Below are 276,158 nucleotides of genomic sequence, written 5' to 3' on the forward strand. Positions count from 1 at the left end.
TGGTAAAGACAATACACAAACAGTTAAAATCAACAGCAGATGGTACAGGTTCTGTCTGAGTTCAGTCATGTTAAAGGTGGATTACAAAATAAACATCAGTGTTGACGTTGTTGGTTCTTAAGCCATAAGCCATTTCAGTGTGCTTTACAGGATTTTTAAAAATTTATTTAATTTTTTTCTTGACCTTTATGCAGGCTACAGTCAGCTAAAAAATCTCAAGTTGATCAGGTACGTTCACTCTTTCACAAAAAAAAAAAGACAAATGGTATTTCAAATGGGAAGTTCATGCCTACTAATGTTCCGCATAGCTGCATGAGCTGCATTGTTTCCCCAAACAACACAGCAACACTGCAACCTCTATTGTTACTGTGAGACGGAAGAGCACTTTGATAATTGCTCCAGCAGATGGGCAGTAAATCTTCTCTCCAAATTCACCATTCTCCTCATTGTATGGCGATGTTTTGCAGGCAGCATTGTGCACAACAGCACAGTAAGGGGACTGGGTTTGGCATACATGCTGGGCAAATATAATCTGATACAGTAACCAATGTGCTGAGTTCACTGTCCACCGTCAGTGATGGAATATCTGGTGTAATTCTGCCATCTTGTGGTTGAACTGTACAGATGGTGCCAGTTTCAACAAATGCAGTTTTTATCTATATCTGAATTTAAGATTCTATTGTGCTAACAGTTCCATCAATACAAAGACTCGCCATAATGAAAAAAAAGAAAAATAACATATGTAACACATGTTATAACACATTATAGCTGATGATTAAATCTATGGCTCCCTTTTTTGGCTTGTGACCATTTAAAAAAAGTAAGGTTTACTCATGACCTGTTTGTAAAAAATAAAATAAAATAAAACTATTTGTTTTAACTTGAAATAAAGTGTTGACTGAATTTAAAATGACAAACTGAGGCAACTGTGTTATGATTCAAAACAAATAACCTTTCCTGTTTGAATAAAGGTGATATTAACTCAGTTGTACTTGAGAAAATATGATTAATAAGCTGAGGATATTAAGATGAACCAACAACTGTTCCATTACGAGCAAATATGATTTCCGCTTACATTTTGTTTTACATTCATTCAACTCATTTTTTCAAGTTAAAAGACTTTAAATTTGAAGAGGTCATGTTTATAAATACTGAAAGCTTCTGAAAATAAATAGTATAAATTGTTAATTAACTTGAATGAATAAAACATGTATATTCACATTAAGTTAGTTTTTTAAAAATTCCACAAATTCATGTAGGATGTTTTATGTGTTTTGGTTGAGAACCACTGGTCTTGTCTAATTATTCTTTTATGTTACAATCGTCTCTGTATTTGTTATAAACCTAAGCTGTTTCTGACTGTGATGCTAGTGCAAACTTTGCCAATTCCCTAAAACCTTTTCTTACTTTATGTATTTTTTACTGTGTAGTAGGAACACCACAATACTTGGCTGTGCGAATATATTTCTGTTAAGGTGACCCCGTCATGATATTTCCAAAAATCCACACTGTGGAACAAGCTGAGGAGATGTGGAAAGGCCAACTTCATTAAATATTCATACAGCGGCCTGTAGGGGATGCCTTCCTCCAGAATTCAAAATATAATATTCATGTTGTCTTCTTCCCTCCTTCTCCTATAACCTCAATCTTCTTTTGTTGTGGAAAGTGGGTCAAACGATGTTTGGCAAGGGTAACCCCAGAAGTCATGCCTGCCCTGATACAAATAACCCTCAAAACAAATACCGCACAGCATTACCTCCTAGATACAGGACAGTTTTCCATTCTTTAAATTTACAAAAACACGTCATACATTCATATGCAATGAAAAGCCTTCCCTGCTCACAGGCACACCTCACACATTCTTGTTGTCATTGCTCAGAAATGTCAGTTAGGTGTCTTACACAAGCAGTAGTATCTATTCTCTGTTCTGTTCTCTCGTTATTGTGTGAGTAAGTGCATACCAGGCAGCATTAGCTGTCATTATGCTTGCATTTCTGTGAATAGAGCATCTGTATCCTTCTAAATATGTCAGTAGATGAGCCAATTACTTCCTTACTGATGCAACCCTGGTTACGTTATGAGAACTGGATGTTTCAATTTTATGCACTGGACAGAAAGTTTCCACAATCCAAGTTGAGAAATTTAAGTTTGTAAGCATTTCTCATGACCAAAAAGGACCTGAGGTCAAGTTTTCATTTGTTCACTGTAAAGTTCTGGAAAGCATTAGGGGTACTGTACCTTGACATTCAAAAGAATAAAAAAAAGTACCAAAAATGATCTCGCTTTAACTAATATGTCTCTTATTCACTAAATGAAAGAGCCCTTTTTCATGTTTCTGCATGCAAGTGTTCTTATAACTCCTTTGTCTGAGTGAGTCACCTCTATACCTTCCTAAACCAGGGCTAGGTCGGGTAGTGCTGTGAGTTTCCTGAGGTGTTTCTCTGCCTGTCAGTCGGGTTTTTCAAGTTAGACAAAACTTGGGTGAAGAGCAGAAAATTAGGTTGAACCAGGTGGAAGTAAATGGATTTAAATGTGGAGAGCTTGTACAGGACAGGCTGAGTGTCTGTTTGAATGTTTGACGAAGTATAGATTGGGGTTACAGCTAACAAAAACTGAGAGATTCAGTAAGAATAGGAAGGTACTATTTTATCTATACAACCATACAGTTGTCACAATAACACTCTCTAGGAAGGTCGTGTCTATAGTGCATTATAAGCACATTCATAAGATGTTATAATACATTTATAAATCTTTATAAAACTCCTGATCTATAATGTTTATATTCATGCATAATGACTCTTTACAAATGTTTAAAATTATACATGACAATTTATAACAAGGTTTAGACAGTATTTTTAAGGCTTTATAAAACTCTTTATAAATGTTTATAATTATGCTTGACACCTCAAAACAAGGTTTATAAAGATTTTAAAGGCATTATAAAAACTTTTTAGAAATGTTTACAACAACTCACTGACTAACAACTACCATAATGTTATATATCAGTTATATCACATAACACACAGAGAATGGCTCTAACATATCATAACAGATTATAAATTCCATGTTTTGAAATGGAATATTGTTATAAACATCAGTAATACATCATGGCACGACCTTGTGACCTTCAAGTAAAATAACAGTACTTTATGAAGTTATTAGCGATTGTATGTTGTTGTGTTATAATCTGCTGTGTAACCCAGGATTCTTTTTCAAACACTGTGAAAAAACCAAAACAGATTTGTTCCCAAAGTGATGGATTAGACTGAAGACATACATTTAAATTTATTGGTAACATCTGTGATACAAGAATACTTATTTGTAGAATTTAAAAGCAATTTATATTTTTTTTAACCTAACTGTGCAGAAATGATAAATGACGATGTCTGGACTGTGTTTTCATCATAAAAATCTGTATTTGATTAATGTGCACTGTCATTCACAACAGGTGTTACTTGTGACATTTGAGGCCGTCGTGTCTGTGAGCTCCGCAGGAACTCTCTCTTCCTCCATTCTGACCTGGCAAGAGAAGATTAATGGCCTGAGTTTCTGACATGTTCACATATACCCACATGATCACATGCACATATGGTCATGGTTTTTACATTATTTGGTACATGATAACATCTACAATCATATAAATGTATGCAATGATTAGATACAGACTAACAAAAGTGACATTTGAATATGAGTTCTGTATGTTTGTTTACATACGGAGCCAATTATGAATAATGTCAGAGTCAAACAGCTTGTAATTTGGGTCATGAAGATTATGGAGGAGCTCATTTCAAGTCGAGCTCCACATGAATCTATGCAAATCATAATCCCTTTTTTCATCAGCCACATAAGAAAAATGATAAGAAATGTGACTTTATGCAGTCTGTTACTGGTATGTATACATTATATAGTTTATTTATTAACAGATTCCTTGCACATGATATGCAATTAGTAAATACATGTGATTTTGATTCTGATTGCAAACATTTCATGACACATTTAACAAATAAAAGGACAGCCCTGCTTTTATAGCTTTAGTCTTGATTTATATGTATGACTGTGCATTTTAAAAAGCAGCTGCTCAAATCCAGGCAACAGCAGAATTACTTCTGTAAGTGTTTTCTTTGAATCACTTCTCAGACATTGCAGTCCTTCAAACTACCCCCGTTTATGAGCCTGACTGAGCATGTTGCAGAGAATTATAAACACCCGTAGGCACATTATTAAAATACGTATGAGCTTTGTATGCAGGCTCTGTCCAAAGCTACTGGTAGTAGCCTCTAAAATACTGTCTGTTTAATTGTTCAGTGCTGTTTATTATATGTCTGGTGTGAAAACGCTGTGGTTTGTAATATTTTGACATGTGCCTTACAGCAGCAGTAATATGGATTTTTCATTTTTTTTGTTCTCAGTCAACTGACAAGGATTCTGGAGAAACACGCTGATATGTACACTTTGAAGCATATGTCTTACCCCTAAGGCTATGTATAGTAACTGGAGCAGTCTTAATTCTATTTCACTTATTTATAGCCTATTTATAGTTTATAACAGTGAAAGGGAGAGACCTGTGCATCGTCACAGAAGCAGTTCAGTTCAGGGGGGAAAATCATTCATGTCCCACAGATATATTAATCATGTATGAAATTATATATATATATATATATGTATATATATGTATATATATATATATGTGTATGTATATACACACATTTTTGTTTTTTGTTTTTTTTTGTACTCTATAACACTGACATCGGCTTGGCCCCAAATGTCCATTATTGTCCAGCACTAATTTTTGCATGCCTATATCATAGGGCCCAGATAATGAGCCTATGAACCATGACCTGATCTCACGTTATCATCATTAGAGGGAAATTATAATTTCTATGCTTCTTTTATGAACTTCTTAAAGTGTTCGTTTAAAGAAACTTATCTTTTACTTTAATCCTCAGTTCAATAATTCCTCTCACAAGAAGCAGTATGTGCCATTATCTTGGCAACTTGCACCTTATTTCTTATCTCCTCCCATTCTGCACTCGCACACATTCCTGTCATAAAAGCCACGGGCGGACAGGACAAAACCATCTCCATGGAGAACGTGCTGAGAAATCTTGATTTTATTAAGCAGGATTTTCTCACCTAGCTTCTACCAGAATAGAGTCGTATATTAGATTTCATTATATGTAAACGTTTCATAGTTTATCGTCCTGGAATTTTACTTTAGTGAGTATGTGGGACACAACTGGGAAAGGTGTGCACCCCATTCCCAGATAATGGACTCGTCCGAACACTGCCATGTTGGATGGAACTGGCTCCGGGCTCTCTGGCGGCCGGACTTCCCAGGAAAGTTTTTACCGTTTTCCGTCTTCGCTCAGTCGTTGCAGTTTTGACCTTATTTTAAAGAGGAGCGGGACATTGCATTCCTAAACGGCTTACAGTTTGTGACACCCGAGTCTTGTGGACAAACCCCGGGATAAACCGACCCGGTGTGACTGAGTGAGGGGGTCGGAGGAAAGGCCACGGATGACCGAGGGATTGTTTATGTATCTTTTTGGATCTCATAACGAGTTACAGTCGGTGCATACTTTATAAATTGACTACCAATAATGAGTGGACACCCGCCGCAGCGGCGGCAAACAAACGTCGGGTCGATACTACTGACACCGCAGGAAAATGAATGCCTTTTCAACCACCTTGGCAGGAAATGCATCGTAAGTTTTTTCCATCAAATTGTTGTATGATATGTTAGCAAGCTAAGAAAAAAAGCTAATTGAGCTAACTTGCACCGTGTTTCCTGCCCTGAGACGGCAGTCAAGACTAGCTTTGAGGTGTAACTGTGTGTTTGTGGCCTACATTTGAGTGTTAACGTGTTTCTTTTCTTTGGGAAACATTTGGGACTTCTAACTGAAGAGGTTAGTTTGTTTTGACAGTAGGGGCGACAGGGGAGGAGGGCTGAGAGCGACCCTACCGTGTCCCGTTTGGGCAAGTTTGACTCCAGCCGTAAAGGCCTTCAACTTTAAGCTTGACACACCTGAAATCTCCCAGGAAAGCCCTAAATTCCGCTGTCACCTAAACCTAGCATTGTCAGAGCTGAGTTGGTTAACAGTCAGGGGTTTCGGAGCTGCTAAAGCCATCAGCGGAAAGCAGGGCAAAGCAATGATTTTGCACTGGCATTACATAACATAGCCGAACCTGGGTTGTTTTCGGGAAGTGTGTCCACCGAGAAGACTTGGCTGAGGACTGACTAGCTAAAATACTTGCCAGTCCCAAAATCTGACGGGGAGAAATCAGTGGGAGTAGCCTCCTGCTGTACCAGTGTGACTGCAGTCAGGATCAGTAGTGCAATGTCACGACTCAATATTGTGAGATAGTCTGATATTACGTAACACGTTTAGCATTCAGCTGACTCATATTTATGTGTCCTCCTTGTGCACTGTGTCTGTAGCTCTTAGCCCCATACCCAACAGACTGTAGACACATTAAGACATTTGCAGCTGCATCAACACCGTTACACAACATAGCCTATTATCATATTTCTCCTATACGTTTCCCTTTTACCCCTCTTCATGATCTTGCAGGACAGATTTTCACCCCTGTTAGCCATTCCCACTGGCTACTGGAGCATGAGTCGATTAATAGATCAAGTCAATCAAAGAAAATTTGCCTTGTTGCCAACTATTTTGATAATTTATAGGGGCATATGATAAATATCAGGGCTGATTAAATTATCACGCCTACATCAGTCTATATTGGAAAATATCAGCTATAATAAGATCTATATTTGACAGATTATGTCAAAGTATATATTTTGAATTCTTAGGCAAAATGCTCTATAAAAGTCAAAGTATATTTGTGAAGTTGTCTGATATACTTTACTAGAAAAACTAAATGAGCATTTGAAGAGTCAGAGCTGTGCTTTATTTTTGTTGTAATAGTGATTTGATTCAGTCAGAGTTATAGAATAGTAAATCATCCACCTTAGCTTACTACATATCAACCTTTTTTACCCCCAGGTGTGCATAAACCACAGGTTATATGACCTTCTCTTTTTTAAAAAAGCGAAATTCGTAATTATCTTATCAGTATTGGCCATAACAAGCAGGTAATAACTGGTTATTGCCTGAAAATCCTAATTACCTAACCATAATAACTGATAAATCATATTCAGAATTTCTGTCATTTTTCAAGCAAAAATGTCAAACATTTGCTATTTTTCTTTGGAATTTATGACAGTAAATAAAGAGTCCTTAGACTGTTGTTGGGGGGGAAGAAGCAACTTGAAGACATTGCTTTGGGCTCTAGGAAATTGTGATGAGCTTTTTTTTCACATTTTATAGATAAAACAATTAATCAATTCATTGTGAAAATAACTGGCAGATTAATCAATAATAAAATAATCATTAGTTGCAGCCCAAATTTATTTATTATCATTTATTTGTTTAAATTCTGAGTAATCCACATTGAGGGAGAACCCCATCAAAAAAGTTTAGTGGTAGTAATAAAGGAAGAATACATGGCTAAAAAGATGGAACATTAACAATGTGAAAAAGTGCATGAATAAATAAACCAGAAGACAATAATTTTAAGTTTGTTTTTTAAGCAAAAATCAAAGTATATGGTGGACAGTAACAGAAAGTGGATTTTCCTGACTGTGTTCATTTATTTAAGGAAATCAGTGTAAGAGAATGTATAAGAAATATTCTCTTCAACATAAGAAAGTGTATTACATCTCTCACATTTTTCTTGTCTGCTTAATAACAAAAGTTTCTCCATCCTTTATATGAATATAAATCAACCATTTAAACAATTTCCGCAGCAATATTAAAAGAGCATCAGACCAAAGAACATTTTCCTTCCAGAGTGGCTTTTATTCTTATTGTGGCTCACCACAGTCAAATAATATTGCTAGCATTTAAGCTAGTGGTTAGATTATGGGTATCTTATCAAATTGAACAGGGTGTTGGACTGAAAAGAAGACAGAATATATACTTGATTTAGCTAATAATCCACAGGCAGATGCATACTGTGATGGCCATTGTCATAAGTGGTTGCCTTCGCAGTGTTTTTAAGATTATCTTGTGGCCAGCAAACAACGATTGTGATCCTGAAAGCTGTGGTCCATAAATGTGGCATCACCACCACCTTGAAGGCATTAATACACTTCCCCTGACCATGATTGCTAAGTAGAAACAAGGTCTGAAAGTAATCAGAAAATGCTGAAAAATCACTGTTTTCTTGGGCTGCAAATAACTATTATCTTCATAGTTGATTAATTGGTTAATTTGTTTGCTCTCTAAAATGTCAGAAAATTGTGAAAAATGTTGATCAGTACCTTACAAAAGCCAGCTGATGTTCTTAAATGTCTTGCTCTGCTAATAATCAGGGTTGAAAATTTTTCAAAATATGAACATCACCCAGCCACTGACAAAAAAATGTTGACATTCACCTGCCACTCAGTAGCAGATCATGATTTTGTGTCTTAAATCTACCAGCCACTTTCATATTTTACCAGCTTTTGGCTTGTGGCTAGTGCTAATTTCCAACCCTGCTCACAAGCCATATTAATAACAAGAAGAAGCTGGAATCAGAATTTAAACTTAGGTGACATTGCTTTCAATGATGGTTGTTGACAAATCCGCCTGGTTCCTTAACAAGGTGTGTGTGTCACAGCTGAGCAGATCCTTTAAATTTCCTCTTAGCAACACGGTTTTCCTACCTGATTTTGACAATCATATTGTTACACTAAACTGACCTTACTTGCTTAGTAGAAACTTTGTCACCCCATTTCCTGTCCCATGGCACTTGACATGTCAGGCCCATACGTGGTCACATGGTGATAGGATGTCCTGCCTCCTCCTTAACAAGAACACACAGGTTTCTGAGGTGTGTCCTCCTCAACCTACAGTATGTGACCTGTTAAAAAAATCAAGTGACGACATTCCTCTGGCATTCTCGCAATTGTGTCACTCAGCATGTGACAGGAACAAGGAATTGGGAACATTCCTTGCAGTCCTATGTTCTTGTGTGTCTATACACGTCTTTGCATTCAGAGAGAGTTTTAGAGAGACAGACTGCATGTGTGTGTGAGAGACTGGAAGAGACAGACATTGTGTGTCTCCCTGACCAATCTAATTAGAATGCCCACCAGTGATTTAGTGGCTGACTGGGTGATTGAGTGTTATGTAATGTACTTATTATGCAGAAAATGTAAGAATCACAGAGTCACCTTTACTTTGTCTCTTTCTTCTCTTAAAGATGCACAGCCTGTACTCAGCTCCTGATTTAGACTTGATTTATTCGAGCTGTAAAAGCCTTGTTTGTATAGTAGCTAATTCTCTGAAAGTAGCAGAGCTCTCCTTGCCTGTTTGTCTCAGCTTGTAGACTTGGCACTGTGGAGGAAAGTTTTATGTCCAACAGAGACTCAAAGGGCAACTTCTATTGCACAGCAGTGCCTCTGGAGTTGCCTTTAGTATTGTTGCTCTAACATGGAAATAAAATTCTTTTTTTCTTTGAATCTTGCCTGGACAGAGCCAAAAAAGATTCTACAACCCTATCAGGAGGCAAATTTCAGATTGGCAAATTAATTACCAACTATTTTGATAATCAGTTAATTGTTTGAGTAATTTCTGAAGAAAAAATAAGAAAGAATACTCTGATTTAATCTCCTGAAATCTGCATATTTTCTGCTATTTGCTGCTATTTTTGGCCTGTCACAGCTATAACCGTCTATATCAGTATCTGCATAGCCTATGTGTTGTCTGATATGCACATATATGAAAACTTCTTTTAACAGAATGTAACATAGATTGATTTTATTTTTTAGCTTTATAGGCAGTGTTTTATGTATATTTGATCTCTTGTCTTAATTAAAGTTTAATATATTCATTTATTTTGTTCTACTATCAATTATTTATTTAATTATTTTTAAAAAATGGTGAAAGTTAACTGTTTTAGTACCTTGATCATTCTGGACTAACTATTAACTGTTTAGGGATCATTGCAACAGTGTGTGTTTATGTATAATATACTGTATATTTTGTATATTATATTCTGTATAAAGAATATTAGACAATATAACGACATTGGAATTTTTTACTCTTTAATATTAATATTTTGATTATGTAGTCCTAATAAATCCATAACTTCATATTTTAGGAATTGCATGCAAGTATTTCAGCCTTTCTTCTCTGAATACTGCAGCCACACATGTGCATAAAGACAGAGACACATACAGGTACATACACAGTGGTCTTACTGATTGGTTTTACTCATTGGTATTCCTTCTGCTGTTTTCACCATCAGCAACACTGTCTGACTGGGCAAAAGGTGGAAGGGGTCCAATTCACACTGTGTCTGTGTGTGTGAGTGATTGTGAGTGTGTGAACGCGCACAGACTGCCTGATCAGCAGTCCTATCCTACAGGAAGTCCCGTGGTCGGCCTCCTCTGGTGATTTGTGCTGGAGAAGTGGAACATGACTCCTCTTTTCCTCCCCTTTACCCCCTTGTCTAATTTTCTCTCCTTCCCCTCTCTTTTTTTTCAGTCTCACCTTCTCCCTTTTCATGTCCTCTGCTCCTGTCCCCCATTTTCTGTCATTCATATTTCCTGTTTCCCTTCAACCCATCTTCAAGCTTGTTTGCATCTCTTCCGTCAGTTCTTTTCTCTTACTGTACATCATTTCTCTTCTGTCTTACATTTACACACTGCTTCCTCACTCTTATTTTCCACACTGCATTTCTGCTTCAACCACTTGTCCTGTCTTCTCTTTCTTCCCAATCCTTTCCATCTCCTTGTCACTTTTCACTCTTCCGCTCTGGCAGATCTTGTGAAGAGGTATAATGGTGTCTAATTTCTGCCAAAGTGGAACAGATTGTCCAAATGGCTGATGGATGACGTCCAAGTTAGAACTATAGTTTGCTTCTGCAGAAAGCAAGAACGACACAAGTGAACAGTTTCTGCAAACAGAACCTCAATGTCCACACTCTTTTTAATCTAATCAGAATAAAAATTCTTAAAGGCAGATTCTAAAACATTTCACATGAAAGTTAGACAACAGCCCTCCTCATTTTATAAATGTTTTGTTCACAATTAGGCCTGATTATTGTCTTGCTTTCCAAAATGTCAAGTGTGAACATACATGAAATTTCTATCTGTGTTTCTCACATCTAACTTTAAATGTTTTCTAGAGTTGTCCCAATACCATTTTTGGGGCTTCAGTGAGAATTATCTGTGAATATTTTAAATCATTTACTTAAATAATTTGCTTTCATTGTAATTATGAGTGGCTAAAAATGCCTGAACCAAACAAGAAAGAAAAAGAAACTCAAATACTGATTTGGGTATTGATTATCATGACAACAGTAGAAGCTTTGAAGCATTTAGGTCATCCCTTAGTGTTTTCATTATTTAATAAATGATTACAACTTTATGGCTTGGGACTTACCAGCCACTCCTTAGGCAAAGAGGTTAATGATTCACTTTCAGGAACTGAAGTAGTCTTTTTACATTCAAACATGGAGGGGTTTTTTTCTTCAACATTTGGTAAATTTATTTCTGTGTTCCTTTGTTCATCTCAAAAACATGGCTCATGTGATATTTCCCTGTTTCTGTATCAAAGCAACCTGTCTGTGTCTCTACCTGACTTTTTTATTGCGATCACGTCTGATTCTCGTGCCTTCAAATCTTGTGAAGGTGGAAGTACTTTAGTTTATAGCCTACCTCATGCCATTACTTTCAGGGGAATTGAAATTATGCCATCTGCACATCACTGAATTGCACTATTCATACACATGGAAACATGAAATCACAGAATCTTAGTCCTCAAATTTCTTAATTTTGAACTAGAGTTGACTTTGTGCTGTTCATGTAAACTAGAGTTCCTTAAGTGTTTCATTAAGTCACGGAGGTCTTAAAATTGATAAAATCTGAAAGAACAGACTGTGGTACTTTCTACCCTCCTTATTCTGTGAGTGAAAAAGAAAGATGGTGTGGTCTGTGTGCTTGACAAGTGAAACACTTCATCCTTGTGGCAGAAAGATAGAAAATGCTTTAAAGCAAGAAGTGCATAAAACAGAGAATTTATTCGTGTGTGTATGTAAGAGTGAGCAAGTGTTTTTGTCGGGTTCTGATGACGCCATAGACAGAGCTCCACTTCCTGCAGCCCGTGGCCCCGTCAGGAACGATCAGTGCTCCATGGGCAGATGAGACCCCAGGGCCTCAGACCACTGGACGCCATTACAGTGGCTGTTACAGAGAAGCAAAATTCATGTTATTCTTTTGATCTTTTTTATTTATGATCCCAGTCCAAACAGTCAAGAGCTGTAATTCTGCCAAGAGGCTGAATGTTTGTATAAATATGAGTAAAAATATCTTGCACATGCAGTGCTAAAGGACAAATTGTCTCTCTGACAACGTCGTTTTAAAGTCTGGTAATGCTGAAGTTGGATACAGAGTAGTGAGATAAATAAAACAGTCAAAGCACTTCTTAGATTACCAGATCAGGTCAAACAAATCAACCAAATATTAAGAATTTATAAATTAGTTGTAACACTGGACTTTACGGTTGAAATCAATATCATAATATTGATGCCCACAGCTGAAGATGTGGGAGAGCAGCTCACTGACAAGCTGATTTGTTCTGCAGCATCGTTCATACTGCGAGATTATACTCTGATTCACAAACCATCGCTGTGACGTAACAGTTCCTCTACATTCTGTCATCTCACGTTAGCTGTGTTGTGTGCAGTTTAATGTTAGTTATATAGTGTGGTGTGGCTGCATTAGTCACTGTGACCAACCATTCGGCTGTTCTCTTAAAGCCCAGAGGGCATTTAGCAAAACCCAACTTCCCACAAGAAGAGCTGTGTTGCAGTGAGTCCTTCCTTTGCATCCAGTCTGCAGCAGTGGCTGCACATCTTAAAAATATAGACACTTTAATTCCACTTAGTCCTAAAAGACCACAGAAAAAGTAATATTGCAGCTTTGAAACTAACCTTAAATAAGAATGTGTCTGAAATAGCTGTCCACAGACACCAACAAGATAAATGTGTTGTCTTTGTCTTTACTCCTTTACTGTTTCATGATCCACAATAAGGCTGAGCAATATGGCTTATAAGTGACATATTTATATTTTTAGACTATTCCACAATTAACAATATCAACCATGATATACACATTTTCTAAAAGTGGTCTAGTCTCATATGATTATCAATATAATATTGATATATCCGCCTTAATCCTTAATGCTAAATGTGCTTCATTTAACACCCTGTTGTGTACGCAAGTGAACTGTATTGCAGTGCCTTTTTATTGTAGTGGTTTTTCATTCAATCCGCTGACTGTTTTCATAATTAATCATTTAGTCTATAAAATGTGAAAAAAGGGGAAAATCCTCATCAGGTTCCCACAACCCAAAGTGGTGTCTTCAAATTGTTTCTTTTGTCCAACCAAACAGTCCAAAACCCAAACCCAATTTACTATAATAAAAGAAAAAGAAAAGCAGCATATTCTTATATTTAAGAAGTTTGAGCCTGCAAATGTTTTATCTTTTTCTTTGAAAAATTACTGAAACAAAGTGATAATCAAAATAGTTGGCAACTGATTATATTTCAATAGATTAATCGAGGAATTGTTGTAGCTCTTGTTTGGGAAGTCAGTTCTTAGGAATCAGACACAAACAAAGTGCCCTTTCAACTGCAGGAAGTTTTCCAGGAACATTTCGTAGCTTCTTACGATTTTTACTTGTGTTTTGACCGCAAGAAAGCAGAAGTTTCAGTTTTTGTTCCTGGATCATCATTCAGGAAGTACCTACTCTTGAAGTCCAGGAACAGTCAGGGTGAAGATTATTGTGCTGCAGTTGGCTTACTGGTCAGACACAAGCCTTGAGACTGCTACAAGTTGTGTGCGGTTTTCATTCCCACAGCAAACACTGGTTGTTGCTAGTATCAATATTAGGACTAGGGACTGTACTGTTATTGATGTTTAAACTGGAACTGTGCTGTTGCTGACATCTCGACCAGTGTAAAAACAAGCAAGGTGAAACAAAAACCAGAAAAATAACCAGAAAACCTACAATATTTCATTTCTGCTTCTGCATATCTGCTTTATTTAAACATCACATTCATTCAACACTAAATTACAAAGAACATCAGAGGGGCTCTGCGTGTTGTCTTGAAGTGTGCAATAATTCCAGCAACTATTGAGATGAAAAAGCCCCCAAAATCCCTAGGCATTTCCCTTGTTGGTGCTTCTGCTTTCATCTGCGTGATAATGACTGTGAACGTGGACCCCCTCAGTGTGAGAAAATCCCTGCAGCCACCTGTAAAACCTGCAGGAGTCTGATCTGGTCTTATGATCATGGATGTGTCTGCATGTGTGTGCGCTACAGGTGTGCTTCTCAGTGTGAAGTGTATATGCATATCATTACACAGCTTAGTCTCAGACACATTTAACAGGTTAAACTGTTTTTAAAATGAGTTTAAAGAAATATCTAATGACACAGAACCCCCCCACCCCTCTTTTACCCTGCTGCTTCACCAACAAGAATACAGTTACACAAAGATATTACTGAAAATGTTAAGTTTGAAGCAGAGTCTCAATCTTCACGCATTTTAAAAATAAAGAGTGATACTGCAGTAGTAACCTGGGTAAAAAGTGCCAGTTTATGTAACTTTAATGACTTGGGTTGTGGTTCAGTAATGGTACATAGCATGGATGCTGCATGAGAGAGATGCCTCCTCTGCTTATTTTTTTTATCATGTGTACTCATTAAGCATTGGGTGTGTGTGGGCTCCGTCTTAATATAGCGCAGATCCTTCAGGGATCTTGGATTTCATGAGATGCTCAAATGCCTGCAGTGTTCTTAATACGTAACAACAGTTAACCCAGCTTGCATCCATACTTTGGTCGGCTACGTATCCTTTGTGCTCACTTTCCTGCCACCAGTGTCAAACAAGATAATCTGTCTCTGAAAATAAGATTTGGTACAATTGTCTTCCGACAGTGATACAAGATAGAGACAAAATTAGTTTTGTCCTGTCTCACTTACTGCCACTGCTTTCATTCAACTTAGTGTCTCTTCTCATATTTGTCAGCAATTGATGGATTCTTTTCTGACAGCTGCAGGGCAGAGTGACTTGACCACCATGGAGTTGCTGCCATCTTGTCACTCAGTCTGGGTTTATGTCATTAAACACACACATAATGAAAAAGACAGACTGACTGAACTCAGGCAGCTTGGTTTGAGAACATGTGTGAACAGCTGTATTTAGATCATTTCACCGCTTTTCTCTGAGATTCAGGTCAGGTCAGGGCAACTCAAGGATGTAACCATTTCTTGTTCTGAAACTATTTTTTATTGCTCTGTGTCAACATCTTATCATTTTGATCTACCCTCATTGTATATCTCACAGTGCCAACTGCTGGAGAGCACATTGCATGTTCCTACAACGATCATTTATTGTCACAGGAATGTTGTTAGATTCCTGATGAGTCCTGTTTCTGCAAGATTTTCTGCAAGTTGTCTGCAGTTGAGAAAAAGAATTTGCCAACTGTTTTGACAATCAATTAATTGTTTCAGGCACTTTCAAGCAAGAATGTCAAACATTTCCAGCTTCTTAAATGTAAGGATTTGCTGCTTTTCATTGTCATTTATGATAATAAATGAAGAGTCTTTAGGCTTTGGACTGTTGGTTGGAGAAAACCCCTGTGAAAAACCCTGTGAAATACATTGACATGGCTACGAAAAAAACACACCACTGATGTATTATCCCTGAAGGACTCTCTCTTTCTGTTTCTCTCTCTGTCCAGACGTTGTCTTCAGCAGTGGTCCAGGTGTTCACATCAGACAGGAACTCCAGCTGGAGCAAGAGATGCTGCGGGGTGGCTTGTCTGGTCAAAGACAACCCCCAACGATCCTACTTTATCAGAGTCTTTGACATCAGGGTGAGTCAATCCAAAGCAGAAAGCATCATTGCGGTTCAGGAGTGTAGCAGCCACCAGATGATGGTGCTCACCACAATTAATATCCAGTGGTGGTGTACCACCGTTTGATAGTGGTGACAACCTTATATTTTTATGGTGAAATCTGCGATGTGTGTTCATTTATAGCATTAACCTGTCTGTTGTACTAACTGATACATAGATCATATCCTTCATCATTCAGTCTGCTGTTTGTGTTTTGCCTCAGGACGGTAAGATGATGTTTGAACAGGAGCTGTACAACAACTTCACCATCTACCTCCCCAGACCGTACTTCATCACATTTGTTGGAGATGTGAGTTTCCCTCTCTACGACTTTTCATATTTCTCATGTTATTTATGATTGCTTATTACCTTTGAGTCATTGAATAAGGAAACTCTTGTCCTCAAAGAAACCAAATACTGAAGGTGAAACAGGTACCCTGTAGCTTTACAGATATTTCCTCAAAGACTTAAATATCCCAGTGGTGCAAAAAATGTTCTGTCAGTTAAGTAAATTTGAACTTGTTTCGCAAGCTGTCGCTCTTGTTCAACCAGAGAGCTCCTCTATGCTATATTGCAAACACTAGAAACCTGCACTGATAGCAGGTACATATTTTGATTTCAGGAATCTATAAATGGAAAACAAAAGCAATTTTTTAACAAAAGTTAGTCTGGCAAAATGTTTGAGATTGGTGTTATTTTGTTTCATAACCTGTCCTCTTAAAATTAATTGCCTGAAAATGCCCTGAGACAAAAAAAATTGAACCTGGTTTAAGACAATTTTCAGATTCCTGTTCTTGAACTTTATGTTAATTAGCACATTTAATGAGATACAACATTATTTGCATATTTAAATAATTTCAGAGTTAATGTAGGTTAAGTCTTGCCTTAAACAGATTTGAATTCAGAACCAATTCATGATGCCCAATACTACTTAACAAAACAGGCATACTTAAGTTTTAGTTTGCTACAGAGTTTATATTCTTCTTCAGAAATTGAATCCAGAAATTCTGTTGGAAGCAAATGTGAGCCAACCATCCATGTTTGTATTTTCATCATGTAAAACGACATTGTTTGAAAAGGTCCTAGCTGTGCGTCACATCCAAAGCACTTGATGTGACAAGACGTCTTTATTTGTGGAGCAAACATCTTAGCTGGTGGGTACAGTGGCTCAGACTCCAGCAGACCATGAGGTATGTGGGAGTGCTGATGGTGGTGATAAGGCGGGGACTGTTCCCTGCGTACACATCATGGAAACAGATTTGGAAATTTAATCTTGGAAATTAGGGAGTTAGTTAGGTAGTTAGGTAGCACTTTGGAGATGTACTTGTATCGGATTTTTACACATTTCTTTTTGTGTTTGCAGACATGTCAAGTGGGTCTGAACTTTGCCAGCGAGGAGGAGGCCAAGCGTTTCCGGGGTCACGTGACAGAGCTGATGGGGAGAAGACAGAGGAAAACTGGTACCAACTTACTGATGCCGCCAACTGACCTACGACCCCACCTACTGACCTAACTCGCTGAAAAAATGACACGTTTAGCAAAGTTTGATCTTGTGTTCAAAATAATTTAGCTTTTTTTTTTTTTTTTAGCTAATTTCAAATCAAACCATTTTACTACATGACTCAGAAAATAATGAATACAGCAAGAAGCAGTCATTCTGTCTTTACTTTGGTTTGTGTGTATTTAAAAGGCTTGAATTGATCTGACTTGGCTTGACCTTTGTGTACACAAGATCAAATTATGTCCAAACTTGTCATTTTCTACAGTGCTTAGCCACACAGAACTGGGCAAAAAGGTCTTAATTTCAATACATGAACCAAAAAAATTCTGAGGCACTAGGCTGATGCATTCATGTACTGAAAATGGTCAAGATTTTTTTTTTGCCTGGGTCTGTTTATACTATCTGATCTTCTTCCAATCTACTACAGTCTCGCCCTTGAATAACACACGCCATCATTTTCAAACTTACAGTCTGCAAACCTGTCAAGATATAACAGAAAGATTTAACATGTCTGCTTTGCAAGGACAGGTTTTTATAATAATCCAATCTGTCTGTTTACTATTTAAGGTTAGCTTTACAAAACTCTTCCAATTTTGGTGCTGCAAGAAACCCTTTCTGGTAGCTGTTGCCTGTTTGTGACGTGGTCAGAGAAACTGAGGACTCTTTCAAATTTTCATTAGATAAACTTCAAGCAAAAACTTCATAGATGCATCACAGTAATAAGTGGCAGCAGTGGTTTGAACAAATATGCTGTCTGGCCCAAGGGGGGCACTGCAGTTTCAGGTTAAAATGAGCAAAAGAAATGACCAGCTTTGAGAAGAGACACTTTATCCCTCATGGACACAATATGTTCAGCGTTGTCAAGAATTGAAAATGGTGATTTATATGAGGGGACCTTCATTGCCATTTAAACCTTTAAAATGTTTTTTTTTTATTATTATTATTAATTAAAGTAATACTTAAATACATGATTCAAGTAGTTTATTGCGATTTTCGTCCAGCACCAACACTTAGACTTTTGGTCAGTGAAACTGGAAAACAGTTTTACAAAATGCTGTTGTCCATTATAACCTCCATCTTATCTCTCTTATCTAAGGAAATGAGCCGTGAATGTTTGGGTTCATCCGAACAAAATATTAAAAACACATTGTTTATGCAAAGCCGTACAGACACATTCTTAAACTTATTGTCGACACTTGGTACTTAGCTTTTTTTCATCACTTGCTTGATTAAGACCATCCGTCTTCCTGCTTCTCTCTTCTATGGGTCATTTCCTGACCCTTCAGATGGATCCTCCTTTCATCTTTCCCCCTTCAGCCCTCTGCAGTGGGTGCTAATCTTATCCTTACGGCTTCTTCTGTTTGACCTTCAGCCGGTCGGAAAACTCAAGCCATCAGTACTTGGATGTGTGTGCGTGTGTCAGTAAATGTCATTAAAGTATTAGTGTTTATTTTCTTTGTACTTGTAGTACTTCATGAGATGGAGAAACTTTATGCATATAATTAGCTGTTGTTTGTGTGTGTGTGTACAAGAGTGTCTGATTTACGTCCCCCAAACACGCTAACAAAATACTTGCTTGGCAATTATTCCCAAATAACTTTTCCATTCTGTGCAGCCTCATGCACAATCCCGCCGAGCCCTACTCTTACAAACCAATAACCTCTCTTGTCTTTGTACATCTTTGCACTGACATATTCGCTTCTCACTAACGCAGCCCAACTACTCAGCCCAGGATTGTAATGGTTTCATTTGTCTGTGTGTTCACAGAGAAGAGACGCGACCCTCCAAATGGTATGTTTCCCACTATTTTTCTGTTGATAACTTGAGCAGTAAACAGAAAGAGAAGTGTAAATCCGGAGTCAGACCTGTGTCTGATGGTATCTGTTTGGTATGTCAGATGGGTGGAGTTTCAGGATCATTCAGATTTTTTGTTTTTCTTGGCAACAGCGCAAGACTGTATTTACTTCCACCAACACTCTGTAGCATACGTTTAACATTTTATTTTCTACATAGGAATTATATGGCATCCATGAAGAGTAAATTGAAGACCAAAAAGATTATTTATATAAATAAAGATTAGTGAGATTGTACTCAGTTAATTCAGCAGCTGTCAACAAACCATGTATTCATATTGTCTGGTAAGACATTAGCTTTGTCACATTTCTTTACAACATAATAGCTATAAGCAGGCTTTGAGTGTGCTGTATGTTAATATTTTGAGTGTGCTGTTGATGTACACTTTTGTCCCACAGTATAATGCACAAAGGAAATGGAGGAGCTACTCATAGCTGGAAAAACTAAGAGTGCTGCAGGAATGAGTCCTAAGACATGGAACTGAGGTTTTTTTTTTAACAGATACCTGAAATTAAGTGTGGTTAATGAAAAGCAGTGTCAGTAAATACACCACTTTTTAAGCTTTTACACATCTCAAAAGAGATGGTTCCTAGTAAGTGGCTAAATGGAATCAGAGGTTGTTGGGGGCATTAAACATGATCATCCCAAAAACTAGTCACTTAGTGGTGGTGACGCTGAAGTCATGCAACTGTGGTATAGTTCTTTTACAGCCTAACATTTTCATTCAACGTTAGTGATTTCATTTATGCTTCGAAAATCATAAAAAATGTATTCATTTGTGAAGATTATCTAGCTGAACAAAATATTAAAGTATCATAAACCACATCTTATTTTCCACACTAATCCAAAGTACAGTGGAAAGATCCTGTTGTTTTTTTGTCGAAGGAACCAGAGCAATGCTAAACTCCGGGCTCGCCCACAATAATACGTCAGATCTGCTGCACTTAGTTGTGGATGGTGGAGAAACAGCTCCAAGAACGGCTCAAAAAACATGCAACTGTTAATTCTTTGGAAAACACATTTTATTTTGTCGTTGGGAAGTTAAATCTGTAATCACATTCTTATTATACAGATTGGTCGATATGAATTAGTTCAAGTCTTGAAATATTTCTCCCTATGCCTAAGTAGTACATAGTGTACTGTACAATGCAAGTACCATGTCATTTAATTTGTTCTGTTCTGCTTTCTATCCTCTATCATACTTTACTCTTTACTGCAGCATGTTTCAATAAGATGAAACTTAAAACAAGATAGAAAAAGACAATAGATTCTTTACAGTTGTAAACACAAACAAGCTGTTGTTGTGTATAGTTTTGGCCTATGGCCAGTCAGAATGAACGTGATTATGCTGGAATTCAGAGGAAAAGAAAGCATAACCAGATTGCAATTGGAATTTGCATTTGTGAGTTCATTAAGGGCAGAAAAAGACAAAAATAATGAAACCATTCATTCACAGACCACAAAGTTTAAAACCACAATACCATCACAATTCAGTGACACACAATTGAAAATAATACCACAGTGCCTTGTAGTGGAATCTTCATCTTTGAGCTATGTGATCTTAATGGTTTGACCCTCACTTACAATGGTCTGACATATAAAAAGATTTGTGGACATTTGTTTTTGGACATGTGTCATAAGACACACAGCCCAGTTTAACACAGGAGGGAGCCGGTTTTGGACTGACAGACAGCATGATTTGACCCAGCTGGCTTATTAATATAACTGTGTGTGTGCGCATGTAGCCGTGTAGAGATCAACACCACACAAATGACACATTTACGCCTTAAGCTGATGCTTGTATTCAAAGCAGCTTAACAACGGTGTAGGGCAGACATCAGAAATGGTCACACTTGACATATGTATGCCACCATCTAACTCGGAGCGATATGGTGGGGCGAATGGTTGACTTAATTTGAAGGGATGTATTACATACACCTGTACCAAAACATGCTGTCATGCATAAATGTTAATGCCAATTTCTACATTGGATGATTTCAGTTTCTGAATAAGTGCATCTTGTGTTTGAATTGGTTTATTTCCAAAGGTTCCTCCCTTAGGAGCATCTTCTTTCTGTCTCCATCTGTCTCACTTCCGATTCCCACATCATAGCTCTGTTACTGTCCATCATCTCCAGCCTGGTTCTTGTTTTCTTCTGCTCTGCCCCTTTTCCCCTTTCCAGCCTCTCCCCTTCTCATCATTTATCCTCATCTGCCCTCTGCTCTTCATTTAATGTCTTTATTTTCCTTTTTTCTCTCTATCTTTCTCTGTCTGACTCTGTTGCGCTGCCTTTCTCTCTTTTTCTGTCACCCTGCAGACTCATCATGCTTTAGAAACCACTGAGATTAATGTGGGATTATGCAAGGATGGGTCTTAATGGTTACGTAAAATCCAGCACTAAATCCCGAATGATTTGCCGGGATTAGGTGCATTTGTGTGTTTTGCTGGGAGAGGGAGGAGATGGTATAGTGGAGGTGGGCGGAGAAAGATCACAGCGAGCCAATCCAAGCATGATAATCTGAATAGTGCACCCTGCTGAGATATAAGAAAATGATTGCGAAATAGATATAAAACATGCAGAGCTCAGACACACAGATCCAGCAGGGAAATGTGAACAATTTGCGTAGAAGAAAACTTGTTGTGATGGAAGGAATGCTAGAAGAAGAGTTGAGTTGAATGTTGGCTGGCTAAGTGTTGGCTGTTGGCTCTTTTCCCTTCTGATGGCATCGCTGGACGTCTGCCTTCACAGCTCAGACAGTATGCATGTAAACTGCTCCAGATGTCTGTTGAGGATACTCATTCAGTAAATGCAGACTGTTGCACCAAGTCAGTCTCAAGTTGGCTTGTTTTCTGAGTTGGTGTTTTGGCAACCTTTTGGATCATCTTAGCTTTCAGGTTCCAGTGAAGAAGAAAACTTTTACCAAAGAAGACTGGAACCAGGTCTGAAAGAAGTTGTCCTTTTGGGGAAGCAGTCTTTCCTTCTTGGAGGTGATCCAAATTTTTTCCTGACTGAGAAGAAACACCACAAACACCACACAATTTGACATGATCTTCCTTGGTGTGTCCACCTGAGCTTTAGAAACCTCTGGAAACCCAGGTCTGAAAGAAGTTGTCTTTTTTGCAAAGCAGTCTTTTGTTCTTGGAGATGATCCTAGATTTTTTTCCTGACTGAGAAAGAACGCTTCCAATTTCTCATAATCTTTCTTGGTGTCTGCATCTGAACTTTGGAAACCTTTGGAATCATCTTGGTGTTCAGGTTTCAGTGAAGAAGAAACTTTTTACCTGAGAAGACCAGAATCAATTAGAAAAAAGTTCTCCTTTTTGAGAAGCTGTCCTCCTGGATGGGGATGACCTGAAATTTCTTTCCTCACTGAGAAAGAATACCGTCAACCCATCCAAGATCTTCCTTGGTCTCCATCTGAGCTTGTCCCCACTGAACTGCTCATGCCCAGTCAGTTCCTACAATGATGTTCTGCACCACCTTCCTGTCCGCTCCCTCTGAGGACCTTAATTGTGAGGGCGGTGGAGGAGGAGCAGCAGGGGGAGGTGGAAGTTTGAGCCCAGGGAGCTGCCTGTCCTCTTTGCACTGCCTGGTTCTCCCACAGGACGATCTGTACCCAGCTATGTCTGATCCATCCGCCCGCCTCTCTATTTGCCCCAAAGAGCAAGCCCACAAGTTGGTTGGCAAAATGCTTCTCGATGTCAGTGTGACCACCTGTGGAGCAAGAGATGGCGGGTGCATCTGGGACAGGGTGACACGGCGACGTAGTCGGTCGGCCTCGCCTTCTCCCAGCAAAACTCCCAAGAGTCCCTGTAGTGAGAGTGTTAAAGGTATGTGCTACAGTTGAGGCACTGGGAGGAGTTGTGGTCATGAGACTTGGTGGAGTTACTGTGTCTGCTCGCTATGACAGTTCAGTTCTGCTCAGTGTTTGCAGTTCAAATTACCATGTGGGTATGTCTGAGTTGCCCCTGTCCAGTCCAGTTCAATTCAAAGTATTGTTTTATTGCACTTAAAATGTAATGTAATGTCATTTTATGTTGTTAGTTTGGTAACTCATTGTTATTTCTGCCTGTCATGGCCAGGCCTCCTTGAGATTAACATCTCAGTAAGGCTTTCCTGGTTAAATAAAGAAAAAAATAAATAAAGGAACATCCATTTACATAGCAGACAGTTTAAATGAATGATTGATTGAGATATGCACCGTCTGCAAAAGTGAACACACTTAAGTAAATTGAATAAGAGCTCAGAATGACTGAACTGACGGAACATGTTTTACAACAGATTGAACTTTTATTTCCCAAAGACACTGACATTTACATTCACTAAATAATCAGTTTTTTCTCTTATTTGAAAAAGACTATTTTCCTACTAAGCTTTTTTTATGGTTAATAAAGTCTTATATTATATATTTATATATTACATCCGAGGCTTATCCGAAAACCTGTTGAGATGCAAGTCTTTCGTTTCTCCAGAAATGTCTCTGTCTCTACCCCAGCCTTGCAAACTGTTGGCTAGTTGGTTTGTTTACAACACACAGAGCTGACTGTAAACAGGCAAGAGGACGTGTCCAAAGAATGCTCCTAAAACCTGAATAAGACTGGCGTGACCATCATGACTTAATTGTTAAATGCTACATTTAGAAATATCCACACTGAATGAAGCTCTTTACATGACCTGTATCAAATTCAGAATATTGTCATCTTTTGAATAATGGTGGAAAATTACAGTGCATGTAAATATAGTCATTGTTATTTCTGCATATCATGGCCAGGCCTCGTTGAGATTAACATCTCAATAAGGGCTTCCTGGTTATATAAAGGTTAAGTAAACAGAAGAATATCCAGCTGGCATGATTGATTAAACTGACAAAACAAGTTTTACAATGGATGTAATCCCCTACAGTATATCTCCGAGACATTGTAAGTTTTGGTAATAACATTTTGTTTTCATATCAGTTTTCTTAATCAGTTCAGTCATTTAGTTCCCACGTATTGTAAGTTGTTTTCACACCACAACCCCAAATTAAATTGCCTGACCTCTCTGTGCCAAACAGACTCTGTAATAGCCATTAAATAATAGATTACATAATTGAAGGAGCACTGATGGCCCTGAAACGTCCTGTGCTTCAATTTCAGTTTGGACTCTAGGCCATTTTTTAAAATGAAATTAAACAGTTTAAATGTGATTGTTGTCGCAATTATCCCAGACTTGTCATTTATAGCCTGTTTTATGTAAAGGCTGTGTGCGTATTCAACATTTTTCAAGTTCTCATACTCATTTATGTGTTGCAGAAAACCCCACAACTAAGTTTTGTCTTCATATTCTGTTATATTAACCATACCTTCATTGTCTCTGTCATTTTTAAGGCCCTACGTTGCCTATGGCTACAGTCGACATCAAAAACCCAGAGATCAGCAGTGTTCAGCGTTACCATAACAACTCTCAGGTGAACAACATTGTGCACTCCTCCTTCCCCAAGAGGGAGAAGAAGAACAAGGGGAAGAAGAAGAGGTTGACCAAAGCGGACATTGGCACACCGAGCAACTTCCAGTGAGTCACCGTGTGGTGTTCGTAGGGTGGCGTTCAGTTCAGGTGGTGGATACACAGCGTTGTCCCCCAATAGAAATCTTTGAACTACTGCTTCTCTCTGCACCTAAACACTTCTAACCAAATTTAGCACACGACGTCTTTGAATGATTGTCAAAATTTTGTATTTGTGTAAATTTGATTTGTCATACCTTGTTGTGTAATGAGCCATGACTATGAAACTTCACCCCAGTTTCACCCCGTTAACACCTGGTATTAAAATGCGATCTGTATCTGGACCTGTTATCCAGAAGGAAAAATGTAATCGGATCTGCCTGACCACATCTCAGAATAGTCTGGCTCAAATTGTGTTTGGATCTTTTGATAGGTGTAAACATAATCTGTACAACATGCTGGGATCCGTACATAACATAAAACTGTTTTTGACTAATAAGAAAAATCCAGTAGGTTATTCTTAAAATGTCCATTGTGTGTAGCACGTTGATGCTGTGTTCCACATTAATATCTGCAGCTGATCTGCTGTTATCAAGACATAATTTATCTAGTCACAGAGTATCATATGTTGTTACTGCAACACACCAGGACAAACTGACACAATATATTTTATACAAAAAGAAAAGAATAACTCAATGTTTAAGATTTTCAGAATTTACTAGAAGGACAAATATTTAAGAATAGTCTCAGACAGTGTTTCACAAAGTACATAAAGTTTCCCCTGACTTTTGATCTTCGGCGTCTGACACAACAGTTGTCTACTCTATTTTCTCTGTTTTTATATGTATTTCTGTCCAGCAGCTAGTATTTGACGTTTGGGTGTGCATACTTTTGTAAAATTCCTGCCACCTCAGTTTACTTACATGCAGGCAAGATCTGATCATTTATCCAGATACAGATCCCATTTTAATACGAGGTGAAAATTGAGCATGAGAGTAATCCTGCAAACTCTGAAGGCATTGTGCCTATAGGTGGCACCACATGATAAAGTTAAATGTCCATCACTCAGTTGTCTTGATTCTAACTTGAACATCCTTTAACAAGCTCTTACACTGCCAGTCAGTATGATTGTCTATCCTTATGTGATTTCATGAGGACTGAAATACAAATGTAGTCTAAATATCTGAGCCTACAGTTCAACAGCCAGCCTGTGGGTCTTTGAGTTCATTGTAGACGTTTCCTATACAACAGTCCTATAACCTTCTTGTCCATATAAGTGCTGGTCAATCTGGGCGATAATCCAAGCTGTTCTCTTTTTCGGAATCCAATCCTATAGGTTACCAATAGGCCATCTGGGCTAAACCACTGTTACTGTAGATTTTGCACTAGTTTAATCAGCATGTTCTCTTTTTCCCCTCTGTTTTTTTTTTTTTAATTTTTTTTTTGATCTTGCATCCTCCATCTCTTACTTCTCTTACAGGCATATTGGACATGTAGGATGGGATCCAAACACAGGCTTTGATGTAAGTCCCACAAAAGAATGTGTTTTTGTATGCATCTCTGCACATGTTGACCTCTAGATATTCTCAAAACTTGTCCCCCGGTTTATCTATTTGTCAGTCATACATCCCTCTTCCAGACAGATTTTTCAAATTTAATATCGGCTCCATAAAATATTAAGCCGAGCCGCACAGCCAAGTCATCAGTAGGGAGGTTACACAAGGAGATTTCGGCAGGGAGGAGAATCAACCTGCATCTGCATAATCCATGGACTCGTTCCCAAAAAAAAAAGCGTCATCAGTAATTATGCTGGATGGTGGATGATGAGTATGAGATCATGCAGGTCAGAGGACTTTATTCTGTAAAAATGAAAAAAAAATGAAATTCAGATGAATTGGTTTCATAAGTTTAATGCTTTCAAGGACTTGGATTGATTTGAATGGGTGACGTCAGGTGAACAAAGCTCGCTCACCTCTCAAATCCTCTGGTTTAAAGCTGGAGCACGAATGAGTGGATTCATAAATGAGCAAAGGAATATACTGCATATATTATAGTCTTACCAGCTAATTTTGACACTATTCTTTCTTAGATAATGTAGATAAAATACTTCAAAGTCCTCACCTTAAAAGAAATAATCCACCTCAGAAACACTTTATAGAGGCTGTAGTTCTTTTCATATGACATATCAGCTGTGGTCAGCTTGAATTAATGTTGGTTACAATGGGCATAGACAGTGATCAGTTGTTGTGGCCAGAAAAAGTGTTTAAAAATTCATCTTCCAAGAGCAGTAACTGCACTAGAATTAGAAGTTAAAGGGATAGTTCAGCCCAAATTACATATTTTTCCCCTTTTCTGTAGTGCTATTTGATTTTGGGGGGAACTCTCCTTTAAACCTAGAAATGTACATAATAACACAATTAAATCAACAGTATTCTGCACTATTTGTTCCTTTTTGTTTATTGTTTCTGCTGGCAACAGAACACTATGAAAACCAAGCAGCTGAAGCTGTAACAAACATTGACAAGAGCTTTGTTCAGTCTTGGATCGCACCACTAGATGGCAGCATAGTGACTTTCCTTGTGGTCTAATTCTGAGCTATTTTAGAGGGGTATCTTCATAAAGCAAAGTGTAACCTCACAGATGATAAAGAGGTTACTTCTCTCTTTTCTTGAACACACCAGATGATATTTTTCGATTTCTAACAGCCAGTGTCAAACTGTGTAATCCTGCTTTTTCAAATGTCCCTTTTTAATCCTAACTCAATGCTTAACATGTCAGTCACATAATGTGTTACTGAGCTGCAAAGCTCATAAATACAGATTAAAACCAGTGAAATCATGTGACAGATCTGAACATACATGAGCAGATATGATAGCAGCAGCAAAATCAGCCTCTGTTACAGCCAGTATGTTTTAGTTACGGTGGCAAGGAGGCTGATTCTGTTTTAAATTAAAGAGAACAAAATGTTACAGAATCAGTTGATGATTTGAGTTTTTAACTGAAGTGAACAGCAATTGGAGAAAAAAAAAGTTTTCAGTTAGGAATAAGGAATATGTCTGTTCTGTGATAGCCTTAAATAGACATATGTCTCATCTTCCTCTCTTGTCTCTCTTCAGTTGAATAACTTGGACCCAGAGCTGAAGAACCTGTTCGATATGTGCGGCATCTCTGAGGCTCAGCTGAAGGACAAGGAGACCTCGAAGGTCATCTACGACTTCATTGAGAAGAAAGGAGGCGTAGAAGCTGTCAAAAATGAGCTACGGAGACAAGGTAAGGCAGATCGACTGTCGGGAATACATATTGTCTCAAAAGTGATTTGTGGAATCTACCAGACTCTTTTCTTTAATAGTAATTTTTTTACACTGGCTTCAGTGGAGAGTTTTGGCATCATAGTGTAGAAAATCTCTGATGAGTGCGTTTTCCCAGTGTGCTGATGATGTGAAAAACATTTTAAAGGGTAACTGTTAGTTTAAGACAACTTTAACTGGTGTGGTGGTTTTATCCCCAGGTCCGCCCAGGTGGAGTGGTAGGTTTCTATGCATGACCTGCTGTGACAGCTCATAACTGTGCATGTCAAACAGGACTGTAATTTGACCTGAGAACTCAGTTAATGTGTCGGGTTTTTGCAGATATTTGAGTGTTTTTGCTGTGTTGTTTGCACTGAAGTTGGATGTTCTATGATTAGCTGCCTCTGCAGTATTATGTTCACAGCTGGAGTCAAGGTTCTTATATGAGGTTTGCTTCATCACATTAGACATCCAGCCTCTATTTCATTAAATTAAAATTGTGATTATGCGTATTCTTTATGAATTAACTCTCGCTTTTGTCAACCATATTGTACTATGCACATATTCTGTCACAGATGTGAATAACAAAATTAACATTAGTTACATGTGAGAAGGCTGCCAGCAGTGGCTTGTTTATATAACTGCATGATGCATTGATGCTAGCAAGAATTGGGAAACTGACATGCATTTTTGATTACATTATTATATAATTACATTAATTCGTTTTTTTCAATTTAGATATTTATTTTTTGCTGTTTAAAATGAAAACAAACTTTTTGGTAAAGTAAGTTTCTCCCTATGAGCTTTCCTTTAACTACGAAAAATCTGTCTGCACAATTTTCCCTGGAAAATTATGTCTCTGTTATAGAATGAATATGAATGAAAATAATGTTGATCATCACTGCGTTCTGCATGCACAGCACGCTGCAGTTCGCACCCTACCAAAAGAAAACTTTGAGCTGTAAGGGAGACGGAGGAGGAGGAGGGTAATGTCTCAGCATCCAGACCTCTGACACAGAGATAGAGTTGACTGGCAGAGTCTTTTCAAAGTCTCAGACAAGGAATATTCAGGTATATAGTAGTGAAATCAATATTGTGGTGAAATTCAAACTAGTCAGGGCGCACATGGTGGTGTGCTTTGTATGCACGACACAGAGACAACAGTTAAGAACCAAAGAGCCTACACACTAAGCTGTGCTCACAACAAAGGTAATTTGCACCAACAGTTCCACGCTGTCATGAAACACAAATGCTAACAGAGAGAGAAACTTGGTAACGATCCTGTTGATGCTAGAATCAGTCTTCAAAAACAAGACACACTTTCAGTGTTTTGGGCTTAATCCACCCACCCCTACTAAATGAATACAAATTAGGAATGGGTTTCCAAATTTAAGTTTAGGGAATCAGTTTAGTCAAATCTTCACCATGGGGGAAAAAAGATGTAGACCAATATTTTGATGAGAAAATGAACACGGTTACATGCGAGAAGGCTGCCAGCAGTGGCTGCTGCATGATGCATCGAGAGAGGCATTTTTGACAGACATGCTGTGAAATCTTTTGTGACCATCCAGATCTTCCAGCTGTCCCTCCATGAAAATGAAATAAATCTGGATGTTGTTTGAGGCTGCAGTGTGAACTTTGAATGATGCATAATGATGATTTCAGCTTTGCTAGTTTTTAACATCAAGTTTTTGTTTTTTTTCTCTCTAGCTCCTCCACCTCCTCCATCCAGAGGTGGCCCTCCTCCCCCACCCCCACACCACAGCTCAGCCCCTCCTCCCCCTCCTCCTGCCCGGGGGCGTGGTGCCCCGCCACCGCCTCCCCCCTCCAGAGCGCCCATCTCTGCGCCCCCTCCTCCCCCTCCATCCCGACCGGGCATGTCCGCTCCACCGCCTCCCCCGCCCAGCCGAGGCACCCTTCCGCCTCCCCCTCCACCAGCCCATGCCTCAATTCCAGTGGTGCCTCCTCCTCCGCCTCCTCCACCCTCATCCTCAACTCCATCCGGTGCCGGTGGACCACCTCCTCCACCTCCTCCTCCCCCACCGCCTGGCCCTCCACCCCCTGCTCCTCCTCTGCCCACGGAGGCTAACGGAGGGGACAGCGGACCACCCGGGAAGTCGGCGCTGCTGAGTCAGATCAGAGAAGGCACCCAGCTGAAGAAGGTGGAGCAGAAGGACAGGCCGGTGTCCAGCACCGGCAGAGACGCACTTCTGGACCAAATCCGGAAAGGGATCGAGCTTAAATCGGTCAGTGTTCATTAGTCACATACCACACACCTCTCAAGCAGCTCTATAAGAACATATGTACTTTTAACTGTGGCTGCCCAATTTGTCTTCTTTACAGAGGGATGACAACACCAATTCAGCCCCTTCCACCCCCGCCCCCTCGGCAGGCATCGTCGGGGCCCTGATGGAGGTGATGCAGAAAAGGAGCAAGGCTATTCACTCCTCAGGTACAAACAAACATAGATTTGCGAAACCTGCACATGTGCACTTGATTTAGTGCAGTAATGCTTGACTCATTAATGTTGGACATCCCAGAGACGCTTCGAAACATTTATAATGACAGAAATCAGTGCACCCCACCGCTGTAGACATTCACAGGTGAATCCTAAACTAATGAATCATGCTGTTGTATTCTACTTGGCTATTTGAAAAAGTAGAATATTCATTTATTGATCATTTTACAACACAGTTATATATCAAGATATTAGTTGTAGACCCTTTATGCTACTCACAAAGCAAATATTTGATAAACAGATGAATAAATAAGTCATAAAAGAAAAATTATGTTGGGATGCCTAACAGACTATGGATGTGGTTACAGCGTGAGGAAAGGTATGCACAACGAACAAACAGCAAGCAGAGATCTCATGAGAGTTTCACAGATCTCACAAAACTAGGGTTCCCTTCTAGACACTACCCTGCTCAGTTATTTGCATTAACTTGCATTACTTTTAGGCAGGGCTGCTTTTGGTTTGAACAATAAAACTAAAATACGATTTTCAAGGCAGCCACATTGACATGAAATAGTAGGCTAAACACAGGTGTTACCAATGATACTATTTAAAGTCCTGTGCCTGAGTCTTTCCAGTGAGTCAACATGTACAATAGCAGCACCATGAGTCTGTTTGACCTGAATGGAACTGAAACTATCATCGGTGACATGTGTTTACACTACAATGTCAAGTCAGAATGACTTATGTGAAAAAGGTTTATTCAGCTCCATGCAGCATGATATCAAGACCAAATTTCAATCAACTTAATCCACTTGTTTTCTAAGCTGCACCATAAACAGTCAAATTATTGTCAAAACTGAAGTGTTGATACAAGTGACAGATCCAGTGACTAAGCTAGAGGCAGCTGTCACACAATTTTGTCGAAGGGGTTTAAGTTACACTGCATGCATGCTTTGAGAGGTTCACAGTCTTTAACCTTGGAAAAATGAAGTAGTTTCTTGACACCAGTCACACAGGCTTTACGTCATTTACTGCATGTCGGATGACACACTGTTGCCAAAATCTAAACTAGACTTAAACTTTCACGTCCTCATCAGTCTCAAAAAAGGCTGTTTTCTTTTTTTTTTTTTTCCATTTTAAGCTTCTGAGTGCCGGGAAACTTTTCTTCCCAGCGAGAAAGAATTTCTTAAAATAGATTCAAAGTACAAAGGGAGGGTTTACTAATATAGGACATTTTCTTGTGACCACAAAAGCATATGATTTTTTTTCTGGGAAAGGAAGTTCTTTGGAAAATTCGGTTGTTTTTTACTGTGTATTTATTATTCCACTGAGACCTAACATGAACATCTTCTCCTCTTCCACAGATGAGGATGATGATGATGATGATGATGAGGACTTTGAGGATGAAGACGAATGGGAGGACTAGCGATATTTTGTTTCTTCTTTTTTTTTCTCCCCTCCCCCAAACCCTAGGATGATTCTGACACTAAAAATTGTTCTTGTCTTTCTAAAAAGAAATCTTTAATTTCAAAAATTATAAATGTAAATGTTCTATCAAGTTGCTGTATATTTTTGTTGCCTTTATGCTTTTTTATTAATCTGTGCAATACCTCATTTAATCTGTAAATGTTTGTCACTCATCTTAGGTTGTCGTTTCTTTATCTCCGTCACGTCTGTCTCCGTTGGCTCCATCTCTGTCTCTCGGTAGCAATATGTCACATGTCTCATTTTAACTATGTTCTGCTTTTTTCCCCGTCTCGATGCGTCTCTTCCTCCCACGTTCCCCAACTCTTTGATGTCTATCACCTCCATCTGTCACTCTGCCATCCTTCATATCTGCTGCCTCCCGTCATCCCATCACACATGTTCCCTCCCTGTCACTCTCCCGTGTTCCCACTCCTCAGATTGACATGTGCAATTTTACATCAACTTGTCTCTTGAACCTTAGAGCTGAATGTTTTTTCTTTTTTGGTCAGTGATTGAAGGGGGAGGGCTAACGAAACAAGTTTTCCACAAATCCTTCATCAAATCGTGTCGTCATTGTTCGTCTGGAGGAAAGAAAAAAAAAACTATTTTCATACCCTATTGCTCTCTAGTTTATTTTTACTTATTCAAATGATCCTAGTTTAGCACTCATATTTTCTTAAAAAGAAGAAAAAAAGGAAAATGCTCTTTTTTGGAATATTTAGCTTCATTTTGCTGTTGACTGTAAATTTGCTCCAGAGTTTGAGTCTTGTTATATTTTTGCACAGATTGAAAGAGGAGACTCGCTGCATGAATACAGGACATTTTCAGGTCTGTATCATTATTGATCATACGTATGCTTTAAGAAATGAGGCAAAATACACTTGGACATTAAGCATTTTTAACCGTTAACCCACAACACTACATACAGCATTGGAGGTAGCCGCACGGCGTCGTGGCTGGCTATCTGTTGTGAATTTTAGTTCTTTTTTTTTTTTCTTTTTGTCACTGTCAAATTACAGATTCAGTTGAAAATTGTTTTTCCTTTTATCTTTTTCTTTTTTTTTACAGTAGCAAGCAGAGTATTAATAAATACCTGTTTGTTGGAATCAGGTCATTCATCATGTAAAGCTTGAGGAGTAAAGACATTTTTAGTTTTACACACCTGATACTTAAAATGGGTCCATATACTAAGTTACTGTACAGAAACAGCGGGGCTAAAGTGGCGTTCCTCCTGTTTTAGACACTAAGTGCTGACACAGACTAGAGAGAAACACTAGATCCATGGCTTTATTCAAACAAGTATCAATATTTTCTTGGCTAACTAGTAAATCATGAGGTGTAACATAGGAATTGCGTTTTAAAAAGAACAGTGGTCAGTTATTCCCTACAAAGACCAAATGGTCAGATGTTGACATGTATTTTTTCCAATATTTACCGGAAAAAAAGGCTGCTGTCTCTGTACCTGTCACAGATGACAACACTTTAAATGCCAATATGTAACACCAATCACAAAAAGGATTTATTATTTTTAATAAAAGACAACTGCAATGAAATGATTTGTCCCGGTGTGGTAAACCCGTCCAGTCTGGCTCAAAACAAAGTAATACTGGATTTGTGTCTAACTTGCTAAACATCAGCTGCTGCAGTGACAAGTGACAATTATAGAAAAGTGCTAAATGCTAACACTAATTATAACCAGTTGCACCAATGAAAAAAAAAATCACCTCTGTTATAAAGACATGTATATGAAACATTAGCCAGCAATATTATGTTAACTGGTCATACCAGACAAAAAAAGGGTGTAGCAGAAAAACCCTTGAGTGAATTAAATGGAGCCATAGTGTGTTTTCTTGCTAATGAATTCAACTTTTTATGTCTTTCAAAAGTTATAGTCTTGCTTGAAATCTTTGCACTGAAGGACACCAGAGCTGCTAATGCTGTGTTCCTTTAAGCTAGCATTAAAGATAAAGGCCCATTGGGGTTTTACTATGGCAGCCATGTTAGTGCTACAGTAGTTGTTGAATTTTTTTTCATAAATTAGGGATTGTTAACAGTACGTTTGGGTTTGGCTAAGTAAAAGTTTTGTCCTTCAAATAAAGAACATCTTGTTACAACACTACCTTACTTAGCAAGCTAATTAGCTACATCGCTCTCAGTGGATAGACCTAAGAATTTAGCTATTACAGTAGCAAGCCAGAACGAGGGATGCTAATTATGCACATGCTAACAAGTAGCATGCTAATAGTGCTAACATATTGTGGGTTATAGGAGAGCTAATACAGAAACGTCTTTACCACAGTGTAACAAATAACCATTAAAAGATGCAGTGACATGTCAAGATGTTACAAAACTCTTGCTTTAGTCAGTTTGTTTCGCTGTTTTTTTTGCCAGTTAAGAGGAATGTTGGTGTCCTCTTTAAATTCTGTCTTTGAGAGACAAATTGCCACTTGTTTGATGTAAGAACTGACCTCTCTTGTCGAATATCAAGATGCTTTTTTGGGGAAAAAAAAAAAACCTAGCCATGTTTTCGCTGATGTTAGCTTCTGTAGGTAACTCGGTTACTAAGATGTTATGGACGCCAAGCCTTATCAGTTAGGCTTGACAAATAATGAACTCTTACATTGTACACTCCAATAAAAGGTTGATATTTACATACTTTGGTATTTGGGCTTCTTTTTTTCAGACTGATGGGGTTTTTTGCTGAAGACTTTTTAAGATTAACTTTGATTTAAATTTAGATATTTTATGCGCAGACTTTGTTGCACTTGTGTGTTAAAGAGCACAATCATATCTGTCAAGTGTGTAATTTAAGTGTGTGCATCTGTTTGTCCGTATGTGAGGAGTGATGAATACAGGCCTCATCATCACCTGCAATAGAAAGATAGACAGGGACAGATCTGGTGACAGCTGAGCAGAGGATTATCGCCACCTTTACTGCAACCGTCTCACCCCCTGAGCCAGGTAAAAATGAAAACTGGGTGAGTGAGTAAATTCCGTTTTCCAGTAAAAGAGGAAATAGAAGTTTCTTTGTTTGTGTAAGTGTAAACCCCCCTCATATGTGCGTATTAATAGCAACTGTGAAAGTGGGTGTTTGTGTGTGAGAAAGGCAGAAATAGTTACAAACATCCCAGTTTGTTTCATGAGTCCATCTGCTAACAGTTTCTCTTACTGGTACGTGGGACAGACTAAACAGGAGCCCAGTAAAATCAGATGTGAACTCCTGCATTTCTAAACAATATGAGCACATGAGCTGAAAAATACTCAACCTGTAAGAAAAGAAGCAAATGCCTCTAGTGATGATCTTCCAGAAAACTTGAGAAACTCAAAACAACCCTTTTAATGATATTTTTTAAATAATAATTGACCATGTGATAAAGTGTGACCAGCACAATAATGATCCAACAATTCTATGCCTCTGTCATTTATTTTTAGTCGATGTGCAGATCAGCTGACACCTCACTGACCCTGTATGAGTTCTTTCTGCTGCAGATCGAGCTTATGACAGGGATTATAGCAGGTATGGCACTTTCCACTAGTGTGACAGGACTACTTGGATACAGTGCATCCATAGAGATCCCTACAAACACATGCACAAAAACAAAAGCATTTATAGAAGCGACAGAGCACTATTTGTCTTTAGACTCTGTTAATTCGAACACTCACTGTTTTAATTTTGGCTGATGTATAATTTATACAATATTATGTCATCCATGATGCAAAGTGTCTTCTTTAGGACAAGGAGTTTAGTTGATTGTTGTGTGTTATTCCCAGGTCATCAAGTGCAGATGTTTAGGGCTGGAAGCCTGGTCCGAGCCACCTGCGATTGGTTGAAGCTAGATTTGCATCATAAATTATCACAGTAGAATATTTTTGATTTGTAAATCAGCAGCGCTGCATACATACACTGGAAAGGAATGCAAAGGTTAAAGGGCCTGACTGTTGTGACAGAGAAGCTTAAAGGATATTCTGTAGCTCTGTGTTAAACGAATTCACGCAAACTCATGTACTCAACAATTCTGCTGTGGCTCAGAGACTGGCTGTTATTATATTTCCCCGTGGTGCATGAAAACCTCTGTCCATCCTGAAAATAATCTTGAATTCTGTATGCAGTGACCACCCTGAGTGCAGAGACCCCATTTACAAGCAGGAAGTGACTGCATTTTATGGATGAATTTTATGGAGGGATCCCCCTATTGGCAGTTTGACAGTTATGACAAAGTGCTGTGCTTGAGTAGAGGAAGTTTTATTCTTAGGACACTTAGCCAAAGGAATGCATTGTGCATACCAAGCTGCTGTACTTGGGAAGGCCATTGAGAAGAAGGAGAAATGGACCCTGCATGGGAGGTTGACTAAATTCTGTCCAAGTTTAGTGTAATTTAGTGGGTTTTTTTTTTCATTTTTCATGCAATAAATCATCTTACATGTACTTTACAGTACTTCCCATGCATACAATAGTTTGTATACTAATTAAGTTGTTTTACCAAGCTTCCAGGCAGCCTTTATGGGAAGGCAGCATCTAAGATTTCAGAAAAACAACAACAATGCAGTTTAAAGGTCCAGTGTGTAAGATTTACAGAGATTCTTACACGCTTGGAAGGGGAGGGTGAAACAAGGTCCAAAGTATGGATGTCATAGACGCAATAATTTAAATTTTGGCGCTTATTAAAAGGGTTTCAGTTCAGCTGCCAAACCTCCTCTCACAAGCCTGCAAATACAAAATGATCTATGCTTTCAGTTGCACTACCATGCTGTATAATTTGATAACTGTCAAATTTCCATACCAATCTGGGTAAAATTTCAACTTTCATCAAATATGCATTTTTAATAACCATAGAATGCCTTTAAAGCAGGGGATCACTCTAAAAAAAACTTCCGCTATACTTTGGGAGATGATTTTCCATAATGTAATTTGTAGTTTTCTTGTTGTTGCCACCCCTGAGGCCCTGACTGCGTAGCCCTGAACAGCTGCTCTGTGGATTTAGGAGTCAGGGAACTCTTCCAAGACACATAAACAAATGCAGGAGCAGGATTAGGAAGGCCGACACTAATAGCTCTCAGTCTCTTATCTGTCGTCCCACATCTCACATGCTCTTGGTCTCTCCTTCCCAACGTGATTCATCATCTCCCTCACGCAGTCTCTCTCTCCCTTTCTATCATGTCAACATGTCTCTTTTGACCGAGCATCCACTTCTCTTAATTGGCTAAATCCTTTGGTTCTTGGGTCTTGTCCATCAAATAAAATCCAGCACAGATCCAGAATAGTTTTGAATGTTACTCACTGTACACATCAACCTTTAACTTGAGATTTTACCCTGGGTTTTGGTGATGGTGAACTTTTTATTTTATATTTATAGAAAGAGAAAATGTAACACGACCTTGAAACATTGAATTCATCAATAAAACCAGTAGTCTGGGATGGCAAATATCAGTTGGTCAACGGCCAATGTTTTAGCACTTCCAGTATGGCCAGGAGATAAAATCTTATTCCTAGCCTACTGATTCTGAATTCAGAGATCTGTTTTTAGATCAGCTGTTGTTAGAAAACTTAAGGTAGACATTGCCTTAAAATATAAAACATTTCCAGATTAAAATGTCCAAAAAAATTAGTTATGTACTTACATTATTCTAAATGTTTCCAACATTCTTCAAACGCAGATAAAAATCTGTTACTTTTTCAAGGTAACAGTGCATTTTCTGCTAGGCACTGCTAGCTACTTGCTATAACACAGGATAAATCAGATGGAGAGGAAGGAAGTGACTAAATGTTTAATGCATTAGCATTATGCCATACTTATGGAACATAGTGGCAGCTCTTTGGCCAAAGTTACATACGTCAATATAAATATAGATTAATATCTGTTACTTCATGTCACTTAAAGCAAGCTTATAGGTGACATGGGATAAAGTCAGCAACCTGTTAGCTAATGACAAGTCAGCTACTGGTCATACCAGACTGAGATGTCAATTAATAGTCGCTAACCCTCGCTAGTCAGCGCCAGAAATACCAGTCATTAGGGACATCCCTATACCAGACCAGGCATGGCTGTACCTTCAAAGTGCAGTGAGTGTACTGAACTGAGCAAAGGTGTGTTTCACCCCTGAGTTCAACTTTGCATTTTTAAAAGGAAGTTTGCAGAACTTCTGCTTTCAAAAGCTTCATAATGTAGTCTGGCTTTAATGGCACTTCGTCAAGCAGCTTTCAAGTGGCCCACAGCTTTTTATTTGTTTGATCTTGTGATTTCTCTTTGAAGTCGATGTCTCTTCTGTGATGTCAGTGGTACTGGTAGTGAGTGTCTATTCTTCCCCTTCACTTGTCATGCATTGTGAATTGTTCCAACAAAGTGCGCAAAAGCCCTGCTGTAATACGTGCTGCTGACTGGAGTGGGTGAGCTGTGAGCATGTCGGAGTGGGAATATGCATCAGCGGTGCTTGACCGGTAAGCTGACTCACTGATAAAAACAGTGGCTTTGTGTGCTTCTCCTATACTGCTGCATAACAGCGTGACCCTTTTGTTTCAAATGGAGCTCATCCAGTAACCAAACAATAAGGAAACAGTCTACATACTAACACAAAGAGCATTGTAAACACCAAATGGCTATATTTAGAAATCAATTCATAATTGCACCAACAACAGATCATATTTACAATTTTACAATAAAACAGTGAGTTAGAAAACAATTCAGTCAACTCAATTCAAGATTAAAATACAAACACCATTTTCAATTATGCATAAATACTTAAAAAACTTAAACATCAGTAAAATGTAAAGCTACTATTGCAGTGCAAATTTCCAGTATGTTTTCTTATTCATGAGTAAGAATTCAGTTTTTGGGTTTCCAACATGTTGTCACCTTGTGCTTCATTGTTGGTCACTCCATCGTCATCATGATGCAGACTCTCCAATTTCCATGGCAACGAATAGACCTTTTTGATTTCTGCTTGCATTATCGTAGATGATGTGGGAGTTCCACCTGGACAATGACAGCGCCATGTCAGTTTTAAGTGCAGGACATAATAAAATATATTAAGGCATTCATGCTTTTTAAGAAATCTGATGCTGGTGGCAGAGATAGGAATGAGAGGAATGCACATGAGTCAGTGGACGTGACCGGGAGACATCAAAAAGTAAGCAATTATGACTTCTGAGGCACTGACACAAGAATGTGGGTTTCAAACCACACTTCCCGTGAAATGACTTCCTTTTCTGTCTGTTGTCAGTGTAGGCTTATACTAGCCAGACTACAACTTAATTTGCATGTGAAATTTTTAACATTAGTCAAGAAATGGTCAAGCAAGTTAAAGAAATTGTTCTGGATTTTATGAGATAGGCTTTCAGACACCAATCTCAGGTCTTTTTTATATAATTTTGCTATATGATGCTACAGCCATCAATAAGTTATCTTAGCATAGCTTAGATTAGTTTAATGATGTAGGTACCAGATCTTTCATGTTAATTAGCGGGAGGCTCGCTTCAACCATAGATCGTCTATTAAATAGGATTTCAACCTATTTAATAGACCATCTATGGCTCCATCTCACTATTTAGACTTAAGTACTCATTTTTGCATGTGCAAATGTTACATATTGCTCCTTTAAATTACACAGCCTTCCTTCCAATTTTTATTGCAGTGAAAAATCCCCCTGCAGCCTAAAAAGCATTTTTCCCATAAGCCACCAAGACATTCATTTTACATTTGTAAACTTTCCTCAAGCCAAGAAAAGTGATTTAAAAATCTGTGACGTTATCACAAAGTAAAGTCTATGGGCAAAGTGGTAACTCGCTTGAGGAGCCAGCAGGAGAAACGCTATTGTGGATACTTTTTTTTAAAATAATTTACATAAGCCGCTAATTATAACTGTTTGATAACTTAATATGCTTGCAAACTTTGCCTCAAATCTGTGCGTGATGTAGATGACGTGTGAAGTGTTAGTGGGCTGTTTTGTTGTATGCATGTTGATTGTGCGTGCTGTGGTAACGTGTCATATCTGTCTTTATCAAAGCCCCACTGAACAGTTTCTATAAATATCTGCACTAAGTGGCAGGAATTTCACAGCTAGGAGACCCTGCCATCTGAGGGCAGAGCTGATTTTCCACTCTAACAATGTAACAAGCTGTGCAAACACTTCAGCCAAGGTAATATTTGTCTCTCGTAATAATAGCAGAAAAACAAAGTTCTGATGCATTTATTATATTATATTAATTATATGAGATAAACCTGAATGGTCTTTTATTTGTTTGTCTCACTGTGTTTGCTTTCCATCCTTAGTGTTCTTCTGTATCAGCTCATCTTCCTCCTCAGGGTGAGGATACTTGCCAGGCTTGGCTGACATTAATATTGGCCATATTTTGGCTTTTTCTGTATCTTTCTCTCTCTCTCTCTGGCTGTAAAAGCATTGTGATCATGCCACAGTGCTGGCTGGTGGTAAGCAGCCTTTTGCCTGCCCACCCCAGTGTAGAGACAGAACATACCCTGTTAGCCACGGAGATGATTCAGACACCACTGACTGTGTGTCATCCTCGTCTAAATTAAACTTCCTACTTGTTCGGTTTGCCTGTAGAGGGATTCTGCAGATTTGAATTAAGTACTTTGCTCAAGTGCTTGTGGAGGAGGAATGTTTCTTGCCAATTTTCTCTCAACACATTTCTAAATAATTCAGTCTGGTGCAATTTTTAGGGGACAATACCACTGATAAAGCCGATAACAAAATTAAAAACGGGAAAAAGGCAGCAAATTTTGATCATCATATAAAAGACATTTGGTAACAGTTTATTTGAAGGGGTGTGCATAAGATTGTCATTACACTGTCATAAGCATGTCATGATACCTGTGATGAACATGAAGTCTTTGTGAATTTTTATGACTGTTGTCTTTAAGTGTCATTCAGTTACTTATGTAATTTTAATGCAACATTGACATTGTTTGAGATGTCTTTGTTATGACAACTTGACACCATCAAATTTAAAGAAACAGTTAAGCTTCATGTTTTAACGTGACATTATACTGTCATAGGAGCCGAACCCAGCAAGAAAACCGTCTTAGTACTGTATTCCCTGTCATCAAACAGTCTCTGAGGATGTCACAGTCCACCCGGGATCTCCAGGTGGACCAGCCTCAGGTAAACTCTGACAGCTGGCAGGGGGAGGAGTGCAGATTGATACTGCACATGTGCATTTGACAACAGCGATGAGAAGAGATGTGCGAGATGTGTCACTCCTAGCTACTTCCATCATCAGTTCCATAAAAATGCCATTCTTATTTCAGAATCATATTGATTTAAAACTTTTTTTCTTTTTTTAAAAATCACACTGCATCCCAGGAGACTTTGAAAGTTTTTAAAGTCTTTATCAATAACATTCTGAATTAAACACATTTTTCAGAGCTGATGATAGAAGTAGCTATAAGTGATACTTCTCTCCTCCTTCTCATCTTTGTTAAGAGTTGCACATGTGCAGTGCCAGTCACTTGGCACTTTTGCCTGGTCACCTGGGAATACAGTACCAGGGTGGACTTGGCTCCTGGTATCCCTGGACTGAGTCAGCTAATTAGGCGGCAAGCTCCACGAATAACCGAGCTATTATTCATCACACTATTACAAAAGCATTTGGTAGTGTAATAAAGCTTCATGACATCCTTAAGTCCAAAATGTACCACTTAGTCATAAACATTCATACAGGCTCCTTCTTGTTCATGACAGGTGTCATGACATGGTTGTGACAGTGTAATGACAGTCTCATGCACACCTGTCCAAAACATTTAACTGTTCCTGTTGTTGTGCAAATCCTTCCACTCACCCGCTTCAGGCTGCGGATGCTGCTGCTGCGGATGGACTCCATCAGCTGATCATGGGCTGATCTCATTGGCGTGGACGGCCTGCTGCCCTCCTCCATCCTCCTCTCCATCGACACAGGCCTCAGTGCGTTCTTGAGCTCCTTCAGGATGCTACTCGTCTCATCTTTGTCCGTCCCCTTCGATTTCGCCTTCTTGCCCTTCTTACCTTTCGTCTTCGTTACCTTCTTGCTTGCCGCCTCGTGCGCCTTGATGACCTCCGCAATCATCCTGGTGGGCTTCTTCTCCCGCTGAGGGGGAGGTGGTGGTGGAGGAGGTGGTGGTGGAGGAGGTGGTGGAGGGGGAGGAGGAGGCGGTGGAGCAGGTGGAGTCTGTTTTTTTGCCAGGTCGCTCCGGGGGAGTTTGGGTGAGGACCAAGGGGAGCCTCTGGGTGAGCTGTAAGGTGATGAACGAGGAGTTCCTCTCTAGAGACAGGAAGAGGAAAATGAATAGTAACAACTAGAAGAGGCTAGTGTGTTTACCTGCAATATGCCATATGCCAATACCTGCTGTATTATTAGCCTTAATCATAAGTACCAGTGCCAGTCATTCCCATAAATATTAATACTGACTGTCCATTACAGAGAAGCATAAGCACGCAGTATGTCTGCCCTGCATCTACGGACATAATGTAAGGATTTAAATGCACTCAAAACTGGTCTATAAAAAAAAAAGTCTGAGCCAGTCAGATCCTAATGAGCTCTCAGAGCTGAGGTGTCATGAAAGCATCTGAATTTATTATTTCAGTTGAAGTTGAAGTTATAATCTTTATAGATAGCTGAAGCATGCAGACAGTAAATAACTGAAGTGTCTAAATGTAAACACTGGCTGACAGCAGCTGAACTTTCAGCTAAAGAGTAAGAGTGCTAGGCCTGTCTGTTGAAAACTATAACAAATTTTGATGATGGTTAAAAGATGGTACCATGGCACCTACAAAAGTGATGTATAGGCACATCTGAAGTTATCCAATGTTAGCAAAACACAAGCTAACTAACTAGCTAATCTACCTCAATCATTAGTTATTACACCTGATTGCTAAAAACAAAACATTAGAAAATTGGCTACATAAATTACATCAAGTGTAGCTAGCTAGTTAGCTAGAATTTTGCTAATATCAGCTAACCTAAATGTAGTACAAGTAGTTTAATTTTTCTGCATAGATGAGCCTAGTACATCACACATCTAAGAAGAGGAAACAGGAAAGCAGAAAGTTGACCAACGTTCTGCTGGGTACCACGTTTGCTCAACTGTTGAGCAAAAGGGGCAGCACTTAGGAAGACAGACATGTCTCATAATGGAGCAAAATTACCAGTGCAGTGGTTCTGGGGTTAACAGCTCCTTCCATCGCCCCCTGTTGCTGCAGTAGTTTCTGCTCCTGCAGCCGTTTCTGTCTCTGGCGGTCCTGGTTCCTGGTGAGGATCCCTGTCATGCTCATCCTGGGACCAGGCAGGTTGAACTGGTAGCCCAGCTTGATCAAGGTGTAGTTTTCCCTCAGGATCTTCACCATCTCCATCTCTACCTGTGAGGGGGGAGTTTGAGGAAGAGTGACATTGTTACACCTTGCGCATGAAGATTTGCTTGATTGATACAAAGTGGGAAATTGAGCCAGGAGAACTAACCTGTCCTCCACACATGTGTCTCTGGTTGTGGAAGCGAAGCTCAGTCAGGGTGTTGTTTCCTGGAAGAGCCTGAACCAGCGCCATCACACCCTTCCCAGTCACATAGTTTGACTCTATATTCAGACTGATGATGGACGAGTTCTCCTTCAGCATCTTAGCAATGGCCAGAGCCACAGGGTCATCGGCTCGGGTGTTCGCAAGGCTGAAAACTCGCACGTGTGTGTTGGACCTCAGTGCCTCAGCAAATCGGATAAGGGTTTCCTAAGAAGTAAATTAGGATGTTTTTATTTTCCAAAACATTGAGAACTTGTCACCACCACATAATACTCAGAGCATCCCTGACAACATTAACACTTAGGTCAGGCCAGTGTTGACACAAGAGCTTGCACCCAAGATGCCAGGTAGTCCTCTTCTTGCAAGCTAACATAACACCAAAAAGAGCAAAATAGCCTAAGCTACTACTTGCCATTGTATAAACGACGGGATCATTTAAACTTGCGTAAAGATGCCCTCAGAAAACAGAGAACATTGTTTGTTCATTTTACAGTCATACAAAGGGTACCAACTATGCGCTCCATTACATAACCATGGCATGAGATTCCTGGTTCTAAAAATAAGCGGGCATACAATCAAAAGTGCTAAACTGTAAAGAGCAGGATGCTAGCAAGCTGGAAGCTGACAAATGTCTTACATTGACCAAAATCAAACCAGTTTTTTATGAAACTGTGCTGTTTTTTAACTTTGATCAAGGAGGTTGTACCCAGCAAGAAATATTACGTTCCCAAAACACTTGTTGTCTTGTAATGTTCCCAGAACATTCCCAGCCGGTCACAATGTGGAGTTCTTCAAAGGGTGCAGAGATGTTATTTGGCGGACTTTCAGGGAACATTCAGGATGGTCTAGGAACATGAGGAGGCTCACTCCAGGTCTCTACACTATGTTCCCATAACTTTTGCAGTGACAGGAACCCTTAGGGACAAACCTATAATGTTTTCTATTTTAGGTCCTTCCATCATGTTCCCAGAATGCTCCGTGTAAATATCCTCTTTGAAATGTTGCAATGTGACCATAAAAAAACCAAAATGGAATACTCCACTAAAGTCATACGGGGAACATTATTATATGACCAACATGGTTCCATATGAGAACATTCTGATTGAGTCCTGAATGAAACGTTCTCATGTGACCAGCAGGGGACCATATAGGAATGTTTGAAGTCCTAAAGTCATGTCAGTAGTTTAGTAATGTCCCCAGTGTTCTGTAAGGTTTGGGACATTTGTCTCCTTAACAGAAATTTTAGGGAAGATCTCTGGAACACCACCTGCTACATGGGAATATTTGGAGCTGTTTGGTTGTCTGTGTGTAGGTTAGCAGGATAGTATAGACATTTCTGAGGTTCTGCTGGGTATCTTGCTCAACTGTTATTGAAGCAGAGAGCAAAAAGGGGCGGGACTTAGGAGGGGTCAGCTGACTGTAAAGGCAGCAAAGTCTGTTTTACCACCGAACAAACCTTGGGCAACATGTCTGTGTTCATACCTGTGAGATATCGTCAATGTTGTTGAGATTAACCTCTGCGAGTTCAGGGTCGTTGCTAAGAACTCGTTGGAGAGCATCGTCGACAACAGTCGGGTTTCCGGTCATGTTGGGCTCGGCAGGTGGAGGTGGAGGGGTCAGTCTCATAGGCTCCACCCTCTGTGGCTTCAGTAGCATTGGGGTGTTAGCCCGCTCTGGTTTTAATTTATTATCCTGTTTGTCCTCCTCTTCTTCATCTTCCTCCTCTTCTGTTACAGCTTCCTCACTCTCCTCCTCTTCTTCATCTTCGTCCTCCTCCTCCTCCTCCTCCTCCTCCTCCTCCTCCTCCTCCTCCTCCTCTTCCTCCTCCTCCTCCTCTTCCTCATCTTCTTCCTCCTTCTTTTGTTTTTCAAACTTTTTCTGTTCTTTCTCGTTTTCAACATCTTTTTCATCTTCTGCGCCGCTGTTTTCTTCTGTCACACACTCCTCTTGTTCCTCATCCTGTATTTTAATAAAATGATGCAAATGAGCATTGAGAATTGAGAACTTGTTTTCTTAAATATGTGTACAATGTGTACACTGTACATTATAAGGCTAAATTAATAACTGTGGAGGAAAAAGCGGTGTATCATTCTCCTTCCTATTAGTAGTTCAAATTACATCTTACTCAGCTTTATTAAGTAATTTGTCTTGAGTTCTATCTCATACAACTTCAAACGAGCTTGCTTTGCCTCTGGCACATTGTACAAATGCCAAGTAAATCTAATTTAATGTCATCACTGACCGGTTTGGGGCTTCCTCCAGCTATCTCGTCCTCCAGCAATCTTCGTGTCTCATTCTCCCAATACTTCATGAGAGCCTCTCTGCTAAAGGTGCCCGTCGGGGTCTTGTCTGTCTGGTCTCTCTGTCTGAGTCCTATGGGCACGTTGGCGTCAGGATCAATGTCCACCAGCTCCTTTTCCAACTCAGCCAGCTCCTCAGGGCTGAGGGACGCCAAAAGCTCGTCCTCGTCAACATCTTCGTACTTACTCAGCTCTCGACGGTACCCGAAACAGCTCATGGCCAAAGCTTGATTTGCACAGACCAGTCAGTGTGAGTTAAACCACAGAAAGACCAGTTCTTGTGTTACATTTGATGCAGTCTGGTCCCAAAAATCAAGAAGTCTTGTGGGTTGGGTTAGAGGGTCCAAGAAAAGACAAAGTCCGACATGAAGCTTCTCGAGATCCAAGAGGTTGTCGAAAATTAGGTGTCCAGTTGAGGTGATCCCTGCCTGTCCAGTCAAAAGTTGCTTCTGATGAGCGCTCACTCCAGTCTGAACCAGATCTGTCCTGGCTGGTCCTGTTGCTGTGTCGGTGTCCTCTCCTGTCTAATCTCCACAGCTGCTGTTTAGGCCTTAAGAGAGGGATCAGAAGGGAACGTACCAAAGTGTGGGCCCCATGATGCAGCGTCTTTTTTGGGAGGCACCGCTCTGAGAGACAGAGCCACAAAAAGCATGTGAGCTCAGAGACTGTGGCCTGTCAACGTAGCAGTCTGTCACCACGGCCTGAGTGGCTTTGTTCACGGCCAAAAAAGACCAACTGGACCCAACTGCACAAAACAAAAAGGATAAACAGAGATAATGTATCTCCCAAGAAACGGCACAGCTCAACTGGTATCAGTGTAACTTGGCTCTGATAGTGGCTGATGGCAGTTTGATGTTATCTTTCTGATTTATATATTTATTTAGTTTTTATCAATGTGACTTAAATGTTCAGTTCAACTGTTAGCTGGTTTCTAGTAGTCAAAGTTTGTTCATTACCAATGGAGGTGGTGGTGATATCAGCCAGTAAACCAGCCATCAGCTTTTTCCTGCTCCAAACTATCATCATTATATCGGTCTTAAAAAGTCCACTATCAGTAAACAAATGACAACTTGTCTCAACAATTATTAGATGGATAGGCATTAATTTTGCTACACAGCTTCATAGCATCATATTGAATTGCAGTCCTGTAGATTTTTATTTATTTTGTGATCTTAATCCTGATCCCCCTCTCCCATGTTCATAATTTGTAAAGTAAAAATTCCACCACAAATTACCTACCATATTTCACAAAAGACGTGGTTACTTTCAGCCAGGACCAGCACAGACTGGTCACATTAACACACAAAAACAACTCAAACACGAGGCTATTGCTACACCACTGTATTTGGATCCAAAGCATCCTAAGAAAGACAGGTAGCAAGACTTTTTGTTATATATTTTATCATTACAAAATAACAAAACACTCACACATGTTGTATATGAGTAAAAATTCTATTTTTTTTATGCCAACCCACCACTTTGACTATTGTGTACACTTACAGCCAGAACAAAGTGAGAATATTGTTATCCACCTACACAGGTGTTTTCACTTAACCTGCCTGATTAGACCTCTTATCAGAACTGTGTGGGTGTGTGCAAACTGTTAGGGCAGGACAAGTTACACTTTAATCATTCTGATTGGTTGAAGTAGTGTTGCAGCCTCATACAACACACTGTCCAACTCCTCCTTGATCCAATTGACAACAAGTGAAAACACCTGTGTGGGAGTACAGGGCATTAAGTTTTATGACACATCTATTTCATAAGCTATACGTGTATTTTGCAGTTGTGTTAGTACTTTGAAATGCATTACAGGATATTAACAGTACATGTATAATATTACTACACAAAAGTTGAAAGAGCAACACAGAATTGCTACCGTTTCCATTCACAGCATAATATACAGCATCTTTTTAAGGATTAACTAGGATGAATTTCATAGCCAGTTGATCCAATGTTTATTAGTAAAAGGAATGAGAATATACTATATAAATGCAAAGTAAGTATAAAGAATCCTGGGAGGACTTTACATAAAATGCACTCCACTCATAATATATAAAACTAGAACATTGAGAGAAAATATACTTCAATTTGATGTATTTTTAAAGAGTGACTAGTGTGTTTTCATTAGTGTTGTAATCTCACAGGTGTGTTTCACATTGAGAAGAGGCCACCATACAGGTCATAGTCTCTGTAGGTGATGTAGTTCTTCAGTGCTGGAGGAAAAGGGACAGCAGACATGACTTCAGGGTCATTCAGCGTCCTGAGGCTCATGTGACCTCTGATGACCACGCGACACAAGTGCTGCAGAGGCCGTGGCTTGCCTGGGGACACACAAGCAAACACCTCTATGTGCTTAAAACATTCTTAACATCATGGATGTTTTTAAAAAAATACAAAGTAATGGAAGGAAATGGATTGAAGTTTTACTCAGTATGTCAGAAATATCATCCCATTCAGGCCTGTTCTCAAGGATGCGCTGGAGGTTGGGACAGATCCTGACATGGCTGACGTAGTCCAGGAGTGTCCGCACAATACTGCCGACCACGTGTGTCAGCCATGACACAGATACAAATTCACAGAACTATAAGAGAATAACAAAAAACACAGGGGTGTGATTTACCGCATATGCTGGATTATCAGACCTTTGATTGGTTGATTGCAGCAACAACAAAGTTTCACTCTGTATCACTCTGGGTTGTTCCAACAAAGATTAATTTAATTTTCTTCAACCATTAGCCAGTTCCACCAGATCAGCCTTCTGAATGTGGAGGGAACGACCTTCTTTGGTGTTGTGAACCAATGTCATATACCATCTGATCCAAACTGGCAAGAAGGAGGAGAGAAATCTCCATGTGTTGTTCCTTGATCTTGTAGATGCCTTTGGGTCGGTGCCTCATGACATCGTGTGGGCAGCTTTCAACTTCTTCCAGGTCCCAGAGGGCATCACAAGGCTAGTCAAAACATACCTCCAGTTGTGTGTAAAAGCAAAGGATAAAACCACCACATGGCAGCATCTTGAGAAAGGCATAATGGCAGAGAAACTGGAGAACCTGGACTTGACTCATCCTCTTGACATTGTAATGCTGCTGGTTTTGAGTTACAGTCTGCATAAACAGGACTTAATCATAAACACAAGAAGCCTGGATGTGATTGATCCTCCTGAAGCTTTGATGCTGCAGGTTGTGATTTACAGTCCACTAAACAGGACTGAATCATAGACAGAACATACCTGGACATGACTGTTCCTCTGGATGCAGTGATGTGGTTGTTTTATTGTATTGTCTCATAGGCTGTTAGGTCACAGTAAGCCCTTGTAAATTGTACTACACAAGTTGTTGTCAGTGCTGTAATCAGTCACAGTTTACAAATGAAAACCTTAGTCCCTGTTATTTGTTATTTGTTGCATTGCAATATACTGAGCTTCACCATCAGAGCCACATATGACGTGATTATGCCAGAAGAGAAGAAATCCTGGCTGGGCTCCAAAGTGATCATCTGGGAGCCAACCATGAGTTACACACCCAGATTTGATCATCCTAGGTCGGGCCTGGCTGGACTGAGGGTGTCTTGTGATAAAAGATTAAAAATGTGTTAATCCAGATTTTTAATGTAAAAAAAATCTTAGCCAGCTTGCTAAAAAGTAAACAAAATGTTACACTGTTTGCTAGTTAGTTTGTTAGTTAAAGTCAGAGCAGCATCATTTAAAATTATACCATGACTAAATCATTGTTGCTGCAATCCAGCCTTAATCTCTATGGAGTCTACATAGCTCTTACTGCAATGATGTTAGGTTGGCTGTAAATCTGATAGGCTTGATTATGGAGGTCAGTCCATGTACTGTCCATTTCTTCTCCATTACCATGGCAACATTGGAAACACCTACCAGAAACAACGTCACAGAGATGAAATGGTAAAATATATGACCTTTCAGTGCAGTTTTGCTTGTATGCATTTTACAACCTGAGAAAGACTGAGCCAGAGCCACTTTACCTCTCATCAAATATGTTAGGACTGTTCATATTTTACAGTTGGTAGACGTACTTGTGAGCTTGATATCCACTGTTGAGCAGCATTCGCAGCATGACGCTGTCCCTCAGGCAGTACTGCAGGGCTGTGGGGAACACCGTGTTGCTGATCACTCTGAAATAACAGTTCACCTCTGCTCCATAGGACAGCAACAGTTGCACCAGGTCATACCTGGAAATGGGCAAATAGAGAGATGACGGAGGTTACTGTGACACAACACATTATTGTAAGCAAGAGTGGATTACTGGACGGGCCCATGAGTTCATGAGCGGGTGGGGGCCTAAGCCAGAGCCTCTGCATGAAGTCACAGTTTGAACTTTTTTTAATTAAATTTGTGCCTCATAGTCATAGCTTAGTTATTCATGTCAATAACCGAGCCCTAAAAGTCCTACTAAAAAACTGAAAGAATAACTCCCTCACTCTCTTTGAAGATGTCACAAGAAAGAAACCATCATGATACATACGATAAGACAATAATTTTAATAATAATTTTGACTCTTAAGATATGCTAACAGTGGTTAAAATGCTGGTAATGTATTAACAACTATCTGATGTAGCTGGTATAAATGCTGTTGATGGAGAAGACAAAGTAGTCTCAGTAAGACATGAGATCAGAGGCTTAAGAGTACAGATAAATGTGGGCTCACTATTTGGCAAACAGCAGGTCACTGGTGGCCTTTTTATCTAATATGCCGTGACAGCTTCTTAATGATTTATAACATGTTTACAACCTACCTACCACTTGTAAGAGTGGCATTAATTGTGTGAGCTTTTACGAGTCCATGCCCTGGGGTCAAGTGTCTCATAATCCACCTATGACCGTTAGTTATAACGACTATGTAATACAAGCATATTTATGCCGCACACCTCTCAGCACGTATAGCGACCAGGATGCATCGTAGTGGATCCAGGTCAGTTCTCGCTCCCGCTTCCAGCAGCATCTTAGCACAGGTCACATCACCGTTACAAATAGCAAAGTACAGAGGAGACCTCCTGAGGTCACTGTAGTTCTCTGCAACAAGATTTACAGTTAAACAGACGATAAGCTGCCTGCATCCAGTTGTATGACTTTAAAGTTCAGTGTGTAAGATTAACTGGGATTTATTTTGTAGAATATTGAAGAAATAGAATATAATATTAATAAGTAAGGATAAAAGACTGATGAAACTTTGATTTTTGAGCAAGTATGTGTGTGACAGACTTTAGCATACCAGAGATGTGTGCGCCTAGCAAGGCATTGACATTGTATCCTCTCTGGATAAGCAGCCGCAGACACTCAGCCTGTCCCCCATCAGCTGCTGAGTGGACCGGGTCCTGGCCTGAGAGACGGATAGCTCTCTTTGTGGTGATGGGGATGAGAGTCCTCAGAGCTCTACAGAGGCAGACAGAGAGAGTCAGGGAGACAAATGGGAAGAGGGCGAGGGACAGAAACAGTGAAAAACAAATGCTAAAAGAAGAAAACAGGACACAGAGAAAAATGTTCATTAGATTGTGGTTTGAGCGGCAGTGTTATTCGGTGACGGAGCTGAAAAACAGTGATAAACAGAAGGCTCTTTGTGGAAATGACTGCAGCGACAACACTGCAGAGCTGTGAGGTGCAGAGAGAGACATGTTTCAGTCTACAGTTTCATCAATCTGACTGCAAAATACTAGGAAAGGAATGTTAATTTGTCTCCAGTCATTTCTTTTTGCCACGGAATTGGATTATATTTTAAAACTTAGATATTCTCAAGCTTTTGGCATGAGAATATGGCCACAACTAGTGTGTCAGGATGATTGGGTGCTCTTTCACATCATCACACAGCTTGAGGACATGAAGGTCAGCTCACAGTATGTGTCCCTCATATGCAGCTCTGTGGATGGGTAGCTGGAAGGCATTGCTGGCAACGTTGGGGTTGGCGCCGTGCTGCAGGAGCAGCGTGATACAGTCCAAGTTTCCTGATCCAGATGCATCATACAGGACCGTGTCTCCATTGGTGGCCTGGGCATTCACTTCACCACCTAGTGGAGCACAGGGGAAATACAACAAGGTCTGATGGGTGAGAAAAACATACAAATCTAACATCATGTGAGGCAAAGTATTTTAGCATTTACCACTTTGTATGAGCATATCCAAAACGTCAGTGTTGCCATGTTCAGCTGCGATCCCCAGAGGAGTCACCCCGTGACCGTCTCTGGCAGTTACTTTGGCTCCGTGTCGAAGCAGCAGCATCAAAATAGCTGGACAGCCCACCTGGTGCAAGACATAGAAAGCAAGGACATAAAGACGAAGGGAGAAAATGTTAAATTTAGCCAGGGTTTTGAGTTCTGATTAACTCGCTTCATCCAGTATCAGTGCCACGCTGTTCACCTTTGCAGCCTCATGGGTGGCTGTCCACTTTTTGAGGCACACCTGCTCCACAAAGGCTCCACCCATGATGAGGGCTAGAACCATGTCGTATGATTTCTGTCTCACTGCTACAGAGTGTAGAAAATACAATACGTATACATTATTTTGAAATAATAAGTCATTATTTTGCTAATTGTTACAGCAGATACTGAGGTTTTAACAAGACTACAGCCATGCCATTTAGGTATAGTGCTGCTCTGAACTAAATGCTAAAGTCAGCATGTAGGGATCTTTAACATGTTTACCATCTCAGTTTAGCATGTTAGCATGATAATATTTGATATTTAGCTCTAAACATAAAATAGATATATAATCTTTATATATTGTAAGCTAGATCCAATTTAAATATGTGTATACAACCTGAAAAACCTAGAAGCTTCATATGAATGTTAAACACCAATTTGTAAAGGAGTTATGATTTACTGCATTAACGTACAATAAAGTAATTTAGTCAGTGGTAGTCTACTAATATCCCTGTTTAGGAATATTCTGTTGTAAGTGTAAGTGCATTGTGTTGAATCTGTGTGTGTTACCGATGAGCAGAGGAGACTCGTTCCTGTCGTTGGTGTTGTGCGGTGAAGCTCCGTGCTGCAACAGGATCTTGACATTTTCCACCAGGCCGGCCTCTGCTGCCAGAGTCAGAGACGTATCCCCATCCCCCGTATGCTCCTCCAGGGTCAGGTCTGTGGACGTCAACACTGCTACAAAAACACCAACAAGAATATGTTAGAGTTGGTGAAATACACATGCTGTACGTCTCCAGGCATTCTAACTAAATGGTTTTATCAAATTTCAGATGCTAGTTGCTCTTTTCGTTTACACTTCACACCCAGTCTGTTGCACTTTGCTCTCACCCTGCAGCACCACATGCAGGATGTCTCGCTGTGGCTGCACAGCAGCTGCGTGCAGGGGCAGCCAGCCCCTGCTGTCAGTCTCTCTGAGGGCAGACACACAACCTGACAGCTCCTGCAGCGCAGATACATCACCTGTGGAGACACAACCAGGACCCACACAGAACACACATGGGGAGAGACTTGTCATATTTATGTTGTGAACACTGACTGGTGCTTCTGCCATATACACCTGTGCTTAATATTACCCTTAATGGTTTACTTTCGTACGAATGGAATTGCACTTAGAGACTTAAATAAGAACATTACCTTTGTGAATGGCTGCCATCATCTTCATAAAGGCTTCACTGTTTGGTTCCTTCCTAATGAACCAAAGCAGAGCAGTGGGTTAAATTATAGATTTTACTCTAGAAACACTATGACACAGCTGCAGTGCAGTGTTCCCAGCTAGAAACTGTACATTTGGTGGACTGACTGACTGAAGGAACATTCAGGATCATCTGAGAATCTTTAGAGGATCCAGCTGGGTTGGTTGATGCAAAGGACATCACCTTGTAGCATTTCAGAAGGTTCTTGGACAGTCATGATGTGGGGTTCCTTAAAGGGCAGGCTTTTAGAGAACATTTGTAGGCATTTTTAAAATATTTTGTTCCCACAACGTTCCTAGATGCTGACGATGTGGCCTTCTTTAAAGGGGAGGGGGAAATTATTTGGCAGACTTTTAACAAACATTAATCATGTTTTACATCTTCATTTAGGAGGCCATTACTACAGGACATTCCCTCTAGATCTTGCTTTTTTTCCCCCTTAGAACTCCAGCTGAAAATAGAGGAATGGAACGTCCCCCTAAAAACCTACATGGGGAACTGTGAACTGTAGCACTTTCGTAACCACGTTTAGGAATGTCCCTTATCTTCTGTAAAGGTTCAGGACTTTCCTTATCTTTTGTGAACTAGAGTTAGACCCCCAGAATGTTCCTTCCGACCAAGCTTGGAGTTTATTAGCCTTATTTAATTCATTTCCCATGAATTTCCAAATAAATACATTAATGATAAAGATTATAGAAATACTTTTATTGGATAGTCCCACCCATAACCCTTTAAGGGAAAACCTATTGGACACATAGACAGTTTGGACTCTCTCATACCTGTTTGTTTGTATTGGACATGGCAGCTTGTAGGCATCCTGCATGCTCTCTCGAATGGCAAACTCAATAAGTTCCTCATTTATGCCCTCCTGCTCAAAGTCATCCATTTCTATAACAGGGGAAACAACAGCAAGCATGAGTTTACATGCATTTACGTAGTGTTACATGTGCTGCTAACGTGTAACGTGTTAAACATGTCTGTTCTTTGTGCTCTCTCCAGGACGGCAGGCATGCAACTTGTTTATCAGCAAACACAGCTGGCACCGTATCACTTCTGTTCGTGCTTGAAATGGTGTCACACGTGAGTACATTAGTGTTAATCTGTGAGACGACACTATAAAACAAAGCTGCGTTTTTTTTGTTAGTCCCATCAATCTCTGGCTCACCTGTTGATCTGAACGTGTGCCCTCGAACCCTCCGGCTCGCAGCCCGTGTGTTTTTGTTTTGCGGGGTCCTAAGCTGTCTGGGTTATATTTAGACATGACCTGCTTTTGACGACCTGACTCAGCTCACAGTGTCACATTTTCACTTCCAACTTCCAATGAAGAAAATAGTCCTTCCCTGACTGCTGCTACATTGTGACTTCACTCTAATGAGGTCATTATAATCAGATGTAAACAAAACACACATTAACCTATGACACTTTATTTTTAGAGCATTACATGTCCAAAATGTTCTGCCATTGTTGATATTACGTTTCCACATCTGACGCAACAGTTATCTCAAAGGATAATGATCTTTTTTTTAATGAATCCCCTTTGTGACTCGTATTGACATGAGAATGGAAATCAATAATCAGTTCCAGGAATGCTGCACAGATGTACTTTCTGCACATCTACAAAATCACTGAAGTAATTCAATGACAGCTAAAGCGAAAAAAAATGAGTAAATGAGCTAAAACTCAGAGAAAATTATATATATATATACATTGATTATGATAAGAAAGTAAAGATTATGTTGTGACCCCGACCCCCAAAGTCAACATCACTATCTTATTTTCACTTTCTGAATAGCAGCTTGGGGGAATAACCTTGACATATTCTAAAGCGAAATATTAGAGAACAAGCGCCCACTTTCTCCTGACGAACAAAATTGATACGTGGGAGTTTGTGGAAAAAAGTCTCAGACGGCATCAGTGTGTGTGTGACACAGTGACTCAGCCTGTAGGCGGCCTCTCCACCACGTCAAAAGGACCTCACCAATCTGTCTGGAGTGAAAGCAGACTGCCAGCCAGCCCATCCTCAAGTTTCACTACACGCTTGGACATCACACATACACACACACACGTACACACACACACACGCGCACACACACACGCACAATGAGCTCTGTCTTTGAACTGGAAACACTCAATTTCATGCACTGGATTTGAGCAACCACGGATTTTTGCTCCATATGAGGAAGAAAGTAAGTAGTAAAATTTCTTTTTGTGTTTGCTTTTTTACAGAGATAGTAGGTCTAATTGTGTTGTAAAAGGGTATAGAGTGATACACGGCTTATTCTTGTGGCTTAATTATCACGTGCTGTGCTTGTTCAATGGCAGAAAATGTGTACACAGGAATCTCACTGTGTTTTTCCACTGTACTTTAAAGTAGCAACAATTAATTGATCAGGTGTCAGCTATTAAATTATTCACCAAGTATTTTGATAATCAGTTAATCATTTTAAGTTTTTTTTTTCTTAGAAAAAAATCTCCAGATTCTCTTGAGTTCAGCTTCTCAAATGAATGTTTTCTGGTTTATTCAGTCCTTTATGACAGTAAACTGAATCATCTCTGGACTGTGGACAAAACAAGACATTTTATGGACCAAAGAACTGATAAATTGAGAAAATGACAGACACATTGATTGATGATGAAAATAACTGCTAGTTGTAACCCTACTTTTGAGTGCTAAATGCAGTGTAGCCTATTTGCTTTAATTCATTTTTAAGCAGTGAAAGAAGAACACAAATCTAAAAATTTAACGTGTAAATGCTTAATGTGTAAATGAAATAATATTCCTGTAGTATTTTAAAATTGAGTGCTGTATAAATAATAAAAGTTCTTATAATTAAGAATACAGTATTATTGGGTTAAGAGGTATTTTAATGTGTTAAGAGGTCTGCAATACAAGGAGGAGTAAAGTGAAAGGACACTGTTTGCTTTCAGTCAATATATTGAACAAGGAAGATCAGCACGTGTTCTCCCAGATGTCTGACTACACATTCGTTTCGTTCTGTTGCAAGAAAATTTTTTTTTACAAGAATGAAATTCCTTTGAAGCATTCTTGCCTCACACTGTCATCTTTGAAGTCTGTCCAGTGTGAGCTCATTGGGTGTTTTGCATTTAAAATCTTAACGCCTCAGAGTAGCACAGAGAGTCACCGCAGCTGTCACATAAATGCTGTTAGTCATTTTACACTTCTGTGCATGTGACGGTGCCCAAGTGGTTCTTTTTATCATGAGAAAAGAGGTAAAAAGTATCCACTGTGAAAATAGTTTGTATTTTAGATTTTCATTGTTGATCAATCTGCTGATTCTTTTCTTTATTAGTCATTCATTTTTTTTTTTAGAAAATGTGGAAAAAATGCCATTCACAAATTCTCAGTGCAGGGTGGCGTCTTAACTGTACAAAACCTTCAATTTACTGTCATGCACACTGTACAAAATGCCCCAGAATATGGAGATATATTTTTAAATGTTTTATACCAGGTCAAATACTAAGCAGGTTTGCCTCATACCAGTTATATCTAATGTTGCATACACTTTAAAATATATCCAAATGTGCCCTCATGCCATGTATTAAAATATATGGACTCAGTGTTTGGCTAGAATATGACCAAATCTGTGGCATATCATCACTCTTTGCCATTTAAGAATGTGTGTGGCATTCGAAATACAGCATCATTCCCAAGAAAAAACGGCAAATGTTCACATCTGAAAAGCAGAAATTACTAGATATGAAACATGATATCCAGCATTTGGTAAACATGACCTCAAACCAATATGAGGACTGATCGCTTTTGAAAGAAATTCTCCCGAGTCCCTGCTAACACAGGAAAGGCGTTACACCATAAATTAGATCCTCTGTTTCAGAAGTATATCAGAAGATTAAGATAACAAGCCTTAAAGAAAGCTGAAATATTTGTCTGATTTATCTGCTTTAACATGACACTTTATGAAAGATGTGCATTTGACAGCATGCATGTAGGGAAATCATCCAGAAAACCACATTTGTCTGTTATCATTAAATCAGGGTGGGGAAACTGATTGTGTTTCTTAAAACAACCATGGTCATTGTGTTGGTGTCACTGTGGTTTCACTGGTTAGCTTCCAGCAAATGTAAAACTGGATTTGTGTAAATTAGATACAGTTAAACACTACTACTTGTAACTTTTCATTAAATTGTTATACTATAATAAATACAGTATATTATAACTAATGTGATTTAAATACACTCTGTGTTGTTTTATGTTAACTTTTTTTGTCCTACAGATCTTGAAAGCACCTTGTCTCTTCTTGAGTCTGTTCACAAGTTTGAATCTCTGCTCCGGAAAATTTGGGACAGCGATTACTGATGATGTGAGCAAGCTGTCCTTATTGGTGAGACTACTGAGTTGCAACAAGCTTCATACATATCACATTCACTCTCATATTTTCGTCCGCTGATCTTCAAATATGTGTTTATGTTCTGTATGTAAGGAAACTATATGACAATCCTGTATCACTGATATTATGTTGCAAAAATCTTTCTGTCATTATTTCCTTTATAGAAGCAGAATATCCCATCTGATTATGAGATTCCTGTTAGTTACATTCCTAAAGAAGTGGTATGTATGAAGAGGTGAAAGCAGAAATAAAGTTCAATGGGTGATTTAATATCAAACAAAGGGTGTTAATTGTTTCTGTACCTGCGTCTCCAGGCTGGCACGTGCTGGGTGGTGTTAAATATCTATCCTTTGGAGCAAAGCCTTCGGAAGCTGGCCGACATGTTTGGTGCCATCTCCTCCAACAAAGAAAACATAATAGTCTTCATCGCCATGCTGAAGAGTTTACGCTTCACCTTTGACCATGAGGAACTGGTAATGGTAACACTTTATTTTTAAGTCCTTATAATAAGCATTAAAAAGGCACTTACAAGTCCTCATAAGATGCTTATTAACATTATTATGTATTAAAAGGGCCTTTGTAAGTGCTCATAATAGCGTCATAAACAAGTTTCTTGCTAGATCATGAGACATTTATAAGCACTTTAATCAGTTTACAGACTACTTAGGAACCATTAAGAACCATTCACCAACCAACCACCAACAAACACATTTACTGAGTTTAACTATCCTGCCTGTAATGTCTTTGTTGAACCTTTACTAACCTTTTTGTTGCTTTATTGAGATTAATACACTTTCTTTAATGTATTTTAGCTTCAGTTAAGTGTACAATTATTAACAGTTAACTATGCTTTGTGCCACTAAAAATCTGTTTATAATGCTATTATAAATAATTATTATTTATTTTATTAATTATTAACACTAGTCTTATTAACACATAATTTAAAAAAGGCAACATGCTTGAATTGCAAAAAGCATAACTGACTGTTAATAAGTGCATAATAAAGGATGTATTAACCTTAATCAGGTGCTGTTCTCACTTTTCTATCATGCACCTGCAAAAAAAAAAACATATTTAACTGTTAATAAATGCATAATAAAGCCTGTGTCAATCTTCAGTAAAGCAATAAAAATGACATTGCCAAGTTAACTAAACTAAATAAATATGTTTGTAATTCTATTACAAACAATTATAAGAAACTCATAAGGCTTTATTACGGCTCTTAAGCAATCTATAAACTGTTGACAATTTGTTAGGTTAATTAACCCTTTATTATGCACTTATTGAAGCTCAAAAAATGTGTACGTAATGCTATTATAAGAAACCCTAAGGTTTTTACAGCTGCTTATAGATGTATTTTAACATGACAATAAACACATTGTTTAGTTGAAAAAAGTTAATTGTTCATAAATGCTTAATTAAGGATGTATTAATCTAAAGCATTGCTCTCGCTTTAGATCCAGTGGCTGCAAAAAGCATTGATAATAAGTCCATATTTAACTGTTAACAATGCATAATTAAGTATGTATTAATCTTAATAAAGAAAGAAATCTTATTAAAGGTATTGTTAGATCGTCTTATTAACACATAATAATGTTATGCTTCTTAAAAGGACTTACAAGGGTGGTATTACCTTTTAACTAATGCTTATTACCTGGACCTTAATATAAAGTGTTACTAGTTAACAAATACAGATCATCATGTTCTTCTGTCATTCAATACTTGAATGTTGAATAAATGTGCATTTGTAGAGTATGATTAGCCTTGCAGCATATGAAATATCCATGTAGTATAACTGCATGATTTGCAACAGATTAGAAAAATCAGACGTATTTATCAAGCACATTTTGCATAATGTGCTCATCACAACATGTTTTGCAGAGCAAGAAAAGGACAAATCTGAAACAAAAAAAAAGCGCTGCAGCTCAGTTTTAGGAACAACTACGTAATATTTTGGACATTTAGGGGCTGTTTTGCACATTAAATCACATAATTGAGTTATTTGAGGATTGCTTGTTGTTGTCTGATCCCCCAGGAAACAGCGATGCAAGTCTTCCAGTGTCACTATCGGGAAGAGAGCTTAATGTCTGGTCTTTACTTTGACTACATCAAAGACGTCTTACATGCTGCCTCTCAAGGAACATCCGGCTTCTCGTGCAAGCCGCCACCATGCCTTAATCCACAACCTATACCAGGTACATCATTCATCTTCATTTTTCTGTTTTTAATGGATACCGCAGCCTTCTAGCCTATTAGTGGACAGATATTGATTTGGGGTCAAGGACACACAGCTGGGGACAGTAACCTTGAACACACAGAGAACATACAGATAAAACCTGCAGTAGAAGCAAGTCACATGCCTGCTTTAATGCAGCTTGACTTCTCAAAAGGGAACCAAAGTGAGTGAAAAAACTGGAATTATTGCACATAAGCCTCTAATGAAACTCAAATCCCACCAGGATCCTCCCCAGCAGTTCAGTAAATAAACATCAAGGGTATTGGCCTACTCACTATCAGATTTCTGCAGTGTAACTGTAGTCAGTAAAATTTCCAATAATATTTTGATTTTCCAGGAGGTCAGGAGAAGGGTCGTAACTACAGCTTGTCGAAGAGAACACCCTTGCTTTTGGCTCTCATCCCCTTCGCAGCTTGTGTTGTTGTCCTAGTGTGGCTGGTAAGTATACAAACTGAATGTGAAATAACTACTGCTAATGAAACATGAAAATTAATTTTGGATTTTGGCTGTATGACAATGGGATGAGTGATCTTAATATATATATAAAATATTATAATTAAAGATACTACAAAAGTTTATTTGCAATTGCATGCATCCAAGACGAGCAACATGAAGTAATTTGTCCAATCATCATAGCCATAATGTTGGTTACATCACTCATTTGCTTGGTTCACATAGCACAGATCCACTATTCAAAGACCGTCATCATCATCATCATCATCATCGGGTCAGAAAAATTTAATTTGTCCCGTAGTTTGCTGCAGGAATGAGTCCTAATGAGGCAGCATATTTGCACCTCTGGTCCCCTCATCTCAAAGTCAGTGGGTTTTTGGTTAGATTGTTGATTTAAGGTCTGCAGTTAAGACAAACTTCACATTTTGTTCTACGACAGTGATCCCTACGAGGTCATGAAAAATACATAAAATACAGAAAAACATTTTATGTTTATATTTTTTACGTTTGAAATTACAATAAAATATTTATGATTATTTTTTTAGTAATCAGATCTAATACAACAAAGCCACAGGGTTTACTGGACATGTTATTCTTTATATATCTGACCTACATTAAAAGATGTCACACATGTATTTGGTGACTTATCACATTAACACTGGAGTGTATCTTGTATCTCGGGTGGGTTTGGGTGTGCCACCTTAAGATTTTCAGATTTCAAAGTGGCCCGTGGCATTGTTGACGTTAGCATTTAACTCACCGCTGGAGCTGGCTCTTGTCTCATTAAAAGACAATTTGGGCTATATTCCTGCCATCATAAAAGTTCAGTTTTTGCTCCATTACTGCATTATTGGATCACAGTTAGCACTCTATTCAGGCAGATAATTGCAAGTTAGTATAAAAGGTCAGTATTGTCAAACTCGAGGCATCTCTATACCACAATGAGCTGATGCATGGTCTTCATACTTCCGCCTCTTCAAGAATGAAGAATTCTGCTGGGAGCCATTTCACAATTAGTTATTCAGAGAGGATATATGCTGGGTATAGACTGTATACCCAAATTAGCCTATATTGGTTCTCTAATATGAGAAACCTGTCCCTGTGGTATGTTATCCATCAACTCTGGTGCCTTTTCCTCTCTGTGGGTTAGTCTAATAAATCCACCATGATAATGGGCCTTCAATTTTCACAAGCGCTTCCAGGAAGGCAGTTCTTGCAAAGTTAACAACTGTTCATTAAATATTCAGAAGTACTTTGAGTGTCCGTTATTAGCACACGTAATGATGTCCGCTTTGGAGGTTTAACATCTGTCACTTGTCCATAAACAGGATAGAAGGACACTTGTTCAGGCTGTGAGCATGATTATATATCTTTCTTTTTTTATTTTTAGGCAAAGTCTGGAAGGCGTTTACCAGTGTGCAACTCTGAAAATAGCCTAATGGCACCTTCTGACATGATCCCAACCGTGTCTATCTCCATCCCGCTTCAAACGCTCGCCCACGCTGCTGACTCGCAACCAGTGGGGGAGGCGATCCCTGAACACGAGAGTGGCTGAAGCATGACTAACAGAAAAGGGAAATCTGGACAGCAGTGTAACAACTCACTCTCCCGGTTGTTCAGTTATTGGCTGGAACCCGCTGGATGAACGAGTGAGATCTGACATTCTTCCTCTGCTTTCACTCATCTGAGTTCATGGACCTGAGCAACGAGAGAAAACTCACCTGCCGCGGAGGCAGTCATAAAAAATTACCCAGGCACTTACTGCACTTAACCATCGGAAGAGGTTTTTTGGGGCCATGAAGAGCTCTCTACACAATGGGCTGGTTATCTGGTGTAGTATGTTAATTGTCTTGACTTGGCCAGTGTTTAACAGGATCTGGCTTTGGCCTTCTTCGAGCAGACCAAGTTGTTTTTTTTGTGTGTGTGTTATTTTTTACATTCCTGTCGCTTCGAACTGTTGCAATCCAGGGCGTTGCTGTGCTCTGCTATCAAAATTATCACTTGAGCCTAAAATCACAATGATATCACCATCTATTTGAGGATGTCATTTCATTCTGCTATGGGACCCCTGTCAACAATTTGTTGGCTGTGGCCTGATGGTGATAGAGACCGTCCTTTCACTGCAGTCAACACACTGAATCCCATCCTGCTCCTGTATGCTGACCACAGACAGTAGAATAAGTGAATGGAGCTACCGTGACCCGCTGGTTTGTGGATAGTCTGACTCACTGCATGCCAACCTACATGCTGAAAACTGCAGATTAGCACCTGGTCACTAATGGCATGAATGTAAGCAAGCTCACAGCTGCTACCTTTTCTTTTGTGGAAATTTATCCATTTTAACGGAGGGCTCACCTCTCCATAGGCCTGGGTGATAAGTTTCATATCGGTAGATATAGATAATTATCGATCATGTCGCCCATGACTGATGACATGCTGTGTATTCCAAAGGGTGGAAGCAGCTGAGGCTATAAAAAAAAAAAGTATTGCCATTGTTGGTCGGGACGCTATTCCTGCAAATTACACACAACACTGTTTTGATGGTTTTTGATCCATCCGTCCGTCCATTTTTTTCCTTTCCATCCACCTCAGCCTGCTCCTTTCCATGTGAAGGACCAGCTGTTCTACTCCGAGCTCCCTCTGTATGAACGCGCTTCCCTCTGATAGTTGTTGTCCAACCTAAAAAAAAAAACACACCGGTTAGCCGACCTGTTGTTTTTTCATCTCCATTTGTTTTGTCACTCGCTCCACACTGTTTTGCACTTGTCAACAGGGTAATGGAAAACTGTCTAGTTTGACAATTTGATCTAGATTTCGAGAGACTTGTGTGTTGCCCTGGACAGACTGACTGAGAATGACTTGTCAAAAACATCTTAGCCCTGCCCTATAGCATACCCTGCTTTAATGTCTATTTACTCTAAACCATAATTTTAAAAACAAACATAATACTGTGTAGACGTAGACTTGAAACTAACAACTGAGACCATAAACTCATTAGTAAACTGTTTACTGAGGTCATAAATCCAGTGAGAAGCAGGGTCATTTCCTCATAGGACTTCATACAATCTGAATTATCTTGGCAACCAGTGGAGTCTCCCCCTGCTGGCCATTAGAAAGAAGGCAGGTTTAAAACACTTCCGCATCAACTTCACTTTTCAGGAAGCTCTGTCCACTTATTCTACTGTCTATGAGTCTGACTTCTACTGGAATGCATAAAGCATATAATGCAGACGTACATTCCTTTCCATTCTGCCTTTAGTGAAACAACTGAAATCCATCAGAAGTAAAAGACTGAAGAAACTGCATTTGATCTGCTGCAGCTTATTGTTGACATTATTGTGATCTGTGATCTGTCACAAACTGCCAACCTGCTTGTCACAAACAACAAGCCAAGCAGTTCAACAAGTGTCCTACTTTGTGTATCAAAGATCTGACCAGATGGCAGATAGCCATCGCCAGAGGCACTTTGAATCCCTTCATTGTATTTCAAAGCTGTTGCCCAGCGATCTATAGCTGCTGCTCAGCCCCAGTGAGTGTGTTAGCGTTTTTAATGCCTTATTCACCAAGTCAATCATGTTCAGTCATGAGAACATGACTCCCCGTGTTGTACTGTATGTGTCAGAGTGAGGGAGCGAGAGATCGGACAGACAGGACGAGGGGAAAGTGAGGGAGATTGGGGCAGATAGATAGATGGACGGATGAGCTCAGTGAGGAGCATAAGGAGGGCTTGTTCTCGTCACAAAAGAACTGGCCGTAGGCTGGAGGAAATACCAGTTACAAACACGACTGATGTCGGCAGATCCCTATGAATCAACAGGCGAAGAATCTTTCCAGACCGCAGGCTATGTAGCCTCATCTACAGAGGATTGTTAGTATTTCAATAACAGTTTTCTGTATTCTAATGATTTAGTTCCAAAACACATCAATGAAATATGGAGAGACATGCATTAAAGTCTCCAACTTGCATGTTTTATTGTCTTATGGTGACCAATTTGTGTATTTTTTTTATTTTGTGAAAATGTGCAAAATTTGCATTGTATGTAAGATATTTAAGTTATTTTGTTACATGATAAACCACTTACAAACTTTAATGTACTTTTTCTACAATTGTAATGTTGCAAATGAAAAATAAACCAATTCGAGTCATGAATGTACAGGGGGTAGACAAAATACTGTGAAAACACATTATAACTTTGGAGTAACTAAACCATTACTGCAAAGTGCGCTACAGCAGTGGGTCATGTAGTTGGATGCCAGTAGCTATATGCATGTACATTATATATCTGAGTCTTAATTTAGGGCCAAGCAGTGTGAAGACCCTACTAAAATTGCTAGGATTATTATTATTTTTACTTACCAAATTTAATCACGTTTAGGGGCTAAACATCCTCAAAAACTCCTATCAGAAGTGCCGAAAATTTAGCCAAATTACTTGATAGAGCCCTCTCAACAGCTTTCAAAGTCAAAGCCCCCTCCTTTAAATTAACATGCACAAAAATCAGGAAGCACACGTATCATGTCCAGATGCACAAAAAAGCCTCTAGAAGCCATACTGTAAGTCATCAATTTTTAATTCATTGTCCTATTTTAGGGCATTTTTTGCCAAATGAATACCATATGACCCACATTTGTAGCGCTTTAAGATTATGATTCGGTAATGAAATGTGTTGTAAAGTGGGAATATTTTTTTGTCCATCCTCTGCAAATGGCCCATGAGCAAAATTGTTGTTGTCAATATTATATGTATATACTGAGACTATTTGTCAGCAATGTAAAAAATAAATATTGGTAGGTACATCTTATTAATGTTGTAGTAACAGTTCACAATTCAACTTCAAAAGGATGCAAAGTTCAGTTAACATGGACAACAAGGGGCTTTAGTAAAGGCCTCCATTCTTTTTGTTTGGAGTGAGATATTTGGATTTTTACCCAGAAGCATCTGAGAACAGAGCTCATGCATTCATTCAGAACTTTGTCAGGTCACCTACTCAGGCCTGGCTGACCTCTGATGTCATCTCAAAGACACAAATTCACTGCCAGGGATACTGATGCATGTTTTCTTCATTGCTTTGATTAGTGATTGCACAAATAATTAAAAATAGCACAAATACAATGTTTGGTGATTAAACTTGTAACAATAAACTGCATTCCTGGGTTTAATGCATCACAAGGAGTTATACATTTCAGCTGGGTTTCTTTACACTGTACTCGTGGTTTTGTTAGACATTTGACAGCTGTTTTACTATAAATCTTTTGCTTTCAGTAAAATGACATATGGACATGTAGAAAAGGTACACAACAAAGTTCCAGTTATCATAGTTTAGTATTTTTCAGGTCAATTTCATTTAGTTTCCAGGGTTAGTTTTGAAAGTACATGATATCATTTCAAGTAGTGTTTTTTTATTTCAGTTAATGTTTTGTCAAATTCTGATTAAAATACTCATAACAAGGTGAAAGTCACCATAATTTAGATGGTAGATTGCTTTTCTGTGGCTTTTGCTCCTTTCCAGCAACTTCAAAAGACTTGTGCTTTTATTTTATAAACAAGCATCCGCCGGAAACGTGCGGACTTTTGTTTTGGAAAGCCGCTACTTAGCGGTCGCCATTATTCTTCCTGGCTTGACGGTCGGAAGAAAGACGGTTAAATACTTTTAAACATTGTATTTCGGGGTAAAGTGCAACATTGTCGCTCTGTGTGTGTAGTCGATTGATGTGACTCATGAATTAGCGACACACCCTGAGCAAAGAATGGAGAAACGAGCCGATGCTGGAGGTAAGTTGCTAAGCTAACGTTAGCAAGCTAACAGCAGCTGCCGCCGAGAAGGGTGGTCGGAAAACGAGATGCAACGTGAGCCATCTGTTGCTGTAAAGTGACTGTTTGCTGTTAATCTCAGGTCATCGTCCGTGTAGGAAAGTCTTCGGTGATTTCTGACGAGGTTTTGTTTTTATCTAGCGATCAAGCTTTAGTGGGGACTGTCCAGGCTGCTTGATTTAAAATGAAACCATCATTTCGTCCGGATGAACGGCCGCTGCATCGTGTCATATCAACTATGACGATTTCCATCAGTAACATTAAACATCACACACCAACTAGCTAAAGTTTGAACCTAACTCGGCGGCAGTTTGGCGCTCATTTTCTTAACGACTGCACATGCACACACAAACGTGCACACTTCCCTGCCCTCTGCAGTTTATCTGCACTCATCAAAGCGTGTTGTTTGCACTGCAGCGCCCCCTACAGCTGCTTCTGACGCCACATATGAAAGCAGGTCTGCTGTTTGTATGTTTGTGTGAAACATCCACGTTTCAAAAAAACACTGGACCTCAACATTATTACTGATAGAGGGGGAGATTAACACTGAAGGGAAATAAGGTTAGTTGCACAGCAGTAAGTCAGAAACACACTATGAAACAAAACACATGAACACATTGTGTAGTGTAAGTTCAAAGTAGGTATTAGTAACAGCAGAGCAAATAAACAGTTATTGGTATATGTGTTCACCCAGTTATGAGCTGCAGCTTTAGACCTGTAACACCCTATTTGGTACATATTTATGTTTTAGAGACAGAACTCCAACAAATAAAAAAAAAAACAGTTGCATTAGAAGACCTGATGACATAAAACTTGCAGCTTTAAACAAAAAAATGTGCAGCAGATACTAACACAAAACATTTTCTTATGTTCTGCACAGGTGTCCTTCCTCTAGCCTCCCTTCGCTTGATGGCCTCCCCTCTGCAGCTGACCTACTCATTCCTGTGGCAGGTCATACGTCAGAAAAACGTGAAGCTGTACGGGAAGGTGGAGGAGTTTGTCTTGATGGTGACGCAGACTGTTCCTGAGCTCATGAGTTTCAAGCAGACTGCGCAGCTCATCTTGGGGTTGAGAGCAAGGGTGAGAGTTTACAACATACAAAAACTGATTCGTATCGTGATTGATATCAGGTTAAAACCTTCCCACCACCAGACAGATTAAGTTGCCGCATACCTCCATTACACTGAGCCTGTGATGTTTGCTCTCCAGTGGGGTTCAAAATTAACTTAATAAATAATAAATGTTCCAACTTTACCAGTCACTCAATAAACTACCATTGGTTTTATGGCTGTAGAGAGAAACAAATCTACCAGCCACTTGCATATTTTACCAACATTTGGACTGTGGCTGGTGCTAATTTTAGTTTCTGGCCCAGGCTTCTAAACCAGCATTCATTCCTTTAGCTTTGTTCATAAAAGTTACTTGTATCAAAGTGGATATTTACATACCGCACTATTTTGATGAGCTCCGTATGTTTCCTGATACAAATCACACACATCAGGAAAATATATTGTAGCTTCTCTCTGCGTATCTTTGAATGTAGTTGTCACTCTCATTCGTTTTAGAAAATCTGTGCTTTCAAATAGGTCATCTTTGGTACTTTGTCCAAAAACATTTAAGCAAATAACTGCAATAATACTTTATGTTCATATGAAGTTGTTTTTGTTTGATTTATGGTGTGGTATGTCTTATTATTTGTGCCTTTTCTTGTGCCATAGATCATTTTGGATTTGCTTAACAAAGAAGGCCCACCAGATTCCAAGGCTATTCAAATTCTCATCAATAAGTTGAAGGTCTCTTCATCTACAGCAGTAAGATTGGGAACTTTTTTCTTTTTCTAAGAAACATACACAGTACAGTTCTACCATATTTGAACACAGCCTGTGTTTATTTTTATTCAGCGTATTAGACTTGAGTAGAATCCTACTTTGTGAATTAAACATGACTTACAGTATTTATTTTGTCACAGAAGGACTTGGAAGTGGAGAAATGTCAAACAAACTTCATGGTTTTGGTCCAGAATCTGCTTAAAAACCCTGCAGAGAGGAAACGCTTCTTTCAGGTATCCACATCTGTCTTAATGGGGTCTTAGATCATTGTTTATCATTGTACAAACCCAATTTTTGTTTTAAATACGTACTTATAGCTCACTTAGATGTGGCAACAGACGCTTCGTGACTACTTGAATACGTCAACCTTTTGTTTTGTCTAATGCTGTCAGCATAGCCGATCTTACAGCATAGTTAATCCTTATTTTTGTTCTTTTGTTTTTATCTGACAAATTTTTAATCATAAAATAATGATTTTGTCTGCAGCTCAGCAGTTTGGTATTCACACTGGTTAACACAGTATTAATTACCACTATTGAATTTCACATTTATTCCATTATCTGCCAACAGAAACAAAAAAAATGTGTGAATAAGAACAACTATATTATGCATTTTTATGCATTAAAAGACAGTGAAAATAAAAAACTTTGAAGTCATGATGCTGTTAAGATCATACATATTTCTTTCTCTGCAGGAAGTTTTCCCTGTTCAGTATGGCACAAAGTTTGATACAGCACTGCAGGCTCTGATTGCGGGGCTGGTGTGTAAGCTCGAGCAACTTCTTCCTGTTCCCAATCTCTCCCAGGTATGTACATGTACTCTCATTGTATTTTGACAGTTACCCTGGGGCAGCGACAGCTGTGTTGGCTGCCGGTTGCTGAGGGGAAGTTTCTGGTTCACCCTGATTCAGTGGCAAAATGCCTGATCAAAGCATTGAGTCCAGCTCCATGGGTGTTTTGTAGTTGATTGGTTTGGCATGGCGAAGCAACAACAGGATTTTCTATAGGTCATCACTCACACATTTTAGAATCTGGGCACATTTTTAGAATGTTCACAAAAAATCTTTCGATTATATTACATAATTCTTTAGATCAAATTTTTCTCAGTGCAGGATCCCTTAAAAGATAGAAAATACACCAGGGACTCCCTCATGTATGTCCCTTGGAACAATTTGATGTAGCCTATTTATTTACACTTCTACTTAGTTAATGTGGAAGAATAATACAAGAGAAATGCCTGAGAACAATATTAGACATGTATTAAACATATTTGCTCCACATCAACTCAGGATATTCATAACATCCATGCACAAAATAAAATTGAGGTTCTTGTTAAAGTCTTAAAGTCTTCGTTTACTAATGTCAGACATTTTACATAATGTAACTACCAACCTAAGAGGTAAAATAACTGTATGCTGGAAAGTGATTCATTGCTTCCATTTTCTGCCTCTTTTCCTCAGCTTGGTACCATGATCTCAACTGAACCCACTATACTGGAGGAGTGTGGAGGCTTCATCCCCGAGTCCAGTGACCTGAAGACTCTTCTCCTGCACCAGCAGGCCAAGGGACTCCTTGGTGTTAAAGGTATACTTGAGGTTGTTTGTATGAACATGATGAAAACTATTAAATAAAAGCATCAGTCACAGTGAAAATTAATTTGACAAAGTCTTCTCCATCTGCGCAGCAACCATCTCATCTTCAGTGGGAGACTGTGTGCTCTCTTCACTCGCCTTCCGGCCCAAACCAGTGGAACCGCCACCAGAATCACCGAAGCGACCAGAGGTCTCCCTCAACGAAGCCAGCCCAGGCTCCCTCAGTGATGCTGAAGACTTGGGAATGATGTCAGATGACTCTGACAGCTCAGCAACCCCTGCTACTGGACCACAGAGAAGATACAGTCATAAAACACCTGATGGCAGTGCTGCAAAGAGTCCCACGGGAAGACCAGAGAAACCACACGTACAGCTGCCCTTGAAATCAATCCCCTTCAGGGTAGTTCCAGTACAGATCAAGCCTGCTTCCACAGGATCAAAAAATAGCCAGAAGCCCCAGACTCAGCGAGTCACATTGCATCAGTGGGTGTCACAGATTGCCTCTAACTCACTCTCACTTCCAGCCCTGCCACCACTTCCTCCAGTCAGGTTAAGCGTAGGGGATGACATGAAGCCAAGCATTAGAAGAAAGAAACAAATCAGGCCACCAGCTGACAGATATGCTTGTGGTGTGTGCGATAAGAGCTTCCCATATCAGTCCAAGCTCATGGACCATGAACGCATTCACACCGGAGAGAAGCCATTCGTTTGCACGGCATGTAACAAAAGCTTCCGAACACAGGCGTTCCTCAACAACCACCTGAAGACCCACAGCACCACGCGTCCTTATGCTTGCGGCCAGTGCGGCAAGTGTTTCACCAAATTGCCGAGCCTGACGAAGCACATGCTGGCCCACAGCGGCCAGAAGCCGTTCTACTGCAACATCTGCAACAAGGGCTTCACGCAGTCCACCTACTTCAAAAGACACATGGAGTGCCACACAAGCCAGATGACGTTCCCCTGCAAGCACTGCAACAAAAGCTTCCCGACAGCGTTCAAGCTGTCCAACCACGAGCGCTGGCACACCAGAGATCGCCCTCACATGTGTGAGCGTTGCGGCAAGAGATTCCTCGTCCCCAGCTTGTTGAAGAGACACATGGGCTACCACATCGGCGACCGCCAGTATCTCTGCTCCCAGTGTGGAAAGACCTTCGTCTATTTGTCCGACCTGAAGAGACACCAGCAGGACCACATACCCAAAGCAAAGATCCCATGCCCCGTTTGCCAAAAGAAGTTCTCGAGCAAATACTGCCTGAGGGTTCACCTGAGGATCCACACCAGAGAAAGACCCTACCGCTGCTCCATATGTGACAAGACCTTCACCCAGGTCGGGAATCTGAAAGTCCACATCAGATTACACACCAACGAGCGTCCATTCAGCTGTGATGTGTGCGGGAAGACCTACAAGTTGGCGTCCCATCTGAATGTCCACAAAAGGACTCATACATGCAAGAAGCCCTGGACGTGTGATACGTGCGGGAAGGGATTCTCTGTCCCTGGGCTTCTCAAGAAGCACGAGCAGTTGCACTTGAGGGACGCTAACCCTGACTTCTCTGGTAAACGGAGACACAGAGGTAAGCACAAGAAGCACTCCCTCAAGAGGAAATATGATGAGGAAGATGAGGGTAGTGATGATTATTAATCGAAAAAATGTATTTTGTAATCAATAAGGATGCTCTGATTAGGGGTTTCAGGGCTAAAGCTGATCACTTATAATTAAAACTGTCTAATTCTGAAACTAGTTCAGTTTTTTTTCACGGTTTGTTACCTTGTGAAGGGGATCAGGAGGTTGCTATGATTGTTTGGGTCATGAAAAAAAAACATTTATGATTCTGTTAATTTTTTCTGATCAACAAATTTAAAGACTGCCAGTTTGAGTTGAAATTGATATAGACCCAATCATTGCCCAGCTAGCTGGAGCACCTCAACTATTGAACTCCATTGTTCCACTGCACATTAGTGCAGTTTTCATGTAACTAGGTGATGTGACATTGATTTTAGGTAATGAAATTACTCAAAGCTGTCACATTGTGAGATTCAAGGTAGCAATAGAGAATTATTGATCATTTTCTGATCTGTTTTTGAGTTAATAGTTTGTAATACTGGTAAAAAAAAAATGATGGGTGAAAGGAAATATTTTCTAAGTATTGTGCTTTTCAAGATGCTACCTGAATATAGCTGCCATTTAAAAGAAGGGCATCATGTAAACAAAAGTATTTCAGTGCATGTGACTGTAGATTTGTCTATGTAATAAAACTTTGTAGTGTCACTAGGAAACATTTTATCTCTGTGACTGTATCCTTAATCACACGCTTTTTTTTATGTAATCCTGAACTGTAAACATTACTCTGCTTTTGTTTTAGAGTGAAAATATGCTGATTTGTGTTTATTAGCATTTTAGATTTTACCAGCAGTAGATGGGAGTTTTGTTTTTTGTTTTTTGTTTTGTTTTTTTGTTTTTTTTGCTCTAATAGTGTTGAATTAACAAATTGAAGAGAACAACATTGAGCTGTTTGTGTAATTTAGCCTGGACTTTAAAAACATTGTGGAAATTTGTGCTGGGGTTGTGCTTATCTCTCTCATTACTATTGTGAGCAGCGAGTACTTAAGCCAGAAGTAATATCTGTGCTCAATATTTCTTGTTTTTGATGTTTTGCAATAAAATGCATATACATTGCAAAGGTTGTCTTATTATTTTGTTATCTTGTGAAAGTTTCAATTTGTTTTACTGCAGTTTTGACCAACTTGCCCATCATGAGCCCTGAAATGGGACATAAATAAGGTTTTATGTTTACTCAATCAAGCAAACAGTGCAGAGTCATGGCACATTGGGTAAGTAGCAGGAATTTTTCCATTTCAACCCTAGACCTTATGAAGAAGGGCTGTCTGGCAGAAAGCCTTGAATGCTAAATTGTAACAGCTCAAACGTGACAAGAGCTGTTACACTGACATTACTGGAAACGCATATAAGTTAAGTGCATTTTGAGAGCTCAGTATATAAATAGCCCGTTTCCACTGGCCAGGTACGGCACGCCTTCGTCCCGCTATACGAGCCAAGCCGTTATCACGTATCCAAGTTCATCTTAACGACTCTGAGCACAACTGTGGTCGCGTCTAGGAGGGAACCCAAGATTTGCGGAACTCTCGCGAGATTTGTGCGCGTTGGTTCTGATACTGTATATATTACTTACTTTTTAAAAAGTCAGAACGCCGTGGTTAATATCTGAGTGAGCTTAGAGACAAAAAATAGGTTGGGAAAAGCGAAAAATCATAGTTCGGGTTAAATTGATAATTATCGCGAGATCTTTCGCCGGTCTGGGGTTCCCTTCTACACGGGTCCGGCACAACCGCCGTCTCCGCCCTCAGCCGAACCGTATCTTGGCAACGGTCATATGATTGGCTCAAATAATGTGACGTCTATCCAGCGACAAGAGGAAGGAGCGCCATTTTGAAAAAAAAAAACACACTCACCAGCCACCTCTCTTGTTAGTTCTTGGTTTTAAAGAAGAAAAAGAAAGAAAACAACATGGAGCCACAGTCGCACTGGTCTCATGAGGAAACTCAGAAGCTTCTTGCAGTGTGGTCAGAAGAAAAAATACAGCGTGACCTGGGGGAATCATTAAGAAATGAAAGAGTATACAGAGAAGTGTCAGGTAGGCTTGCTGCCATGGGGATGAATCGCTCTGCCAAACAGTGCAGGGGTAAGATAAAGAAGCTCAAACTAGAATACAGGAAAATAAAACACAGTGACATAAGTGGAGACAAAGGAAAGACCTTCAGGTGGTACGATGCCATGGATACTATCATGAGTGAAAGACCAGCTACAGCAGACCACACAGAACATTCAGCCACCATGAAATCTGAATTCCTCATCTCAGACATGGACACAGGTGAGTTGTCATTGTCGTTCTGATACACAATATACATGTATATATAAGCAACCAAAAAGTCATCTTGGTTAATGTTTCGCCTGCGTTTCTTTAGTAGAATATGCTGCAAAAACATTTCTGTCAAACAGTTGCAGTTATTTGCATTTACATAAGGTCATTGGTAGGGAAACACAAACAGCATAAAACAGACTAAATACAAATGCAAAATACAGTAAACTTATTACAATGTACAATAAGTAACGACGTACAAGTAATGCACAAGTAAAAAGGTAATCAACAAAACCATTGTTGCAACTAGTCTGCTCTAAATGTGGGGGTCAAGTAGGGATGCACAACTAATTTTAATTGAATTGAAGTACAGTATCCATCCTGATCTACAAATCTTGCTCTTGTTTGTTTGGTACAAACCGAAAGAAATGTCACATTGTCGCAATTCAAGCAATTTTAAGTTAAAGTGAAAATTGTAGTGCAAAAAATTACTATTCCCACTAATCATACTGTTCGTATGTTTGATGTTATTGTGTGCGTTTAAATTGGTGTGCTTTAGACAGTAGTTAATCTAATGTAGAGCCAATTTAAAGAAGAGAAGTAAAACCATTTAAAAGAAAAAAATAAGGATATAATGAAATTAAATAGTAAATAAAACCAACAGTTGATCAATAAAAATATACAGAAATATAAAATTGAGACTAATTCATTAAGTTATATTTCTCTTGTAGATTCACCAACTTCGATGGATATTCCTGGAAGTTGCACCAGCACCTTCAAACCCTGCCCTACATCTGCCCCAATAACTTTCACCACAGAGAACCTGGAAGACCCAGATTTCTACTCTATTCAAGTAGAAGATGTTGACGGTCCATCAACAAGTAACGCAGTCATGTCCACTGCAGTGCAAACCTCAGTCAAAGGCAAGTAATCACTAAGCTAAAGGGATTTAACGTTATGATAAGAAATACTTATAGTAATATTTTGGACTAAACATGATGGGACAGAAGGATGTGACTTAAGCAACAATCTCTCAAAAGCACCTAAATAAAGTTTTTAAGATAGATGCACTGTGAACAAAGCTAGGTTCTTTAGTTAGAAGCTAAACGTTATGCAGAAGTGTCCTAAGCTGCAAAATATCATTTTAACTTCCAAGTTATCTCCATAAATTAAATGCATTGCCTTCTAAAAATGCACTTAGTTTATCTACGTTAACGAGTTGCTGAATATAACGTACTTCTTTTCCAGATACGCCCCTGTGCTGTTGGTCAAACGGAGAGGTCCAAGCATTGTTGACACTTTGGGCGAATCCCGCAGTTCAAGAAGAGCTTCTCCTCAACGTTAGGAATAATCAAGTTTACGCTCGCCTCAGTGCCAAACTGGCATCACTTGGATTCAACAAAGCGCCACAGAAGTGCAGGGAGAAAATCAAAAAGCTGAAGCAGGAATACAAGAGAATCAAAAAGGGCGGAAGCAGCAGCACCCGTACAAGTGTATGGTTTGCCATCATGGATGATGTCCTCAGTTCCAAGGCTGCAGCAGCAAGACGTCCAGAAACAACAGAGTCCTACCTCACAGAGCCCTCGCTGCTCAGTCAGTCACAGTCTGTCCTGGATGTGGACATTGATGATGGTGAGTAGAAAATAAACCTGGTAAACAGTTGTCACCATCTGAAGATTATTTTCCTTTTGCTTACATTTTTTTGTTTTTAATTTATGCAATTTCAAATGAGCTACAGCAGGTGTTGCTAGAGAACACATCAGTTCCTCCTCTGGAGAGGGAAGTTAATGGGCAGACAATACAGAGCAGGAACAGTTTCCTTCTCTGTATGAAAGGAAGGAATTTAAAAATAAATTGCATTAGTATTATTATTACATGTTGCAGTGAGTATTGACCTGGTAGAGACCATCATTAAACTCAAAGTCGGCACTAAATGGCATAATTTTATATCATTTATGTATATTTTTCTATTTAACTTCCTTTGTTCTGTTTTGCTTTTTTTTTTTTGTACTTTCACAGATGAAATCTTGTGGTTGCCCGATGAAGTTCAAGTGCTGTTGACCCTCTGGGCACAACCAAACATCCAGAACCAGCTTCTCACCACAGCAACAAACCGTCAAGTCTTCAAGTACCTCAGCAATGAACTCGCGTTGGTGGGCTTTAACAAGACACCTCATCAGTGCAGTCTTAAAGTGAACAATCTTAAAGAAGAGTACAGGACGATCAAGGAGATGGAACCGCACGGGGAAATCAATAGCAGCTGGTTTGCTATTTTGGACAGTGTCCTCAGCCCTGCTGGAGAGATTTCTATAGAAGTGGATTCATCTGAAGTGCTGACACAACCTAAATTGCCAGAAGATGAGTGTGTTAAAGGTATGTTGTTTCGAAAGCTCGCGACAAAATCTACATATTTGAGACCTGTTACTGTGTTTAACGAGGTGACACTGCTTTCAACAGATGCGCCGCGGGCTGTTTGGACACCAGACGAAGTCAAAGTGCTGCTCACCCGCTGGGCAGAGGAGAGCGTCCAGGAGCAGCTCAGGTCGACTCAGAGAAACGAGAGAGTGTTTGCTCAGCTGAGCTCCGAGCTCGCCACTCAGGGCTTCGATAAGACCACCAGCCAGTGCCGATCAAAGATAAAACTGCTGAAACGAAAATACAAAAGGATTAAGGAACAAAAAGACAGTAAAAAGCAAAAAAGCAGATGGTTTGCCATTATGGATAAAGTCTTTAGTTGTCGTAAGCCAGAAGTTGAGACCGAACCAGCGGCTGAAGTCTTGGAGTCAGACCCTGTGTCTCTCCAAACATCACACCAAGACCTCTCTGAAATAGACTCAGGTAAAATAAACAGTTGGGGTGCATCTATATTATGTAAAAATACATTTATATGCGAGTTATATCTTCTGTGTAATTTTAAATGATCTTATGTAATACTTTCTTTATCCCATTTGCAGGTTGCCGTTTGTCCATCTCCTCTTTGTGTCTCCTTGTTCCAACACTGCGTCTGATGTGTGCCTTCGCTTGGCAAGTGATTCAGTGTTGTAACGTGGCCCATTACGGAAAGGTGGAGGAGCTGGTGAGGTTGGTGACAGAACTGGTTCCAGACCTGCTGACACCCCGAGAGGAAGTGCAACTCCTGCTCAGACTGAGGGCAAGGGTAAGAAGCATTAAAGCATTGTAATTGTTCTTAATATCCTAATCTTTTTTCTTGATTTACCTTTACAAGATTTCCATTCAGAACTAAATAATACGACAGTAACAATATATAATTGTCTGTTCAGATGGTGTTGGAATTGTGTCGTGGTGAGACCACAGCCAACCTGCTGAATATCCAGCCGCACCTGAACATCATTCAGAACCTCATGATGGGCTCCACCTGTGATCAACATGTAAGTCTGCGGGTGAATACTTACTTTGGTGTGTTTATGAGCTTGTAAGTCACAATGAAACAACATGGACACTACAAAGGTTAGAGTAGGGTTATTGTTGTAGCGTCTGGGTGATTGGTGGGCTGAGACAAGCGTCCCACTGAGGGTTCATGTTGCTCCCCAAGCATGCTGAAATAGTTTGAAACTTTATTTACAACTGATTTTGTCCCAAACCTGTTGCTGCATGAGCTCATTCTTGAAAACCACCAAAACATTGCTTCAGAGTTAAAGTTAATAAATAACTCTAACTAATCTAGCTCACTGCACATAGACGGCAACTCCAACTGAATACTATATTACGAATTACACAAGAGCGAGAAATGTCTGACACACACTGAGCTGATCCTCTGTTGTCCCTCTTAGAAACAGAAGGGAAAGGTTGCTGAACCATGCGAGGCCAAAAGCAGACCCTTTAAAGTAGCATTCCTCTTTTAACCTCTTTAGTCATTTGAGACATCATCAAGGATGTCCTCTATGGATTTCTACCTCAATTTGCCCAAGGCAATGATATTCTCCCCTCTAATGCTCAGGATGAGCTTCATGTTGTTTGGTCTTTATGACTGCACTTAATAGCAGCTCTTTGATTTTTGTTCTCCCCTGGTTCCTTTATTCCCATAGGATTTCAGTCCAAGGCAGAATTTGCCTTGATGTTTAATTGATGTGCATCTGCTTTTCAGTGGAAGGAAGACACATTATTATGAAGCTATTTCAGCGTTTTAGGATTGTGCAACTTTGACCTCAATTTCATTTCCTGTGTTACCGAATGTTCCAGTCTATATTTCTTTTATTCTAATTTAGATGCTAAAGTGGCACCATGCTTCCACACAAACCACAGCCCGTTTCCCCCTGCTGTAACAGACAAGGACCAGCTGCTCTGCGTCTCTTAACCTCATTATATTTTATTGATTTAGTTTGCTGGTTTGACAGCTACTAACAATTATTTCACCCAAACATTTTAACATATAAATGGCATCTCCTCTTACTTGGAATAAATGTATCTTGTTTATTGGTCAAAGGGTCCCTGAATCATGAATCAGCATGTTTGCTTTGAACACCACTTAACAGGACCTGGAGGAATTGGAAAATTCAAAGTCAAACTTCGTGGAGGTTGTTCAGATCCTGCTCGAGGACACGGAGGAGAGAAAGATGTTTTTCAAGGTCAGACAAAGACGATACATCTATGCATAGATACATTTAAATAAAAATTCAGCTGATGCAGTGTACATAGGACTTCTAGCTGTCACTAGGTATGTGATGTTTCACCTTCTTCTTCCTCAGGAGGTCTTTCCCATCCATTATGGCCAACAGTATGAAGCTACATTGCACTTATTAGCATGGAAATTCATCTCTAGAGTGGATAATCTTTTGCCTGTGCCAGATATTAAACAGGTACTATATATTTTTAAATAATAAACATAATGTCCTTGTTTAAATATGGCTTCTTGTATATCAACACCATGCAAATTGAAATGTTTAAAAATGAAGCATGCCATAATTTCTTAGTATATTTTGCTATTAATTTTTAACCAGGAATATACTGAATACATAATTTATGTTTTGATCACACTTTTGCACAAAAGGCTTTGCTTAAAGTAACGCCTTTACAGTACATGTTCATGGTGTGTTTTTCATACACTTTATAGACTGCACGTTGGCTCGGTACTGCCCCTTCTGTCATGGAAGAATGTGGACAACTGGTTTTGGAACCAGAACAGCTGAAGTCGCTTCTGCATTTCCACCAGCAACAGTCAGGAAACACAAACAAATGTAAGTCGCCTTCTACAGTGTTTATTTACCCAGTTCAGAAGTGGCTGCATTTTAAACACTGAAATTTGACTAAAAACATTTTTGTTGTTTACACAGCTACACCCAATACAAAACAACTGAATCACGATAATACATCTTCTCTGTTAAAAATGTAGACTTTGTTTTGTTTTTCCTCGCAGGCTGCTCTCAAACTCAGAGTATGTTTCTGCCAAGGCTGTCTCTTCCTGCCAAAGCAAACTGGAAGCAACTGGCTTCAGAGCAATGGGAAGTGTCTACAGACGATGAAGATGGAGGACAGTTCTATGATAGTGAGGATGAGGAGTCTGTTGAGGAAAACCAAACTGGTGTTGAACTGACTGTGGACAACTGCAGTGAAGGAGATGAAGACCTGAAGTTGAAAGATGAACAAAACGATGACCTGACCGGTGCAAACTGCTCGAGTACGGCAGCATCCAGTTTTAGACAATATTGAAATTAATTGTATTAAAAAGTTAAATTTTGATAGCATTCACTTAAACTGAGTCTCCTCATCATCTTGTCTCTTTCAGATTTTAACAGTCATATGCAATCAAGACTGCAGACCTGCTCTTTGTGTCCCTACACTGACAGCCATGTGTCAGGTCTTCTGCAGCACATCAGAAAGGTGCATCTGATCCAGGAACCCAGCCAACTTTCGTCTGAGAGGGATAACGTCTTTCAGAAAGCGGACACTCAAATGTGCTCTCTTGAAATGAGGAGCACCACAATCATCTGCAAGTATTGCGCAATGGTCTTCAAAGATGAGTCAGCCCTGAACAGCCACATAAAAACACACACGCTGCCATTCCAGTGTGACAAGTGTGAGAAGACGTACGCTTCCAGGGAGTCCCTGATTGTGCACCGCCGGATTCACACAGGAGAGACGCCCTATTTGTGTTCGCACTGCGGCCGGGGCTTCAGGTCTTCAAACATCCTCGGTTCACACGTTCGCATACACACAGGAGACCGTCGCTATAAATGTCACATTTGTGGGAAAACTTCGATCCAGCACTTGGCAAGGCACATGCGGATGCACAGAGGGGAAAAGAACTACCTGTGTACAGAATGTGGGAAAGCTTTTCTCTCCTCTGGAGAGTTGAGGCTTCACATGAGGTATCACACAGGCGAGCGGCCATACACATGCAAACACTGTGGGAGAGGTTTCGTAGCAAAGTGCCATTTGACAGTTCACATGCGGCAACACACAGGAGAGAGTCCTTACAGGTGTTCAGTGTGTCCGAAATCCTTTCCCACTTTGAGGGCGCAGAAAATACACATGAGGATCCATGCGAACAAAAAGTCTTTCCAGTGTTTAAAGTGCGGTAAAATCTTTCGGCAAGAAGAGACTTTTAATATGCATGTTCAAACGCACAAATGAAAGTGGTAGCTGATGTTTGAATACCAGAAGTGTAAAATAACTGTGCCATCTTGGTTTAAACAGTGTAACTTGCAGTTGCAGCCAAGAAGTCAGTTTTTTTTAAAGTATATTCCCATGTTATTTTCAAGCCAGTATTGACTGATATTATCAGCCCTTTTTAATGTATCAGAAGGCTCTAGTAATTATTTTTATAGATTGTATGTTGGACCTTGTTAAAGGGAGATTATGAAGTGGAGTTATGTGATGCTCATCGATAGGGAGTGTATTACCTACAATAGATGCTGGTCGAGGGTCAGCGAGATGTATTTTAGCTGCCTAAAAAAATCTGTATCAGTTAAAGTATGCCATTTAGAATATTTTCACCAGATCATTTTGCCTTTAGACAGCCTTTACTGATGCAAAACTGCTGTTACAGAAGCCAAATATCTCCACAAGCATAATTAGTCATTTTTCCTCGTAGAACATGGGAGTTGCTTGTCTACTGCTGCCTCAATCTGTTATTTTGTTTGTCATTGTGTGTCTTTGGTGTTTTAAAAGAGTAGTGTGGATTCCCTGAGTCACACAATAACACAAACAAAAGAACAGATAGCCGTAGACCTGAAAGTGTTCTGGTTTTACAGTTTGTTCAACTGATGATGTATTACTGCAGGTAATACACTGACTATCATAAGTACTTCATACAACCCCACTTCAGATCATTCAAACTATCCCTTTAATATAAGATACAGTTTCTGCATAAAATGACGAGCTTAGCCATTATTTTCTGAAAACTATGCAAAGCTACCATTCCAAAAACATGGCAGTGTAGTGTACAGATAATCTTAAAAGTTTGTGTGAGCCACACATGTTCTGAAAGAAGTCGTTGTTTATTACTAACTAAAAGTATTTGTTTTCAGATAAGCAGAAAATCAAATAAAAATTGTAAAAAACAATCTTTTGGCAAAAGATTTTTCAAATAAATTGTGGTGACACCTGCAAGCCAGTTCAGGAAGTCAACTCGAGCTGCACCGTCAATCACACGTGACATGCCTCACACTCTGTAGTGTCTTCTGGCTGTTCTTTCAGCCCCTTCACCAACCAGCGTCCACCTGCAGACTCAGACGGTTCAAGATATTTGTTCGTCACTCCTCAATATCTCTATGTAAACATAATCTGTGGGAAGTGGTGAGGTCAGGTCCCTCATGTTAAAAGTGCATTGCTGTATCACTTCAGTGTCCCTTGCAGTACACAATATGCAATGCCATGCCTTGCCCATGAAGAAAATAATACATACAAAGAAATACACACACATTATGAAGTCAGTATCATTTATATTAATTGGTGTGGGTTCGGTTTATATAAATACAATTATTTGCTGCAACTAAAAGATTATTTTCATTATTGAAAAGTAGAAAATTTTTACATTTAAGGAGATGGAACCAGCAAATGTTTGACATTTTTGCTTGAAAAGTCAATTAATTATCAAAATAGTTGGCAGCCAGTTTTCATTTGATCTACTAACTAATGATTAAACATTGCAGTGCTAAAAACAAGTATTATTACATTTTGTCATGAAAGGAATGTTAAACATTAACACTTAATCACAGAGCAATGATCTCCTCTGACATTATTACAGCTCCCAAATGACCCTCAAAGAAATCCGCAATCTTCACACACATGTTGTATTAAAGTGTTTCGAGAAATCTCAACATTCTTCTTCTTCCTCATGGCTTCCCTGGAAGGAGAAGTTAGACTGTTTTTTATTCAGTTCGTCCTTTTCCTCCGCATCTGTTCGGACTGGTGCCATGTAATGTGTGTTTTTGTCTGTTTCAGCATCACTTATTCCTCTCTCAGACAGCCACACAGCAAAGCGTGATACTAGTAGAATAGACCCGATGGTCATGAGCATGATGGCAGTACGAAACGGTAACAAGTGATATCGGCGACCGTCCTCCTGTATCTTATCCCATGGCAGGGGCAGCACTTCAGGAAGGCCTATCAAGGGTTCCCCAACCAGAACTCTAAGCAGTATTGCCAACACAAAGCCAGAACAGGCCCCATAGTGGTTCACCCACTTAGATAAGTAGAAGACGCATATCACCTGGGGGGTCATCATTGAATACAAGACATCCGCACTGACGATCCAGAACAGGTGAATGGACCTTGTTGTCATGGCCAGACCTGCTGCTATCAGTCCGCACAGGAAGACCGAAACTTTAACCACAACAATAATCGCTTTTTCTGATGCCTGCAAGAGAAGAAATGACCATATGAAGCCATAAAGTTACTTTTATTTTTAAAAATGTGGATTACAGTGTTGATTTATGAGGTTTTAAAATAAATGTGAGAGACTTAACCTTAAAAATAAAATAAAAATAAGGACCACTTAAGTGTTTTGTAAGTTTTAGCCTACAAATTTGCATACATTAAATGCTCATTTTTAAGCATATCATAGTTTTACACTTTTTAATGTATTTTCTTGCCTTCCATTTATTTAACTACTGGTGAGCTCTTTATTGACTGTTTTTTATAATTAGAATTTTGCAGGGAAAGGTGATCTTACAAAACATGTCACACACAAACATAACCATGGATGTAAACATCAAACTCTCTTGTTAGCGCTGGTACACAGCCACCAGGTGGTAATTCTGTTTTTTTTTTTTTTTTAAATTAATGGATTAGTCGTTTAGTCAGTGGAACATCAGACAATACTTAATCATGGCAATCAGCTGTCCAAGGCAACATTTTCAAATTACTTGTGATGATGATTTAAAAAGAAACGGGTAGAAGCAGTAAATTCTTGCTCTGGAGAAACTAGACTTCTTCACAAATGTTTGACATTTTCAGCGCTTTGTTCTAATTAGCAAACATTTGCTAAACTAAGATGGTGAACATGACACACGATATGTGCTTAACAGCATGTTTGCCTTGTCAGTGTCAGCATGTTAGCTTCCCAACAGCAAGCGAACAGTTAACATTCAGCTCAAAGCAGCTAAGTCTGGTCACGTTATGTGTTACCTTTTTGTAGATGACATTCTTGAAGACGTTTCGGCCCAGTTGGGAGGCGGCAGACAGAAGTGCAGAGTCAACTGATGACATCACGGATGCAGCAAGTGCTCCCATGCCAACCAACGAGACGTAGAAAGGGCAGAGATGCTGAAGGGCAATTGGCAAGATCATACCAGCTTTGCCCTGTTCGTACGGACTGGGAGAACCAAAGGAGGTCTGGTTCCAATCTGGCAGACATAAGCACAAGTCACACGGTTATATATGAGTAGGACTTGTTGAGAGATTACTGTCAACATCAGTTTCAATAGTTGATGGTTTCCTCTACTTATAGTACTACATAAATGCTGGAAAGACAATGAAATATAGTTCAGTCTGTGTACTTGTAGATGCCGCTGCTGCCCCAATGAGAAGTGATGGGATGCCAAGGATTGGGCATAATATTGCCCCAGCATAGCAGGTCATTTTAGCTTGGGCATCAGTGGCTGTAGACAGTACTCTCTGGTAGAAAGCCTGGTAACACATCCCTCCAATCGCCTTAAAGAGGAATAAAGACAGGAGTTCAGGGATTGCAACAGAGTTAATGTTGAAATTTTGCCTTTTTACTGATGAGGAGATTTTAGTAATTGGGGATGTTAGAGGTCCATTACCAGTAGCAGTAAGTCATCTAACCAGCGACCTGTATCCTCCAGCTCCAGCTTGCCGATCCATGGCTCCTGGTGCAGCTTGGATAGTGCAGCAACAGTGAAGTTTGCAGAGGTGGGGCTTGTCAGGATAAAGGGCACACAAAACCACTGGAAATAAGGAGTAAAACAGGAGTTTAAAAAAATACAATAGCACTCAGAACACTGGCCACTGTTTCATGTTATTACAGTTTGGACTAAAGTGTACAAACCAACAGACAGATAAGTATTGCTTCTCCTTGAGCCACATCGCCAGGCTAAAAATCATGCATGTTTTGATTTTTTCTGTAAATGTAATGTGTGTACCAAGCCGAGAAGCATTAGACAAAGTTGGATGACATCCGTATAGGCCACAGAATACAGTCCTCCCATTAATGTGTACAAGATTGCCACAGCAGCCGAGATGCCCACAGCCAGCCAGGAGGAGATGTCCATCACCACACTAACTGTCCCTCCTGTAACCACAAACATACATCAGCGTGAGGCATGCGTGACTTTCTAACATCTCAAATTCAGTTGCTGAAGCAACAAACTAAAATTGATGCTATGTAATTTTTGCAAAGAGTATGATACTAGTGCTGCTGCTAAATCTGACTTACCCAGTGCACCAAGAATACATGCTATCCAAAAGATATCACCTAGAAGAGCAGGAATAAAAAGAACCGCAGCTACAGTGTTGCCATATTTCTCCTGAAATGGGTCCATGAGGGTGACATAGTTCTTCGATCGAATGGGTTTGACAAAGAAGAGTGCACCTGAAGCCACACAAACGGAAACAATTTTAAATTCAAACATTTGTTTGATTTTGAAGGAGTTTTCAATGTGTCCCAAGTTATAAACACACCCTTCAAAATATGCTTTGAATGATGAACAGACAACAAATTACCAGTAAAACGCCTCATTTATAGTGATTACATGATACTGTCCTTCAGTTTTCACTAGTAAATGATCAGAATAATGAAAAACAGTTGAATTACAGTAGTTTGGTAAAAGAATTAAAAGACAATCTGACAAAATATTAGGTATTAATATCATCTCTGTATAGATAGACAGTGCTTGCCTGTGTATTTTTGCAAAATGATTAAGAAGCAGTATAACTTTCTCTTTGTATCTCCATGTTGCAGCAGCTGTATTTGGCCTCACTCACCTAAAATTAGGTTTAGGGCAAAGGCAATGGGTCCAGTGGCCCACACCAGCCCTTTTGTTGGATCGTAGACCACTTCAGCACAACCCAAAATATAGCCTCCTCCCACCCAAGTGGCTGCAAAACATTAGCATACATACAGGCAGTCAGAAAGAAAATGAATGAAAGCAGGTCCACTTATTGTAAATTGAAGGAATTAATTGCATTCAAATTGCATTTGAGGCTACTGATTTCGAAATAGATGTTCTATTATGAACATTTAAGGCCACACATTTTGATTATGGTCATCTTGATCATCATGTTATTGTTATTATTATCATTATTATTATTCTACCTGTCATGGTAAAGATGCTGACCCAGATGCTTAGGTCTCTCCCTCCAACCATTGCAACTTCACTGCGGTTTCCGGTGCATTTCTTCTCCTCACGTTTGGACTTCCTGGATGCCCAGATACCTGTGCCCAGAACGATCATGTAAAACACTCCTATGGATATGAGGCCTGCCCAATTTATCGCCATCCTTAGTGTCTGTGGGGAAAGGACAAACAAAAGACAGACAGACAGTTCATAAATCCCTATTCAGCAAATGCTGTAAAAAATTGGTTGCATTCACTTCAGTTGTTTGCGAGATTGTGCAACGTTATTTCGCTGTGAACATACATTGCTCCGAAACCTGTATGTGCCTTTCAGCATTAATGGGGCCTTCACAGATGTGACAGTGTGTAGATGTGTAGTAATATCTTTTATACAATCATTTTGGTTTTTAATTCCATGTCGCCTGAGGGATCAAAGGTCAATCAAGGTGGTTTTTGGCCCCACCCCTTACATGCAGAGATATTATGGATTAATAGCTGGTGAAATCGCTAAATTCCTTGAAATTGTGTGTTGAGAAACGAAGACTGTTGAACTGTTTTCCCACAGTTTTTTTTTAGAAAGTTGCGAACCTCACCCCATCCTTGTGAATGACTGAGCATTCCACAACTTCCACAGTCTTTTGTTGCCCCTCTCCAAACTTTTTGTAATGTGTTTCAGGCAGGTACTATTGCAGGTATCCTAGTAACCACTACCGACCTGTAACTGGACCTCCAACAACATTAAGTATCAGCAGAGACAGAGCTCTGTTAGTGACTGCTTTACGGATCAGGTTCTGCCCTGTTGTAAACATACACTGTTGGCAGCGCTTCATTGTACACCGTGAAGACGAAACATCGCTGCCTTGTTACACGCAATCTGTCGGAATTTTGATCTCTGTTAACCTGACGGGTGACTAAAGCGGACAATAGACACACTAGGGAACTACTGGGTGCATTCCTCAGTGAGCCGCAGTGTAATGGTAAGAAAGGACACAGATGTGACTGTTGGAAAAAGGACATGGAACGAAAACGTTCAGTCAGCAAAATAATGTTCAATACCACATGCTTGATGTGGTTCAAATGGATTTCATGGATGATTTACGATGCCGATGGGAAAGTTTTTTTAGTGCATGGAATCTCCATTTTCCTCAGTCTGTCATATTTTGTCAGAACCAATGCCTATACATTTTGTTATAATTAAGACATTAAATTACATTCTGGAGGTCTAATTTTTGTTTCAGATGAACACCAATGCTTTTAGCATTTAAATTCTTTGCCAAGATAGAAAAAGATAAAAGATGGAAGTGAAAAACCAGAGTGAAATAGTGCAATTAAGGGTTACCTCAAATTCAGTCTTCTAGTAACAGGACATGGACGACTTCCCCTTCAAGCAATCTGGTCCATTTGGTCAAAAGATCACCCCGTCGTGTAAAACCCTGGACTTCTTCCTCAAGCTGTTGCTGCTGCTGGAGAGTGTGAAGAACAATCAAAGTTTAAAATTACATTGTCACATAAGGAAAGAAGCTGTTGGGTTTCCTAACTTCACGTCAGAGGCAGGATCCCCTTTCTTTTTTAAGCAACCCACCCCTGCAACCCTGGGACACATACAACACTACCAGGTGAGCTGAGCATTGCTGGAACATAATAAAAGACAAATATTTGGGCAGATATGTCTTTACAGTGATGCTATGAGCTTCAATATGATAATACATTCATTTTACATGCTAAATCTAACATGGAAAACCTCACAGACAGTGAGGAGCAAAAACACAGTCTGGTACTAGACTATATGTCAACATGCACACAGACAAACAAGCATACACAAGAAGAACAATTAAATTTAAACAATATCAACTTTACTTTTCCTCCCAGCTCTCCCTGGCTGATGGTGACAGCACTCTGCCCCACTGGATGGAGTTAAGGCAAGAGACCAGAAGTCTAACTGGCCTGGCTCTGACTGAGGATTGTGGGATATACCGCCTTAAAGTGTCTTTTTTTGGAGAGCAGTGTGCTGAATATTTTTATCTGCATATCCTAAACCAAACAGTGACTTACAAGAATTCTGCAAGGTAAGAGAATGGAAGTGCAGCCATTTTGTCTTTATATATATACACACACAATTATATTGTTTATATACTGTATATATACAGTATATATATATATATATATATATATATATATATATATATATATATATATATATATATATTGTTTGTATACTGTATATATGCTTGTTCTTTAAAATTAATAAAAATCTGATTTTGTTTGATCTCTGTGTCTATTAGGAATACTTTGTCCTGCTCTGAGGGGGCGATGACCACCTGGGCAAGCCTTCTACTTCAGTTGAACCCTGCGACTCTTGATGCCAGCCAGCGTGTCCGTTTGGTCAGCACCATGGCTGACTACCTGCGCCTGCCACTGGGCTCTGTCTACCTGTTTTCAATGAGAAAATCCTTCATACAACAACAAGAGAAACTCAGGGTTTGTAAGCAAGGCGGGCTTGCAGAGAAAGTTTCTAGTGGGAACAAGAAACAAGACGTTGCTCAGCTTCTGTGGTGTGTCGGCTGTTATGGAGAGAAACAACAGTCTGATTTAGCAAAACTACTGGAACACAGTGTGACGGCAGGAGGGTTGGCGCAGTTGCTGGGAGCTCATGTTGTGGGATGGAGGGTGCTTTGTGCATCTCGAGAGGTCCAACGTAAAGTGAAGAGAGACTTGCCAAGGCTAAAATTTACACCTACTCCTGATATTATTGTTCCACTGCCAACTCAGATCCATCCAGGTCCAACTGAAGAGGCCTCTGTCAAAAAACAGTTTTTACTTCAGCCCTCTGGCATGCATGCAGTCAAGCTCAAGTGTACTTCTAAAGGGAACAAATTTACACCACTGAGGTATCACTCTTCCCTTTTCTCTATCAAGCAGACAACTTCATACCCATACAGCAAGGGTGTTAGTACTCTCCTGGAGCGAGAAGTATTTACTGGCAAAGTGATTTCGACAACTTCTTACACATCAATCAGCGTTGAACTTGATAAACGAGTATCACAAGTCATATCTGATACATCACTAAGTATTTCTGAGTTTCATTTGCCCTTTTCGCTGGAACAAATATCAACAGTCATGACTTTTCCTGGGGATTCTTCAGCTGACGCCGCTCCTTCATTGTTACCATCATCCCCGCTGCACAGTATTTACCCCTCACTGCAGCTGACCCCAGCCTCTTGCAGTGCCACTTCCACGCTGACACATGAGGCGGTCGACAGAAAATCGCTCGCCACTCGTCTGACCCTCCGACCCCACTCGGAGGAAACCCCCCTCCGGTCTGGTGCTTACAGAGGCAGCCACACTGACTCAGAAAGCCCTCCCACAGTGAGCTCACTGGGTAAGTCTGCTGCTGTTGACTTCTATGTGACTATATGGGATTGTTCTGGGTGTTTAGTCATTCAAGTCATATGTTGAAATGACTTGACCCTGTTTGAAAGGGAGCCCACAGCTGAATGGAGCTGAATGAATAGAAGAACATATGGGCTAATGTAGTGATGGAAACATGAGAAGCATGAATGACATGGAAAACAAATGACTGTGTTAGAGTTGTATGTTATGTTCAGGGTCACATGAAGAATCTGAGTCAAGTAGATGAAAACACCTGCGTTAACTTTTATGTTATATACACTCACAGAGGAAACACCCTGCAAACACTACACATTTAAGTTGCTATAGTGAACATGTTACTTACAGTGAACAGATACTCACACACCAGAGAATAATTGCATTCAGTTGTTATCATGTATTTGGTCATCTGATGTATTGAAGTTCAGTATTCACTCTCTTTTAGCTCTGTTTTGGTCTCCACCAACTCTTTAGAGAAATATGTCACTGTGAGCTCACCTGCGAGTGATGTAATGGAGGCTCTGTCAACTATTTATTATACAGTCTATGCTCTTTAGCAGCTAAATGCTCCATTGTGATTACCTGCCGGTCACTAACTTTGTGTATTGCCATCTTCCCATATATAGCAATAGCAATAGCATTTTATAACAACAACAATGATATATTTAAAGTCCATAGTTTGAGCGTACGTACCTCACACAGGTTACTAAGGGTGCAAAACTCCTCAAACCCTGGCTAGCTTCCTCTCTAATGAGTGCATCACTCTTTAATGGATGCTCCTTTGTCAAACCAAACTGGGCAGTGATGCACTGAACAAGGTAAAACAAGCATTCACAGAACAATGTGTATTAAAAATCATATTATGTGTAAACAAAACAATTATAGTGACAGTCTGCAAATTTTAACATACCGTGCTGATCCATGCAGAGACTCCTTTGAGGTGAGTGAGAAAACTGGCCTGACGTGTTTTTCAGTTTCAGTTTTTATGTGGGTGGTTTTTTATGTTTTATACGCATTAATTACTGACTACAATTGACTGACAGTTCAGCTGCCACTTACATGTAAGGTGCCTTCATTCTGATCTACAATTTGTTTGCTTTTTTGCATTTTGTCAGTAAATAATTGGCACCAACAACAACAACAAGTCCAGTCATGAATGTGCACGAAAAATACTGGACCGATGAGTCCAGTAGTATGCAAGTTTAGCAGCAGACAAGCTCCAGAACCGTTTGTCACACACACAAGCAAGTCATTTCATGTCATTACAGGTTGTTATCATGGACCACTTTTGGGTGAAGTAAAACATATAACAGCTTTATTAGCCAAGTATGTGTACTAATACAAGGGACTCCTGTTTTGCTGTTCATGGGACTCATATTTTTCATATTTTTCCATTGTACTGAATTGTTCATTTTCTTTCTCATAGGTCACATCGGCTATAACCAGGGGGCTATTACAGACCACCACACTGCCAAACCAACACTCCATAACCTCCCATCTGTTTCTCATCCACCTCTAACAGAGAATTATAATGATGTTCTGCTACTGAACTCCAGATTAAAGACAATACAGTCACCACCACCATCAAACAGAATACCATCAACTCAGCACTTTCCAGATGTGTCACCAACCTCATATTTTATGACACAGCAATTACCAATAACTCAGCACTCTGATACAATCCAACATCTGTCCTCTGTTCTGAATCAGGATGTAATGGCCCGGCTAAATGATACAACTCAGGATGTGTCATCGACCACATTGGCGGGTCAGCTGACACTGTCTGGACAAACTGAATTGGAGTCTTCGCTGTCTGTGGGCTTGTTGGAGCCCTCAGTGACAATGTTTACACCAGCTTTACCTTCAGAGCTTGGCTTTTTTAGTGGACAGTTTGAGACACCCAGTTCCATAAATTCAGTATTTATTGTCGAGTCTCTTGAGGCATCATTATCTACTATTTCACCATTACAAACACTACCTTATACTGACGTCTCCTCTTTGCAAAAGAATCTTGAAGGCCCAGTATTATGTTTTGATCAAAATCCAGCAACGCTGACACTGAAATCAGATGTTTTATTGACGTCCCTACAACCAGCATACCCATTTTCTGCTCTTCAAATGAGCCATTCTTTAACTACAACCCATCATATAATTTCTGTCCCATTATCTATGTTCAAAGACCAACCATCTGAAGAACAGCCAGCTGTCAAGTCATCTTATGAGAGTATGCAATCCATGCCATCATTGCAACAAACACTCCCCACACTTTTGCTTGTGGAGTCTCCACAAGTAGACAGATTTTCCTACACACCCTTAGTTACTGGAATAACAACAAGTATGCTGACTACATTTGCACCAATTTCAAGTGCAACTTATCCAACTCCTGTTTCAATAATTGAGGGCTTTGAACTCATGTCTGGGGATCATTTTGGTTCAACTGCTCCCTCTGCTGTCCAGTATTCAGATACTACACCCTTCACTCAACAAATCCACAGCCTTGACCCGTCACTCCCATTATGTGGCCAGTCTGTGGCACAGGGCCATGTTCATTTAAGCAGTTGCACCCTTAAAATCAAAAGTACCTACCTTGAGAGCACAGTGGAGCACGTTCTGGATGTTTTGACAAGTTATTCACAAGATGAGAAGCACTGGACTGTTTTTCAATCACAGTTTTTAACGTTTGATTCAAATGGACAACTCTTTTCAACCCAGACGTCAAACCCAACAATGCATCTGTCTGCTACTACAGAAATAAACCACCTAACAGCTACTCCACAGATGGACATTTCTCTAGAAGACAGTGGCTTTTCAGTAATCACATCATCCCTCAGTATAGAGAATTCCTTGTTAATCCGCCAAACAGGCAGCAGTGGGCTGATCGCAAAAGGACGTCCCACGCAGCAGATTCTGAGCACATCTCTGAGTCCATTTTATGAGACGTCAACCACATTATTAACATTATTACAGGCTGCAGGACTTTCCTCGTATAGAAGACAGACCTCAGTCCAGCCAACACCATCTTCAGCTTCTATCACAAGTAAGTAGCATCAAGGGAACCATTACCACTGAGCAAGGAGCTGTCTGTAAATAGTGAAACTGGTTGTAGTAGGAAAATGTTTTGCAACGTGTGCATGTGTGTGCACGCAACATTAGGGTTACAATTTTTATTTTTTACTAATTATTAACTTGCCAATTATTTACACAATTGATCATCTTTCTATAAAATTTCAGAAAACAGTCCTTTGTATTATCTTTTTTGTTTTTGTTGTAAAATTTTGTCTTGATTTTACAGTATACAGATTCCTCTATTGTACTGCTGTTTTTTTTTTTTGGCTGTGGTGCAGCTTTATTTCCACCATTGCGGACGGAGTTCTGTCTTTGATATTTGTCTGTTTGTTTCATCTTGTTTTGCATGTTTACCTTGTGCTAAATGAAGTTAAATATAGTCGCATTTCCATAAGTTTATTCAATATTTCTGTCTAATAATTTAAACATCATTTTATTTTGTATTCCAGGCTCTATGAACCTCCCACCCAGAGTGTTGCAGTCTATTCCAGTGCTGACGGCCACTGTTGGCTTCCCCTTCCGCTACTCAATCCCACCTGAAACTTTTCTAGACCCAGAAGATGGTGAGGCCGACACTCTTTCTCTAGAGATCAGGTTGATTGATGGGCTTCCCATCAGCTTTGGTACCTGGCTGTCACTGGACGGTCTGGAGCTTCATGGCGTTCCTCTGGAGGTGGACCTGCTGTTTGCTCCTCGGCACCTCCTCCTGGCTGCCTGGGACAGACAGGGCCTGAGCACCTGGCTGCCTCTGACCCTGGATCTTCGTCGTAGCCCTGTTGACCCCTGCCACGTTTTCACCCTGACAGCTCAACTCAGTCTTCACTCCATCCTCCGTCACCGGCGCAGGGTGGAACTCCTACTGAGAAAGCTGTCTCGCTTCTTTAACAGCTCCAGCAGCCGTCACCTCTCTGTTGTCTCCATGAGGCCTGGGTCCACTGTGGTGTCCTGGTACAACGCCAGCTTGTGCAGGATGGGGAATAACAGAGTTAGACGATGCAACATTGATCGAATACAGAGCATGTGGTTGGCAATGAGATCTGAAGATGGCTCAGTCAACCCTGCGTTTAGACAGTCAATGCTTCCAGAGTTCCCGATCACTAAAGTCGGACCTGTGAGCTACAGACAAGACTGTTTCCCCACAACTTCCACCCCTTCTGTCCACACTGCCCTGATTCCAAGTTTAGGCACCAACATTTCCCTCAATCCCACCTCTAATACCTGCATCTCTGCATCTCCAGCTATCAATGCTACCTCGCAACAGATGAACCGCTATGAATGGATGGCTGGTGTCCTCACAGCCCTCCTCGTTGTCTGTCTCCTAATCCTGATCGTCCTCCTCGCTGCCACAGTTCTCCATTTCTGCAAAGGTGCAAGGTCAAGAACAGTCGCCATTTGGCCGTCAGGCAGGGTGATCTCTGTTCAAAGCAGCAGGGATCTCCTGAGAGCCATAAGACCACGGAGGCCTCCACTATTCCAACCTGAACTGCCTCCACCGCCGCTGAGACTGTGGATCAGCCTTTCACAAGGTGATGAGGAGCCATCACCATGGGAGCAAGGAAGGAAAAGTCTTGACCAGGCTCTACAGCCACGTCATCCACATTATGACTTTTCAAATATCTAACAACAAACTACAGAAAAAGTGATTTGTAAAGTGTAACAGTAAAACCTCACTGATAGTTTTACAGCAGAAAATGTGAAATCAAATTCATGACGATTCAAGTGCATTTAAAATTACCAACATGCATGTACATAATTCCCCTTAGCATCCTGCTTGTGATTTAGTTCAGTTTTACAAAGTCCCAACTCTTTTCACTCTGCCCTCTGATAACAATTGAGCAAGCTTGGTTCATTGGTCAACGTTCTCCTCGTTTCCTGTACTTAAATATACCATGTGCTGGGCTTGTCTATGTAGATAAGAAAATGGAATTTTAAAGATACATGTTGCTGGGAGACCTGAAAAAGCGACACAAGCCACATCTTAAAATCAGCTATTGTAAGCAAAAGGTTAGCTAGCTAGCTCATCTGGATCATTTTGCTAACATTAGCGACTGAGGTACCATGTTTGCTCAACTGCTAGAGTGCTGCAGGAGTGAGTCCTAAAACCCAGAAAGAAGTTAGCATGATAGCATCTCCCGTTCCCTCATCTTGAAATCTGCAGGTTTTCTGAATTGGCTTTTGGTTAGACGCCTGAAATAAGGTCTGTGGTTAATGCAAGCTTCAAAGATTTTCACATTTTGTTCTACACAAGAAACATAAGTAAATACAGCACTCGCTTTTAAGTATCTTAAAAAAGGTGACTGCTACCAAGTGGTTAAATGAGACTACAGAGGTTGTGGCGGGCATTAACCATCATCACACCAACACTTCATGGTGATGATGCTGAAGTCATGTGACCGTGGTTTGTTTAGAGTTACCAAAACAGCTGAGAGAAATAAAAATGTGCTGCAGTGGATTCTGCATAATGTCAATATTTTGTATAATTCAAAATTTCATGGATACATCATACAGTTTGTATGCACATAAACACTCTTAACTGTGAAGAGTACTAGTACAAATTAGTGATACAAGACATTAAAAGTCATATCCCTCAGACCCAAAATGTAAAACTCAGCAGCAAAACTCTCTATTAACAACTTTTATTGTGTTACACAATATGTGAACAGCATATCTACAAAATAATGGGTAAAAAAAATTAGAAATTCCTCGTTAGAGTTCACTGTCTATCTTAATTGATGTCCTTGTTTTGGTAACATAAGGTGACACCCAAGTCTGAAAAACACTGTGGTCCACAATCTCATCCTTGGCAGGGGGGGAGCAATGGATTGGTGGAAACATCATCTGGAAGCCTTTCCATTTTCATGAACATCCATCCTGTAAAACAGGGAAAGGTTTGATGCATAAGAAATGAATTTTGAGATTCGATCCTGTTTGAACTATGAAAGATGTGTTCACATTCAATGTAAGAGGAATAAAGTGACGTATTATTGATATTTCACAGTTAACACACCCGTTCTCCTCTTTGAGCTGCTGGTACAGCTCAAACTTGTTGTTCACTGAGCTCGCTCTTCCATTAAACTCTTGGTGCTTCCTGGAATTGGCGACAGTGATGCGGTTTGTCCACATGGTGAGGAGCGAGACAGGACCTGCAGCAACAGTAAGACAACAGCACAGATAAAAAACACACATACACCCAGCAGAGTAGTTTCTATAGTGGCTCTTTGCTGGAATAAGCTCTAATCATCAGTTCCTCTCTTCCACTTATCTGCATCCAGGTCATGTTATTTTAAAGGGAATATTCACCACTTTTGATGTGGATGTCCAGTGATGGTAGATGATAAATGTAGTCAACTAAAGCAATACATTTATTAGTGTGTGTGTTATATTGACAGAGAAATCTGTTGTCTCTTGTGTCCAGTAATGTTACAGTGAAGTAGTTGGCGTTAAAGAAAAACTACAGGATATTTCTAGTCTCCAAAAGAAAGACCCAACAATCATGCATTCTCAGAAATGAAACCAGTGATGGAACCTACAATCAGTGACTGATGTCAATCTTTGCTACAAAGAATTTAAGAAATGGAAAATAAAACACTTGGGGAGCATGAAAACAGCCAGCAGTTTTTCACTTCACAGTACTTTTGAGGTGGTTTCTATTCTAAGGAGGACAAGTATGATCAGGGTTGTACCTTTTGCTCTCTCTGGAGGCTGAACCTCCTCTGTGGACATGCGCGGCTTCTTGACGAGAGGCTCAGGAGAGTCCGGGGAATCCTTGATGACCTCTGACTCCTGATCGTCTTTATCCAGCAGACCCTTTAGTCTTCAGGTTAAAAACAAAAAAAACAGAAAGTTTAGTGACCACAATAAATATTCTTTTGCCACTGTCTTCAGCAATCCAAGCACCACTGACCTGTCTGAGTCCTGCCAGCTCTTGTCGTCTGTGTCCTTGCTGCCGTTTTTGTCCATCCTGTCTTCCCTTTCCTCCCTCTTTCTCCCTCTCTTCTTCCTCTCCTCCTCCTCGGGAGGTTTGCTGCGGCAGGCGATGATGCAGTCCAGCACCCGCTGGTGTCTGTCTGTGTCTCCAGCATGAGTTTTCACTAATGTTTCCAGCTCGTTCCACATTATACGGTACTGTTCATCTCTGGGGAGAACAACAACGCAGAGACATTAGTGACTGCTTACAGTTTGCTTTCAGGAATTGTGATGCTGATGTTCATTTAACTAAAAGATAAATGATAGAAAATTATTCTGAATAAATACCTCTTGGGGCCTTTGCCTCTAGATCCCACAGTGGAAATAGGCAGAGGGTCATTCTTCCTCTCCATGTCTACCAGGTTGTAAACGGTCTTCTGGCAGGTCAGAACATCCTCCTCAGACAAAGTCTCTTTCACTATCAGGTTAGCTAAAGGAACCACCTAGTGGAGGAAAGCAGGAAGGACACACAGAGACAGAGGAATGAGCTGGAGGAGGAGGATGTGGGCCAACATGGAGGCATAGAAGATTATTTTTTATGAGCAGATGTTATCATCAGTGACGAATGAGCCAAATATTTCGGGGCGTGATGGAAGCTTCATTTGTACCACAGAAAACTTAATAAGATAGAAAATCCAGAGGAACAAGACAGGGTTTCTACAGGTTAAGACTTTTCAAGACCATTGTGAATGTAATTTCCTTAAAAAATTACTCAAACCAATTAACTGATGATCAAATTACTTGCTGATTAATTCCATACTCCATTCATAATTGATTGATTGATTAATCATTGCAGCTCTCACAGAAACCCTGACTAGAGCATCTCTGCGTGCTGCTTACCGCCTGCATGTTGAAGATGGTGGTCTGCGAGATGATCATCGGCCAGTATCGAGTGTGACGTTCCAGCTGAGCTTTGGCTCTCTCGGCCGGCAGCTTCCCCGAGGGATCATGGGAGGACTCTGACACAGGAGTGAGCCGGTTCTCCCTCATAAATTCACCGAAGTCCTGAAACAGACAAAAACAGTTGTTAATTGAGGATTATTGATACGATTATAGATTATTTATGGAGGAACACTGAAGCGGAGTTGAACGTACAGTGATGCGGTAGTCTGTCACTCGGCCTCCGCAGCCCTCGCTGATGGAGGGTGGGTCCTCCAGGGTGGAGCGGTTGCTGTTGAGGACGTGCAGGAAGATCTCTCCTCCGTGGCTGCTGAGCATGTGACTGATGACCTTTGAGCCCGATTTCCTCGGCTGCTCCAGCAGCACCGATCGACCTGTGGTCAGTCAAGAAGAGAGGTGGTCAACCAACCAACAATTATTCTGGAGATCGATACAAGACAAGAAAACTGGATAATGGACAAAGCATGTTAGAAAGAGGGTTTAAACGGCTTACCGTTAAGAAGAAAGTTTGTCAAACATGACGAGGGACGACTGTTTACATCTGTGGGGGAGATGCGATAGGCTCCTGTACAGTAATGCAGTTCTGAGGTAGAAAAAAACACACGTAATACAATTAAATCGGGCTTCTCAGATCATAGTTGCTGCTGAGGATAACTCTCTTTTGTACACAATACACCCCTTATGCCCTTATACCCCTTATCTATTAGACAACTGACAAAAACGTATTAAAAAAATATAATAAAAAAAATCTAGCAAAACTATTGTAGGAGTATATTTGTAGAAAATGTAATTTAAATTTGAAAATGTACTACTGAAATCTTAATGGACACACTGAATTAAAGAGTTCTCTACATACCAAATATCTATTAAAATTTTAATTCCTAAAGAAGAAAGAAAGTGGGAAATATTTCCCCCTGAATGCCGTTTAAAGCTTAAACCCCTTCAATTTAAATAATAACTGACAAACAGGAACTTCAGATGACTGTGCTCACCTATGCTGTTGGTTCGTGGAGTGCACCATTTCAGTGTAATCGTCTCTTTGAGTCCATTTTCTCGAGTGCTGGTGCCAGCCATATGCAAGTCTCCTGCACAACACAAAGATGACATACAAGATTTTCATTTTCAAGTCTAAAATATATTAAGCATACATAAAATCAATGAGAATACAGGATATAACATGGTGCTTATAATGTAAACATCACTTCTTATAATAGGGAACAATTAATAAAAGTCATTTAATTTTTTTTTAACATGAGTACCCACCGCTCTTAAAGAACTCCAGGTGAGCGTCTCTGTGATGCAGGAGCTCAACGTCGTAATTGGCTGATGTGTTGGCGTGCTGCTCTTCCTGTCCACCCGCAGACACAACAACAAAACCGGGTCAGTGTGAGGTCAGCTCTTGAAATATTAAAATGTGCAAACTAACACACAAACATCCACACACACACGGACACAAACACACATTAACACTGCTGATTTCATGTTCCAAAAGATAAAATGATGATGGACAAAGTAAAAGAAAAAGAATCGCTCTCTGGGGGTCTCAACTATGTTTTCTTCTATTCACACCAGACACTGGTGTTTAATGCTAATATCCTTCAAACTCACATATTACTGATCCTACACTTCTTATATAAATCAAGAATTCTGAATATTGCAAAACCAGCTGTATATAATCCAGGGAGACCTGGCAACCAATGATCTAAAAACAAACTTTTTTTTAAATTTGACAACTGTCTACGCTTGGAAAAACAGCAGTTTGGGACAGCTAAAGGTGGAATCATGTTTAAACATTTAAAGGTCAGGTTTTAAATAACTAATTATTCAGACAAAACAATGGACCACACCAAGACACTAAAGGGGGGATGAGTGGGAACTGATGGGAGAAACAGAGACCAGGAGAAAGTTGGGACAACTTTTAAGGTGTAAACACCTGACAGACACTGACGGTATTTAATAACTCAGAAGAGGCAACGCTGGTCACAGATGTTTGGACATAAAAACACTTGAATGCAAAACTTGCATATGCATATTTTTATTAAGAGTTTGATTAAAACAGCTTAAAATTGTTGATTCTCCTAAACAATTTTTAAAACACATGGTACATCAATGTAGTTATTATATTATTTAATCTACAACAGACAGTAATTTCAGGTGTGCATTCCAACCTCTGCATTTCCTGGGTGTCCAATGTCAGACCAGAGTTGCCTGTCCTGTCCTTTACTGGAGCCTCACCAGCAAATTCTGTGGACCAACTGTTCAAAACATACACTGCACACTACGTGGTGTAAACTCTGACCCTTCCTCACTTTGATGTGTGTGTGATAAGAGTACTAACCTGTTCGCAAACATTTAATGTGGGCTAGCAAAACAGAAAATACAGCATGAAACCAGCAGCAGATTCACAGTCATATCAACGTGCAGATGAGATCAACAAAAAAAAAAGATGAGACTGTAAAGTTGCATGAGTGTTTAAAGGTGAGGAAAGGCTCATACATGAAGATTAAGCAGGCAAAAAAAGAGTGAAGGCTGTGAGAGAAAATTAAAGAACAAAGCAATCGATCAAGTAGAATGAGGGTGTGGTTTACTGCATTCTAGACATGAAAACATTTTTGTTCTAGCACAAAATAACAAAAAAGTTGATGTGAGTTTTAAAATGCAAGGCCAGACAAAGGCAAGAGTCCACTTACCTTCATGGGGATGTTTGTTATAGTGGTGGAGGCCAAGTCAAAGTGCTGCTGGACCAGAATGTTAAGTTTGGTGGCCAGGTGCCGCCCTGCACGAACACTGTGAACCTCGCTGGTGAGCAGAGGGGAGATCTAAGGCAACAAGGAAGGAAGATGCACAGATGTGTCATGTTTTCACACAAACTCATGAGTAAGTCTTCTTTGTCTGATTCATTCACTGTGTTTTTATAATGCAGCAGTGAAAACTATGATGGTGGTTCTCACACACCTCTTTCTTAGGTCGGTCAGACACCAGTGTGTCCTCACCCTGTGGGTAGATGTGAACTAGAACCAGGTCACACTGCTGGATAGCCATCAGCCTGAAACACACAACTATGAGTTAGAAGTAAGAAAACAAATGTTTGAGTCATTCATCACTTCCTCCAAACTGAAGAAAGCACTGTGGAATATGTAGCATCACATGTATGAGATAATTATTTCAGCATCTTTTAACCACATTAAAATCAAATAATTTTAAGAAGTGAGTGACACATTTCTTCACACTTCATCTGATACTGACCTGTCTGAGCCTGCTGCCAACTTGTTTTGATCTAAAATGGTTTCTTGAATGCAGTCCTCCAACATGCGCACGTGAGTATCGCTGTATGATAAAACAGAAAAAGAGCACTGCATTAGCACAGCAATCTTAAATGATATAACACACATCAAGAACTTCTTTTATAAATATATATATTATTATGCTACATGAAGACCATTATCCAATAACACAGTCCTTTAATTAATACTAGATTTGTGAAATTTTAGTTGCTGTTGACACTTCCAGAGAGGCATTAATTCAACTCTATGGTCATTTTTAAATCTGTTTCTATTCATATTGTTATGGGTTTGTCTTAGTTTTGATCCTCTATATAAGTAAATGAAGTGAGCAAAATGCTAGAAATATTAGGCCTACTGATTTTAGCGGAATTTATCAACATCTGGCTGAAGGTTGCTGTTGCTTTTCCACCAGTGTTTACCTTTTAGCGTTAGTGAGGCAGATAATACGCCCCCTATTGGCAACTCTCTCGGCTGTGTCCATCAGTGCCGTGCGCCTCTCGTGCTGCAACTCTGTGATCTTGCATAACGATTCCACTGCAGCCACCAGCCCATGCAGGATGCTGCAACACTCCGGGTCCTCGCGTGGGTTGGGTGGCCCAACAGCTGCCAGAGCTGACATGAGCTGTCAGCGAAGAGGAAAAATGAAATAATCATATCGCAAGTCTACTTCTGAAGAAGACTTCTGCAAAAATGTGGTCACTGATGTTTGTCATAATGATGCACTTCTCCAAAATGTGGCTGCTGAAAATGCAGCTTTAAAATCCAATGATAGTCACTGCAGCACCTGCTGTATAGTAACAATCAAAGTTATACTTGTTACTGTGTGACTGAGTTTTACAGGCGGTGGGTTACCTCATGAGTGCTCTGGTCTTCCCGCCTCCAGCTGTTTAAGATGTGGAACTCTGAATCACTGACAATGTAATTAACCTGTAAATTAAACAGGTGGCATAAAAGATTAATGACAGCGTTGACATCACTGGTGCACTGTAATTACACTGACTAAAACCTTCTAAGCATATGCTCGTATGTAGGTTTCCCCTGTCTTTTTCAACAGTGTCCAAATTCACACTTGTTAAATTGTAGTACTTCAGTGGTACTGCATTTACTACTTCAGTGGTGGAGCTAAAATATTTTTTTCTACAATAGTTCAGTCTGCGTTAAAACAAGAAACTAACCAGTTTGTCCCTTGGATAAATATCGTAGAGGATCCGGCAGTACTCCATAGAGCACTCCACAGCGCAGGTCCACAGGGACTTGGACACAGGGGCCAGAGGAATGACCCCCTGAGCTCGACTCTTGGTCAGCACATCACACTCCACCTGCTGGCGACTTGACTCTGCCATGTAGGGACAGTGGTCCACCACAAAGACTGTCTTGTGAGACACTGAGAACATCCTCGATTTGCCCATCTGCAATGTGCATTGATCTGTAACAGAAAAATACAAAAATGCTGTATACCCTGTATACTACAAAGGGGAAAAAATGTTAAGAGTGACATGAATCTTTGGGAAATCCCTACTGCCAATATCTTCAAAACTCTGCAACTCATACCAAAACATTCTAAATGGATAAAGAGCACTACAAATCTGATGAAAAAATATGTATTTCTGATTTTGAGGTGAACTGTCTCTTTAAAAAAAAAAAAGCCTGATTAGTATGTTAAAATAAAAAACAAAGCACATTCATATAATATTGTGTTACATAACAGTGATCATATCTAAATAAACATTGTGCAAACATTACATCCACATAAACATCTTAAATGCAACATCCGTTTTAGCACCACATTGATGTGTTAGTTGGTGGTAGACAGGACAGGATCCGTTGATAAACTGTAACTGTCATGTTTTATACTTTTGGACTAAATATTGCACGAATGTTAGCCCACCTGAAGAAAACCTTTTTCAGCGGAACGCTTACCAGTCAGTAAATTATCTGAACTGGCTGAGCAGTGTGGCTGCTTTCTTTATGTCAAGTTTTAAGACAAACTAACTGACCACCAAACGAAAGACACATTTAGCTAGTCTACGGGCTTGATATTTACCAACAACTCAGAGTGGTTAGCAAGCTAACATGACAAGGTGCATGACACCGACCACCGCGTTAGCCTGTTAGCTAACACTACCCGGAATCATTTGTTTGTTGATTCATGTTTATTACCAGCAACATGTACACTTACCCATTGTGGCATTTGTGTAACACAACGCAGTATGTGTCTATTTAACCCGATTACAAACGATCATCACCTCACTATTGTACACACTTGGAATGACTAGCATAAACAATACACCTAACATTAGCCGTTACAGGCTAGCAGGTTTGTTGTTGGTGGAAATACAGGTCTTCTCGAGAAGGAAACCCCAAACCCGCGAAAGATCTCGCGAGAGTGATAATTTTAACCAAATCACATCTTTCCCTAACCCGCACCAGATGTTTTTTGTCCCTAACCGTGCCCAGATCTTGACTACACCGTGTTCACGATAAGAAACGTAATTAGTTTGTACAATCTGCTCAATGAAGGAACACAGCATACGAATTTCGCGAGAGTTTCGCAAATCAGCGGTTCCCTTCTAGACGCTACCGGAAATATGTCCAGTGGTGTTCCGTCACCGTTTTCGTACCCCTTGTTGCTGAGCCGCACTGTTAAATGGTTCCTACCCCATTTGTAATCTGAGCATCCCTCAAGTAACTTCTACTCAAACCTTTCGATGGATGGAATTAAAACTTTATGTTTTAACTGTTATACAGCAACGTGTTTGCACCTTAAAAGATATTTCGTCTGTCTGCCCAGAATCATGACCTGTTGGCTAAATAAGGTGAAAGCAACAATTAAAACTTATGACCAACGGTGCGTTCTGCTCTTGTGTGCTCCGTTATGACCGGAGAAGTGTGTGGAAAGTATGATTTTAAACGTTTGCATCGCCCCAAACAAACATGTAATCATCACCGAAGGACAGCAGACAGCTGTAAGATTAACGAAAAGGTCTTTGAAGTTATAACCTGCGACCGGGTATGGGGAAACGGTGAATTTTTCCCTTAAAGTTGACGTTAATTGAATGAAGTTCGGTTACGTGGTCGGTCACGGGCTCCTCGGTGCTGATGCAAACTTAATACCAAACGTCTTAAACAAAATAAATTAAAATATGCGGTTTGACTAGAAATATTTAAACATGCAAAAATATAAAACTAATACAGTGTTTTCCGACATAGATGCCACAGCGATGAAGAACTATTTTTTTTGGAATGTAAAGTGGGCGTAACCTGGTCTGTCAAATCTGGGTGAACAACACCACCACCCTCCTTCTTCTCCACCTCCGCCTCCGACCCCACCCGTTTGGTTTCCACTCTCTCAAGTCACAACTTGACTCCAACTTTATGCGGCTGAAACAATGTTGAGAAATAGTGCAAGAATGCGCGGAGGAAGGGGCTGCGCTTTAAAGCCATTGTAATATACAGTCGACTGTGGGAACATAAGTGAAGTTTTTTTTTTCTTGTTTTCGGTGATGTGACTGGATCCTCCGTCAAATCAGGACTATGAGCAGCAACGACATCTTCGAGACAGACGAGATGGAGGGTGATACTGAAGTGGGCATGATAGACGAGGAAGTTGGTGAGAGAATAATTTTGTATTTCGCAAGATATTTGTTGTCTTGGTGTGAATGTTGTTTGGGTTCATGGACACCGTCTGTCTGGACTTAATCCGAGCTATGTCAGAAGCTGTACATGTGATACTTGAAATACATCTCACGGGCCATAACATTAATCTGTGGGAAAGTTCACACCCACTCATTCATCCACTTCAGTTTGTTCCCAGTTGAGACAGTGATGCTTTCAGGGGTGTAACTTTTTTAAAACAACTTTTTAAGTAACTTAAAAGTGGTAGACCAACTTACACTAATCAGAATATTTAAGTACAATTTTGAGATAATTGTACTTTACTTGATTTTTTAATTTGCTGCAGCCTAAAGTAGACTTAAGTATGAAAACTACTAAACTTTTCAGTTCACTGTAACACTGAGGATATATGTCAATTCTACATACAAATCATACTGTCATCTTAAAAATATGTGCTGCAGTTTTATGAACTACTCATCAATAGATAAGATAGGCCAGTTTAGAATCATCACTGGAATATTGCTTAAATGTTAATGCATAAATTATAGTTAGTGAATTAGTTTATTTTTATTTTAGTTTATCAGTATTTTTATTTGCATCATGCCAAACACCTGGCCCATCCCACATGGGATTACAGGACAGTACTGTGCTACGAAGCATATATCCTCTAGTGACACATGCTGTAGAGAAGCAAAAATGATAAAACAAATTATCTCATAATAAAGTTCCACTATAGTCTCTCAGAAAGTAGAAGAAAAGAATACTTGAAATAAATTTCAAGTGAACTGTACGCTGGGAGGAACTGTTACAACCCTACAGTTTACTTTTTCCTTCGTCTCTCAGGTTTTCTCCAGGTAACTTGCGAACAGCCAACTCAATCTTTGGGCATCATCCATATTTACAAATTATTATTAGTAATAACAGTAATATTACAATAATATATGATAACATAACACTGACATGCACATCTTTGCTGCACCATGGCTGCTTTTACTTTTGTTAAAGTTACTTAAGTTACTTTTGTTAAAGATACTTACTTAAGTAAGAGATCTGCTTGATATGAATGGCTCATAATTTCTGTACTGAACAAAAACACAATATTGTTATGTTGAGTAAGTGACCAGAAAATGAAGTTATGTGAGTAGGAGTCTGTTTAACCTTCAGATCGTGCACATTGCATGTGTAGCAGGGCAACAGAGGGGGTGTGGTGCAACCATTTTTAGGAGGGCACTAGCTGGCACCACCATATCTGCCATACAGGTTATAGATAAGAGACATTAGGCAATCATCTGTTTAAAAGACACATGCAAAAAACAGCAAGCAACTCTGTTTATTTCTTAGATATCTGGTATGGCTCGCTGAAGCACTGATCTAATCTCTCCACACTCTTTTGTGTCTGGTATGTCTTACATTCCTGACTTTACAAACTGAAACCGCAAGTTATCTTTGGGACACAACAAGAGAAACCTACAGCTGCAGTACAGTGTGTTGCAGTGTCTGTACAGCTGTCATCTCATGAGGGAAAGGTCTCTCAGTCTGTAAGCTCCATTGTGTTTTGGTCTGTCCACAGTGACATCTGGTATTGCATTCATCCTTTTTTCTTTGAGAGACAAATTGTCCTTCGGGTTAACTTTGATTGCTGTCAACAGTGCAGTGTTTAAAAGGCCTTGATCATGAGGAAATGACCAGTGCTTTTCACACTGGGCCACAAAAATAGTGCCAAAGTGCACTCTATTTAATGGAGCTTATATTCATTTTTAATTAATTATTAATGTTCACACTTTGTTGTAGCTTGTGATGTTGTCATAACAGAAGAAAAACACACATGAGTGACATATAATATAGCCTACTTCTTTTGTAGTTGGTTTCAAAAGAATAATGTGCAAAATGAGCATTATAGTGTTACAGAGGTCTAATTTTTAACATGTACCTAACAACTATGGTGTTGGTGCAGTGAACCTGATGTTCATCTAAACAAGATAGTTTGGATTATTTGAAGTGGGGTTGTATGAGGTACTTGTCGATAGTCAGTGTGTTGCACACAGTAGATCCTGTTCAGCACACCTCCAGTTCAGAGGTGTTAAAAGGTATTTTAGCCACCTAAAAAAAAAAATCAACATCACTTAAAGTGTATGCTCTATTTGCAACATTTTCAAGACTTTATCTCACCATCAGACAGTTTTTTCTGGTGGGAAACGCCGCTATATCAGCCAGATATCACTCTCTCCAAACCAACCATGGGTCGAAATGGGTTACCTCGCAGAAGACAGGAGTTGTTGGACCAGTGCTGCCTCGATCGGTTTGTGTTATTGTGCAATTTCAGTGAATCTAAATTAACGTCACACAGTAACACAAACAAACTGAGGCTGCAGGAAGCTAGCAACTCCTGTGTTTTGTGAGGTAAAATTACTGATTTCACCAATGGAGTTTGGTTTAATAAGAGAGACCATTAATGGCAAGATAAAGCAGTGAAAATATTCTAAATATAGCTTACACTTAAACTGAATGTGTTTTTTTTTAGGTGTACCCTAAAGTGCCTGTAGGTCAGTGCCTGTCCGTGAGAGAGAGGTTAGGAGGTAGGTTTTCACTGCTGCAACCATGTGTCAGTGAAAATGAATTATCAGTGATCTAATTTCATATGCATCACATACAAATATAGGCACTAACTGCTATCACTGAGGCAAGATCTTGGGGCTGATTGTGCTCCTGTGAAAGACACTCGACTTCTACCACGTCATAAAATGCCCCAGTGTTTGATGCAGAGAAGAATTTCCTGTCAGGTGCTGAGAAAGACACTTGGGAGTGGCTGGCATTAAACTTTTAGAGTTAGGTGTTTTAATTTTAGCCATTAGGCCAAATAAAATGTGTATCACACACTTTTAGGTTGCAAAAAAACAAAGATCTCTAGTTTGTCACAGCTCTTTCTGCCTTTTTTCTGTTTGTTTGGTCTGCTATTATTATATCGTGCGTTGTTATGGAAGATGTTCTCTACAGAGGAAGTGAGCACTGGGTTGTGGCGAGAAAGCAGATTTTCTTTTTTTTTTATGGGCATAGAGTCAACATGCTTTTCAAAAGAATCATACTGACTCACTGTGGGTTGCAGGGGTTTCATTTGATTTCTCTTGTGTTTAGTGACTCTGAAGCTGGTACACATTTTAATTTATTTTACATTGCAAAGTGGTGACAGTAGAAAATAAGTATGTGGGCACTACGGCATGACCTCAGATATCTGTATCTGTCCTTCTTTGTACCATCTTCTTAACATGTGAGAGGACTCAGATATTAAAAAGCCAGTCTGTTAGATTCCAGCTTTAAGTCAGCATGAAAATAAACGTAGCCGAAGGCACAGTCATTGAGGATTAGCAGTTAATTTGTCCCTGGTTCACCAACAAAAACACCAACAGACTTTCTAGTATAACCAGCTTTGTTGGAGTTCATACTGTCAGGCTGGTTGAGGACTTTTTGTCAAAGGACAGTTTTATTTAATTAGCAGTGATTCCCCAGTTAAGTTTCCCAGGGTGTTACTATGGCCAGTGTTTTCAAAACAACATCTGTCTTCAGTTAGTTTTCCTGGGCTGTGCTTTATACGGAAAGATTTTAGAACTTTCCATATTGGATGTTGGTGCCATCTGTTTCATAAAAAAGGCCTTTATAATACAATTATGATGCATATAATAGTGCATACAAAAGTTGATCATATTGTTTTTGTTTATTTATTTTTGTTGTGATCAGTGCTGCGAGTATTGAGGGCGGATTCCCCAAAGGAATATTTTGGAAAACACTGCAGCACACACTGTGGAGAGGCCAGAGTGGTGACCTACTAATATTTTTTTCCAGGGAGTATTATAATGTAGTGAGTGCGCAATCATGTGCAAGCAGCACAAAAAAAAAAAAAAAAGAAAAGAAAAAAAAGCAGCAACACCAGCATGACGTTTGGGGGGGAAACAGGCCTGCAGGAGGAGGGTTGCTGGTTTTGGAAATGAGTAACCGTCTGTTCTCCTTCAGTGAGCTCTAGTGAGGTAGAACATGGATATTGTTCTGGTCTGCAGCCACATGAGAGTGTACGAAAGTGAAGCAGAGCCTTGAAGGTCAGCAATACCTTCACTGGCAAATAAAGATAAAACAAGACTGTCTACAGTCATGCATCTTTGGCACCACAGAGCTGTGAGCTAAATGCCAACATCAAACATGCTAACATAATATTCACCATTTTAGTTTTGTGTGTTAACATTTGCTAATTAACACAAAGCAAAGTAGAGGATGATGGGAATCATCAGTATTGCAGGTATTAAGTACCTTATCCAAAAGTAGTGGATGAATTAGAATTTAGGACCACAGTGTAAGTGAACATTACTTGATTTGTAATCATATTATAATATTATATTATGATATTAATAGTATTACTTACTTTTCCAAGAGAAATAAATTTAAATAAAAGTTTATATCATTGAGTTTAACCATGAAAATAAAAAGTTATATTACCCCTCACTAACAGTTTTGGGGTTTTGGTTTACACATGTAAATAAAAGGTTATATTACCTCTTATTACCCCTGGAGTGTTAGGGTAACAGTGTAGGTGTGTGTGAGGGTAAGTTGGACCTAAACTGCATGTATGATGATTAAATACTCCTTTAACGTCTGTCCCTTACAGGTGAGTCAGGAGCGTGTCATGTAATTATGTACTTTTCAGAAAATAATAATAATGATTTTCAACTGACCGTATCATTATCTCATAAGAAAATAAGTTAGAAACATACATGAGGCTATATCTGTGATAACAGCATGATAATATCAGTCTGCTTATGTATTGGTCGAATTTGGGCTCAAGTCAATATCCATGAAGTTTTTATTTTCTTCAAGTGTTTGTAATCACATTTTTGTGTTTGCTCTGTTTTTCACAGTTTACCCCGAGGAGTTCTTACCAACATATCACAGTATTAAAGAAGGAACAATAATATCCAAAGCACTACAGGTGAGTCTACACATTATTTGGTGTCAGCTAGTTACAGCACATCGACCAAATGTACTCTGTAATGTATATTAAATGATTGATTGTTTTATTTATGTTGTCATACTGTTCAGGTGGGCAGGGAGACGTTTTTGTAATGATTATTATGAATCCTGTAGCCAAAAGAATCTATATTAAGTTAAGATTTTCTCAACAGTAGGCAGATACTGGAGTCACTGAATCATTAAGTGGATGCATATGCTTGCAAGAGTTTTATTAAAACTTTGCGGTGTCACAAGTTTGAATATGTGGGGGGTGAGAGAGAGAGAGAGGGAGAGAGAGAGAGAGAGAGAGAGAGAGAGAGAGAGCACTGAAGGGCGTGTGTCGTAATGTTTGATGACTCTTCCCACTTCTCCTGCATGGCCCACATCACCAGCTAAATAGTCTTGTGAAGGTCAGTATTTAACAGTTTGTCTGCGCTGACCGTCCTCTCTGTTCACCATGTATGACATTATGGAGGAAGAGGTGTACGTGTATCAGGAGGCAGAGTTGTCTGATCATCCTTGTTTTTGCCCTCAGGCAGAGTTTAATGACAAACCGGACTCCTTATTCTTCAACGACGGGGTGAGGAGGATCGACTTCATCCTGGTCTATGAGGATGAAGATAAGAAGGAATTTGAGAAGAGGCACACGTTCCAGCGACGCAAGGTTGGTCTCGCATTTTCTTAAACAAACAGCTCTTACGTAAAACTTACGTACACAAAGTAGTCCACCCACAAACAACAAGTATCTGTAAAAGGTGATACACTGTGAAAACATAGTTGAGACAACTCAAAATTTCAAAGTAACTTACTGCGATATAAGTTTGGAAAGTTTTACCAACTAGTAATCTTTTGTTGAGATAATTTACTTTTCTGCTTCTTTACATTTTAGAAACCCCCCAAAAATGTATTTTCAAAAATTGTTCATTACATTCATTAAAATTATAGTGAATGGTTAATATTTTAATATTTTCAGTTAAAACCATTTAATTTTCAGGCACCCAAATATTGCAAAGGTTCACAGCCAGTTTTTAAAATACATTTTTTTAGTTTACATTCCATTTCCTGGAAAAAGAAAAAAGAAGAAGAAGTTGAGAAATTTTTAATTTTGCTGACAACCTCAAATTTTGTTGCAGTACGTTATTTTTCTACTTCTTCTCTTCTTTAAGAAAAATTGTCATTTGTGATTATATGGGTACTTGAAAATTAAATGTTTACAATTGAAAATATTAAATTATTCACCATTGTTCATTTTCCTTTTAATAAATATATTTTTGGTCTCTAAAACTCAAAGATTCCAGCTTTATTTTGTTTTGTTTTGTGGTTTTTCAAGTTGAAAAGAAAAATCATCTTACCAAAATGTTTTTGGAAACTTTTAAACTTTCAGTGTTGCCCTAAAATTATTATTATTATTATTAAATTTTAATCTGTTTGACTTCTTTTAATTTATTTGTTATTTAAACATTTCAATATCTTTATATATTTTGTACATTTATTCATAGAAGAAAAACAAAAACAAACAAAAGCAAAAAGGGATGTCACTGATATAAGTGTGAATAACATCATGTTGATACAATTCATGAGTTTATCTGATTAAAATAGTCAGTAAAAAGTTGCCATATTAAATACAACATATTCACCTTTTTATTTCAGTTTTATTTTTTTCTGCCTGTAAATGCTTGTTCACATCTTAAGTTGGGCTGATGGGTTTTTCTGTTTACAGTTTCTAATTCTAAGAAAATACACGGTCAAATATGATATGCCTTGTGTTGTTTTATGACGCATACCAACCGGATTGACTCTCGCCTGTTTGTAAAGGGAGTTTTTATTTGCGGCAGGGTTGGCAGTCGATGACTTGAAGTCAATCACTCGTGCCAGTGTACGTTCAGCACCGTGTGCACAATAATGCTTTTACCTTTAATTATCCAGGAAAGGGAACAGCTGAGCGTATATTGTTTTTGTAGTTCCTTTATACTCTGCTTTATATTCATTCAACATTTTTGAACTGTGAGTTGTTCAGGACCAGCTGCTGGCTACATTCCCCGAGGCCAGTTTGAAAGAGCGTTACTTCTTCACTGACACCACCAAAAGTTTGCCAAGAGAACTGAAATCAAATCAGTCTTGTCATAAGAGTCCTTATCAAAACTTGAACTTTGTTGAACCTTGGTCCAGAAATTTGAAGACTTCACAAAACAGAGTATAAACAGAGTCAATCAGAAAGTAAACTGTTGCTCCGGGTTTGTAGAACTACATGTTAATTCAGCAGGATATTTAATCTTTCTTTACATATCACAAGTCTGAATGTCAAGAACCCATGCAGGGTTGCACAAATTAAGGACACTAAGACATGAACAGACACACCAGGGTGTGTTGTTTGTTGCTACTGGTGTTTTTCTCAACAGGTTTACAATGAGGGACGTGCAACATAATGCTTGGAAAGACCACAGACCTGTTACCTGCTCTGTTGCAATCAGAACACCCAAGTGGTTTTGAAATGGAGACTATAACCTGTAAAGGCTTAAATCATACATCAGTAAAGGATTAGTTCGGATTATTTGATGTGAGGTTATAATAGGTGCTTATTGATAGTCAGTGTATTACCTAGTAACAGACTGCTGTGGACAGGGTCAGTAGTAAAAGGTGTTTTAGCCACTTAGAAAAGATCTGTCAAAAATAAATCAGTATAATTTTGTGTATGCTATATTTAGAATATTTTCACTGCTTTACCTTACAGTCTTTCCCGACAGGAAACCACTTTTACATAAGTCAAATATCGCTCACTCCAAACCAACCAAACTCCATAGGCAAAATCAGTAATTTTACCTCGCCTAAGGCAGGAGTTGCTGGTCTACTGCTGCCTCAATCTGTTAGTTAGTTTCCATTATTGTGTGACTTTGGTGTTTTTAAAGGATAGTTGAGATTGACCAAAGTAACACAATGACGCAAGATAACTAACAGATTGATGATGCGGTAACCCAGCAGCTCCAGTGTTCCACGAAGTAAAATGACTGAATTTGCCTCTGGATTTTGGTTGGTTTGGATTGAGCTATATTTGGCTCCCATCAGAAAAGGCTGTTTGAAAATACAGTACAGCCGTGAAAATATTCTTATTATGGTGCACACTTAAACTGATATTGGTTTTATTAGGTGAATTAAAATACCTTTTGTTGCAGACTCTGTCCATAGCAGTTTATTTCTCCCCTATGTGTTTCTGCTAACTGGTGGCATGCTGACTGGCATCCACTGTTAGGTAAGACATTGACTATCAACAACTACCTAATTATCCCTTTAAATGGTAAATTGTAAAAGTAAAATCAAAAAGTAACAACTGGCAAAAAATTAAATCTTTAATGGATAAAAAACACACTGATAAGATAAATGGATGATGGATGTTTTGTTTTTTATGAAGCATTAAATTCATGTAATGAGCGTAGGCAGAAGACATGACCCTGCAACTCACACAGGCACATGTGTAGAAGCCGATCAGCCAGTTTTATCCAGTTCCTTGGAAAAGTCTGGCTGCTGGAGCTCTGGCAAGTCAGAGACTTCACCACTGAGCCTCTGGGACCGGGGCAATTCCTCATCCTTAATCATCCCAGAGCAGACTAAATCCAATTTGGGATGAGAGAGATGACGGTCTCTAATAGGCACACCCTTTGCTTTGTTTTTCCAGAGCCAAACGTGTGTTAAACAGAAGTTGCAAAACCTTTGTCATGCTTTGTTCTCTGTCAAGGAGAAGGGCGTGGTTCACTTTAGACAGTGGTAGTTCAATTGTTAGCTCAAAATTATGCTAAATTGACTTTTGAATATTTGCTAATATTGGCTTGAATTTCCTTGCACTTATGGCACTTCTGTTGTGTCATGGAAACAGGGTTGGATAAAACAGTAACAGTACCTGACTTTTGTTTTGTCAACAGTCTCTTAAAGGTATTCCTTAGAAGGGGACTGATATAACAGGGTTAAGTGAACAAGTATAATGATTCTAATGAATCAAATGACTCTTAAAAAAGTTTAAATAATTTTACTCATTGTACCTCAGCATTCTGTTGTGGTGCTCTCTCTAATATTTAGATACATTTCATACTTTTTCATACTAATTCAGTGTTTCCTCATGTGTTTTTTGGCTTGGGAAAAGTTGTGTAATAGTGTAATCATCATTCAGTTCACTGTAGCACCATAGTTTTCGACAAGAACTTGCTCTGACTTGCCTAATTATCATCGTTCTTTTCCACTATGTGCAGTGTAAGTAATGTTTATGTTATGGAACTGGAACATGTCCACATAAGTGAGCTGTGAGCTATTCTGCAGTTTGCTTTAAAAGGATTGTTTGGATTATAAATATCCCATCAGAAGAGGCGGTCTGACGGCAAGGTAAAGCCGTGACAGTCCTCTCCGGTTGCCTCTTGAGGCAAATTTGTGTTTGTGATTAATGTTATCAATAATGATAATGTAGAGGCAAAATATGTTATCTTTCATATGAAATAACACAATGGAAAGGTGTTTATCTTGATATTTGTAGATGTGTGTTTCTCTGTCCTCTTTAAGTCAAATAAATGTATCTAAATTAAACACTTCTGTGTACATACACCTGTCAGCTCTTTGACTAATGCTCTCTGTATTTACACTGCATGTTTTGTACACAAGTCATGCATGTAAGCTCATTGAATCCAGTACAGTTATGAAATGGAAATGCAAACTCTTTTCTGTGTTCTTCTCTTTAGAGACGGCGAGAGTATTTTGAGGCCAGCCTGATGAAGATGGGGATGGAACTGGAGGCAACAAAGTCTGTAAGTGGACTGTACTCTTTGCAAGGTTTCTCTTGCTGAATCTCATACTTACTTACAATCCTTCTTTGTGTTCTGCAGGTGATCGATGACAAACTGTTCTTTGTGAAAGTCCACATGCCGTGGGACATGTTGTGCACCTATGCCGAGGTCCTGCACATCAAGCTCCCCATCCAGCCCAACGACCTGTCGTCCCGCCCCTCCCCGTGGCGCATCTTCTCCTGCATCACCAAACACTTCTACCCCAACGAGAACCTGATCACCAAGGAATCTGAGTACTTCACCGCCCCCTTTGAGAAAGACCGTCTGGACTACTTCTATGTCAAGGACAAGGATCAGTTCTTCACCCCGTCCATGAGGAGCAGGATGGTAAGTCGTCTCATGACGTTGCAGCCTGCAAATTCTTTTCATGTTTCATTTTTATTTTCAAGGATGAGGTTAAAACCACTGGAAATCCAAATCCACAGTAGCCTTCAAATTCTGTAATTTAGGTTCTGTTACACCTACACGGTCTTGAGAAATGGTTTAAACAGCAAAATGAGCTTCTTTTTGAACAAGGTGTATTTATAGTTATGAATATTTATTTTCACTCAGATTAATGAGACAATCAACTTCAATATCATACAAGCATTTTTAATATTTCAAGCCAATTTTCCAGAAGTTTTAACATAAATAAATTCTGTTTTAAACATTAAAGCTCTTCTTATTTCAGGCATATTACATCCTGAGTCGGGCTCCTTATGAAATACGAGGGAACGTAAAGAAGTTTGGCATCACCAAGCTGCTGGATGGTGGAGTGTACAAAGCTGCCTATCCCCTACATGACGTAAGCTTGTCCTTTTCATACAAAAGTGGTTCATGTGTGACAACATGTTGAGTATTTCATTGAACTCCGAGCTAAATGTTCAAGTTAATCATCGTTTCATGCTATTAATGAACTAAAAAGCTGTTTAAATTGACCCTTGGTTGTTTTATTTCCCTGCTGGTCCTTTCAGTGCAGGTTTAATGTCAAGTCCACAGAGGACGGCTGCCCCAACGAGAGGTTTCTCCTCTATGAAGAATGGGCTCATCCCAAAAGCTTCTACAAGATGCAACCGCTTGATCTCATCAGGTGAACACTACCTTTTATGATCTCGTCACAAAATGAACTTAAAAGTAGTGAAATTATGATACCTATGACAGCATTTCAGTTCAGCTTAAACACGGTTACACACATTTCCTGTGTGTTCAAGCAGGAAGAGAATCTTTTTTTTGGTTTTGTTTTGTTGTTCTGTTCTTTTGAGTTTTGTCTTCCTGACAGTTGAGTCACAGTTATAGTTTTTAAAACAATAGTTTTCTTTTCCTCCCTGCAGGAAGTATTACGGGGAGAAGATTGGCATTTACTTTGCCTGGTTGGGCTTCTACACAATAATGCTCACTCTGGCTGCTGTGGTGGGTCTGGGTTGTTTCATCTATGGCTACAAGACTCAAGAAACCAGCACCTGGAGGTACACTCCCTAAAATTGCCCAAGAGATTTTCTATGATGAAATACAATGACTAAATTATGTGTGTATGACGTTTTGGAGAAGAATTGTGTTATTGTGAAAGTGTAATACAGTAGTTCTGCTTTTCATCTGTCCTTCACTTTGTAGATTTGTCTGTCTCATAATGTCTGTTCTGTGTTTAAAATCCTGCAGCAAAGAGGTGTGTGACCCTGAAATAGGAGGCAAAATTGTGATGTGCCCACAGTGTGACAGGGAATGCAAATACTGGAGGTTGAACAGCACCTGTGAAGCTTCTAAAGTGAGTTTTATTTTATCTCAACAGTCTTTCTGAATGCATTTTTTTTATCCTCCACTCCATTTATCTAACTCAATATGCAGTTGACAGAAAAATACATTTTTAGTAATATATCCTCTAAAGTAAAGTGTTTCTTGATAGTTGTATTATATATATTATAACACCATGGCTCATTTCAGTGCCCTCAAGGATTTTACTGCTACAGCCTGGTTTGGACTGGTATAACCACTAGCGTGTCATGGCTTATTCTTGCAGATATATCTATAACAAACATTACTGGACCTGTTCTGACTGATTCTAGTCAGCAACCTACTTTCTCTACTTGTGTTACTGTTACAATATCAGCTAGAATTTAACTTTATTGCATAATTTTCACTTGAGACCATTGTGGTCCCTGTTACAGTTCTCACTGTACCAGTACACAATACAGTTACACAATTTCCATATTTAAATGTGTGTGGCTGTTATTTTCCTCAGTGGCGCAGCAACAGTTTTGCATGTAAGCAGGATACAACTGTGAAAATGTTGACTCCCATGTTTGTCTTTTTTCTTCATCTTCATAGAAACTTTGTATATTTGATAACTATGGAACCCTGGTGTTTGCAGTTTTCATGTCAATCTGGGGTAAGGTTAATATTATTTACAAAAGATTCCATTTACGTTATTATCTTTATGAGCGTTATATTTTTACAGTGCATAAGTTTTAATGGAGGATGGCACAGATAATACTGTGTATATAATGTTGTTTCCTTGTTTCACCTTGCTCCTCTGTTTGTTTTTCCTGCTCATTTCCTGTCTGCAGTAACTTTGTTCCTGGAGTTTTGGAAGCGCTACCAGGCGGAGCTGGAGTACGAGTGGGACACCGTGGAGTTTCTGGAGCAGGAAGAGCCTCCTCGTCCAGAATATGAAGCCAAGTGTGTCTACGAGAGGAAAAACCCTGTCACAGGGGTAAATCATACACAGAGACCTTTTTTTCCAGCTAATCTTTTATCCCATAGTCATAAAAGTGGTTTAATCTTTAGCTCTTTTTATTTATTCTTAAGGTTTAATTGTGGCTTTTATTGTTTTTGCTTTTTAATGCAACTTTTATCCAAGTTTCTTATCTGTTTTTTTTCCAGGAGCCTTTATTTATTTTGAATTGGCTACATTGTCAATATGGTCTCTATCATAATTCATTTCTGACTTAAACTAAAGGTTGAATTACTTAAATGATTGAAAAGATCTGTGGTCATGCAACAACAAAAAAACATAAAATATATATGAATATAAAATGTTTGGTTTTTAATTTGGATTGAACCTGATTTTTGCCGTGTTGTTGTTAAAGTCCAGTATTTCATAGTGTTTCTCTGTGATTTAGATGAAAGAAAAAGTGCCCTATACATCCTGTGGACGATGTGTTCGGGTGTCGATAGGAATTGGGACAGTCTTATTCTGGGTAATGTAGATAAATGTCATTTTTATTTCAATGTATTTCTCTTGCTAACACTTAATTTTTTCCAGATATGTACCTCACTAACAATTTCCTAGTCCTAATATTATGTGACTAAATATGTAATTTAGTACAGATTTTTTGGGAAAAGACAATTTCCTCGAAAGAAAAGGTCATTTTAAACACTGACTATGTTTAATGAATATTCATTTATCACTCATTGTTATTGGGACTTAACTTTCCTTATATATTGACCTTAATGTGTTCAAAGACTCTGACGTTATTCTAAATATTTAATTGATTATTAATTGGGAGTGTACTATAATTGGTACTAAATTCATAGTTCTTTCTAGTAAACGATTATCATGGTATCGAGGTAATTTATTTATCGTTATACAACACAGGGTTAAATGAAATGAGAGTTGTTGTCCCTCATGATACACACACAAATAACATATACAGATAAACTCAGAATAGAATAGAATAGAATAGAATACTAGATCAAATATAAATAAAGAAAAAAAATCCAGAACCATGTAATTTTTCAAAACAGATTATACCTAATATACCTAATTTTTCGATTGTATTTTGTCCTTTAGATTCTGTTGATTGTGGCGTCCATTGTGGCCATCACCATCTACCGCCTGGCTGCATTCTTTGCCTTCTCAGCTAGACTCCGAACTGAGGACCTGGAACCTTTAAAGGAGTACGTGACGCCTCAGATGGCCACGTCTGTCACAGCCTCCCTCATCAGCTTTGTTGTGATTATGATCCTCAACATTCTCTACGAGCGGGTCGCCATCTGGATCACAGACTTCGGTGAGTTTGACTTGTCTTTCTGTCCAGTGTTGACCTGCATGTGGTTCATTCCTGAATCTTTTCTTATGTGACGCACAACAACAGAGCTTCCTCGGACCAAGACAGACTACGAGAACAGCTTGACTCTGAAGATGTTCCTCTTTCAGTTTGTCAACTATTACTCCTCCTGTTTCTACATCGCCTTCGCCAAAGGGAAAGCGGTTGGCTATCCTGGAAAGCCTGTTTATTTTTTGGGACAATACCGGAACGAGGAGGTACAGTTTGTTCATCTAGCTCTCGTGTTTGATGCATTTTCTCACTTCTTATCCTTGATTCTTATACTTTGTGTCGTGTTGTCCTGCAGTGTGATCCGGGTGGTTGTCTGATCGAGTTGACCACTCAGCTCTCGATCATCATGGGTGGAAAAGCCATCTGGAACAACATCCAAGAGGTCTTGCTACCGTAAGAAGTCAGAATCTAACAACAATTTTTTATGTTTGATTTTTCTGCTGTCCTACCGAGTCACTGCTACTGTATCTGATCTCTTCCATCACACCGCAGGTGGGTGAAGAATTTGATTTTCCGCTACTGCACCAACAAGACCTCAGAGACGGTGATTCCTCGCTGGGAGCAGGACTACCGGCTCCAGCCTGTTTCAAAACTAGGACTCTTCTATGAATACCTTGAGATGGGTAAGAGGGAAAAAATCTTTGTCTGCCACATTTACACCTGCACACCTGGAGCCGGTTGTTCTTACGTTTGAACATAATTATATTGCACGATTTTACTAAGTGGACACTTACTCCATTTCACTGAATAATAAAACAGGTTGCACCACAGAAACTAGGTCATCAGGTTACATTCAGCAGAGGTTAGTTGTTACTCGGGGCTGGAGTAAGATTTGTTCCAGCTGTTCTTAAACAGCTGTAGTCTAATTACTTTTTAGATTAGAGAGAGTTTACATCAGTTGTTGAATATTAAACCAGGGGATTTCAGTATTTCTGACTTGTGACGACTTCTTAAAAATTAGTATTTAAACTACTACAAGGAACTCTCCTATTTTAGTGGTTGTGGAGGTCCCTTGTGGACAAAGGTGGTAGTGTTTCTACATTATATAATGTCAAAAATAAAATTATGTTCATCCTTCTGTTTATTTTAACTGGCTAATCTATTACTCAGTGTAACTTTGTCTGGGAAGATGTGAACACAGACTCATTTCATCTGATTTCTTGTGGAATCTGACCCATTAAGAACAACTATAGAGAAACAGTCTTCTTGCAGATAGTCTCATTTGCTTATGTAGGTCATATAGTGGCATCAGCATTAAATTTAGACTGTTTCATAACCAGTTAAACACTCCATGTAGTAGCTTTCATTTGGGCCCTTTGTGTTTCAGTTGACTGAGTTGTTATGTGTTCCACCAGAGAGATATTTTCCCCTCCCCTCCCCACATGGTTTGACAAAGATTAAAGAAAAGTTCAAACAATTAAAGCAGATTTATGTTTTCAGAAAGCCTAGCTTCACCCAGAGATAAAACAGCTGCTTACACAGTAATGTTACATATATTGTGTCAGTCACAGGGGACAGTTTTTAAAGTATTTGTACTTTAGATACTTGAAGTACTTTTAAATTCAAAACTTTTACTTATAACTTGTTAGAGTATTTGATCAGACAGCGCTACACTTATTTACTAGCAGTTGTTTTGTGCTTCACTGAAAGTCTTTATTAGCTAAGACATTCTTTAGGTTTTAATAGTATTAATTAATTAAATAAACTAGTTTGAATCTAGCAAGTAATGAACTACATGTATCTCGTCTCTGACAGTGATCCAGTTTGGTTTTGTGACCCTGTTCGTGGCCTCCTTCCCTCTGGCTCCGGTCCTGGCTCTGGTCAACAACCTGTTTGAGATTCGGGTTGATGCTTGGAAAATCACCACGCAGTTTCGACGCGTCGTCCCAGAGAAGGCGCAGGATATCGGGGCCTGGCAGCCCATCCTTCAAGGCATCGCTATACTGGCTGTTGCAACAAATGTAAGATACCGTTTATACCAAGATATTGTTTGTTTGTTTTTTTTATCTAATGTAATCTAACACATCAATGCTTCAGTAAATCCTACTTTTGTAAAGCTGAATGTTCAATTTTTGTTGGAACTCTTTTCTTAGTTTCTTCATATAATGCAGTTCAGTGAAATACAACAGTCACACTATATTTACTTTGTGTCCAACAGGCGATGATCATTGCTTTTACATCAGACATGATTCCTCGGCTGGTCTACTACTGGTCTTTCTCGGTGTACCCATATGGAAATCACTCTGTTCACACCATGGAGGGCTACATCAACAGCTCACTGTCTGTATTCAACACAAATGACTTCACCGACTTTAGTAAGCCCATGGGAAAAGTTCCCAACATCACCACCTGCAGGTACAAAGACAGACTCACCTGTATGTGCTGTGCCCAAGTTTTCATGTTAACTGTTGTCTACTAGAAAAACTACTGCGTGCAGAATTAAAACAAATGTTAATACTTCCATGCAGTGGGCTTCTTGCAACAGTGTTCACATTCAGCCTATTATTATTACAAGATTGAATAAAATAAATTCTCTTTGAATATATATTCAGTTTTGATTTGTTTGCTAAAATGTTTGGTGGCGAAGGAAAAGAAATTAAAAGCTTTTTCTTAATTTTTACCAACTATTCAGAGCTGAAAGGAAAACATTTATATTTATTTTAAACATATATTTTAAATATTTAACTTACAGTATTATTTACTGATCTATTTAATTATATTTTTGACTTCCTGATTTCTTCTTTTTTATTTTTGTATTTTTTTATTATGTTAGTTTCAGGGCCCCAGATGTTTTCAAATTACTTGTTTTGGCGGCCCAACAGTCTAAAACCCCTAAATTATTTAATTTAAGATGAGATAAAATGGATAAAAGCTGTAAAGCAGAAAATGAATGTGGGAAAGACTTGAAAAATACAACTTTACTTTCAAATTCCTTGTATATTTACATGTACTTGGCCAATAAAACCTATAAACTATAAACTGTAAACAATAAACTAGAAACTCCACAAAGCAGTAAACCAAGCGGAAACACTGAATATTTTTTTTATTTATTTAAAACTTTTCTTCTTTAGGTATCGTGATTTCCGGTATCCCCCCGGGGGCCCCAGGGAGTATGAGTACACCAGCTCCTACTGGCATGTGATCGCTGCCAAAATGGCTTTTATAATTGTTGTAGAGGTGAGTATAAACAGGAAATGTCTCTGACACTTAAAGAAAATATTAATTATTAAAACAGATTAATGGAGATCTCCTCTTGTTCTTCTCCTCACAGCACATAGTTTACTTTACTAAGTTCGTCCTGTCCTACATGATCCCGGACGTCCCGTACACCGTCAAAGAACAGATCAAACGAGAGAAATACTTGACCCAGGTCATCCTCCACGAGACCAACCTCAAGCTGGTGACCAAACGTTTGAAACCAGCCGATGAGGAGACCATTAACGACACAGACGCCAACATGGTGGCAATGGAAGAGATGGATCTTGATTTCTGACAGTAGACGAGATCAGACCTTTCTGTAAATACATCTCTGTAAATACTGAGCAACACCTTGTGAACCAGTGAACACGGTTATAGACTTTTGTTATGGAAAATGTGTTGCAACCAGTACAAAAGAAGATGCCTGAAGTTTCCTGGAAGGATGTTGGAGAAAGAGAGGATTAACCACTGTTGTCAAGTACTCACTTCACCCCTGCCTGCTGTCTTCACACTCTGGAGTCCTGCAGCGTGTTTGGCTTCATCAGGGCAAAAACCTTAAAAGGAAAAAGAACAATGCATCTGTCTTTTTTTTTTTTTTTTTTTTTATAGTAAGACTAGATGAAACTGTCCTTACAGAGAAGACTCACATCAGTGCCTCACACTCTGAAGCTTCACACTAATGACACCAGCCATTTGGTGGTTTATTAAAGGGATAGTTCTGATTATTTGATGTGGGTTTGTTTCCATAGTGTATTACCATGTCAGTGTATTACCTACAATAGATGTCAGTCGACATGCCGCCAGTTTGGAGACACTTTAAAAGGTCCAACTAAAATAATCACTGTCACTCTAAAGTGTACACTACATTTAGAATCTGCCAGTCTTTTCTGACTAGAAACTGCTGTTATGTAAGCAAAATCAGTAGTTTTACCTCACCAAACATGGGAGCTGCTGAAGTACTGCTGCCTCAGTCAGTGTTTTACTGATTTTATTTTTAGGTGGGCTCTTTTTTTATGTGAATAAAATATGTTTTGTTGCTGACCTCAATCACAGCAGTACGTTGCTTAGCCTCTGAGCTGCCACTCCTGTCTGCTTCTTCAATCCGGAGGCCTGTCTACCAACATCTACTGTAGCTAATACACTGACTATCGATAAGTACCTCATACACCCCACATCCAATAATCCAAACTATCCCTTTAAGTGTGGAAAAACAGCAAAACTAAACAATCACAACTCTCTGTTTCCTAGTTCTTTTTCCAGGGCTTTCAACCACATCAGATGTTTTTTCTTGACAGATGGAAATTTGCTCAGTTGTCATGGAGATGAGTTGACTTTTAAAATTCAATCCATAGCACTTTTAGGACTTCTCATTGGTGGTGGTCTAAAACATAAGATACAGTATGGCTGAACGTTCAGGATAAAGCTAGTGTGTAGCCATTCATTTATATTTGGGAGTGGTATTTTTAGCAAAGTGTCTTTCAAATTTCCGTCTACATTAAGTTTTAGCTTTGCTATAACAGCACTGCAGTGTTTCACTCCGTCCAATGAGCTACACGCTGGGGGCTCAACGCTTTCTCTGACATGTAACCAACAACTACCACTGCTGGATGATTGTTTTACTTAAATGATCTCACGAAATATCAGTATTATTGCAAAACTTTTGAATCAAATGTTGATAATAAAGTGGTTTTACTCTTCCGTGTCTATTACCGGAGCTGAAGAGTTGTAGTGATCTGTCAAACAACTCACAATGTTACACAAGTGATGAGATAGGAGGTGGTAGAATAGACGTGGACTAACCTAAAACTGACTATACTGACTAAAAGTGCCTCAAGTACCTTTACCACTGTTAGCCTTTCAAATGTTTGTGAAGTTTTTCTTTGTCAGTACAGCCAATTCTGAAAGTGAATTTATTTGATGAATCAAACCAGGAGCTGATGCCATGTTAAGTGTTTGATGTATACAAGTTTACAAAGCAGAAGAATCATCACACCAAATACAGTATAGTGTAGCCTATATTTAGTTAAATGAATACACTGCAGCCCTGTGAAGTGGTTTAAGTGGTGATGTGAGTGCAATTTGTCTCTTTTCCTATGCATGTGCTCACATCTACTGTACTGTTTTGCACTTACTGAGTTCTAGTCCTGTGCCATTTATGACAACTGCACATTTTGACTGCATGTTACATCCTGTGATATAGTCTGTACAGTAATTCAGTCTGCTCCTGTGTCATTGCTGAAATCTTAGCTCAGTACCTCTGCTGTATTATTGCCTCCCCTTGTGATTTTAAATAGTGGCACTATAACCACGATGTATGTAAACAGTATCATATACCAGCAATATCTGATGATGCATACTTGTCGTGTCTTATTGTTTTATACAGAGATATTAAATTGTTTTATATAAAGGTTTCCCTCCTGCACCTAGAAGTTTTTAAAGAATCTTTTATGGTTAAAAACTTTGTGTATGTTTTAATGATTGTAGTCATTAAAGCTTGAAACATATAAGCTTATGAACTTGTTCCAGCCACTTGTTATTCTACTGCAACTTAGCCAAAAACAGCTACAACACATCACAGCTAAAGCAGAAAAAGAGCTGTTGGGTTTATGTAGTGCCTGTCAGGACCTGACAGGGTTTTTAGATGCTGTATTTGCCAAGACCACTGATAAAAATAACTTATCTCAACACAACAAAATTTGGTTTCTCAAGGTTTTTATCTTTATCTTGCTATTTCAAGAAAACAAACTTTTACAGAGAGAACAAGACAATTAACTCCTGAACTCAAGATGAGAGGATTAAAACCACAGCTTCTCTCACATATACCACTGCACATAAATAACTACAAATAAAACTGCCTCATAAAAGACATGAAATTAAACAAATGTGTAAAATATTGTACAAAAGAATGTTTGCAAGACCTTTTTTAGTACTTAATACTGTCACACATCTGACTGCATTAGAGGATAAGTAATGGAACAAGATGGCACTGAGTTTGTGGTGCTCAAAGCACAAAAAAAATGTATTTGGAAAAAAAAAAATCATGATGTAGTTACTCAAGTTAATCCACAAACCTTGTTGAAAGCAGTTTCATGATGAAACTGAGCCACAGAAACATATCTTTCAAGAGAAGGACAAAATGGACAAATACATGAGAAAACCAGAGAGGACATACTAACTGACAACTTGAAGGAAGTGTTGAAAGGTATGAATACCATCACAGGCTGTAAAGTTAATCATAACATTGAAAGATCACAGAAAGGGACCTGAAAAAAGCCAACAGGATAAACTGGTTATTCAGTGGGTTAAACAAGGAGGCTGCAGACTGTTTTTGTACCTTCTTCCTTGAGAAAAACAAACAAAACCTCAGAGATAAGCACTTTTGTTATGATTAATTAGACAACAAATGTGAAAACTGGCTGAAGTGAAAGGGTTGTTTGTAAAGTATTTGTACTTGGATGCAACACATGTAACTATTTTCTAGCTCCTCATGTCCAATATGTTCTAGTAAGATTACTGAGCACAACACAAACTGTTATTTAAAACAAAACAAAAAACACACCAGGTATTAGACAAGTGCAAGAGACAAATAAACTGCTTTTTTTCCTCAAAAAAGACAAAACTCTAAAAAAGATGTTTCGCTACATGCTTATGACATTTTTTGTGCTGAAATCTTATTTTGAAAAGTCCCTGATTTTCTGCATGTGTTTCACGCCTTCGGAATAAAAGCAGATAATATGACTATTATTATTTTATTTACTTTGCATAAATTTACTGCAAATAAAGTACAGACTCTCATGTGTTTAATGGATTAGGTTCAGGCCAGGAGGAGAATTTTGACAAGTCATTCACGCATGTTTTTGCAATTTTGTGCAGATAGCACTTTTGTTTTGAAGGATGAGAACCGGAAGTATTAGTGTCGTTGCTGGCGGAGTTCTTTTAAACATTAGCAAAGAAGGCTTTATTTTATTTAGTATGTGCACTGGTAGTAGTATAAAGTATAACCTACCTATGCATAAGTAGTCCTCCAAATTAAAACTAATGGTTAAAGGCTAAGTTTCAACTCGACTGCATATAGCTAGCGATTTAGCCGCTATTTAGCTAATCCAAGCTAGCTATCTTACGCACTCCTAAATGGCCAAATATCGAGGTCTGTATTTGACTCTATATGTTTCTACTCCTGTGACAGTAATGGGGATATCTTTATAACGTTACGTGGTGATTAGCTGCTATTTCCATCCCGGTGCTAGCTCGGTTTGGTAGGAGGACGTAGCTAACACTGTAACAGACTGATCCCAACCAAACAGCGTCTCCTTGTGGTCAAATAAATGCTGCTAATGCTGCTTAAGGTTAAATGGACTGTGCTTGAATGCGGACGAGTATCCTTGTTATGATCACGTTTTGGTATACCCTGTTTATATTACATGAAAAACCTTATTATTCATTCAGATTGGAACAAGGTCTTATCCAGGTTTCTAAAACCTTGTTTGTGTTTACATGCACAAAAGGATGCTACAAAAACCCAATCAAAGCCAGGATGCTCATGGGAATGTAAACACAGTCAAAGTCAGACAGTAGCCAAGTTTAATAACATTTACACAGAATAACACACATGTAAGCAAACTTGTTGATAGTTGTTTCAGTGTTTATAATCTAATACTGTAGATTGTCAGTGTATATACATTGTTGAATATATTAAAAGATGGGCTGTAATTGTCAAAGTTGAATGTTTATTTTAAACATAAGATGAAAATTTTTTTCTACTTTCCTCAACCTGCATCTTCTGTTAGATCCTCATCTTCCTCTATCATCTCTGCGTCTCCTGGTTCCTCCGCTGAGGTTGATGTCGGCCTGCATGTGGCAGGTGACCCAGGAGCAAAATGTAGACCAGTATGACAAACTGGCTGAATTCATCAGCTTGGTGACAGAGATGGTCCCAGAGCTTCTGAACTACAAACAGAAGACTCAGCTAATCCTGGGACTGAGAGCTCGGGTGAGTGATTGTGGGTATTAAGACATTTGTTGACACCTGTTCCTGTTCTGTTTTCTGTAGAGAGAAAGAAGTCAAAGTGGAGTGGAAAAATTACAAGACAAATGCCAACTGGTCCTGTGATGACTTACACCAGAAAGTGCAAACTATTACAGGCTTACTGCTGGCTTGTAAAGCACATTGAGACAGTGAGTAAGGCTATACAAATAAAATGGGATTTCTATAGCAAAATATGTGATGTGATATATATGTAGAGATTACCAAATAATCCCTCCACAGTGGTAAGCCTGTTGGCTTTATGATCCAGTTGACTGAACTGCCAAAGAAAGCAGCAGATCAGCTATGTGTTGGTCCTCTGTTAGGGGAGTGAAGCACCACAGTGCTATGAAATCATGCACCCCGGATGCAGAAACATACCCACACAACATAGTTTATGCATGTAAAATACCCAAAACAGCTTGCATGCTTCAATCAAACTTGTCTTATAAATGAATAAATGCAGTCTTGCTAAAAAAAAGACTTATTATAATGTGTTTTTTAAGCTTCTGCATTTTGATGCACAGTCCCACACATAAAGCCCTTTTTATCCAGTCCTTCAAAATTAAACATTAGTTTTATTTTGAAAGTTAAGCAGAAGAGTTTCATTCTGTTTTTCAGCTCATCCTTGAAGTTTTGAAGAGGGCGGATGACGTTAACTGTGAAGCCATCCAGAATCATCTTGACAGTTTCCAAAAATGTACAACACACCACATGCATGAAGAGGTAGGCATCGTTAATGACAGGCTGTCATCTACCCGTCTGGTTATCTGCCAGAGAAAGAGAGATCATTTTTATGCCCTTAGCCAGTATAGTCTGTATGTATTGCTTACCCTGAAATAATATATTTTTTTTATCCTATTATAATCATCCCCTGGGCTTCATCACAGGACCAAGATGGAGAGGTGGAGATTTCAAATTCAGAATTTGTGGAGTTGGTTCAAACATTGCTGAGAGATAAATCTGAAAAAGAACATTTTTTCAAGGTGAGTTTTACCACATTTTCTTGGTTTTAAAAAAGATTAAATCCATTAATATTCCTCTATGCACCTTATGTGTCTGTCTGTAGAATGATTTGTTTATTTTCAGTGTATTTGATACATGATATGTATGTTTTTTGTTTATTATATATACTGTCAAAGGAGGTCTTCAAAGTACAATATGGAGCTCATTTTGACACAGCGTTGCAGATCCTAGTGTGGGAATTCTTCTCCCGGCTAGAAGAGTTACTTCCAGTACCAAGTTTTTCACAGGTAGGCAACAGGGTGAAGAGAAACTGTATCGAATATAGATCCACATCGTAAAGAGGATGTTTATTGTCATTACAAACATTCAGTAAACTTTAAAAGGCACCCATTCTTCTTTTTCAGGTGTTCTCCATGTTTGACATTTCTTCCCTTGACTGTGAATTTGACCAGTTTTTCTGTGACCCTGAAGATCTGAAGAGGATTTTACGGCACCAACAGGAGCGGCAAAAGCTGACTAAAAGTAAGAATTACAATTAAAGTCAATATGCTCAAATTTGCTTTTGGTAGTCCCTTTTCCAATCCCTCTCACCATCTAAGATGCAACATTTAACCTATTTTAATTGCTAAGGAACATAGAATGACAGTGATTTTGACACAATACTGACACAAGAATTTCAGTATTTCCACTATTCTATATTGAAATTCTCTTTAATATCTATTTATTGTGGCAGTAGTAGTTTTACATGGAATTTCACTGTTAACATGAATGTCATTTCTTTTTCTCAGGTGAATTCAGCCTTGTGTCAGACACCATTCTCTCTGCGCTCGCATCTAAACACACTTCAGCATCATCCGAAAATCATATTGATCAAAAAACGGATGGGGGAGGTGTAGGCGGCAAAGAGACGACAGAACTGAAGAACATTAAGCAGGAAGACATTTATGAAGCTGACGAAGAGACTGATGACAGTTCAGTTGAACCCAATCCAAACTCTCAGCTGCAGGAGTACGGACTGTCACCACTCACTGCCTCTCCATGTTCTGTAGAAGTTGGTGTGGCAGGTGATGATGGTGAGCATCTGTATGCTTTGGATCGGAAAATTCATCATTTATAATTTATTATTTTAATTCTCTTGTTTTATGTCGGCAGAAACAGCTGGTGAAGCCACCGTCCACCCACTCAGATGCTCAGTGGACGGAATAAAGGAACATCTAGATCTCAGTGGAAACAAGGAGCCATCAGAAGAGAGCATTGTCTCTCTTCCATTCAGCGAAAACCTCCGAAAAGCCAGTGAAAACTCCTGCCAGGAGTGTGGCAAGACTTTTGCATCTCGTTCCTCCTTGAAAAAACATCACATTGTTCACTCTGCGTTGCGGCCATTCAGGTGCACTCAGTGTGACAAGTCATATAAAAGTCAAAAAGACCTGAATCAGCATTTCCTCATTCACTCTAAACCTAAAGTCCCATCCTTTGCTTGCAGCCTTTGTGAAAAGCGATTTAGTTCTCAGGCTTTGCTCACAGTTCATCTGCGACGTCACAGTGGAGAGAGGCCGTTTGCCTGCTCGTACTGTGACAAGAGGTTCCTGACGAATGCCGTCCTGAAGTCCCATGTGCGTATTCACACTGGCGAGCGCCCATATGCCTGTACTTTTTGCGACAAGACATTCACACAGTTGTATCCTCGCACTGTGCACCTCAGAATGCATATGAAAGAGAAACCGTACCTCTGCAGCACATGTGGTGTGTCCTTTTGTAGCTCCGGGGCCCTGCTGGTGCATTCGAGGACTCACACAGGGGAGCGGCCTTATCAGTGCGATTCCTGTGAAAAAGGCTTTGCCACAGCCGTGCAATTGACAGTACATCGGAGATTCCACACAGGAGAGAGGCCATATTCCTGCTCGCAGTGTGACAAATCATTCCACAGTAGTTCAGGCCTGAGAAAACACTTGAAGACACACACAGGAGAGAAACCTCATAAGTGTTTAACATGTCACAAGACGTTTTCACAAAAATCCAACATGAAAATACATCTTAAAGTCCACAAAAACCTTTAGCACACTGTTTTTGAGATAGTGTGTTAGCATGTGTGCTGTATCTAAAGTAATAGATGAAATCCTGTTTTATTTCTATATCAGGACAAGCTGTTCATATCATTAAATCACTAACATGTATGTATCTAAATATGTCTGTAAATATGGAAATGGGACACTTTAAAATATACCAGCATTGGGTTGTGTCTTTGTGTGTGAAATAGTTACAGATGTGTGAGAAATGGTTAAAAATGAGCAGATATGTCTGAATCTGAGTTTAAAATTTACTGAAGTTAGTAAGTTACATTTTATTGGTGAGAAATAAATTTGTCGGTACTTTCTGTAATTTTTCCACATATGAGCTTCTATTGTATATGATCCTAATAAATGTGTATCATGTAATATTAAACACATATTTTAACTTCAATTTTGGAATTTAATAGGTTTAATATATTCAGGCATAGATTTGTCAGAATTCATACATTTATTATTTTTTTCAAGACATACTTTCCATCTACTGCACAAAAGGGCTTTTCACGTGATAAAAGAAGACAAAAACAAGCGGTAACATTTCAATTAATCTGCTTTTCAAAACGTTTGAAAAGACAGTAAAGATATATGTTCGGCCACATTTTGACACGGACTTTGAACTTAAATCTTATTTTGAAAACTGCTAATTAACCGGCTGATCACTGGTCCATGCTGCTGAGCAGTTGCGTCTCCATAGCAACTACAAGACTTCTATTATCCTCCTGATGCCTTCAGAATAAAACGGAGAATTTCACCATTATTTTAATAACATTTTCTCGACATTCAGTATTATAATTTGGTATGCGCCCACTAAAGCAAAGCACAAATTACTATGTGATCAAACAATTAGGTAGAGGCCAGGAGGAGAATTCTGATTTCTAAGTCGTGCCTAATAAAATTTGTGGAGAACGTACTTTTGTTTTGAAGGATGCGAACCGGATGTTTTAATGTGATTCTACCGCACGCGCTGAGCTTTACATTTCAATATGGACTCCTTTCAAACAAGACTGGCCGAGCAGGTTCGCCTGTACAAACATCTGTACGACTCTTCATTAAAAGAACACAAGGACAATCAAATGGGCCTGAATTCGTGGAAGGAGATAGCCGCCACGTTGGGAAAGGATGAGGCACTTTGTCGCAAAATGTGGAAAAATATGCGGGACCGTTTCGTGAAAGCGAAAAAAAAGAGCCATGTAAAGAGTAGCAAACTGGGCAGATTCAGAGTGGTCCCACCGATTCTGACAGAGCTGGGATGGCTGTCTGAGTTCACCAAACATCGAGAGTCGGACAACAATTTCCAGTTTGAGGTAAATGACAGTAATTATAGTAAACAAATAGAAAGTTTGGCGGTACGTCGATGTCTGCTACTGATGTAGACATCCCACTTTCCTTTACTTCCACACTGTCTAGTTTAGTTTCACTGGTCTTGCCCGGGTGTTTCTTACTCTCAGAAAGTGACCACACACCAAAACAGTAAAATACCTTCTCACAACTATCTCCGCGTCCTGATGTACAGAGCAACGTAAACGATTTACACCAGGAATATTAAGAACGAAGACGCCATGTTTGAGTGGAGCTACGTATGCACAATATGGATTTTCCTCCCCAGCCGATACCGATAGTTACCTGTTTGTCATGCCCAATACCGATTCTTTAACATTTTATATTTTGTATTTTAAAAAGAAGATCACATAACCTGTACTTCATGCACACCTGAGGAGAGTTAAGTATTGCGTTGGAGTGTATTGATGCTGCACTTGTTAAGTTAATGAAAGCAATCTGGCTTTGTAATAATGGCCCTATTTACTGGCAACAATGTCATTATTGGAATATAAGATACAAAAACCCTATGTATCCCTATTCCATATGTTTGTTGCATAAAATCTTGAATCTGCTGCTTATAAGAAGTGGAATAGGTGTTATTAGCACTCACTGTAGCACTTTTGCTGTTCTGTATTTATCACTTCACTATTTATCATTGTTTTTTTTTTTTACTTAAAGGATGATGGAGCAGGATGCACAGAGGTTCACAGGACAACGCTGAATTTCTGCACCCTGGACAATCCAATGTCTTCACCAGGTGCGTGTGAACACATTTGAGAGAGCTTATATAATACATTTGCTGATGTAGCTAGCTGTATATTTACTGTAGTTATTGCAATATAGAGTGTGAGCAGAGTGCAGAGTGTGATTAAATGTTTTGGAAAATGTAATACAACTGTCAAAGATGCTAGTGCCTGCATGTTAAATATATTGTTATCCCTCTACAGTATATCCTACATATCCTCCTTATATTTGCTTCACTTCTTGCATATTCTTTTAGATCCTCATCTTCCTTTATCATCCCTGCGCCTCCTGGTTCCTCCACTGAGGTTGATGTCAGCCTGCATGTGGCAGGTGGCTCAGGAGCGAAATGTAGACCAGTATGACAAACTGGCTGAATTTGTCACGTTGGCAACAGAGATGGTCCCAGAGCTTCTGAACTACAAACAGAAGACTCAGCTCATCCTGGGACTGAGAGCTCGGGTGAGTGAATGTGGGTATTAAGACTATTTGTGGGCATTTGCTCCTCTTCTTTTTTTCTGTGGAAGGAAAGAAGTCAAAGTGGAGTTGAGAAATGGAAAGGAAGAAGCCAGCTGGGTCTGTGATGATTACACCACATAGTGCAAAGCATGACAGACTTAGTGTTTGCTTCTACATCTTCAAAATTACAAAATATCCTATCACCATTGGAATGAACAGAATTATAACTGAAATTGTTTTGGGGAAAAATATATAAGTTATAATCTGAAAAAATATTTCCAGCACTCTTAAGATGAACGCGTAACCAAAGGCAGCCAAATGCAGCCTTTCTAGTAAGATTGTGTTACTCTAATGTTTAAAGATTCTGCATTTGGATGCAAGTTCTTATAAGTAAAGTTGTTTTTATTTAGTCTGTCAAATTGTAACATTAGTTTTATTTTGAAAGTTCCACTTTTCACTCTGTGTTTTTCAGCTCATCCTTGAAATCTTAAAGAGGATTGATGAGGTTGACTATGAAGCCATCCAGGATCATCTTAACAGTTTCCAGCAGAGCACCACCAACCACATGCACGAAGAGGTAGTCAGCGTTAAAAGATGTCATTTTCCCATTTGGCTATCTGCCACAGACAGAGAGATCATTTTGATGTCCTTATTCTTATGGAAACAATGAACTGCCTAAACACCAATGTAGTCTTAAGATTTTACCATACACTGATTTTTTTTTTGTTATCAGATTTAGTTGCAGAAATTCATAACTGTTTATTTTATGTTGGAGAGAAATTTCAGTAGAACAGTGTTCCCCAACCCTGGTCCTCAGGGCCCACTGCCCTGCATGCTTTAGATGTTTTCCTGCTTCAAATTATCAGGTTGTTATCAGGCTTCTGCAAAGGCTTCATGATGAGCTGATCATTTGAATGAGGTGTGTTGGGGCAGGGAAGCATATAAAACCTCCATAAAAAGAAAACTGATAATTCATGTATGTAAATAAACTTCTCCTGGGCTTCATGACAGGACCAAGATGAAGAGGTGGAGATTTCAAAGTCAGCATTTGTGGAGTTGGTTCAAGCTTTACTGAAAGACCAATCTGAAAAAGAAATTTTTTTCAAGGTAAGTTTTACCACATTTTTTTTTAGGTATTTCAAGGGTTAAATCCATTAATGTGTGCATCTTCCTTATGTGTCTGTCCGATACATGATTTTTCACATCTTTTTTTTTCCCTGTCAAAGGAGGTCTTCAAAGTACAGTATGGGGCCCGTTTTGATACAGCGCTGCAGATCCTGGTGTGGGAATTCTTCTCCCGGCTAGAAGAGTTACTCCCAGTACCAAGTTTTTCACAGGTAAGCAACAGGGTGAAGAGAAACTGTCCATCCAACTGATCCTTCAACCAATCAATCCCCAAACGATAGCTGATGAGTTGTTATTAGGAAGGGCTGTTGACACAAGGGAATTACTTAAAGACAAGAATAATTTATTAAACTAAGATTAACACAAATCATAAGACAAACAAGAAGACAATATATAAGTATATATAAGTAAATCTCCGGCCCTAGCTAATTACTTGCTGAGGTTGATCAGGTAACATACCATCAAGATAAACAAAGCACACTACTTTTAGTATTGGAGCCGTATGAAGAGGTGACAAACTGTGGAAACAAATACTTATGCATGTACTGCCTTGGTGTAATTTTCAACTAATCCATGAGACTAAAATGACAAGACGAGGATCCTCAGTTTTAATGGCAAACATATGACAAAGAATAGCCCAGAACAGACAAACCAAACACTGAATGACATATAGAAACGCTGAAAACTCAAATATGACAACATGGTTGCCTGTCATAATGCACAGTAATTAATTAGATATCATTGACATGGTGCCATGGTTGGTGTAGTAATGGCCAGTAGCAGTAAAAATGTTTCCAAATACCAGAACTGCAAATGTAGATCCATGTAGTAACGGATAATGTTGAATGAAGAAGCACAAGTTTTTACAAACATGTCGAAGCTTCTTTTTAAAATCTGACCACTCTTCTTTTTCCAGGTATTTTCCATGTTTGACATTTCTTCCCTTGACTGTGAGTTTGAGCAGTTTGTCTCAGACTCTGAAGATCTGAAAAGGATTTTGCACCACCAACAGGAGCGGCAAAAGCTGACTAAAAGTAAGAATCTATTAACATGTAGTATCTTATTTCTCCCCCTTACAGCCAAGGCACACGGAAACAGCTTTTACAGTGATAACATTTGCTTTAGCCATTCTTTACTGAGTGTCTAAAACCCAACATGAAATCTACTACAATTAGAATATAGAATGACAGTGACTTTAGTTGGAAGCACAGAGTACCAATTTTCATTTTCTTAAATTAAATAATTGGTGAGTGAAAATGTGGTATCAATGCACATGTGCTGTGGGTGAAAGGAAGATAACCTTTTTACACCTTCACTTATGACCAATTCTAGTTCAGTTTTCAGTCCTGCCTAATAACCACCCTTGTGCCTTTTACATGCAATTTCAGCGCTAACATGAATGTTATCTCTTTTTCTCAGGTGAATTCACCCTCATGTCAGACACAATTCTCTCTACGCTTGCATCTAAACAGATTTTGGTGGAATCTGAACATTACATTGATCAAAACATCAGTCAAAAAAAGTCTGAACAGAAGACACTGGAGCAAGAACACATTTGTGAGGAAGATGAAGAGACTGATGACAGTTGCATCGAAACAAATCGCGTGCGGCTGCATGAGTACAGGCTGTCACCACTCACTTACTCTCCGTGTTATGAAGGTGCAGCAGGTGATGATGGTGAGCATGTATTGTAGATGATTTTCTGGATAACCTGAAAAAAATATTCCTAATCCAGTGCAAGTGTTTGCATTGATTATACTGGTGATTTGTTACTGAATCATTTTTACAGCATCAGAATAGCTCAAGTTTGATTTTAGCATACCTATGTAAGTGTAAAGATGAACTTCATATTGGTCATACTAGGTCAAACCTTTCACTTTGCATGTAGATTCTGTTGTAAGAATTTATTGCTAATTCTTTTGTTTCCTGATGGCAGAAACAGCTGGTGAAGCCACCTTCCACCCACCCAGATGCTCAATGGAAGGTGTAAAGGAACAGCTGGATCTGAGTCGAAACAAGGAGTCATCAGAAGAGAGCATGAACCTGTCAGTGACTGGAAGCAGGGTCGATGTTAGCAAGAATTCTTCGGTACGGCGATTCAAGTGCACTCAGTGCGACAAGTCATATAAATATAAAAAAGACCTGAAAATACATTTCATTACTCATCACACTAAGATTAATCACTCTAAAATTAAAGTCCCTGCTGCTGCTTGCAGCCTTTGTGAGAAGAAATTTAGTTCTCAGCATGTTCTTAGAATTCATCTGCGTAGTCACACCGGAGAGAGGCCATTTTCCTGTTCCTACTGCGACAGGAGGTTCATGAAGAAGGACGTCTTAAAGGCTCATGTGCGCACTCACACTGGTGAGCGCCCATATGCCTGTCCTCTTTGTGACAAGAAATTCACACAGTCGACTACACGCACTGTGCACCTGAGGACGCATATGAAAGAGAAACCATACCTATGCAGCACATGTGGTATGTCCTTTTGTAGCTCCGGGTCCTTGCTGGTGCATTCGAGGACTCACACAGGAGAGCGGCCTTATCAGTGTGAGGTGTGTGGAAAAGGTTTCAGGACATCTGAAGGACTGACAGTACATCGGAGATACCACACAGGAGAGAGACCATATTCTTGCTCACAATGTGACAAATCATTCCCCGGTAGCTCATGTCTGAAGAAACACATGAGGACACACACAGGAGAGAAACCTCACCAATGTTTAACGTGTCACAAGAGGTTTTCTGAAAAATCCAATTTGAAAATACATCTTAAAGTCCACAAAAACCTTTAGCATACTGTTTTTGGAGAAAGGTTGTTGGCATGTTTACTTCAGTGATAGATGAAAGCCTGATTTGTTTGTATGCTAAGACAAATTGTTTTGATGTATTTTTCATCATCATCATGTAAATATGGGCTTGGAACTGTTGAATATTACACATTTATGTATATACTGTAAATTCACTTCGTTTTGTATTGTTATAATCATTATAGAACATAAAAATGTTAATCATTATTATTACTGAAGCACAAGTAAATATGTGAAAATGGGAACAATCGCCCAACTCTGTTGTAGAGTTGTGTTAAGATGAAGGTAATCCTTGAGATACAAAATGTAAATCAGTAAAATGTTCTGACAAAAATGCCAACACTGAGAAGTACTCAGAAGTGTGAGAGGTAGTAAACAGACATTTGTCTGCACATGTGTGACTGAGAAATACTGATCCTTTGCACTGAAAGAGTGTGAATGAGCGTGCCCATCTAAGTCTGGTTGTAAATTTTGCCCATTTTACCCATATGAATCAGTGCATATGATTGATAAAGGATTTTTGGAAATTGAAGTTTCCCTTTATTTTTTTCAGCAATTGTGACCACAAATATACTGGACAAGACGATTTACAGATAATGAAACTTTTTGGTAAACAAATTATAGAATGGTGACAGTTTCATAAAACATCTTTTGCATTCTGTACTTCATTTCTTTTCATTTATTGACAGACATACATGCCTGATATATCTGTACGGAGCCAGTTAGTTATTTTGAAATTTCTATATCATTTCTTTTTACAAAAACCAAATGTGTTGTTGGTAACCAACACTCTAGGACCAATGGACACCTGTATTTTTGTTGCACAAAGAAATAACTTAATGTAGAACATTTGCCAAATTGACAATGAAGTCCAAATAACTAAGGGTTTGTTGTAAACAGTTTATGAAGTCTGTTTTAACTCAACAATTCACAAAATTATGAGATTTTTCGAGGGAGTGCGGGAACTAAACCCTCGAACAACAAAGAAGTATCCTATGTTGGTTACTGTTTATTTGACTTGTTGCTGTTTGATGTAGTCTTCTTTCATAAATTGAGTGTAAATAGTGAAAGAAACAACTTACAGTGTAGAATTCAACGCCGAATTTGGTATGATCAAGAATTTGTCGTAGACATTTCACAAAATTTATTTAACTTAAGCCTCTCCTCCCTCAACAGCTTTCAAAATTGTGCATTTTTTAAAGGGGGTATATTATTAAATGTGTGCATCACATATAACATTTCAAATAATGTGCTTTTCACAATGGTTAAAGGCAGTGAAGACAGATGTGAAGCTACATTTCGACGCGGGCGTTTTGAGCTGCAATCTTATTTTGAAAACTGGCAACCGACTGCTCACCTGGGTTCCCATAGCAACCAGAGGATTCTGCGTTTCACGCCTTCAGAATAACACCGTAGAGTTTGACCACAATAATAATGATTATTAATAACGTTGTCTCAACGTACTACAATTTGGTGTGTACCCGCTAAAGGAACAAATTATTATGCGTTAAAGGGGTCAGGTACAGGCCAGGAGGAGAATTTTGTAATGTGATTCATGTCAAATTAAAACGTTGTCTTTTGTTATGAAGGATGTGAACCGGATGTTTAACTGTTCCGCTGCACGCGCTGAACTTTACATTTCAACATGGACTCCTTCCAAACAAGACTGGCCGAACAGGTTCGGCTCCACAAACATCTGTACGACTCTTCATTGAAAGAGCACAGGGACAGTCAGATGGGCATAAATTCGTGGAATGAGATAGCCGCCTCGCTGGGAAAGGATGAAGGGGTTTGTCGCAAAATGTGGAAAAATATGCGGGATCGTTTCGTGAAAGCGAAAAAAAAGACCCAGGCAAAGAGTGGCAATCCGGGTAAATACAGAATGCTCCCGCCGATTCTGATGGAGCTGGGATGGCTATCCCAGTTCACCAGACATCGAGAGTCGGACAGCAGTTTCCAGTTTGAGGTAAGCCACGGCGATTAAAGTAAACAAATGCAAAGTTTGGCGGCACGTTTGTGTTTACTAACTGTTGCAAGCTGCCTGCTGTCCTTTACTTCTACTCTTTAATGTCCACGTGTGTCCTCTTTTAATTACTGTCAGAGAGATCACGCAACAAAACAGAAAAAACAACAATGTTTCCATGTCGCGATATGTAAACAAATAAGTCCGGAAATTGACACGTGGTGTTTGAGTGGAGCAAGAGATGCATGATATGGATTTTTTTCAGCCGATACCGATGACCGATAATTACGTGTTTCTAGTGGCAGACACTGACAATGTAACTGATACTATCACATATTTGTATTTGAAAGCTTTAATATGTAACATCTCTGGATTAAAATGTATGAAAACCGTAGAAGAACATTGTGTATTTTGTGGAATCATACACTATCCTCAGTGTTTCCTGATATATATATATATAGATACAGCTCCACTGAGGGACAGTGGAGCTGTATCCTGGTTCCATATGTTACTTGTTTACAGAATTATATAAATTGATTAGAATTAGTAAAATGAATGCTATTAGTACCTTTTACACAAACATGGCATATTCATTGTTTTCTCTTTATTATTACTACTAGTTGTTTTTGTTTGTCTTTGTTCTGCAGGAGTTTATTTGTTACATAGCAAAGTTTATAAGGCAGCCTCATTATAATTACAGTTTTCTTTATTTAAGGATGATGGGGCCGAATGCCCAGCAGTTGACAAGGCAACACTGAATATCTGCACCGTGGACGATCAGATGTCTTCACCCTGTATGTGTGAATATGTTTGAGAGAGTTTCTGAATGTGTCAGAAAATGTAATGTAACTGTCAAAGATGCTATTGTGTGATAAATACATTATTATGCATTCATATACTTCGAGTTTTGAGACTGTACAAGTTAAAAAACTTTGTGTTTATTTGTTTCACTGTCTGCATCCACTATTAGATCTTCATCTTCCTCTGTCATCCCTGCGCCTCCTGGTTCCTCCACTGAGGTTGATGTCCGCCTGTATGTGGCAGGTGACACAGGACCGAAATGTAGACCAGTATGACAAACTGGCTGAATTCATCATGTTAGTGACAGAGATGGTCCCAGAGCTTCTGAACTACAAACAGAAGACTCAGCTAATCCTGGGACTGAGAGCTCGGGTGAGTGAAAGTGGGTATTAAACTAACCAAATGACGCCTGCCTAGTAAGATAAGCAAAATAAGTAAAGCTGTTATTTCTTGTCTGAAATGAATGAGAAAAATGAACGAAAGAGTTTTATTTTGGAAGTTAAGAGTAAAACTTCATTTGTGTTTTTCAGCTTATCCTTGAAGTCTTAAAGACGACAGACGATGTTGACTGTAAAGCTGTTCAGGGTCCTCTCAACAGTTTCCAGCAGACAACATCAAACCATGTGCATGATGAGGTAAGCAGGATGTTTTACATGAGGACACAGTGTCAAAGATGATCTTACTATGTAGCTTACTACATATGGGAAACAGTAAGCCAAATTGCAATAGTCTTTAGTATAATTTTTCCTGAAATATATTTTTTTTACTATCTTACAAAAAAAAAACTGATTAGAAAACTGATGATGCATGCATATAAATAAACTTGGGCTTTATGACAGGACCAAGATGGAGAGGTGGAGATTTCAAAGTCAGCATTTGTGGAATTGGTTCAAACATTACTGAGAGATCAATCTGAAAAAGAACATTTTTTCAAGGTGAGTTTTACATTAATTTATATTATTGTTTATCCTCTATATATTTGTTACATGATGGTGTTTAATGTTTATATATTTGTTTCCTGTGAAAGGAGGTCTTCCCACTACAGTATGGAGCACGTTTTGATACAGAGCTACAGATCCTGGTGTGGGAATTCTTCACCCGACTGGAAGAGTTACTCCCAGTTCCAAGTTTTTCACAGGTAGGCAGCAGTGTGAAGAGACACTGTCCAAACAACTGACCTTGCATCCATGTAATCACCAAAATGATTCACAGAACTGCAAAAGCTAAAATGGCTTTGTGTTTAAAATGCGTCCATTCCTCTTTTTCAGGTGTTCTCCATGTTTGACATTTCTTCCCTTGACTGTGACTTTGAGCAGTTTGTCTCCGACCCTGAAGATCTGAAGAGGATTTTGCAGCACCAACAAGAGCGGCAAAAGCTGACTAAAAGTAAGAATCTCTTGTAATTTGATGTTGTTTGTCTCTCAGTTACAGAAAAGATGCTTTTTGGACTCGCCTTGCCCTGGAGAGATATTCTTTTCCCTCAGAGAACCAAGATTATGATATAATTGAATGCTCTCTGTCCTGCTGAGCCTGAGATGGCAGCTGAGTTTGAATAAGATGTCACTGCCACCAGAGAGCTCACTCATGTGTTAAGATAAAAGAAATACTCACAAACACTTGCTATGTACACACCCGTGGCTTGGGTGCAAGACATCACCCAAGCCATGGGTGATGTTTTGCACAACAACAATAGCAATAATAATGATACTTTATAATCTAGCACAGTACATTCATAAAATGCAACAAAAGTGCCTAAAATAAAAACAGAAAACCATGACATTTATGATAAAATCATAAAAACAAGGGGGGGGGGGAATCTAATTAATCAACCATAAAACACTTTCAAGACTTGTATTAAAGATTTTTTAATAAATGTGATTTTGATATTATTTATAAATAGTTCAAATGTGTGTTTCAACATTTTCTAAGACAGTCAGGCTGTTGTTATTTGAGCGTGCATATGGTCTGTGGCAATTCTAAATTTGTCTGCAGAGTACAAACAAATTCAGGTAAGAAATTATTGATAAATCCCAGATTTGTGCTCAAAACATTCTATTGCGCAGTTAAAGCACAAATTATTGCATACGTACTGTTTGCGAACGAGGCTCAGTATGAGCTAGAGTGCATTAGCGTTTAGCATTAGCAGTGTAAATGATGAGAGGACCAGTTATGTAACCTGGTTCACAAATAAAATTATGTGTAATATCCATTTATTCCAGCACTAGTAGTGTGACATTCCTGCCAAGCAACCAGCACCAGTCTTGTGCCTTTTACATGGAATTCCAGCTCTAATGTGAATATTATTTCTGTTTCTCAGGTGAATTCACCCTCATGTCAGACACTATTCTCTCCACGCTCGCATCTAAACAGACTTGGGTGGCACCTGAAGATCATATTGATGAAAAAATCAGTCAGGAGAGAATAAAGCAAGAAGACAATTGTGAAGATGATGAAGAGACTGACGACAGTTCCATTGAAACAAATCCAAAGTCTCGGCTGGATGAGTATGAGCTGGTGATGGTTCGCGATGGTGAGCATCTCTTGTGTTGTACATGATTTTCTGGATGATTTGGAAAATATCTGGGGCAAGCGTTTGCACTGATTCTACTGGTGTTTTTACTTAGTCATTTTCTGTGTAACAGTCATCTCACTCGGACAAACGCTTCACTTGGCATATAGATCCTGTTGACGTAATTCATCACTAATTTTCCTGTTTCCTGTTCACAGAAACAGCTGATGAAACCGATTTCCAGCCACCCAGATGCTCAGTAGAAGGAGGGAAGGAACATCTGGATCTGCATACAAACGAGGAGCCGTCAGAAGAGAGTGTGAATCACTCCAAAATTACAGTCCCATCCTTCACTTGCAACCTTTGTGAGAAGAGATTTCGTTCTCAGACTGTGCTTACGGTTCACCTGCGACGTCACACCGGAGAGAGACCATTCGCCTGTTCGTACTGCGACAAGAGGTTCCTGACAAAAAACGTCCTGAAGTCTCACGTGCGCACCCACACTGGAGAGCGCCCATATGCCTGTCCTGTATGCGACAAGAAATTTACACAGTCGACTCCACGCAATGTGCATCTCAGGACACATATGAAAGAGAAACCGTACCTATGCAGCACATGTGGTATGTCCTTTTGTAGCTCCGGGGCCCTGCTGGTGCATTCACGGACTCACACAGGGGAGCGGCCTTATCAGTGTGAGGTGTGTGGAAAAGGTTTCAGGACAAATGAAAGACTGACATTACATCGAAGATACCACACAGGAGAGAGACCATATTCTTGCTCACAATGTGACAAATCATTCCCCAGTAGTTCATGTCTGAAGAAACACATGAGGACACACACAGGAGAGAAACCTCACCAATGTTTAACGTGTCACAAGAGGTTTTCCCAAAAATCCAATTTGAAAATACATCTCAGAGTCCACAAAAATCTCTAGTGGACTGTTTTTGGAGACAAGTTGTTGGCATTTGTACTGTTTCTTAAGTGATGGATCAAATTCTGGTTAATTTCTGTGAGGACAAGCTGTTCATATCAGTAAATCACAAACATTTATGTATGCAAGTATGGACTTGAATATCAATGTCAATGCACCTCATGTTCTTAAGAGACTATTAAAGAGCATAAAACAGTATGAAAATTTAAACAATCACTCAACCATAATGTTGAGTTGTGTTTAGGTCAAGTTCATCTTTGAGAAAGAATATTGAGGTCAACATTAAGGAGTACTTATGTGTGTGTGAGATAAATTCTTTGTACTGTGAATGAGCTTGTCTGTCTAAGTCTGGATGTAAATTTTGCACAAATTGGCAAATTCGGACTGTAATCCTACCAATACAGGATTTTAAGGCAGATACAGATATTGATACTTGAAAGTTTAAAAAAAAATCTGATTAAGATATATTGGCATGATATTATATTTCTTTACATGTCCCTGTAACAAACATTTTTGATAAGGTTCCCTTAAATTTATTTTTTTCAACAATTGTGACCAGAAATGTACTGGGCAGGACTTTATACAGCTGAAAAATGAATAAACTTGTCACTACTGTCTTGTGGGCTGATCTTTGCTGATCTAAAGTTATCAAAGAAAGTTTGATTCTTAAATCTGTTTGGCTTTTATGAGCCAATCAGTTTTTATTGAAATAGCTATTTATTTTAATTTGCAATAATTCATGAACACAGTGAGATATCAAGGTGAAAATTGAGACACTTTCAGGAGTGTTCACTCGGATCATGACTCAGTGTCAATGCATGAATTTTGGTAATAACTAATTAAAGGTCACAATCACAATCCAAACTTCAAAAACTCAGTCGTACATCCTGCATAGCTAAAACTTGTTCAGCACATCTGCTGAATTGTGAGAAAGGTTTGTCTCACTGCAACCTGTGGTCAATTCAAAAGTCCATCACTGTATATTTTTCAAAATATGAAAAAATCAGTTAACACCCGTATCTTCACGTTTTCAATTAAAGGCCATCAAAATCAATACAGACATGTAGATGGTAGATATCAAGTGGTTTGAATTGTGTTCAGACCAAATAGTGAGACCGCAGTGACCAAGTCTAATATCTTGCTGTAATTTGTAGTGTATGTGCAACATTTTTTTTTATTTTATCTAGTTCTTTTTTGTTTTGTTTTGTTTTGTTTTGTTAAACAAATTCAACCATGATATTGCTGGTTGTGGATGATGTGAATTTCCTTATGAAAAGGCAATGCAATGTCTTCAAGAAGTTAATTAATTTATTTATTGTTTTAGTCATTCATTATAAATTATCTCGTGTCTTAAACAGAAACCAGTATCAAAGCAGTACTGTAACGTTTGAAGACAGCGGTTTTACGTATTTGCCACATTTTTGATCAGGCAGATTTTTCAACACGCCACTTACGCCATCTCGATGCGACACAGGGCCCATTTAGCTCACATGTACGCCCACTGTGTGCATGCCTGAACTGAACCTGTTTGGACCACCAGTTTGTAGATTTTATAGTGATTAATCCAAAAAACCACGCCGTTTGTCCAGAATGAGCTCCCAGATCACTTGTGTCGGATGGGTGCGCAGAGGCGTTGCCAAGGAAACCCCGGACAAAGTGAGTAACTAACATGTTGGGCTAGCTAACGTTAGCAGCAGACGGCTAATCTGTCAACATGGCAGGTACGCTGTGCTACCACACTAATTTAAATGACCACATTTCTTAGTGTATGGCTGTCATTTCCGTTTGTAGGTGGCTTTGCAGGTAATATTTCACTTTAGACTGTCAGCACAATAACTATCGTGTGATATATTAAAACACATTTTGTGTAATAACGGTGATGGTTGGGCTTTAAATCTTAGCGTGAGTCTGCTCGTGGATTTTCATGTGATTAAAAGTACTACAAGTTAGTTAATGAAACTAATGGAAAATCGAGTATACGGCACAAGTGACAAGACAAATTTTGTACTTTGAATTGTAGAAACAGAAGAATTACTAACTTTAAACGTTTTCAAAAAGAGGACAGAACAAAAATATATACACAGAGGTACCATGGAGCAATCAATAATGGCATAGAAGAAAAATGTCTATTTTGTCACTATTTTACTATTTTCAGCCCATGTAATGTTCCAATATTGTATCCAATTTCTACACTGAATTATTGCATGCATGTTTTTTTTTAGTCCTTTTTGTTTAGATTGGCACACATGAACTTATCAATTTGTTTAAGACACTTTTAAATGCTGTTTTAGGTTGAGTTGAGTCAGGAGGAGCTGCAGCGCATCATTACTGAAGCCAAAGAGGAGTTGGGGTATGTTGGAATAAAACACACATTACTGCAGTCTGTGTGTCTGTTGTATCTCTGGCTGTTGTCAAAATGTTCAAATGTTAGTGTAACGTGTAAGCATTGCCCGCTAGTGAAGGCTGAATGAAAATAATGTATTAATTATTTCCCTTAAAGAAGCTAGTGTCATGTTTCTTTGTTTTGTTTTTATCTCCTCTGTTAAACCAGGGAACTAGCAGCTGAAGAAGAGGAGGAGGAGGATGAAGGTATTGCTGAACAGATTCCTGATAGTAATACAGTGGACATAGCTGAAGTTCCAGAGGATGAGAATGAAGAAGAAAAGGATGAAGATGATGAACTAGCAGAGTATGGCCTGGATAAATATGATGAAGAGGATGAAGGTGAGAGCGAGGAGGGTGCAGTAGATACATTCTCTGTTTTCATCATATTTTACCACTTTGCCCTTATATATTTAAACATAACTAACAACTATCTACCATTTTTCTTTCTTCAATTTAGTGACTGCTAATCTTGGCGACAGTCTTGCTGGGCTCACAGTGTTCAGCTCTAATCAGGAGGATCCGTACATCACCCTCAAAGACACAGTGAGTGTCCTTATAAAGCTGTGACAATGCTGATGAACTGAAACACAAATATTTTCCAGTGCAGAATTCTCACTAAGCATGTGAATTTTTTAAAATATTTTATCTCTGATGTAAACTTTTAACTTTGTTCTTCCCTCCATAGGACCAGTATGAGCGAGAAGACTTTCAAATCAAACCCAGTGACAATTTCATCCTGACAGGCCGGACAGAGAAGGACTGCTGCAATTTGGAGATCCATGGTAAATATCTTCATGTGTGACACGACAAAATGATGGCAAATATTCTGAACACACAAACAAAATCACTTTATTTAGATATTATTGTTCAGGCTTAAAATATAAGCTAGGATAAACTAATATAAGCATGAGTTGGATCTGAAATCAATACACTTTTGCCTGAAATTTTACCTTAAACATCCCACTTGTACTTGTTTGACATTGCTGTATTTTATTTTACAATTTATTTATTTTGATCTATCTATAAAGGGCCGTCCACACCAAGAGCTATGGATCCACACCTCAAGTACAAAGCTGTGGTCTGCACTGTACCATCCACTTGAGTTTGAACCATTTTTAGAACAATATTTTTTATAGTTATAGTCCTTGGTGTGGACAGCTCTTGAGACTGTCTTTCCTAATCTGAAAGTTGTAATTGGCCTTTCCACTTAAATGATCTGTTAAAGTAAAAATATATTTTAATGATCGATCTCTCGCTTTACAGTTTATAACTCTGAGGAGGATTCTCTTTATGTTCATCATGATATTCTGCTGCCTGCTTACCCACTGTGTGTGGAGTGGCTAAACTTTGACCCCAGCCCTGGAGAAGGACCCGGTAAGAAAATTCAGTTTTACTGTGAAAAACCTTTAAAAAAAAACCTGTTCCTTTTCAAACCAGGCCACAAGATGAATTAACTTGTATTATTACATCATTAAGCTTGATGTTCTCTTCACAGTAATGAATTTACAACAACAGTAATTTCTGGCATTATATTTATTCTTAAACTCAGCTCAAACCTTATTCCTTGTTGCCCTGTGTGTCCTTACTTACAGGTAATTACGCCGCTGTGGGCAACATGACCCCTCAGATTGATGTGTGGGACCTGGATGTGGTGGACTGTTTAGAGCCAGCCTTCTCACTGGGGAGTAAAAAGGCCGCCAAGAAGAAGAAGAAGAGCAAGAAGGTACAAGCCTTTTCTTATACAAGCATCTGTATGATGAGAGTTAATTTAAGGTGAAACTGTCTGTGATTAACTATGTTGTATTTGTTGGTTAAGCTGATGATGGCTGTGACTGGAAATGGCATGATTTTTCTGGGTTATATTTAGGTAGTGTGAAAGAGATCTTTGTCCTTCTCTCCTGCACTGTTTTTTGCCAGGATACATTTAACTCATTGCTGCCTGTTTTTTTTTTTATGCCAGGGAGCAGCAGCAGCAGAGCCTGTCGAGGGTCACACCGATGCAGTGCTCGATTTATCCTGGAACAAACTGGTCAGGTCAGTATTCTGAGGCCTTGGAGCTGTCACTTAAATATTGCAATATTATGTAATACTGGAAAACAAAAATGCACCTAATGTTTGTCAAATATACATAGTTATATAGGCTTTTTCAAGTATGTTTCTTCTTCCTAATTCTTCTTTATTATATATGTTTCCTCCTTAGAAATGTGTTGGCCAGTGGATCAGCAGATGAAGCAGTTATCTTGTGGGATCTTTCTCAAGGCAAACCAGCTACAACTCTGCGCAGGCACACTGATAAGGTATTTAATGGAAAAAATGAATTTTTCTGGATGTAATTCAGTGTATAATTGCATGCAGAATATGCACACTTCAGCTTCTGTCAAACAAAATCTGTTACCTTTTAGGTTCAGACGTTATCATTCCACCCATTCGAGGCACAGACTCTGATATCAGGATCATATGACAAGTAAGTGTTTTCTAGTATGTCACCAGTTTATGGAAATAAAAGATTTTGTAAAGTGAGTTTGAGACTAAGATTCTCTCTTTTCAGGACAGCTGTCCTGTATGACTGCCGCAGTCCAGACAGCAGCTATCGGACCTGGAGGTTTAGTGGTCAAGTGGAGCGTCTGGTCTGGAACCACTTTTCACCGTGCAACTTCCTGGTAGGTGCTGCAGTTCTTCTGCTCTGTTTTAAAGGAGATAATCCATGAATAGTGATCTCAGACTGAATAAGAATACATAAGATTTTTGAACTCCATATTTCTTTAAGAATATTTTTATTGCAGGTTAATGTGGATACAGTCCACCTTGGTACACCAAATCAATCTCATTTTTGCAAAATAACCAATTATTTGGTAAATAAAATTTAACAAGTACAGAACTCTGATACACTGGCAATTTGTCACGGTGAGTTCAGAGCAGTGTCGTGTGCAGACCCCAGAATGGCCACAAGGGGGTTGGGGTGTTGTTGCTTGTCAAATGCAACAACTCTGTATTTCTTTATTAATGTTGCAGCAATGTCTGTCATGTTAATGTTTTGCAACATTTGACTGAGAATCCACTGAGACACGTTGTCTCTCAACAAGTGACTGTTGAGAAGTGACAAGGAGCCAAATTCATAAATTAAAAAAGAAAGGAGATAAAAAGAAACAATTTAAAGTGAATAAATGAAAATATGATTATGAAAAAATATGAAAAAACAATTTAAGTTAAACAGTTGTAAAAAATAATTACAGATATAGTTGGTGTGTTTACTTAATGGCCATTGTTTGTCAAAAAACCTTCATTATCCCTCCTCTGCTGTTTCCGTCACAAGCTCAGTGGTTAACTCAGGGTTGTGGTTGTGTTTCAGGCTAGCACAGAAGACGGATTTGTCTATTGTCTGGACGCTCGTTCAGATAAACCTGTTTTCACTCTGAGGGCTCATGATGAAGAAGTGTCAGGTAGGTACAAGTGTGTGTCTGTGTCTGTGTGTGCGTGCTTTCAGGAGGAAAAATAGTCCACCATCAAAATAAAAACTCCCTCAAGGACAAATTATTTGGCACTTGTTCCTTGGCACTGTGTGGTGAGACTGTCGGGCGTGAGTCATGTACTGTAGGAGGAATGAAAGCCTGGGTCAACAGTGTTGGTACAAACCAAAGCATCGTGGGAGAACTTGTGGCTGCTTTATTTTCAGTCTTAAAAAAAACATTTTGGTGAGCCCAGTGAGTAAGCAGCGAGTCTTTCTTCCTACACGTTTTCCACCATGTAATTGCATGTAGGTGTATTGTGAGTGTCTGTTTTAGGTTTTCTAGCTCTGTGACGGAAGGGTGGACCTTGTCTTTCACACAGTGCATGCTGGGATAGGCTCCAGCACCGAATAAGCAGGCATAGAAAAGGAATGGATAAAAAGATGGATAACTTACCTAAAAATGTTGATGGGATAGTAAGCTCCCAGTCCTTTTTCCATTAGTGTCTTGGTTAAATTTTTTATTTCATGATGGACTGAATGTGTTTTAAAGGCACATTGACTGCACAATGAAAAAAAATCACATCTAAACTTCAACATTCCTGCAGGTTTGGACCTCAGCAGCCAAATTAAAGGATGCCTGGTCACAGCATCGGCCGACAAACACGTTAAGATTTGGGACATTTTGGGCAACAAACCCAACCTGGTGCACTCACGAGACATGAAAATGGTAAGAACATATACATACACTGCTTCAGACTCTTTCACCCTTTTCTCTGAATGGTTCCAATCCATACTAGAGGTATTTTGCCATGTCAAAGTCAGTTATAACAACTTTCTGTCTTTTCTGTGAACAGGGCGTGCTGTTCTGTGCTTCATGTTGCCCTGATCTGCCCTTCGTCTATGCGTTTGGGGGACAGAAGGATGGTTTACGAGTTTGGGATATAAGTGACGTTGCAGCAGGTAAAGTCTACACTCAGTTATTTATTTTATTCCTTTTGTTCTTATGCCACACAATTTGTGCTGTTAAATTGTTTGACACTTTATTCTTAGAGAAACATGTTTGTTCCAATTTAACTTGCTCATCTTCCAAATGTATTTCCTATCAAAGAGGATTATGTGAAGTAGACTCGTATGAGATACTTAGCCATAGTCAGTGTATGACCTGCTAAAGATCAGCACCAAACTGTATTTTAGCTACCAAAAGAGTTCCATTGAAAAAAATCTTATCAGTTTAAAGTGTATGTTATATTTAGACTGTAGACTGGAGCCTGGTTGAGCGAAAGAAAGCGATATCTGGCTTATATGAGAGTTGTTCCCAAAGGAAAAAGCTGTGTGATGGAAAGGTAAAGCGGTGAAAATACACTGACCATCAATAAGTGCATCCATACCTCATACAACTTCTCTTGGAATAATCTGAACTATCCCTTTAAGCAGTTAGGCAGTATACACTGCCTGACATGCATTTATGAAGTCAGTTGGTAAATTAATAATGCTCACTTGTTATTGTGATTGTTTGCATTTTAGTGGCTGAGGTGTTTGGCAGTCGAGAGCGCTTGGTGGCGAACACGGGATCACAGGCATCCAGCAGCACTGCAGCCACAGCACACATGGAAGTCTCCTAGTGAAGCTCTGGATGTATCAGCAACCTATGAACATGAATAAACTGAGCTGGAGACGTATTAAGCTGCTCTGCTTGGTGATGCATTCCTCGTAGTGCAGCGTTTTGTTCGTGGAGAAACTATTGGATAAATGAAGCTGCATTCAGGAGGGATTTGAAAGGATGGCCAGAATTCAAACTGGAACCAAAACACCTGAAAAACTTGTTGAACTTGTTTCCCTGCACAGATAACAGTGCCTTTGCATACTCAAAGATGAGTTAAAAGACAAGGACATGCTTTTTATAATCATATTAGTGAATATTTCCAGGAATTCATTTTTCATTTTTATTTAGAGGGAAGTAGTGATTCAGATATTTGAATTACTTGGTTTGAATTGTGTTTATCACTTAGAGATCTCTTTCAGTTTTCCTTTCCTTGTACGTTAAAAATATAAGACTATTTTCACTTGAAAATATGTAATATTATATTGTGATAGTGCATACCTGGGTTTCCTGGTAATAATAAATGGTGAAATTAAATATTCAAAGAAGCCTGTGTACTCAATATCTGGCCAAAGTATTGACAAATAATAAGGTCTTCAACATGCTGTATCTTAAGTAAATTAATACAGTTTAAAAATGTGTAAACCTGTGTCTGTTACTTGGAATCTGCAACCCTCAGATGGTGGATGATGGACATGGTGCATGATAATTCTGTCCAAAATGGATCAAGCATGAGGTCAGATTAATAAAACTTAATGCCCTTTAACAATTAAGTAGAGTTCTCCAGATACTGCACTCTCCTCTTGGATTTCTTGATGGTAACTCTTCAGTTTGTGGTGGAATTTTAAGTTCCATATAGATGAAAAGCCAAACAGCTTAACCTTGTTAATAAACATAAAAAACAAATCAATACAGTAGATTGTTTAAATATTAAATATTGAACATATATTGTCCTTTGTGCAGGGTGTTTAAGTACACTACAGTGGATCCATGACTTTACCTTTAGAATAAATGTACTTTAACATAGTCTAACCCTGCAAAATAAATGAGAGATAGACTGTACACTATATTATACTACACTACACTACTATATACTACATTACAGATATGGAAATCTTAATTTAATGCACAAAAATAATGTACAACTCTAAAATATGTTTTGATTAAATAAAGAATTTAAATAAGATAAGAGAGTTTATTGATCTATAATGTAAAATAGTAGGACCAGGGGAAAGTTTTTGTTTCTTGTTTGCACTGGTCGTTTGACAAGCGGAACTAAAGTGAGTGAGTCTGCGTGCTCAGACGGAACTATTATAGTGATGCACACCCGACAATAACTGAGCATGGCGTCGGGTCATTTGTGTAAACTGCACAGTCTCCTAACGCGGCTTTCCAACGGTACAGCACTACGAAGTGTACAAAGTAAGTTGTATTTTTATCAGTTTGACAAAGTATTTGTCGGAGGTCGTGTTAGTGTACCGTTTATAACCGCTAATGTAACGGTGGTGGAAGTGAAAGCTACCAGGGGCTAACCTTGAGAATGTGTTTAGCTAGCGGGTAAACACTGGAATTTGGCTAGCATTGATTAAGTTTTTCACTCTTTCTGTTAAAATAATTTGATAGGATCATCCCAATTTATAGTACAGAACAGTATACATAATTATTTAATTTAATTTAAATTAATCAGACATTATTGTCTAATATCAGATAATTAACTTTAAGTGGTGGTGTTCAGTGAATCTATGCTTACACATGTTATATAACTGCGAATATGTGAATAATTTGTAGCCAATAAATTGCAATTCGTCCGGTTAATTATGTTATCTGAGCGTCTCACCTGTTTGGTTTTCTGTTGCAGCATGTTTGGCGTCAGTGCGACAGCAGTCCAGCATCAGTGGTCCTTCAATCGATGGCCCTAACTGGTACGTTAAGAGTTTCAATTCAAAATAAGTGAAAAAAGTGCACATAGTTTTAGTCTAACTTTGGCAGTAAGCTGCCTTAAACCTTGATATGGCAATTCTAATAATTAATAACCTAATTACATTGAATAAGATGTAAACAAGGATTGTGAAAAAGGGTAGCTGTAACAAATGTCACATTTCTTTGTTTGGTGCAAATTTAACTTCAAGGACACATTGGTAGTTTTGTAAATTGTAGATGCAAGCTGTGTACTTGGTTTGTGGGTGTCAAACCTTATAATTATTACGGTAATTGGGACCAAAAATGCAGAAAAAACAGGGTTTGGGAATATTTATGAGAAAATATTATCCAGTTAGTAAGGAAAAGTGATGTGTGTGTGTGTTATATATCTGTCATAATTGTTTCAGTCCACTGTTGAGCAGTTGCCTCACTTGAGTATTAGATATTAATATAGTTATAAAGATAGTTGTAATTTGGGCAATAATTTACTAATTTCTTGGATTTTAGTAACGTGGAAATAGGCGTGACTTCAGATGGGAAAACCATAGTGTGCTACCATCCTACTGTCGACATTCCCTATGAGCTTACCCAGGTAAGAGAGTGCTTTCCAGCTTCATATATATTCATGTGTTAGTTCTAATGACAGAATCTTAATTTGATGATCTCATGGATTAGGACTTTCTGAGAGAAATCTGAGGCTCCAGCTCTTTAGATAAACCCTGCAGATTTTCTGACTGCTGCAGCTCATAGTCATAAGGGACTTTAGTTATTTTTTTCCTATATCTGTGTACTTAAATAAAAGCCTGTTCCTGAAGACATGTTATGTGAGATTTTAACACTTTTAACTCCTAATTTGAATGCTTATATGGCTTTTGTCAGTTAGAAATGTATCAGTAGTCAGCACAAAAAAAATGAGGGAAATTGTTGCAGGATTGTTGGAAATAAATATTTAATAAAATAAGTAAGAGTTGTTAATGACAGTAAATCTTTGCAGCCTATAGAACGGCCAGACCCCCTGACCAACCAGGTTGAGACCCATGACCAGGTTTTAAAGGCCCACCTCAGCAAGGAGGTGCTGAAAGACAAAGAGGGGCCGTCTATAGAGGAGCTGAGCAAGATGTTTTTCACCACCAAACACCGCTGGTATCCAGTCGGACAGTAAGTACACAAATAACACATAGCATTTATTGGTACTTGGTGATAAAGGCCTTTGACACAATTGTTGGTACAAAGACTGGCTTTATAACAGAGATTTGTTGGAGCTTTTTTCTCTATGGTTTCATGTTTTTGCATTTACAGCAGTAATCTCCCATTGCAAATGAATTGCTGCTGTGTCTTGGGGTTAATAAAGTGCCCAGATGATTCAATGTAGATGCAGCTTGTGTGGCTACAGCAGATGTTATAGCTGACACCTGATCTCATCGCTGATAAGATGGAGGTTGGAAACGAGATGTCTCTGAGCTGCTTTCCTTAAATCAACATTTTGTTGAAAAACTTGGTTACCTTTTCTCCTACGTTTTGAATCATGTGACTTGGTAACCCACTGAATTTTTGCTCTCATTGCATAATAGAAAAAGAAACATAACAAAAAGAATTAACGGCCTCTCTGACCATTTCCACATTTTTTGAGAAATACCAGTAAATGCTAGTTGTTTCACATTAGTCCAGATATTTTACCTTTGTGGTTCAACCTCATACAAATTGCAACGTAAACAAACTAATGGTTTTTGTTGTCCTCAATATGTGTTGAATGAGAGAGAAAAGTCTTAATGAAACATATGAGGTGAAAATTTTGAAAATCATCTAGAAATGATTTTGTAAAAAAAAATGCAATTTGTAGTACAGTCATTTTGTGAGAAATGCACAGTGAACCTCACAGAAATGACAGCAGAAAAATCTAACAAATATTTATTTATTATTGTATTAGCATTAAAAATAGAACTACATAAATGTTGAAAAGCAACCCACCTGGTCATTTCTTCATCATTGTCTTTATTTTATTCTTCCACTGCACTATAAATGCATGACCCTGCAATATATACTGTAAGTGTTAAGCAGAGTGTGAGAGTGGAAAGAAAATATGTGAGGTCATCAAAAATCCTTCTAGATATTTGGTCAAAATGGATTTCCCTGTTTCATTGTTCACAGGTACCACACGAGACGCAGGAAGAAGGATCCCCCAAAGGACCGATAGTTGAAAGCCAAGGTTACAAAACTACAAATTATGTTTGTCTGTGTTATTGTCACATGATGTATAATAAACTGTTAAACATTAAGTCAGTTGTCATGAGTTTTTGAGTCAGTGCTGCATCAGTGGAACAGTTATATGGCTTTGAAATCACACTTGTACGTCATTTGGAGTTTGCTGAGGTTTATGATGTTTATATAAAATTTAATCCTGTTTTATGACACATTTAGCTGATGATCGATGGTTTATAGAGGGTATGTGCTGCCAGATGATACATGCATCCAAGAGAGACCCAAAGACCAGTAATAAATGTCAGCTATCAATGCAACTTAAATGTGATATTAATAATTGATTATGCAATTAAAATAAATGCATGCCACTTGGTAATTTGTACCTTAAGAGATAGATTGATGAAAATGTGTGTGCCTTTCTTGTCAACACTTGTATTACACTTGCAAATTTGAATTTAATCAAATATACTTAAAATGCTAAATTTCCTATAAATATAAAAAATAAACAATCTGTGTTTTGTTCTGTCAAAAAAAGCAGGAAGAAATGTTTTCATATCTGGACATATCTGACAACATATTTGCTGATACCAATATAGAGCTGTGATAGGCCAATCAGCTAGTAGAACTGGTGTATATATGTCTGTCTGACTCTATTAGGAAGTCATTTCAAAGCTGTTTCTCCTTTTTTGTTGGCAGCACTAACAGATGTGTTTTCTTTTTAGTTTTTTTATTTGTATTTTTTAAAATCTTGCCAAAAAATCACATTCCTTCAAATATAACACTTCACTTTCTTATTTGAAATATGGAGTAAAGAAACAGAAACAGAAAGCAAGCCTTTTTAAAATTATTTTTGCAACTGAGTGATTCATCTTTTTTAAAAAAAAAAAAAAAATCAAAATAAGCTTTCAGTTTCTATTATTATAAACCAAGTGCTCAGGTACACTGGTATTAGAAAGGAAATGACAATGTTGCAATGACATTTAATGGTGTATATACGTATTTATTCTTATTTATTGTTTACATAGGAATTTCACAAGTGTCTTAAGGCTTGAAAAGAACGAAAAAACACTTTCTCTTAGAAAATTGCCATTTGTTTCCAAAAAACTTTTTTCATATCCTAAACAATGGCTTTCATAATATAGTGCGACATATTTACGCTTTTAATTGTGTTCATAATAGTGGAGATTAAACTTAAACTCTAACCAAAATTTACAAGTAAATTTTTAATTCGTATTTATATTTTTATAATGTTGAAAAGCAGCATATTTTCTTACGTCATGTGAAGCCACCGGAAGAGTGCGTTAACTCTCCCCGCCCCGGCAGCAGCTCAGTCAAACCAACCTGAAGAGAAGGCGAGTCCTCGGCTAAAAATATAATAGCAAACACAAGATGGCCGGTTTGCCTCGTAGGATTATTAAGGTACACTTTACACCTCACATTGTATACATATGTTAATAAGCCTGTCTGTGATTATTGTAACGATTAATTGGAGAGAATGCGGACGTAGAAATGTTGCCACACAACGTGTAGCCTGACGTTAGCGCGGCTAGCACAGTTAGCTCTTATCTAGCTAGTTATCAAGCTAACTTTAGCTTAGCTCGGTGCTCCGTGTCTGCCTGCAAGTGTTTTGTTTGCCACTTCCGTTTACTCCCGTCTGCTATCATCTGAGGTTCAATTCTTGTAGTGGTAGATTTGTTCCCGTGCTTGAATTGTAACTTTCACAACACTGGGTTGTTAATTTGTAGTATAGATCAACAAATTATGACATTTTGTCCTGGTCACCATATGAATGGACTCGCTAAGTGAGCTAGGCTAGCCGCTGTAGTTAGCTTTGGTGATTGGTAACCACACATGTCTGGCGCTGATGTGAAAAGCTGCCGTTATGGTCTTAAAACGTTGAAATGTCTTTAGTGAAGCAAATGTGTTATTGTTGCTTCTTTTGTATGAAACGGAAGGGGCAAATTAAGGCCTGTTGCGTTGCGGTCTCCTCCCTGAACCCTCACCGCAACTTGACTGGGCCAGGCCGGGCCCGGCAGTGGGCGCGATCGGCCTTTTCCGCCACATCTAGCAGCGGCAGCAGCAGCAGCAGCTCTCTCTCAGGTTTAGCAGGTTTTCGCAGCCAGGAACATAACGTTGGTAGAATGAAAACACGACCCAGTTTCCATTACAGCAGTCTTTAGGTTTTAAGGAAGAAATGATCAGCATTTGCAACCAGATTGAACCAGTTTCCTTCCTGTTTACTGCAGATGTTTCAGTGCACCTGCTTGATCATATGCAGAAATGTGAAAAATGTTGCACTTCCTCCTTTTTGCTTTCCATTGTTGATTGCCTGTTAGTGTCATACAGTACTTAGCTGATTTGCAGTAAACTGTTTTGTTAATAGTTTTTTTAAAGATAGTTTTTTTTAAGTACACCATCGCATACACTGTACTCCCGTGTTAAGAATTGGGTTTAAATTTGCTGTGGTATGTTGGTGCATAACAACAAACGGTGCGAAAAATGTCAATAAAGATTACGGCAAGTCAAAAAATGCAAATAGAAATTTGAAAATAGCATAAGAAAAGAAAAACCGTAAAAAAGAAAAAAGTATGTACATAAATGATAAAATAGTTTAGAGCAGAGATAGTGAGTCCATTAATCTAGTCATCCCCAAAGACTGGGACCCATAGGTGGTTTGCAAGGGATTTCATTTGGGTCCACAAAGAATATGTAGAAAAAAAAGCAAATTTAAGTTTTTTATTTGTGATACACAATTTATTATAAATAAATTAATAATAAAATGTATATTGTTTTACTTTGAGGAAAAATCAAGAGGAGAAGATGTAATGTCCAATATTGTTTTCCTAAAGAGAAGAATAACGTTAGTTTAATAAAGACCAAGAGAAAGGTTGGATTTGACCACCTTATTTACATTGATATTAAGTTTAATCTTAACACAGCAAAGAAAAACACACAAATAAAACATGTATGAAAAAATCAACTGAGGATAAATTAATGATCTCACCTTGATATATATTAAATATTGGTTAAGTGACCTTTGTAGGGCAGCAATTGAAGATTATTTTCACTGTCAATTAATCTGTCTCATTTCCCAATTAATCGATTAGAGCCTAACATGATTTTCTTTGAGAAAGACACGATATTCAGTTTACTGTCATCGATAGGAAAAGAAACCTGAAAATATTCACGTATGAGAAGCTAAAAGAGAGATTTTTCTTAAAACATTACTCAAACTGATTAATTCATTATCAGAAACAGTCAGCAGTTAATGTAATAGTTGATGGTGCAACTGAACAACAGACCCGTTAAATGATTGAATGTTTGCATGTCACTTTTAGCACAGTCCATCATCAAAGATATGATACGCTTTTTATGAGCCAGGATGTATTCGTTATCTGCTTTGATGGTGGATTGCATTTATTGTATTTAAGTGAAACTGTTAAGCATTTTATGAAACATGTTCTTAGCGATGATTGGTAAAATGTCCATTGCAGATACTTCTATACTTCACTATAGTTTGATTTCCCAGCCTTTGAATTTTGACATTTTATATATCCAACAATTTTTTGGTTCATTGATAAATGAATCTTTAATGAAAATAATTTTAGCTGCACCCCTATATAAGTTATACTTAGTTAACAAATTAGCGGTTGGTGAGAAGTGCTGTGAGCGTTGTAATCAAGGCAAGTTGTTGTACAGTAGTTACATCATGTGAGATGAGCGCCATCCCTCACCTGCCTTTTAGTTTTGTTTCTGTATTTAACAATAGCTTGTGGAATGTTGTTTTGTGTGTATGTGGGTGTGTTTGAAAGTGCATGTGTGACTAAGCAGGGTGAAATTGTATGTGCTCATCCATTATATACTTGAAAGTCTGTTGTCTGCTGACACCTCCACCGTTCTTCACATAGCAGGGACTTTTTTTCCCCCCATAAAAGTCAACAACAGTGTTATTTCTCATTCTGACCACACTCAGGAGACACAGCGGTTGATGGCAGAGCCTGTTCCAGGGATCACGGCTACACCTGACGAAGGGAATGCACGTTACTTCCATGTGGTCATTGCAGGGCCTCAAGACTCTCCCTTTGAAGGAGGCACATTTAAACTTGAACTATTTCTTCCAGAAGAGTATCCCATGGCAGCTCCCAAAGTGCGATTCATGACCAAAATCTACCACCCCAATGTTGACAAACTGGGAAGAATATGTTTAGACATTTTGAAAGGTAAGAAAACACGATGGTATCAATTACATCGCAAAACTTTTTTAATATATGTTTTTTTCTGGGTCTCATCAGTATGGAACTACACTCACAGCATATAACATATTTTATGCTCACATGGTTTTATTTTAGCTGTTGAAATAAAAAAAAAAAAAAAAAGCATCACCAACAGTTAAAGTAGTAAAGGAGGCTTATTTTTGGCTGCATGACAAATTAAGTCCAATCCACACTGGCCTCTTCTAGGGAAAAAAAAAAAGATTTTTAGGTGCTAGATGCACTTCTTTCTTCACCAGCCACCTATTTCAGTCATCTGCTGTTTGGTGTGCAGTGAACACCACTTTTGTCAGATCTTGTTTATGGGAAACGACTGCCTACGAGGTTATACAGGGGAGGTGGTAAGTGCCGTTGAGATGCTACCATACAGTTAAAATGTGGGCTGGTGAGCCAAAACGGTGATCCAACAGCAGCATCCTCAGTGGTTTTGGTAGTACTTTCAACTCTTTGATTTGGTGTTATAATGAAGATATTACCTATACCCTTTTTTTAAATACATTTTTATGTTTTTATTTATGTATTCAGAGAGGAAAAGAATTATACTGTAGTAATTATTGACATTGTGACACAATCTAATATAGATTGCACCTTTTATTTGTGGTCACATTTGCTGCAGTAGTTTACTTTCTCTAAGGCTATGTTTAGACTGCAGACAGAAGTGGCCCAAATCTTTATTTATTTATTCTTTTTTTTTTTTTTTTTTTGCTCATATGTGACTCAGCTCTGTTTTTTTCCCCATGGCAGTGTGAACAGCACAAACCACTTGGAATCTGATATGTTACATTTTGTTCTGTTCTCCTAAATCAATACAGATCTGATTTTTAGTGCGAACAGTCATATCAGAGTTCATGTGACTGTTACGTCACTCTCATGCCTAAAGTGTCTTGGTGTTGTCCTGACTGTTGTGGAGAGCCGCTAACATCCTGAAATTTTGAATGAAATCTGTTACTGTGAATCCATTCACGTCACAGTCCCACCGCTCCTGGCTCTGACTCTGCATCCACACACACCTCCGTACAGAAGTAGCAGCGATTGCTCCACAAAAAGCCATTATTCAAAATTTGGCTCTCCTTCTCCATGTCCTTGTTGTCATCTGCTCACAAATTTTCTGGCCTCCACTGCATATCAACGTATACGTGAAACAGTAAATTCTGATTTCAATAGCCCCATCTTTGCAAAGTCATTAGATTTTTGTGTGTGTGCGTGTGCGACTCATTTCAAAATCGTGACCAGTTCATATTGGAATCTGATATTGGCCACATTTAAAAGATAACAGCCAAAAAAAATCAGATCTGAGCAGTACATCAGAATTGAGCATAAGGCTTGTAGTTTGAACGTAGGCTGAATGTTACATCTCAGCCACTTATGAAATCAAACAAGTGGCACAATACTTACTTATACTTGACCTAACATCTGACTGACAGGCTTACACATCTGACACTCAGAAAGTACCGAACAAGCACTTATCACACGTTACACACATGGGCAGTGTTTGGTATACAATCACAGACTTAGTTCTTTATTGTCACAACCAGAATTAGGCTAAAGAGCACAAGTAGGCTTTTTATTATACAAGATGTCTGAAAAGCAGCTGGTAATATTTGCAGAAAGCAATCTTTTGTGTTGTAGCCTTAGGAAGTAGATGTGATTACAAACATTAAATCAAGTTTTGAGGTAAACAGAGTTGAGGTGTAATGTTTATTTGGTAGAACGGAGAACGGCAGAGGGGTTGCCAAACTTGCTATTAGGTAATAATAATAATAAAAAAAACATAGCAACAGATTGTGATTTGTAGTCACACTGATCTGCACTTAAAGTTTGTCATTTGCACATATTTTATTGTTTTGATTCATTAGATTTACTACAGCCAGAGTTGTTATTATCAAGTAGTCTGGGGTAAAAGTGGATCTTGGCGCAGTACCTGATGCCGTTCCATGATGGTTGCTGCTTGGCGTCTCTGTCGCTGGCATGTTGTGGCTGAATTTTCTCTCATTTTGCAAATTTGACCTTTAAGCTGTCGTTTTTGTCTCTGTTTGCATCTTTTTTTCCCTGAACTTTCTGTCTTCCAGATAAGTGGTCTCCAGCCCTGCAGATCCGTACAGTGTTGCTATCTATCCAGGCGTTATTAAGTGCTCCCAATCCAGATGATCCCCTGGCAAATGATGTTGCAGAGCAGTGGAAGAAAAACGAAAGCACTGCCATCGAGACAGGTGAGGATTAGATTCATATTTTTGTTCAACACTCCTCAAAGTACTTAGGATCCACTGCACTGTATTGCCACTGCCACAGGTAGCGACAGATTCCCAGTATGAAAAATGGTAGATGGCAGCAATTGTTGGTCTCATTCCAGACCTCCAAATTGCCACCAGAATTTCAGGTCTAGTCTGGTGATGTTCTCATGACGTAAAACACATTTGTGGTTGGTTATTCATTGATTTTAGGAAATATTTATATTTCAATAAACAGAGCAATACTTTAACTTCCACGTTGTGCTACATTCCAGCTAATGTACAAATCTGTGCTACAAAAAATCTGGTCCTTGCTCAAAGTGCATCTCCTAGAATAGGCCTGTGTATTGGCAAGAATGTGGCGAAATGAGACGCATCATGATACAGGGGTTCCAATTCAATGTATTGCGATATTTTTGTGATACTGCAAGCAAGGTGACATATTGCTATTTTTTAAACCTATAAACCAATATAAAGAACACCAATATATGCATAAAATCTGATTTAAAAAGTTTAATTTTACTGCCACGTATCTTTGAATGCATCTCAATATCACAGTACAGTGTTTGTCAGAATCGATACAGTATCACAAAACATAATATCAAGATATTCAAGTATATTGATATTTTCTTACAACCCTACCTAGAAGTAAAATAGGAATAAAATTGTACCAAAACCTTGTACCCAAAATTAAATCAACAGAGCACTTTTCTGTCTTTGCTCCTTTCATACGATGATCTGCTGTGCAGAGTCGCTGTTATGGATGTCTGAGTTGACACTGGATAAGGATGGGGATTCAGTGAGGAACGTTAGCGATTTTCTTTGTCATACTGCAGTTTGTGGTGTTTTTTCAGGTGGTTGAACAAATTAGTTGTGACGCTTAATGGAGCAGGCACAGGTCTCATGCACTTTTTGCATGTGATTTGTTTTTGCTTAACATAAATTTGAAATACGTCCAAACAATGAATGATGATATGTTTCAGGGGTCTTGCTCTTCACATTCTGCTCTAGACATTTGAGTTTTGTTTTGCCTGTGTGCTCTCTGTTGTACATTACCCTTCTAGTCTGGCCTGAAGCCGCAACATCGAGGGAATTTATCACAGGCTGCTGCAGCAGGGTGACTGGCTACTAGATTAGGAAGAGCTTGATTTAATATGCAGCTGAGTTTTCTATGAGTGGAGTACGCATTTTAAATTACTATATTGCAGTCGACTATATTCAGTTAATTATTGGAAGCCATAATCATGATTGAGATTAATATTGATTAATTATGTAGCCCTGTCCGTTTGCTTGAATTTTCTGTTGATTGGAGTTTGACTTTTTGCTATCCAGTGCTATGTCTGTCTGACACTCTGAGATTGTCTTATTATATCTCATGCAAATGCTCTGTTGCTATCAGAATTTTGTCAGTTCAATGAACCAAAACATAATCTCAATATGCTTTCTTGTGACTTTAATGTTCATCAAAAAAATTAAAGAATACATCAGTGCAAGCCTACTTATTTAGCATTTTTAGGACTGAATTATGCATTGATCCATCAGTGATCTTCAGTCAATGAAATTGATTATTTGTGTAGCCTATTAAATGCCCTCACAGTCTCTGAGCCCACCATAACTTCAGATTATATTCAAAAATATATTCAAGTTAGAATGATATAAAACACTGCCAAGATCAACACTATTTTTCTTTCAGTGTCTTTGGTGAATATTTCTAATTTCCTAAGATAGGATTGGAAACTGAAGTCATCTTTGACTTTGGAAAATGAGAGAATTCAGACACCAGGTTACTGCTCCATTAATCAAGAAAATAAAATGTTAATCTATAATGAAAATAGTCATTTAAGGCTGGGTATTGTTTAAAAAACAACAGTGCCAGTACCACTATCCTTTAAGTGATACTTTAAGCTTCTTCTGATGTTTTTGATGGTGCAGCTATTCAACCTGAAGTTTGCTCCATGTCTGATGAGTTGCTTTAACATGTTACTTGTATTCCCAGTTTTTCTGGAAATGATCTGTCTGCGTCTTATGCATTAGATGTTATCAGATTCTGGAGGTGTGTGGTACAGTCATACTTTCCAGTGTTTTGTGGCATCTCAGTGCACTGAACTGCCAACTATGATGCTCAACTGTTGGCAACTGCTAGATGTAGTTGGGGGTAGACGACCTATCTCACAATGCTGTAAATCAAAGAACAATTTTGATAACTGGAACCGTCAGTAATTGATCATCAAAATAATTGAGAATTAATTTTCTATTGATTAGCTAATTTACTTTTTTAAACAGTGGAACATCTCAGGTTCTTTAGGCTGCTAATTTTTTCTGGTAGTTTGTTTGTTCAGACACATCTGTGTACACCAGGGCAGGAATTTAATCAGGACAGCTCCTCAGGTCTTAAAATGTCTTAAATTCACATTTACTAATAAAGGGCCTTAGTCTTAAATTCTGTTTGGGGAGGTCTTAAATATTTATTTTTTTAATGCTGGCAAAAGATGAGCTGTAAAAAGCAGGGCACTTATCAGTCTAATGTATGTGAGGAAACTGACTAGATTCCTTATGACAACAGACTGTCTGTAGGCTAAATGAGACATGATGGACTTAACCTATTTTTCCACAAAAAAGTCTAAAACAGTGACGACAATAATAATACAGGGACCTAATGACTTTCAGTGTAGAAACTGGAAATTTCCTTATCCACAGCCCTGCACCGTATCCTCCTCACAGCGTCCACCACCCTTTTATCTCTCTGTCTCTCCCACAGCCCGACAGTGGACCAGACATTACGCACGCAGCCACCAATCTCGGTGTAGTAATCCATCATAGCATTTATGTTTCTAATTGGTTTTGTACAGTTGGTGGAAAAAGACCTGTCTTTGCCCTTTTTTCTTGGGTTTTCTTCTCATGAAGCTTGACTATTTGCTGCCATTTAACTGTTCAATGCTACATCTGTTTGTCTCTTGCAAATGCCTATTAGGCTTATTAAAAGTACAAAGAAATGGTGGAAAATGTCCATCAAAATCTCTGAGCCCACTGTGACAACTTCAGATTGCTTCTTTTGTTTGAATAAGAGTCCAAAACCCAACGATGTTCAAGCAAGAAAGATAAAGAAAACATAGAAAACCAGCAAACCCTCAATTAAGAGTATCTGGAAATAGAACTATTTTGATAATGAGTTCATTGTTTGAAGTCTATTTTTTTATTTTTAAGGAAAAACACCAAAATGGTTCTTTAATGTTAACATTTTCTGGTTTTCTGTGTCTTCCATGATGTTGAACCTTTGGGTTTTGAACTGGAGGTGGAACAAAACAAGCACTTTGAATAAGTCAACTTGGCCTTTGGAAAACTCTTTCAATTGTCCATTAATTGAGAAAATAATTGGCAGTTTAAATGGATAGTTAGGATTATTTAATTTTGGGTTGTATGCTGCACTTGATAGTCAGGGTATTACCTAAAGATGGCGCTCGACACACTCAAAGTTTGGAGAAGTGGAGAGGAACAACAACATGGAAGCTAAGAAATGTACTGCTGTGGACAGGGTCAGCAACAAAAGGTATTTTAACCACTTAAAAAAGGCCACCACCTGTTCTGTTTAAGTGAAGAATAATTTCACCAGTTCACAGTGCCATCAGAGAGCCTTCTCTGAAGGAAAACTGCTGTTATAAAAACCAAATATTGCTCCATCCAAACCAAACTCCATGGGTGAAAGTTTACCTTGCCGAACATGGGAGTTGCTGATCTACTGCTGCCTCGATCTGATAGTTTGATTCTGTTATTGTGTGACTTTGGTGAATCCAAACTGTCCGTTAAAAACCAAAGTCACACAGTAACACATACAAACCAGTGGATTGAGGCAGCGTTAGACCAGCGACTCCTGTGTGAGATAAAATTGCTGATTTCATCCGTGGAGTTTGGTTAGTGTCAAGTGAGCAATATTTGGCTTGGAAAAGGCTGTCTGATAGCCAGGTTAAGTGGTGAAAATATTAAAAGTATACTGTACACTGTTTTGTTTCAGATGGGCCTTTTGAAGTGTTTAAAATACATGTTGTTGCTAACCGTGTCCAAAGCAGTACAGTGCTTATCTTCTGTGTTGTTTTCTGAGGGCATGCTGACCAGCATCTACTGTAGCAAATACATTAACTTCATACAACCCCGCATTAAATTATCTGAACTATCCCTTTAATCAATAATGAAAACAATCCTTAATGCTGACCTAATTGGAACCAACAAAACTTTGGCATGTTTGCTTGAGAAACTTCTTACAAAAAACCCCCCAAAAACTGTAAATGTCAGTTTCTTCAGGCTGCCTGTTGTTCTGGGAACATATGTGTACGCTCTGCAACACTTTGCTTATCCACAGCCCTGCGCCATTATCCTCCTCCTCACACCCTGACACCATTTTATCTCTCTGTCTCTCCCCCCACAGCCCGAGCATGGACCAGGCTCTATGCTGGAAACACTGAAGTATAGAAGAAGAGAGACGAGGCGTCTGAATGTGATCCACAAAATGTACTCCTTATTCTGTCAACATTTGAATTTAAACGGACACAAAAAAAGAGAAAAAAAAAAAAAAGATTATAAGTCCAAATCTATTTGAAAGAAATGACGAGATTTACTGCTGCAGACCTCTGGGTGACTTCTTTTTCCTCTCTAAGACGCGTTAAGTGTGTGTTAACCTTTTTTTTTTTTTCCTGTGTTGCTATTTAAATGCATGGACAGAGAATGACACCCTCCCCACTACAGTCTTAAAAATAACATGCAATATGTTGTCCTGAACTATAGGCACATAGTGGTACGTTTGCAAAATATACATTAAAGCTGTTCTTCTTTTACCACATGCTTTATTTGTCCACACATCTGTCTGTCTTGTGTGAGAGATGACATGTTGTTATTTCAACACATTGAGTGTACAGCTGTCTCTTCTCCCCACTAGTAGTAATGAAGTTTCTCTTAATTCTTTTTAGGGAATACAATGAATTTTTGGAAAACAGCCCTTACAATCAACAAGGAGGTTAGTTGGATTCCCACTCCTGTGTGTCTGTGCATACCAACACATCACAACACTGAATGTTAAGTCAGTGTAGTTTAGCATCACCTCCAGAGCACACAGGGCACTTAATACTGAGCACAGACCATCTTACTTGTAACATTTGACATAAAATCAAGTAAATCTAGAGGGATCCTTGCAGAAAGTACTTCTCAAACCCTTCTTCAGCCTCACATAAACCTTCAAAAGACTTTCTGTAACTGCAGCACAAAATCTTGCAAGGTTTTTAAAGAAAACAGAGGAGGTCTTGGATCATTTTCATCCACAGACAGCTGAGGGATTGTTCATTCCAACAATTTTACTGTAAAATAAACTTGAAGACGCCCTGCTGGTAGAGGATACACCGTACTGAACAGCCACAGCTGACGTTAAAACGCATTTAGTCCATGGTTATTATCGATTTGTGGCCCCAGCATATGTAATTTTAGCTCCTTCTCTTCATTATGTACATCTTAACATTGGTCTTAGGTTGATAGGAAAGAGTATTAAAAGAAAAAAATAAAGTATTGTTTGATTTAGTTGTCTGAGCCCACTTGGGTGAGGATTGTGCTTCTAATAATCCAGAATCAGCTGATTTAATGTCATGTTTTGTCCTTTCAGCATTTGGCAGTTGTATGAAATTTTGCCATTGTTTTAAAAGTGTCCACACTGTAATGTTTATTTCATCCATGTACGCGGTTCAGAGTCTGTTGGACAGTTTGGGGAGGGTGAGCAGGTTTCTTCCACACGCTTTACAAAAAAAAGCCATTCCCAACACATTCAGAAAGGTAGAATGACGCAAACGCTTTGTGTTGTAAAGGAACTGTACGCATGTTGTAGCAGACTACTAGGATGTGTTGAAAATGTCCTTTTTTAAGGAGTGTAAAGGGGTTGTTTTTGTTTTTATTTTCCTTTTTTTTTTTTTTTAACTGTCTGTCCATGCTATCTATGTTGCCTGTTCTCTATTTTATTTTCAGTGTTACGTCATTAAAAAGGCATGTTCCATAATCAAACTGATATCAGGACAGTCAGACTAGATTTCTTCAGGGCGTTGGGTTGTCTTTAAAGGGAAAGTTGGGGCTTTTTTTTTTGTTTTGTTTTTGAAGGTTTTGCCATCATTTTCAACTGTTTTCACCGTGATTTTTCTGAGTTGGTCCTACCTGCTTTTCCTCTTTCTATGATACTGTTGTGTGATGATTATGCAAGTGAATTTAATTGATTGGGTCATTGTGGTAGCAGAAAAAGTGATATTACAAATAAAATAAATATTACAAATATTCAAGATTAAAGGTCCTTATCATGCTATTACAGATTTGCCGTTGGCTCAGAATTGCACAGGTTAAACATGGTGTCAAACTCCAGATTTGGATTTGTTGTTGAAAGACTTCTAAAAAAATCCTTAAGCTCTCCTTTTTAAAGATAAATTATTGATGGGACAACATCTTGAAAGGCTCTTCGCCCCGTAACTAAGACCCTCCACGATAATATTGCTTCTGTATGGCTCATCTGAGGGAGGACTGTAACATTATGTCGTAGTAAAACTATTTTTGTTAAGCCTTGTTTTTTTTTTTTTTTTTTTTTTTTTTTTGTTCATCTATTTTCTTGGTCTTTATTGGAGTATCACAGGCTCGGTGTTGCTTAGATTTGTTTGTGTCCTCCTGTCCTCCTCACCCAGAATTATTAACTGTTTCTAACTGCTACATTTACTAAAGTCTGTAAGATGGAGCACGGCTTAAAACCTGGTTAATTTATTGTTTCCCTGAGGGACTTGACAGTAATCTAAACCAAGAAACAGTCACTCACTGGATTTTTAAAGCATCTAGATCAAAATATTGAGAGATCAAACTCTGATTAATCAGCTCCCCATGTGTAAAAAAAAAAAAGAAGAAGAGTTCTGTCGGTAATTTCCGTACATTTGCAAACATGGCTCTTCAAATACTCTGTAAATAAACTGAGTTGAGTAAGTAAGTAGAGGCTCGTCTGGTTTATGTTGTGTGGAGTTTGTTTTCCCCTAAAGGAGAGAGAGGATTCAGCTAAAATTTAATTTTATGGAGTTAGGGAATTTGCACGTTGCCTTTTTCTCCCAATTTTCTCTGACGGCTTTTAAAGGCAACCATTTGATAAATTTCAAGCTGCAGCCCACATAATCTCATTCAGGTGTCTGGGGTGTTGTTCAGTTACGCTTTAATCAGAGCAAGTACGTCAGAATTTTGCGTGGGTGGTATGAAGTTTTCTACAGTCAGCTGGGCACACTTGCACAGTGAAAAAAAATTCACATCACAGCCTTATTTGCAGGAGGTAGAACCGTTTTTGTCCAGCTGAGGGAGGCATTTAACAGAAATGAGTCACAGAATGTAGTCCAAGCTGTTAGTCATTTCATTTATATTTGTTTAGGAAGACATATGGGGTAATGCTACACACGGTGGGGTTGATTCTGGTTTATGGGATTTCGAAATACACAGTATTCAACATGAAAATACACACAAAAGTCCACAAGAAATAACAAAAACACAAAACTCATTATATGTGATTTTCTTGTCTGCATGCCTAGATGGAATACATACAAAACCCCTTAAGACTTATACACAAGATAAAATAAAACTCCACAAGGAATACATGCAAAACACAAGAAAATCATACAAGAATTAAACATACAATAAAATTAACATAACACCGAATGACAGGTACTGGATCCTTCATGAATACATGACCAATACCTCTTTAAATCCTGTTTTAACTTGGGTTTAAATTATTTTATTAATAATCAATTTTAAGTTCTGTGGGTAAGGAGTTTCACATATTGATCCCCTGAACAGAAAAAGGAGAATTTACAAAATATGTTAATAAAAAAAAAACATATTTATGGGGTTTGAAATTACTTACTTTTAAATTAAAGTTGTTAAAGTTATGCAATTTCAAAAGCTTGTTTTTATTTTTATTTGTATTTGCCCCACATTAAGGGAAAAAAAGAAAGTGTTTATTTTTATTTTAAGAATAAAGTCAAAATCGTATTTCAACTTTATTCTTAAAATGCTAAATAATAAGTCCTTTTTATTTATTTTTACTCTTGCCTGGCACTAATACTGTAAGTTTGACTTTATTGTCTTCATTTTGACTTTATTCTCAAATGGGATATTAAAAAATACATCTTTGTCCCCTCTCCTTTTTCCCTGTATGCCCGTTCCTAATACTCTTCTGTACAAACAACTATATTCAAGGTCCTCAAACTCATCACATCTACAAATTCAAGTCAGAAAATAAGGTTGCCCAGTTTTAGATTGATTAGTAAAATTCAGACATCAAACTCCACTGTGAAATAATCAACTTAGTGTAGTTCTTTGTGGAGATCATAACTGGCTCATGTCATCATTAATCTCATTAATTAAAACTGCTTTTGCTGCTATGACATGTTAATATATGTGCTGTGAGAAAAGTCTTTTATGAGCCTCCATGGCCTTTTCTCCTGCTGTTCTATAAATGTTCACAAGATGGCGCTACGATCAAATTGAACCAGACAACAGACACCTTTTGGTTACAAACACAGAGGTACAGTTGTTTAGCTCACTGCTTGCAAGTATTGTGACGTGTTCCTCCTCTGAAAGAATACATTTATTTCTGTCAGGTGTCTTTAAATAGCATCTACTCAGCAGAATCCTGTGAAGTCTCAGGTATTTGTCCAGTCAAAATGTTTTTATACATGAGCAGATACCATCTGTGGTGGTTGTTTTTGTCTCTCCCTACTACAGAGGAGACACCTGTCCTGGAGAAACCCTGGTTTTCTCGCCAGAAATGAGAGTTACACAATGTTTTATGATCGTGGCTCGCGGTTTATATGGCAACAGTGAGTCATTCAAGCTGGTATGCAGCCATTCTTTGAGTGGAATTGCAGGAAATGATTCCCCTCACTATCTTAAATATCTGACAAAACATTAACTAGACCCCGAGGCTGTCTCATGTGAAGACTTTGTTATGGCACCGTCCATCATCAGAAAATCTCTGGCTGAAGTGATATTTTTTAAGTCTTAGCCAGTCAGATTTATACGTATGAGCTCATGTGTAAACTCAGGCAGGCTCACATAAATTTGGTGTTTTAGGTTGATAGTTATAACAATGAATAGTGATTTCATGGTCTTATCGCTTGAAGGTAAATACAATGGTTAACCAACAATCTCAATTTGTAAGTTATCTTTTCAAACTTAATATGGCTGCACTTTTATTATCTAGAGTTTGACTTAGTGTAATTTACGCCACATTTTATGGTCTGTTTCAGTCAACTCTGAAGTAAGAAACCAATAATCCCAAATGCTGAGCTGTAGCCAGGATTTTAGAAATAATGAGGCCAAGACTCAACAAAACAACATCCCTCAAATGATTTTAATCATCTTAATATTTTCTGTGTTCAGTTACCTGTAAATTGTATTTCCCGACATAAACTGAATATGTACTGACTGTGAAAACAAATCTCCCTTTAGGTCAATAAAGACTTTCTATTTAAAGTTGCCTCCACACTGCCAGGAAGAAAACTATGGGGAAATTACTATTTTCCAATATAAATATCTGCCTGTATAATCCCACCATGTGTTCATTTTTTAATTAGCGGTTGTAAAGATGCCCAAATTCCCAGAATAAATACTGAGGAGATGAACTCAGTGTCTTCAGCTGTATCAACATCTCTGCCCACACGTACATTAGGGGTCAAGGAAAAAAACTGAGTAGTATCACAATATTTTGTTATGCATTATTGTATTGATGCACCAAATTTTGATCTTTTATTATATAAATGATTACTACCGCATATGCAAATTAAACTTTTTGGTATCAGAATAAACAATTGATTTCAGTCCACTAGATGGAGATGAGGGGGCGTTTTTTTGTTTTTTGTTTTTTTTTCTTTCTGCAGAGGTCATGGTCACTGGCAGGTTTTTATGACAGTGTTTGTCAGTCTGTCTGTTTGACCATTCCTGTTTTGAGGCAGTAAAAGATATTTAAGTGAGATGGGCAGACTGAAAAGTTTTATGTTGAGGATGTGATTTGTGGTAATAAACCGCAGTGTGTCACATTATATCACAATACTCACATCGCAAAATGTTAAAATCAGTTTGTTTGTTTTTTAAAGATTGATTGATGCAAAATTAAGAAAATACTTGATCACCCAAATAAGTCACTGTAACAGACATTTGTAAATGTTTTTGTTAAATTTGGGACAATATTTTGGCTAGGAGTACTTTCTGGAGTCTCCATTGGCAGCCTTCCAGCAAAACAAGCAAACTGTCATTGTTACACTTTGGTTTTTGTAATCACACAAGCTGTTTCCCCCTATTTCCAGTCTTTATGCTAAGCTAAGCTAACCAGCTGCTAATGGACAGGTATGAAATGATATAGCATGTTAAGTAATGGGTTTTAAAGACGGTAAAGGCGATTTTGTTACCTTTGGACCGAGGCAGCCTAGCCTAAGGTCAGCTAATATTAAGCTACCCAGCCACTAGCTGTAGCCTTAAATTAACAAACAAATATGAAACTATATAATCTGTTAACTAGTGAGGTTAATAGGTGCTTGTAGGTGGATTTTGTTACTTTTGGACAGAGCAAAGCTGGCAGTGTCCCCCCTGTTTCTAGTCTTCAAGGTAAATTTATGGACTGATAGGAAATGATATAATGTGTTAATTTGTGAGAAAAGTGCTTGTGGGCAGATCTTTTTACTTTTGGCCAGGCTGTTTCCAGTCTTTATGGTAAGCTAACATTAAGCTAACCCGCCACTAGCTGTAGATATATTTACTGGATAGATATGTAACGTCATATTGTGTTAACTAGCAAGCTTAAAGGTGCTGAGAGGTGGATTTTTGTACTGTTGGACAGAGCCAGGGTAGCTCTTTCTCCCCGTTTCCAGTATTAATGGTAAGCTAATATTAAGCTAACTGGCTGCTAGCTGTAGCCTTACAAATATGGAAGTGGTATTGATCTCCTCAGTCCACCAGTAGGCTAATGAGACTATATTAGACAATATTTCCCAAAATATTGAACTGTTTTTTGTATAAACACTATAATTTGCACCCTTCTTGAGGTATTTTGGTTAGTTCTTTTATCATGTATGTACATATGTGCTGCCTTTTTAGTCTCAATAAATTTTCATCTTTAATTGTGTCACTGTCAAAGGATTGCCAAACTAAACATGAAGATAAACTGACACGTTTTTTTTATGGCCTATATACAGTGTCATTTATCATGTGAGCATTTGACAATACAGGGTTAGAACTACAGCGACTGCTTCCACAGATGACGTGCGGCCAACATCCTAAACATAGCCCTGCTCCTCTGACATCCAGTACAGATCATCTCTCGCTGCGATTGCTGACTGCAGGTGAAAACATTCTTGTCACATGCCGCTTATGTTGAACCGACAGTTGATGATAAACATCCTGTTTTGGCTGGCCGCGTGTCATTGGCATCAGCACTTATTTGAAGCCCGACGCCCGAGTTGGTCATTGTTTGTGGTATATGGCAGTTTTTAAAGTTCAGTGAAATGGTCTGTTTGTTATAAGAGGTGATGGTTGTGTGTTCTGCTTTTTTTTTGCTTTCATTTGTTCTGGTATTCTCACTTTTTATTTCTGCATCTTAATACCCTTTTTTTCTTTTTTAAATGAAATGTTGATTGAAGTTCTGCCAGGTAACAAGCTTGCTCAACTCTTACTGGAGCACAGAGTCAATGGGATGAGACTAGGGTCAATTCCCTCTATCTTCCCTTTCCTCTCCATCCTTCCTTCTTTCTTCCTTCTCTTCTCTCCTTTCCATCCTCAATCAATTCTTCCCTATCCTCTTCTTCCCCTTTACTCCTTCTTCTCTCTTTATTTTCCCCTCTTTTCTCTCACCCTCTTTATGCCCTTTCATTTCATTTTCCTCTACCCAGTTCCCTCCTCTCATCTTTCTTTGTCTCCTTCTTTCTTCTCTCTCTTTGCTTCTTTTCTCACTTTCCCCTCCTCTTGAACTCCCCTCTGCTCTTTCTTCCCTCTCCCCTCCTTGTCTCTGTCCCACTGCAGATGAGGTGGAGGGGGACTGCAGTCAGAACCCTCTCACCTGAACCCTCTGGTGTTATATAACCATCCTTATTACTCTCCCATGCGTAAAAACAAAAAGTCAGCCAGCTCAAAAGGGAATCCCTCCTCTGGCCACAGCAGCTGTCTGGACAGACTTCAGTCTCATTCAGTTTCTCTATGACTTTTTCAAGGGTTCGATGAGGTAGAGGACACTCTTCATCACAGACGTTACACAAGACAGCTGCAGTGGAATACTAATGCAGACAGTACTTAGTTTGCTCTATGTAAATTAGGAATGAGCCTCTTCAGCCATTTTTAGAAGTTCAGGAGAATAAATCCTATTCTTTTGTGGTGTGACCTAGCAGTTTCCTCATGGAACGCTTTTGCACCTTAGGCACTTTGTACATCTTACACTCCCTTTATTCCTAAGCCGGTGACAGGGTCATTGCATGTCACAGAAAGCATGATATAAATTGTACATTTAAAGTATTATTTTCAGGAGAGGTTGGCTTGAGAAATGTTCCAGGGCAGCTTACATGAAAAGTTTAACTTGCTGCTTCTGAACTTTGTATTCATGAGATACGTCTGGTTCCCAGTTAGAATCAGAATCAGGTTTATTTGCCTTGGAATATTGGTGAATAACAATAAACCTAATACAATATAAAAAAAGAAATATGAGGAAAGATGAAAGCAAGGACTGCATGTCAAGAAGCATAAATAGAAAACTGACAATAATAAACAATATGTGCAATATGCACGTTATTTAAATAAAAGAGCAGCACAGTTTTATGTGGGAATGTGCGAAATATTGACTAGGGAATGTGCAAAAGTTCACAGCATTAAGTTAAAAGAATATTTGCAGAGATGTGTGTTAATGTAAAGCACAGATTCAGGTGTTTAGACTTTGGAGACATTTGAGTCAGAACCTATCTGAGTCCACTCAAATTTATTCATAAAGGTCATAACAGATGAACAAAGGACTTGATACAACTGTACATACATAGGAATACATATTTAGCAGAGATTAGCAATCATATAATTAGATTAAAAAAAAAAAGTGTCCGTACTGTTGAGAAGAAGAGTCCCAAAAAGAGACACCCAAATGATCCGGAATAAAATATCTCAACAACTATTGGATGGATTTCAATGAAATTTTATACAGACATTCATGGTCCTGGTGACTTTGCTGATCCCATGATGCCTCTGCTCTCTGTGTGTGATTGAAGGCTATAGTCTCACAGGGCCACAAGTGTGGCTATAGATCCCTATCTGTGTTATATAAGCAATTTGACTTGACTCATGACAATTGTGTGCGTGTGTGTGGAAATGGAGGGGATCCCTCTTCTGCTCCTGTGAGTTTTTCAACCATAGCGAGAAGAACAAGCTGTCCTGAGCCATCCTTCCACTTCCCTGCTCTCTCTTACTATATATAACAGCCACTGCGGACAAGGATAGAAGGGCGTGTTTAAATATGTGTGTCTGCCTTTATGTGCTTGCAGAGGCCCCCGAATGTAAGGAACTGGTGCTTTAGATTGAAGCGTCCATGTAGTCACATTTTATGAAGGTACCTGTACAGTACGACCACTCTGTCTGTATGTCTGGTCGTAGCAGCTATTTGGATTTCAGCTTCCATCATTTTAGATTTAAATGACAGTATTTACTGTTATGTTAAAGTAAAAACACAGGATTCCTCCTCCCTCATACCTTTTAGCTCCTCCGTGCCAAACCAAACACCCAGAAATCAGCCTGGACTCGTTCAGGAGCCTCATCTTCTCATCTTTTCTCCCCACCCTCCGTTAATCCTCCCGATGAGCGTTAAGATGGCACATGATTTATAGCCACATAATCACAAAATCAACGCGTGGTTTTGGATGGGAATCACAAGCAGGGCATTAGCGTGTGTTTTGAAAATCGCAAGTGAGAACATCCCTCGGTTCCGATGTTTAATTAATGATTCTTTACAAACAGCTCCCCGTGGTTGGTGTTGAGGTTAATGGGCCAAATAAATCAGGCCTGACACTCTGGCCCTTTGTTTTGTTTGGATCAGTGATCAGAAACTGGAAATAATTATGTCTGAGCGCTGATCTCGTCAGATGTTGAGCAGACACACCCACACACACACATACTGTACATACAGTCATTAGAGGTACAGTGGTAGTCTCACCCACCAGTGTTAAATGTAAATAATTAACAGCCTCCATTCATTGAATATCTTCGTGGGGCCTGAACAGGGAACCACCACCCAGACTTGAACATAAACCCATGACTGTGCACTAATAGATGACATGTTACTGTATCATAGGGAGTCACACCTGCATGAGTTACACTGGTGCTGACAATGCTGATCAATAAGCTGTCAAACAGTGTGCTGATAGGGAGGTTTCAGTCCTCAGGGTTCAATATGTCTTGACTGTTTGGTCGAGCTGTGCTTGAGTGGGTTTCCATGGAGAGATTAGTTTAATTCAGGCTCCATATTGGCTGATTATTTTGGACACCAGGCTGAGGTAGCTCAGAGACAGACCACATTTCAACTCTTCAGGATCTGTAACATTGATTCCCCCTGTGTGAAATTCCCTATCGCTGATCAAATTAGTCAGTCGTTAGGATGATTCAAAGTTTGAAACCTGTGGCAACTTTGATTGGAGGACTGAAGCCCAGATGTTATCAAGTGTTTGTCATGCTGACGTGTTGCTGAGGTGCTGAACCAAGACTTTTATATCTCCTTGAGGTCATTAAAGAATTTCCCTCCAGGGACTAATGAAGGGTGAATTTCATATCAGGCATTAGTCCAGTTATACTGTTAAAAGGGGTGGCAACTACCTTTTCATTAGTTCCATAATAGCTTTTTAGCATAATGTGATTCAAGTAGTCTGACCAGACTTCTGCTCCGTCTCTTGGCTCTGGTTTGGCCATTCACAAGTTGGTAAGAGTCAATTTTTGAGTCTCATTCCCAAAACATAAGTATTTGATGATGCTGTTGGTCACGATCTACATCTGGGTTTTACAAATATCGAAGCAATGAAAAGTATTATAAAGAGCTTGTGACTAAACCTCATAGACCCACCATGCCTCCAATTTGAATTTGCAGAAAGCCCTTCTGCTTCTGTTATTTTAAAGATAAAGTTGTTTTTTTCATTTTCTGAAAACTAACAATGTTGGACATACAAGATTTCTGCTTGACAGCAATAATATGTGAGTAGGATGAGTCTCGTCGACCTGACTTATATCTGACTGAGGTTTGGATCTATGGCCCTGACCATGGCTCTGAAATATCAGTGGCCTAATTGTGCTGCATTGAGAAATCCTTGGTGCTGTCTGTGGTGCTGAAGTCCGTAGTCCTGCCTTTTGTCGGTTTCCTCTTGGATCTGTAATACTCTCTAAACTATATAGATGCTTACTTAAAAGAATGCATTAGCATGCTAACATACTAAACTACAATGGTGAACATGGTAAACAACTGATAAACGTCAGCATATTAGCATTGTCATTATGAGGACATTAGAATGCTGATGTTAACATTTAGTTCACAACAGCTCTACACTAAGTACAGCCTCGTAGAGCTGCTTGTGTGGCTTGTTGCTTAAAATGATTATTTATCCAAATTATTTTTTTTGAAAGAATAATTGTTTAAGCTCTAATCATTACATTTATTGCCCAATAACACTAGCAATCATAAAAACTAATCTGACTGATCAGTAGCACTGAGTGCTTAAAGACACCCAACTCTGAATTCACGTAAATGTCAGCAGTCAGACAGGTGGGACGGCCTGAAGATAAGACAGCAGACATAGACAGGAATAAAGTGTGTGTAGGTAGTCCTTTATGTTTAAATATTTAGCAAAACCAACACACACTTAGCCTCTCAGTCTTAGATGAGAGTGAAAATTTTGCCGCAGAGGTATAAGCTTATTTACCTGGCAGAACGGCCTACAAGGTTCAAGTATCGCCTGGTGACTGATAGACTTTTACATCCACCTAAATGCTGCTTCTTTGGCATGCCGTCACATTGTCTGGCAGAGATGATAACCACAGAATCAGTGCTGGTTGTTATCAGGTCATTACGATGATTATACCTTGATAAACACCAGTAAATCTGCAGCTTTAGCGTGATTATACTGGCAAATACAACATGCATTTATAATAGTACCTGATGTGACCTAATCCACAGCAGATGTCATCTCGCAGCAAACAACCACAACAGAAATGAATCATGATTTGGGACTTTCTTTTTTTCACAACGCAGTGATGTCACTTGAATTGCAGCCATACAGTACTTCCAGTCCTCCCTCCCTCCCTTCTTCCCTGTCTGTCTGTCTGTATTCAGGTCAGCTTTTCTTGCATAACAGCTCATTCATAAAACAGCACCACACCTCAGGGAAGGGATGAGGAAAAGACTCTGCTGAGACATATAGAAAACGTCTACACAGGGAGGGTTTTGCTGCAGTGTTAAATAGCTAAGTGAGGTTATGTCACGTCATGGTGCAATGTACTTACTGTAACTACCTGAGGAAAAACCTCATATACAGTCAAGTTAGCAGGAGTTCTTGGAAGAATCTGCATTTCCAGTAGAAGCTGGTCAGATGGGGTGTGAAACCACGGTCCAACTGTTTTACTGTAAAAATGTAATGTTTGTGTTTAGCTGTTCTAAATGATGGCTAATAATCTTTTCAGTTTCATGGGTTCTGCTGCTTCTATTCTGTTACTAAACATAGATAATATTGCCAAATTAATCAGTCTAACCAACAGTTATATAATGCTTCCTGCAACCTCTCTGCAACACCGGAGTTGCTGGTCGACCGCTGCCTTGATCAGCTTGTTTGTTTGAGTGGAGTCTAGTGGCTTTGGAGAGAGCAATATTTGTCATATATAACAGCAGTTCCCCATCAGAAAAGGCTGTCTGACGGCAAAGTAAAGCAGTAAAAATATTCTAAATATAGCATACATTTAGACATTTTCTAGGTAAGCTTGACCCTGTCCACAGCAGTACATTGCTTAGCTTCCTATACCATGTCCACTAACATTATAAAACATTAACAAACTCTTATGAAATACACCATCATCCTCTAAGGAATAAGAGTGAAGTTGCTATTTCCAGCAGCAAACACCGTGTGAGGAATGAGTGAGGCCGTTGTTTAGGCCGTCATTCATTTACAAAATTGGTCATCAGACCTACGTGCATCAGAGGATGCTTCGAATAGCTAGCCACCTCTGCTAAACAGCTGGGGAAAACCATACAGATGGTATGCTTTGTGTGCCCAGGGCCTCTGAGGAAACTTGGAGAAGTGAAAAGAACAAGGGGGGAAAATTGAGGAACATCCACATTATAAAGAAACACACTTTAAAAAAAACTATAGGCGGTGAGGTGACCTTCACAGGTGCTGAGTAGGTTTTATGAGAGGTCTGGTTGTTTTGTCCACATAAGGGCAGGAAATAAAATCAATGTTTGAACTAGTTTAACAAATCATTTTCATGTACTTTACCCAGTGTCAGCTCCTTTATTTCCTGTCCTGGTAAAGTTCAGTAAGAGGGCAAAACAAAACAACTCCTGTCACAACATGTATTATTGAACACCATAATGGCTGATCGTTTGTTGGCTCAGGCCTGGTGACTTTATAGGTTTTTCCTGCTTTTGTTTTTGTGTCAGCGGAACTGATGATGGTCTCGAGAGCAAAACATTTTCTTTTTCTGGTCTTTTTTCCTTTTTTGTCACTTTTAGTATGCAGGTAAACTGTTTTTGGAAAACTGGCTTAATGAAGTTCTTGAGTCCTATATTTTTTTCCTGATCTGAGGTTTTTGAAACTTATGTTTTGTTTGGTCATTTTTTATATCTTCTCTAACAACAAAAATATTTCAAAATAGGTTGAAGGGGAAGGAATATTTATAAGGTCTTATATATCCCACTATTCACTATGAAAATATGTATAAATATAAAACAAAACAAATTAAAATAATAATAACAGTATGTAAATTACAGCATTTTTTTTGGATCAATGTCAGTTTTTACAGTGATGTCTAGGGGAAGCCCAGACCTGCAAAAACTCTCAAACCTTAACAGCGATCTATCAAGAGTTTAGCAAATCAAGGGTTCCCTTCTGGACACGAGGCTCGCTGCAGCAGAGGGAGTGAGTCAGTTGTAGTGAGTTTCTATGGTTACAGTGATGCTCTCGCTTTGAAACTTTCTCTGGGGTCGGATCTTCTCAAAGTGTGAGTGAGCTTCTCTCACTTTTTCTGTCCGGATCAAGATGTTCCTGAAACAAAAAAAAAAAAAAAAAATGTAAACAGTTTGAGCTCCTCTCTCACTCTGTCTCTCCTGATCTCTGGCTCAGTGTTTTCATATACAGAGTCACAGGAGATCCATAAACATACAAATCTGTAAAACAATAAGAAAAGAAATGTGGAAATCCAAATAGTTTCATCACGTTAGTATTTAAATAGTTTGAACTAATAGTTAATTTCACCCTCACAACCGCAGATTAAAGTTAAATATCACACATTGCAAGGTGTAGACTGAGTTTTTTTTTCACATTATGCTAAATCCTTTAAGCTTTACAACATTTTTAACATCTTTTGAACATAACTAAACCTTTTATTTTTGTTACCCAAAGCATCATTTAAGACAGTAAACTGTGCTCTCTGAGGTTAACCTCGTCTCTCCGAGTTTCTTACAGGAGCAGTGAGTGTGTATGAGTCTGTGATTAGAAAGCCACCGCTTTGAATCTTAAGGATGTTTTATTCATTCTCCTCAGATGTGTCAGCAGATTTCAGAGATGACAGCGCTCTTCAGGGCAGCTCTCAGATGAGTGTTGAAGCTTGATTTCCTCTTCCTCGCCTCGAGTCACTGCCGCAGAGTCTTAACCTACCTGTTTGCGTGAATGACATCTCTTTTTCAGCCCGTGTGTGTCATCAACACTGTGGGGTTTTGTCTCAGACAACTTTCCCACATTCTGGCAATCACACTGTCACTGTCTGGCTTTGTTTATACCCTTTAAAACCTAATCTTCACATGATTATAGAGTGTCTGTGTTTTTGTTCTACCTCAAGGAGACAGAGGCATCATTGTGAAAGAACATTTGCCCCAACAGTCTGAGAAGCAGTATTTAACGATGGCATTACATATATTCTTTATTTAGAACATAAAATATGTTTGACTATATATTCTTTATTATTTTCTCTTTTTACATTTATCTGCTGATAAAAACAAGCTATGACCTCACTTTACTTGTCCCTGTCTTCACGATTGCACCAGGTAATTCCTTCTTAAGTAATGTTTACCCATGTGGAGTTTATCAACAGCTATCATAATGACAGGCTTTAATATGCACCAACAAGCCTCCGTTGTGTCCCTCAGCTTTCACAACCAACTTATTGTCATTCTTGCATGTGTAGCCTCGAAACCTGTACTTATTCTGTTGTATAAACTGTTAAGAGAAATGTTGATGCGAGTGGCTTTCCACAGTCATCTCACAGGGCAAAGACTGGAAAAAGGCTGGTGTTGTTCAGACCCCTCCCTGCAGCTGAATCTGTATTTAGGACTCATTTTATAGTCATTAATGCTAACATTCATGCCAGGCAGCCTAATCTGGACAGCAGTACTCACTGTACACTGCCTACACAGCACGATACATTAGACAAAGTGAGTGACCAGCTGGTGAATATAGTGGAGCATTCAGTAGCTAAAAAGCCAGATATGTCCCTTTGCAAGATGGTGGAGAACTAAAAGCTGAAAGTGTGTCAATATTGGACTCTCTTCCTTTTCTCCCAATACAATGGAGATTCAAATTTCAACAGACTTCACAGTGGGCTGTTTCATCTCGTTTATTCTGCAGAAAATAAACCCATAAGAATTGTAGGCATTATTTATTCATTGCTCCATCGTTTAATTCACTGATTCCACAAAGAGATGTTGAAATTTCAACGTTTAAGATGCTCTGAGTGTCACAAATGAAAATCCATTTATTTACAAACCTGGAAAACCTTGACCGAAACAAACCAAACTATCTGAATGGATAGATACCAATGGAGGCTATTGAGAAAACAACCATTTTAGTAGTAATTTGGGTAAAATGACCCTTTAAATAACCAGGGACAATGGAGATCAATAAAACATGCAGTGTAGCTGTGCTTAGTCCATTTACAAGCAGAGTGTGAAATGGCGGGTGTCTGGTCACAACTTTGCTTGTATTGCAGTTAAAAAGTACACAAACGAAACACACGTCATCTGATTTTTCAGATCTGGACCGGTGACGCTCCTCTGTGGTGTCTGTGGTATCTGTCAGAGCAAATACAACAACACAAGCTCGTTGATTTCGTCTGGTTTCCAGCAAGCAGAAAGACTTGGGTCCTCTGAGCTCTCTGTTGCTACTGTGATGAAGAAAAACCTCTATGGAGGGCATGGATCAATTTGCAGAGAAGTCACAGGCTCTATATTCAACAGTGACAGCAGCTCACATCCATCATGGCAGCCTTGGCTGGCTGTCAGAGGCTCGCTTCATCATTCGATGAGCTCCACCCGATGAAAACATTCACCACATCATCCTGAGTAACAACTGTCCTATCTTTGTTTGTCATAGTAATTATATAAGGGTAGGCCAAGATTACTAAAGCTTAATATTAAACCGGTGTGTTGAGACATTATGGGAAAACAGATGGCTGGATCTAAAATTAGCCTGAAAGCTACTGCATGGTTATCCATTCACTAAATTTAGGAGGGAATAAATGATGCCTCATTGTCGTCATCTTGATCAGATACATTAGGAGTCATTTCAGTTTTGTGGCTCAGATTTTTTTTCCCTTTCTGGCAGGAAGCCTTTCCCTCACATGCCTCATGTCTGAAGGCTCGGCACTGAGGTCAAAGAAGAGACTTATGGGTGAGCTAATCAGCTCAGGATTTTATACGCGTAATCGCAGTTGGCTGCAAACACTGAGTGGATCACAGGCGAACGAAGACTCAGATTAGACTTCATGTGTGTGAGAGTGCGTCTCTCTTTGTGTGTGTATCTAGATTTACACGTGTATGCTAGATCTCTGTGTACAGACTGTATTAGATATGTGTGTCATATGTGTGTGTATTATTTTGTGTCTGTGTTTGAGGCCGTCGAGTTGTCAGACAGCAGATGTCCTCTGACTCTCCTGATAAAGTGACGGCGATAGGCAGACGTTCAGTCCTGGCTCCTTCGTCCCTCCATCTGTCTCGATGTGAGCCAGGAGAAACTGGATCCTTCTATTCCCCTCACACCTCGGCTAAAAGAGGAACTCTTAATTGCCGCCCTTTGCTATTGCAAGAAGATGATGATAAACCACTTCAAGAACCACGATGACAGAACGATTTATTTTGCTCTGAGGTGACTGATGCCATGAAGATAACATGACTGAGCATCTGCTGCTACACTCTTAGAAATAAAGATGCTAACTAGAATCATAAAGGCTTCTTTGTCTTGTCCACAAAGAAGAACCCATTCTGGTTCCTGGTAGAACCTTTTATAAAGGTTCCATTTGTAACAATTTAGTTCTATTTAGGGCCCACCATAAAGGGTTATACCTTGAACAATCTGTAAACCTTTTTTTATATTTATTATATCTAGAACACACTCAGTGAGGCTCCATAGATAACCTTTTCATATTCTAGGGGGGTTATCTAGAACTTACTCAGGGGGTTCTGCGAAAAACCTTTGTTGTTCAAGATAAAACCCTTGAAATATAAAGGTTTTCGCAGAACCCCCTGTAGAACGCCTTTTTATATTCCAAGGGTTTTATCTAGAACACCCCCAACCCTTGAGGAAAGAGATTTCAACAATCCTTGGAAAAACCCCTTCTTCCAAATCGGGTTCTTTGAGTGCAAAGGGTTCTCAGTGGAACCCTTAGTCTTACAAAGAACTCTTGACAAACCCTTTCCTCAAAAAAAAAAAAAAAAAAAGAAAAGAAAAAGGGTTCTTCAGAAGCAGTTCTGAGTAGAATCTCTGCCCTTCAGGAAGAACCCTTTAGGAACCCTTATTTCCAAGAGTGCGTATTTGGGAGCAAGACTCTAATTTTAGTCCATTATAAATTACTTAACATCATATATCAAATGCAAATGACATTACAGTGCTATAAATATATTAATTTTCTAACATGTCTCCTGAACCCCGATAGATACAAATCCTCTAAAAATGTACTAATCCTGTAGTAATCCTCCAAAATGTTCAGACTCACTTATATAATCTGATATTTTCAGTCACTTTTGGACTTAAACTACCTTTTAATCCAACAAATATACAGTTACCTGAGCTATATGATATATAACCATCCATCCACCCATTCTGTTCAAGAAATGCATATTGAGAAACTATAAAATCTTTAATATTTTTTATTCTCTTTGTCAATTTTCTGCATCATGTGAAAGTCTGTTTTTGTTTGTGTGTATATCTCTACAAGGAACTCAGTGAGTAATATGTTATTTTTAACTTAATTACTATGTTTTTTATATTTGTTATGGTCTGAAAATATAATTTCATCATCATCGTGATATCATTTTCACCAGATTATCTCATCATCAGGTCAGTGTAATGGCAAAACAACTCTGCTAAAACAAGATGATGATGCTGTTTGACTTCCAGTAACATGATGACCTGCAGGCTTGTTGTATTTCCGTCACATTCAGGTGATAACAGCTGCTGTTAAATTGATAACATGACTTGTGCGTGTAGTGATTTTTTTTTCATCAGTGCTGAGGAATTTTTGGGTTATCTGGGGAGTAATTATCACCATATTTACTCAAGATGTGTGTGCAACCAGAGGGAATAAGGGTGAAAGAGGAAATAAAGGAAATCGGGGTTAAGACGTGGGACCTTTTCTTGTTTAAGTCAGTCCTCTGACACCAGCAGTGAGCTCATCAGTCACTCCTGCAATCTCAAACTACACCCAGTGATTTTCAGTAAATGAAGAGATTTCAGTCGCTGCTCACAGAGAGAAACACCAGTGTCTTAAACTAACTTTATGAATAGTTTCATCATGCTGAGAATATTAAATGGCAGGTTCAAATTGCCAAAACAAAGCATTTCTGAAAATACTAAACATATAAAGTGAAAACCCCTCCCCCTCTCTGCTACGACCGTGAGTCTGCATCACTCTTTTCTCATCAAAACAACTGTAAAATCAGACCATTTATTATTGTGATGATTCAAACCTCGAGTGCTTAAAAATGGATCACGCAAACTTTCTGTTTCCTCAACAAGGAGAAAAACAAAAGGCTGAGCGTCCTTCTGTCCTCCGGGGACCATGAATGTCTGTACAAATGATATTTGATATTTAAATTTTTGTTGTAAGTTATGCTTCTGCTGGTTGATGTTACTGACAAATAATCTGTTTGACATTATATGTTCTATTCTGCTTTGATTTAGTCAGTTTTTGCAATTTTGCTTAACATTTGTGTTTTGAGCGTTTTTCACACTTGTATGTCCCTGGACGAAATGTGTTAGCATCATTTTAGTTTTGATTACTATACACTTATTTTAATGCTCATTGTGTTGTAATGTAAGGAATTATAACACAAGAATATGCACATTTTGCCAGCATGTTGTCCACCACAGCATGAAAGACAGCTGTCAGATGAGATAAAGAATCACAAGCAACAACATTTGATAACCTTCACAAACAAGTGGACTGTCCAACTCTTTGACGCACTTGATCAGTCTCATTGTTTGATCGATCTTTGTCTCCCGGACGTCTTTTGATGTTATCTGACAGAGTTACAACATGTGGATCGTCATCAGGTGAAAGGTCAAAGGTGAACTGAAGCACCTGGACACAGATTTCACCTCAGACAAACCAGTGTGTGCATGATTGACGTATGATTGGATTACCTACTGTATCCCATGCTTTTTATCCATTACATCACTGAAAAAGTAAATGCATTTAATCAGTTAAAAGGTTACAGCTGCTTACAATGTACTTACAGTTTCTAAAACCCCACCTGTGGAGCGGTTACTGAGGGAAGGGATGGCATTATTCATCCACCTTAAATTATATGACTTTAACGTGAACCCTGCGACAACATGGGAGCGCCATCAGATATGATTTGAGCCTGGCTGGAGTCTAATGTGTTTAGTCAGGAGGAGCAGTTAGGAGTGGTTCTTATTCACAGTGACAACTTCCCCCTAATTGCAACACTGAGACCTCTGACCTTAGGCTACGTTTGAACACCAAATTTTCTTAAACCTCAAATATTTTAGTCAAAATACCTCTGAACAAGCAGTTAAATGATTGTGTAAATACCTCATTATTTTTCACACCAGCTGGGAGTGAAAATGACCTCAGTTATGATGTAAATTCTTGAAAAGTGGGAGTTGATCACAGATTTCCCAATGCACTGGATTAGATGTAACTACCCCGTGAAATAGTACGTGATCTTGCGCACAGTTTTGCCAAAACACCCCCCCAAAAAAACACACAAGACACAATATAGGAGGTGTTAAAGTAACATTGTAGTGCTCATTTTAAGCAGCCAGTGAACTTTTTCAAGCCACTGATCTTTAAACATTTAGAAAAACTTTAATAGCTTTCTTTCAGCGAGTAGAACAAGACATAGTGTGCCATTATACAGGAAGAGGAACTTTAAACATGGAACTCACAAAAGAAAACTCCCATAAGAGCGCCATAAAAATGTCATGGCTGACTGCATCATGACAAATACATGAGATTAAAACAGGGCTGGCTGCATTTGTTAGCAATGATTGGTATTAATACTGAGGTAGAGGTGAGGCTCCGAGCCTGCACGGTTATGATGACTAATGAGGCATTCTGAGCATATTTTGAGGATCTTGCAACTTTGATTTCAGAACTGGTGCTTTGTACCTCACAATAACTGTGGGGTATAAAGCACCACGGACTGCAAGTGTTAGAAATGACCCTGCAACCTTTCATTTCCACTTTTAGACAATAGGCCTGTTTTGACTTGTCACAGTAGGAAAAGCTCTGGCGTTACAGAAAACATTAACAATGTCTCCGTTCTCTTCATGTATGTGAGTCATGACAGTGAGTCAGCATGCACAATACCAGCATCCCGAAACTTAAGCAGCTAAATGAAATTCAGCCTCTTTGATGTGTTCTGATTTTCTGTCCTCATTCCATGATACAGTATTGATATTTAGACTGTAAACACAGTCTGTGTTAAATGTTAAATTTGACATATATGGAACATATAAAATAATGTAGGCTGAATTTATTTATTTATTTAGTTTCATAGGCAGTATTTGACGTATCATATAGGTATGTATGTATGTACTCACTAAAAGTACTTACTCCCCAATATCATTGGGGAGTAAGTACTTTGCTACCTATAAACCTAAAAATAAACATAGAAAAAAAAAAAAAAACAGAGAAAAAAAATCATCAGTGACTGAACACCCTGAAACAACACAGGTCTGTTCGTCCAGTTGTCCTGTGTTCTGTCGCACCAGTTTGATAAATAATTAATAATAATATTAATAATAAAAATCTGCACAAATTATGCATTTGTTTATTGTAACTGTTTTTGAGCAGGAGTGTAGCTCCGCCCACCGAGACTAGGCGAACCAATGAGCTCACTGCTCTCTCAGAGGAGTGATCTGTGTATCTAAAACTCCAGCCTGCCTGTTCATTGTACTGAGTCAGCGGCCATGCGCAAATGGATCCAGAGGAGGGCTGTGCTGCTGTGTAGGCTGTAGTCTACATAAGATCTCTGCCTGCGGGGCTGCACACACTCTCACACCGCCGACTGGAAATCACTGGCAGCAGCTGGAGCCTTCACTTACATTGATCTTCGCTGGTTTTTTATGAGGAAAACGTAAATCCAGGATAGTCTGACGGCAAAACCTTGGGATCTCTCCAACGACCAACCCCTCCTTGACCATCTCGGAGCGCGGATGCAGAGAGCAGCAACGATGCGGCGGCTCTGCTGTTAACTCGGCCCTCCTTCTCCTCCTCCTCCTCCTCCTCCTCCTCCTCTTGTCTGTTTTTGCCGGTTTTCATCTAAAAGGAGGCAGAATAAATCCAGAATGAAGCTCAAGCCGAACCAGACCAGGACATACGATGGCGAGGGCTTCAAGAAACGAGCAGCGTGTCTGTGCTTCAAGAATGAACGTGAAGAAGAGGTAAGTGATTCCGCAGTGTAACGTTATGAATTACTGGAGCATATGAACAAAATGCATGGGGTTGTGTATGACTTTGTGGCCTAGTCATCCCCTATCTGCAACCAGTCATTCAAACAACACAGAGCTGATTAATGAATAAAAACTGACACTGATCTTTAATAATACATATGGGTTTTGATCTATGGCGTCTTTTTCTAGGTGTACCAAAAAAAATTCAGTGTTTCTCTGTTTTTCTCAGTGACACTGTTTTGGTTGTCTGTCCGTGCTGGTGTTGCTGCTGCTGATGCGCCTTGGGCCATCCAGTTTAGGCTAGTTTGAGGAGCATGTAGAGAAAAGGGAGAATAGGTGGTTCGTGTCAATAAGAGAACCCTTGTTTTGCGAAACTCACGCGAGATTTGGTTCATAATTGTGCACCTTACACAAAAAAAATTCTGTTTTTTAATGTGACAACATTGTGGTTAAAATCGAACCTAGAATAGAATAGAATAAAACTCGGTAAGGGTTAAATGACCAAGTTATGGGTGAAAATAAGGACTGTCGCGAGATCTTTTGCGAGTCTAAGGTTCCCTTCTAAACACGACCAGGAAAAAAAGGGCTGTTGTCAAGGTAGCCTCATTTAACAACAAACTACTAACGGTCAGGACTTTCAAAATAAAACACCTGTCAACGAAACTCCCATTCGAAGCCGCTTTGAGTTAAAGTAAAACTCTTGTTTTGAAGGCAATTCCTCTCTGCTTCCTGTTAGCCTCTTGCTAACTTGAAGTAACTAAAACAGAGGGGGCGAGGCGCTCTGCTGCACGTTTCCTTTAATAGCTGGGTTATCATCGGCTTGTGTTGTGTGAGGAGATAAAAATATAGGTCACAAGTCTATAATTACGTATATCTATCAAATGTCGAGATACATTTAATACCACGGCAGCAGCCATGACCAGGCAGTACTGGCCATTCATGATTATGCTGCTGCATCCCGCCGGCCTTGAGCGGGCAGCTGCGTAGCAATTCTGTGGATGAGGATTTAAAGGGGCCTTTACCATGTAAATAATGAATATGGGGTGACAGACGTCAATTGTTGTTGTGTCTTGCAGACTTTTCTTGGCGACATACAACACAGTAGAGCCACTTTAAAGGGGACTGCAGTAGTATTAAGCAGTTTTTTCCTACCCCATACAGTAGCTGTCATATTTCCAAAATGTTAGGCTATTATGAGATTGGACATAATGTTTTTCTTTTTTTGTGACGTGTTTTGGGTAACATACTTTTTTTAAAAAATGTCCTTTTTTTCATTTTTTTTTTCATGCAGTATTTTACATGCAGCTAGAGCCAGATTGAAACTGGATTTTTGGAGCTGATAATGATACCTGTGAATAAAAATTAATGCTGACATTGATATATCAGCTGATGTAATTGCAATGATCTCTCAAATGTGCTTATCAAACACTTAAAATAAACAAACAAATAAATTGCTGTCTATAAAACTAAACCTGTCGAAATAAAAATAAAATAAAAACAAACTGCATTATATTCTCTAAAACAAAACAAAACAAAACAAAAACAAAAAACACCCACAAAGTTCTCAAATTGGTTCATATCAGAAATTATATTGGATATAATGACATGCAAAAAGAAAAGGTCAACAGTAGACACTTACCTTTATCAAATACAGATGACAAATCAAGTAGTAATAAAGGAAATACATAAAAAAGGGTTATTCTAAGTGAGTCTGAAAACTTAAACAAATGGATTCATACAAACAAAATTTATCTACAAAATTATTACTTTTCTTCCCTCTATCTCTCACGGTCTTCAGGACATGGATGCTAAGAAGGACGACCATATAACCTTACACTTGAATTTTCAGTGTGTAAGACTTAAGGGATTTATTTGGACACTTATTGCAGAAATGTAATATAATACTCATGAGTATTATCACCTGAAAATAAGAAATGTGGTGTTTTTGTTACCTTAAAATGAGCCGTTTGTAGCTACAGAGGGTGTGGGAACTGTTCTACAGAGGCCGCCATGTTGTACTGCCATTTTTCTACAGTAGCCCAGAACGGACAAACCAAAGTCTGCCTCTAAATTCAGCCTTTCGAGTTTCATGGCCCCATAGGTTCTCTGATGGTGCAGTCTTGATAGAGCCCTGTTATAATAAGCACTCAATGTTGTGTTTTGGGTTACTGACAAGTTATTCTTACATATATTTATGTTTGGTAAGCTAATGGTTCTGTTGTAGGACTAATTATATCCATCTCTCCGTACTACTAGTAAATCATATTTGTGTCCAAACATCAGGACCATATCTCTGTTATTGTGGCATATTCTTGCGTGTCTAAATTTAGCCTTCTCTTTGAGCTTGGCACAAACAAACTGTTACACAATATACTGTAAAAGCAGCCCAGTCTGGTGTCGCTAGACTGGCACAGAGAAGTCTGTCTGCCTGCCTGAGCCCTCCAGTGTTTGCCTGCACAACATGCAAATCTCAAGATTTACACACACACACCAGACCAGACACAAATATATCTGCTCACTTATATGTGTGCAGATGTTATGTCATCATCATGACTGAGTTTTAAGTGTAGGACCATGACAGAGATTGAGAGGTTTTCTAAAAATGGTGATATGAAAACAGCGATTTGCTTTTCATATTTGTAGGTATCAAACTTTGTACTACTGCACTCTGGCATAATTTGTCTCTGAACTTGTTTGTGCACTGTGATTATTTTCTTATAACTTGTAATCACAGGAAAGAAAGGCCTGTCAGAGGATATTGTGTCAACAGAAGTGTGTGGGTGTGACCATCACCCTCAGGATTTTCAGGCTTTGATAGGCATGTCTGCTCATGCAATCACAGAGATGACACTGCTTGAAGTAAGAGAGCCAATCTAGTGCTCTGATTGGGATTTTGGGCGCTAATTTTCTGTCTAAAGAAGCTTGAGATATGAGGCTTTGTGTTATAGATACTTTCCTAAACGCATGCCTACGCACACACAATCAGTTCCTTGACACCAGAGACCCAACTGTGGTGAAATAAGAGCTGTACATGCTGCTGGACTGTTTTGTTTTCGAGAGGAAAGGAGAAAGCTGAGCCCTCAGGGCGAGGTGCTCTATGACAGCAATTAAACTCCCGACAGAGGAAAACGGGAACCTGACAGAGCAGGGGGACGGCAGTGATAGCTCAGTTTAATAGCATGTGAGTTGCTTCAGGCCAAGAGAGAGTTTTTAATTATTTTTTATCATAATAGTGCCGTGAGACGTTGTAGAGGCCCATAGTTAAATAATTAGCAAGAGTTTTTTTCCCCTAAAAGATTAAATTAAGCTCACTTATTCATTCATTTAATTAAAATTGAAATGAGTAAAAATTATGATTCTGTATTTAATTATTTTTCACAGCTTTATGTTTACAAACAGTTCATCTAATCTAATCAGATATTGTGATGTGCACAGTCAAATAATACGTTTCACCCATTTAACATTATCAGTCACAGAAAAAGCTGCTACCCCTTCTTTTAAACTCCTGATAAAGAGTTGCAGTGAAATTATATCAAAACAATTTTCTCACCTGGTTGATGAGCATAAATCATCAGTTCAGTCAGAAGTATTTTATGGCTTTAAAGCTGCTATATTCAATGTTTATTGATCTTAACAAAAGAACAAGTGACTCTTTGTAATGTAAAATTTGTCACTCTTAATGACTAACATTGAATTATCATCTGACTCTGCAATTCCCCTCAACTCTGTGAAAACTTTATATTGACTTTCTGTACATTTGTAATTTTAGTTCAGTGTTTTTTGATTACTGTTATGGTTCAGTTTCACAGCTCTCTGGTGCTGGCCAGGTAGAATACAGATGATTTTTTATTGCTTTCGGGATAAAACCAAACAGCAAAATGACAAAGTTAATAACTGACTAGTGAACATGGTGCAGCATTTAGCAGCTATTGAGCCAAATATTTACCTCGAGGTTTGGTGGAGTCCAAAACAGAGCAAAAAGAAAAAAAAGCTAATTGGTTCATGCTAATGTCACTTTATATCGACTAGATCAGTGTTTCCCAATCCTGGTCCTCAGGGCCCACTGTCCTGCATGTTTTAGATGTTTCTCTGCTCCAACACACCTGATTCAAATGATCAGGTTGTTATCAGGCGTCTGCAGAGGCTTGATGACGAGCTGATCATGTGAATCAGGTGTGTTGGAGCAGAGAAACATCTAAAACATGCAGGACAGTGGGCCCTGAGGACCAGGATTGGAAAACACTGGACTAGATGTATAAATAAGCAACTTTTAGCAAGCAAGTTCATAGCTTAAAAGATGGTAATAAGTTGTGTTAACTGTTCCCACTTTATCCAAGTGTGCTTTAAGTCAATTGTTGTCAATCTTCATTGCTGAATCCAAACTTTAAATATCAACTCTTTGTTTGTTTTGCGATTTTAGTCCGTTCTCAGGCTGTATTATGATAAGCTTTATATAATGCCACAAATTCATGCATTACTTGGAGTCAGATGTGAACAGTTACCTCCATCTTTATCAGATTGTGACCCATATTGAAGGTGCTGCAGCAGATTGTAAACAATGTCATACTGGAGATGAGAGGGGGAGGTTATCAGTGTGAGTGGATGCTACATCATAAAATCAGCAATGTAGGCGTTCAGTCTCTCCTCCTGTTCTCCGTCTCTGGCATTCCCTGTTTATGACTCCTCTTATTTGTTGATACCTGCATAATGCAGCGGCTATATTACTTTCTTAGTACTATTGATTCTCCCCCTGCTCTTGTGTGCTTGAGTGCCTTAGACTTTCCATCATTCTCTCCTCCCGGCTCCCGGCCTAGCCTGGCATTTGGAGCCTTCTTTATTTGACAGCCACAGACGTTCCTCCTTGGGGAGGAGGAGGAGGTGTTTATGTCCTCCAGAATATCCCTGCCTGCTGTCCCTGTTTGAGGCCATGCCAGAGGACCTGCTGTCATAGCCTGTGTTTTACTACCAGTGCTCGTTCTGATATCTTAAACTGAGTGAAGAATGACTGATCTCAGTTTCTTAATTAGTTACAAGACAGATGTTTGCACATCAGCCCTTATCGGACGTTATTTTTGTTATCAAAGAGTTCAAGCTCGTTCTTGTGTAACTTTGCATTGCTAGATTGATTTTTGGACAAGAGGAAGGCTAGATGAGGCCACATGAGTCTGACAACTGCCCATGGTGTTTTTCATCGCCCACCCAGAGGAGATTTACTGTATGTTGCCTCAGAATTTGCCCACCTCCTTTTTCACACAGGGGCCCCCGGAAAGTGGTGTGAGTTGCAAAACAGTAAAATGTCACTGGGAAACACTATAGTGTTCCTCTGGGGTTTCTCCATCATCCTGCCCTTCTTTCCAAATATAAGCGGGCTGTCTGCGCTCACAGTTCAGCTGTCAGGTGACCTATCTGTCATGACCGTGTGAGTTATTTTGTTTTGCTTTTTCATCATGCTTTTAAGTGTAGCTGTTTCTGTTGGTCAAAAGTTGTAGGAAAATTCAAAAAGGGTGAGGTATTCTGGATATAGATGATGTGCCGGTGCAGTGATTCACAACTAGGGGTGAAGTAAATACAGAGTGTGGGTAAACTTTACCCGTAGTTTTCGTAGTTTATTGATCCATACAGTTGACCTGAAAATAGGTAAGTAAACTCTCAGCCTCAGTTCAAAGGGGTGGACAAAGTTTACTTGAGTTTACTGGAGTTTCTTTCACTACAACCCCAAAAACAGGTAAACTTACCCCAGGTGTACTTACATTTGTAATTGGTTACTTGGAAGGATTTGTAGAGTTACTCTGCTAATTTGACAAAATAAAAACTATGATTAGATTAGAAATATATATACACAATTTAAGTCAGCTGTAACACTACATGTTGTATTGATAGGTACTGAAAAGTAGTCTGGAAAGTCTAACAAGTTTGCTGTAAGTATAAATGATTGAATAAACAAACAGTAGCTAAGTAAATGGATGAACTAAATGGATGAACTTTAAATTTTGATCTAAAAGTTAGCTGAAAGTGGATAAACGGTTGATAGCTAGCTAAAAGCTTCACTGTATGAAAAAATGTGGCTGATGATGGGTGGTGTTTAAGGGGTACTTTAGTTCATCTGCCCATGCTGTGGGGTACGTCAGTCGAAAAGGTCGGGAACCACTGTTCACATCGCTGACCACTCAGTGAACTTCAAATACTTGCACTCAAGTGAATTGCCTGAGTTTCTAACACTTGGCCAAGTGACTTGTCCCATGAGAGATGAATGGATTTTGTTGTGGTGACAAACATCTCTTCTTGCTGAAGTGTCCCTTTTGCAGAGCCTAAAAAGGCAGCACTAAACCCCTGCTGCTCCCTCTTATGAAAGTGTCGCTGCATTCATCTCAGAAGCACATGTGAAAAACAAATTCATAATTAAATACAGTTTGTAATATGTCGCCTCACTGCTCTACATTCCAAGAAACTAAATGCAGCCTGTGCCGTGTTCTGACGATGGACAAATAAGCGCTCCGGTGGGGCAACAACCAAAAGACAAAAATGGAACAACCAAAGCAGAAATGCGCTTTTGTCCTCGCTGCCCCGGAAGCTCTGCTCTGGCTTTTGTTTTGTATACATCTCACACTGTCAGCTTAGGACACGTTGACACCAGTGATCTCCCTTTAAGCCTTGCTGGCTGCAGCTCAACACACACACAGACGGTCACACACAGCAGGCTGGAGTGCTCTGAAATCAGTCACATCCAAAACATAAAGAATGAGAGAATGAATATTTTATTGTGTCATGAATTAGCCCATCTCACATGGAGGAACATGACGCAGTAATGGCCTGTATGAAAACTAGAGCCAGACCAATGTATCGATCAGCCTGTTATAGATATGTCTGTCTATAATTGGTATTGTTGTATATGTTGTCTGATATGCACTGATATGAACATACTGCAGGTTGTTCATATTTTTGTTTTTTGTTATTTTATAAGTAGCATTTTATGTATATTTGATCATTTTTCTTAATTTAAATAGAGCTACATAATGTCCTATGACAAAATATAGACAGTTTGTTTTTCTGTGACCTACTGTAGTGTTATATTATACTGTATAAAAAAGAATGCATTACAAAAATAGGGTTTTACCTAAAGCCTACTGTCAGAATCGACCCCAAAAATCCTGTATTGGTCAGTCCCTGATGAAAACAGCAGGTGACATTCTCTTTTAAAAGAGGGGCAAAGAAACCTTTGCAGCACTTGACACACCTATTCCCAGGCCAAAAAATGGATAAAAAAGCCTTCCAAGCAAATAGTTACTTTCTTTTTTCTTTAGTTTTCTCAGATTGTGAGTTTGTTTAGCTCACCTCACTGGTAAAGGCCAGCGTGTTCATCAAAGAGTTCACTCAAGCAGGTTACAAGGTTCAAGTTTACACCTTTTTTTTTTATAGTTTGCACTCTGCCGAGAAAACGTCACGTTCTGCACAAACACTATTAATACCATTACTGTAAATGCCCCTTCCCATAACACACATCACTTACTGTACACTATGCAAAACTTGCACCTGTTGCATAGGATAAACACCTGTCATGTGGTTTTTCTTTTTGCACGTTTCCATCACCAGAGAACATTTACTGGACGTGCTTTCACTTAATCCACATCATCATCGTGCTTGACATTCATGCTGTATAGCTACACGCATACTGGAATCCTCCACCCCCCCCCGCCCTTCATCCCTAACCTATATCGTCTGGGAGTCAGCAGGTGGCTGAGTTGGGCGAACGTGGCACGTGAGGAAGATGGCAGACGAAAGCGCTCACTCTTAAGGCCCCGAGCATGTGCTGTTAACGTCCAATCGGTTTGGCCCTCAGCCACTGGCCCTTTAGAAGATCCTCAGAAGGCCTTTTGGTGGATGCAGCCACAATCCCATTAGAGAACGTAAGGGAAGGTATACGAAAGCTGAGTTTGGATTAAGTGACAGACTGACCCCTTGGGCAGATTATTGGATTATATGGTGATCAGATGTGTGGCGGATGTGAATGTCACCATATGTCACACAAGCTGCTTAACAGACATTTTTCTTTTTAATGCATGTATGTTTACGTTCACTGATCGTTACGTATTATAGGATCATTTCTGAACTGATAGTCACAGAGTAAAATGCAGTTAAATCACAAATGAATCTCCGACACACGTCTGCACTTAATTGGCTTTTCTTGTACTGGCTGTTGATATCATTATGACCTGCGTCCTGTGACACAGATTGTGTTTTAATAGTGATTGACTTTCACCGCGCAATTGTGATAATGTTTATAGCAGGTGTGCTGCTGTGGTTGCTATACGGATCCTGCCAGAAACTGCAGACACAGGCACATCTGATCCGTGCATATCGGTGTACACTGCAACTGTAGTGTAATTCAAACCCCGCAGGCCGCTCAGGGGGGAGCTCTGACTGACAGGATTTGAGTGGCTCATGCTTGGTTTACATGAATTGTTTGCTGAGGTCATGTTGTGTTGGAGCTGCATCAACGCTGGCTTTGACTGAGCTTCATTGCCACGCGGGAAGAATCCCAAAAATGTTGTTTTGCACACTAGACAGGTACTTAAACAGACCGTTTACGGTCAAAAATACATATTCCTCATCTGGCCTGTAGTGTTATCTATCAATTCAGATAGTTTTGGAGGTATCAGCTGTAAACATGTCTGCCTTCTCTCTAAAATAATGCAACTAGAACTAGAAAATACATTTTAAAAACTCAACAGCAGTGTCTCTTTCCAGAAATCATGACCCAGTTACTCAAGATAATCCACAGACCTTGTTGTGAGCAGGTTGTAGTGAACAGAGGATCCTTTAAGCAACAACAGATAATAAAATCTAAAATCTAAATAAATCTGTTGTCTGTCTTGGAGACCTGAATCAAAAGGGTTGAGGGTCATGTCTCATGTTAAATCCTTAGTTTAATGTGATGGACTGCATGAAGCCCACTGGAAAGAGGAATAAGGACACTGAGACAAATATTTATCTACTGTTGGGCGCAGAAGAAAGTGTCCCATTAAATGTAATTCTGAAACTACAGGGTCTCTCAGCAACAGGCGCTTACCTATGTAAAATAAATGCATTGACATTTAATACAATTCGTAAACTTATTCCTTCTTTTCTAGGTTCTGCTGGTCAGCAGCAGTCGGCACCCGGACCAGTGGATCGTCCCTGGAGGTGGGATGGAGCCAGAAGAAGAGCCGTGCGGCGCCGCAGTGCGAGAGGTGTTTGAGGAGGTGAATAAACCAGTTTCATGTTTTTTGTTTTGGTACCACATGAGCCCAGTCTTGGCTCAAAAGTGGGGTCATTTTGTGCAATCATAAAATGAGCACACGATGACAATACGGGGAAGTCTTCATAGGTGGCTGAACACAGCAGTTTCCAACCCAGAAATAGCCCCTCATTTTATTTAACTTTTTTTTTTCTGTGTTTGACAGCGTTAACCTACATCCAAAGACCACCTGTCCATTATGTAACACATATTCAAAGCAGTGTGTAGTAATGTGCTCCTTGCACTCTTGTCATTAGTGCTGATGTTGTAAAAGTGCTCTCTTCCTGCAACTGTTGCAACTGCAAGATTTTTGAAGTAATTCTCACATTTCTAGGTTTACTTTATAGGTCTTGGTATTGTTTAGTGCTGCAGCTAACAGTTATTTTCATTATTGATTAATTGACAAATCCTCATTCCAGTCCACGTTTTGCTTGAAGAATGATAACACATTTAGTTGTACCTGGGCAATATAACGTTTTGACTGAATCTCTACATGCTGAGACACCAGCTAATCAAAAATCAAATACATTGTGCTCAACTTTGCCACACCACAGACTGAAAAACAAATCAATATCAGTCTAAGTGTTTGCTGTATTTTGAGTATTTTCACTGCTTTACTTTCCCATCAGGCAGCACTTTCTCAAAGGAAAACACAGTTATATGAGCCAAATATCACTCGCTCCCAACCAACCAAACTCCATAGGCAAAATCAGTTATTTTACCTCACAGAAATTAGGAGTTGATGGTCTACTGCTGCCTTGATCTATTAGTTTATTTGTGTTATTGTGTGACTTTTCTCTTTTAAAAAGATAGTTTGGATTGACCAGAGTCGCACAATAACACAAACAAATGAACAGAGTGAGGCAGCGGGAGTCTAACAACTCTTGTGTTCTGCAAAGTAAAATGGCTGATTTCACCTCTGGAGTTCGGTTGGTTTGAAGAGAGCAATATTTAACTTGTATAACAGCAGTTTCACATCAAAAAAGGCCATCTGATGGCAAGGTAAAACGGTGAGAATATTTTAAATATAGCGTACACTTAAACTGATACACATTTTGAATGATTTCTGGGTCAGCGTGCGGCTGCTGAGGACATCGCACCTGATGTTTCCATTCATTATTCTTAGAAATCCTGCAAAATGTCTTAAATACACATCTGTGCATTCCTGGGGGTTACACAACTCTCACACCATTAGCCATTTCCATTAAAGTAAAGCATGCTGAAATGACTAGAAGTGGAGTTGCGTGGTTTCGAACAGTTGGCTGCAGTATGCATGGTAAGGGTGAGATTTCTGAAGGGCCATGGTGTCAGTGGAGGGGTGACTGAGGTGTCCGCTGGTATTCCAGAAGTCCCTCTGGTCGAGAACCTTGTGTTCTCGGCCACGTCAGCGGTCTAAACTTGGCTCTTCTCTGGATTCCTGTGCATTCACGGACCCTGCAGCCCAGCCCGCACGACACATCAGTGAGACAGAGTGACACTTGTGAAGTATGCTGAGCAGGGGACTAGAGAGGGGGGGTGGGATGTCATATGTCTTGACACAGTCATTTGATTCCCGTAAGCTGCATCTGAATTAATAAAGCAACTGTTAAGTGTTGTGAAAAGGACATAATTACATTTCCGGTACGGTGCTCTTTCAGGATTCCTGCCAGGTTGTTTCCAGGCAGAGGGACAGTACAAATGATTGATATATCATCCAACCCGTCTTAAACACGGCAAGGTTCCACATAGAAATCATCACACCTTTATGGCTGGGTTGCACCAACAAGGACTCATTTTTAAACACGATTAAATCATGGTTTAATCTTAAAATTATGTCTTCCCAAACATTAAAAGTAGTTTAAAATGAACAAAGATTAACTTCCCATAACCTCTCTTTAGCTAGTAAATAATGTAACGTTTTTTTAACATTCATTTCTTAGCTAGCTAGCAAACAATGTGGTGTTTTGTTAAGGAACATAAGCAGTTGAAAATTAATAGTTTTCCCTCTTTTTTTTTATCCATACTAGGTATCAACAGCACCTACTTTTATTTATTTATTTAAATTTGAGTCGAGTGCTTTTAAACCTAGCTTTGCTAAACTCTGATTAGAACTAAATTTAGATTAAATTAATCTTTGTTGGTGCATTTCTGTTGAAGAGAAACAACGTTTGTAGCTCGGCTGACAGTTTCTCCATGTATGAGTTCCTAAAATATCTCTGGGGATTATTCTGTAGTTTCGTTCTGGGAATTTTTTTATGTTTGTGTAATTGCTTGTCAAGCAGTTCTACATCAACACAAAGAGTGGAGCTCGGTGCACTGAGGTGGACCTGTTCTTCTTTAAAATATTGAAATGTGATACACAATACCCATTGTTTTGACAGTGGTTTGAGCTTTTCACCCACTATTCATCTTTGAGAGTGATTGTGTTATAAGACCACAGCTACTCAAAACTTTTCCCAAAAAATCCCACAAAGAAGTGTCCTGTGCTGTCTGTTTGTTTTTACACTAAAGCCAGTAGGGAAAATAAAAACTTTTTCTCATGTTTTCTTCTTCATTTATTCCTCAGGCCGGTGTGAAGGGCAAGCTGGGACGTCTGCTCGGTGTATTTGAGGTAAGTTGTCACTTCCTGATCTTTGCCTAGAGGTTTATTATACAAATGCATAATAAAGTGCACGTACAAGGCTATAACACGAATGACCATAAACTTTTTTACCTTTTGCAACTCATTAAAATGCAGTATATTGGATTTTTGTGAAGAAAAATGTGGCTCAATACATCACAGTAACTTTGATTTTTAAAGGGACAGTTCAGATTATTTGATATGTGGCTGTACGATGTACATATCGATAGTCTGTGTATTAGCTACAGGAGATGCCTCTCAGCACGACCCCATTTATATCAGTTTAAGTGAAGAACATTTTCACTGCTTCACCCTGCCTTCAGACATCTTTTCTGAGAGGAAACGGCTGTTATATAAGCCAAATATCACTTTCTCCAGACCAACCAGACTCCTGGAATTGCTGGTCTACCGCTGCTTCGATCTGTTTGTTTGTGTTATTTTGTGACGGTGGTGTTTTAAAAGGATGGTACGTTTTCATAGAGGTCAAACAAACCAACAGAATGAGGCAGCAGTACTCCAGAATCTCCTGTGTTCAGTGAGGTGAATGATTGATTTTGACAATGGAGTCTGGTTTGGAGAGAGTGATATTTCCTGTTGGAAAAGGCTGTCTGACTGCAAAGAAAATATTCCAAATATAGTGTACATTTAGTATCTAAAATACCTTTTGTTGTGCTGGTATCCCTCTCTGCTTCTCCAAACTGGGGACTTGCCATCTACTATAGATAATATACTCACTATCCATAAGTACATTTGTATTTATGATTTTGTGTCATCATCATTAAATATTCAGTTTTCTTTCTGATCCCTAAAGCAAAACCAGGACCGGAAGCACCGGACGTACGTGTACGTGTTGACTGTCACAGAAACGTTGGAGGCCTGGGAAGACTCGGTCAACATAGGTGAGGTTTCCCTCCACATTCTCCTGAGTATTTGCAGACGCCGCAGTGCGCGTCTTTCTTCTTGCTCTTAAAATATACTGTATCTTGTTATTTATGTGAAGGCCAGTGCAGCGCATGGATACTATATGGGTATAGGGGTATGCGGTGACAACAGGTGCCTATAAATCTAGGCCACTGATCTTAGCTGCTGCAGTGGTTCTTGGCTGCAGTATATCACCATGTCAGCAGCCTGGATGCCAGTATCAAGACTTACTCTGTGATGTGCTTAGTGAAGAGCATCCTCAACCTGTTAACTGTTACTACAGCTGCTACATGCACTATTTTCTCATTTTAAAAAGAGGTCGCCGCACGTGCTCTGTCTATTCTTGTTTATGTTTGCACATATGTAGTATTTATGTATATGTGCCACCCTCCATTCAATTATATCCAATTTATCATTTGCCACAAGTAGCTATTTGTAGTAGTATATTGTGTAGTAGCTATTTGTGCTGCAGCAAGCATAAAAACTCAACGCAAAGCATCAAGCTGCAGTATCTTCGCCTTGCTTTAATTATCTTGCAGACGAACCAATTAGCATTGGGTACAATTTAAATGCATGCTGCCTGTTGGTGATAGCTGGATGCAGAATGCTTCAGTACGGGGTCACATTTCACTTCCCAATTTCAGTTATTACAGCGAACATTTCCTCCTATTATAGTTAAGAGTGACTAACATGTCGCAGCTGTTAAAGTTTATTACTTCCTTGATCTTTGTTGTATTTATACCAGAAGAAACAGAGTTGATGTGATTCTGACATTAAGGAGTAAAAAATTTCCAATATGGATGTATATATCAGACAATATTCTTTACATATTTTATTTTTATGTAACATATATGCCAATATAAATATAGACCAATAGCTGTGATAGGCTAATATCAGGCCAATAATATCAGTTGACCAGTAGATATCAGTCAGGTTCTATATAAAATAAGTATCTTCAATATAATAACAAGAACTATAGGCCAAGCAAGTTTATTTATTTTAGCACAGTTCAGACACAAAGCAATGACATATAAATACATTAAAAACAAGATAAGACAAAAAAAAATAATATTGCATTTAAAATACAATAAAAGCAAAATTAAAAACAGGCAGATAAATGGTTAATGATTAAAGAAGTTGCATTTAAAAGATGACAAAAAGCGAAAGCAAACCAATGAATAGTTACAGATTACTGTAGGAAGAAGTTGTTGTATGAATCCGCTATATTGGAAAGCTACAGCAAACAATAAACAATGTTTTAAGCCCTGATTTAAATGAGCAGACAGCTTCAGCAGACCTCAGGTATTCAGGCAGTCTGTTCCACAGGTGGGGAGCTTAAGATAAAAGCTGCTTCACCTTTCTTATGGAAAGTAAACTTGTTCCAGATGATCTGAGGGTTCTGGACGCTTCATAACATACTAAGTAAATCAGAGATGTATTTAGGCCCAAGACCATTTAGTGCTTTATAAACTAATGCATATTTAATATGTAAAATGCACATATCAGTTTAATAATATATTAAAGAAGTAAACAAGTTAAATTGAGTAGAAAAATAAAACATTTAAACTGAAATAATCCTTCAAAATAAGATGAGTACAGGGTATCAGTGTAACCAAAATATACATGCCTTTTAACTCCTACTCATACTCTGTGCTCTGTCTCCCCCTGCAGGCCGTAAGCGGGAGTGGTTCACCGTGGATGAAGCCATCAAAGTGCTGCAGAGCCACAAACCCGTCCACGCCGAGTACCTGCGGAGGCTCCAGCTCAGCTGCTCCCCCACCAATGGGAACTCCATCCTCCCGAGCCCCCCGCCCAACGACAATTACCCCCATTACAGCACCACCGCCACCACCCCCTCGACGGGTAGCGTGTTGGGCACCTCCTGCAGATAGGACTGCACCTGAACCTCGTGTCCTGTCCAGCGCGGACAGGACAGTCTGTACAGTCTTGCATGAATCTAATGACTCTCCAGAGCTGCGGCTCTCCTGTATGTAGAATTTCTAGTCTTAGCTGCAGGACAGACCAAAGCCATCACCAGGACTGTGTTAAAGACTCACGTTACAGAGCGAGAGACAGAAAAAACTGTGGATATAACTTCTTCTTTTGCTGGCAAACACCAGACTGATGAGCTGGAGCTTGGAAACAGGAAGCTGCAGCGGACTCTGCTGGCGTTAAGGAATGCCTTACAGAAACTTTGTACGAATGTTGTATTTGGGTTGTTTTATTTCACTAATGGTCATTTTTCTTTTCTTTTTTTTTTTTAAGCAGAACGGATATGCTTTCTAGTCAATAAAAGAGTAATTGACCCCAAAGCACGTCCATGTGGGGAATGTTTCCAGACCTAATAATGTCTTAGTCATCAGGACACGATGATAACAGCATATATAATATTATACCACATGGATCTCACTTTACAACCTGAGCATCTCCTCTGCTGCTTTTTAATGTAAAATGGGATATTCTTTACACATGTAATCTTTAATTATTAACAAGATGAAGTTAATTGGCTTAAAATGATAGTCACAATACTCGCATTAGAATGAAAGTAACTTAACTGAAAAGATTTAAACGGCAAATATAAGCAAATATAAAACAACAACAACTAGAGAACAAAGTGAAATGGATAATGCCGTGAAAGAAATGGCTTTCGGCACTAAATGACAGGGTCAGAGATCAAAGATGAATTATCTCACAGTCGGCTGTCAGGGAGTTGATACCTCAGTAAACTGAAAACTGGATCTAAGACATGATGCTGTGTTTATGGTTAAACTTTAGCCAATGCCTCTGAAGTCATGAGTCCTCCAACCTTGACCGATCTAACAAACCAGTCCGTTGTCCTCTTAAAACCACCGCATACCTTTCATCACCGCTAACGGTTTCCCATGTCGTCACGGTGAAAGTATTTAATGGTGTGAAGTACATCTTTGCCTTAGGTATTATGTGCTGCTAGGGTCAACTGAGTTGATTTCAACTTTTAATCGGAAAAAAAGTGGATTTTCTTCAACTTGTTTGTATACTTCACCTTAAAGGTCCAGTGCGTGAGATTTATGGGTATTTATTGGCAGACTGTGGAAGAAATTGAATATAATATTCATTGGTCTGTTTTCCATTCTTGTATAATCACCTGAAAATATGAACTGTTGTGTTTTCGTTACCTTAGAATGAGCCGTTTACATCTGCAGAGGTCACAGGTCCTCTTCCCTTGAGTCCATCATGCTGCACCGCTGTGTTTTCACAGCTGGCTCTAGTTTCACGGGTTTCGTGGCCACTGCCTTGGAAGGGGAGGGTGAGGCGAGCGGTATTCAGTGGGTTACAATCTACATTTTCACCATTAGATGCCACTAAATCCTACACACTGGTCCTTTTAAATGAAAATGATTGTGATTGACTGTTCTGTATTTAATGGAACGCTCAGCAGTTTTATCACATCTCACGGTGCTGAAAGGCAATTTTGGTAAAAAAACAACCACCAACTAACATTGTTTCCATGTATGATATGATTGTTTTCTCCACCATCTGCAAGTAACTAAGATTACTTGTGATTAGGGCTACATTATTGATTCATCTGAAGATTACTGTCTTGATTAATCGGTTTATGGATTAGTCTATAAAATATATGAAAAATGCCCATCACAGTATCTGTCAATGATATAATTGGTTAATCATTTAGTCTGAAGAGAAAGAAATAATGGAGTTTTAATATCTTTTTTTTATTATTTCTTTCAGGGTTTTTTGGGGGGTTATTGGCTAAACAATTTTCAGTTTCAAGTTCAGTACATTTTAAATATGAAGACAGAAATCCAAAGAAAACAGTAAAAATGCCACATTTAAGATGATTCTGTTTTGCCTATTTAAGCGTTCTCACCGAAGACTCGAGACACCCACTCACTCCTGTGTTTGACAGCTGAATGACGACTATAGTAACCATACAGAGATTTGTAAATAGCTTTGAAGAGAAACCTTGAACACGTGTTTTTAACCTGAATGAACCTGTAAAATTTCTCTTTAATATTTTATATATTTTTTAACAATGTATAAATGGCAGGAAAAAAAAAACAAATGTGTAGAAAACCCACTGCGAACAGTATGTACAGTATATTTGTATTGATGACAATGTGCCACAGGTTTAGGATAATATTGAAGGTTGGTTGGTTTGTGTCTAGAATGAAATATAGAGATGGTTGAATTAATGATTTTTAAATGATGATTTGGTGAAATCAATGTTTTTATACAACGGAGTATTAGGGCCACATTAAGGATGTTTTTTTCTTTTGCATTTTGAGAATTATGTCAATTTTATTCTTAACATTTCAACTTTATTCTTGAAATTTAAACTTCATTTTCCCCTCATTCTTGGCCCTAATAGTCCATTATAAATGAGGAGTTAAATTTAAAAATAAGATGTTCAGTGAGACAGCACAAAATAAGGTCAGGATGGAGAAATGTAAAGATCTTGGGAAAACTAAACACTTTATTTTCTTTTTTCAAAAAAAAAATATATATGTCACCCTGCTAATGAACTTGTGTGCATCCGATACACAAGACTGAATATTAATGAATAGAGAAATAAATCATGAAATTGGGGTTTTATAACATTTTTTTGGGGAAAAAATGTAGTTTAAAAAAATAAAGACAGGACTGCAGTTACGTTTTGGAGGCTCTGATAAGAAAATGAAAAACATTTAAACTTGTCATACACCTTCACTGACAAATGCTCATTTTATTGTTGGTCCCAACTGTTTAGGAGTGAAAACAGCTCCTCTGCTAACTTTACCCGGGACTTACGCTTCAAAACATCGCTCTCCTTTCACCCCGCTCCATTAAAAAGTCTTATCTGCAGTATCATTAACTCCGATGCACCCTTTAGCCATCATAAACTTGCAGCCTTCTCTGGGGCAAATAAGGACTCCAACCACCTCAAACCTCGGTATTTGTGTGTGTGTGTAGGTGTGTGTGGTTGATGAATGTGAAATACGATGTGCCAAATGAAAAAAATGTGGTCAGGTGGGAAGACTTTTGATGTCACATTATTATATACAGATTTTTAGGCCAAAAAAAATAATGATTTGAAGCATTGTTTGATGAACTTAATGTTATTTTAGTATATTAATCATTTATAATGTGAAGTGGTGTATTTCTAGAGATTGACTGCATCTTTCATAGTTTAAATGATGACTAATGAACCACAGGCACTTAATCTTTTCACCCCTTTTTCACTTATCATGTAACTGACTACTATCAGACTGCAATCCAAATAACATAAATTTAACTTAAACCCATTTCTTATTGCATTTTGCAGCTCAGAATCCCCATGAAACACCTTCTTCCTTCTCACTTGCTGGAACATCTGTTTGATGTTTGGGTCTATGTTGATCTGTGAACGCTGCTTTTATGGGTAAAAGCATGACAGCAAGGATAACAATCCCACACATGAAATGTATGTGCTCAAGCCTGGACACGCGTCCACTAAATGAACACACTGTAACGTCACATGGATGTATCCGGAGCATTTTAATCAAAGCGAACGAAAGATTTGTCACCATTTTGTCATTAATATTATGCACAGAAAAGTTAAATGTGAAAGTGATTTGAAGACCTGAACTGGAAAGATTGTTTTTGAGAAAAGATTGCATTAAAGGGGAAAAACTCTGATTGAATTGTCATTGAATTGTCATTTTTTGAAGGTAACATACTGCAGGAACTGTCAACTGGCAGCCGGTGTGCCACATCTGGCCTGTGAAAACTTACCATCCGGCCTACAGAATGGTCAGTGATTAATATATTTACATATTTATATAGTTACAGTGTTATGGAAAAGGGTATATGTGTCAAAAAGTGAGGAAAAAAGCTTTATTATGACACTGCTAATAACTGCAGCTTCACCCAGTTGTCATCATGGATTTACTATCTTATTTTAGGAGTCTGTTTATAGTGTTATATGGAGTTTTATTGCAAAAATTCTAAAAATTCTGGCACTTAATCAAGTTGAAGACCCATGATAAACTGTCATCTTGTCATCTGCTTTGCACAAATAGTCACTGTTAAGTAGGTAATTTAGAGGCTTTGTTTCTAGAAGTAGCAAACTAAAGGAGAAGCCCAGCAGCTGATTAGTATGTCAAAACATTTCAAAACATTGAAACATTTGACGGTGTAGTGTATTAATAGCTTTAGAGTCAAGACTAGATGAACCTGATATACGTCCCCAGGGTAAAAATGTGGGACACTTCCCATTTCCCATTCTCGCCAGGGCTTAGCATCTATAATGTTACATGTTTATTGGGTGACATTTTTGGGTTAGGCAGTTAACACAGTATCAGATGACAGGGGCTGTAAAACTCTGGGACCGGTTTTGTATGTAGAAGACTCCTGATTATTCTTAAATGGTGGATATGTCCAAAAATAAAAATGCATTTTATCTACAAAACACACAAACACACTGAGTGAGCCTTGAAGACAGCTTATATGTCTGGTGGTTATCGTAGGGAAACATCATAGCTATAAAAGTTGGTCTAATTGCTCTTCACAGCTTGCGCAAAGACGGATAGTCTTTTCCCTGGAAAGACACACCTGGTAGACCTGCATCTTTTGTCTGGCAGTGGTTTCCCGTTACAACTCCAGCCAAACAGGGCGGTGCTCCGGTCCTGTGGGGAAAACTGATCATGTAGGTCTGTAGGACTTGTCTGTTACTTACTCATCACCAGGTGAGAAGTACAGTCTCCACCTAAGACACTCCAAAACAAGGGAGCTGCATTTACAAACATTTGAAGAATTTGCCCACCTTGCCTCTAAATACTCATTATATTGCAAAGCGTGAATTTCATGTTGATACAAAAAAAGTAGTTAAAAGTCAACTTTGTGTGCCCCAAACAAGTGAAGTGTTTTTATGATAAAGCAGGAGGAAATATTCAGATCTTATACTTGTAGCTTCAGTAAAACTACAATAGTTGTATCAACAAATTGTACTTAGAGTGCTTATTATGCAGCAGAGCCCTCCCCTTATTATTACTGAAGCAATGATATTCAGACAGCATTTCAGTGTTGTACCTGGTCAAGATGGAGCTAATTTTTCTTCACCAGAAAGCAAATATATGTACATTTATATCTCCCAAAATGTTGAACTTCCTGTTTAGGCAAATGGTAGGTGTCAGAATAGCCCCAAGGCTGTTTGCACCCACCCAATGTGGCTATTTATGCCCAAGTGATTGTATATAGACTTACATTGTAGAGACAAATGAACAGCCAGTGTGATTATTAGTTAATAACCACATTAGATTTTCTAAATCTAGACTTTTGTTGCCTAAACCTAACCAAGATGTGAGTGAATCAATGAATGAATGAATCAACAAATAAATAAAAATAATCTTTAAACTAAGTTAAATGAAACTACAACTGTTAGTACAGTACTTGAGTAAATAGCTTAGTTACACAGCACATATTGACTGTGAAAAGTAACTTTAACAGATACCAGTGCCAGCAGCGACACCTGACACCTCAGGTGCGTCGCCTGTAGCTCCGCCCTCCTCAGTGTCAGCACGACGTCGACCCACCTGAGTGGGGACAAAAGAGGACTAAACATTAACCCAGGAACAGCACCTGTATGTTGTAAATGAAGACGTAGACTCCTGACGGACTCGTTCGCGATGGAGGATGGTTTATTTTTTAAGTCGGCGTTACCTGCGCAGGACTCGTCCGTGTTGGAGGACTCCAGTCTGGCTCTGCCGACGGCGAGGTCGTCCGGGAAAGAGACTCCGAGCGACCGCAGCCGGCGCGTCCAGCAGCAGGTCCAGCTCACACTGGCGCGGAAGGCGAGAAAGACTCTGTCAAACGGTAAAGTTCGTTTTGAAGTGTTCCTCCGCTGTTAGGATTAATATGTGGCTGAATTACAGAACACCACAGAAGAAGAAGAACCCAGATGTTATCTCGCAGGTTTCAAGAGATGCACATCAGGCCACACCTATCTGACAGATTGTGTTACTCCTATTTTTTTCAGATTTGTGTATGATAGGCAAGTTTCTCCCCATAAAGATCTCAGATAGTTTCATTTTAACTGTTAAACACTGACTGTGTGAAACTGTCGAGTATTTTACAAGAAAAACAACAAAGACCAGATGTTGAGACCCTCTTGAGGTGTCCTACTTCCACTACCAAACCCTGAAGTGGCCCCTGTGTGTGGCCCCCTGGAGATCTGCTATCATTTAGACTAAATCCAGGCTTGTGTTGTGACTGAAACACATGCCTTATCATAGTAGTAAGCTCGTCAGACAGGTTTCTGTAGTTTCATTCATCAGCCTAAAGGGAGATGGTAGTGACAGCTGACAGAGATTAAATTCAGTATATCACCCACTGGCCTGCTTCCCTGAGGGGCCATGTCCTTATGTATTATGCACTGGTAACCTATATGAAGATGTGGGTGAGTCAGTCGTCAACCAAAAATAATAATAATGTTTGTAGGACAGCACTGATTTCATTCCTTAAAAGATCAGTGTGCCATTGCTGCTTAATGGGGTTGTTATATTTAGACAAGATGATTTAGTATGTTGGCTTCTCTTTTTTCAAAGAGATGGATCCCTAAAGAGAGAGATTAAGTTCCTGAACTAAACTGGGTGTGAAGGAATTTCAGACCCCATGTGTTTTTCAAGACTGACTAACCACTGTAGAGTCGTTCTGATACCAGTATTGAAAAATGTCTCCGATACACCTGAAAAGTGTGCAAGTCTATGCATCAATGTAGTTTATTAAGACCGAAACAGGACCCTAGACTTCCCAGCAGCATACCCATTTTTTTCCAGGATGGCGAAGTTAGTCAGTCAGTAGTCAGAAATGGTTTAACCTGAGCCAGGCATATACACTTGCACTTTGAAGCAGTTTTATCAGATCAGTACTTGGTATTGGCCAGTGATTATCAAAAACAGTTGCAGATTAATTTAATTCTCGATTAATAATCGATTAATGATTTAATTGTTGCACCTCTGATATACATCTCTATTAACCAGAGACATTGCAAGAAAGTTGTTCAGATCTGTCACTAGCTATGTTTACTTCACATATTAATAGGGCTGCAAGTAAGTGATCGATCGCTTGGTTATAAAAATCAGAAAATAAATGGTGGTATCCTGAAAGTTCTTATTTTGTCTGACACAATGTTGCCCCCAAAACCCCAGTATCTCTCAGGCTGTACACCTGGAAGATAACTTCTAGAAATAATGGGTTTTGTCAGGCCTTTGGGGAGATAAGCTGCACATTAGGGCTCAACAGTTAATTGAAATTTAATCCAAATTGCAATATGGCCTACTGAATTTTTCAAATTGCAGGAGGTGCAATATTTGTCAAAGGTGAAATGTTTATCAAAATAGTATTTTACATTAAATATTGTCATGCTGCAGAGAAGTCTACAGACTTAAGAAAAAATATTTATTTGGCACATAAATCACACTATAATTGTTTTAGTGTTTTTTTTTTCAATAAAAATGGGAATAATAATGGAAAAATTACCATTCTTTCTAAAATTGCACATCATAATGCAATTGAAATGTCAGTCAAAAACAATTCAAGTGACATATTTTTTCCAAAATTGTTCAGCCCTAATAAGAATACCACCAGCACTTTAGCCAACATGATGACAGAATAAACAGCGAGGTGTTTTCTACCATGGGCACCTAAGCATTTTCTTCATAGTGCCTGAGCTGAAAGAAACAAAGAAAACCAAACTGAGACACATTTTGTGTCATTATGTCTGCTTCTGTCCTCTCTTTATCTGCTGTATGAAATGAAAGTTCATTGCTCTTTGAAAGAGTGTACTTGCACAATGTTGCTATTCTCATTATATCACTGGCATAAAACGGTCTTTAAATGACAATAATATATAATTTCTGGGATAATGTGTTGCACGCTGGGAAGATAATGTCTAGAAATAATGGTCAGGCCTTGTTGGAGATGTGCTTCACAAACCGGGCATTTGTATCAGTTATATCAGTCGATGATGAACATAAATAATCGACATGGGCATTCTGTTTTATCTCTGTTTCCCTGCTTCTCCCTCTGCCTTCCTCTTGTTGGTCCCTCTTTATGCAAATCCCCACGACATTTGATTTGCACTAGTTTACAGAGACGCTCGCAGCACTATGAGTGTGTCCCGTACGCTCGTGGCTCAGTCAGGGTGGGAGTCGTCCTCCTCACCTGAGGAAGAGTTAGTGTTGCCGAGTGTTTAGGTAATTACAGTGTGAAACTGTACACTCTGACAAAACCTCTTCAACTTGTTTCAGGTGGTGTCCCATTACAGAAAAACACTTCGAAGAGCTTTGATGCCACAGATGGACATTTACCAAACATGAAGGTACGGGACTGGTTCGCCTCACTGTATCTATTTACTCATGCATGCACAAACACACACAAACAATTTAGAGATATTTTTCATTGTCTTCATGTGTCACTAAAACATTCATCTGATTGTTCTTTTTCCCTGCTGAAACTGGTCTGATCGGCTTTGAAGTCTCTACTTTCACAACAGATAATCAAACGCACTCAGTTCAATACTTTGCTTGTTTCAGTTGTCCTCTCTTTGAATTTTGCACCTGTCCATTATAAAAGCACTGCACAGACATGTTGCACGCTATAATTTGAATGTAGTCAAATGGTCTGCTGCGGCTTTGTGTTCAGAGCCTCCAGCACTATCAAATGAATCGTTGTGCTCTTACATTTGGCCAGTAGTGGAAAAAGCATTCAAATCACTTACTGGAGTACAATTAGTGATGTCACAATATTAATTTCTCATTCATGACAACTGCACTGGGGCGAATTCTTATATAAATTATATTAAGGCTTAAACTTATGCCTGATTGAGGCCGTGCCCGCTTTGAGTGACAGATGGCGCCGTCAGAGACGGCTAGCTGTTAGGTAGCCATTTCAATTGGTCACCTCGGCTCCACTCATGCTCCACCTTTTTGTCCAGTTGTGGTTTAGCTAGGAGTTAGTTGAGTCAGGTGTTGGCAAGATGCCGATGGCTGGAGCCACTCCTTAATGAGCTTCACCATGGCTTGGTATGCTAACCTGGCAAGGGGAAAACTACATTATAATCTCATGATGTAATACACAATTGTGTTGTGATACAGCACAGAGTAAGAGCACACATTTCAAACATTGTATGTAATTGAAACCACACTGACTGTGGCTCAGTAGTGGTTTGTTCTGTATACAGATGTTAAGTAACACATACATCAAGACTGAATGGAAAAAATGCAGTATATAAATTAAAATAACTAATTATATGTACAAGTCATCATAATGACTTGGTGAACAGTTAATTAGTTTGCGATACTATGCATTTTGGACTATTATGCTAGCTGCTAAATTTAAAGTCCTCCCAGACAGTGTTTGAATTTTTTGGAGGTGGGAGAGTACTGTACATGTGAATATATGCCTACGTAAAAAAGCAAAGAGAAAGAGAAATTATTAACTGTTGCAATGCCAGAAATTGTTCTGTTCAAATAAATGTGTATGTTGAAAAGTTCTTCACTGTTAGGTTATTGGTATTATTATTTCAGGAACCTAAATATATAGGAAAATCTAAAATTTACACAAAATATTTCTTCTAAATATGGCGTACTCTTTAACTGCTATTGATTTTTTATTGTGGGCTGTTTTTTCAGAGCTAATAAAAGAGGAAAGGAAAGTGAGAATATCAGAGAATAAACATTTAAGTGTGAATTATGTGCTTTTTTGTCCTCAGGTAAATGGATTGGGTTTCACTAACCGCTCTCTTTCGAGCCACCAAGTGCAAAAACCTTCCAGGAGGATGGAGGTGTCTCCACCACAGAGCCCAGAGTTTCCTCGTAGTCACTTCAATCACAGTGCCCTCCGTTACGGGACGTACACCCATCCAGGACCCAGTCGCTCACACGTGGCGGGCACTGTGCTGGACCGCTCATTTGGTTCTGATTCATTTCGTCGATATGCCTTCTCAGAGGCGCCACGTGCCACACGACCTCAAGCGTCCACAGCCGCATTGGACAGCTTCCGCCGGAGGTCGCTCAGGCAGACGGCGGCACCGCAGCCTGTGTTTACAAGAGGAGTGTTTCAGCAGAGTGGTGAATATGGCTCCCGCCGGAGTCACCACCAGACTATTGTCAAACAGGATAGACAGCCTGTGTGGGGACAGCCGGTACAAAGTGCTGATATGATGTCTGGTGCTGTCCAGCCTCATGACGGCTTGTCCTGGTTGGCTAAGGTCAGAAGGGCGGGTCAGGGGTTCCGCAGAATGAATTCATACCCGCCCTCGGTCACCAGCATAGAAGTGGATGGGAGGAGATCTCTGGAAGTAGAACTGCCCATCCAGCCGATACAGGCGCAGAATGTCATGACAGTGTAAGATCTGTGCGCATTTAATGATTTGATATGGTCTAGTATTGGTTGAGAATTTTTTATTCATGGCTGTCTTCCCACACAGGAAGTCAGAGAACAAGCCTCCAGAGATGACGATAGAGAGGGCCGTGAACCTGTTGACCCAGGACAATGAGGAGACACTGATCTGTGCAGCCAGCTACATACAGAATCAATGTTTGAAGAGCACTGATGCTAAAAAGATTGTATGTTTAGATGTATAAGATAATTTTACAGAGATTCTTACACATTAAAGGAATAGGTCTGATTTTTTGAACTGGGGTTATCCATAGTCAGTGTATTACTCATAGTAGATGGCAGTCAACATGCTCCCAGTATGCAGGAGTACTTGCGCAGCAAGCTAAGCAATGTACTGTTGTGGACAGGGTCAAATACTAGTATTTCCATAGCCACCAAACTCCTTTGATAAAAACAACAATTCCACCCCCAAAGAAAACAGGAGTTGCTGATCTACTGCTGCACTGATTGGTTAGTTTTTTTGTTTGACTTAGGTGTTTTAAAGGGTCAGTTCAGATTCACTGAAATCACAAAATAACACAAACAAACTAACAGATTGAAAGTGATATTACTGTTTTTTCTGATGCAGTCTGGTTCCTTCGGCGAGAGTGACATATGATTTTTATAATGGTGGTTTCTCATCAGAAAAAGCTAAGCGACAGCAAGGTCAACAGCTTGCTAAATATACTGTACTCTTTAACTGCTATTGTTTTTTTTTTTATTGTGGGCTATTTTTTCAGAGCTAAAATACATTTCTTTCTGCTGACCCTGTCCACAGCAGTATATTGCTTAGCTTAGCTTCCTACACCAGTTCTCGTGCTGCTTCTATAAACCGTTATCTACTGTACGTAATACACTGACTGTAGATATGTAACTCATACAACCTCACTTAAAAAAAAATCAAACTATCCCTTTAATAGCTGACTATAATGCCATATGACAGACAGAATAATGAGAGAAGATCTGGAGGGTTAAGGTCTGCACCGTAATGTTATAATTAAAGCTTAAACCTCCTCCAGATATTGTTTGTAGTAGGATTTACTGCCACATTTCAGCAGACAGAAGCCAAGTTACGGATATCCAGACGGGTTTTAAACTTTTTGGATTTTGGTCCAAACCTGACTTCTCTGAGACACTTCAGGGATTATAGATATAGCAAGGGAGAGTTCAGTTTATATGACTTGACAAAATCTTTAGCAGTGATATCAGTCCTTTCATGTTTTGTTGGTTGTCTTTGATGACCATGGTAAATAATTATCATATCAAACTTTCAGAAAAAGGCATGGCTTTTAGATATTCTACCAATGAATCTGTCAATCAATGATCCACTCTCGTCTCCAGGTATACTATCTTCGTGGGATTGGAAAGCTCCTGCAGCTCCTCAGCATTGACAATGAGGAGGTGCAGAGCGCTGCCGCTGGTGCTCTACGTAATGTCGTTTATCAGAGCGCCGAAAACAAGATGGAGGTGAAGGAAAATGATGGCCTGGCCACGATTTTGAGTGCACTGAAAAGCAGCCGTGATGTGGAGACCAGACGAGAACTTACTGGTCAGTTGTTTACCCAACTACACAATCAGGAACTCCGATGTTTAAAAACTCACTCAGCTTGTCTTTCCACTCTTTTGATAGTCACCAACTCTGCTTTAGTTGAAATAAACCCTTAATTTATGGCATTAGATGTAGAAATATTGCAAAAGGAGCAAAAGCAAGGCCACTAAAAGTATTTGTTTTTGCCAGTGACAGGCTTAGATTGTGTCTGACAACATTATGGAAAGAGACAGTTTTGTTAAAGAGGAAGATCCTTTTCATTTAAGCAGAAGCAGCAGCTTCATCACTCTCTAAGTAAAAGTCTGAAAAAAACGTCTTGGCTCACTGTATAACTAAATAACTAAATTGTGCAAGCAGGAAAAACTGCAATTCTGAGATATATATCTTTGCATATAATAAAGTATATTTCCATCTCACTTCTAGGTCTTTTGTGGAACCTTTCCTCTCATGACCTTTTGAAGGAGCGCCTCTCCAAAGAGGCATTGTATGTCCTCACCAAGTCAGTCCTGGTGCCCAGTTCTGGCATTTCTGAAGGCGAGAACCCAAAAGACGAGCTCCTCGCTGATGATGCTGTTTTTCACAACGCTACTGGCTGCCTGAGGTAGGCTTCTTTGTTGGCTTTGTATTAGTCAGTCAGGGAGCTTTTGCAGTGTAGATTATATACCAATACTGGTGTCATATAATCAGCTTGTATTGTACAGAATTTGAAAACATCTTCAAATATCACTTTGTATCCTGAAGAAACTTTGATTATACTTCACTTATTTTATCAGCAATGACCACAAAAATCACATTTTTGGATCAGTATGGACCAGAATGGCCAAAAGTTGAATTTGTTTTCTATCAGCAGTGGAAAAAGAAGCACAGCAGAGCTCATGTTTGCTGACTGTGCAGCGTATGGCAAAGAGTTTATGATTACAAAGGGCAAGAGTTAACAGATGGTAGAGCAACAGTAATATACTGAATCCGTCTCTGCCAAGCTGAGTTATGAGTAAACAGTCGCTGAGCATGGAGTGAACTTTTATCGTCCTTCATCTGAATCTTGCTGTAATAATAAGCAGGAATATTGACCGTATATCTGTGGAAAGAAGAATTTCTCTTTTTGATTTCTTGTGGATCTTGTTGGCAAAAACCCAATAAAAGTTAAGAAAATGAGCAGCAACACAGCTACTTCTTTATGAGTTGAAGAAATATTCAGTCTCTCTGTTTAACCTTGAGAAGACTAATCATCTACAGCCATGCTAGCAGCTTTCTGAGGTTGTCCTTCAGCTAAATTGGTACCATGCCATTCCTGTGACGGCCCAATATTTCAAAACCTCAGTAGTCTGAAAAATGTCCCATCGGACCGAAAGCCCTTTTGTCTGACAGGCTGTCATCTCGAAACCAAATGCCCATTGTTCCAAAAATGCACACTCTTCCTATGGCATGGTGGTGCAGTGGTTTGGACTTTAGGTCAATTGTCCTTTCAGTACCCCTGCACAGCGACTGCCCACTGCTCCTAATACTAGGATTGTTTAAATGCAGAGACAGAGTCTGACTCTGTCATTGTGCAGTTGTGAGTTCAGTTACTGCCAGCCCTGAACATGGTACTGAATCAGCAGGTGTTTTGCCCTTAATAGGTTGTCTTTCTGGTGTTGCAGACAAATTTCTAATGTCAGAATAAAATCCTGACCTGAGTCATTACGGTTAACCCTAACTTCACTCTACCCATAACCTATGTTGCATGGAGAGTGTTTATTTTCGGAGCAGTGGGTGTTCAGAGCACTGCAAAAATAACCTTTTCACGCTTCAAAGCTGTGTTAAATTGTGATAATTTCTTCTTCATGAGCCACATATAATAACTTTAGTTTCTACTGGCTACACCATGAAATAAAGCTTAAAGGAAAACTGATATTCTTTCAAACTGATAAATCATCACTGTCATGTTTCTTATACATTTTCTCTATTATCGTGGCATTGCATTAAACCACAGTATCTCTGCTGTGGTCTGAGATTATGTATCATACTTTTTGACTTAGTTGTTAAGACATATATCATCCCTCTGTTTACAAAGCAGGAGATATCAGACGCACTGCTCCCCTGGCAACTACAGCCAGATCAAATGAATGAAAGACTGAATTATTCATCGAGCTCTCTCTTTTCTCTGCTCTGCTGAACTGAAATCACTCAGTCCTCGCTGGCCCAGTGTTCTCAAGTTCTCTCTAATCATGTTCTCAAACCTTTTGAGCTCCCTGCGGATGAGAAAAATGATGAGTTCCTCTGCGATTTATATTTCATCTCAGCACAAAGAGCCCATTGTGCGGAGTTAGAATGTTAATTGTTGTATTTATGTTGCTGGGGAAATTGGATTACATAAAAATGTTTTGTTAGTCTCCAAAATCATTTGTTATGGTTGCTGTTGGCTTTGACAAGAGATCCAAAACAGTGCAACAATTAACTTTTCAGAATTATATGGTTGATGTTTTTATTTAGCTCAATATAATGTGGGAAGTCCTTGTTATGTGGCTCTGTGGTACTGAAAACCTCTTATCTGATTGCCACATTACCTTGATTGTTTTGACTGTTTGTGTCTCCAGAAATCTGAGCTCTGCTGGTCCAGATGGCAGGAAAGCAATGAGGGAGTGTGAGAATCTCATTGACTCTCTGGTCTACTACATCCGGGGAGCCATAGCCGACTATAAGACAGATGACAAGGTGAAATGAAAATGATAAGCATTCAAGAGAAACCTTCACAGTCTGTTTCACAACAGCTCAGCCGTTTGATCTGAAGTACGACCTGTTACGGGTCCAAATGTGGGAATTTCTGCATCTTTGCGGTATCGCTGCAGTAGATGGTGGTCGACGTGCTCCCAGTTTTGAGAAGCAAAGAGGGGCACAAGCTAAACAAGCCAAGCAATGTACTGGTGTTTACAGGGTAAGCAACAAAAGGTATTTTAGCCACTTTAAAAAAGTCCACCTAAAAAAAAAATCAATATTAGTTTAAGTCTACAGCATATTTAGAATATTTTCAGCACTTTACTTTGCAGTCAGACAGCCTTTTCCAACCAGAAAACACTTTCATATGAATCAACTATTGCTTTCCCTAGATAAACCAAACTCCATAGCCAAAATTGGCACGGGAGTTGCTGGTCTACTGCTGCCTTTGTCTGTTAGTGTTACTGTGTAACACCAGTGAATCCGAAGTATCCTTTTAAAACGGTCACACAGTAAGTTTTTTTTTAGGTGAACCCATTTTACGGAGCTAAAATACATTTTGTTGCAGTACATGGCTTAGGTGCTGACTGATGGGGTTGTATGAATAAATACTTCATACAACCTCATATTATATAATCTGAACTATCCCTTTCAGCTTCCTGTGCTGTATTTAATTTGCTTTTTCTCTGTGCATCTGCTCTGAAGTCCACAGAAAACTGCGTCTGCATCTTGCACAACCTCTCTTATCAGATAGAGGCAGAGCTTCCTAAGACGTACACCAGAGATCTCAGAGAATCTCGACAAAACTTGGCTCCCAAACCTGAGGCTGTCGGATGCTTTTCTTATCGCAGTGCCAAGATCACAGAGGTAATCCCTGCGGACAAAAATCCACACTGACAATACAAAAGATGTCCTTGTGTTGTAATATTTGAGATATTCTGTGAAAGCTGCAGGATTGCTGCAGGTTTAATCACCCGTAAAACAGTTTCTTAGAAGGCGATCATGCTTATCTTTCTCCTGCCCCTTAAAGTGCCCCTTTAAGGCTTTAAAGAATAGAAGAATAGAATTTAAATGTGTTATACTTCTGTGATGTAAAATATTTCAGTGTGAATTATGCTACATAAGTATATTTAGAAATATAAACAAAGTTTTTGCAAACTGCATACACACACTTATATAATGATATTAATCTGCCAGCTAGAATGACCCATAAGTAAAGTGTGGTTGTATATAATGTGCAGGGTAAGTTAGCCTCCCCAAATCATTTTTGATTGGATAACTTCCTGTACAGTATACACCTCCAGATTTGGGAAGAATCAAACATATTTTAATGTATTACAGGAGGATAAAGTAGATATATTAAGCATGAAACAAGACCTAAATTAAAAATAAACACTTTGGAAAAATGTATTTCATATTTTCACTTCTTTACAAATCCTTGCATACCCTTTAGACCCCTTAAACAATCATCTGCAATGCAGATACTCAGTGACTGCTGCATTGGGCAGCATAAATTGTTTATAATTATATGAATTTACAGTATGATGATGGTGCAGAATGGCGTAGCTGCTCAGCCGGTCTTCCCTGGTTAATTCAACTTTAAATGCCTGCACAAGCAAACACACAAGAAGCAAGAAAAACCAAACAAGACAAAGGAGAATAATGTTTGCCATTCATTGTTAATCTGCTGGATAATAGCTGCCTCTTGTTTATATGAACCCACTGATCTAAAATGAGCTGCACTGTTCCTCCTCACGCAGCATCTGGAGCGACAGTGCCCCCTGCTGGAGGAGAATGCCAACCCTCGTGGCATAGAGTGGTTGTGGAGCGCCATCACTATCCGGATGTACCTGTCGCTGATGGCCCGCAGTGTGCGTCACTACACCCAGGAGGCTGCCATCGGAGCGCTGCAGAACATTACGGCTGGGAACGGAGCGGTGAGAAGGGACAGAAACTGAAGTTCAGCTCTGTTTATTTTTAGAGCCTCACTGGTTCTTTGTTTGAAGAGGAAAGAACAACGTAGATCTAATTGTACTTTTTTAGATTCACATGTGAGTTGAAAGTTTTAGATAATTTAGATAATTAAAATGTAAAATAAAATACAGTTGTAAAACAATTACAAGTAGAGGTTGGGATGTCAAATTTGTTGTCCAAAGTTGTGGCAGGGATGCAAAATATTTTTTACACATTAATTCGTTAGGCATCGTGATTAATACTGACAAAATATTCATCTCAAGTTGCCAAAGTGAGTTCAAAGTCTTAAAATTGCTTAATCTCTTGAACAACAGTCAAAACACCCAATATGTAGTTCTCTAGAACCATTAAAGTTCCAGTGTGTAAAATTTATGGGGATTTATGGGGTTAAGTATGGGGTTAGTTTGTCCAGAATGGACAAACTAAACACGGGCTCTAGATGCAGCTTTTTGGAAGGGGTTGGTGAGAGGAGATTTTTGCAATCTGCAAGCTCACTGCTAGATGCCGCTAAGTCCAACACACTGGTCCTTCAAGAAAGAAATATACTGTATTTAATTACTTTACCTGATCTGTGGATTTATGAAAGGAAATGAAGCACAGGTGACAACTGGGGGCTTTTAGAAAGTTGCGGATATGAACTTTTAAATTCATCATCATATAAAATGGAGAAATTCAAGCAATTCTTTCATATTCTTAATTAATATATAAGTCAAAATACTGATTAATGGTGGTCAGCTAAGGTCAGGAAAAATTGTGGCATGACAAAAACATGTGCATGTGGTTGTAGTTTGTTGCTAATTTATATACTTATTTTAAAAGGCACTGTGAGTATTTTCATAATTAAAAAAACAACTATTTGCCACACTGTTTACAAGAAATTATTGATGTAATCAAACCTTTAACAGCATCAGAAAACATAGCAGTTATTATGTATGAAGACCTGTAAATCAAATTTAAATTTGATATATTTTCTGTGTCCTGGCAGCTGATTGAAGCCATCACCTTCACTATTGTTCAACGGGAAAATGGCCTCCAGCACATCAAGAAGATGTTAGAGGAGGGCGAGAGTGATGTGAAGAGGACGGCCATATCGCTAATAAGAAACCTGTCGCGCTACCAGGAGCTGCAGCCTGAAATCGGTACCCGTTTCCATTCGAACCTGAGACACTTTGAGCTTTTGAATATTATTTTTCTCCGCACAGAATTTGTTCGCTGACCATTTTGTTCACATTTGGACAGAAACTGCTGCTTTATAACTGTGCACACTTTCAACATACCTTTGATTTGTTTGCTTTGAAGTGAAGCAGGTGCTGCCAGAGATAGTGGGGATGCTCCCCAACGACGACACCGGCACCGACCTGCCCACTGAGGTGACAGCCAGTCTGTGTTACATCCTGACTAACCTGAGTCAGGGCAACAGGCAGCATGTCAGGGCCATCGTCAATGAGGGAGCGCTCCCAAAGATCATCAACATCAGCAACAAGGACAACGGGTCAGTCCACCTGACACACACCTCACATTTCACAGCCATAGAACCTTTAACCTCTGATGTGCAGTGTTTATTATACCTACATAATATGTATATACGGTTTAGAATAATTTCTGCTTTCATTTTCCTAGTTATGGTCCAAGCAGAGCGGGTCAGGCGGCGTGCGTCCTGCTGCACGCCATGTGGAAACACAGTGATCTACATGGAGCCTACAGGAAGGTGGGTTCATATCCACATGATACAACACAGTATAACACATAAACTGTCTCAGTGGTGGAAGAAGTATCTTTACTAAAGTTAAAGTACTAATACCACACTGTGAAAATTAGGGGTAATTAATTAATCGATGATCAATTCATCAAGCAAGTAAAATTTAACTGATTGAGGGAGGACAACACATTTGTTGTATTGTTTGGCATAAGCATAGTTTTTATGTTTTTTAAAATAACAATTAATCGATTAATCGCTCATTAATCTTATGATCGATTAAGGAAAGTGCTTACAATTTGCAACCCAAGTGAAAATATATGACTACAAGTCTTTTTAATGACATTTTAATGTCTCTGGTTGTATCTGGTTGTTGTCTGTAGTTTAAAATCCAGGAGCAGCACTGCTTCATATGAGCCTCGCTGTCTGCCACCATGTCTTTTTTGATACTACCACTGGGGGGCACCACAGTGAAAAAAAAAGATCAACATAAACACAGTGTCCATAATCAACACTTTTGTTCTCAACAGTGTGGATACAGGAAATCTGATTTTGTCAACGCAAGGACGACAAAGGCTGCGAACTCTGGAGCGCACTGATCCGATGATCCTCAAAGAACCGAAGCAGAACAGCACTTCACCAAATCACGCAAAGCACATCTTCCTCCTGTCATGGATCATCTCTGTCACACAATTTAGAGATTAAACAAAAGTGAAATACTTTATCTCCTCAATCCTGCATTGTGTCTACTTTTCCCTTAAGGGCTTTAAAATTGTAAATTTATTAGCTTTCTTATGTCAGAGCTGCAGTTACTGTAGTGTTAGTTAGCTTCATCGTTTTAATCATATTACATAGGAAAACATACTGTATTAGAATAGAGATAGAAGGAGTTGCAGAACACTGTCACTTTACCAAACATGACTTTTTTTCATTTCTTCAGACCTTTAAAAGGACTTTTTTAGTTTTGTTGAGATTTACATACTTCTGTCCACTGTCCTGCTGCCTCATGGTTAGAATCACTGACAGATGAATGTAGAAACTTTTACCTGAAAACTAGTTTGAAGTATTCCTTCATGTTTGTGTAGTTTTTTTTTTTTTTTCTTTTTTTAATGTAGCGGCAGCTGAGAAAACTGTTTTGTGTGTTTTGTTTTGTTAAGCACTTCAGGCGACACAGTCATAGACCTTTTTTAACAGCCTGTTAGGGCAAATACAGATGTTATCAATGATAATTTAAGTCTTGTTCCTTTTAGTGTATCTAGTTTCATTAGTGACACAAGTGTTTACTGTTTCATATCAATATGACTGCTTTGAAAAAGTGCTATTTAAAAAAAGAACCACAATGAAAATGTTCAAATACTCACACCAAAGAACTTGTGAAGGATAAAAATCAAATGAACTGCAATATTTTTGACAAACCATGTTATATTATTGTACAGTGTATTTTTAAATAGGTTGACTTCCTGCTGTAGCACACAAAAACAGGCTGATCTGTTGCTCTCTGACACGAGTTGTTTCCTCAAACAAATAAACAGTGTTGAATGAAACACATTGTTGTCATGTTTTGAGAAAACTAAATTACTGAAGAAAATGCCAGAATATATTTTTTTCTCCTAATAAAATCGCCCATAGCTTTATAATTAATGCTACAAAAAGGTCAGTCACTGTCAAAGTGTTGTATAATGACAAATTACTGTTTTTTAAAATATAATATACTGTAGATATGCCCTCATGCTGCAGGTACAGTGAATGTAATTTCTATGAGTTAATCTGTTATTTGAGAAAAGGTTGGCTCATTCATCAAGAAACAGCTCAGAATTTCCTGTGATCAATATGTATAAGCTCAAAGATCATTTCTGACCTTTAACTTTGGAAAGTTTCATTTACTATCCAGTACACTGTCAAGATTAAAACCACATTAAACAAGCTGAGATCTGTGCCAGCGGGGGAAAAAAAACAATCTCAGATGTTTGGCTCAGTCCGTTGGGCCTCCCAGTGACTTTGAGGCCTGAAGCAGTGTTAACCTTGCGGGGGTCTGGCAGGGCGAGCTGCACTGCGGTACAGCTGAAGGGGGGGAGGAGTCAGGAGGCTGGGTGACAATCAACATCACCCCTCTGTGAGGGGGGCTTTTCAGGCCGGGACAAGACCGGGGCTGTCGGCAGAGCTTTATGAAAGAAACTGGGTTCAGAAACAGTGACACATTATGAGATGAAATACTATGGAAGTCCCTTTCCACCAATATGATGAAAAAAAAAATCCTGTTTAAATCCTTAGTATCTCAAAATAATTAGAAACTTCAACAAAATAATCACTTTGTATCTTAAAATAATAACTAGAATAATGAGAAACTTTCTAAAAAAATTGACCAAATATATCTAAATAATGACTTTGCATTTCAAAATGCTGAATAACTTTCACAAAATAAGGACTAAGTATCATAAAATAATGACACTGTCAGTGTCCCTGTCACTTTTGCAGAAATGGGTTTCCATAAAATACAGGTCAGCAGATGTGTAAGTCACAGCTCATACAAACTACTACGAATCTCACCCTCGGAGCCTTGGTGGTTTTGCTCACACTTTATTTAAAAAAGCAAATTGCCCTGGAGATCCACTTTGTCTAATGAAGCTGATCCCAACTGGGAAATCTGCGAGGGCCTCACTTGATTTCAGGCGGTGTTTGAATTTTCCAGATCAAATTAACAGTACCCCACAAAGCAATTACAGCTTTGTATCAGCGCCTCTGCTTGTCTCTCCCTGTATTCTAGCCCGCGCAGAGCGAGGACATGAAAGCACCGAGCCTCCATAGGACATAATGTAGCATGACATGTTACAGAAATGCTTTTCAGCATTGATATGATTTTATTTATCCTGTTTATCAGGCCTTATTTTGGGCTTTTATACATTAGAAAGCAGAGAAGAGCAGATTTGAGGTGCGTTTCATATGATAGCTTATGAAAGGACTTATGTATGGATGTATTAAAGGGAGAAAATGCAAAGAAATTCAGAGAACACAGACTAATTGCATTTTCAGATATAATTGTGTTTCCTTGAAAGATGTAGAACCATTTTTAGGTCAATAAAATACAGAAATGCAGGTTTGTTGTTAATATATCCTGCAGAGGGCAGTAGTGTAGCATCAACACAATTGCTCACCAGTCACCTCAGTTTTGATCTATTACAAATTGTCCCCCTGTGGTTCTTTGTCCCCGAGTAACATTTATTTTCCATATTCAAAAACTCTTGATCCCACATGTTTTAGCCCTCAGATTAAACCCCATAAGCCTTTCTATTTGAGGAACTAAAACTGTGTGCTCTTCCTCTTTTTTTCCACTACTAATCTCTAATTCACCCACTTTGTGAACTATTTTGGTGACAAAGTCCATGATTTGCGAGCCTTGGTCTTGGAGCAAGGAGAGGAAAAAGCTCAGAAGAAGCCAAATCCTTTAACAATAGCCTACTTGTCTCTCCACAGCTTACGATACACTGAGAATTGGTCAGATTTCTTATTTTACAAGGAGAGCCACATTCTCTTGTAATGAAATTAATTAGGCAAAGCATCATGGGATTAATTGATAAAAAATAATTAAATACATACATGATAATTTCCTCTCAGTATCACTCAGACTGGGTTGCACCAACAAAGGTGAATTTAATCTATGTTTAATTCAAATTAGAATTAAGCAAAAACGTGACTCATTTGAGATTTAAAATTAAGCAGAAATCAAAAAACAATCTCAGTTTTGTAAATCCAAGTTTTGGGATGTAAACTGAAATAACAGAGTTTAATCAATATTGAGATACTTCCTTTCCCAAATTAAAATAAATAAATACACTGGTAAGTATGAAAGAAGGGGGAAAACCATCAACATTGTATCATTTGTTTTCCAGCTTAAAATTAAAATTTCAATTTAATCTTTCTTAATTTTAAGTTTGGTGCAACATAAGTCTAATTTAAAATTAAACAATGGTTTAATTGTTTTTTTAAGCAATTAGTCCTTGTTGGTGCAACGCAGCCTGAAGGCTTGAGGGATTAACTCTGAAGCCTGAAGACTGATATTTATAGACCCAAGATAGACATAACCTGTCCAAAATACCAAAAACAACCATGGTAACAGGTGTCAAGACACATGAGAATGGGTTTATTTGCTACTGGAGTAGGCTGGAGGGAAGTGAGACCATAAACAACTGAACACGTTTCAACACTCAGTGTTCAGTGAGAGAAAGAAAAGATTCTTTCATGAAACCAGCAGCAGTGGAAAACAGGCTAAAGTGAAGCCACTTTAACCTTTTTTTTTTTTTTCTCTACACTGACGCCATTGTCAGGGGTGTCAGCACTCAAGGGCAAATTACTTTCCACTGACATAATCACTCCAGAACATTTGGGATCCTAAATGAAGTTTGCAGAACCCAGTTCAGCGTTTTCATGACTTTTCTTGGACAAAATGTCTTTTTACCCCTCTGATCTGTTGAGAATGTCTGGAATGAAGTACCACCCTGTAATGTCACAGACACAGTCTGATAAGTGTTGTAAGTCAGCACCAGACAGACGACTTCAAGTACAGAGCTTATTGCACTTCACAACTACCTGACATAACAAGCTGAAGACAGAGCTGTGCAATAAACTGCAAGAAAAAGAGTAAGAAATTGTTGTTAATTGTTAAAATTAAAATCTTCTGAGATGTAAACTTATTTTGGTCTGTCAGTAATCATATAAACAAGAAGAAAGGTCCACATTACCCTTTTGGCAAAAAATTAAAAAGTCTTTATTCCAGGTGTGAAGACTGTGAATAAGGCTGTTTGTGCTGCTGTGCGTGGGTTGCAACCCAGCTCAGTTTTAACATGAAACAAGTATTGTCTGCTTTTAGAATTTCTTCAGGAAACAGCCATCTGAATAAAGGCTTTGTAACTTTTTGCCAGGCCCCTTGGACCTTTCTTCTTTTCTGAACGCTTGTATTCCCTTCCAGAGAGCACCGCCATCACACTGGTTTGAACTTCCGAGCACTCCGGACATTTTCTTCTTTGAATCAGACAAACGATTTGGGACAAAAGACATGAATAACGGGACTATGCAGCACTTTATTTACTGATTCCTGCCTTCTGTGTCATGCAATAATCAAACTGACGATGCACATCTTTGCATCTATCATACTAGATAATACTGAGCATAAAATTAAGTTATTAACCAAAAAATATTTGGTGAATGGTGGTGTTAATCAACATTGTTACGAAATGGATAAAATGGAAAAATACACAGGAGTGTGGCTTTAAAAAAAACAGATGTAGAAGATGAAACATGATCAATTCCAGTTTTAAGAACTAGCCATTGTTAACGAGCTCAGCTGTGGGCTCGTTAGGAGGCATTTCCTTCAGCTGAGCTTAGTTTTTAAAAAGCCTCAGTCTGCTTGAGCACATGGTCACTCGTGCTGTGGCTGAGAGGGTATATTGTGTGTCTGTCTCTTTTTTCTGGCTTTAAATTTTTGTTTTGCATACATTTTTGGCAGCCCAAACCCTAAAGCAAGTGCCTCTTTCCTTTCTGGCACAACACCTTGGCTTTCTCTTTGTCCCCCTTAAGCCCAGTTATTTTCTGGCTTTTTGTTTTTGTTTTGTCCATGTCTGGGCTAATCTCTTAGTCGGGGAGCAGAAGAGGATTTGGCCAAAGCGCAACTAATTAAAAACACATAAGATTGCCAGATAACAGGCATTCTGATATTTAGTCATTAACTGGCAGAAACAAAGCAGTCATTGAGTTTAAGGAGGCAGTCTGCGTAGAGAGGGTTTTTTCCTTGAGAGATGAGGCAGAACAGTGAGATCATATGAAAAGTGGGACAAAGGTTTTAGAGAGACCCTCCCTAGACAAAGCAGAATTTCTCAAGGCTGTGCAGTCATATGCCTGCAGATACAACCATCTGAACTGAGTCTAGAGATTAAAGATTTAATCTGAGAACAGAAACCAGGAAATCAAGCGATCAGAATTAAAAAGATGGAATAGGAAACTTTGAGAAAACAGTTGATTTAACTGCAGACTATAGCATTTGATTCATTATGAGTCAAACTGGGCTGCTTGTATTGAATTAAAGGATGCCTGTCTTCCTCAACTATTGTGCAGTCCACCTTCATGTTTGTCCTTGACTGTGGGGATATTGTGCTCATGCTGCCCCACCAACACTTGAGCATATAAACCCTGTGCATCATAGTACATTACACCATCACAAAGGACAATTTCATACTCATCATTGCATCCTCTATCACATGGTTGGATGGACATCCTTACAGTCAAGAAAAAAAAAAAGCTATCTCATGGTCTGAATTCATAAAGCTGAATTTATAATGCTAAACAGATTTTCTGTTCTGTAGTTCTGCAGTTGCATTGTCCCAAATGTTTCCAACAAAGTTCAAATGCACACAAATCCATAATTATTTCATGGTGACTTAGCATTTTCTGCTAGCTGTCACTATTTCATATGACTCCTGTGTACGTCAGAGAATGAAGAAGGAAGCAGGCACCTGTGACAAAGCATGGCATGAATAAACCTTATTTAGACCTCATCCATGAACATGATTTCTGTCTGAGCAATGTAAGGTTTTTATTTGCTATCATGATTGTTTAAAAGTGAACACAATTACTCCCATGATCCCACTTGCATGTTTGTTGTTCTGTTTGGTTGTGCTCTTGTGAATGTTTCTTGTTCACAGGTCTTAGAAAGGAGATCTTAATCTCAATGAGACTGCCTGATTTAAAGATTAAATTAAGACATTTTTATTCAGTTTTATGCTTCATTTGGTGTCTTTTAAAAATGTGACTGTCCATAAACTGTGCAGTATATGTGGAATATTTACTAGTTTGATGACAGTAATATAGTGGACATAATACATTTCATCAATCTAGAACAGTGATTCCTGACCTTTAGTTCGACGTTGCAAAATAAATCTGAGGGGTGGCAAAGCAGAAACACATTTATTATACCTCAAATCACTCCTGAATCTTTTCTTTTTGAATTAGTGGATAATCGTATGCAACCAGTGCTGAGGACTTAACACCTCATTTAAGGGGGTCAGAAGTGAACAAACGTAATCAGAGCTTCTCCACACACCTCTGAAGGAAAAGGCCAAGAAAAATACTGTATGTGATGTTTGCTGACCACCACGGGGGGCTCGGCCCCAGGTTGGGAACCAGTACCCTACTGTAGTGGTTTCTTCCAAAAGTTGCAGGATGAAGTCAGCGTACTCTGTTGAAGATATAGGTTACAGATTAACAGTGTGTTCCTGAAGTGGTTAGTAGAACAGCTGTCCCTTTTTCAAACGTGAAAATTAAATACAATAAGTTGTACAGACTTTATTTGATTTGAGAAATATCGGCATAGAGATTTGCAAGATAGTTGGCTAGTACCGACTAAATTTAGAAGCCATCCTTTAATGCAACAGATGTTGAGGTAGGCATACAAATCCAAGACTTGCCTATTTATGTCTTTGAATATATGTGGAAATTGTGAAAAACAAAACAAAAAACAAAACAGTGAAGGACCCCTGCCCTCTCCCATAATTTTGATAATTTTCACATTGCTGTAAATAGCATGTGGGACACTTTTGGGTTGAGTTTACCAGATAACAGATACTTATGTTTGAGCACTACTATTAGTCTTTATCCATTAAGACAGATAAATAATGACCAAAGAGTAACGTTAACGATGCTAAGTGAGACTGAAGTGTCTCCTTTGTGTTTTTAGGTAGACCACAATCTCATCTGATATTCCAGGTTCTTTCCCCCCTTTGTTTCAGATGTCAAATGTGTCTTGAGGGTGATGCAAATGTCAACTACCACAGAAGTAAGATTTATCAAAAGTTTTAAGCCTGAGACATGAAATAGTGATCCTGAAATACCTGAGAGGAGAGAAGATGAATTCATGACTTGGAAAGCGAGGATAGGAGGGAGTCAGCGCCTGAGCACTTTTGGGATTCCTGCAATGAAAACTGATAGATGCAGTCAGCCAGGTGGAAAGACACCACATACAGTTAAATTCTCAGATCTGATGGCCTGCAGCGGTGCCAAGGAGTAACTGGTGGCTGACTGTGCCAAACACGGCAGACAGGTCGAGGAGGGTGAGGACTGTGAAAAGGGAGGCGGCGTGAGAAGTGTGGTGGAGTCCTTTTGAAATTCAGAGAGCGAGCGCGCTTGTTTGACTCGTGACTGATTGGGGTCGAGGAGGTTGTGTTGTGACGGGGACAGAGAAAGTTGGTCAGAGAGAGACATGTTGAGGAGTTTGAGAAAAGGATTAAAAGTGGTGATTCTACTCTGTAGGTGACAAAGAGTGATGAAGAGACAAAAATAGTCTAATTTACCCTTTAACTAAAGGATTTAAGCCAAAGCAAGAGGTCTGACGATCTTACGCATAACCTCCTTTCATTAGCTTTGTTTGTTAAGCTCAAGGATGAGGATTTTCACTTTGGGTATAATATGAGTACAGATGAGATGGGAAAGTTCACTATTAACCTTAGGGAAACCTCTAACACAAAATTAGCACAAACTCTTCTAACGTTGCTGAACAAGAACATTCTTCTGTGGCCATGGAAGGTAATAAACATATGAAAATCCATTCAATGCTAAATGCACTTTAGATGGAGCAGCAAAAAGTGGCTTTGCTTAGATTTTCAGCACCTTCTACTGCATGTAGGAGTATGCAGAAAAAAATTGCAGCCCAGCACAGATGATTTGTGGGATAGAGAGGGCGTGGCTCTGTGCTGTGCCATCACCAGAACATCTGTATCTCTCAGTAGGTAGGTCATGAAAGACTCTTTCCAGTCAGAAAGGCCTTCTCAGTACTGGTGCTTCATCTATGGGCTTTTTTTCACCTACCTCATTTGGTCTGGACTTTTGGACCTTTCAGTTTGATCCAGACCAAAATTACATGTGTGAAACCTCCCGCGGATCCCCAGTCCAAGCCAAAAAACAGACTTGGTCTGGCTAAGAGAGGTGGTCTTGGTTTGGATGAAACTGAACATTGGTTTGGTTTGTTTCTATTGGGAAAACATTTTTTAAATGGTTCAGACATTCGGAGCAATTACAGGAAATTACAAGAGGATATTATCAGAGCTGGAAGAATGGGGAAAAGCAACGCACCAAAACAGTTGTGGGAGTGCATGGCGACAGGAGACCAGATGTTTGACATCTGGTATAAAGAGCCAACTTGAAAAAACTCCACACTTTTGCTTTGGTACTGCTGATACAAGCACCATAATAATAATAATAATAATAATAATAATAATAATAATAATAATAATAATATTACAGTGATGATGTGAATCTGTTCATTAATCTCTCCATTAACAGCCACTGAAGTCAGGCCTACCTGTTGAATTGTAAACACGCTGACGTGTGACGCACGCCTGCCTACGAACCAATCAATGTCAAATATAGGAGGACGCAGCCCACGTGGGTGATGACGACAGGACGTAGATATGACACGTTAAGTTCTTTAGTCTGCTTTGACAATTGCAATGTTAAACTAAAACTAACCAGACCAAATGTAAAAATTACCTTGGTATGGACCTTGGCCTGGACTTTTACATGTCAAATCATCATCTGGCATCATCCAAAAAAAAAAAAAAAAGACATACCAGGAAGGAACTGCTCAAATCATCTCAGTAATTCTAGATAACAGTAAGATATTTATCAAATCTCTAATAGCAATAAATAATATGTTCAGTAGGCAGTTTCTGATCTGAGTGACTGCAGACAGACTCAGCACCAGGATTAGTCTAGCCTGTGAAAAGTAGCCAAGGTGTAATTCAAAATCTTCCTAGTTAGGATCATTAAATGTCTGGTCAGATATGTTGACTATGTTCCTTATCTGACCTATACTTTTAACCCTTCATTATACCATTCAGGTATTAGCAAGCTAACATTACTCAAGTTACCTATGCCGCAGTTGCACTTGGCAGTTACTGGGTTTAATAAATCAAATCGTAATGACAGAACTAGCTTGTGTGGTGCAACCGTTTTAAAAATGTATAACGCATAAATCTACACTTAAGTGCAAGTTTGAACTCATGAACTGGAGCTGGTGTAACTGGCTCCTGCACACACATGCAGGTGTTTGAACTTGTTTTGAATGATTAGACCTCTGCTCAGGTTGATGCTTTGCTGGAGTTGTGTGAGAAATCCCACCAAATTTCCTAAATCAATACACAGAATGATAAATGCGAAAGCTACGCTGTCCTGACAAGTGTGACAAAACTAACAGGAAAGTGAGAAAGGCGTCACAGCCTGAATCCTCCCACAGTCCCGAGAAACGTTCTAATGAGACAAAGTGAAAACACCTGTCAAGGGACTTTAATGATCTGGCTTCCATGGTGTGTTTGGCTTGAACCTTTCTGCCCCAGATTGCTCAACTGCTTCATCTACACGACAAAGGAACAAGATTTAACTTTTTGTGATGAATAGCTAACTTTTGGTTTGCTTTTAAATCATGACTGTGACACAAAGAGCAGAAGCCTGACTGTAGCGTGCACCAGGTTTGAAGATGGGCTTTAAATGCTCAAAGCATCTGTCAAACCTCATCATCGCTGCGTGCAAGAAAACATCAATCACTCACGGCTTGATTGTCACAACAGCTGAACCATATGTTGAGGATTAATTGCAGAGTTTAGTTCTAAACTGTATGCAAATGCCTTCAAAGATGAGCACAACAAAATGCTACTTTTTCAGTTTGAACCGTTCGTTCTGCATCAAAATATGAGCACTGAAATTCATTTCACTGAAAAGCTGAAGGTCATCTATGATTCTGCCTGATCAGCACAACAAGCAGCTGTCATGATTAATGCTGTGAGACATGAAGACATGAGTGTTGACTGGAATTTAAATAAGGACAAACACGCACAGACACATGCATTCCTTTTTTTGTAAAGTAAATCAACTGTGTTAAATCAAACATGCTGATGCTTATAACTTGAATTACACATTTCTCTAAGAAGAAAATAAATCTCTCTTCCCACTGTTGATGTTTTAACTCCGCCATTACCTTCAGTGTGTCCCCCAAATGTATACACGTTGTGCAGCTAAGCATTTCTGAAACCCACAAATGTATATTTAAAGTCTGGTGGAGATCCCAAAGATACCAATTATGTCAGGCTGTATTTTTGGGGGCGCGTGTGTGAACGATGCACAAGACATCCAGAATATTTCCGTCTGATGAAAATGGTGCTGTCAGAAAAACATGTAGTCTTGAGTAAAATATTTTAGTCTCAAGAAACTTGAGGAGATAATTTGGATGAAAGTAGAGAGTAGAGTAGAAAACTATGGGAATCCCTTGTTTTTAGGAAAATACATTTCATTTTCTTCAAGTCAAATTTCTGATATCAAATTTCATAGCAAACACTGCATAAACATGACCATATGGGGAAGAAACATTTTTGAAGGGTAATTTTAAATACCCCTGCAATCAAAAAAGTTTTGCTTGTTTTTACTTTGACGTGAGCTTCAGAGTTTGACACTAGAAAGCTGTTTTCACATTTATCTGCTGAAGATGGAAAGTTTCTCTGTGGATATGGAATCGCTTTCGAAGAGTACCTCAAGTGGCCATTTGAGGAACTGCAGTTTTGTGTTGGCTTCAGTTTTGCTGCTTTGTTTGGAGTCGATCACAGTCCAAAAAGGCAACTTTAAAGCACCAGCGTGTAGGATTTAGTGACATCTAGCAGTGAAACAGCAGATTTCACCCAACTTGTCTGTTAAGTGCGCAGGAGGAACTATGGTGGCTGTGAAACTCACCAAGAGAACCCACAGTCTCTCATTTTAAGGTGATTATACATTAATAAATATATATGAATATTCTGTTTCCTCCAATAGATCCTCCTAAATGTTTCACACTGAACCTTTAAATATCCTAAGTCTGCAGTGTGCTATGAATGGACTTCTTCCAGCAATCAAGAGACTGGAACTAAAATAAATACTAAGGCTTTTATTAAAAACTGAGCCCCAAGTCAAAAATAGGAACTGCACAAATAAATAAAATCTAAAATATGTAAACCACACATCACCAGTGGTGGAAGAAATATACTACTCATATCTTTTAGCATACTTAAGTTTAAGTAAGTTTATTCCAACAAATAAGTTTGTCATTTCACACAATTTCTTTAGAGTCCATAGCAAGTTGTATTTATAATGTATAATATTTATTTCTCAAGAGCAGTGGCAATATAAAGTAGCAAAAATGAGTGAATATACTTTCCACCACATTTCTACAACATAGTCACTTCAGATGTGTGAACTCCCTCATTGAAACACACTTGTAGGATCCTGAAAACAGTTTTCATCTGATATTTTGACGTATTTGAGCTCCTCAGATCAAAAACGTGACTGTAAACTGCACCAGAGGGACTGACTGACTGACTGACTGACTGACTGACTGGATCTGTGGGTCCATTTACGTCGCCAGCAGTCAGTGCATTGCAGCTTTAACCGGTCCATCATGCCTTGCGGTGTCCCAGTTCAGTTCCGATGTGATTTACAACAAGCTCTGTGGTCTCCGTCCTCAGTGTGGAGCGGAGCAGCAGCTATCAGACAGGCGGAGCAGCTGATGGTGGTGAAAAGCTCCATGTCGGATGTCCAGCGGCCGGACGGACGCGTGTTTACATCCACAGCGGGTTTATTATAGAGGCGGCGGGATGAGATGAGCTGTGCGCACACCGCGAGCCGCAGCCGGGAATAAACAGCGGCTCCCGCAAGTGGCCCGCATAACATAACATGCAGCGGAAAGTAGCGGATTTTACCTCGCAGAGAAACCCAGAGGCTACAGCACCAGAGGAGAGTTTGTTAAATGCTGTGACACACACAGATCTGCTGCTGAAAACAGGTACGTTGATGGCTTTTTATTCTAAGGGCTGAATGCAGCGTGGCTGTGAATGCGTCAGTTTTAAAGCTGCTGCCATTAAAACAAGGTTGTAGGGTGTTTAAATCACCGGTTCTAATAAATTAAAGGGATTTCCCGTTTGTTATATATGAGGGAGACAGTGAAACACACAGAAGAGCTAATGCAGACCACTCAGCTGTAGTTTCATAACTTTACTCAGCAGATTTATTCTTGTCCTTATCCTCCATTTTTTAAAAAACACTGGAAGCCTCTGTGGCTGACAGTTGTATGATCTTCAACTAGAGATTATTCTCATTGTCGATCACTTTCTCGATTAATCGGGATTAGTTGTTTGGTCAATAAAATGCCAGGGAATAATGAAAAATGTCCCCATAATGGCATCAGAGAAATTTGACTTCTTTTCTTAAAAGATTACTCAAATTGATTAACTGATTATCAAAAAATAGATGGCAGTTACTTTATACTTTTTAAAATAATCAATTCTTAATTGAGTAATCGCTGAATGGAGTAAAGGCAAAAATAAATGACAATAGAAAGATAAACCAATACAGGTGTATTGTTTTTCTTCTCATCCTCCATTTAAACACTAATGTGTGGCTGACAATTGTATAACCTACTTTATAGCTTATCTAGTATAAGCTATAAAGTAGGTAGGCTATAAAGTAGGCTGAAGCCAACTTATTTTCATTGTCAATTAAGCTGTCGATCATTTTCTTGATCAGTGGATTGGTTGTTTGGTCTATAAAGTGTTAGAAAATGGTGAAAAATGTCCCAATTGCTCGTCCACAACTCAAAGGTATTCAGTTTACTGTCATGCAGCTGCGAAACCAGAAAATATTCACATTTAACAAGCTGAAATCAGAGAAACTTGAGTGTTTTCTATAAAAAAAATGTACTCAAACTGATTAATTGATTATCAAAATTGTTGGTGATTAAATTAACAATCAATTCATAATTGATTAGTCGTTGCAGCTCTAAAGATAAGACAAAACTTTAATCATCCCGACGGAAATTCTTGTGCCAGAGATTGTGTCAAAATTACATGAACAAGAGAAAAACAGCTATAGAGTATTAAGTGAAATATAAAATAAAAAGTGTATGAGACGTAAATGCAAAAATAGTGCCTGATTGCATAATAAGTAGCAGTGAAAAGTAAACTAAAATAGAAGTAGTAGTAATGGAAATGACATTGAGAGTGATATTGAAATTAAATTTATATTTCGCACAAGAGTACAACCTTAAATGGAGTGATACTGGTGTTACTGGCCAGATTTTCCGCATGGTAACATACCTGATCCATGAGCCAGCAGGAAGTGTGTGAGTGAGTGTTCAGTATGAGTGAGTGAGTGGTCAGTGTGTGTGTGTGTGTGTGTGTGTGTGTGTGTGTGTGTGTGTGATCTGCTGAGCCCTGCAATGATGAATCTCTTAATAGAGTTTGGTTGTAAGCGCTCACTCAGCAGTGGTTTTAATCAGAGTTCCCTCTTTGACTGAGTCATACAGTAGAGCGACAGTAGAGTAGAAAAGTCCTTGAAGCACATGTGTGTTTGAAGCAAGGGCAAAACTCATTCACAGCAGGGTGTGTTTGTAGTAGGAATACTCTGCAACACAAAACTATGAAGAACTGCCACTCTCATGTGCACAGGACAAAAGGACACAAAAGGTATTTTGCTTTAGTTTGTTTAAAATAATACAGATGATTCATCTAACCGGCTACTAAACTGATGTTTTAGTGCCTTTTGGTTGTTGTGAATGCTCTTAGGATACACAGATTGTGAGTGAAAGTTTTGGTTTCATTTTGTTAGGATGTCTTTGGTTTTTGTTGCTTATTGTTTTGTAGGATTTTATGTATGTTATGTGTGATTGTCAGATTGTTTTCTATTCATCAGGACCATGTTTGAAATAAGTGTTACACCTTACAAAAGATTTAGAAAGATTTAGTTTGATAACATTGTGAAGCTGCATGGGATCATGGGAGTTGTTGTCTTCACTGCTAAGCAAGCATTATTAATCTGACACGACACAGGCAGAAATCATGCTCAGGGAAGAGGTAATATATCAAGGTTTTATTGGTTTTATTTGTTTAGCTGTGTTTTCCGACTTCCTTCCTCACTGTCTGATGTATCCGACGCATCTCACATTTTCCTGGAAGTTAGAGCAACTAGTGGCTAGTAGGAAACATGCTGTTACCCTCAATAAAGTCTGGATTTCTTTGGGTCTGATAATTGTTAGAAACATTTGGGATAATGTAAGAACACAACTCAACAAAATATATAACAGTCTTTTAGACCTTTTAACGTTATAGCTTTAAAAAATAACTCAACATCAGGGTTGTGTATTAGTAAGAATTTGGCAATATGATAAGTATCCAGTTACTGGAGTTGTGATTCAGTATATTGCAGTATTGTAGGTAAGGCAATATATTGTGATTTTAAAAAACAACAACTAATATTGGGAAAACTGGCATCGAGTTTTAAAAACATTAACATGTTTTACCATTTGGGTCTACATGCGTATCCCCTGCAGAGTCAAATGGCACAAACTCTGCCTCAAATCTTTGCACGTTGTTGAGTCCTGTCTATTTCCAGTTCTTGTTCTGTTTGGCTTGTCTCTGACAGATGTTTAAAGACCATTTCTTGGGCTTTGACAGCATAACAATGTCATCAGACTTGAGCTGCTAACTATCAGTAACTACAAGATGCACAGGTCTGATGAAAAAATCCTGAGGGCTGATAAAAGAAACAAACTTAACACTGAAATTAAAGACAGCTGCTTGCCACAAGTATATTTTTGAAAATCTAAGAGACAGAAAATAATACAATTTTGAAGAAAGAAATGCCAGAAATAGAAAGAGACTAAGGATGAAAAAAAAAACAAGTATTACAATAATATATTTGCACTGCTTTCATACAGTGTTTTATACTTGATTTATAGTGCACTATAGTCCAGAGTTGTTTAATATATTTTTAAAAATCAGAAACCTGCCAATTATTTTCTTGAAATAAATTCATCTTTTGGTGTGTGACATTACAAAAATACAGAGAAATTCCTCTCACAGTTGCCTGTTTTGCCTCAGTAACAATTTCCAGACCCCAAGATATTCTGTTTATCACAAGACAAATAAAAGCAGCAAATCCTCTCAGTTGAGAAGCTGGGATTTCTCCAAACACCCCATCTATTTGGGTCCCTAAGCCAAAAGCTGAACATCCCAGCTCCATTTACACAATCCTCACTGGTGCCCTTTTTACACCCATAAACATGTCATTCCATGTGGTCAATATTTGCCTGATCATCAGTCCTGTGCTCTAGAAACAGAAAAGTCCAATTTAACACACTTTCCAGTGTAAATCCAGTCCAGTTTATCTTTCAGCAGACCCCCGCCCCTCTTCTATCCCACCACCACCTCGTGGTCCGTTAAGCTCCGAGTCTTACAGGGTTAAAGGCTTATTGTCTCCACCAACCAAGCTGATTAGTTAACTTTTGAGACAGCAAGGTGGCGGTTCAGTCACCCAACTTGAAGACTGTGGTGATTGTTTCCAGCAGAAATATAATGAATATAATACTGAGAATGTTTTTTTTTTCCCACACGTCTTCAGCAACTTTTTTCCACATATGGTGGTGGAAATTGTGACAAAAATACCTGCCCAATGGATTAAATGCCTGCTAAATGGCAAATCCATCCCTGTAAAACTTCACTGCTCGTTTGTTCGCAGTAAAGTCTGACATAGTTTCTTCCAGATTAATCGATGACAGCACCTGAATTGAAAGCTGGTCTGATTACTCTCTGAAGCTTTTTTTTGAACCTGCAGCCGTCTCACTCTTCTCAGCTGACAAAGTTGATGTGGAAGTAATCTCTAAAAGGCGTCTGCGTCAAGCAGCACACAACTGCACCCAGCGGAGCGCTCACTTCGACATGAAGAGACGAAGACAGGTTGGAAATTGAAAAGAAAAAGTGGAGGTTGCCTTATTGTTTTAATATTTTTATGATTTCAGAGTGGAATAATATTAGTGTGGAAAGTGGGAACAGCAGCATTTTCTGCTGTAATCCCGTGTTGGTGTACACAGTATTAATGGCAGTGAAGAGAAACGGGAGAGATGAGAGATCCTGCTGTATCATATGAGGCTGTGTGCCAACTTAAAGTCAGAGTCATGAACATATTACTGCGAGGGCCACTCCATCAAGAAAAGTGACATCCTGTCTGAGGACGAGGGTCAAATCCTAATTTAATTTACGTTTTATATTTGAAATACCTGCTGACGTTTGCGTTTCTCGTGGTGTGGATGTATGGATGGCAATGCGCCCACTTTGGTACAGACCATAGACTGTATAAATAGTAGATGGAGCTTCCTGGTCTGAAAAGTGAGGCCAACGTGGAAGTGCCTTAAAGCTGCGTTCTTTCTAATGCCCAGCAGGGGGCGACTCCACTGGTTGCAGAAAGAACTCTTGATTGTAAGCTTATGAGAAAAGAGATTTATTATCTCAGTAAACAGTTTCCTAATGAGTTTATTACAGCATGTTGTTCATTTTGTAAATCATGGTCCCATTTAGGTTAAAAAGATTACAAAGCACTATGTTTTAGTCCTGGACTACCATTGACAAGTCACTTTCATGGCGTGTTCTCATGTTTTCAGTCAGATCTAATCAGAACAGAGGTGTAGTAATGCATATCTACCCCAGCCCCACGCTCTGGTCCAAATATTGTCATTTCTGGTTCCAGAAAACCCACGATGGCTACTGCCACAATGACAGACTTGAGGCTTCAAAGTGGTTTACAAACCAGCGGGTGACGTCATGGTGGGTTAGTCCAGACTGTCTCAATATCAGATTTTCACTACACAGTTATCCTGCCCAAAAGAAGTCATGACAATATCATCGCAAAGCCGATAGAAAATCTGAACAAAATTAATACTTCTGTCAGTTAAATTCAACTTTTACTTATTGTGAGTTTTGTTTCTTTGGCAAATGAATTACACTCAACAAATGGAGCAAGATGGAGAGTGTGCACAAGTGTCAGATACAAAATTATTTAATACCACACGGTGTATAAGAGGCACTAGATTATTTACACCATATTATCATGTGTATTATTAACCTGATGTTAAGAATTCATTTTTTTAAATATCATGGTATATTTATTTTATTGCAGCACCCTCAGTCCAGACTGAAATATCTTGACTGCTGGATAGATTGTGATGAAATTTTGTTTGTGGTCCCTGCAGGATAACTTCAGTGATCCCCTCACATTTCTTCCAGTGCCCATGAGGATGGCCATTAAATTTTGTAGAGACATTAATGGTACCCTCCAGATGACTTGTAAAAACTTTTCATCTTACGCCCTCGTAAGGGAAAAAAATTGTACTTGGTTGCTTTCTGTCCAAATGCCTGCATAATATAATAATATTCCCCTAAGCCTCAGCTGTCCTTCATGTTTAATGCTAATTAGAAAATGTTAGCATGACGCTTAAAGCTGTAATATGTAAGCCAACATTTGAAAGCACCAGTGGCCGTGGTACAGCCTCACAGAGCTGCTAACTTGGCTGTAGACTCTTAGTCTGTTCATATACCTAGTTTAGCTTTCCAGTTAATGCATAAACAGTAATTGCAGCTCTCTAAATCTTATCTAATAACAAATATGATCTTTTAATAAGGAGGTAATAAGAGAGCCTCAGAGCTGCAAGTATGGCTGTAGACTCATATTAGCTTTCACTAAAACAAGGTTTATATTTACAGTGCTGAACAAGCTTGCAATCTATTTTCACAGTATGAGAAAAAACTTCTAAGAGTTGTATGCAGTAAATGAGGCATGTTTATGCACTTTATGCACTTTTCAAGCCTCTATCTAAACAATTATCCTAACTTTTGTCCTTTGGTTTGGCTAGCAGCATAACTATGTTCTATAAAGATGACTACTTAATATATGAACTGTTAGAGATGAATTTCCTTTGGGAGGTTGACTAAACAGTTTCACGTCTCCAGCTGAAACTGTGTGGTTAATCTCCACCAGAGACGTTCCAACCACTTAATCCCGAGTTACAGAAACCCCGCTGCAGTGCACACCTCCATGTTTTCTCGCAGCTCGCATTGGGAGGAAACAAAGAGGAAGTGACAGGAAAGCACGGGTTGCTTCTTAATTGTTAGTGATTGTTTGGTTTACTTTCCCAGACCGTGCCCTCCAATCAATCCAGTCATCTGTGTAAGGCTCGGACAAAGCCAGAGCTGTGTCGCCATGGTGAGGGATTGTTTGCATCCAGTCATGCCGTGAGCCATGTGGGCTCGTGCACACATACACACACACACACACACACACACACACTGTGCAGCATGCTCTTTTGTCTGTGCGGTGCTTGTTTCACTGGACCCCCTCCTGCTGCCTCAACCTCCTTGTTGCTTTAAAAATTGGCCTCTGATTGCGTCATCGCAGCCTGTTGTTGAACTGCTCGCTGCTGCTGCCGCCGCTTTACAATGTCACGTTTTCTAGATACCAAGTCACTCTAATCACATCTTCAGGCATGTTAGTAAAATATTCAAAGTATGTAAAATAGTTTGACTGTGCTAAGAAGTGTCCTGATTTCTGTAGGCTACTTTTGAAACTGCTATTTTCCACATACTAACACTGTACTTAATCAATTAATGCAATTTAACACTCAACCATATTTGATACAGTAAGTACACTTGAGTGTGTTATTGAGACACTATCAAGCTGTAATGAAGTGTGTTTAAATATACTTAAATGTAGACTTTTTAAATCTATGTTGAAGTTACTCAGATTATATTTTCTTTATACATTTTCCACATTATATAATGTTACAGTTATAATGTATTGCATATATTTACTTGGACTAAATGAGTATAAATAGTTACCCTGCAAGTGGAAGTATATAAAGCATGTTTTAAAAAATACAGTAAACAAAGATGTCTGACACACCTTAATTACAACTTAATAGTGTCTCAAATAAGTGCATTTGAATTCAAGTTTCAATAACACACTGCATATCATTAATAAATGAAGTACATTGTTAGTATGTAGTAAGTCTACTATGAAAAGTTGGGAAAACTCATAATGTCAAACTTTTTTGAGTTTTAAGTAAAACTAAAACTCTGGGATGTACACATGCAGGTTAAATTGCATTTCTTTTTGTCAAAAATGTGAATTTGATCGAAACTAATGATGTTATTTTGCTCAGTTTGTTGTTGTTAGGCTGCTGGAGAAACAAGCCAGGGTCAGGAGTTCAAACCTAATCAATGAGTTTGTTAAAGTTTAATTAAGCGAGGGGCTGAGAGCACAGGGCTTAAGCAAGGCAGGAAATGAACTCTTTCATGGGTATTTTGCATTTAAACCCAGACTTGTTGTTGGTGTCACTGACATTAAACGGCATCTTTGTATCTTTAATGCTCATCTCTGGGATATTAACGGAGCTTTCAGTGGTATTTCTTCTTTCTTTCGCGTAAATTTCCATCCATGTATGAGGAAATAGAAATAAACACTGATGTGCCACAGCGTGACCCCTCCCTAACTCTGCCTTCTTGTGGCATCCTGAGAATGAAACTTCAGGGGAGGCAGACTGAAGTCACGACTAAGTTTAGCTCGATGGTTCGCAGCCCAGACGACACAGTATTCTTCATGTCTGAAACCAAATGGCTGCAGCAAAGTCCTCTGACAGCGAGGATTTATACTGACAGCAGCAACCTTTCCTCTCCACAGCAGAGTCACGCTCAACTATTTCCTCATAGCACCACCACCAAAATTAATACTGCTTCACTCTTTCTCCTCTGTTATAACCTTCATAAAATCCAATCTGTGTCTCTGAAGCTCTTTCTGCTTCTCATTGCTGTTGGTTGCCCTATTCTGTTATTTAGCCATTTGTGCTTATTTTACATACACTCCTGCAGGCACACTGCATGAAAGTAGAAGTAAATGCAAATCCTGGATGCTCCAGTTAAATTAAATGCTACTGTGCTCACACACACAAGCAACAGAAGTCACAAGCAAGTCTCAGATCTTAACCTTGAATTTTCAAGCAAGTCAAATTGAGTCGCTGCTATAAATCAAGCAAATCAACTCAATTACAGTCGCCTGCTATTTGATTAAAATCACAGATTTGCGACCAAGATCGATTGAGTATTATGAAGTTCTTTCCTGGTTCCATCCCAAAAATTGCTCCCTGTCATCTCGCTTAAACTCATCCTCAGACTGCCTAAGTGAGGACTGGCCTGTCCTCGTCCCTTAATCAAACACACCTACACAGTGTCAACTCAGTCGTAGCTCACTGTACCAACATGACAATGAGACTCAAACTGCGCTAAATTCCTGTGATGTGGTTTGGATGTTACATTGCGAGATCACATTAGAATCCATCATGCCAGGCTTCAAGTTATCCATGTGTATCTGCACCAAAACTGGAGAAGCCAATCAGCATCCTAAGAGGGACTACTGGCAGCTACAGGTGTGGTTTTAGATGTGATGACAGCAAGAAGCGTCCAAGGAAGCGACTCAATGGTGGCCCCTGAAGACAAAAAAACAAATGCATAAAATGTTAAAGGTATTGAATGAAGTAGAAAAGCAAACAAAGGAGGTGCTTTGTTGGTATCGGTTTCACTTTTAGGGTACTGGTATAATAATTTAATAATAACCCAGCTCTAACCTGCAGTGGTTTTGTCTGTTAGATGGTGTAGCAGGAATGTTTCTCCCGCGATAACGGGTGAACGTGTCCTGGATCCTCTATGAATGGATTACTACACGGAGGATTCAGTATGCAGTTGGAATGTGGAGCATTGAGTCTGTCTGTTTATTAAACTGTGACTAATGGAAAAGGAAATTCCAGTAGCTACAGCACCTTTCCCACAGGTTCTGAGGTTTCTCACTGTGAAGTATAGCTCAGTCTGATACTAAATATGGAGGTATACGTTACATTTACAGTGAACCCAAATAGAAACACACACATGTTGTTGCATATTAATTTGTGTACACTCACCATGTAGCATGTATGATTTATTAATTCACACTCTGGCAGTCGAGGCTTCAAAGTGACTGTAATTCAGATCAAAGACATCACCAGAGAGAAAGTGGAAATGGTCTGATGATGAAAATTCAGAACAATAACAGCAACGGCTGTCGTGACAGAGCCTCAGAGGCGGCTGAGGCGTGGAAAGCCTCGCAGTGATCCAAGTGTTGGAAGTTATTAGCGGGGTGAAGAAAATCGAAGCTCGTTTCCAGAAGGAAACGGGCTGCAGCGGTCGTGTTGTTAGAGCTTGTGTGCAAAGGATTCGATTAGTTGGACATTGATGAGCTTGAAGCCAGTGAGTCGTTACGTTCCCGGGTCACAGTGTGCAAGATTGTGGTTTTAAAAAAAGCCGTTTCATCATGAAAGATCAAAGTATAAGATCCTATATGTACTGCTCAGTTCACCTAAAGGACATCTGAACATCTGCTTCTGCACAGCTGCCTGCCAAACAGCTACTTGCATATGTTGTGATATTTGTGTCAGAGGGCCGTTGGGAGCACATAAGTCAACGAATGAGATTAATTAGAAATGCAACAAAAGAACAGCACATGAAAACACATTGGTGAGATCAGTTTTGACCTCATGTTTTATAGTTTTGATGATCGTGTTCGTGGGCTGCAGCCTGTCTGCACTTGTAACCAAAAAGTATCTCCAAGGATCTGAATCATCTTTTAATTAAATATGACTGCTGCTGGAAAAAGTGACTTGTATTCCTGAAAGGACACTCCAAACAGCCCTTAAGTGGCACCTTGTCCTTCCAGACTCTCGTGTAAACATTAGTCATTTTAACCATTTTTATAAAAGCAAATGCAGTGATGGAAGAAGTATTCTTTATTTAAAGCTACTACAAGGAACTTTTCATATTTTGTTGATTTCGAAGGCCCCTGCATACAAAAGCAGTAGTGTTACCAGTATAATAACCACAAATTATAACATAAAAAATCTAAGTTTTTAAATAAAAATCATCCTGCTTCTTTTTAGCTGGCTAAAACTGGCTAACTCACTGTAACTAAATGTCACGGACTTGTTTAATCTGATTTCACAGGGAATCCAACCCAGTGGCTGGAATTCAGAATAACTATATAGAAGTAGCAGATTTTCTCCCAGATGGTCTCATATAGGTCATATAGAGGCATCAGTATTAAAGTGAGACCTTTTCATAACCAGTTAAGAACTCCTTGTAGTAGCTTCAAGTAAAAGGGGTTCTCAAACTTTTTCATGTCAAAAAGGGCCCGCAGTTTATCCACATTAGACCAATCTAAGATAAAAGATAAAAGACAAAGATAAAAGTTAAGGTAAAAGATAAAAGTTAAATATTCTATTCCTTCCTTCCTTTTGTCAGGGACCCCCTACAACCCACTCAAGGACCCTTGTTGGGTGCCCAGACCCCAGTCTGAAAACTACTCTACAGCAGTGCATCATGTTGTATCAAGGTCATCATATCTTTTAAGCGTCATGGTCATTGTGAGAACCACATCTCTCTAAAAAGTCAGCTTTTCATCTGGAAGAACATCCCTGTTTTCAGCTCTGTGGCAATGCATTTTACAGCTGCTCCAAATATGTTATTTTTTAAAAACAGTTGGAGAATTTTCCTAACCAAAAAAGGAACAGTTCATACTGCAGTTTATCAGAAAAAATCTGAAAACCTAATAATCACTAAATTTAGATGCATAGATGACCAGGCTGTTTTCCAGATAAAAGAAAACATGTTTGTTTGGTCCAGACCTCAATAAAATCACAGCATCACAATTTTTTTTTTTTTTTTTTTAAGTGAACTTTTTTTTTTGACCAAATTGCGCAGCCCTTGTAGAATTTGCATATTAAAGTCTCTCACTGTTGATTATTTATTTGAAAATGAATTTGCTGCAGCACATTCTGCCCTGTTTTGATGATAGGTTTATGATAATTGTATCACAGAGGAGTGAATGACTTCAGTACGACTTCTCACATAGATGTGTCCATCACATCTGTCCATAGCAACTGTGTGTATCCATGTGTGTGTGTGAGAGAGAGACAGGAGGAGAGATCAGGTTTACAAGCTTGTGTCAACTGGTTCTTCCCCCCTGGATAAAACCACGGTGTGATTTTATCCCTCGTCATTGAATAAACATTGTATTACAACATTTCAACCACAGCTCTGAAAATGTACAGGCCTCATCAGCTCATCTGTTAGGATACTACTTGTTATGAGAGCAGACCTTTTGTTAAGCTTACCGCAATTATAACTCAACAAGTTTGTTTAGAAATACTCTGCAGGCCAAACTTTTCCAATGAACAGTGAGTTCAGATGAGACATGTTTCTTGTCCTGAACCGTCAGCAAAAAGAATAAATGAGTTGCTTTGTGCAACTTTCACCTTTGTCGATTATATTTGAAAGTGTTGCAGTTCAGTCAGAAACATCCTGCCAAAGGTGGGGTTTCCTGCCGTTTTTATACAAAAAGTGTTGTCCCTCTTTCTTGTGGTTACCCCAAAGCCTTCTACTCTTTGTTTGTCCATCTGTCTCTCCTTTATTTCACCTCTGTTTACCCGCTTTTTCTTTCATTTTACTGTCTGTCGTTTCTTCCCCTGTCCTACTGAGCTGCCTTCATGAGTATAGTCTCATTTACTGGGCTGTAACAGGCGTCTGGGTTCACATGCATCCTGCAGTATCTGTCTACAGTTACAAATCATCCCACTTTCCACCAAAGGCAGGCCTTGCCCTCACCAGATGCCTCCGGTGCAGAGGAGTGTGCAATGTAATGCAGTCTCAGTAGGGAAAGGCCTCAAGGGGGGGCAGTAGTTAAATTGCAGGAGGATTGGGAGTCCCATTCCAGCTGTGATGAAGATGGAAGGAGCCTAAATTGTTAAGGGAGGCCTCGAGCGATATGGAAGTCAAGGATCAGAGCCGAGCTGATGGCCCGGTCAGGAAAAAGGAGAGCCGCTGCCCAGCAGGGTTGCAAAAGTCTGAGCATTAGGCACCAGCTCTGTCACTGCTCTGTTGCTCTGGCCCGCTGTCGTGGCCTTGCCAGGTTGGTAATGACTGCCTCGCTGCCGAGGTGCTTGTGTCAGCAGTTTGAAATGGCTCTCGTTCTGCGTGCATGCGACCGCTGTAAGCTTTCCCGCACTGACACCAGCAGCAAATGAAAAATATATTGAATGAGGCCTGTTAGACGGTCACGATCGCTGCACCACAAGTGTGCTCCTGCAGCGATTTATCAGCAGCATTACAGGAAACTACCTCAAAAGAACAAGTGTTGTAGATTGTTGTGAGTGCTAGATTTACAGAAAGCTGGTGTCACTCTGACATGTGGTGCTTATTATGTGGTTGCTATTTTTACAAAGATTTTTCACTCTTTCCATCCATATTGTCTTAAGTTATTTCAAGATGTTGTAAAGTTATTCTGGGACGTGGAGGAAATAACTAATTGAAACACGAGGTTTGGGCTTAACAATATGGTCTGATTATTATTATTACTGAGAGTGAACCAAAACAATTAGCTGAAAGATGCTAAAATGTTCTGTAGAGTTTAAGGAAAGTGTGGAGTTGGGTTTGCTTGACTTGAGACAGAATTGCCAACTTGCTACACTCCCTAACCAATCACTAGAGACCAAAGCATCTGCCTGAATCAAATGTCATTTAAACTGATGTGCAGTCATGCCAACATACAGATATTGCCGGGTTAGATAAGGCTTGACATTGGCATTAGTCCCGCCCATAGCGTTGATTGGCTAATTGTTAGTGTCTCACCCCACTCATTGGATTGATTGCTTTTTCAACCAGGAAACTGCTGTCATGATGCCAGATGAATCAGGCAAACATTGGGTGATAATTCTGTGGCTCCATCACCATGATCGACCCTTTCACATTCATAGTCATTTTATCGATTTGCAGCGTTAAGGTTTTCAATTTACAAGTGTGAGGGGTTTTGTTCTGAAATGCAAACACAGTTCATAACACTGAACATTGTTCTCTTATTTTCCTTTGTAGGATGGACAGAAAACATTATTAGCACCCCCTTGTGGTGTGGAGGAATGAGGGCCTCTGGATGAAGGCCATGGAGCTGAAAGTGTGGGTGGACGGAGTGCAGCGCATTGTGTGCGGGGTCACAGAGTTCACCACATGCCAGGAAGTGGTCATTGCTTTAGCACAAGCCATTGGTAAGTAGAGCCAGACTGATATATCGGTAAACTCAAAAATACTTCTACAATACAAGAAAACGGGTCTCTTGTGTTCACAGGTGGCAGATGGTCAATAGATGTAATTTCAAAAGAATATGAACAATAATAGTTTAACAGTGAATGATTATTGGTTATGTGATGGGGAATCCACAGCCCAATATAAGTACCCAAAAAGTTGTGGAAAATCCAAATGGTCAACCCATAACATGACAAAGACTACCACAAAGACGAGTAGATTGAATACTGTGAGATCAAATCCTCTCCATCCGGCTCCTGTGCTAAAAACCTTAAAGTAAAGTGGTGTAAGTGATATTTTGTCCAACATAAATCCCTGCGGGGATTTTCTGTGATGTGGGTTGGGTCCAATATTGGCCAGGCAGGTTGTCAGATGTACTGGAGATGATAAATTGCAGTAAAATGAAAAGTGACTTGAGGGCACAAAGAGATTTTCACTATAAATGGACTGCACAAAACGAGATGAGTCATACTGCAGACTTTGGCTTATTGACGTGCTCTACAATAGCAAAGAAATATGTTGACACTGTCACTGTTAGTCATTGCATAGATTGTGTCGTACATATACAGTTATGTGAATCCAAGAAAATAAGAATATAGTGTACTGTTATTAAAATGGAAAGATTTTAACACAGATTTCTCACTAACCTTCATAGACAGATTTTTCTCAGAGTTAAAGACATGTCTTTCACAGTGACAGTGTAGCAGGAATTATGGCGTCCACTGTCCTTTGTGTTCCCTGTATCTTTTGTCCAGGCCGGGGCACTTTGATGTGAATGGCTGTAGTGATGAATGTGCCTCTTTTACAAGCACCCTTACTGTGTCGGAAGAGGGTGAGGGTAGGATGGGCACTGTTTTACTCTTATCTGTATGTGTACAGACAAGCATGCAGGCGCACAGACCCACACACACAGAGCCGTGAACCATTGAGCGCAGTCCTTTTCCCAGCATAATCACTGTTTGTTGAGTTGAATTTTCCCACTGCAAAGTTCTTTCACTAAACATGCTGGTAAAAGTTCTTTGAAACTATCAATGCTGCACAAGCGTGGGAGAGTTGTGAAAGAATTCAAAGAATCTGTTATGTCCTTTTTCAGTTTTCTCTTAATTGCAGCACACTTTCAACTTAATTTTCAGCATTTTTGAAAGCTTTCCCAAAGTAATTTCTTACCACCCTGGGTGTACACCATGCCAGCATACAGTACACAAATGGCAAATGTACTTGCACATGTGTTAGGCTACAGCAGTAAGCGTAATTTCTTTAAGAACATCTTTGTATTCAAGATATTTTATATGAAACAAATGTATTGAAATTACATCTTCATGTAAACAAGACTTTGCTTACCAGCGAAATACCTTCCCAATAATCAGTATTGCCTCCTCAACTTACCACTGAACAAATGATCAAAATGAGAATGAAAACAGAATGAAACAAATTTCCTATTTGGTGCTCACTAGGAATGATGCAAGTTACTTTACGGGCCATAAATCTGGGTGTTGTCAGCATAACAATGAAAGTGAATTGTGTTGTCTCATGTGTCCAAAGCAGCCAAGAATAGCTCCTTGGGGAACACCAAAGGTCAGACAAACCTCCCAAGGAGGAAGCGATACAAACTGTAACTGAGAGTTTTATTAAATATGTTTGAGCCGAGGCATAACATGTTGATGTTGAAACTTATTTCCAACATGGTCCCGAGATGTTGAGTAGGGATTTAAATGGTGTGAAATCACATTTCATGATTATAGGAGCCAAAATCAACATGATTATCAGTATTAATGTGGTAAAAAGTGCTGAAAATGTTCAAAAATAACACACATTGAAATCATATCAATAAGTTTTATACTGAAGACATCTCAATGATTTTAAATGGCATCATGTCCTTTGTGATGTTAGTGTTTTCATGTGGCATGTGAGAGACTGTTGCTAACTTTGTTGAATGCTCAACAGTATTTACAAGGAGTTTTTTGTGGTTAACAGTGTCCTCAAAGTGCACTTATAAACAGTTGGCAACTGTTGAACTGAGGTCAGCTATGAATCTGCTTCATCAGGACTCTTTAGGTGTGGCTTGATCAGCTTGATGGGCAGTGACCAGGAAAAATAACTAAATAACACAGTTGTCATCACATTCAAATGTTGCTCAATCCTTGTTGGTGCATGAAGTACATGACATCACTTGTTTTAAAACACGGAGAAGGGAACTGGGAAAAATAAATTGTGCAAAACACTGATAACCAGAAGCTGATTGAAAGACCTTTATCTTTAATAGAAATGATTGAAATTAAGTGCCACATGTATCAATTTTTTCTTTTCTCCAAGGACGCACTGGCAGGTACACTTTGATCGAGAAATGGCGTGACACGGAGCGCCACCTGGCTCCTCACGAGAACCCTGTGGTGTCCCTCAACAAGTGGGGTCAGTATGCCAGTGACGTCCAGCTCATCCTCCAACGAACCGGCCCATCCGTCAGTGAGCGGCCCACCTCTGACGGGCAGGCTCGCGTCCCAGAGCGCGGCTTCTACCGGCAGAGCCTGCCACCTCTGGCCAAGCTCCGCCCGTCAGGGACAGATCGCTCGCTCAAAAGGAGGGAACCCAAACGCAAGTCTCTGACCTTCACTGGAGGGGCCAAGGGTCTGCGGGACATATTTGGGAAAAGCAGAGATGCTGAAGGTAACGTTTCTGTCCTCATTCACTTCCCTTCCCTGCAACCCTCTGTGCTTTTACCTGTCAACAATCCAATCACTGTCCTTTCATCTACCGCACGTCCATCCAGCCAAGCAGCCCCAGCAGCGTGGCGTGAGCCTGAACCTACATAGGGTTGGAGGTGTTGGAGTAGCGTCTGTACCGGGGAGTCCAGCCAGAGAGTTGAGCCGGCTGGTGCAGCTGCAAAGAGACAAACTCCAGGCCCTGGAGAGTCGTCTTCTGGGCTGCGAGGCTGAGCTGCGAGACTGGGAGGAGACCGGCGGCGAGGCCAATGAAGTGAGTAAAACACACAAACACAGCTGCCAGTGCTGTTACTTTCAGGAAAAATTATGTGTGCATATAGCACCTGCACCTGCGCAAATTTATGTTGCATTCACACATACAGTTATAAACTAGTAGGTATGTGTTTCTTTATAATGTTTTCTTCAATGAGTATTTTATATTGTCATAGGGGCAAGAAAGTTTTCAGGGTGAGCCATTTTTTTTCTTACTAGGGAGGAAACCTGGAGGAGGAGCTGCTGCTTTTGGAGCAGCAGGTGAGGAGGAACGATGCAGAGATGGAGGAGGAGGAATTCTGGCAGAATGAGCTGCAGATCGAGCAGGAAAGTGAGCGGCAACTCCGGCAGCAGCTAGCAGAGCTGCAGGGCGGTCTACGCGACTGCGAGGCCAAGCTCGCAGAGTACATAGCACGCATACAGGTGAGCTCGGCATCAGATATTCCACTGGATAAACACCATAAACCTTTTGTATTTTTTGTGAAATCTCACTTCACTCACAAATGTTCATAAAACAAAAACAAGCAGTGGTCACTGGAGTAGTAAATTGTGAGACTGAAAACGTTACTGTGAAGATTATGTTCATGCCAGTTCCTCCTTATTATCTCTCATGTCACGCAGAGCATGGAGGCAGGCCTGGAGCAGGAACGGCTGCAGCAGGAGGCCGAGTTCAACCAGAAGGTCAATGAGGAGGAGGTACAGTTTAGTCTAACAGCATGCAAAGAGAGAGCAAAGTAGTTTGTTGAACTGCAGCTGAGGACTCTCTGAGCGTCAGTCATACAGGAATTAAGTTTTCACAGAATTAGGGTGACCATATTTTTAAAACCCCGAAATAGGGATCATTAAGTTCATGCATGCATGCACATTTCAAAGCCATTGTTGCCATCAACGCAGTCATAGTGAAGTTGAAAACCTGGGCAGACATTTGCTGGCAGAGGAGTAGTGCTATATATTTAAATAGAGGAGTGCAGCTGTGATGCATGCATGCATGTTTACATACTGTTCACATACATTAGTCAACTATAATACTGCAAGTCTGCAGAAGACATTTGGTGAAAGATGCGTCTCACTGCAAAACTTCTGCTCTGTCTGATTGGGGCTGTACGCTTTAGTGAAAATTGGATCCTGTAGTGCTCAAAAAAAAAAAAAACACATTATGTGTTGTTCCAGTGCACTCAGGCAGCACTACCTTTTATATGTGTCAGAACTTGGGACGCCCAGGCTGAAACCAAGACAAACTGGGATGTCTGGTCCACATAGACAAAATCAATGAAATTCATTAGCAAGAAATTCCTTTCAAGCACATTTTTCAGTGTAATGTAGAGCAGAAATATTTTAAATGTATTTTTTGATTAAAAACAAATCTGTCTCCTTTAGAAATCTCCTGACCCTGCTAGCAGTTATTAATGCAGTTATGAAAAGTGATCCTCTCATTTGTCAAATCCAACCAATTCTTTTGTTTATGACCAAATACCTGTGAAACTAATCATTCCCATCAACACCAGCTGTACTTTGTGTTTAGTGTTAATTAGCAAATGTTAGCATGCTCTAATCCTGCAAGACAGGGGACATAGCAAACAATCTGCTAACAGTGTGTCAGCACAGTCATTGTGAACATGTTAGCATGCTGACGTTGCTGCTGACACAGAGCTGCTAGCATGGCTGTAGGCTCTTAATTTGTTCATTCACCTAATTTGGTACTTGGCTTTTCATCTATCCAGTTATAGCATAAACACTAATTACAGCTCTCCAAATCCTATCTAATCACAAATCTTTATGAGGGGATAATAGGAGATCTTCCAAATATAGCAAAGTGATCACAAAGTGGTCTTAAGATTTCAACATTTTCTCATGTTCAGTGAATACAACTCATAACACTGCATTGTTGCTAAGCACATTAAAACATCAAAGTCCTCCTACATCTTAACTCTGCTGATTAGTTTTGTTTCGCCTTTATCTTCTGACAAGTTGTGATGAGTGTTGGCTCTCTCTTCACTGCATTTCAGGTGCAAGCACAGCTGGAGAAAGTGAGGGCTGAGCTGGAAATGCAGAGCCAACACACAGCGCGGCTGGAGAGCAGCTGCAGGGCGTTGGAACGCTCACTTGGCCAGTCCAGCAAGAGATTACAGGTCAGCTCAGATCCTACTGTTTAGCATCTTTATTTTGTTTTGTTTATAACTCTGTAGCCTCGTCAGGAATTTAAAGCACCGTAGGCAGTTCCCAAAATGCGTGCGGAGGATGCTGAAGGAGTTTTATTTTAGGAAATGTTTGAAAAATGCTCATTAAAAAGTTGGATAACTTTGGCGCTGCAGTGTGTTTGAAAATCCAGTCCTCTGCACACAGGTGGAACCTCAGAAATCTAAGCTCATTAAGTTGTGGGCAGCGAAGCAAAGTTTAATCTCTGGCTTGCAGGGATGTGCAGCGGATCCTTGGCTGCGTGCATCCTAGTATGAAGTGAAGTGCTCTATGCAGGCGAAGTCCAGTAGGGTGTGGGAAGCATGAGGTAATGAGAAGGGGAAGGGAGGGAGGGTATTACAGCATTCTTCGCCTGATTAGAGAGAGGCCTGAATAAGTACACAATCCCTCGCCTGCAGTTGCGTAACCATCTGGGAGCTAACTCTTCTCTTTAGCTGTCTCATCTGGGTTATGACTTCTGGAGAAATTCTGAGCACAGTAAGAGCCTTCATTGTTTTTTCTATCAAATCAACATCAGTTGCAGAGCAAATGTATAAATTTGGTTGAGTGAAGGTGGAAAAAAGATCCAGATAAGACACAGCAGCTAAGTTCATGTATGTTATTAGTATATTTCTGCACCAGTGTGAAAAAGACCAATTTCTGCAGTAATTTGTTAGTTAGCATGTTAATCCTCATTTTTCGAAATGAACAGACTGGGTTTTACTCCCCACCCCACATTTTGTTTTTATCAATCATTAGCAATAATTGGGGATGTAAGAGATAGAAAAAGGAATTCACAAGTTGAATTTTAGTGAAGTAAATGTCGGCATGATGGCATCAGCAAGTTTTGTTTTCTAGGATTAGTCCTTATCAGGGTTTGGCAAAACTAGTTAATCCAGATTTAAAATTAAGCAGAACTCTGTTGGACAATTTAAGAACTAATCTCTGTTTTGTATATCCAAATTAATGTAATGTTATAATCAATACGGCTATACTTGCTTACCCAAATTGAAATAAACAAAGTGCTGTTGGGACCTAGTAAGTATGAAGGTGGGGAAACCAACTTTCGCCTGCTTCGTAATCCTTAACTAAGCCTTACATTGTTTGCTACCTAGCTAAAAAGTTAGCAAACTGTTTCATTGTTTGCTTGCTTGCTGAAAAGTTAGTTAGCCTACCCATGATGACTCGGCAGAGAAGCTACTATTTATCCTCTTTTGAGAAAAACTTGCTGCCTGAATTTATGGAACAATATGGCCAAATAATAGGAGATTAAAAACAGACTGCCTGGCAGAAACTGTCAGACTGTTTTAACAAATCAGCTGGAGTGAAAAAAAAATAAGATAAATTATGCAACGCGATTGGGTTGAGTCTGTCCCTGAACTTTCTTTGGGGAAATTGATTATTCTGCTCAGTCCATCTCAGAAAGGCAGCCATTTTAAATGTTAAACCTCCTCAAGTTTAACATTAATCCTGGATCATATATTAACTTAGAGTTTAAAGTTTTGGTTCAGAAACTGAGGTTTAAAGAGAGGTTTAAATTTGCCAGGTTTGGTGTAACACAGTTTAAGTTTAAACCATGATTTCATCAGGTTTAAGATTTAATGTTGGCCTGGGTGTATTTTCACACTTTGACTGAGGCATAGATCTCACTTAGTTGCCGTGTTGTGATTTATTTATTTATTTATTTATTTTCATCACAGGAGAAGGAGCAGGAGCTGGAGCAGCTGACAAAAGAGCTACGACAGGTCAACCTTCAGCAGTTCATTCAGCAGACTGGTACCAAGGTCACCGTGCTGCCGGCTCAACCTACAGGAGAAAACAGCAATGGTATGTACAACAGAGACTCTATGACCTGCCACATTACCATCACCTTGTCCAAAAGTTTCATTTCATGGCTGACCACCTCATTTTGACTGAGGTGCTTTTACATACAGTACTGTCTTCATATTGCATGTGTACACAGTGGCACCTTGTGGTCACCCTGAGAACGACAGGTTAGACTGCAGACTTGAGCTGCTGGAGCAAAACTGTTGTGCCATAACAGCTTAAGTCTGTAACCCCATTACATGGACCAAATCACTAGCAGCCCTGAAAATGCTGCAAGACTTTCACAGTAAGTCAAAAGGAAAATCCCTATTTTCATTCTTAAAAGAAAAATCCCCCAGAAGGTTTGGGTCACATACTCTTTCTCAGTTCTCTCCTCGTCCTTCCTCCTCTTCTTTGTCATCTCAGTTTGATACCATTGCATGTACAGTGTTTTGTTCTATCAAATGTATTACTGTAAGCTCAGTAGCTTGTAGATTATAAAGCATTAGTGTTATAATGGCAAGAATATCACGTTAGAGTGTTCCTGCATGTTTTAGCACGACAAATTTAAGACTTTTTAAGACCTTTTAAAGATCATTATGGATGCAATTTAATACCTGGGACAATTCACATCCATGCTGACAAAAAAGATACACAGAAGTTGCAGGAGGCTTTAAATTAGCCTTTTTTTTTTTTTTTTTTTTTTTAACAGGCTTTAACTGAGTACTTAATGTGCTGTTGTTTGGCGAGATCTCACTGAACTTGCATCTACCCCATTAAACATTCAAGTAATGTTAACAGAAACCTTTTTTCAACTAATTACCTCTAGAAGTAACCTTTTTGATAAGAGAGGAAACATTAGCTCGCACACCACATCAGAATAACACACTAGCTGGGTAAACTGTGACCAAACAGCATAGTTTCCATTAGTGGTTATTGGTTCCATGATAGTTCAGTTTTGTTGTATAGTAATTCTTCCCAAAAACACACTCAAAAGTGACACAAATCTTTTCTAATTTTGAAAAGGTTATGGTAGGAATATCAGTTATATTTTTACTATTTCAATATAAATATTTACTGTATTAATGAATAATTACGTACCATTTTGTACAGATAATTTATTGGTGAATCCCTCAATTGCTCTATTCTTGATGCAATCTGTGTTGTGTACCACAATCACAAATACACTGTTCAGTATACTAAATAAAGATCAAAATAACATCTTAAGGTAAATTTAGAATGTTAATTTGATTGCTGATTTATGAATTCAAATGCATCTTTTGCAGTTTGCTCTCATTATAATCACTTGGATGCTGCAAACAATCATTGAGCACTTGCTATTAAAGCCTAAAATTTAGATTATTGGATTTTAGATTTTTTAAAGACCTGCTGAAAGCTTGTGTGAGATTGTGTGTCTTCTGTCCTTGATGACTAGCTACTTTTTGTTTTGTTTCTTGCTATAGAAGTGGACTCTGGCTCTCTGAAACGACTCGGCTCTTCTCGTCTTTTACCCAGCGACCTTCGCACTCTTCAGAGCACCGTGTCCTCCAGCCTCAACCCTGAAGGCATCTATGTTTGACCCCAAACTGTGTCCAGGAGACATTATTTGAGCAGCAGGGAGGCCTGACTAAGATTGACTCCCCAAACTGCTGAAATGCTCTGGAGCCAGCTCTAAGAAAACCCGAAGCGTGGAGGATGTTGACAATAACATTATGCAGGACGAGTGGAATATGAACAAACCACAGGAAGACAGACATCTGTTTTGCATCTTTCTGTCACTGCCTCCTCTTCCATCTTACTAGGACTGAGACTCAAACTGATGTCAATATCCATTTGCAAACTAACATTTAATCTTCTGTCTGGGTGAGTGAAGATTCCTCTTAAATCGGTCAACAAAAGCTTCATTTTCTCAGAATAAAAAAAAAAAAGCCAGCAGATGTATTTTTGTTGACTGAGGAGGTTTCACCCAAGCAGTGCAGACAAACTTAATTTTATGTTGTAAATCAGGAGAGTTTCAGGATGCAAAGTTTGGACACGTAAACATAATCCATGCACGAGCATGCACCAACACGGACACCACACCTGTGCTATAACCATAGCCATAGCTGTTTGCCTTACTCTGGTGTTGTAAAACCAGATGTCAATAAGTCGTAATGTCAAAACAGAACTTAAGGTAGCTACTGAACTTTGCGCCATATAAATAAAAATACAGGTGATACCTTGTTACGGTAACTGATGTCAGTATTACTCGGCATTGGCTTCTTTTATTTCACATAAGTTTGAATGTTTGGATCGATTTTAACCTGAGATAAGTTCATTTTATATTATGGAAAAATCTTTTCCCATCATTTAGAGTCAATGATCTAAAAGAAACTGAGAAGAAAATAGAGTGACATCATCAACTGTTTGACATTTTGGTAAAATAGTTTGGCTGTAGGTGCAGCTTTGGGGCAGATCCATTAATCTCCTCTTTGTTTCAGTCGAACACTTTCTCCAAAAGCTCTGAAATGTGAAAAGAGTGATGAGCGATGACAGAGGCCTCTGAGCCTGCAGAATACATCCAGCCTGGAAAATATGCCAACAATGATTCCAGTACCCAGTCTGACCACCAGGTGGCAACAAAACATATATTATTCAGACAGGTGAAACTGTGTGAAAGTTACTCCAAGTCTGATGTTATCTCTCTTCTCTTACTTTCATGGTCATATATGAGCTTTCAGTGTGTAATCTGAGGTGCCATTAGATCATTGGCAAAGTATTTGACATGTTTCACTGTGTTCATCAAGCAGGGATTAACAAAAAGAAAAAAAAAATCATCCACATACTGTATTCTTTTGTCTGAGTTCCATCATATTTTTGACATTTTAATGAACTAAAGATGTCTCATATGAACCAAAGCAAGTGTGAAAAACATTAATAGTTAGATGAATGTACTTTTTTATATGTATGCAACTTATGCCCGTGAAGTGTACCAACATGAGTCAAAAGTAGTTGCATATATTCTTCATGGTTTGCTGTTGTTAGGTGCCAGATGGTTAAGACAGAAGACACAAAGTTTCGAAGGAAAGGAAGGGATTTTTGAAACTTTGATGAAGCTGTCAGTAAAACTCAAACATCTTATTCCCTCTGCAGGCTAAAACACTTAAAAACAAAGCAACTGAAATTCTGCACATGTGTGGTTGGTGCTGAATTTACCCATTTCTGGTTGAGAATGTCTCAACACAGAATAAAATGAGAACTCTCCGACTCAAACATGAGAATATGTGGACTCAAACAAGGGTCAATAAACTGCTGATCTTTAGATAATTCCAAAGACTGGTTGTATATCAAAACTGTGAAAACACTCAGAAAAAAGTTATTTTGTGAAGTGATTTGTAGCTGTAAAAAAACAATGAGGATTTCCAAAATTATATTTTTTGGACAAATTATATCAACAGTACAAGCACACAGACATTTTAGTTACAAGTGTGAATTTTGGCCCTGCTTTGTAAAATCAGTATTCCCGAGTTCATTATGAATTTTAATCCAGAGTTTCACTCAGTTTTCTGCTTCGAGTCTGAATTCAAATGAGACTTTGCGCAACCTCACCCCTGATAGTTTCCAACACAGAAATTTGTGCACAATTTCTATCAAAGTACATTCACTCACGTACTGCTCTTAAGTACAAATTTGAGGTACTTGAGTTTAAGTCAGTTGAATGCAGCTTTATATTTCTTCACTACATTAAGGAGGGAAATACTGTACTTTTAACTTCACTACTCTACTTTTTTAAAGTCTTAGTTTCTTTTCAGGTTTATATTATGACTATAAAACATAATTAACATAAATTCTGATACATCACTTTAGGTTAAGCTACATAAAGTAAATATTATAGGTAATATGTTATAAGTGCAATTCTGCAAAGGGGTACTTGAACTTTTGATACTTAAAGCATTATGTTGGTTGGCTTTTGCTCAGGTAAAATTTTTAATGCATTACTTCTATTTCTATGCTGTGGTTTAACTGCAGTTACACATCTTTGCTACCCATTCCCAAATTTTTCATGCACCTTTCACAGGTTTTGAGAATCAAGTTTTAGCTAAGTAGGTTTGCATTTCCGCATTTACAAATGTACAGATTAATTATTTTGACAGAAATTGCGATATGATTCACAATTAGTGGGAATTATCACTTTGCATCACAAAACAGATAAAAGATTAAAATCATAATGATGTGACATTTGTTGGGGTCTGTATCAAGCAACATCTGGAGGACAAGATGTGGAGGCCAGGGCATCTCTGCAGCACTACAGTACTTCATTGTAATGCTGTTTTGTCTCTAATTTTGCCTTCACCTAAATAATACAGCTTCTATGATTTGAATATTACACTTGGCAATATTGTGATTTTAATAATATTTTGATTAATTGTGGTGCCATAATAAATATAATGATAGCAAGAAGAAGAGGATAAAGAAAGCTAAAAAGCAAGTACTGCAAGTCAAGAAGAATAAACAGAAAATTGACAATAAAACTGAAAACATCATAAAGAATATGAAGAATATGTGATTTAAATGAACGAGCTGTACAGTTTTGCGCAGGGATGCGTAATGTATTCACCAGGGAATGTGCAGAAGTTCACAGCGAGCGTAATATACAACCACAGGCTTTGAAATTATTTCTGAACATCATTTCACAGGCTCGACATCTTATTGACCCTCATTTGAGCCCATAACGAGAAGCTTGTGTTTGTACGATAACAAAGTGGATTCCTCCCTCCAGTGTGAAGCAGCATCTCGCTTCATTGTTTGCTCTGCAGTGCAAAAAGATACCCGGAGGAATTCACATCACAACTTGGCAAACTATTCTCAGAAATTGTTCAGTGACAGAAGTTGTTCTGTTTTTTTTTCCAACCCCCCTCAGTATGCAGTATTATCGTCATGGCAACAACTTCAGCCGTGACATGGAGACTGTAACCTGCTAATAAAGGAATCACAGCTCTTGCTGACTGAAAGTTTTGAATAATGGCATGCCTTACTGAAAAAAAAAAAAAGTAAATAACGTCGACATATCACATCAGTCTCTGGACTATTTCTAAAGTAGACTGAGGTCTGAAATATGCTGAATAGTGCTAGAAAGGTTAGATTTTAATGCTGCCGTTCAATAGGCAGCTCTGTGTGCATGCAATAATGTGTGATTGGTTTATTTGGGCTCCTAATTAGTGGCTACCGAGGATGCAGCAATTCATCTGTGATTAATTTTATTTTTGGTTTGTTGAGTCCCTTTTTGCCTTGTTGACATTTACACTGATGGAGATTTGAGCTTTGCTAAAGAGCAGACGGTCTGTTCAGTGTATACTAGCAGAAAAAAATGGCAAAACTTGCACATTATTTTCTTGCCTTTTCATTTAACCCCGGCAAAGACAACATTTGTGGATGTAAAAAGAGATCCATGTTGCATTGAAACACGACAATGTGTTTACTGACATTGCTGGCTGTATCTTTTTCCTGCTTCATGCTTTGAGACATTGCCAATAATTGGTTTCTGTTGTGCCATCAATGGTGCTTTTCGATATAAATGCATATAGAAATGAGATGATGGAGCCATTACGGAAACAGCCATCAAGTTGTTTTGAAAGCTATTTAGAAAACGCTGCAGCTCAGGGATATTTCAAGACACAGAATTACTCTGACAAGAATGGGCTGAAAGTAATTATGGGTAAATGCTGTTTATGATGACTCAAGCCATTTGACAAGACAGATCATATATTTGCTCTCATGGGGACTTGAGTAGCTGTTTGACCAGTTTAACGTGTGGTATTGGCTCCTAAGTACAACATGACAAATGTAACTGATTTTGTTCTGAGAGAGATGAAGCTTTATTTGAAAAGTAAAGTGTTTGTCTTTGCTCATGATTCATGCTGAAGCTAGCCTCGGTTTGTGCCTCACCTATAGGAAGAGAGGGGTAAGATGAGTCAATTTTTACTAATTTCAGCGTCTAGGTAAGGAAAAATGAGACAGAAGTACAACCCCACCCTTATTTCAAGATGTCTCCTATCAATTTAAATTATAAGAATGCATTTATGACAAAGGGCCCTGAAAATATGACCTTGGGGGGAAAAAGTGCTCCTGTGGCCCCAGGTTAAGGGTAAGTTGTTCTGAATTAGGGGATGAGTTGAGCCAACTGGGGGGTAAATTGACCACCTGACTTAATGTAATAATGCATTTTTCTTTCCCAAATTTCTGGTAAAATGAGGGTACTCATCTTGATTAAACAACAGCCCGCTAGCAAGTTTTGAGGAGCAAGAGTGCTGTGCTTAAAATTTACTTTGACTAGCAAAATAAATGTTTTTCACTTCTCTCCATCACAGCCAGATAGAAATTATGCATGTTTCCTAAATGTATGGTCACATGACAGCAAATATACACTGTTGCTTAAAAACAGGGGCATGTCAGCTGACCCACTTGCTCATCTTACCCCACTCTCCCCTACACAAGAGGCACAAACTGGGGCTAGTTAAAGCAACTTGGTTTACAATGTAATCCTGTTCATTGAAACGCCCTTCAACATGTTTACATGAAGGCTTCACTGTAAACATCCTGCTGCTTAGATGAACTGTGCTTGGCTAACATCACTGACTTGCACTAACCCAACATTTAGACAAGACATATTATAACTGTATATTATAAATATTATAATTTTGTATTGTTTACTTACAAAGTCACCTACTGTATTTTTTTTTTTTAGCAATTTAACAACATTTTCTTCTTTGGGTCATCATTCTGCCACTATATGTATGAGAGACATGAAAATCAAATTCAAGAATAATGTAAAATACATAAATAAAAACTGAATTAAATATATTTAAAAACACGCAAGAAATTAATAAACTGCTATACAGTGCTGAATACTGTGTGTTTTGTATTCTGATTGCATTTTATGTTTTTCAGAACAGATCCTATTCTAACCAATTACACCAACATTTCTAGCTTATATGGTACCTAGCTAGCTAATTAAGCTAATTTTAGCACATTTAGTTGATTGAAAATGCTGTTTCCTACTGAATTGTACAGTAGCTAGCTAGCTAATTAAGCTAATGTTAGCACCATGAGTTAATTGAAAATTTGAGCGTTTGTTTCTTTAATCAGTCTTTCGTATCTCAAACAAGACAAACAAGTCACACAAGTTATGTATTTCAATATGATCCTGTTTTCCTCAAATTTACAAATTTATATTCAGAGTTATTATTTACATGTTTAAATATTTACAGCGGCATCTTTAAACGCTGTTAAAATAATTTGCTGAATCTGCCTCTTGTGTTTGTCACACATTTTCCTCAGTTTACCAAAGTCCTGGCATCTTTGGTTCCTTCAGGTGTGCGCACGTGTTTCCGGTCTCAGACGCTACGGTTGACATTTAGGCTAAAAACATGGTGTAAACGGCGTCTTTTTGGGTCACATTTTAAAGTCGCGGTTTACGGACACTTGGATTACACCACAGGAGCAGTATGGAGACACTTTGTGTGTTTTTTTGTGTTGTCTTTTTACCTTTTAAAACTGGTCACTTTTCACTTCAGTTGTACCGGATTTGGCTGCAACGCTGTTTTCCGCTGAAGCTGTTTTCGTGATCCTCACATCAGCACAGGGGTGAGTAGATATCGAGTGAAATTTCATTTTTGGGTGAACTCTCTTTTGCAGTTTTCTCAAATGTAATTGGGGCTTAATTCCTCTAATGTCTAGTGTCATTTGGTTCCTTTGACGTGTAGTTTTAAGTGTGTTCAGCTTGTTTATCTTGGGCAATATAAAAATACATGCTCTGTTGTTTCATGTTGTCCAAAATGTCCACATCTACCTGCAGCAGGTTTATTTAAACAGGTGTGACCAAACATCATCCTTCATATGTCTTTGTCTCGTTTCTCCTTCTTTCCTTTGAATGCTGTAGTAGTATTGGCCCTCATTTCCTCTATCCTGTACACCTGTTGGATGAATATCATGCAGGGTTTTACAGTATTTCTCCAACACACTATATTTATTCCAGGTTTAAAACCTAGTAAATAGTAAGCTGAAAACTGCTGCACATGTGTTGGGGAAATTTTTTTAAAACTTGAACTTTGGAAAGGGCGGGGAAACATAATATGTTATGGAAAAAAGGTAAGGCTAGTGTTGTCATGTTACTGCTCATCCAAACCAAGTATTTCTTACTGCTGCAGCTTCACATTAAAAGCATGTAACCGCCAAGACAGAGCTTTGCTTTTATTTCACAATAGTCACAAGAAATATAACAGTTTTGTCAGTATGTTTTAGCTTTACTACTTTTTGTTCATCAAAGGTGCATGTACAAAATAAGATGATGATCAATTTAGGCATTTGTTAACAGCTGATCACTTTTGCAGACCGGCTGCAAGCCTCGTACACGCTGCACACAACTCCTCTCAGTCAGGTAACCAGCTCCTTTGACTGTGCCCTGCTGTTCACAGACTCATGCTGTGTGCAGCATCAGATCACAGCATGATTGCTCACAGAATAATGGAAAAAGGCCAATTATTGCATGACTTCTTTATTAAAACCGCATTTGTTTGTTTTGCTGCTCCAGAATTCAGTTTCAAAACCGGTTAAGGTTAATATTTCATGCCAATCAGGACTGCATTCTGACATTATGTTTCCTGAATTACAAGTTTTACCGGGTTTGATGACATTATGCACTTATTTATTCATGCCGTGTCATTATTTTGCATCTCACACCTGTATGGTAACAGCAGTTGTGGATTCTACAGGTCCCAGAATTCTTGGGACAGCAAAACAAACTATTGCAGTTTTAATAAAGAAGTCAGGAAATAATTGGTTTTTTTTTCCAGCATTCTGTGAGCAGCCACAATTTTTGTGCTACACACAGTATGAGTCTGTGAACAGCAGGACACAATGAGAGGAGTTGGTTATCTGGCTGAAAGACGTTGTGTGTCACGTGCAGCTCTTCATCTAACAGCTCACTGTGGCTGTCCCAGACTTGCTGCCTGTAATATTTCAAAGTGACACGCTGTCAACAAATGCTGAAAATGACTGGCAGCTTGTTTGTAGACACCTTTAAATGATAGTAGTGAAGCTAAACTTACTGACAAAATCATTAGATTTCCTGTGATTTTACTGATATAACTTTGAAATAAAAGTCATCTTGTTTCACCAGTCAAATGCTGCAAAGTGAAGCTGCAGCAGTATGAAATGTTTGCATTAGCAGGACCACAACACGATGCTAGGCCTGCCTTTTTTTTCTGTACTGCACTGCCAGAAATCACGTGTGCAGATCTCTGAAAGGTGGGTGTGTAAACTCACATGTTGCTAAAATGTAATTGGACAACTGCAGTTCAGGGGATAGGTTTAGCAGACAGTCAGCTACCAAAAACCAGGTGGTGTGCAGTAAACCAGGGGCTTTTGGCACCCCGGGGCAGATTCCCACTTTGCCCAAGAGGTAATCCAGCTGTGGCTAGACTGACAAAATGAGAGAGAAAAGAATAATGTGTGTGGGCTGACAGTCTTCCAATTGTATCCTCCAAAATCGAAGCACTTGTCGTCACAATTTCAAACACTGGTAATATCAGGAATGTTAGTGACGCTCATGGTAGATTTACTTTTTGGGGTGCTACTTGGCACTGGCACTCACACTTAGAGCAGAGAATAGCTGCTGCTGCTTCCTGAATGAGCCGGAGACGCGAGGGTGACTTTTGCAGTTGTCTAAACGAGATGAGATAAAAGCACGGCTGACCTTCTCTAAATCTGCGAAGGATAAAAACAACTTAATTTTTAATATGTTTCTGACTTGCAGGAAGTGGAGCCTCTTTACCTGCTCTCCAGAAGTCAAGTAACTGTCTAAATCACTCGGAGCTCTTTGGCCAGGAGGCTTTGCGTTTGCAGACAGACTTCAAGATTGACTGGAATAAAAGTTTCTCCAAAAAGACCCAATTTCAGATTTATTTTCAACTTTGGAGGAACACTTTTGATACTTTACAGAGTTGGAGAACTTTGGTTATCACACCAGGTGTTTTTGTGGGAAAAGTCATTTGTCCCTCAGTCTCTCCCCAGTGAATTACTGCTGTAATACTTTAAATGGAGCTCAACAGCTGGGTCAGAGGGGCTCTTATTACATCTGTGACCCTCTCACACCAGACGAAACCTCAAGATTTGTAGCCTTAAATGCTGTTAAGTTCATCCAGCCTGTTTCTTTTTCACCCATCGTTGTCTCCTGTTGTTTATGAGGTGCCATCATTACATTTAATAGTTTGCTATTTTGAGCAGGCATCACATTTTGTGATGTATTCTACAGAATATCTCATTAGGGAATGAAACTCCAAAGTAAGTGACAGCAGCTCTCAGTGTGCAGGCACCAGCCAAGCCTCTAGCCATTAAACCACTACAGTATAAAACAGTTTAAAATGCTATTTTTCTAAATGAGTGCAGGGTTTTAAATGGAGGCTTGTAGAGAAAATATCGTTAATATTAATATTTTTACCAATGAAATACCAACCAGAAACTTTGTTGCACTAATAGGATAAAACTGAGGAACAAGGGGCTGCAATATTTTAGTCTGCATACCCCAACCTTACACTACATCAGGGCTTTCTTTCACATCTTTAATGCTTTGTCCTGGTGGTTGTCATTAAATTAGCTGGTCATGATGTGTCAAACATGGATGGATTACTGAACAGGCGGTACAGGCACAGGCCCAGAGACACAAACTGACTACAAAGGTGACAACAAAGATACAATCTGACTACAAAGAGAAACAAAATGACCACAAAAAACACAAACTGACCATAAAGAGACACAAAATATCCACAAAGACACAAAACTAGTTAAGAGAAACAGAAGATGACCACAAAATACTACAAAACAACTACAAAGAGACATAAAATGATGATAAAAAGGTGTAAAATGACTACTAAGAGATGTAAAGCAGCTACAAAATGAGGCAAAACAACCACAAAGTCTGCAAAATGACGCTCAAAGACACAAAAATCGCCTACAGACACATAATGACCACATAGAGACACGTGTTAAAAAGGTGTTTTAGGCTGTTCTTTAATGTCCATTTTGATTGTCAGATGAATCTGACATTGGACATCAAACTAAAAATATATATTATAAGCATAACATCATTTTGAAATAGATGAATCCGCAACTAATTTCATAACAGTTTCAACACTACTGCCCCATTTTCTACACTTCATTTAGTAAAGTAATCTCAATAATAGGTACTCAGTGAGCTGAAAAATGCCTCCTAAACACAAAGTTGTTACACCCTTAACCCCCCTAACCTCTTGTCTTCTTCTCTTGTAGTGGCATATTCGTCCCAGTATATTGTAAATACCCAGCGAGTGTTTTTTCAATACCCTGTAAAATATACAATGTAATGTGTTTTGTAATCTTACGTGTTATCAGATGTTGTCAGTCCAAATCGTTTTCCAAATTAAAGAAAAAATGTTGTAAAATGGGGGAAATGCGTCGTATTGCTCCCGGACCAGAAGACGTCAGAGGAAGAGTCAGATTTTTCTCTTTATTGGCTGCTTTACCGCTAAAATGTTTGTTAGGTGAGAATTTATCCTTGATCCATACAACAAATCCACTTCCCTCTAAGCTATATCGGCTTCTCTCTCCATCCTGAGCTCCGCTGATTCAATCACGCCGCCGTCTTAGGGCTTGCAATAACATCAAAGTAGTTTGATTTTATCAGAAGGAAATCTGTACGATGCTGTAGTGCGACAAGCCTTTTGTGAGCAACTGGCTGGATGGAGATCAGAGATTTTGTGTGAGTTGTGAGTTATCTGAAAGTCTTCTAAAAGGCACGGTGTGATGAGGATGAGTAATGGTCTTAAACTCAGGAAGCCTAATTAGTTAACCTCAATTTGTGAATTATGATGCAAATATTGCACCTTAGATGGATTAAACTATTGTGTTTAGAGTGAATTATAGTTGTGCTGGAAGATTGATTAGGCTACATTTGTGTGTGCTCTGATGTGTGTGTGTGTGTGTGTGTGTGTGTGTGTGTGTGTGTGTGTGTGTGTGTGTGTGTGTGTGTGTGTGTGTGTGGATATTTGCACAAGCCATGGCTGATGCTGTCATTAAATAGCCCCTTGGCCCCTCTCCTGAATTTGTTTATTCTGCACTGGGCATGGGAGTAGGTGGCAAACAGATGGGCATCCATGAATTATGGAAATTATGGGCTTTGATTAACCACCACACACTCTGCTGGATAAAAGTAACTCCGGGGTTGCCAAGTTATGTGGTGCACTGGGCTGTGCCGCCAGTCAGTCAGCAGCGGGATGGACCTGATGCTTGATTGATGTTGTTTACTGCTCAATCTTAAAAAAACTACGAACAAAACGGCTGCATTTTTCATGTTGTTCCTATTATGTTTCACACCATTTTAGATTTGCTGGTAAATTCTGTTTCACTTTTTGGTAGAATTTGTGATCATCAAAGCAATAGTTTGACAGTTGGGACAATACGCTTATTTGCTATCTTGCTGTTATACCCAGATGAGAAGATTGCTATCATGTTGGTGCATGAAATAATAAGCCACAGCCAGGATCCAGTTAGTTTAGCTTAGCATAAAGACAAGAAACATACAGTATGTAATAGCTAGCCTGCAAACACGTTATACCTAGTTTGTTTAATCTGTACAAAAACCTAAATGTAAAGATGTCAAATTGTGGTTTTATAGGTTGAGTTTGTGGCCTAATTTGATGTTTTGGGAAAGGCTAGTCCACACCAAGTCTGTATTTCTCATGCGTTTTCTTCATTACGTGCAGAAACCTGCATTTTATTCATCACAAAAAAAAAAATCCCAATAAGAGACTAAAATAGTCGTCAGTGAGGATGATTTTGTGGTTCTAGCTCTCACTATGGTTTTTCTGGTTTGAGTCTTCTCATGCTTGGGGCCATGATGGAGAGAAAGATGGACACCTCATCTGTCTGCAGCTCCTGCAAGGCGTGACATCGCTGTCGCTCTGTCTCTCGCTTCCCCCTCATTTCCTCCCTGCTTCTCTCCACCGGAGTTACCTTTCAAGGCCGTCGCAACTCCATGTTGGCGTCTTGCATTTGGCACCGCGGCTACCAGAAGGGTCTGAGCTGTCCTCCCTCTGTCTCCACATTGGACAGTGAGAGAGAGACGGAGAGGGAGAGTAACTGCTTGCTGTACTCATCCTCTGTTTCATCTCCCTCTATCTCCTATAGTCATCACCACTCATTAGATGCAAAAAAATTAAACCCTGTCCTGTGTATGAACCTGATTGACACAATGTGAAGTTATATTGTTTTTTCATGTTACACTTTTGGATGTAAAATACATTCTTGGTGTGCAAAGGCCTTGAAACGGAAAAGATGAATTCCACTTTTATGTCGGAACAGAAAGTATGAAAGTGATGAGGCAGCAGCTGGTTAGTTTAGCTGAGCATAAAGCCTGGGCTAAACAGCTAGCCTGGCTCATCAGAGGTACAAAATCATACATGAACCCTGTAAAACAACACTGTTCTCATTTTTACACCCTAGTTTTACAGTACAAACTAGATATGTTTTGAACTAAGCTTAAGTGATGCTATTAGGGAAACTATAACAATAAGACTGGGCTGCTTCAGCCATTTCCCTTGGGTTTGGTCAGAGAAAGCTCTGCCACCGTCTGATATTTTATTTATTTTTAGAAGGACACTGGTATTTTGTCACTGTAGAGCCCAGTGAAGAGCGACCGCATGTCATAAGTAGGATGCTGCAAATCCGTGTAATATTTTATCAGTCTTGAAGTCAGGTCTAGCTCGTGCAGGGAGCCAATGTAAGAATAAAAGGGCTAATTTGTAAATTTATTGGTGGATCCCATCACAGTTTTAGGTACATTTTTTATTGATTAATGCTGATTATTAATGGTCCCATATGTTCAGTTTTAAAGCTATATTTTAATGATAACAGGGATTTGGCTTCTTGTTTCTCATTTGCACCGTAATCCTCCACCCTTTAAGGATGCGTGATGTGAAAACATTCATTCAGAGGCGTGCCGCAGGATAATTAATCATCTATATCATAATCATTTAATTCTTCAGTTATTTTCATCAAAGAAAGTCCGATTTCTAAAGTGTTTAATCAACGCTCTTTTTAAAAAGTATTTGATTTGTTTGAAACAAGTACCAATTATCTCAGTATTGGCCTTGCAACTTCTCTGCAACCAACAACCCCCCCCCGCCCCCACACACACACCCTCAGCTGTCCCCCCCCCCCGCCCACCACTGTCCCCATCTCTTCACTCTCATAAATGAAGAGAGACAGCCTTATCCCGGAACCAACACGGAAAAGCAATTAAAAAGGAATTAAGGGTGTGCAGGGAGAAATTGAATATGATATCCGACGCCTATTGTAAATGTCAACGTTATTACTGTGTTGTTGTTTCCCATTCCTTTGGCCGCCTTGCCCGTTTTCAGGAGTGACAGCCCATAGTCTGCCGGGCTTAATGAAGCCGTCTCAGCAGCCAGGGTCTTGGTATGTAAGGTGAAGAGTGCTGCTTATCCTCTTCTGCATGCAGCTCTCATTAAGATCAGTTTGGCTGGTGGATAGTAACAACCCCCACTTCTCTTATGTCTCTGTCCTCCAGCAAATGTCTGTTAAAGTTATTTAACACTGCTGCCCTAATGCTATGTGAATCGTTACTGTACTATAGGTTTATCTAATTGTGTTTTCAGCTCGGCTCACAAGCTTGAGTAGGAAGATGATTGCCTTTGGCATTAACTAATGAGGTCCTTGATAAAGCAAAATAAAACAAACACCCATAAAACTGAATTTTTACACTTCATATTGACATTATTTTTGTCTGCTTAAAAAAAAAACCCAGTGGTCATGAGCTCCAGACTTAAATCCTGAGGTGAGATTTTGAATATTTAGAGGAGGATTATGAACCGTAGATAAATGAAAACAGTTATTCTCAAACACCACAAAAACTAAAATTTATCTACCAGTATCACCATAATGTCAGATGTGTAAATCAGCTCACACTAATGGTCTCATTTATTATTATTATTATTATTATTCCTTCTGTTTAATGTAATCAGTGGCTTAAAGTATTCTTCAGATGGTTGTCTGTGATGGTATTTTCCAACTAGAGAACCCTCTACAGTTGCCAGGGTTCTTTGGAAAGATTGTAGAGTAACTCAACTAATTTGACTAAATGAAAATTACAATTGAATGGATTAAAAAATATGTATATCAGCAAATCAGTTGAGACTAAAGTAAATAGCAAGCGAGCAGAGAAGTCTAAACCATTAGTAAAAAGGCAGCGGGTGGCATGAAGGGATGAGGATGAGTTGGGGACCACTTTTGCTAAATGACAGGAGGCCAGTTAATAAACAACCATTAATTATAACTTTTTTTTTAAATCGGATAAACTGAATAAACATTAAAAGGCCCATAACTTATCTTTCTTTGAAATGACTTATTTGCAAACCAACTGACTTATTGACTAAATTAACTTTGATTAGGACTGACAGATAAATCTGATAGGTTTGTGACAGAATCATTTGAGAGTACAGAGATGTTTAAGATTGAACCAAAACACTAATTTTCATTTGCATCTGCTTTATTTTGTATATTTTAAGTTGATTTGTCAAATGAGAATACAAATTTAAAACAATATCCCGTGGACATAATGTCAGACATAACAAGGCCTATTTAATTACTCTTTCAGAAGGGTCGGAGTTTTGAAAAGTAAAGTGCCAAGGGGACGGACGTTTACATTATGTCTGACCTCTAAAGTTAGGAATTTAAATATGTAAAACAATGCGCTTTTTAAGTTTTACAACTGGAAAAGAAACATTATGCACAGAACTTCAGCACCTTTATTATAGAAGTAGCTTGTTGTTTTGATAGACACAATGTTGCATTTAACATCTTTTTTCATACAGTTTGACTCCTAAATTCCCTCTGTGTGTGTGTTTGTGCTTAACAACATACATAACTAATGAATGAGATAATTAGCCCTCTAATAAAATGATTATCTTCTCATAAACAATGTAAAAACTTATACATTTAGAATGTTAGCAAGTTCTTTAAATAAAATCACAATGATATACATTTTTTTCATATTTTCAAATGATCACACGGCCTAATTTAGGTTCTTAAAGGGCCAGATTCAACCCATGGACCACCAGTTAATTAGACCTGGTCTGTACAATTGGCACCCACTGGTTTGAGGTCAGGATGAGCTCACAGAGGTTCTCTGTCTTGGCACAGGACACTTCAACAGTGTGAATATTGCTATTATAGGGGCTCTGCCATTAATTACTTGATGCATGACTGTTGGTAAATGCAGTGATTTGATGCAACACTATATAAATGAATCATTACAGCTGGTAAAAATCATAATTTGTGTCTCAGCTGGGGACATTTTCTGCATTTGACAAGTGAGGAATCCTCATGAAATTCAGCCATGGATTATTCTGTTAAAAGTAAATCTACCTGGAAATGGAAGTTTGGAGACACTGAAAAGCAATTTCAGTTTGCACTCAGCACCGCTGACTGCTGTCCGAGCTGTCAGTGGAAACATAAGAAGTGACTCTGATAGGAGAGAGTGAGAGGAATTACACCGAGGATCTGGGATATCCAAGGTGAACACGGCCAGCTGTATTACTGTAATATGTGACTGTCCTGTTTTATCACACTTTAATTTCCCCAAGGGACTTTTATTTTACACCATGTCGCCTTGGCTTAAATGAATTGATATTCCCTTGGGTGCTGGCTAGATTCAGATTTCTTTTAAAATACATCCTGGGAAGGGTTTTTTTCAGCCTCGTGCTTCAAATTCATGCAGACATCCACTTGGTGCAGCCACAGTCTGATGCTGTTGGCCACTGAGCAGCTCCACTGGAGCGATCTTGGGTTTAAGTGGCTTCCTCAAGGGTACCATAGTGGTGTTTGTTGAGGGAACCGAGAGTGTTGCTCATTCATTTTCCACACATCGACATCCCTGAGATTATCTGTCCTGAGATCTTACATTGCAAGTTCAAGTGAGAAGAATAATTCCTTTCTGGGTCTCTGTGATTATACATATCTAGCTAGACCTGTGTGTGTGTGTGTGTGTGTGTGCGTGCGTGCACGGACGTTTCTCAGCTTCCTTTGTTCTCACACTCCCGTCTTACAGTCTGTCTTGTGTGTCCCACTTCATCCTGCTGTATAATGGAAGTGGGTGACAGCCACATCTGAAGTCAAGAGATGAAAGACATCATTTACAAGTAGGTGTCTGCTCTCCCTCTGTATGTCTTTCTCACACACACACGCACGCACGCACGCACGCACGCACGCGCGCGCACGCACACACACACACACGCACACGCACACACACACACACACACACACACACACACACACACACACACACACACGATGAGATACACTGCATACTGCAACAGACCACAGAAGCACTAATATAACAAAAAATCAGCTATAAAAATGTATCTATCTTTAAAATGTGACTGTTGAATAAGATTTGTGTTAAACCTGTAAAAAACTTTTATTTTAAATTATCTTACAATTCTGCTGACAATTCTGATTAATTCAGTAAATGCATTCATGATAATTTAATGTAAATGGTCACTGACAATACTGGGAAATTCTCTAAATGGATGTCAACAGTTAATAACCCTAATAGCACCTGCTGGGTTACCTGTTAACACATGGTAGTTCATGCTGACATTAAAAAGGTTGATGCAGACATGGTCTGAACAGAACAGTCTTTTTTTTTTTTTAAAGCATTACTGAAGTCATACCGCTCTGTTGGAACCTTTGATGGCACACTCACAGGTTAGGTTTGAGATGACATTTCTCTTTTTAGCTCACTGAAGAGAAGAGTTTCACAAATGGGAAAGTAAGAGATGTAGTGTTTTATTTTCAGGGTCAGCCATGATCCCCGGCGTGGATCATGCAATCTTTGAAAACCCCTTTTTATATAAATATATTAATTGCTAGCACAGCATTATCCAGAGTCTTTCAGCCACAGTCGAGTTCTGTACGAGTGTAAACCATGACCATATCTTTAAATGTAGAATATTGCAGATTTGTAAGTGGCAGTCCAATTGCAATGGTCCTTCCCAGACTTAAGGAAGCTTAGGCAGGCTGCAGGAACACTGCAGGAGCGCAAGACGCATGCAACACCCTTGTATTGACAACAGCTGATCAGCTGTTTATAACCGTCAGTTGTCAGATAATGTAAAGCTAAGCCTGTTTTCCTGAAAGCTGAGTGTGCTCTGAAAATATATACTCTGGAGTTCAGTGACTGCCTCTTACTGCCTGCCAGACACCACTGACACATTGCTATTTTAACTATTAAAAATATATACTTCTTTTACAAGGTCATTAATGATTCCTTATGACTCATAAACAGACATTTATTCAATCAGAAAACATTCAGCATTAATATGAACTCTAATTAACATGAAACTAGCAATCAAAAAGGTATTCTGGCCTGGAATACAAATTTTAAATGAGACCGTGGCTGAAGTGTTGTTGTCAGACTAACGAGTATTTCAACCTAGCATGTTTCCTTGATCTATGATGACATATCATGGTTATTTTATGATTTTTTACACTAAATATATTGCATATTTCTCCTTTAAAGTAGTTTTTAATATTTTGACCTGTTGGCAGTCGTCCTGAGGATTAGAAGAAAGTATGAATGCTTCTCGGAAGAAAGCCCATTATCTAGGTGAGGTCTTTTGCATCTAGTTGATATGCACAATAACTGACAATGACACAAGCTTGTCATCCACCTCCTGCTTCCTCCTTTGTTTCTATCGCTCGTGAGTGAAACCTTGAAATGGTCTTTTTCTTCCAATTACGAGAAACATAACCTGCCAGATCTGATTGTGTTTTCGTAATCTCTGCTGTTCCTTTTCCTCCGCCTCCTACTGTACCCTCTGGCGTGCACCAGCGCCATGAGGGGTTAGAGTACAACCTGCACTGGCGTCAACCCTCTGCACCTTGTCTTGATGCCCTTGAGCGGTAATTGGTTGAATCCCTCCAGAATCTGACTTGAGGGCACAGAAATCCACGGCTCCCCAATCAGCCGGCTGTCAATCATTCTGCCAACTAAACTAAAGCCGGGGATAACTAACAGGCTGAGATTGGAATTTAGAGTTAGAGAGACATAAATCTTTCAGACAAGTTTGTGCTCGGCCAGGTACTACTCTTATAGGCAGGGCTATCACCAAATTGGATGATAGGGATGTTGCCAACATGGTGGTTAGGGGGAAGCCCAACATCCAATTTGGCTTTCACCGACAGAGAGGATGTGCAATTTTCTTGTTGCAAATATGTAGAAGTGACAGCACAGAGACAGCCATAATAAGTATACTGAATAGATATTTAGCTCCGGTTCATATACAAGTCTGAACATATGGGAAAATATGTGTCGTACTGCAGTATTTGAACTTAACACACAAATATACGCCATATTTAACCATTTTATGGTCCTCTCAGCTGTCTGGTAGAGCACATTATTGATTTATGGATAAGTGGGCCATCTTTGGTACTCAGTTAAAGTATGTTGGACCTGAAAACTTCTCAGGGTGCGCTGCAGTTTTTAAAAAAAATTCTTTTATGTTTCTCTTTCCCCTCCAGTCAGTAATCATCATGGACGACGAGAGACTAATTTACAATTTTGAGAAGCGGCACATCTTATATGATCTACAGCACCCTTTTTATAGGGAAGTCCTCAAAGGATGAGGTCTGGAAGGAAAACAGGGAGCTGTTTGGAGTTACAAGTAAGCAAAATGTCCCCAAACTCTACTGAAACATGTCTGGCTTAAGAAAATGATGTTACTTATTATTAAATAACTGAGACACCTCTGGAAAAATTACAGAAGGCATTGCTGCAACATTACTCATAGTGTATCTGCATTACCACACTCCATCCACTCGAATTTGCTTGGCTGGTGTTTGTTTGGAAGTGGAGTAGAGTGATAAAGTCAGGAAACTGACTCATTGAAATCGGTTACATTAGCTAGTCACTGTATTCTAGTGGTCGTACAGTACTGGACCAAGAAAGGCTGTATTGGCTGTATTTATTTTGTATTTTATTGTTAATGAACTCAAAATATATTTTTTTTTTTCCTCATAAAGTTACATGAAATAACAACCAAAATAGAGCAGTGACGCTTGATCAAACTATATTAAAGTGCATAGGAAATACTTAATTTATATAACATTATGCACAGAACATATATTATTATATATTAATTGTTTCATGATTATGTCTCATGTAAAATATTTTATTTCCTCAGTTTGGCATACTGCTCTTGTGCATTAAAATGACCTTTTGTGGAAGCTCATAAATTGTGCTCAAAGGAGCCAAGAAATGCAAAAACTAAAATAATAATCTTTCCGTTGTTTTTTCAGTGTAAGACCATTAAAAGACTATGATAAAGTGGCAGCACAATATCCAGCTCAGTGTCTCAGAGCACTAATAAAGAGTAATTTATTTTCTCTCGGTGGCGGAGGTGTGAATGCATCTCTTGTTTCCTTGAGCACAACAACAGCCTCGCGGTCAGAGAAACCATTCTGTAAGCCATAAAGTTCCACATTCGATCCTCCTAACCCCCGGCATCCTCCCTGCAGAAGTGTCCTTTTAATCACAACTCTAAATCTGTGCCAGGTCCGAGAGCGGCTGACCCTGCCATCTGACCTGCCTGGTGGGGGGAGTCAGGCGGTAACACAGCAGCTCGAGGATCGATAGAGAATTAGAAAGTTCACATAAGCCATATTGCTGCCGTCTGTTGATCACACAGGAAGGACAGCAGTCAACAGTAATCCCATTCAGCGGTGATCAATGCTGCAAAATAATGATCTGCACCAACACATTTATCCTCGTGCCTCATGGGAGCTCTTGTTGCTATTTGTAAAGTAAGCAATGGTAGCTTTAGCACAGATATAACCTTTGTCCAGATTTCTTGAACATACCAACTGTTTTATAAATGCATCATAGTGAGCAACATCCAGGGAAGACCAGCTGTTCTATTAGGAAATTATCAGCATGAAGGACTGTATCTGTGTTCAGTACATTGTAATACTGTTATATAATTCATGTGAGGACACAGTCATCCCACAGTGAAGTGTTCTGGTGTATTTCCTCGCATCATTTTGTTGCCCTCTTCCAGCAGCAAGACTAACATTGTATTTGGAATCACATACTAATGTACTATTCTTACTGAGTATGATGTCAAATTAATATGTAATACGTTCCATCTCCATAATATATATGCATATATATTAACGTTCAACAGTAGCTTGGACCCGTAACCGAATTTGATGCAGAGAAGACATTTTGCTTGAGTCTATGTCTGCTGGTAATGGCATACTTAACAGTTCATTGATGCATTTTGCAGTATGATGTACGTTGGTATGTGAATTCAAACACAGAATAAGAAGCCACAGCCATGTTCGTGGCTCCACTTAGTCACAGTTGTGTTTTGAGCAAAATGTCAGCATGCCAACGTGCTCAAAACGACAGTGCTAATATGCTGATCAAGTAATAACTTACATAACTCTTTTACTTCATCACTTTCATTACAGAAACAGAAATCATTGTGCTTTTGTAAACAGTCAACAGAGGTATACTTAGTATTAACAGCTAATTTAGCCCTGGTGACTGCACACCCAACCAGCTGTAGAGTTATATACAAAATAACATTATAACCAAAGCCTAATAATACTTTGGAATGACTGAGGAACATTTATCATTACCTGGCGGCTCATTTTTCCTCTTTTGGCAGAAGCTTCCCCGCACCGGCAGCTCCCGGCGCAAGCCAATGTGTTCTGGAACATTCTGTCCACTGGACATCCCAACCCTGCATCAAATTCACAGTAAGACAACTGTTAAAATTCAACATTGCAACCTCTTCAACTACTTGTTGCTTGAAAAATAACCACACTGTTGAGACCAGCACGACACTCATGCTGATGTTTACCATCTCAGTTAGCAAGCTACTGTAACATTTGCTAATTATCTTTAAACAGACAGCTGACTGAATGGATTATCTTTAGTTTTGCAAGTATGTGGTCATAGACCAGAGTACTGAAAAATTAAGAGATGTGATTGTGAATGTCTGTACTAGTTAGTGCCAATCTATCCACAGTAGTAGATGGAGAGATATTTCTGGATTAATGAAATTTCTTAAATTAGTTGGATTTATGCTGTGAGGACTAGTTACTTCTTCTAATCACTTAAAAGTCTGCTGCAACTACAGCATGTTTTCTACCGCCCTACCTTTTTCTCCTGTGCTGTCTGCTTGTTCTTCTGTTGCCTGCTGTCACAAAGTTTCAGAGACACATAGGCACAGAGTGTCCCTATAAGCATAGTACGGCACAAAGTGCGAGGAGAGACGGAGAGATGCCGTGCTGCTGCCAGAGGAGTGCTGACTAACATCAGATTGTTCATGAGAATACATTACAATGTAATAGATTTGTGTAGATTTTTCACTTTCCCCTATGATGGACGAACCTCACTAGATTTGTTGCTAGTCACTTAATCCATGTATTAAATGTACTGGCAGTAAAAAGAGACCAATGGCTATGAGTAGGCAGTGGACCAAAACAATGTGAAGCATAATGAAGGGGAGCATGCAATCTGTTTTGTCTCTGTAATTAGCACAACACTGAATCTCACTAACTAACATTGATTAGACACTGACAGACAACAGCGGTTATATTTTAATTTCTTGGGTCAAAATTATTGCTAGGGACAATAGTAGTTTCTAGATATTGGTAAGGACATGTCCCTACCATTGCAAGCCGTTGTCTGGGGAACGCAAACGTCTGTACAAATTTTCATGGCAATCCTCCCAAAATATGTTAAGCTATTTCAGTCTAGAGACATAACTGGTTAACTGACCAGCAGACAGATTGACATTGCCATCCCTGGAGGTTATCTGGCTCTAGCATGGTTAAAAGCTCCAGCAGAAAGGCTTAACTACCACACTTGGTCTAAATATTGTTCATTATTTTATTCCAGCATCCAAGGCGGTTTACACCATCTCCGCCTGGCATCGTGCAGTCGACCCACGCTGAGCACCACTCACATTAAAATTCAGATTGATCAACTCGATCCCATAATTCATTTCTGCTCTGGTGGGAGCATTGTCACAGAGCACAAGTGGCCATCCAGTTGTTTGATGAGCATGATAATTATTTCAGCCATATGCCAAGGCTTTTCAAAGCACCTGCTCTGAACCCAACATCGGGCGAAGATGGACTTGAGCCGGAGACACTGTTTGCCCCTGACAAACCATCATTATTGACATTCTCTTTATTCATTATTTGCTCCTTTATCGCACGCTGTTTGCCCTTTTTTAATCATTCTCATCTTGGCCATTCCTGCAACAACCCCAACTCCCAGCTCCCTCTCCAGCCCCCAACCCCCACCCCTATCCCGGCGTTCACTTGATTATGTTGAGCCAGAGTCGGGGAAAGTGTCACTATGGAAACAGGGGCAGAGGCAGCGGAGGGCTCTCTATGGGAGAGAGGGGGGAGAGAGACGGAGACAGAAAGAGAGAAAAAGACTGAGAACTGGCCAGTATTGAGGAATCCACGAGTGGTCATCTGACGCAGGTCTGACACAAAATAAGGCAGGTAACAAATGAATTTTATCCACGGTCAGGGGTGGAAATGCACAGATGGGTTGTGTGATTCACCAAAGCACCTTTCTAAACCATAAGTGCCTCTCTCTTTTCCTACTCCATTCGTCTGTCCACTCTCTTAGAGGTTTCTGTTCATTGAGACGGAGGGAAAGCTATGAGTAACGCACCAGATGTGATGAGATACAATCACTGAAGGTACAAAACATGAGCAACAGCCTTTTGGTATTAAGTTTCAGATCCCTTTGCAAACAGTCTGCATATTGTTTGAATTATCTGACTTTTTAAGAATGTTTTGATTTTATCTATATCTCTTCCTCTGTGATTGGTATCAGTTTAATAAGGGAATCAATATATGATAGTGGCTTTTGCCTGAATTTACCACATGTAGACACAACAATTGAACAACACTGAACCATCACTTGATTCCAGAGCTGAAATAATTGGTTGGTGAACTGGTTAAAGGAGAAAAGTGTGACATATTTACTGTACTGAATCAGAAAATGACCATGATATATCATAAGAGATTAAGAAAACATGTTAATTTGAAGTATAGGCTTCTCCAACACCGATACAACAGTCAGCCAATTGTCATCATTCCATTCTGGTGCACATTGTCTGTTTTTATTTGCCTGTTTAATGTTTATTTGAGTTAAAATTAACACTGAATGTTTGCTAAATGAGTAAGTGCCTGTTTATGAGTCAGAAGAAATCATTAATAATCTTTTAGAAGGAGTATATATTTCGAATGGTTCAATCAAATCAATATGTTAATGGAGTTTGGCAAGCAGTAAGGCAGGCATTCACTGAACTCCAACTCCAGAATGTGTATTCTTGGAGCAGTGCACTCTTATTTTCAGGATAACAGGCTTCAAGTTTCAGACCTGACA

At 39.0% G+C, this 276,158-nt stretch overlaps 19 protein-coding genes across 29 annotated transcripts; 15 read left to right on the forward strand and 4 right to left on the reverse strand.

Moving 5' to 3' along the window:
- Positions 1 to 5,110: 5,110 nt before the first annotated feature.
- On the forward strand, positions 5,111 to 33,524 carry LOC146306765 (actin nucleation-promoting factor WASL-like). Of its 3 annotated transcripts, XM_084710849.1 has the most exons (12): positions 5,114 to 5,705; positions 15,800 to 15,934; positions 16,179 to 16,265; positions 17,319 to 17,415; positions 19,224 to 19,247; positions 24,678 to 24,861; positions 26,273 to 26,315; positions 27,909 to 28,062; positions 28,301 to 28,318; positions 29,790 to 30,325; positions 30,423 to 30,531; positions 31,902 to 33,524. In XM_084710849.1, exons 1-12 carry the CDS (start codon positions 5,601 to 5,603, stop codon positions 31,961 to 31,963), a joined length of 1,554 nt encoding a protein of 517 aa, XP_084566975.1. In that variant the 5' UTR covers positions 5,114 to 5,600; the 3' UTR covers positions 31,964 to 33,524. The 3 variants fall into 3 exon arrangements, with proteins under 3 accessions (XP_084566978.1, XP_084566975.1, XP_084566977.1); XM_084710852.1 differs by lacking the exon at positions 19,224 to 19,247 and having other exon boundaries at positions 5,111 to 5,705; XM_084710851.1 differs by lacking the exon at positions 28,301 to 28,318 and having other exon boundaries at positions 5,118 to 5,705.
- A 5,281-nt stretch (positions 33,525 to 38,805) lies between these two features.
- Positions 38,806 to 46,222, reverse strand: lmod2b (leiomodin 2 (cardiac) b). Its single transcript, XM_084711225.1, has 6 exons — positions 45,747 to 46,222; positions 44,987 to 45,463; positions 43,451 to 43,711; positions 43,141 to 43,350; positions 41,798 to 42,256; positions 38,806 to 38,975 (listed from the first exon to the last, which is right to left on the reverse strand). Exons 1-6 carry the CDS (start codon positions 46,020 to 46,022, stop codon positions 38,949 to 38,951), a joined length of 1,710 nt encoding a protein of 569 aa, XP_084567351.1. The 5' UTR covers positions 46,023 to 46,222; the 3' UTR covers positions 38,806 to 38,948.
- Positions 46,223 to 47,833: 1,611 nt separating this feature from the next.
- asb15b (ankyrin repeat and SOCS box containing 15b) lies at positions 47,834 to 55,084 on the reverse strand. Its single transcript, XM_084711216.1, has 14 exons — positions 54,607 to 55,084; positions 54,221 to 54,329; positions 53,383 to 53,435; positions 53,077 to 53,208; positions 52,756 to 52,923; positions 52,184 to 52,290; positions 51,928 to 52,066; positions 51,663 to 51,834; positions 51,045 to 51,205; positions 50,701 to 50,845; positions 49,849 to 50,004; positions 49,584 to 49,686; positions 48,235 to 48,388; positions 47,834 to 48,128 (listed from the first exon to the last, which is right to left on the reverse strand). Exons 2-14 carry the CDS (start codon positions 54,325 to 54,327, stop codon positions 47,959 to 47,961), a joined length of 1,767 nt encoding a protein of 588 aa, XP_084567342.1. The 5' UTR covers positions 54,328 to 54,329; positions 54,607 to 55,084; the 3' UTR covers positions 47,834 to 47,958.
- Positions 54,414 to 62,382, forward strand: LOC146306768 (uncharacterized). 5 transcript variants are annotated; one of them, XM_084711214.1, is made up of 7 exons: positions 54,414 to 54,521; positions 57,695 to 57,802; positions 57,973 to 58,029; positions 58,123 to 58,287; positions 59,844 to 60,003; positions 60,382 to 60,482; positions 61,888 to 62,382. In XM_084711214.1, the coding sequence occupies exons 1-7, from the start codon at positions 54,510 to 54,512 to the stop codon at positions 62,050 to 62,052; spliced, it is 768 nt and encodes a 255-aa protein (XP_084567340.1). In that variant the 5' UTR covers positions 54,414 to 54,509; the 3' UTR covers positions 62,053 to 62,382. The 5 variants fall into 5 exon arrangements, with proteins under 5 accessions (XP_084567340.1, XP_084567339.1, XP_084567341.1 ...); XM_084711213.1 differs by lacking the exon at positions 54,414 to 54,521 and adding an exon at positions 55,164 to 55,627; XM_084711215.1 differs by lacking the exon at positions 54,414 to 54,521 and adding an exon at positions 55,164 to 55,627 and having other exon boundaries at positions 58,123 to 58,281.
- Positions 62,383 to 67,174: 4,792 nt separating this feature from the next.
- On the forward strand, positions 67,175 to 72,410 carry LOC146306769 (uncharacterized). 2 transcript variants are annotated; one of them, XM_084711194.1, is made up of 6 exons: positions 67,175 to 67,389; positions 68,028 to 68,120; positions 68,279 to 68,371; positions 68,833 to 68,943; positions 69,598 to 69,721; positions 69,822 to 72,410. In XM_084711194.1, the coding sequence occupies exons 1-6, from the start codon at positions 67,177 to 67,179 to the stop codon at positions 71,369 to 71,371; spliced, it is 2,184 nt and encodes a 727-aa protein (XP_084567320.1). In that variant the 5' UTR covers positions 67,175 to 67,176; the 3' UTR covers positions 71,372 to 72,410. The 2 variants fall into 2 exon arrangements, with proteins under 2 accessions (XP_084567320.1, XP_084567321.1); XM_084711195.1 differs by having other exon boundaries at positions 67,179 to 67,389; positions 68,282 to 68,371.
- Positions 72,411 to 73,177: 767 nt separating this feature from the next.
- LOC146306770 (uncharacterized) lies at positions 73,178 to 80,621 on the forward strand. Its single transcript, XM_084710648.1, has 12 exons — positions 73,178 to 73,619; positions 74,339 to 74,530; positions 74,856 to 75,239; positions 75,627 to 75,980; positions 76,065 to 76,445; positions 76,562 to 76,764; positions 76,889 to 77,008; positions 78,101 to 78,193; positions 78,314 to 78,424; positions 78,679 to 78,802; positions 78,982 to 79,242; positions 79,351 to 80,621. The coding sequence occupies exons 1-12, from the start codon at positions 73,256 to 73,258 to the stop codon at positions 80,196 to 80,198; spliced, it is 3,435 nt and encodes a 1,144-aa protein (XP_084566774.1). The 5' UTR covers positions 73,178 to 73,255; the 3' UTR covers positions 80,199 to 80,621.
- A 799-nt stretch (positions 80,622 to 81,420) lies between these two features.
- On the reverse strand, positions 81,421 to 86,838 carry LOC146306771 (high-affinity choline transporter 1-like). Its single transcript, XM_084710651.1, has 9 exons — positions 86,705 to 86,838; positions 85,345 to 85,537; positions 85,014 to 85,127; positions 84,466 to 84,621; positions 84,173 to 84,321; positions 83,834 to 83,977; positions 83,567 to 83,720; positions 83,196 to 83,413; positions 81,421 to 82,425 (listed from the first exon to the last, which is right to left on the reverse strand). The coding sequence occupies exons 2-9, from the start codon at positions 85,526 to 85,528 to the stop codon at positions 81,883 to 81,885; spliced, it is 1,662 nt and encodes a 553-aa protein (XP_084566777.1). The 5' UTR covers positions 85,529 to 85,537; positions 86,705 to 86,838; the 3' UTR covers positions 81,421 to 81,882.
- Positions 86,733 to 93,534, forward strand: LOC146306772 (uncharacterized). Its single transcript, XM_084710644.1, has 6 exons — positions 86,733 to 86,981; positions 87,235 to 87,431; positions 87,648 to 88,744; positions 90,179 to 90,923; positions 91,050 to 91,789; positions 92,268 to 93,534. The coding sequence occupies exons 1-6, from the start codon at positions 86,733 to 86,735 to the stop codon at positions 93,437 to 93,439; spliced, it is 4,200 nt and encodes a 1,399-aa protein (XP_084566770.1). The 3' UTR covers positions 93,440 to 93,534.
- Positions 93,535 to 94,438: 904 nt separating this feature from the next.
- Positions 94,439 to 102,439, reverse strand: ints13 (integrator complex subunit 13). Its single transcript, XM_084710646.1, has 17 exons — positions 102,148 to 102,439; positions 101,144 to 101,394; positions 100,821 to 100,895; positions 100,388 to 100,590; positions 99,931 to 100,011; positions 99,640 to 99,730; positions 99,375 to 99,503; positions 97,948 to 98,032; positions 97,677 to 97,769; positions 97,178 to 97,267; positions 96,880 to 97,058; positions 96,625 to 96,789; positions 96,073 to 96,227; positions 95,723 to 95,953; positions 95,502 to 95,632; positions 94,826 to 94,961; positions 94,439 to 94,689 (listed from the first exon to the last, which is right to left on the reverse strand). The coding sequence occupies exons 1-17, from the start codon at positions 102,149 to 102,151 to the stop codon at positions 94,653 to 94,655; spliced, it is 2,136 nt and encodes a 711-aa protein (XP_084566772.1). The 5' UTR covers positions 102,152 to 102,439; the 3' UTR covers positions 94,439 to 94,652.
- Positions 102,440 to 103,218: 779 nt separating this feature from the next.
- Positions 103,219 to 121,254, forward strand: ano6 (anoctamin 6). The gene is made up of 20 exons (XM_084710645.1): positions 103,219 to 103,578; positions 108,485 to 108,555; positions 109,111 to 109,239; positions 113,294 to 113,359; positions 113,438 to 113,725; positions 114,069 to 114,182; positions 114,352 to 114,467; positions 114,709 to 114,843; positions 115,034 to 115,139; positions 115,700 to 115,760; positions 115,939 to 116,084; positions 116,494 to 116,571; positions 117,165 to 117,384; positions 117,469 to 117,638; positions 117,728 to 117,825; positions 117,925 to 118,055; positions 119,188 to 119,393; positions 119,591 to 119,787; positions 120,504 to 120,609; positions 120,704 to 121,254. The coding sequence occupies exons 1-20, from the start codon at positions 103,503 to 103,505 to the stop codon at positions 120,923 to 120,925; spliced, it is 2,736 nt and encodes a 911-aa protein (XP_084566771.1). The 5' UTR covers positions 103,219 to 103,502; the 3' UTR covers positions 120,926 to 121,254.
- A 3,507-nt stretch (positions 121,255 to 124,761) lies between these two features.
- On the forward strand, positions 124,762 to 128,838 carry LOC146306775 (uncharacterized). Its single transcript, XM_084711513.1, has 8 exons — positions 124,762 to 124,777; positions 125,418 to 125,620; positions 126,275 to 126,379; positions 126,544 to 126,639; positions 126,796 to 126,906; positions 127,024 to 127,141; positions 127,408 to 127,692; positions 127,772 to 128,838. The coding sequence occupies exons 1-8, from the start codon at positions 124,762 to 124,764 to the stop codon at positions 128,674 to 128,676; spliced, it is 1,839 nt and encodes a 612-aa protein (XP_084567639.1). The 3' UTR covers positions 128,677 to 128,838.
- An 830-nt stretch (positions 128,839 to 129,668) lies between these two features.
- LOC146306776 (uncharacterized) lies at positions 129,669 to 135,353 on the forward strand. The gene is made up of 9 exons (XM_084710649.1): positions 129,669 to 129,989; positions 130,684 to 130,762; positions 131,006 to 131,208; positions 131,678 to 131,782; positions 132,217 to 132,312; positions 132,432 to 132,542; positions 133,247 to 133,364; positions 133,750 to 134,007; positions 134,267 to 135,353. Exons 1-9 carry the CDS (start codon positions 129,669 to 129,671, stop codon positions 135,118 to 135,120), a joined length of 2,145 nt encoding a protein of 714 aa, XP_084566775.1. The 3' UTR covers positions 135,121 to 135,353.
- A 1,401-nt stretch (positions 135,354 to 136,754) lies between these two features.
- On the forward strand, positions 136,755 to 141,477 carry LOC146306777 (uncharacterized). The gene is made up of 9 exons (XM_084710647.1): positions 136,755 to 137,101; positions 137,814 to 137,892; positions 138,069 to 138,271; positions 138,430 to 138,534; positions 138,739 to 138,834; positions 138,927 to 139,037; positions 139,168 to 139,285; positions 140,217 to 140,429; positions 140,627 to 141,477. Exons 1-9 carry the CDS (start codon positions 136,781 to 136,783, stop codon positions 141,340 to 141,342), a joined length of 1,962 nt encoding a protein of 653 aa, XP_084566773.1. The 5' UTR covers positions 136,755 to 136,780; the 3' UTR covers positions 141,343 to 141,477.
- A 1,326-nt stretch (positions 141,478 to 142,803) lies between these two features.
- Positions 142,804 to 149,320, forward strand: pwp1 (PWP1 homolog, endonuclein). Its single transcript, XM_084711362.1, has 15 exons — positions 142,804 to 142,995; positions 143,631 to 143,689; positions 143,891 to 144,063; positions 144,182 to 144,267; positions 144,410 to 144,506; positions 144,988 to 145,098; positions 145,317 to 145,447; positions 145,685 to 145,758; positions 145,925 to 146,021; positions 146,127 to 146,188; positions 146,273 to 146,384; positions 147,074 to 147,164; positions 147,778 to 147,899; positions 148,027 to 148,132; positions 148,697 to 149,320. The coding sequence occupies exons 1-15, from the start codon at positions 142,930 to 142,932 to the stop codon at positions 148,792 to 148,794; spliced, it is 1,485 nt and encodes a 494-aa protein (XP_084567488.1). The 5' UTR covers positions 142,804 to 142,929; the 3' UTR covers positions 148,795 to 149,320.
- A 733-nt stretch (positions 149,321 to 150,053) lies between these two features.
- On the forward strand, positions 150,054 to 152,968 carry mrpl42 (mitochondrial ribosomal protein L42). Its single transcript, XM_084710933.1, has 5 exons — positions 150,054 to 150,194; positions 150,631 to 150,694; positions 151,200 to 151,284; positions 151,687 to 151,850; positions 152,841 to 152,968. Exons 1-5 carry the CDS (start codon positions 150,116 to 150,118, stop codon positions 152,884 to 152,886), a joined length of 438 nt encoding a protein of 145 aa, XP_084567059.1. The 5' UTR covers positions 150,054 to 150,115; the 3' UTR covers positions 152,887 to 152,968.
- A 1,193-nt stretch (positions 152,969 to 154,161) lies between these two features.
- On the forward strand, positions 154,162 to 166,378 carry ube2nb (ubiquitin-conjugating enzyme E2Nb). Of its 2 annotated transcripts, XM_084710538.1 has the most exons (5): positions 154,162 to 154,310; positions 156,865 to 157,111; positions 159,232 to 159,372; positions 162,149 to 162,191; positions 163,811 to 166,378. In XM_084710538.1, the coding sequence occupies exons 1-5, from the start codon at positions 154,281 to 154,283 to the stop codon at positions 163,845 to 163,847; spliced, it is 498 nt and encodes a 165-aa protein (XP_084566664.1). In that variant the 5' UTR covers positions 154,162 to 154,280; the 3' UTR covers positions 163,848 to 166,378. The 2 variants fall into 2 exon arrangements, with proteins under 2 accessions (XP_084566664.1, XP_084566665.1); XM_084710539.1 differs by lacking the exon at positions 162,149 to 162,191.
- Positions 166,379 to 185,044: 18,666 nt separating this feature from the next.
- nudt4b (nudix (nucleoside diphosphate linked moiety X)-type motif 4b) lies at positions 185,045 to 201,946 on the forward strand. Its single transcript, XM_084710834.1, has 5 exons — positions 185,045 to 185,546; positions 194,684 to 194,794; positions 197,375 to 197,419; positions 198,240 to 198,327; positions 200,021 to 201,946. Exons 1-5 carry the CDS (start codon positions 185,451 to 185,453, stop codon positions 200,239 to 200,241), a joined length of 561 nt encoding a protein of 186 aa, XP_084566960.1. The 5' UTR covers positions 185,045 to 185,450; the 3' UTR covers positions 200,242 to 201,946.
- A 3,951-nt stretch (positions 201,947 to 205,897) lies between these two features.
- pkp2 (plakophilin 2) lies at positions 205,898 to 219,330 on the forward strand. 2 transcript variants are annotated; one of them, XM_084711342.1, is made up of 13 exons: positions 205,906 to 206,176; positions 208,612 to 208,682; positions 210,075 to 210,709; positions 210,792 to 210,930; positions 212,084 to 212,291; positions 212,715 to 212,892; positions 214,868 to 214,985; positions 215,691 to 215,852; positions 216,746 to 216,922; positions 217,945 to 218,098; positions 218,259 to 218,451; positions 218,580 to 218,667; positions 219,186 to 219,330. In XM_084711342.1, exons 1-13 carry the CDS (start codon positions 205,990 to 205,992, stop codon positions 219,252 to 219,254), a joined length of 2,379 nt encoding a protein of 792 aa, XP_084567468.1. In that variant the 5' UTR covers positions 205,906 to 205,989; the 3' UTR covers positions 219,255 to 219,330. The 2 variants fall into 2 exon arrangements, 1 of the variants encoding a protein (XP_084567468.1); XR_014769008.1 differs by lacking the exon at positions 219,186 to 219,330 and having other exon boundaries at positions 205,898 to 206,176; positions 218,264 to 218,451.
- An 11,578-nt stretch (positions 219,331 to 230,908) lies between these two features.
- Positions 230,909 to 253,867, forward strand: rassf8b (Ras association domain family member 8b). 2 transcript variants are annotated; one of them, XM_084711303.1, is made up of 10 exons: positions 230,909 to 231,499; positions 237,678 to 237,744; positions 244,485 to 244,654; positions 247,005 to 247,355; positions 247,459 to 247,664; positions 247,883 to 248,086; positions 248,285 to 248,359; positions 249,670 to 249,792; positions 251,539 to 251,665; positions 253,108 to 253,867. In XM_084711303.1, the coding sequence occupies exons 3-10, from the start codon at positions 244,543 to 244,545 to the stop codon at positions 253,221 to 253,223; spliced, it is 1,314 nt and encodes a 437-aa protein (XP_084567429.1). In that variant the 5' UTR covers positions 230,909 to 231,499; positions 237,678 to 237,744; positions 244,485 to 244,542; the 3' UTR covers positions 253,224 to 253,867. The 2 variants fall into 2 exon arrangements, with proteins under 2 accessions (XP_084567429.1, XP_084567428.1); XM_084711302.1 differs by lacking the exon at positions 237,678 to 237,744 and having other exon boundaries at positions 230,910 to 231,499.
- The last annotated feature ends 22,291 nt before the right edge of the window (positions 253,868 to 276,158 follow it).

Source organism: Lutjanus erythropterus, chromosome 22 (assembly GCF_056507025.1).
Source record: "Lutjanus erythropterus isolate fLutEry1 chromosome 22, fLutEry1.hap2, whole genome shotgun sequence".
NCBI classification, from domain to species: Eukaryota; Metazoa; Chordata; class Actinopteri; order Lutjaniformes; family Lutjanidae; genus Lutjanus; species Lutjanus erythropterus.

Bases quoted from the DNA above. Each gene is read 5' to 3' on its own strand.
- LOC146306769 (XM_084711194.1), top strand. From the start codon at position 67,177: ATGTTCTGCACAGGTGTCCTTCCTCTAGCCTCCCTTCGCTTGATGGCC. The intron at 68,121-68,278 runs GTAAGATTGGGA...ATTTTGTCACAG, and splicing joins AGGTCTCTTCATCTACAGCA to AAGGACTTGGAAGTGGAGAA. The intron at 69,722-69,821 runs GTATACTTGAGG...CCATCTGCGCAG, and splicing joins GGGACTCCTTGGTGTTAAAG to CAACCATCTCATCTTCAGTG.
- LOC146306776 (XM_084710649.1), top strand. From the start codon at position 129,669: ATGGACTCCTTTCAAACAAGACTGGCCGAGCAGGTTCGCCTGTACAAA. The intron at 131,783-132,216 runs GTAGTCAGCGTT...GCTTCATGACAG, and splicing joins CCAACCACATGCACGAAGAG to GACCAAGATGAAGAGGTGGA. The intron at 132,543-133,246 runs GTAAGCAACAGG...TTCTTTTTCCAG, and splicing joins CAGTACCAAGTTTTTCACAG to GTATTTTCCATGTTTGACAT.
- LOC146306771 (XM_084710651.1), bottom strand. From the start codon at position 85,528: ATGGCGATAAATTGGGCAGGCCTCATATCCATAGGAGTGTTTTACATG. The intron at 84,622-85,013 runs GTGAGTGAGGCC...GTGTGGCTTCAG, and splicing joins TGCCCTAAACCTAATTTTAG to GTGCACTCTTCTTTGTCAAA. The intron at 84,322-84,465 runs GTAAGTCAGATT...TTGTGGTTACAG, and splicing joins ATGTATTCTTGGTGCACTGG to GAGGGACAGTTAGTGTGGTG.
- asb15b (XM_084711216.1), bottom strand. From the start codon at position 54,327: ATGGATGACTTTGAGCAGGAGGGCATAAATGAGGAACTTATTGAGTTT. The intron at 53,209-53,382 runs GTAATGTTCTTA...GTGTCTCCACAG, and splicing joins GATGGCAGCCATTCACAAAG to GTGATGTATCTGCGCTGCAG. The intron at 49,687-49,848 runs GTACGTCTACCA...TGTTTCTGGTAG, and splicing joins AGTGGATATCAAGCTCACAA to GTGTTTCCAATGTTGCCATG.
- nudt4b (XM_084710834.1), top strand. From the start codon at position 185,451: ATGAAGCTCAAGCCGAACCAGACCAGGACATACGATGGCGAGGGCTTC. The intron at 185,547-194,683 runs GTAAGTGATTCC...CTTCTTTTCTAG, and splicing joins AGAATGAACGTGAAGAAGAG to GTTCTGCTGGTCAGCAGCAG. The intron at 197,420-198,239 runs GTAAGTTGTCAC...TGATCCCTAAAG, and splicing joins GTCTGCTCGGTGTATTTGAG to CAAAACCAGGACCGGAAGCA.
- ube2nb (XM_084710538.1), top strand. From the start codon at position 154,281: ATGGCCGGTTTGCCTCGTAGGATTATTAAG. The intron at 154,311-156,864 runs GTACACTTTACA...GACCACACTCAG, and splicing joins TGCCTCGTAGGATTATTAAG to GAGACACAGCGGTTGATGGC. The intron at 157,112-159,231 runs GTAAGAAAACAC...TCTGTCTTCCAG, and splicing joins ATGTTTAGACATTTTGAAAG to ATAAGTGGTCTCCAGCCCTG.
- mrpl42 (XM_084710933.1), top strand. From the start codon at position 150,116: ATGGCGTCGGGTCATTTGTGTAAACTGCACAGTCTCCTAACGCGGCTT. The intron at 150,195-150,630 runs GTAAGTTGTATT...TTTCTGTTGCAG, and splicing joins AGCACTACGAAGTGTACAAA to CATGTTTGGCGTCAGTGCGA. The intron at 151,285-151,686 runs GTAAGAGAGTGC...AAATCTTTGCAG, and splicing joins TTCCCTATGAGCTTACCCAG to CCTATAGAACGGCCAGACCC.
- pwp1 (XM_084711362.1), top strand. From the start codon at position 142,930: ATGAGCTCCCAGATCACTTGTGTCGGATGGGTGCGCAGAGGCGTTGCC. The intron at 146,385-147,073 runs GTAGGTGCTGCA...GTTGTGTTTCAG, and splicing joins TTTCACCGTGCAACTTCCTG to GCTAGCACAGAAGACGGATT. The intron at 147,900-148,026 runs GTAAGAACATAT...TTCTGTGAACAG, and splicing joins ACTCACGAGACATGAAAATG to GGCGTGCTGTTCTGTGCTTC.
- LOC146306768 (XM_084711210.1), top strand. From the start codon at position 57,671: ATGTTAACTTTTTTTGTCCTACAGATCTTGAAAGCACCTTGTCTCTTC. The intron at 60,004-60,381 runs GTACATCATTCA...TTGATTTTCCAG, and splicing joins TAATCCACAACCTATACCAG to GAGGTCAGGAGAAGGGTCGT. The intron at 60,483-61,887 runs GTAAGTATACAA...TTTTATTTTTAG, and splicing joins TTGTTGTCCTAGTGTGGCTG to GCAAAGTCTGGAAGGCGTTT.
- pkp2 (XM_084711342.1), top strand. From the start codon at position 205,990: ATGGAGGATGGTTTATTTTTTAAGTCGGCGTTACCTGCGCAGGACTCG. The intron at 214,986-215,690 runs GTGAAATGAAAA...TCTGCTCTGAAG, and splicing joins ACTATAAGACAGATGACAAG to TCCACAGAAAACTGCGTCTG. The intron at 218,099-218,258 runs GTACCCGTTTCC...TTTGCTTTGAAG, and splicing joins GGAGCTGCAGCCTGAAATCG to TGAAGCAGGTGCTGCCAGAG.
- rassf8b (XM_084711303.1), top strand. From the start codon at position 244,543: ATGAAGGCCATGGAGCTGAAAGTGTGGGTGGACGGAGTGCAGCGCATT. The intron at 248,087-248,284 runs GTGAGCTCGGCA...CATGTCACGCAG, and splicing joins AGTACATAGCACGCATACAG to AGCATGGAGGCAGGCCTGGA. The intron at 248,360-249,669 runs GTACAGTTTAGT...ACTGCATTTCAG, and splicing joins AGAAGGTCAATGAGGAGGAG to GTGCAAGCACAGCTGGAGAA.
- ano6 (XM_084710645.1), top strand. From the start codon at position 103,503: ATGAGCAGCAACGACATCTTCGAGACAGACGAGATGGAGGGTGATACT. The intron at 113,360-113,437 runs GTAAGTGGACTG...TGTGTTCTGCAG, and splicing joins AACTGGAGGCAACAAAGTCT to GTGATCGATGACAAACTGTT. The intron at 119,788-120,503 runs GTACAAAGACAG...TTTCTTCTTTAG, and splicing joins CCCAACATCACCACCTGCAG to GTATCGTGATTTCCGGTATC.
- LOC146306765 (XM_084710849.1), top strand. From the start codon at position 5,601: ATGAGTGGACACCCGCCGCAGCGGCGGCAAACAAACGTCGGGTCGATA. The intron at 16,266-17,318 runs GTGAGTTTCCCT...TTGTGTTTGCAG, and splicing joins TCATCACATTTGTTGGAGAT to ACATGTCAAGTGGGTCTGAA. The intron at 24,862-26,272 runs GTGAGTCACCGT...CTTCTCTTACAG, and splicing joins GGCACACCGAGCAACTTCCA to GCATATTGGACATGTAGGAT.
- LOC146306770 (XM_084710648.1), top strand. From the start codon at position 73,256: ATGGAGCCACAGTCGCACTGGTCTCATGAGGAAACTCAGAAGCTTCTT. The intron at 73,620-74,338 runs GTGAGTTGTCAT...TTTCTCTTGTAG, and splicing joins CATCTCAGACATGGACACAG to ATTCACCAACTTCGATGGAT. The intron at 75,240-75,626 runs GTGAGTAGAAAA...GTACTTTCACAG, and splicing joins GGATGTGGACATTGATGATG to ATGAAATCTTGTGGTTGCCC.
- LOC146306777 (XM_084710647.1), top strand. From the start codon at position 136,781: ATGGACTCCTTCCAAACAAGACTGGCCGAACAGGTTCGGCTCCACAAA. The intron at 138,272-138,429 runs GTGAGTGAAAGT...TGTGTTTTTCAG, and splicing joins TCCTGGGACTGAGAGCTCGG to CTTATCCTTGAAGTCTTAAA. The intron at 139,286-140,216 runs GTAAGAATCTCT...TCTGTTTCTCAG, and splicing joins GCGGCAAAAGCTGACTAAAA to GTGAATTCACCCTCATGTCA.
- LOC146306775 (XM_084711513.1), top strand. The intron at 125,621-126,274 runs GTGAGTGATTGT...TCTGTTTTTCAG, and splicing joins TCCTGGGACTGAGAGCTCGG to CTCATCCTTGAAGTTTTGAA. The intron at 127,693-127,771 runs GTGAGCATCTGT...TTATGTCGGCAG, and splicing joins TGGTGTGGCAGGTGATGATG to AAACAGCTGGTGAAGCCACC.
- lmod2b (XM_084711225.1), bottom strand. From the start codon at position 46,022: ATGAGCTGTTTCGGGTACCGTCGAGAGCTGAGTAAGTACGAAGATGTT. The intron at 43,712-44,986 runs GTATGAACACAG...TTTACTTCTTAG, and splicing joins ACATTGACGATATCTCACAG to GAAACCCTTATCCGATTTGC. The intron at 38,976-41,797 runs GTGAGTGGAAGG...GTCATTGTCCAG, and splicing joins GCATCCGCAGCCTGAAGCGG to GTGGAACTCCCACATCATCT.
- ints13 (XM_084710646.1), bottom strand. The intron at 94,962-95,501 runs GTACAACCCTGA...CTGTTGCTGCAG, and splicing joins GCCTCCAGAGAGAGCAAAAG to GTCCTGTCTCGCTCCTCACC. The intron at 94,690-94,825 runs GTGTGTTAACTG...CCTGTTTTACAG, and splicing joins CAGCTCAAAGAGGAGAACGG to GATGGATGTTCATGAAAATG.
- LOC146306772 (XM_084710644.1), top strand. From the start codon at position 86,733: ATGGACGACTTCCCCTTCAAGCAATCTGGTCCATTTGGTCAAAAGATC. The intron at 90,924-91,049 runs GTTCAAAGACCA...ACAAGTAGACAG, and splicing joins ATTTCTGTCCCATTATCTAT to ATTTTCCTACACACCCTTAG. The intron at 91,790-92,267 runs GTAAGTAGCATC...TTTGTATTCCAG, and splicing joins ATCTTCAGCTTCTATCACAA to GCTCTATGAACCTCCCACCC.